Here is a 259482-nt window from a genome sequence, read left to right on the forward strand (position 1 = left end):
TTAAGGAAATTACTTTTTCCCGCTATTCCAGTAGTAAGAAGGTATATTCCAGTACCAAATAGATATGCTGTGGAAGTTAAATTCTGAAATGTTGCACTATCCTCTTTGTCATTCTCTTATGCATGCTACCTTAAAACTGAACCTATTTCTGTGCTTGTTTAAGTGCTATAGATGGGCAGATGTGTCCTTAGTTTTGGAGACAGCAAATTTGAAAATATAAATTGCAAGTGAATTCATGCTCAGAAACTAATATATGGAATGTCTAGTGACAAATTCCATCACTATGAGCCAAATCATCTCATTGGGACAATCCAATAGAAGGTATTTGCTTATGTACCAGTTTAAAAAGGTCACCAGACATAGGAGCAAATAGCACCATACTCTGCCTTTCTCTCTTCTTCTAAAACCTGCAGAAGATTCTTCTCTCTTAGTATTATCCCTCTCCAGTGCATACAAGGATTTTCCCACAAAATAGAATGCTAACATCAAAATTATAGTGTACAGAATCCCCTCTTCAGCATATACAACCATACTGACAAATACATAGAGATTTTCATCAGGGAGGATTTCATAGGTGGGCAGGGAGCTGGTTAAAGCCCTACAAAACCTAGGCCAGTCCTTGCAACAGACTGGTTCAATAACAGCTGCTATTTTTTATGCATTGTGATTTTGCTTTTAATTTTCCTTGCATCTCTGCTATAATTATGTGTATTTGGAGAACTGAGTTTGAAAAGGGGATAAAATTACACAGAAATAATAAAACATCACAAAGCCCCTCTGAGCTCAACAACTTTCACTTCAGTATTAAGAGTAATGAGGCTGTGGGAGACAGCAGTACAAACATTAATTGTCAACAGCCTAATGATTTAAACCTCCTCCTCCCCACAAGGGTATTCCATCTTGTCCCAGCTGAAAGGACAAACGTAGCCCATTGTGACATTAAGCAGCTGATGAATGATCTTGTCACGCTGCTGATTCAGGGATTGATCGTGTCCAATTAATTCCTGGAGAAATCAATTGTTCCTATCTAGATCATTTGCATTGATAAGAAACTGTTAAAGAATCCACTGTCTATATATAGTACTGAGTCCTAGTAGTTCAAGAAGGTTCACCAGTTAGGAGAGCAGAATAAACAAAATTGCCTCGTATTCTAAAGAACTCTTTGTAAGCTCAAAAGCTTGTCTCTCTCCCCAACAGAAGCTGGTCCAATAAAATATATTACCTCACCCACCTTGTCTCTTTTATATTATTTCTGGCATTTAGCAGCCAGAACTAGAATATTGCTCTCTGAATTTTCTGATAGTTATATCATACTACAATTAGTTCTTTAAGATTTCTTCTTGGATTATTGATGTATTCTTACAGGAAGTCGTAGTGTCTTCCTGTTGCTGTTGAACACTGTAGAAGTCATAATGCCATTTGTTTTAATTGCTACTTTATATTTAAAGAACAGTGTTGTGACTTTTGTTCAGAAATGCTAGATGACATAATAAGATCTCCTCTTCAGATTGTTATAAAATATAACATGAGAAGAATGAAGATATGAATGTGTAGGTTAGGAAGGCCTGTGTTATTTGATTTTGGGAAACAATCCTAAAGGAAGCATGCAGACTGAAACTCTTTGGATTGGGACTTAAAACTCATCATGATTTCCACAAACAATGCTTTATCAAATGCTGAAATTAGCCTCTTTGCAAGTTACAGAATATGAATGTTACATTACTGAGCAGTCATTTTGGAGTTTCACTAAAGTGGAAAAGGCAATAGGAGGGCACAGCTGAGAACTAAATTCAGAATCTGACTGTTATATTCTCTATGTAATGTATATAAGGAACATTTCTGCTAAAATGTTCTAGGTTAAGGATTATAATTGATCACAATACTACAGGAATTTATCATGTAACAGAAGAGTAATTTAAGAGCTGAATACTTAATATTAATAAAACAAGTAAGTTTAATTAAACACATAAGAGATGGGGAATCTGAAGGGTTAAATGACTTGCCCAAAACAACAGTCATTGACAGAAATGGAAACAGAACCCTAGCTTTTTCTTCTGCTATGACCATTCTATCATACTCCATCCTTCACTAACTGTCATATAAGAGGTAAGGGTGGGTTGGTTGAAAGCTTTGCTTATGTAAAGGTTCTAATGCTTAACTTGCATCCTTTAGAGAATCAGGTTCACATATCCGTTCACAATTGGGGACTCTCTGCTTATTTATTTCTATAGATAAATGTTGTACTTCATCTACTGTTAATTCAGTCTCTGAACTTAGAAAATGAATTGTTATTGTAAATTAAATTGTGTGCTTGTTCTGTTATCTGTGTTTTCTCATAAAACTTTGATTGTTGGGATCATTATGAAACCAGAGCAACTTCACCTCAGAAATGATGACAATATTTGTAATTTAACATCCAATCACATCCTGTTCTCTCATTGGTGGAAAATTAATTGGTAATAGGCAACAAAAATAGTTTTTTCCCCCTTATCAGCAAGTTTTAAAAAATCATATCTATAGACTTTTGTGGGTTTATTGGTACAGTTTATTAGCAAAGATAGTACATTATTTCCTAAATTGTTAAGCAGAGAAAACAAAATAACGTAATTGGTATATGTTTTCCCAGGTAAACAGGCATAGAATTCAGAAATAAATTATGTAGTTCATTTATAAATCATAATCTTGATTTCCTGGGGTAAAAATGCATTTAAAAAGAAACATTGTAAAAAGTGATGAACAGTCTGTTACCTCTACTATCGTATTTCCTATATCAGCTGAAATTGCTTAGATCAAGGCTTCTCAATCTGTGTGTCATGAGGCCCTGGGCAGGGATGCAAACAGGTTTCATCACACCTTTTTCTCCCTTGTCTGCACTTTCATTGGAAAAAAATCATATTTCTAGCCCTTATGATTGCAGACATTACACCCAATATACATTTTTCAGGTGAACCAATGCAATGCTGCCTGCTTTGAACTGCCCCATTCATTTTAATCAAGGTCATGCAGAAGCTACCATTTTGCAGCCATAGAATTTTACATTTTTCCAGTATGCTATGGCATGGAGCATTTTTGGAATAGAATTTGCCATTTTGCTGCAGCCAGGTGTCTGACATTGTGTATGCTATCTCCCTGCTCTCTTGGGACTTGTCTATAGCTCCTCTTGCTCTCCAGTTTTCCTCACAAGGAGCAATTAGATTACAGTGCATGCTACTTCCACTGTTGCATGGAGAAAAGCAACAAGTGGTAATACCCACTGTTCTTTTCTTACAATTTTTCTTTCTTGAATGAATCCTTAGTTTTCTCTATGGTAGTCTCAAACTTAAAGCATGCACTAGAATGCTTGCCAGCTACTGCAGTACTGCAAAGATGCTGTTGCAGTAGCTGGCAAAATATTAGAGGTATGCAGACAGCCATTAGAGGGAATGAGCACTAAATCATTTGGAAAGCACATAACCATCTTTATGAAAGAAATTCTTTGAATTCTTCAAACAGAAACTTATGGGTTTACAAAACTCAAAATTGTTTTATTATCTGGCAATACTATAAACATGAAAACACTCCACACATCAGATTTAGTATCTTTGTGTAGCTCCATGAATAGCAAAAGCTGCCAAGCCTCATGATTGAAGAAATATTGATTGCACCATGTGCCTTGGATATTGTTAGTCCTACGTGTGAAGTTATTGACCTGAACTGTGACCGTTTAGATCATTGTTGCAACCAGGGTCCTGTGGTTGCACCAGGTCTTGTACAGAGGAGGTCAAGTGGGAGTGTCTATGGAAAGGTTGTAGTTTGCTGGTTATGATTATGATGTCTGTATGTGTGTATCATTTTTGTATTTGAAGTTATGAATATTGGATATGTACTTGTATCTCAATGTGCTTGATTCTAAGTAGCCTCAGTGAAGCATTTGGTCAGCTTCTTGAGAAAGGACTATTCTCAGTAAGTGCCCAATCAAGAAACACTTAATTGACAATGGACTTTGGGAGACGCCAATCCACATCTGAGCTGTCCTGGGAATGTTCAAACTAACATGGATAGTATAGACCTAGGAAGATACCACTGCGTTGGTTTACACTTTGCTTATGCTTGGAATCTTTTTATACTATCATAGGGCTAGAAAAAAAAATTAAGTGAAAGCCTCAATTCTGGAGCATAATTTCGTGGCAAGGAATGGACTTACCGGTAATAGTAAATTCCATAGCTGCAAAATACAGCAAGGCCTGGAGAGAGTTTAAACTCATGTTCTCTATACTTTTTATCCATTAAGGACTACTTACTCCTTTCTGCATCACAGGAGTTATCATAGTGGCTCAAACACAAGGTCCATCTAGGTCAGTATTCTGTTCTCCGACAGTGACCAGCATCACATGCTTCAGAAGGTGCAAGAACCCTGCAATAGGCAGATGGGGGATAATCCTAATCTCTATTAACTAAAGATTGTTTTAAACACGGAAAAAATAAAGGTTTAATATCCCTCTCAACATCAGCTAACTTTAGCTACAATTCTGAATATTCTTTTCATCCATATAAGTATTAATCTTTTTTAAATCTAGCTAATTCTTGTCCTTAATGACATTCTGTGGCAATGAGTCCCTCAGACAAATTATGCCGTGTGAAGTTATTTCCATGTAACTGTTTTGAATCTGACACCTTTTAATTTGTTTAGCATCCCATATTGTATTGTCAGACTGGGAGAACAAAAGCTCCCTGTTTGCCTTCCCTGCTTCATTATATACTTATATTAATTTTTGTCTCCACCGGTAAAAAATCCAAATTGCCTGGTATGAAAGTTATTTTTCATGCTCATCATTTGTGCTGACTTTCTCTGGATCCTCTCTAATTTTGTAATATCCTGTTTGAAATGGAGTGACCACTCCCACACACACACACACTATTTCAAAAGAGGCTGCAGCCCTGATTTATGTAGTGGTATATTTTCTGTATTCTCTATCCCATTCCTTATGCATCTTAACATCTTTCCTGCATTTTTGACAACAACTGCACATTAAGCAGAGATCTTCACTGATCTGTCTATTTCTTAGAACAAGGCAAACGGCTACTCTGCATCTTGATTTTACACTTGACACAGCAGAAACTCCTTTGTGGATGTTCCAAACAAACAGCTGCTGCAGGAGGACAGCATCTTTGTCTATTTCTCACATCTTTATTTGATTAAAGATATTTATTTATCTTTATCTCTCCGACCCAAAAAGAGGAGGGGCGGGGCAGGAATTCCAAGTGCAAATTAATGATCAATGATGTCAGTGCTAAAGACCTAGTCAATCCCTATTGACTTCGGTAAAGGACTAAATGTTTTATTCTATGACCCACTGAATAGTCATCAGCCCCCAAATGAGGGTACAGTGGAGTGCCAGCAACCCAAAAAGTACAAGTAAGGGATCAAGTTGATCTGCTCACAGATAAGACAGGCTACAGACATTTCAGGATAGAGAATAGGTGTCTAAATTGTGTGAGTGGGAGCACCTCCTTTTCATCCCTCTGAGAAGAAAACAATCAGGCAGAATCTGGAAGTCCAAACAACAAAGTTTCCACTATTCTTCAGGGTGACTAACCTAGGTTAGCCTAGTACTGTTTTTCGCACACCCCCCTTCCAATTCTCAGTATTTCTTTAATTCCTACAATAATATAAGCACCCTCTGGTGGCCAAGGTGTGTAGAAAAATCAATCAAAATTAGCTTAGCCTAGGGGCAAAACTGCTCCACTTTCAAAGATGATGTTTGTTTTCCCCTCCAGCCAACCCCCAACCCCAACCTGCTCCCAACAGCTAGTTCAGCAGTATCCCCATTTTACAGATGGAGAAAACCAGGTGAGGAATTAACTAACCAAGGTCAAACAGCAATTATAACTCAGGAGTTGCCTATTCCGACCACACCTATGTCACAGACTTGGAAGGCAACAGGAGCTATAATTTGATAAACAATTATAACTTCAGTTGATAGGTAGTAGAAATAAGAATAAGTGTCCAGAACATGGACATCCTTTATTATCCAAATATACTGTGCATTTAACACGATAAACAGTTTTTAAAAAAGCTACAAAGTGTAATATACACTGTATTAACCATTACAATGTGGCCCATTTTCCCACACTGCTAGGCACGTGATTCTCAAGATGTTTATATGACCTTCAGCATCAAGAAAATGCTACTTTAATCAAGTTTATATGCTACATGTTAATTTTCTAAAGTTTTTGTGAATACACAGAGGCAGTTTGTTCAAATGTTAACACATTTTATATGTCTATCAAAAGACAGGCACTTCATGCAATATAAAACTGACAGGGCTAAAAGCATCAGTGTACGTTTTCCATCTCTTTACTTTGCATTTTCCATCGGGGCAGTTCATGACTTCTTACTCCTTGTGAATGGCAAAACAAAAACCTCCCACACAAAAGGCTGATCAGACCCAGTTCAGCTGAATATAAACTAGATCAAAAGGAAAATTCAGTCAAACATGAAGAGTTAGGACAATATTAGCTACTTAAAGAGTAAATTTAAAACAGATACAGACCTTGTATACACAACAATTTTTTGGTTAAAATTCCCCACTGTTGTGGTCACTGGTGGATTTTCACTTGTGATTGCCCTTAGGTAAGGTGCCAATGGCCTCTTATTTCTTTCAGCTAGATGAATCTTAGGTGTTTGTGTTTACCATTGTTAAAACTAACATTTTAAACATGTTTCAAGATGGCACTCTTTAATATATAATTGGAAGTTATGACTCCTCTTGGGGTTGGAAGGCAAACGAAAAATATAATCTCACAGGTAGTGCACTCAATGCCATAGAACATAGGAAAATACTTTAATTTTTGGAGTATACAACAGCCATTGTTTAAAAAGACTAAAGTTACATCATGTAAAGCAACATCTAGATCAGTGATAATCGGACCGCAGTGGTTCAGAAGCCAAATAAGCAATCAACATCACCCCAAAGAATCACAGTAGTGTGAATTCATGGTTTAATTTACTATACATTTCTCACAGCAAAATGACTGACCAAGTATTATTTTATCAACTAGAATTGATTACTAACATAGTAAAAGCATCCTGATTGGTTAACAATTAAATAATAGTTTTAATATGATAGAATCATAGAACTGGAAGGGACCTCGAGAGGTCATCTAGTCCAGTTCCCTGCACTCAAGGCAGGATTAAGTATTATCTAGGCCATCCCTGACAGGTTTGTCAAACCTGCTCTTAAAAATCTCCAATGATGGAGATTCCACCACCTCCCTAGGCAATTTATTCCAGTGGCTAACCACTCTTGACAGTTAGGAAGTTTTTCCTAATGTCTAACCTAAACTGCCCTTGCTGCAATTTAAGCCCATTGCTTCTTGTCCTATCTTCAGAGGACAAGAAATTGTCCTCTGAAGAAATTGTCCTATCTTCAAAATTGTTAAGAAAAACAATTTTTCTCCCTCCTCCTCGTAACAAGCTTTTATGTGCTTGGAAAACTGTTATGTCCCCTCTCAGTCTTCTCTTCTCCAGACTAAACAAACCCAATTTTTTCAATCTTCCCTCATAGGTCATGTTTTCTAGACCTTTAATCATTTTTGTTGCTCTTCTATGGACTTTCTCCAATTTGTCCACATCTTTTCTGAAACGTGGCACCCAGAAGTCGACACAATACTCCAGTTGAGGCCCAATCAGCATGGAGTAGAGAGGAAGAATCACTTCTTGTGTCTTGTTTACAATACTCCTGCTAATACATCCGAGAATGATATTTGCTTTTTTTGTAACAGCGTTACACTGCTAACTCATATTTAGGTTGTGATCCTCTCTGACCCTCAGGTCCCTTTCCACAATACTCCTTCCTAATCAGGCATTTCCCATTTTGAAGGTGTACAATCGATTGTTCCTTCCTAAGTGGAGTACTTTGCAATTGTCCTTATTAAATTTCATCCTATTTACTTCAGACCATTTCTCCAATTTGTCCAGATCATTTTGAATTTTAATCCTCTCCTCCAAAGCACTTGCAACCCCTCCCAGTTTGGTATTGTCCGCAAACTTTATAAGTGTACTCTCTATGCCAGTATCTAAATTATTGATGAAGATATTGAACAGCCTCAGTCCGAGTATCACTGATCTAGATGTTGCACATGCTGCACTACTGGTAGCAACAAATTATTCCCATTCAGGGTATGGTTTGAAATTCCAGGTTAATCCAGTAAGACTTTGGAAAGGGTAGTAGCTTCAGTATACTTACCGAGAGATAAAGTACGAACTGGAGATTTGGTGCCATGGTATTCTTTTCCTGTGTAACAGCAAGAAGCAGGTGCCAACAAGGTATGAAGATACAGGATAAAACTTGATACAACAGGTTGAGAAAGCAGAAGTAGGAGCCTGATATACATATTTACTACTTCACTAGTATGCCATGAGTTTAAGGGGAGTGGAACTACAAGATAAGTTACATTAGCTCTGTTAGATCTCAAGTTAAAACATGAATAGAAAATATTTGCTAATTATAATTCCCATTGCAAACAGTCTGGGTTTTCATCATACTGTCTGATAAGTAGGATTGTTAAATTATCAAATATGAGGTTAAGGAATAAGATTTCCACAGCAACAGAATATTTGCAACATTTTGTGGCACAGCAAAGGAATACTAGGGTTCCAAAAGTCTCAATGGTATTTTATTTTAATCATTTATTGTGTATTTATTTGTGCTTTGAAATGTATGTGTATTCTGCAAAATGTCAGTAAGGCAACAATAGAAACAGGCGTAGATGTTCAGCTTTGATTAAAAACAAACAAACAAAAACACACCACACCTCTGTAAGAACCTCATTAAGTGGGTGATAAGCAGGGGCCTGAATGTTCTGGTGGCAGAAATTCCTTGCTTTAATGGGCCACATTGGGTTGAAGATGAACTCAGTATTACCAGATGACTCAAGCTTCAGGAGGAGCTTCTGCTCTCTCTCATCTACTATCATTACAATAAAGAAAGGTCTTTTAATTAAGGGGTTTATAGTATAGTTTCCAATTTTATTAGGTTTATAACTTGCCCATACAAATTTGCTCTCAGATTAGACTAGACTTGCTGATGTAGAGCAATTTTAAGAATTCTGGCATATTCCATTTACATGGTGCTTTTAAAACAAAACAATCTAAAGCATTTTTCAGATATCTCCAGCTTATGATTCCCCCCTTTATGGTCCACTGATGAGCAGTCACTCACACAAGTAGTAACATTACCTGGGTAGTCTCATCAATTAACTGCTCACCCACAGACAGGTCGTGATTTGGCCCTGTATCATCGCCATATAGCATTTCAATTGGTTGCAAAACAGATTTACTGTTTATTTTTATGTGCAGTTATGTTAGATAGCATCATAGCTCAGATGTATATTGAGGCTGTAGGTCAAATACCTTCCATACCTGTAACATTCCACTTCTTGCTTTGTGTAATAATGTGTTTTATTTAAAAAAATCTGAGCAGTTTACTGAGAAAAGTCTAGGTTAACTGCAGGATAATGCCCATTTTATAGTTCATGGTCAGTTTGCACATCTAGCCTTCATTTAGCAAATCCTGGCCAGTAATTATTTTCCCACATAGAGATTGTGATCAGAGTCACAGTTTAATAAAGACAATTAAGACAAGCAGGTCCTTCAGTAATCATCTAGGAGGGACAGAAGTTTGTTGCCCAACCCATTTGAAAGAAGGTATTTCTACTCTCCCATGCTGGTTCCAGTTTGGTGAAAGAAATTCTCAACAAAAAGCTAAGCTACTGAGTATCCATTTGTAGTTATAAACAAATAGGATAGGAAAATGAAGTTTCCACTGCAACATAGTAACAGACATGCTACATGGTGATTGATAAAAGATCAAATCAGCAGGCTTTCTGTACGCTTTCTGGATTCTTTCCCATTGGGCATGAAGTTGCCTCTGACCTCTGCACTCCTACCCACATCATACCCACTATCACCTTGTCTTCCAGTGGTGGTTTATTTTTGCCTTTTTTTCCCCTTCATACTTCGAAATATGAAGCATGAAGGAAAAAAAAGGCAAAAATAAACCACCACTGGAAGACAAGGTGATAGTGAAGAATACATTTAACTTGGAATTATGAGCAACCTAAAGAAATGAGACAAAAAGTCCTTTCCCCATTTTTGTACTCTGCCAGTCTGCAACTGCTAGAAATAGACAAAATGTCAACACACTGTACCCATGGCAATACACAGTTCAATTTCTAACTTTTCAACACACAGAAAGTTAAGCTAGTTTCTCTATATCTTAAGGTATTGGCACACTACTTTTGTAGCAATAGTGCCAATAGGGGATGGAAGCATTTCCTGTTAGTGATCAGCAGAATTAAGGGTACTCTTAAACCAAACAGCCCAACCATAAGTATTGGGGAATATCAGAGCTGGTAAAGACATAAGAGGTGGGGGGGGGGGAGAGAAAATAAATTGGAAGAGGAAAGACTATTCCTAGTCAACTTATTCGGAGTGTAAGAGAAATGTATCTGGGAACTACTTGACTAGATGTAAGGAGCCTGATTCTGAGCTCATTTACACAGATTTTACATGGGTAACTCTTGTGGGGAGGAGTCAGTCCAGGTTTACACCAGCATGTGCCCTAAGGCACTCTTTGCTAATTTACTTAAGTTTTATGGCATGCAATCTGATCACAAAGTTGCCTTTTCACTCCAAACAAGATATAATCCATTTGACTTTGATGTTAGTTATGGAGAAAAGAAAGTTACTCCGGTTTCTTGGATTTCAGACCATTTAATTTCCTATGAAACCTATTTAATGTCCTAGTCCTCTCTTCCTCCGGGCTAACGCTCGAGTGTCTTTAGAGAAGTGCCTCCATCTCCAGCAACAGGTCAGTCCAGACACTCAGGCCGCAGACTTCGAAGTCTCCATCCTGGATCTTCAGCTTTTTCAGAGAAGCCAGGGCAGCCTCTCGGAGCGGGGCAGGTCCCCTCATGAAGCAGCTGAAGCGCTCCCGCAGCTCTTCCCAGGAGAGCTCGTCCTCACTAGGGCAGCGGCTGCTGGCCCACTGGCCGCGCAGGGGATCGTAGCGCAGGCGGCTGCCCCAGCTGGTAAGCAGATGCAAGTAAGGGGTGCCCAGCTGGGGGTATCGGGCAGAAAGGGCAACGAGGAGGGAGCCCGGGAGGAGGCGGCAGAAGGCGGAGAGCCGGCCTGGGTCCCCGAGCAGCCAGGAGAGCACCGCCGCAGCCGGCCTGGGCCCCTCCCTGTGCTCTGCCCAGCTGGCCCCCTCTCTGCCAGCGTTGTCCCCGGTCTGCTCCAGCAGCAGCGCCGCCAGCACCCGGTAGACCCTAGGCCCGGGCAGATGCTCCAGGACACCCGCCGGTCCCTGCTCCTCCTCCGCGTCTTCCTGCAGCCGGGACAGCAGCAGCTGGGCCTCGGTCCGCAGCGATAGCTCCGGCTCCGGCTCCTCACCGCGCGCCAGGGCTGGGCTGGGCGGCGGCAGCAGCTGGGCGGCGGCCCTGCGCCGGGCCAGGAGGCCGAGGCTGCAGGGCCCCGGGGTAGCCTGGCCGCTGGGCGGCAGCAGCAAGCTCCGCAGGAGGCGGTGGCAGGCGGCGGGCGGCAGCGCCCGGTTGCCCAGCAGCGTTAGGCCCAGCAGCTCCGGGCAGCGCCCCAGGTGTCCGAAGCCAAGCGGCGGCCCCTGCTGCCCTCGGCGGAGCCGCTGCCCCAGGGCGGCCCGGAGCCGGGGCTGGGCGCGGAAGCGGCCGTGCAGGTGCTGGAAGTAGCGGCCCCACTGCAGGGCTCTGTCCAGGGTCGGCGGGTCCCAGTCCCGGACCTGCCCCGAGCGGGACACGGCCAGGAGCCCGGGCAGCTGCTCCACCTGCCACAACAGCGTCTCCATGGCGACGGCTCGCTTGGGCCCCCGGCGCTTCCCGCCGCAAGTTTGAACAGCGGTTCTGCCTTCCGCCCGCGTTTTAGCCCAATCGGAACCAGCTTGAGGTGAGCTCTGCAATCCCATTGGCTGATGATGTTGTCAGTCCCCTGCCAATTCACTTCCGCTGCCCTTAGATCACGGGGGGAAGGACTCGGGGGTTAGGGAGCGTTGTTTGATCAGGCAGGGTCAAAGCTAGGTGGAGCGGCAGGAGGGGTGCGGCGCTGCTAGGAGCTCTCGTCACTAGCCAGCCCGCAGTCACACTCCCGCTTGCAGTATAGACCTGCCCTTCTCAGGCATCTTCCAGCAGCCCCTGCTATTGAGTGACCTGTTCTGGAGTTAGAGGGGCAGCTCCCTTTACGCAGAGTGCGGCTGCTGTGACTGCAACACAAATAAAATATGAACACCCCGTTGAAGTATAAGGGTGCACTGGTGTGCAATGTAAAATAATCCCCCAATTATGCCAGGGTTCTAACACTCACTTTTACATATACACATTTTATTCCCCCACACTCACCAATGTTTGAACCCACAGTCTTCACATCCACAACTACACAGTGATTCCAGCTGTAGTGGTTAGCCCTGCAGGTTTTGTTTGGTTTGGTTTTTTTAAGTCCCTATTTGCTATAATCCTGTGATTAAGTGTGGCTCAGTTTTCATTTTAAAAAGTTTCTAGCTCTTACAGTTGTGGAGAAAAATGTTGAAAATGTCATCAGAATGCACTCTAAAGACTCAAAAAAACCCCAATAATGATCCCCAAATAGTTTTAAAATCACGATGAGGTGTATAGTCATGATTTTGGGCAGGCTGATTCATGATTGAGGGTTATCAATACAAATCAGAGACCTCTCCTTTTCACCTATAGGAATAATAGAGAAATGGCACACACACTCGTGCTGTTACCCACTATGTCTCTCCAGGGTTGGTCTGGACCACAATACACACATTGCAAGAGGGTTACACAACTATCTGTGATATTGCAGTGGAATGCCAGGCATCAGGTTGGTTTCTATTCCTGGTTCTGGTACCAGACTGATCTAGTAATTACAGTCCGCTTATCCAATTATAGCAATTCTCCTATTTGAGTCATCTGTGGGGACAGAGCCCTCACCCTCTGTATAAAAGCATAAGCCTCTACTACTTGAGCTGAAGAGCCAGATGTATTAGCACAGGGGTTCTTAAACTGGGGGTCGGGACTCCTCAGGGGGTCGTGAGGTTATTACATGGGGGGTCGTGAGCTGTGATCCTCCACCCCAAACCCTGCTTCATCACCAGCATTTATAATGGTGTTAAATATATAAAAAAATGTTTTTAATATATGAGGGGGGTTGCCCTCAAAGGCTTGCTGTGTGAAAGGGGTCACCAGTACAAAAGTCTGAGAACCCCTGTATTAGCATGCAAGCAGCAGCAGTCATACATCTCTATATGTTGTCTAACCAGTAGAGGATGACCCAGAGTCACTCTATTAGTACGGGTTACAGTAGCACTTAATTTGGCATGTTGCTTCTGAAAGGCTGGCAAAGTGGCTGGAATGTGATGAGAGTTGACTGGAAACTTATCACATGCTCATGAAACCACCTACAGCAGGGGTCAAAATTGTGAGAGTTCATAGCACTCTTTGTCCAATTCCAAGCCCCCACTCATCCACATGGCATATGCTTACTTCCATGTGTCCTGGTGCTAGGACCAGCTTCCCCCTGTTATTTGCATTATTTATCTTTAGCAATTCTTCTTTAGCTCAAATGGCAGGGCCCTATGCTTTTGTATTAGAATTTTATCCTCACTCCTGATATGAAGCTCCGAATTATGGTGTAGAGCACTAGTGTATAATTTCTCATCTTGAGGGCCACATATATCATTTCAGGAAGGTCAATGATCTGTGGCAAGTTTTCTGCCTTGTTCTCTTCCGTTTGTACCACTCAGGTGATATAAAGGGAGCACAAACCACCTGAAAGTTCCCAGCAGGCCTACAGCTAGCATAGCAAGCCCTGACTCCTGGAAGCTCCTAGCACAAAGTGGTATGTTAGGAGCAGAAAGAGGAAGCAGCTGGAGGATACGGCATTTTGATTGTCCCTAGACAGTGTTTGGTCCCTAAGAGACAGTTTGCAGTGGTGCAAATTAGAATATCTCCACAAGCTGCTCTAACATGGACTGAAGCAGAGAATTGGGGAACCATAAATGGTTGTTGGTTCTCAGTTTCACCTGTTTTTCCCATCTCCTAGGCTACCTTAAATAGTCCTGTACAAAAGAGGAGCCATCCTTTCCTGAGTACTACTCTAGACTCACTCAGAGCCAGTGAAGCTCCTGTCCTCACTAAGCCCCCCACTGCTAGAGCTATTCTCTCTTCCCTCCTCTGCAGTAAAGAACAGAGAGCAGATGCTCATCACTGCCAGCTCAGAACTATTCTTGGAACTGCTGAGGAAGATAGTTGGGGTTTAGTGCCCCAACCTCTTCCCCATCCTGATGTGCTGACTTAAAAAAAATAAGAAAGGTTCTTACTGGTGTGTTTAACAGTGAGAGTACTTAACCACTGGAACAATTTATGAAAGGATGAGGTGGATTGCCCATCAGTAGGCATGTTTAAAATCAAGACTAAGGTCTTTCTAAAAGATGATGGGCTCAATGGGGGTATTCCTGGGTGAAGTTTTATGGCCTGTGTTAGCCAAGGGATCAAACTAGATAGTCAGAATGAGTCCTTCAATCCTTTAATAAATAAATAAATAAATAAAACACTACACACACTCTCTGAAAACACTCAATTTTAAAAGTCTTAGAATAGATTTTCAGTTCAGAATTAACTGCATATTCTCTCCTGAGGGTAGGGTGATCAGATAGCAAGTGTGATAAATCGGGACAGAGATGGGGGGTAATAGGAATCTATATAAGAAAAAGACCCCAACATCGGGACTGTCCCTATAAAATTGGGACATCTGGTCACCCTATCTGAGGGCCACAGGTCCCTAGATTTCCACAATACTATTGTAATGTATTTGTTGCTGAGTGGACTCAATGTTGGCATATGACTTTAAGGCTGGGAATGGCCTAGCAGACTCTTTTCAGCAAGCATCCTGCCAACAGCTGCTCTAGCTCTCTAAGGGTCTACCTCTTTTCATGACTCACCCTCCAGCCAACTCACATTTAGTCTTACTCCTTCTAAGGTAAGCTAAGGAGCCACTAAACTAAACTCAGACATAACTTTTTGCTCCTACCCAGGCTTTGCAGCATTGTTCTCCCACTGTTGTGCAGAGCAACACCTCCTAGAGCTTTCTCCCTGGAGGAGAAGCTTTGCACTCAGTATTCCTTCTCATAGTATTTCCACATCATCTTGTCCAGTAGGGGGAATACAGGCATGCTCACCCACTCCCCTATTCATCTGGGGTGCCATTCAGGGACCCCAGGGCCGCTCATAGGATTCAGGGGGCCTGGGGCAAAGCAATTTCAGGGGCCCCTTCCATTAAAAAAAAGTTGCAATATTATAGAATACTATATTCTTGTGGGGGCCCCTGCGGGGTCCAGGGTCTGGGGCAAATTGCCCCACTTGCCCTCCTGGCAGCCTTGAGGGACCCTGTGGTAAGCAGCTGAAGTCTGCTCCTTCAGAGGCCTCACTATCACCCTAGACTTCTTCCTACCTGGGCCTTCCTTTAGTTAGTCTCTCCCTAGGCCTTTTTTCCATTCTCTAGGATTCAAAGAAGGATTACTTCCTCCAGCCCTGTTTATAGTTGGGCTTCTTCCCTTTATGTTCATCACCCAGATCATCCCTCAGCTGGGCTTCATCTTCAGTTGGGCCTGGCTCACCCTTCATGTGCAACTAGGTACACTAATTATTCCCTCTCTCCAATAAACTATTTCATTACAGTTGTGTGGTACACACCCATCACAATTGCTATTAACATTAATAATAGTTTATGTTTACATATCATCTTTTATTCCAAAAGATTCAAAAGCATATTATATTTCATTTATTGCTGAAATACGTCATTTCACAGGTGGAATGTATCAACCATTCAATAGTACACAGCAACAAATGCAACAGGACAGTTTAAGATATGAAGTGGGGAATATTGCATTCAGTTGAAACTACAGGTGGAAGTTTAGACAGTCAGAAAAGAGTTATGTGAATTGGAATTTGGTCAGGATGTCACTACAAAAGTTTTTTTTTCTCCTGCTGATAATAGCCCACGTTAATTGATTAGTCTCATTAGAGCTGGTATGGCAACCCCCATTTTTTCATTTCTCTGTATATCTATCTTCCTACTGTATTTTCCACTGCATGCATCTGATGAAGTGGGCTTTAGCCCATGAAAGCTTATGCTCAAATACATTTGTTAGTCTCTAAGGTGCCACAAGTACTGCTCCTTCTTTTTACTGATACAGATTAACACAGCTACCACTCTGAAACCTGTATTAACATGGTCTCTCTTGCAATAGGTGTTATGGTCTCTAAAGTGAGCAATTTCACTGAATTCTTGGTCCATGTATATTTTAATGAAGGATTTATTTTGGAAATTTGTATGCAATGAGAAATTTCCTTTTCTGATCTTAGTCTTATTGGATGAAATCTACATGTTTATAAACATAAATGTGCCTGTAAATTTCACTTGAAAGAAATCAAATAATCACATTTGCAGCACCAAAATCTGAAACATTCCTGCATGATTTCTAACAGGCCTCTGTAGAGCTGATTGAAAAATGAAATTTCCAGCTTTGATTTTGTTTCAAAAGTCAAAATACTGACATTTTATTCAAGGGAGATCATGGTGCATTTTGGGAGATGCAGTCTGTTTGGATTTCACTAATATCAGGTGAGCACCATAAGAGTCCCCAAAACAATCAGTAGATGTTAAGCCATTCCACATGCTTTCCTATGATGTTGTAAAATGAATTTGGAATTTGAGTGATCAAAGCTAAGACAATTGTATTCTGAGAGATACCTGTGCAGGCTTCTTAGGCAAAGTTAGATGAAATGACAATACTTATACATTGCCATGTTAATTTCATGAGAGGATGCTGACAACAATCAAGGCAACAAAGAGGTACCTTAGCTTGTTAGTTAGTATTCATGTATGGGTATTTACAACAGGTCAGTTTGATAAAATTTGTCTTGACATCATGGGAAATCTATGGAGTTGGGGCTCATGTTGGTTTTCTAATAAAATGGGTGCCCCCAAGCCAACTCTTTTTCCTGGTTGCCATATCTCCTCAGAACCTCTAAAAGAACCTCACAACACAAACCCTAAAACTTTCTTGCACACCTGTAGTGGTAAACACCTGTAATCTGAACCTCCTCCAACTTCCAAACTCTTCTTTTGCACTAGTAGCAAGTGCAGCTGACTTGCCCCAAAACTCCTGCACTTTCCCTTACTATTAACTTTTAATCTCAACATGCCAACCTCCACGCAAGTCCCTCCCAACCCGAGCTATTGATCTCAGATGCCAAATTCTCCCCCCAGGTTTGTAATAAGCTATTGTTATTTATTTGTGTTGCAGAAGCACCTAGAGGTACCAAGGATGTCCCCCACCCCTCTATGCTAGGCACTGTACATACATACAGAATGAAAAGACAGAACCTGATCCAAAGAGCTTGCAATCCAAGACTGAAGATAACAAATACAACAGATGAGAAGAGCACAAGGTAACACTGAGACAAGTTATGATTTGTGGAATAAGCAGTGATCCCAGCATGACAGCTATCTAGCCATAAATTCCCTTGTCCACACTCTCCACTCAGAAAACTACCTTAATCTCCCATACCCTGGTGCTAATATTATAATGGCATCCAGGTTTATCATTTTAGTATCTGGCTGCCCTAGCAGTATCTTTTGAGGCCTTCCACCATAAATTTGAAGCCTGTTGATCAGCCTGATATGTTGGTGTGATCTGTGGAGCAGATGGAGAATTTTCTTTGGGTCAAGAAGAGCATAAGCTGCTTCCTGTCAAACTAGCTGTCTTTTCCATGTATACATTTTTTTTCCTGGAGGACTTCTTAAGAGTTGGAAGCCTCCTTTCTACGGTTTGGCAGCTTCAATAATTGTCAGCATTGTGGATATGGTTACGTTTCATGTTGGGTAAAACATATAGGCTCAATACTTTGTTTAGGGAGAACAGGGAGCCACAAGAACATCCAAAAGAAAATCATCTAGATATAGTACATGAGGTCTCTCTCTCTTTTTTATTTTTTATGTATTTATTTATTTCGAGGGGAAAAGTGTGGTAGTAGCATTTGTAAGGAAACCAAAGAACTTATTATCTCAATGCCCAGCCTTAAAAATATCCTTCACTATAATACCCTTATCCCCACTGCCTAGATTTACAACAAAGGGTCAGATTCTCAGATGGTGTAAATCAGCATAATTTCACTGATTTAATTGGAGCTATATCTGTTTTCACCACTTGGGAATATGTTTTCAAATCTGTTTTCTTTAAAGAAAAAAGTAGTATCATCTGGTTTACTATATCATCTGTTTGTGATATTGTGATCCATTGGTTGTATCTACAAGTTTCTTTAAGAATGTCTGTGTCTGTAAGTTGTTTTTCCTGTTTCTTGTTGTTTTATTTCACGTGGATGTTATATATATATTAGATCTGATGTATTTGCCCATTTTTAGGGCCTAATTAAAGAGAGAGAGAGAGGTATCAGAGATCCAGGCACATTTTGGGTACTCTACTGCATGTCTATGTGTACATTTGTTGTAAATGCCCACCCACAAGTGGTTGTTTTAGTTCTTATGTTAAATGTTCATGCAAAAGCAGGCAGGATGAAGAACAGGCAAGACAGACATCCAGGCTTTTTATTTTTTTAAATAAAGATCCTTAATGTATTTTTGAAGTCAGATTTTAAACAGGAACGATCATCTGTGAGAGTGTTCAGCAGCCATAGTGTTAAACAGTATTAAGGAGAAAAGTTTCTCCTCTATAGTGGCTTTTGATAGATAGGATGTAGGGCCCTCCAGAGAGTAGTTGGATGAGAAGATGCTGTTGATTAAAGAACCAGAGGAGTAACAAGCCAACCAAACCCAGTTTTCAGTGACCCATACCAGCATGGTTTCACAACTCCTGTATTTTGCTTGAGTTACTGTTAATGCTTTGTCTGAACCTGAGAATTCAAGCAAAAGATTTGTATGAAACCTTGTGAAACTCATGAATTTCATCCCTTTTGTTATGAAGCCAATAAAACTCCTCAGGCAAAACTGGTCAGTTTGCAGCAAAACTGATCAAATGTGTCAGAGATCTGTAATCTGTTGTTCAATTCTGTTTCCTCTCAGTAGTCACATTTACTGTAAAGTGGGCATAATTTTTCCTCTAAAAATAAAAAATAAGGTATACTCTATTTTCCCACATATGTAGCACTAGAAAATAGGTTGCTGCAAAAGATTTGCATTTCTAAACACAAGATATTTGGGGGAGACATTGTCATGTCACCTGTTACTGTTTGGTCAAAGGTTCCAAAAACTTCTGGCCACTTGGCAAATTACTAAATTGCCAATAATGTGTGGTCATCCTTCCTGGTGATTAGTGTACAATTATTTATAGATCTCTGACATGTCTCAGCCAGTTAGATTTTGGCTATGAAGAGATTAAAACATCCCTCTGCCAGACATCAAAAATGAATTGTTTACTGTTGTATTAAAGACAGACAAAACCAAAAGTCAGATTGGAACATCCTTGATATTTAGAGACATCTGCTTCTATGATCTAACTTCCTGGTCAGCCCCCTTTCTGAATAGTGGGCCAAACTAAAACTCTGATCTTTTGGGACGTTTAGATCAGTATCCAAGCTTTTTTGCTTGGGTTCTTCTGTAGTTCTGATGTTATCAATCATGTTTGCAATATCACAGTTGTGGCATAGAGCTCAGTTCATCCATGTTGGAGATGCAGTCAGTGCATCTGAGGGGTTGTGGGTAAAGGTGGCTTTACACCACCTCTTTTGTTCTCCTGAGCCTGGGGATGGTCAGTTTGGCTCCTGCTGCAACTTGTAGATGCCTCAGGCTGCTCTAAGTCATGCCAGCTTGTAACAACTCCTGAAGAACAGTTACACCAGACAGAGATAGCTGGTGTACAGCATGCAGTAGCCATGCATGCCTCTGGCAAGCCTCCTGTTCCAGGTCATGATTCCCTCATGCCAGGAAAATCCTCAGTTGCTTATTTAGGGTAGCTTTGCAACAAGGTCTGGCATATGGTTTGTGTGAGAAAACTCCGGATAACTTTTACAGCATTTTAGGTCACATTTATTCTGGGTGCCCAAATTAAGACACGTTAAAGAGACCCTGATTTTCAGAGGATGAATGATCAGCACTTTCTGAAAACAAGTGTTCCGATAAGGTATTTCAAGTCGGACACCAAACTGAGCCAAATCAATTCTAGAGCAAAATCACTAGTCACTCTTGAAAATCTTGATTTTAAATGGTAGGGCTATGGTATGTAAATGTAGTCAAGTGTGCCAGGACTGAGTTAACTCCAGCATCTCACAGCTTTACTTTTGAACAATGAATTGTTCTGAGTGGTCTTAAAATGAAATTGTACAGTTAAGAAAAACACCTCTAAAAGTTTTCTCCAACTGGTAGTTTTCATGAGTTTCAGTGACAAACAAAACTCTATCATTCACAAGGGTATAGGAAAGTTTAAAAAAAACAACATATTTTTCATGTTGGAGCCCATTATATTTTTAATGCATATAAAATTCAATGCAGGATAACCGTGAATAAATCTATTTCTATATCTGTCTGGATTCTAATAACACAAGCCACTCAAGTTTCAATCTCGTGGTTGCCCTGATATCTCAGAACTTCTCATTGTCTGGATGGGCTAATATCTCAGTTACCTATTTAGTATATATGCATGTGCACGATGTATACACACATAGACACATGAATACACACACACTGGATAGAGATTTATTTTTTGTACAATAAGTTTCTCAGTGTCTGTTGTTTCCATTTTCATGTCTCCAAAGCTTTTATGTGAATTCTTCCAGCACGTTTCTCATTATTCTCTCAACCTTTCCTCTGCTCGATGGCTGGGGTTTCCAGACATATAACCTGAAATATCCTGGGAGAATTTACATAAAAACAATAAAGCCAAGGAAATGGAAACCACAGGATATATACATTTTTTCAATCTTTGCTAAGAAGATCATTGGTTCATATTTACAAAGGAATTCAATTTTCCATTGTGAAGCAAATGTGGGGGAAAGGGGATGGCAGAAATCATTAGGGCTGGCATTTGTCTCATTACTTAAGTGAATATTCTGATGGTGAGGGTTGTATGCTAATCTCATTAATGATTAAAGAGTTTCACATGCATTATTCGCAGCACATTAAGAAGAATGTACTGTGAAAAATCATATAAATGGTTGTCTCAAGCAATATTAATGCATGGCTTGGAAGGTAGGGTTGGTCTGTCTCCCCGCCCCCCCCCCCCCATTTAAGGAAAGTTTAAGGTTGGTTTTTTTTATCATTTGCTAAATATAGTGGAGTGGTGTTTTTCTACTCTCTAAATTTAGCAGCTTCTGAAGTCAAGTAGATTAAAAACTGATACAATTGTGCAGGGGATAAGTAATGTGATATAGAGACTCTAGGTTTCCAGTTGAGCAGAGATTGGAAATAACCAAAAGTTGTTACTGTCCTATTGTTGTATTCTCATGTTTACAAAATTATTCTGGTGGACTTTGTCTGATACTCAACGGACAGGTGTTCACATCACAGAATCTACCATACTGGCACTTCCCAGATTGGGGAAGTTTTGTTTCTCTTTTTGCATATATTACTTGATTTGATTTTTGTTGATAAAGATTCTCTTTGGCTGAAAGACCTGACTCTCTCTGGGGGCGTTTTGTTTCTACTCAAGCTTACAGGCCCCTTTCCATTTAGAGTTTTTACAAAGTTTTGGTTTGGGGAGAGGTTTAGTAGATAGATTCAGGCCCTATCAGAAAACTCAAATGCTCAAATTACATGGAATGGGTTGATTCTAGACAAATTTTCCTGCTAATAAGCAAGACAGGGGTGTCTTCTTTCTCACCTACTTGTTTCATTGGCTATTGAGGCACTATCTCAGATAATTTGAATTAACCAAGCTACTAAGGGTATGTCTACACTGAAGTTGGGAGTGAGCCTCCCAGCTCGGATAGACAGATTTGTACTAGCAGGGCTCGAGCTAGCATGCTAACAATAGCAGCGTAAACAGTGCAGCTTCAGCTTTGGCCTTCAAGCCTAAAGGTGCATGTGAGAGCATTAGCTGCAGCGCGAATTGCAATGTTCACACTGCTGTTTTTAGAGTGCTAGCTTGAGCCCTGCTAACATGAGTTTGCCTACCTGACCTGGAGGCTTGCTCCCATCTGCAGTGAAGACATATCCTGAGGTAATATCCCTTAGGATGTCTGTCATAAAGTAATATAGGTGGATGATATGATTTTGTTTTGGTTTAATCAGTAAATTGCATACACTCCATAGTTTGGACCCTGCTCCTGTTTGATGATTTCTTGGGTTACAGAATTAAGTATCATAAACCAGAATTATTGCCCATAAACCTGCCCCGGTATGCATTTGAATTTGGCCCCAAAGAGGTTCAACTATGTAGTTATCAAGAAATCTTCCAGAGTATCCAGCCTATTCTATCTGAACTATATGCAAATCACTCCCAGCATTCTTCAGGGCCTAATTAATTGTTCTGAGCTTCTCGTTTGCTAATGGGAAGAGTAAACCTTACCAAAGTTGAAGTCCTGCCCAGACTTTATTTTTTTTTCAACATGTTTCAAATCTGTATTTTCCCTGAGTTACACAGGATGAGCCTGATTTTCCTCTTGCTTGCTCCATTTTTACTCTGGCATAAATCCATTGGCTTCAATTAAGTGGCTCCTGATTTACAGCAGCATAATTAAAGGAGGAGCAGGCCCAGGGCATTCTCAAGGTTTATCTAGAGCATTAAAAATGCTAGGTATTATAATTATTATCATCCCTCAGTGTTACATCATGGAATTTTTTAAAACAACAAAGCTAATAGTTTCACAACATACAAGATCTTTAAGCATAAAAAGAGGAAAGCTACTGTCTAAAATTTATCACCAATAAATCCTGACCATGAACCAACTCAATAGGTTTGTGGAGTCATTTTTATTAAATCCTTCACAGAATTCCTGCATTTTAGATGCTCAGATGCACTCGTTCTCCTTTGAGCTTCCTTAAAATTCTCAAGTTCTCACAGTACCTAAGTGCGCTGTCTTCTGGTGGTCACTTATCCTGATGTCTTGCACTCCTAACGTGTTCTTGAGCTGCTCATTCAGACCCGTAGGGATCACTTCAAGTGCCCCCGTAATCACTGGGATCGTATTTATTCTAGTTTTCCATAACCATTCCACTTTGTGAAAGAGTTTTTTATACCTTGCTATCTTCTCTACTGGTTTTTATTTTATTGGTATTGTTATTATTTATTATTATTTATTTTATTAAGAAAGGCTCAGGTATAGTGGATCACCCTGCTCAATTTATTGTAAGACTTAGCTTTACAGCCAGAATGGTAAGGCAAGAAATGTGAATCACCAGGCATGCCCAGCCAGACCATTACATATTTTGCAATATACATTTTGTTTCTTCTCTTCAATTAGGAACAAAATTACAAGTTAACCCATACTTTCACACACATAATCTTTGGCATAGAGTTCAAAGGGTCCTTAACAAGTGTTTATTTCCTCCCTTAGGGCTTGTCTACACTCACAGTCTGCAGTGGCACAACTGCACCGGTGCACGGTAGCACTTAGTGAAGACATTACCTGTGCTGACAGAAGAGCTTCTTCTGTTGGTATAGGTACTCCACCTCCCCAGGGGTAGCAATGTTGAGAAGAGAAGTCCTCCCATCGGCGTAGCACTGTGTGCACTGGGCCTGGGGGTTAAGTTGGTATAACTACCTCGATTAGTTATACTGACATAAGTTTGTTGTATAGACCAGGGCTTACTCTCACTTACATTATCTCAAACTTTCCTTCTTCTTTATGAAGCACTGGGCTATTATACACAGAAGGCCTCAAATGCTGCTACCTTTCAGGTCCTGTCTTTTGTTCAGAGATCCTCAAATTCCCTGGTAGTATAGAAATGTATTATACAAGGAGCATTTGAAGACTGGTTACTTATTTTTGTAATGACAGCACTATTAGTACTCATCCAGCTTATACAGATATCTGAATATCAATAAAGAGCAAATCCACTTGGGTCCCAGTGATTTTCACCTATTCACAGTATGAAATTATGCACAGGGTTCTTATTCAAACTGGTAGGGTAATTATTAATTTGATTATTTTTAGAAACTCTTTGTCATGGTGTCTTGACCCATGACAAATAAAAAATGTGCACCATACTAAATTAAAGGGTTGCCCTGTCTTATTTTCAAGTATGCCTACACTATTTACAAAGGGTAAAGCTCTGGCTTACTATCTATGGCTTTCTCTTCTCATTGTTGGTTTTGAGCGTCTGGTTTTTAGGTTGGTCTGAAATTTGAGCTTTTCATAGTCTCTCAATGTGCTTCAGCAACATGTGTCATTAATGAAGTGAATTGGGTAACTAGTCTCACCACTGTTTGTAATTCAGCCTATGACAAGCCCCAGGAAAGCAAGAAGGGCTCAGCCAGCTCTAATTAGGAAAACATGCCTAAGGCACAGTCCATAGTATAAACAGAGACAGGACAAATCACTCACTAGAAGAAAACCAAAAGTGAGCATTTGGCAAAGATGTTGTGCATTCATACCAAACAAGAAACCTGCTGAACAAAACAATCCCCACACATGGACATCAGAATGACTCACTGTCACAAGAATAAAGAACCATTGCCAGTGAGGGGGAATATGAAGAAGCACTAGAAGGAAAGATCCTACAGAATGCTTAAATATATTTAATCAGAATGATTTCTAAGATTAAAAAATAAAAACTGAATCAACAGTACCGAAAGTATATTATTGTGCTTAGTATGAATATAATAACAATTAATAATGGGATGACTTTAATCAGCAGCTATATATGCATTTGTCTAGGGCAGTGGATTTCAACGTGTGGGCTGTGGAACCCTGGGGGTCCACAGTCTATGTCTAAGATTTCCAAAGGGGTCTGCACTTCCATTTGAAATTTTTTCGGGGTCCACAAATGAAAAAAAGGTTGAAAACCACTGGTCTAGGGTGTCACATTTCAGGGAATAGTGCAATAAATCTAGGGGAGTTCCACCAAAGGAAGCCATTTTAACAACACATCCATTGTGTTCTAGAAGACCATTATTAAAGAGGGGATTGTGGAATGTGGCAAATTCCTCATGACAAGAGGGATGCTGGAAGAAAGTAAAAGAGATAAATCAAAATGGGTACTATTTAGCAGCTCTATCTGAGAATCTCAAAGTATTTCATAAATACTACGTGGTAAGCCTCAAACACGCCTGTGAAGTTAGTACAGTAAGCATTTTATAGATTGGGATGCTGAGGCAAGTGGAAGATCAATTAGAATGACTTTCCCAAGATCACATGTGAGTTTTCTGTTTCGTTAAGACAGCAAGTGGCTGTCAGAGCCAGGATTATTCCCAGGTTTCCTGACTTTCCTGTTCTAACCACAGTATACTATCTATATATGGACAGAGGGACAAAAGGAATAAAGAGAGATAGAAGACCTAGGGAAGAGACAAAGAAATAAATGAGGGAGACTTATGTAAATGGAAGAAGACTATAATTAATAAATAATTAATAATAATGCATGGGTATTATATAATGATTTTCATTCATAAATGTCAAACTGCTTTACAAAAGAGGGTTAACATGACTATGCATATTTTACAGATAGGGCAACTGAAACAAGGGTGAAGTGACTTGCTCAAAGTCACATAACAGATCAGCGGCTAGCTGGGAACACCTAAGTCTCCCAGCTCCTAAGGAATAGGAGTCATTTATGTTCATGAAATGAGCTGGAGAACCACCTGTTTCATGTGACAATGTAATGGGGTACACACTGAGTGATGTTCTTTCCATTCAGAATGTTTTGAGTGTTGCCTCTTTAATAAAAGAATGGAAAGGGTTGTTGGAACCCGAGCCTTTCCTGAGTGAACTGAACAGTTGGAGAAAGAAGGAGAAGCTGGGGGGGGGGGGGCGCTGAGGGAGTGGGGAGGTAAAACTGATGGCAGCAGTTTATCTTTGAGGAGAAGACCAGGAATAGTTAGAGGAAAAATTAATAGAAAGCAGTGTGAAGTGTACCTGGAGAGCAGCATAAAGGTGATGAGAGTGTGGTGAAGAAAAGAAAAAGGGTAGATCAAAAGCAACAGAAAGAAAGTGAGGACAAAGAAAATAGTAGAGAAAGAAAGAGGAACGGACCTACCTGAAATGATAAATGTGCTCCTAATTCTCCTCATACTGCATTAAGGGACATATTCTGCCTTTATGGCCATAGAAGCCTGGCAGTCAAATGTCACAATTCTGCTGTGCAAAGGGGACAGGGAAGTAGGGGAACTATACATACATAGTGGGTGTGCACTACCACAGATGGTGTGGAACTCTCTTCCAGGAACTTCCCGCATAGCAGTGTAAAAAGATCAAGGTTCCACAACCAGTTTGCAGCTTAGAGCAAAGACACATCCCCATCCCTTCCACATATCCCAACACATCCATGTGAGATCCTTGGGGTCTGCTCGGCTTAGCATTTGCTCCTAAAGGTGTAAGAAGGGTTTGAATTGCTGAAGGCCTGTTTAAATAAATATACTTTTTTATTTTTACCCCACTGAGTAATGTCTTATAAATATAGTAATATCTCTAATAAGTGTAAATCAGCTCACAAGGTGTCAGTAGCAATATGGAGGTGCTTAGGTTGTGAGGACTTAGGGATGAATCCACAGCTACCAGAATGGAGATTCTTAATAATCTGTGCTTAGTTATGGCTCTTCCAGATTTGGGGCAGTAGCCTATAATTTAGCTCAGACTATTTGTGCTGACGAAAGGGTCACAAACTAGAGGAAATAATCTAAAAATTAAAGCCTAATGCTGTTTTCACTCACGTTAATGGGTTTTTTTTACTATTTATGTCATTAGAGGCAGGATTGGGTCCTAGAATACTATATATAGGGAAACTCAGCAAGAACAATTCCACATAAGAGCTCATAAACACATGAAATAGGTTACTGGGAAAGAAATTGGAGGAAAGAGTTATTAATGAGTTTAAGAGAAACCTAGATTTGTGTCTGAAGAAAGAAAGAATTGAAAAGTAAAGTGAAAAAGTGGGAAGGTGGAATTATGACCAGTCAAAAGAGAGCAGGTGGTCAGGCAGAATGGGCTGTAAATTGATTACCTGTTCTTAAAAATTTGCATTCTTTTTGAATAATTCATTGTTTTTCCATTATCCTTGTTCTGGAACAGTTGCTTACTTTTTAAAAAGCAGAGATCTACATGTGGATTATTTGTATAACATGATAGTGAAATGTGCTCCACGGCACAGCATCTATCAGTTAAGTCCTATGGAAAACTAGCTCATCATTCCTTTCTAATCAGTCACAGTACAAAAAATGTCTTAGTTACAAATCATGTGATTAGCATTACAGGGAAAAATGTTATTATTTTCAACCTAAAGTATTTCATTGGCTCTGTGATGGAATTTAACATCAAGAATAGATCTTCTGTGTTTCAATGTGTTCATAACTTTCAGTGTAGTTAACTATGAAAGTCCTGTTTAATGCATAATATTATCATACAGAAAGTACTTTCTTAAAAATCATTAGTCTATAGAGTCTATTTTGACTTCAGTCCATGTAAGTAACTCCCATAGTATCAATGCAATGATTGAATATGAAAAGTGAAGAGGACCCAAAAGAACACTTGTAATAGGGCCATTTATGGGTAGAGGAATCCAGAAGACCGTGTTCCAGGGAGTTGGCTTGGACAAAGGCCCAGGAAATGGCCTAATAGCAATGAAAGGAAGCAGTCCCAGGGAATTAAGATTTGGATGGGGGAAAAATCCCAGGACACTGTTCCTTTAAGGGCCTGGGATGAGGAATCCTGCTGAGGGTGAGGCCGGGCTTTCCTCTCTTCCAGCTGATCAGAAGGAGGGAGCTCTCTGAAGGAAGGCAGTATATAGACTGCCTTCTCTCTCAGAATGGAGGAGACACTGAAAGAGAAAGAAGCTAGGGCCAAGTGTCAGCTAGAAAGGGCTAAGACTGATGGCTTTGGGTGGAGTAGAGTGAGGAGGTGGAAGAGCTCTGTGTTTGGCAGAAAAACCAGGGCTAAGTATGAACTTTTGTATCATGGTTATGGCCTTTATTTTGAAACTCTCTGAGGCCTGGTCTACACTAGGACCTTAAATCGAATTTAGCAGCGTTAATTCGAACTAATCGCTCAACCGTCCACACCAGGAAGCCATTTAATTCGAACTAGGGGGCTCCTTAGTTTGAATTATGGTACTCCACCCCGACAGGTGGAGTAACGCTAAATTCGCACTTGCTAGCTCGAATTAGGCTAGGTGTGGATGCAAATTGAACTTAGTAGCTCCGGGAGCTATCCCACACTGCACCACTCTGTTGACGCTCTGGACAGCAGTCCGAGCTTGGATTTTCTGAGCAGCCACACAGGAAATGACCCGGGAAAATTTGAATTCCTTTTCCTGTCTGGACAGTTAGAATCTCATTTCTTGCTTTGACATCGGGGCGAGCTCCGCGGCACCTGCAACGATGCAGAGCTCTCCAGCAGAGGAGTCAGCCCAATGGAAGAATAGAAAGAGATCCCCAGCATGGACAGACCGGGAAGTCCAGGATCTGATCGCTGTGTGGGGCGAGGAGTCTGTGCTGTCGGAGCTGCGCTCCAACAAGCGTAATGCAAAGACCTTCGAGAAGGTCTCCCAAGCCATGACACAGAAAGGATACAGCCGGGATGCAATGCAGTGCCGCGTGAAAGTCAAGGACCTGAGGCAAGGCTATCAAAAAGTCAGAGCGGCAAACGGACGCTCCGGAGCACAGCCCCAGACATGCCGCTTCTACGAGGCACTGCATGCCATTCTCGGTGGGTCTGCCACCACTGCCCCACCAGTGACCGTGGACTCAGTGGATGGCATAGTGAACCAGGACAGTTCCTACTCGATGTTCGCCGATGGGGAAGACGACGAAGGGTCCGTGGAGGAAGGCGCAGGCGACAGCGAACACAATGTCGCTTTCCCTGACAGCCAGGATCTCTTCCTCACCCTCACAGAGATCCCCTACCAATCCTCCCTGGCCGTGAACCTGGACTCAGAGTCAGGGGAAGGATCAGGCGGTAAGTCGTATAAACAAGAAAACATTTATTTGTACGAAAACATGTATACAAAAAATAGAAATTCTATATCTAAATACTATATCTAAAAGTTTTTAACGGGAAACTATACGAACAGTAGGTCCACACAGATTGGGATGGAACAATAGTCCTCCATGGACAATTCCACAAATGCGTCAAAAAGTTCCTCAAATACCCTCCGCAGGAGGTTTCTAGGAAGAGGTGCCTTATTTGGTCCTCCGGTGAAGCACACTCTTCCACGCCACGACATCCGTAGATACAGGGGAACCATCGCCTCAACCAGCATGGCCGCGTAGGGTCCCGGTCGGTGAAGTGCTTCCCTTAACATCCTGTCTTTCTGTACTTGAGAGACCCGCCTCAGGGTAATCTCGTTCATGAAGTGCTGCATCTAATTAGGGCAATTAGCGAATAGTTACTGTTCTTAATGGTTTACTTATACTTTGCATAACAAAGCCCCTCGCTTAGCAGCCACGTGCTGTAGGCCACAGAGGAAAAGCATACATTGATCTTTGCCCTGCAGTGTCGGGAGTGGCTGGAAAAGGGTCATAGTATCTGATTTCCAGATTGCCTTTAGCAGGAGGGCCCAGCTATCCGTTAACTGATAAGCATAATGTACTGTAAGGCTTACCAGGACTGTCTGCTAGACGGATTCAGCTATCTCTCCCGACTTCTCCGCTCTCCTGTGCATGCCGCAGCCAATCAGAGCGTAGCCCAAAATGTCGTGCTTCTCTTGAGACCACGTGAGACTTGTTGCCCGGTACGGTCTTGTTCATAGAAATTGACTAGACGGTGTTCACTGTTCGCAAAAATGTATCTGTTCAAGGAAATCACTAACTTTCCCCATCACACAGCTTCGGCTCTTTCCCGGACTGCCCCGGCATCCCCCTCGCAGAGACTGGCAATGATTAGACGGCGAAAGAAGACGACTAGGGACGAGATGTTCGCTGAACTGATGGCCTGCTCCCGAGCAGAGGCTGCAGAGCAGAAACACTGGAGGGAGACCCTATGTGAGCAGCATTGCACACTCATGGAACGTGAGGATAGGTGGCGGCAGGAAGACCAGCAGACCACCCAAACGCTGCTTGGTCTCATGAAGGAACAAACGGACACGCTTCGTCGCCTTGTTGATGTCCTGCAGGACCGCAGGCTGGAGGACAGGGCCCCCCTGCAGTGTCTCTGCAATCGCCCTCCCCTGCCAAGAAGTCCTGGCCCCCCCTCACCCAAAAGTACAAGACGGAGGGGCGGTAGGGGCCGTGAGAACTGTCACTGAGCCAGAACAGAGCGACCGTGTACCCCGCACTTCTCACGTTAGAAATTTGTAGAAGTGCTTCCCTTATAGGCTCAGCCAGTCCCAAATCCAAGGTTCATCCCCCCACTGTTTATTAGATTAATAAAAGATGTTTGCTGTTAATCACTGTTTCGGTCATGTCTTTCCTGTCAGAGGATTTTTCGGTGTATGGGGTGGACGGGGGTTTCATACTTGCACGGTATAGCCTACAGTACCAGTGTACAGACTTGGGGAAAGGATCAACTGCGGGGCACACACACACTGCAGTCAGTAGGCACCAGGGTCATTCTGTGTTGTGTATGCTGCCCCTGGTCATTCCGTAATGTGTATGCTTGTCCAGGGTCCTAGCGCCTGCCACGCCATTAATGTAAAGGCAGGCTGCCCTTACCATGCACTTCCAACGGATCAACGAGCCTATCTGCTGCCCTGAGCCCCAACAAGAGCCCTCATCCACGGACAGATACTCACCCTTCTCCCACACCCATCACCCCTTCCTACGCACAAACCCGCAGCCCACTGCCGTCATCCAAACCCCTATGCAAAGAAGGCACCACTTGCCCCTTCCTGCAAACCCTCCCCTTCATGCAGAACCACTTTCAGACGTCCCCCACCCCAGAGACCTATGTAGGAGCAGGAGGATGTCAGTCCTCTATGGAGGAAGCGGTCTGTACGTCAGTGCACACCGTGCCCAGCACAGTATGCGTCCATGTTTCAACACCAGAACAGAAATGCAAAGTAAAACAAAGATTTATTAATAATGAGTGTAACAATTACTTTGCTTTAAAACGTGCTTTGGAAGTGGGGGAAATTTGGAGAACGCGGCATGTAGCCGCAGATCGAAATCGACACAAACAGACACAGGCCCAGGGTCAGTTTCTCTTGAAAGCAAGTGGAGAGTCATATGTTACCCTGATCTCCGAGGAAACTTGCTTTCAAAGCCTCCCGGATACACAGCGCTTCCCGCTGGGATATTCTCTCGGCACGGGTGTCTGGCTGAGTGTAAACTGCAGCCAGGCGATTTGCCTCAACATCCCATCCGGACAAAAAGGCCTCGCCCTTGCTCTCACACAGATTGTGCAGCACAAAGCAAGCAGCAATAACTACGGGGATATTCTTTTCGCTGATGTCCGAGCGAGTCAGTAAGGTCCGCCATCTCCCCTTGAGACGTCCGAAAGCACACTCCACCACCATTCTGCACTTGCTCAGCCGGTAGTTGAAGAGTTCCTTCTCTCTGTCCAGGGCGCCTGTATAGGGCTTCATGAGCCAGGGCATTAGCGGGTAGGCTGGGTCCCCGAGGATCACTGTAGGCATCTGCACATCCCCAACCGTTATTTTGTGGTCCGGGAAGAAAGTACCTGCCTGGAGGAGTCTAAAGAGACCAGAGCTCCTGAACACACGCGCGTCATGAACCTTGCCCGCCCACCCGACGTTGATGTTGGTAAAACGTCCCCTATGGTCCACCAGTCCTTGCAGCACCATGGAAAAGTAGCCCTTTCGGTTAATGTACTTGCTGGCCTGGTGGGCTGGTGCCAGGATAGGGATGTGAGTCCCATCTGTAGCCCCACCGCAGTTTGGGAATCCCATCGCGCGGCCGCCTATGATGACCTGAACGTTTCCCAGGTTCACTACCTTTGAGAGCAGTTGCTCAACGATTGCGTGGGCTACTTGAATCACAGCAACCCCCACGGTAGATTTGCCCACGCCAAAGTGGTTCGCTACTGACCGTTAGCTGTCTGGCGTGGCAAGTTTCCAGAGGGCTATGGCCACTCGCTTCTGCACACTCAGGGCTGCTCGCATCCGGGTGTCCTGGCGCTTCAGGGCAGGGGCCAGCAAGTCACAGAGTTCAAGGAAAGTGCCCTTACGCATCCTGAAGTTTCGCAGCCACTCTGTTTCATCCCAGACCTGCAGCACTATGCGGTCCCACCAGTCCGTGCTTGTTTCCCGGGCCCAGAATCTCCGTTCCACACCATGAACTTGACCCATTGCCACCATGATCTCCACTGCCCGGCGTACCCTGCTTTCTGAGAGGTCTGCGCCACTCTCCTCACCGCGCTGCCGGAGCCTCCTCGCCCGATTTCTCAGCAGCTGACCGTGGAAGAGGTGGACGATAAGGTGCGAGGAGTTGACAACGGCCATAAGTGCAGCGATGATCGCAGCGGGCTCCATGATCGCAGTGCTGTGGCGTCCGCGCTGTAACCGACCAGAAAAGTGCGCGAACAGATTTCCCGCCGGCGCTTTCAGGGAGGGAGGGCGGTTGTGAGTGACGGTTGAATGATGACAGTTACCCAAAACCACCCTCGACACATTTTTCCCCCAGCAGGCATTGCGAGCTCTACCCAGCATTCCAATGGGCAGCGGGGACTGCGGGAACTGTGGGATAGCTTCCCACAGTGCACCGCTTCCAAAGTCGATGCTGGCCCCGTTAATGTGGACTCAGAAATTCGAATTAGTGTATTTAGTATGGATACACAAATTCGACTTCATAAGGTCGAATCCACAAATTCGAACTAAGTTGATTCGAAATAGTCTTGTAGTGTAGACAAGGCCTGAGGAGTGTTTGAGCAATTTGTTATTAAGGACTTTGAGGGCTGTTTGAATCTTACTAAACTAGACCTAGGTGGAGGTGCTGTTAAACACAAGAGTGATGTTGTGGTGTGCTTAAGGGGCCAGAAGAGGGAGCTAGGAGCAGAAGGGTGCCTTCAAAGTGACCCCTGGTCATGAAGGGGTGCTCAGTAAATGGCTGCCCTGCCACAATACAGGATAAGAAAATTATATTTCTATAATAAAAGAATAGTTTGAGAACATACTAAAATGAAAAAAAAAATACAAATCCAGTTATACCTTAAAAACCCATCAAAAGTCATATTACCCTCTAAGCAACTAAACAACACGGCTATTGAACTCTTGTCCTCCTGTTACCTCCCACTGTTGCTTTTTGTGTCCATAGTGGATAGATTCTGACACCCTTAGTTATGTTGAGTAGTACTTCACTGTAATAAGCAGCCCCACTGAGTTTATTGGGGATGCTAGTGGAATAAGTTGCTACTCAGTGTAAGAGTGGCAGAATCTGACCTTTAGATTATAACATTTTATGAGAAGGAACAGTGTCTTCTATATGTTTTGTGAAGCACCTAGCAAACTAGTAAGCATGTTAAAACACAACATTAGTAATCTGTGCAGATAAGGGTTTTCTTATTGTTGAATGGTTGTAAGAGCTATGGTACCTTCAATTATTTTGAGCCAATTCTAGAAGTGATAATGTCATAGATTACTGTGGTAAGCATCCATTTTCCACCATCCTGGACAGAATGTTGTACATATCTAGCCAGATTCAGATCATCAGTCTCCTTTCTGTATTAGGGGAGGTTACATAAGAGCATCAACATGAGTAGTGATGCCTTAATGAATACATCAAGTCTATGATAAAGATGAACCAATTTATTATTGTTGAGATTTGCAATTGTCAACACAATGTCATTTGGTATTTTTGCTCAGACTGCGTTCTATAGCAATGAATTCACAATTGTGACAGATAGCAATAAAACTTTGTGAAAGTTTTTGAAGTAGTCATAAATGATGTGTAAACTATACTTATAGAAAGTGTTTGTGGTAAAGCAAATTTACACAATAAGAGGTAAATCATATTTCCTTATAATGTCAAAATTGTCTGTAGATGTTATTCATAAAAATGTAAATTTTAGTGCAGAATTGATAAATGCTTATAAAATCAACATGTGCAATGGGTTTATAAAGACAATGTTACTTTCTGGCATGCCTAATTTTGATGACAGTTGAAATGATGAATCCAGTTGTTACTTTCAATGTGTGACTGAATTCTTTTGAAAGTTTGCCCATTTTCAAAATATTTATGTTTCTTCTTCAAGCTGCCAAACACAGAGATGACACATACTACCCTCAATCTGTTCATTCCTCTACTCTATTTAATGAAGATTTAAAAATGCTGAATTCCCATATGACCAGATGGGACCTCCTGCATGACATAGGCTATAGAACTTCACCTAACAATTCCTGCGTCAAGATAAATACTGTAACCTCTGATTGAGATAAAGCTTTTATTTTAGAGGGAAAAAAATCCAATTTTGATTTAAAGACTCTAAGTGATGGAAACTTTGGTAACTTATTAATTACCCCCCCCCACACACACACACTTCAAATTTGTATCTTATTTCCAGTTTGAACTTTGCTGACTCCAACTTCCAGCCATTAGAGCGTCTAGTATAGATATCTTCTCCCAGTGTAGATAATTATAGACCATGATCACATAATCTCTTAACCTTAGCCATAAGTTTAATAGTTGGAACTACTTTAGAGGCATATAAGGCATGTCTTCTAGACCACAAATCATTTTTATAACTCTTCTTGGAATCTTTTCCAATTTTTCAACATCCTCTTAAAAATGTGGACAACAGAACTGGACCCAATGTTCAAGTGGTGGTATCACCAATACCATATTCAGAGGTAATGTCACCCTTCCTATTCTTAAAGTTATGTGAATGGCCATGTATGGTACATATTGTCCTAAACATGGTAGTAATTTTGATACAGAATAGCAATAACTGAAGTTGAGTGTGCATTGACTAAGACTTTGTGCGGAACCAAGGCATCCCCTCACAAGCCGCTTTCACCTAAGGCCTCCCCAAGCCCTGTTCACTCTGCTTGCTACCCCCTCTCTATAGTTGCCTCTCCCCTTGATGCCCACTCATCCCCCAGGGTCCTTTGGTGGTGGTCTGTGTCTGGATGTTACCAGAATGAGTGCATAAAGCTGAATGTTTTGTGGGACTATGGTTGTTCAGCTAGAAGGACCCAAGGAAATCTGAAGAAAACGGGACAAAATTTCAAAAGGGGAGCATTTTAATGGTTTCCTCTGCAAAAGTTAACAAGTTAACATAAACATACACAGAAAATTCAATGATTCTTTGATAAGCTACTGTGTTAAATTTAGATGCTAAATTCAGTTATTAAAGTAGGAAACAGATTTTTGTCCTGACCTTTAAGTGCAAATCTCAATGCACTCATAATTGTGGTGTCACTACTGATGGCTCCAAAGTATATGTATAATGTTGATTTCAGATGCATGCTTGGCACTTTGTTCCAACCAGTCCTTCTTGGATAGGGTTAAATTGTACAGGTGTTGTGGATTTTAACTGTTGTACAGTATGTTGCATATTCCCCTTCTAGCATTTGACAATTCTTTTCCAAGTGATGATGAGTAATCATAGCAACTAAAACAATAAAAGTATAAAAAGATTAAATATAGTCAAAACTCTATGAGAATGAATCATCCTTTATTACCAACCAGGGGTGCTGGAACAATTTTTATAGTGGGGGCGCGGATTATGGAAACCATGTATTCGGTGTTAGTTATTACTACTTCAAGCCAGGGAGTGCAGCAGCACCCCTAGTTTCCAGACCACTGCTACCAGTTGCAGATCTTGGAATGTTTGGTATATATTCTCCATATGAAGGAGGTGTCCATATCTCATTCTGGCTAGAAAGCCTTTGCACTACTTTTTTGAACCTTCCCATAGTCATGTATACAAATGTGCATTTGACTTTTTCATCATTTAAAATCTGGAGTAGTCTCAGAGCTTGAGTCCATGTGTAGGATTTCTCCTGAATATAGTAGGAAGTCATGTGCTTTATGGATAGTGCAGGCATGGAAGACTTAGCTAGAGACACAGAACATTTTCTAAATGGAATGTTTTTAAAGTTTTCTATTAGATGACAGCAAGTCATTCATCAATACAGTGGTACTGGAAAGTTCCTTCTCAGCTCAAAATGGTTTTTAAGACTGAATTGATATGGAATATAAATGTTGCTCATTATTCTTTTAAATATTGTTTCTCAAGTTCACATGAAGACTTTAACTTCACTTTACTTGTTGTCAGATTTTTATTTTAATTCAGTATTTGTTCTGTTAGTCTTTTCCTGGGCATAACAGTGTGGAGTTTTGAGGGCTATGCACACTTTTGGAGCTATCCCTCCATGTTCCTTTTCAGGATCTTGAACTAAACAAAGAAGAGACCGCCTCCAGAACATCCATCCCAAGTTTTACACTGTAAATGCTGAGCAAGGACTTGAGGAGTTTAGTTAATGACGTGCAGATACACAATGGATAAATGTCATCATAGTTATGTACTTCACCATGGAGTCTCAGTGATTAAATGAAGAAAACCCAGCTGTGCAGGTAATAGCCAATCAAACCAGCCAGGTTTAGAATAGCCAGTCAGGATACATTAATTTACATAAACCCTCCACTTACTGATCAGCTGATTGGTTAATAACCAGAGTACAGTAATTTGCTTACATAGGGTATTGAGAAATAACCATGCATTAATTACGCAAATCAGATTTCCCAGCTGATCAGAGTGAAAAAAAAATGCATTCCTGAGAAATAAGGGTCAGTATGAGCTGCATCTCTCCATTCTGACTGGTTAAGACAATTCCATTTCAGTATAGTAGTTCATAATGTGCATGGGGTAGAGCTATTAAGTAGCATTATAAAAGAAAAATAATTGTGTGCTGTTCATCTGGGACTTTCTTATGGAAAGCGATAACGTGATGCCATTAGGAAACTCAACAAGACAATAATATCCATCCATTCACAAGGAGAAGCAGAAGTTTGAACATCTGTTTCCCTCTATTGAATTCATGAAAGGGCTTCTCTGCATACAAAAAATGGACTAATAAACAACAGTTAGGGAACATTATCTCTGTTGTTTACCATAACATTGAAATATACTGAATGCAATAAAAGTGGGGTGGGTATTTAAACAGCTTAAACAGCTTTTCAAACAAAACACCTCACCAATTAGTAGATCTTTTAGAAGTGCAAAATTGAGTTATTAATGTTATAACTCAGTGGTTTGAGCAGTGGCCTATTAAACTCAGGGTTGTGAATTCAATCCTTGAGGGGGCCATGTAGGGATCTGGACTCAATGACCTTTCAGGGTCTCTTCCAGCTCTATGAGATACAAGAGGTTTGGTTTTAGGAGGAGGGATAGCTCAGTGGTTTGAGCATTAGCCTGCTAAACCCGGGGTTGTGAGTTAAATCCTTGAGGGGGCCACTTAGGGAGCTGGGGCAAAATCAGTACTTGGTCCTGTTAGCAAAGGCAGGGGGCTGGACTCAATGACAGAGTCTCTTCCAGCTCTATGAGACAGGCATATCTCCATATATTTTTACATATCTATTTTAATTTAAAATATATTATAGAAAAACATGAAATCTTGTGGGAAAAAGTGTAATTAAAGCTCATTGTCAAAGACACAATGCCCACAAGCTACAAAGCTGAAATTGTCACCTTGGGCAGCAAAATCAAACGGTTTTTAATATAAAATGGTGCTAGTAAGTGCTTAAAAAAATCCTAGCCAGCAATTTTTTTGGGGAAAAAAGTTTAAGCTTAAAATATGGGATCTTCCTCCACCCCCGCCCCCATCCCCACCATAGTTTTGGAAGGGGAATAATAATAAAAGGCACTTTGGACCTAAGCGCCAAGTTCCTGCCAAGGGCTTGTAATACAATATCTCAGAGTTTCAAGGGTAATTCAGTGTCAATTGCGCTTGCCGTCCCCCAGAAAAAGTAAGCATTTAACTTCCGTTCAGTCTATGTGGACTGATGAAATGTAGGAAATCTGTTTCTGGAGGGGGGGGGGAGAGAGAGGTTTCCCAAAGAGAGCACCAAGTGGAGCGATCAGAAGTATGAAGAGTGGCAGTGCTGCTGCTGCTGCTGGTGGTGTGCTCAAGCTGGGAGAGCGGGACGGGCTGCAGGAGGAGAAGGGCTTTGTGGCATTGCAAGAAGAAAGTGAGTGAGATTTCTTCCAAGCAAGCGCTTAAGGAGTGCGGGGTGAGGCATGCTGGCCACTAATGGCTAACGCGGGGAGAGAGCTCTGCTAACTGCTACTGCAGTTAGTGCAGGCATCTGGCTGCATTTACAGAAGTCAGAGCCCGGGCTCCTTTAAAATGTGTTTGATTTGGTTGTTTGTTTCACGGTTGCATTTGAATTGAGAGAGGGGTCGGGGGATTTAAGCAAGAAAAAGATTATTTTCCCTTCAGCTTGTCACCTTAGAGTGGGGTTTCTTTTGTTTTCTTCCTCTTATCTTGAAATTGAAAGAAATCTCACTTCCAAAGAGTTGATTAATGAATACAGCAGGGGAAACTGCTTAGAGCGCTGCAGCAGAGAGGTAGGCAAGGGACGGGGAGAGCTGGGCTAGGAAGTTTGCAAATTGCAATCGGTGCGCTCCTGCACAGGTAAAAATCTTTCGTTTGCCTACTCACTGGGGAAGCAATCCCCCCGTACGATCCGGAGTTTGAAAGTGTCACGGCGACAAAGTGACGGCGGGGGGGAGGGGGGAAGCAACGTTAATGATTTGAGAATCATTATTTCCAGTTCAGGAGCCTGCCAGGGTGCAGCCTCTCCGCGCGACTAACACGAACGCTTTTGAATGCAGATAAACCTTCCATGAATGTTTGCATTGTCTCTCTTTTAATGAGCCGGAGTTGGGAATCTGAGTTACACTCACCCACGGCAAAGCCATCAGTCCGGGTTCATATGCATGGGCCCCGAAGAGAGCAAACTAATCCTAACCACCCAGAATAGTATGGATCAGACGGTGAGCTGCTCACTTACTAGTGTTCGGGCTAGGGGTGAGTGTCTGGCAACAAAATATTCAGAATGATCCCAGGAGGAGAATATTTTTGCCTTAGTTGCATGAAAGGCTTGTAACATGTCTCGCGCACCATTCGGGACCCTTCCCTGCTTTGTGTCTGCTCTTACTCCGTTCACCAGCCCTATGGCTGGCAGAAGAGGGAAAGGTAGGTTGTTTACAGCACTGGCAAACTATAGTCCCATCGCTCTGCCCACAGAGCTGGGCCACTGGAATTAGGGAAATCTTGACACCCCCCAAAGGACTGGCAGGACAGCGCTAATTCTAAACCGAGCTCTTTTCCTTTGCCTTCTTTCTCACGCAGTAGACACAACCAGCAGAAGGGCGGGCAGGCTTTGCTTTTTAGGCTGGGATCTTCTGGTTGCTCCACAGATTCATATTGTTTTTAGAAAGGATCCCTTCCTGTTCGAGGAATGCTCTCTCCTTGTTGCAGCCATGCGGGGCAGCAGGGCGACCGCCTAGCAGCATGGCTTGCTCTGCCTGCGTGTGAAAGGTAAAGGGACGGAGCATTCTTTGCTAATATCTGGGGCAGACGCATTGCAGCCTTCCTCCCGGCCAGCTCCGGAGCACGTCTGACATTTCTTTGAAATTGCGCGGGGGCGGAGAAGGTACTTTTATTCCAGTCTCCACGCACATTAAAGCTTGGATTGTTTCTTCGCTGCCGAACCGAGGCTGTGCCAAGTGTAATGGTTTTGTGATGTGGATTGTGATTTAATAGGAAATTAGCTGACATTCCTAAATTCATTTCATATGGTACAATAGGCCATCTGATGAGAATTACATTGTGGAACACAGGTTGGAACCTCAGCCGAACGTGATGAAGGAGGTGAGGCCGTGTGGAACTAGCATTGCTTCCAGCCACCCAACTCTTATTGACTTTCAGTGGGACCTAGGCCCCTGAATCACTTAGGGGCTTCTGAAAAAAAAACCCTACGTCCTTATTATAATTTTGACCAGAAAGGAGACAGGCTTAACATTAGAGGCACCTGTCCTGCTCCCATATTAGTCATTTTAAGCTTGGCCATTGATTTCATGGGAGCAGGAGCAGGCCTAGCAACATTTAAGAATTAAATGCAAAGTCATAGGAGCTGGTGATTATTGGCAATAAACCCACATTATTCTGCACAAATCGGCAGGCATTTAAAAACATAATTAAACTCATGAGGCAAACACCTATTAAAATTTGCTATCTGTAATACATATTATCACTTCTTTAGCTAATGGAGACTAAGATTTAGATCTGACCTTTCTGTACAGATTTTTTAAACTATCATTTTGATTAGGCAAGTAGAAAAATGAGGAGTAAGAGCTAGACCCTGCAATCCTGCAAGTCACCTATCAGGATTTTTGCCTGCCTTAGGATCACTGGATCATTTGCCTGCCTTAGGATCATTACCTAGAACATATCATTTCATGGCAAAGTTAATATCAAACATTCCTAAAGCTTTGTTATTATGTGTGTGAGAGAGACAAATGACATTCCTGCTTCCCTTTTGGTGGAACAGACATTTAGCAAGACAGGAACATTGTCTCTGGTAAAAACAGTCTTTAAAATTCCTAGGCTTTCAGTAACCTAGAAATATTTTTTTTAAGTTAATTTGTTGCTGGCTTCAAACCCAGGGTCTTATAAGTTCAAAATATCAATATACAATCCTGTGCCAGGTTCCAGATACACATTTTAAGTACAGTGCACATTTGTATCCTGTATGTTCATAACACAAGGGACAAAAGCTTCTTGTGAATCAGAGTTTACTTTATCAGTCTAGATCACATTTTGATGTAAGCCTTTAAAAATTCTAATTGATTAATGAGTTTCAGATGGTGGTTCCCCTCTATTCCCCCTCCTTTTTAACATGTACAGTATACTCCAAGCTAATCTGGGAGAGCACCAGAAAGACTGGGCTAAGTTAGTTGTGTATCGTTATAAGGATAGTAAAGTAACTAGAAAAAATGAAATTCTTACAAAATATAATCTTGCTTTCTGCATGTGTGCAAATAGGTTTTATCCTATTAATTCATGTAGTTAGACAATACAATTAAAATTAGTGTTGTAACCATCTTGGTCCCAGGATATTAGGAGACAAGGTGAGTGAGGTCCCATAAAAGATACTACTTCACCCACCTTCTCTCTCTAATTAAAATTAGAGATATGTGTACTTAAAATAATGTAGGTAAGAGTCACATCTAATTTCTTATAGAAGGTAAAATTCTGTAAGGCTCCAGTAAGAATAATCTGTCATGGCAGCAAAATCAGAATTGGATAAGTATAGTCTCTATTATTTCGTAAGAGTTAAAGGGTACTATGAGAGCAATTATTGCGGTACGCTATAGTACGTGATAACATCTTAGAAGTCAGAGATGGCAAGACCGATTAGATCATATATGGTCTATCCTTGCCAACATCTGATTGTTATCTATATTTTATTTAGTGCTATTTTTAGTCCAGTTTTAAGTGTCTCAAGTGATGGAACTTTCCCTACTTCCCTTGGGAGATTATTCTACTGTCTAGCAGATCTGACTACTGAGAAGAATTTCCAGACACTAAGGAGAACAATTACATAAATTGTTGTTTACCTCTGTGGCTCTTGGGAAGATGTTAATCAATGTATATATTAGGAACAAAACAAAAAATTATTTCAAATGAAGCATTTAGTCTGTAGACTAATCTCATATATATTCTGAATCTGCAGGACCATAAGCACTGGGCAAAGGACAAATTGTAGTTTTGTTTTTAATAACATTAGTAAGATCAACTTTTCAAATGTGGGTGTTTAGATTTCACCTGCATATTTTATGCTCAAAATTATTGTGTATGCAAAACCTGCATTTGTTCTCCTGAAAGCAATGATTGCATGCAAGAGACCCCATTTGTGTGCAGGTTCATGTTTGCTTACACAAATACACAAACAGACTTTATGTTTGCAATTTATGAGCCCTAATGATGAAAATTTGATCTATTAAAATCGCTAATTTTTAATATCCTCTTTTGCTAACCCCGCCAAATATATAGTTATTTGCATATGCTTATTTCAAAATGAGTCAACCAATGCACCAAACAACACTCTGAAATTCTGCTGAACGGCCAGAATTTTGTTCTTTTCCATCTCCTTCTTGATGTGATTAGAACTAGCAGGGAGATCCAGCAGAGATCCATGCCAGATACTCATGAGCTCTGCTTTGGCTTTTGATCTTCAGTTCTTCTCCCTTTCCAAAATGACTGCTATCCAATACCATTACCTTCTCTCCAAGTCAGCAGGAGATTGAGAGAGGGACATCAGCTGGAACTGCAGACAAAGGCAGTGTACACTACTTCCGTGTAGCATTAGAGTGCAGTCCCTGTGGTGAAAGCACTGGCTACTCACTTCCAAGATGTTTTCCCACTGTTACCAGTGACTGTGAAGCTACTGCTGAGTTGTGTATCATGTGAACTTTTTACTTTATAGTATAGTTTGCTGCTTCTGCAGCTAGTAGGCTTTCCAAACTCTCATCTCATACAGGAGGAAATTTGGCCCACTAGCATAAATCCTGAGTATTTGTGTTATATGCATGAAATTCACCCCTCTAATCCACGACCAAGATGCAGGGTTGCCACACAACCCTTCAACACCAGTTGTGCAGAACATGGAGGGCACTGGATCATCCTAAATTCAGATCTACAGTTCCTTCAATAGTCCTAGGTAACACCAGCTCACTTGCAAATTGACTTTCTGCATTGGTCCCACATAGGCTGAGTCGAGGATAGTAAGGGGGAGTTTAAGTACATCCTAACAATGTTATTGTTCCATTTCTAGATAGAAATGGTAGGAATTATCAATAATAATGCAGAAAAGGCAGAAGTGTTCAATAAATATTTCTGTTCTGTATTTTGGAAAAGCAGATGATGTAGTCATATCATATGATAACACTTTCAATTCTGCTAATGTCTCAGGAGGATGTTAAACAGCAGCTACTAAAGTTGAACATGTTAAATCAGCAGGTCCAGATAACTTGAATCCATGAGTATTAAAAGAGCTGGCTGAGGAGCTCACGGGACCATTAATATTGCTTTTCAATAAGGCTTAGAACATTGAGAAAATTCCGGAAGATTGGAAGAAAGCTAATGTTTTTAAAAGATAAACTGGATGACCTGGTAATTATACGCCTGTCTGACAGAGATTGATCCTGAGCAAGATAATGGAGTGACTGATATAGAATTATAATAAAGAATAAAAGGAGGGTAATATTAATGTCAATCAACATGGGTTTATGCAAAACTGATCCTGTCAAACGTTTTGATGAGATTAGAAGTTTGGTTGATAAAGGTAATAGTGAGGATGTATTATACTTCTGTAAGGTGTTTGACTTGGTACTGCACAACATTTTGATTAAAAAACTAGAACAATATTAAAATTACAATGGCACACATTAAATGGATTAAAAGCTTGCTAATTGTGATAGGACTCAAAATGTAATTGTAAATGAGAAATCATTTAATGGAAGTGTTTCTAGTGGAACCTCACAGGGATCAGTTCTTCGCCTCTGCTATTTAACATTTTTATCAATGACTGTAAGAAAACACAAAATCATCATTGATACAGTTTGTAGGTAACCCAAAAATTGGAGGCATAGTAAATAATGAAGAGAACAGAGCAATCTGGATTACTTGATAAAATGGATGCAAGCAAACAATATGCATTTTAATATCACTAAATGTAACTGTATAAATCTAGGAACACAGAATGCAGGTCATATTTACAGGATGGGGACTGTATTCTGGGAAGCAGTGACTCTGTAAGAGATGGTGGGGGGGAGGAGGGGGGAAATGGTGGATAAACATCTGAACATGAGCTCCCAGTATGATGCTGTGGCTAAAGGAGCTAATGTAATCCTTAGATGTATAACAGGGGAATCTCAAGTAGGAGTAGTGAGGTTATTTTACCTCTGTATTTAGCACTGGTGTGACTGCTGCTGGAATATTGAGTCCAGTTCTGGTGCCCACAATCTAAGAAGGATATTGATAATTTGGAGAGGTTTCAGAGAAGAGGCACAAGAATGACTAAAGGATTAGAAAACATGCCTTGTAGAGAGAGACTCAAAGAGCTTAATCTATCTAGATTACCAAAGAGAAAGTTAACGGGTGACTTGATTACGGTCTATAAGTGTCTATATGTGGAACAAATATGTAATAATGGGCTCTTCAGTCTAGCAGAGAAAAATGTAACACGATCCAGTGGCTGGAAGTTGAAGCTAGACAAATTCAAATGGGAAATAAGCTGTATATTTTTAACAGTGAAGGTAATGAACCAGTGGAACAATGTGTCAAGGGTTGTGATGGATTCTCCATCACTGACAATTTTTAAATCAAGATTGGATGTTTTTCTAAAAGATATACTCTAGCAATAATTTTGGGGAAGTTGTATGGCCTGTGTTATACTGGAGGCCAGACTAGATGATCACAATAGTCCATTGTGACAGTGGAATCTCTAAATCTAGGCCAGCACAGATACCAGTTCCATGACATGTAGCAGGTGCACAGTTACCCCATTCTGCTGTTCAGCATACCCATGCAGCTTCATGCTAGGCTTAAGTGGTGTAGAGAAACTTGTGGTAGGCCCTAGCACCAGAAATGAATTGGGTTAGAGTACTGAACACAGTCTCTATTTGGCATGTGAAAATACTTCATTTGCCAAACAGCCTTTTAAAATCTTGGTGTGAGTGTGGTTTTAATATCCTAAATGGTTCTGCTTTTGCAGCCATGGATACTGAAAACTTCTATTAATCCGCAAAGCAAGTAGTGCACTGGTAGCCACAGAACAAGGTTTACCATACTGCTGCACTACTCTGCCTCACCTTTGACCCAGAAGGACAAACTCTAGGAGTGAGAAAAGAATTTGGGCTATGCACCTGTTCAGCCCCTTACTCTGTCTGCTGAGATTGCAGACGCAGAGTTTGATGTGAATGCCCGTCCAGCACCAAATGGACCAAGACAACAAAATTAATTTCATGAAGGCCACTAAATAGCCTTCAGCTGGTAACAACTTTCAGTCATTGCTTACCTGTGCTGATTTGTAATGGTAAGAGGTGAAAGGTGCTATATCCCATTACTATTTCCCTATTTTTGATACTTACACGTCCCTCATTACCCCAGAGTCTGAGCACCTCACAGTGCCCCTGTGGCAAAGAGAAGTGCTATTATCTCTATTTTATAGGTGGGGACCTAAGGCCTAGATCCTCAAAGGAAATGAATTCATTGAAATGAATGAGTGAGGTGCCTTAATACCTCTGAGGATCTAGGCCCAAGTGACTTGCTCAAGGTTATAGAAGAAGTCTGTAGTGGAGCAGGGAATTGAACAAACATCTGCAGAGTTCTAGGGTAGTCCTGGGCACTGGACCATCTCTCCTCTCTGTTCTCTCTTCTACCCATTTATGCTTTTTAATAGACAATGTGTAGTATTCTTGGTGCTTTCTGCAGTAATAATTATTCCCAACAAAAAGCCAGAAGAATAACAGAAAATTGCTTAATTGACTCTATGGCTTACACCTGATGATCATTGATGAACATCAGCAGATAGTTTAAATTACACTGCTGGCAACACACTCAGTTGAGTTACAATACACAGAAAACTAAATGTGCCACTGTAAAGCAAAAGAAAAACTTCACTGTTTGGTGGGAGCAAACAAGGAGGAATGTAACTTTCTAGCTTGTTGAAACTGTTACGTGTCATTAGGTGTACTGTAAACTATCCTGAACTGAATTCTTTACCTAGACAATGAGCCTAAGAATTTGAGATGCCTTATTGCTGTCACAGAGGTGGGGGAAAAAAAGGATTGCACTGCATAAATATGACTTGCAACAAAACAGAATGTAAGTAACGTTCTGTCCTAGCTTATGTCACTTTCAGAAGAGTAGTGGACAAAATTTGTTTCTTGAGGAGCAAGGCATTTTAGTGGTAAGTTTTTAAAATTCTTATGTGTGTCGGGTGATAGGTTCAGTTTCTTGTAGAAAAGCTGACAGATTCCATAACAAGAGAAATTCTACTTGCATTTATACAAATTGATATTAATGCTTTGTTATAGCTGACGTTATATCAGTGGCTTTACTGTTAACATACAATAATGTTTGGGGGCAAAATGCTAGTAACTTAAGGCTAGACTGTAGAGTCCTTAATGATTTCAATGAGGGGAGGGATGAGCCAGCACTAGACTGACTTAGGGGTTAGGATTTAGTTCCCTGCTGTGCCACAGACTGCATGTGTGACATTAGGGAAGTCACTTAGGGCATGTCTATTCTGTAATAAAAATCCTGCAGCACTGAGTCTGAGCCTGGGTTAGCTAACTTGGACTCTCAGTGTTTGGGCTTGTGGGGCTAAAAATTGCAGTGTAGATGTTTGGGCTGGGACTGGAGTCTTGGCTCTGAGACCTGTCATGGGGGGAGGATACCAAAGCCTGGTCTCCAGCCTGAGCCCAAATGCCTACACTTCAATTTTATAGTGCCATGAGCCCAGGTCAGCTGACCCGGGTCAGCTGTGGCCATGCCATGGATCTTTTCTCACAGTGTAGATGGACCCTACATTTCTCTGTGTTTGAGTTTCTTCTCTGAAAACTTGGGATAACAATACTTCCCTGTCTCACTACATAAATACATTAAAGATTGTGAGATTTTCAGATACTATGGGAGTGGGGATCAAAATACAGAAAGTTCATTTCCCCTGAGCAAGGACTGCAGGATCCAGCCTTGGTTATGGCTGGGATTTTCAACAAGAGCTAGGTGCTCAACTCCCATTGACTTTCAGTAGGATTTGGGTGTCTGTCTCCCTTAGGCTTCTTTGAAAATCCTAACCAATGTGTAGAGAAATGATACTAGGCAACATTTGGGCTGGTAATGCTAATCAAATGAACTGAGTCAAGTGTTTAAGTGGAAGCCAAATATTTTAATCACACAGTCACTGCGGAGGGTTAAATTCAGTTTGGATGAACTTCCCAGATTTAATATGAGGAAGGTCAGTGTCAGCACAAAAAAAACCAACCCAAAAAACAATAAAGAATTCCACAACTGCCAGTGTACTGACAACTTGAAAGCACATGGTCAAACCTACCAATCTTCAGCCTTTTCTTTTAGGCTGATATTATTCTCAAAGTGGTCATGGGTGTCAAAGGGAAGTGGTTAGCTGTGGGGGATAAGACAGGTTGGTGGAGAAATGGGAAAAAAAGGGGAACCCTCCTTCCCCTTTAGGAAGAGAAATAGTGAAACTTTACAAAAGGCAGTGGATATAGTATTTATCCATCTGTGATTTGTTTCACTGTTCTTTCCTCATCCTAGTCTCACCCCTGCCAATCTAGCTGTTCCCCTACAATCCCCCCTTTCACATACACACACCACCAATTCACCTACACCCCATTCACCAGTTGACTTGATTCCACCTGCACTCAACCATAACATCTCAATGTGTCCCACTCCTGGCTTAGAACCCTTCCCCTGCCCAGCTCCTTCCAACCCCTACCAGCTCAGAAGAGCCACCCTCACCCTCTACACACTGAGAACCCCTCTTCTTTCTACCTAAACTCGCTACCGTTCAGAAACATTCCCTTGAGTGTGAATCTTCTCCCACCAGTTACCGCCCTACACACCCACACCTCCATGATCAGAACTAGTCCCCTCTCTCATTAGGGTTGCCAACCCTCCAGGATTGGCCTGGAGTCTCCAGGAATCAGCACCAATCTCCCGGTGACTGTTGAAAGTAATCGGGAGATTTTAATAGGATATTTTAAGAAAATGACATTACCTCATGTTGGGGAAAAACAACTCCTGGAATAGCGGCAGTCAGAGTTGGCAACCTTAGCTCCCATCACCACCAGGCTCAAAAGTTCCTTCTGCTCAGAACCCTCCCCATCTTTTATTTGTTGCTGGGTCTGAAAAATGGAAGAACTAGGCCAGCAGGGAGTGTGTATACTGTGAGTCTGAACTGAAACAGCAACATGTATGCTTGAATTCCATGCTCTGTGCCTCCTTCCGCTGGCAGAAGCCCATATGCTCTTGGGGCTGCAGGGAACATGTGCAGACAATGCTGTCCTTTGTCTGTTTTTTTGCACTAGTTCTATATTCCCTGTTGTGTGTGCCTCCAGAAACCCCCTAGTGGCAGTCATGTATAATGCAGCCTACAAAGCCAGGTTGGAGCAGACCCAGCACCACCAAAAGTCGAACATGGTATGTCTACACTACAGACAACCACTGCTGGCCCATGCTTGCTGACTCAGGATCAGGGGGTTCGCGTTAAGCGACTGTTTAATTACGATGTGGACATTTGGGCTTGGGCTGCAACCCAAGTTTTGGGACTCTCCCACCTCTCAGGGTCTTAGAGCTTGGATACTAACCCAAGCCCTAATGTCTATACCGCAATTAAACAGTCCCTTAACCTGATCCCTATGAGCCTAAGTCAGCTGGCATGGGCCAGCTGTAGGCTTTTAATTACAGTGTAGAAATAACCACAGCAGCAGTATCACAGCCACACTACAGTTTCAACATTTATTGGTGGAACTCCTTGGTGGGGAACATTTCACCATACATATGTCCTTGGATGCAGAAAGGCACCTTGCTCCCAAAGAGAATCCTAAAGCACAGTGTCTTTTCATTTCTGCAGTTTCTAGATTTTCCAATGAATGTATCAGAGAATAAATGAAATAAAAAGATTATTATCTTAAAGTCTTATCTATAAACCTAAAAAGTGACTGTGCAAAAATGGTATCTTTTACTTTGCTTCCCTTGTGCATCTTGAGTCATATGTATTTATTTGAATGACTAAGATAAGTTTTTACTACTATTTCCCCATAAAAACAGCTATGGGAGAGTGACCTGGATTACATACTGGCTCACACATCAACCTAATTATTAACTGCAGGAGAAGAACTTTTTGACTTCTTTATAACTTCTGGAGAGGAAGGAGGTAGAGAAGATTTTAATACTGACTGTCATAGAATCCCTGTGACAATTTGGACAAGTCGCTTAACCTCTTTGAGTCTCAGTTCCCCTAGCTGTGAAATGGTGATGATAATACCTTCCTATCTCACTGTAAGTGTTTTGAGGCACTCAGCTACTGTGGTGATGAATGACATAGAAAAGCTTTAAAATAAGTTCTGATTGTGGAATATTTATTGTTTTTGATGTATGGGCCAGAAAGAACCCACTTGGACAGTCAGATTCCAGGCTGAGTTTGCAGAGCTGACAGCTTGAAAAATCTTTTGTTGTTTGCCTGAGAAAAATGAGCAGATTTGACCTGGATGTCGTTAACCAAGAAACTATAAAACCACGATGCCATTTTTACATAGTCAATTTTCAGAGCAGAGCTGCACTTTAATTGCATACTTTCTCACTCCAAAGTCCCTTGACTTGCAAAGGAGTTTTAGTTGCACAAGCAATTCAGGATCAGGCCCATTATTTGTAATTTTTGTCTCTTACCAACATACATCTAAGTTCTAATGATAATTCAAAAACTTAATTTTACCTTGGGGGGAGCCCAGCCCAGCCCACTGGAACATGCTGCGTCCGCGCTGCCCGGTCTGGCCCGCCGGCTGAGGCCATGCTGTCCAGCCTGCTGGAGCAGCTCCAGCCTGGTCAGAGACATCCTAAAGGGATGGGATGGGGAGAGTGTGGGGGTCCTGGGCTAGGGGTGGGGTCATGTGGGGGGTGGTCACAGGGGTTACTCCCCTGACTCCCAGCTTCTCCCCCCCAAAAGAATTTCCCCACCAGTTGCTGTCCCGGCCCATCAGGTTTACATCTGTGCCTGCGGACGCTCGAGGTAAACAAACCATCTCAGCCCACCGGCGGCTTATCCTGATGGCCTGGGAGCCAAAGTTTGCTGACCCCTGAATTATAAGGTCAGCTTATGAATGGGTTATAAAAATTTTCCATTTTTACTTATCCATCTTGGGGGGGGGTCAGCTTATAAACGAACTGGCTTATGATTGAGTATATACGGTAATTTGATATTGAGTTAATAAAATCCAAAAGTTAATAAAATTGAATATCTCAAAATTACAGTAGATACAATGCATATGTTAATATATTCAGTGTTAAATAATTGTGTAGATAATGAATGGTAACAAATGCATGCCTGATTTTTCTTCGAGAGAACCATATCTCTTTTTTGCCACCAAATCTGTCTTTTCAAATCTGTGGAGCTGCTTGAACATTGGCTGACAGATTGAAGTCACATTTGGCGTCAGAAAGACATGCAGTCAGTGGCAGAAAAATGGTTCATATAACAAGTTCATAAGATCAGTGTTCATAAAATCAGGTTCCGCTATATTACGTTTGCCATCCCTAATACTCTGACCACTGTCGTAGGATAGCAAGTTGTTCTTCCTTGTTTTTAAAGTCACTGTTACCTATGGGCTGTTATGAATTCTAGGCACTGTGCAAGGGGCAGAAGGAAACAGCCATCAGCAGTGCATCCTGCCCTGCAATCACCGTACAAGTGCAGGTCACAATGGCACAGAATAGCCAGGGTAAATAAGCATCTTCCTGATCCTTTACAAAAGAACAGTGAGAACCCTGCCTAATGCCACTTGCACACTGCAGCATATGAGCTGGCTGACCAGGTCCTGACTGTGCTTGCTAGGAGCCGTGGTGTGCCAGCTGGGACAGTAGCCAGTCCCCTAACTTGGCACTCTCTTAAGCATTAGGCTGAAACCCTACTATGCTTCACAGGGACAGGAAGAGTCTGACACCCTCTTTCCCGAGCACACCCATGCGGCAGATGGCAGAATTTGACCTTCACTAATAGAACTACAATTCCAGTGGGCACTTTACACCTCTGGCTATGGAAATGATTTTAAAAATTAAATAGGGAATAAAATATTGAATGGGAAAATGAAGTACTCTCTCACCTCTAGAGGTGGTTTCCATAGTTTAGAACTGAGGCCCATTAGCATTTGTGTCAGGATGGTGAAGTCGGAAGCTTGCACTGCTACTGTATCTGTTTTGTGGATAAACTCCATCCTCCAGGACTGCCATGCTTTGTATATTTTTTGTAGAATAATACAGAAAATTAAAATAATATTCTTTGTATAAAGGATTCTTTGTATTTTTTTATGACAATGAATCTGTGGAACCAACTAATTTCATTTGGTGGAATGAGTATTTATTTAGTACTGCTAATGGTTTGTTGTAGTTGCAGAACTCCCATCCTCATATGCTGTTCTAGGGCCTAATCCAAAGCCCACTGAAGCTCTCCATGGGTATCAGTGGACATTGGATCAGGTCCTAATGAAGTGTTAGGTCTGTATCTCAAAATGTTTATTTTGATTTGGTTTTAATTATTCTTTGCAGAGTAGTGGATTGTTGGGAACATGTTTACCAGGTGAGTACCAATAAAACAGACATTATCTGTATGATTAAATCACCAGCAAAATGCTCCATTAGCAAAACAAGACTTTCATCGTGTACGTTGTTTCCATGTGTTAGACCTACATAGGTTTGTCTGACATCTTGCATCCCAAGATCATAGTTCGTTTCAAGCACCGTCAATAAACTTAAAAAAAAAAAAAAAAAAAAAGCTTCCGGACTTATATAGTATAATGAGGTACTTTTTTAAAAAAACAGGTACTACAAGTGGATAAACAATGTGCAGTGCTCTGAGCCCAAAGGCACGAGGACCTGGCCTTTCTGATATGCATCAGTACAGCCAGTGGCTGGCCAGCAGACATGAGGCCAACTTATTACCGATGAAAGAGGATCTAGCGCTGTGGCTCACGAACCTTCTGGGTAAGAATATTTATATAGATATATATGTATGTATGTATGCATGCATGCATGAGCACACACACATATTTAAAATACAGTTATTGACAAATTACACTTGTTAGTATGTTAACTTTTGGCCTCTAGTTCAACTGGAAAGGTGGTTCTCCAGACTCTTTTCCCTTCCAAATAAGTAGTTACAATTAACTGAGTAATGCATGCAGCCATCAGCAAGGTCAGAAAGACTTTCTTATAAGAGGTACGCATTCACATTATTTATCAAGCAACAAACTAGGTAAACATTGTTCTTCACCTGGTAACTGTTGGTCCTTGAAACATTTGAATATTGAAACAGAAAAATTGACATTTATTTGAATTATATCTTTGTGTGTTTCAGTATTCTTGTTGTTACAATGAAAGAGGTTAATGGCTGCCGTCAATCGTTTCTTTGATCTTGACATCAATTTCAGACCTTGTTAAAGTCGATGGGTGACTTTTCATTCAGGCTAAATGGAAGGAGCATTTAAATGTCCCTTTGTGTATTGGTAGCTAAAGTATAAGAATTTGCCTCCCAAGGCAAAGCATTGTATGATAAAGCCAATCAGAGCTAAGCCATGTGAGCCGAGAGGTTTTCCTGGGAACTGATTGCGAATATAAGGCCTGAGGTGTTGCCTGGTTGGAGCTGTGTGTGTCCATGGGTGTGATAGGCAGAAAGTGAGCAGACAGTGAGAGAAGTAGTGAACATGGCCCTAAGCCGGAGCAAAGACAGATCTCTATGGGGCACAGGAGTCACCGGAGAAAGAGACTTGGAACTTGTGAGTCAGGAAAATGCCTCCTGTTTCTACTCTGTTCAGGGATACAGGACTTTGTGTATATTCCTTGTTGTAAATAAACAAGCTCAGTCAAAGAAATACTTGAATCATATAATCTGTTTCTCCTCCTAACTGAAAAATCTTGGCAAGGTTTCAACTATTAGCTAACCCTTCAGGCCCCAAAGGGGCATCCGTATTTTAGTAGTTGTGATAGTAAGCCCTGCAAGGGTAAGTTATAACTTCCATTCTAGTCTCTGTTCTTCAGTGGGTTATAAGTTGCTCTCATAAACAACTAGAGAAATACAACCTAGATGGAGTTATTTTAAGGAGGGTGCATAACTAATTGGAAAACCGTTCCCAGAGAGTATTTATCAGTGGTTCACAGTCAAGCTGGAAGGTCATATCTAGTGGAGTCCTGCAGGGATTGGTCCTGGGTCCAGTTCTGTTCAATATCTTCATCAGTGATTTAGATAGTGGCATAGAGAGTACACTTATAAAGTTCTCAGATGATATTAAGATGGGAGGATTTGCACATGCTTTGGAGGATAGGATTAAAATTCAAAATGATCTGAACAAACTGGAGAAACGGTCTGAAGTAAATGGGATGAAATTCAATGAGGACAAATGCCAAGAACTCCATTGAGGAAGGAACGATCAATTGCACACATACAAAATGGGAAATGACTGCCTAGGAAGGAGTACCGTGGAAAAGGATATGGGGATTATAGTGGATCACAAGCTAAATATGAGTCAACAGTGTAACACTATTGCAGAAAATGCAAACATCCATTCTGGGGTGTATTAGCAGCAGTGTTGTAAGCAAGACACAGAAAGTAATTCTTCCCTTCTACTCTGCAGTGATAAGATCTCAGCTGGAGTATTATGTTCAGTTCTGGGAGCCACATTTCAGGAAAGATGTGGACAAATTGGAGAAGGTCCAGAGAAGAACAACAAAAATGATTAAAGGTCTAGAATGACTATGAGGAAAGATTGAAAAAACTGGATTTGTTTAGTCTGGAGAAGAGAAGACTGAAGGGGGACATAACAGTTTTTAAGTACATAAAGGAGGAGGGTGAAACATTGTTCTCATTAACCTCTGAGGATAGACAAGAAATAAGGGGCTTAAATTGCCACATGGGAGGTTTAGATAGGACATTAGGAAAAACTTCTTAACTATCAAGGTAGTTAAGCATTGAAACAAGTTGCCTAGGGAGGTTGTGGAATCTGTCATGGGAGGTTTTTAAGAACAGGTTAGAAATAAAACCTGTCAGGAATGATCTAGTTATTACATAGTACTGCTTTGTGTGCAGGGGATTGGGCTAGATGACCTCTCGAGGTCCCTTCCAGTCCTACACTTCTATGATTCTATTACACTGGTCTACAATTTTTTAGAAGTCGTCTGCTTCAGTGATAAAATGTCCTTTTTATTATGTATTTTGATGTGCTGAATTCAAATATGACAATTAAAACAACTGATTGGCTACTGTTTCTAAGAAATTTAAGTTTTTACATTTTATGTCTATGTATATTGTGTAGGTAGTAGAGTTTTAATCATAAATTGTAAACCTAGGTCTTTTCATGTGTTTATGGTTGCTTTACATGATAATATTTCACCTGTCCTGTTTATGTAACACTTTAAACATCAGCAAAAGGGTTATATAACTAAAATTTATTATGAAACAAAAGGCAAAAAACTATTATGTACATAGTTTAGTCCTATTCAGTGTCTACTCGGCACTTCTTGGCTTGTCTCTTGTAGTCATTAAATGGAGCATCTCTTGTCACTGTCCAGCAATAGTCTGCAAGCATTGATGGGCTCCATTTGCCCTGATAGCGTTTCTCCATTGTTGCAATGTCCTGGTGAAATCGCTCGCCGTGCTCGTTGCTCACTGCTCCACAGTTCAGTGGAAAAAAATCTAGATGAGAGTGCAAAAAATGTATCTTTAGTGACATGTTGCAACCAAGGCTTTTGTATGCCTTGAGGAGGTTTTCCACCAACAACCTGTAGTTGTCTGCCTTGTTGTTTCCGAGAAAATTTATTGTCACTAACTGGAAGGCTTTCCATGCCGTCTTTTCCTTGCCACGCAGTGCATGGTCAAATGCATCATCTCGAAGAAGTTCACGAATCTGAGGACCAACAAAGACACCTTCCTTTATCTTAGCTTCACTTAAGCTTGGAAATTTTCCACGGAGGTACTTGAAAGCTGCTTGTGTTTTGTCAATGGCCTTGACAAAGTTCTTCATCAGACCCAGCTTGATGTGTAAGGGTGGTAACAAAATCTTCCTTGATTCAACAAGTGGTGGATGCTGAACACTTTTCCTCCCAGGCTCCAATGACTGTCGGAGTGGCCAATCTTTCTTGATGTAGCGGGAATCTCTTGCACGACTATCCCATTCACAGAGAAAACAGCAGTACTTTGTGTATCCAGTCTGCAGACCAAGCAAGAGAGCAACAACCTTCAAATTGCCACAAAGCTGCCACTGATGTTGGTCATCGTTTATGCACCTCAAAAGTTGTTTCAGTTGTCACAGGTTTCCTTCATATGAACTGCATGACCAACTGGAATTGATGGCAAAACATTGCCATTATGCAGTAAAACAGCTTTAAGACTCGTCTTCGATGAATCAATGAACAGTCTCCACTCATCTGGATCGTGAACGATGTTGAGGGCTGCCATCACACCATCGATGTTGTTGCAGGCTACAAGATCACCTTCCATGAAGAAGAATGGGACAAGATCCTTTTGACGGTCACGGAACATGGAAACCCTAACATCACCTGCCAGGAGATTCCACTGCTGTAGTCTGGAGCCCAACAGCTCTGCCTTACTCTTGGGTAGTTCCAAATCCCTGACAAGGTCATTCAGTTCACCTTGTGCTTTCAAAGTTTGGCCATTATCTTTGAAAAATCATGGCGCTCGGGGGAGGTCCCGGATGACTGGAAAAAAGCTAATGTAGTGCCCATCTTTAAAAAAGGGAAGAAGGAAGATCCAGGGAACTACAGGCCAGTCAGTCTCACCTCAGTCCCTGGAAAAATCATGGAACAGGTCCTCAAGGAATCAATTCTGAACCACTTAAAGGAGGGGAAAGTGATCAGGAACAGTCAGCATGGATTCACCAAGGGCAAGTCATGCCTGACTAACCTAATCACCTTCTATGATGAGATAACCGGCTCTCTGGATGAGGGGAAAGCAGTGGATGTGCTATTTCTGGACTTTAGCAAAGCTTTTGATACAGTCTCCCACAGTATTCTTGCCAGCAAGTTAAAGAAGTATGGGCTGGATGAATGGACGGTAAGGTGGATAGAAAACTGGCTAGATGGTCGGGCTCAACGGGTAGTGATCAATGGTTCCATGTCTAGTTGGCAGCCGGTATCAAGTGGAGTGCCCCAAGGGTCGGTGCTGGGGCCGGTTTTGTTCAATATCTTCATTAACGATCTGGAGGATGGTGTGGACTGCACCCTTAGCAAGTTTGCAGATGACACTAAACTGGGAGGAGTGGTTGATACGGTGGAGGGTAGGGATAGGATACAGAGGGACCTAGACAAATTAGAGGATTGGGCCAAAAGAAATATGATGAGGTTCAACAAGGACAAGTGCAGAGTCCTGCACTTAGGACAGAAGAATCCCATGCACTGCTACAGACTAGGGACCGAATGGCTGGGCAGCAGTTCTGCAGAAAAGGACCTAGGGGTTACAGTGGACGAAAAGCTGAATATGAGTCAACAGTGTGCCCTTGTTGCCAAGAAGGCTAATGGCATTTTGGGTTGTATAAGTAGGGGCATTTCCAGCAGATCGAGGGATATGATCATTCCCCTCTATTCAGCACTGGTGAGGCCTCATTTGGAGTACTGTGTCCAGTTTTGGGCCCCACACTACAAGAAGGATGTGGATAAATTGGAGAGAGTCCAATGGAGGGCAACAAAAATGATTAGGGGGCTGGAGCACATGACTTATGAGGAGAGGCTGAGGGAACTGGGATTGTTTAGTCTGCAGAAGAGAAGAATGAGGGGGGATTTGATAGCTGCTTTCAACTACCTGAAAGGGGGTTCCAAAGACGATGGATCTAGACTGTTCTCAGTGGTAGAAGATGACAGAACAAGGAGTAATGGTCTCAAGTTGCAGAGGGGGAGGTTTAGGTTGGACATTAGGAAAATCTTTTTCACTAGTAGGGTGGTGAAGAACTGGAATGGGTTACCTAGGGAGGTGGTGGAATCTCCTTCCTTAGAGGTTTTTAAGGTCAGGCTTGACAAAGCCCTGGCTGGGATGATTTAGTTAGGTTTGGTCCTGCTTTGAGCAGGGGGTTGGACTAGATGACCTCCTGAGGTCCCTTCCAACCCTGAGATTCTATGATTCTATGATTGTGTTATGAGGTGTGGTTCAGAGGAGGAGGATGGGAGAAAATGTGTGTCCTGTGACGTTGATGGTTCAGGACCAGAAGTTTCATCCTCTTCCTCGTCTGACTCAAGTGAGAATGATTCTGGTGCATCAGGAACAGGCAGTCCTTCTCCGTGGGGTACTGGGTGTATAGCTGATGGAATGTTTGGATAATGCACAGTCCACTTTTTCTTCTTTGACACACCTTTCCCAACTGGAGACACCATGCAGAAGTAACAATTGCTGGTATGATCTGTTGGCTCTCTCCAAATCATTGGCACTGCAAAAGGCATAGATTTCCTTTTCCTGTTCAACCACTGGTGAAGATTTGTTGCACAAGCATTGCAGCATATGTGTGGGGCCCACCTTTGTCCTGATCTCCAATTTTGCAGCCAAAATAAAGGTGATAGGCTTTCTTAACCATAGTGGTTATACTGCGCTTTTGTGATGCAAAAGTCACTTCACCACAAACATAGCAGAAGTTATCTGCACTGTTCACACAAGTACGAGGCATCTCTGCTCACTTTGGCTAAACAGAAATGTGTCCCTTTGCAAAATCAAACACTGACAAATAAGAGAGCACGACACTGTATGATTTCTAGAGCTGATATAGGGCAATTAGTTCAGCAGAGTGATGTAAGCTTCGTTATGATTGCATCATCCATGACTTCTAGGAATAACATGATGCAATTCATATCATGTATGACACAATACCAGCTTCAGATTGCATCATTCATTGTTTTGCCTAAAAAGCAAGTACTGTCCAAACCCAGTAATAGATTTATTCATAGATCCAGTCAAAGATGTATTTTAGTCATTTCTGGTTTAAATTGAGATCCCTTCCCTTTATAACTCACTTATCCTCCGCTATTCCCAAGTCAAGGGTCGTATATATTGACCCAATAGCATAACTTGAAAACTAGAGCCAATCAACAATTTTAAGCATCATTTTCGTTCTCAGTGACCCAGAATTAGTAAAGTTTGACTACATTTATTTCAGAAGCATTTTGGCTGTAGAGCAGTGTTATTTGAACCTTCTCAGTGACAATTTCATATAAACCACTGTGTATATATATAGTGCTTTTTCAAATGAGCATCTTAAAGGCTTTTATAAAAATTCACCTCACAATATTACCTGCAAAGAAGGTAAATATTGTTAGGAGAAATGTCTGTATACATGTTAACAGTTAATAGAGAAGATGTCAGTACATGGTCTTCAAGAATATACAACATAGTTCCTCTGTTTTATAGGAACAATAACATTTCTTCTTGTTCTTCTTTCTAAGTGTCTGTTGTGTAGCTTTTTACAACAGCTCTTAATACATTACACCAATTTTAAAGATGGGGAAAGTAAGGCACAGCAAATTGAAATGTCTCATCAAGGTCACAAAAGAAGGGACTGATTCTACAAGCCTTCTGTGCACGGAACTCCCATTGAAGTTAATGGGCACTGTAAATATAGAATTGCCCAAGTCAGCCATAGAGGTGAGAATCTTGATGCCCAACCCTCGCTTAACCACTAGACAGCTCTCTTTTTCTATTTTAATAACATTTAAAGTCACAAGAAGCTCTTCATGGTTTAAACATTGAACATTCTGATTAAACAGGAAAGTACTACTAATCACTAATGAAGCAAAATGGAAACTTGCTTACAGTCAGTAACACATAGGTCTCACACTGACAAGATCATGAATGAGGCCACTTTTCAGCAAGAAAGTGGCATCAGCAGGAGGGTCTGAAATGCCAAATATAATTAAAAATCTTATTTTCAAATGCATGTCAAACTGCGACCCTTCACAGTGCTGTGCTAACCTAAACAAGTGCAGCTTTGTTTTAAATATGTAGCATACAGTTTCCAGCAGTTTCATTCTCCCACTGCTTTTCACAAATGGATCCTCTCACTTATGCAAGTTTGGTTTCAAGGGAATTACCCCATATCTTCACAAGACAGGAGACTTGGCCCATGTTTTTAAAAACGAGTTTCTTAATTGACTATGCATTGTTGTTTTTGCTGAATCAGGACACACTTTTGTTTCACCTAGTTGTTGTTTATTAATTTACATTGCACAACACTTAAGCTGCACGACAGTCAGGCAGACAGGGAGTCAGACACACTTGGACTTACAGCAATACAGTAGAACCTCAGAGTTATGAACACCTCCAGAATGGTTCGTAACTTTGAACAAAGCCTTATGGTTCTTTAAAAAGTTTTGAAACTTTACTATGCAGAAGAAAAATGCTACTTTTCCTTATTTTTGTAGTAGTTTATGTTTAACACAGTACTATAATGTATTTGCCTTTTTTTTTGGTCTCTGCTGATGCCTGATTGTGTACTTCCAGTTCCAAATGAGGTGTGTGGTTAATTGGTCAGTGTGTAACTATGGTGTTCATTACTCTGAGGTTCTACTGTATAGAGTTTTACAAATACATATAATATCTTCTTTTGCCAACAGTACTGTCTGAATCTGTTTACTGAATGGGGCAGGTGTATCTCTGGAGTTTCATTTGCAGAGGCAAATACTGATCAATGGAAATAAAGGTGACAGTAGTTTTGCTTCCAGCTTCTATGATTTAAGCTCAGAATTACAAACTGAAAACCATGACAATGTACTGGCTGAGATTGTAAATGTACATAGAGGTTTGGACAATAGATTCAGGAGAGCTGGGCAATGCAACTTGAATTTGTGATTTGAAATAGATGAGGAGCTCAGAGAAGACTGAGATGTGTACTATTGCTGTGTATGGTGGTTTTTTGTTTTTTTTAGTTTTTTAGTCAAAGTCATTCTTTGACCCTCTTATCCCCCATAAACTCTGAAGAGTTAAAACAATGTCCCTTTGCTTTGATTCAGCATGAAGAATAACATGAAAAACTTGGCTAGGCAGCAGTACTACAGAGAAGGATCTGGATTTATAAATTGAATGAGTCAATAATGCAGTGCAGTTGCAAAAAAAGGCAAATGTCATTCTGGGATGCATTAACAGGAGTGTCTTGTATAAGGCACTGGATGTAATTGTTTTACACTGGTGAGCCTCAGCGGGAGTACCGTGTCCAGTTTTTGGCACCACACTTCAAGAAAGATGTGGACAAATAGGTGAGAGTGCAGAGGAGAGCACCAAAAATAAGAGATTTAGAAAACGTGACCTATAAAGAAAGATTGAAAGAATTGGGCATGTTAAGTCTAGAGAAAGGAAGGCTGTGGGGCAACATCAGTCTTCAAATTATGATAAGGGCTGTTGTGATGAGGACCGTAATCAATTGTTCTCCATGTCCATTGAGTGTAGGACAAAAAGTAATTGGCATAATTAACAGCAAAGGAGATTAGCTTAGATGTTAGGAGAAACTTTCTAACTATAAGGGCAGTTCAGCACTGGAACAGATTATGTAGGCAGGCTGTGGAATCCCCATCACTGGAAATTTTTAAAGAACAGGCTTAGATACAGAGATGGTCTAGTTATACTTAGCCCTGCCCCAGTGTGGGGGATGAACTAGATGATCTCTTTCAGCCCTAGATTTTTTTAAATTTTAAAATTATCTTCAAGGAGATCCTGGTAGTTTAAGCACACATTCTGCTGATGATCTGTGATCTCAGTGGAGTGCACTTCTCAGAGTTGCTCAAAGGACTATTTCTGACAGCTGCAGAGTCTGTATACATGTGGCTGCATTTCATTACATGTGCATACATAAAAATGCAGAACAAGAAATAAAAGGAAGTGCCAAATTCCTAAAATCAGTAATTCAGGTAGTTTAAACAATCAGGCCTGGTCTACACTACGCGTTTAAACCGAATTTAGCAGCGTTATACCGATTTAACCCTGCACCCGTCCACACAATGAGGCCCTTTATATCGATATAAAGGACTCTTTAAACCAGTTTCTGTACTCCTCCCCGACGAGAGGAGTAGCGCTGAAATTGGTATTACCATATCGGATTAGGGTTAGTGTGGCCGCAAATCGACGGTATTGGCCTCCGGGCAGTATCCCACAGTGCTCCATTGTTACCGCTCTGGACAGCAATCTGAACTCGGATGCACTAGCCAGGTAGACAGGAAAAGCCCCGCGAAGTTTTGAATTTCCTGTTTGCCCAGCGTGGAGCTCTGATCAGCACGGGTGGCGATGCAGTCACAAATCCAAAAAGAGCTCCAGCATGGACCGTATGGGAGATACTGGATCTGATCACTGTATGGGGAGGTAAATCTGTTCTATCACAGCTCCGTTACAGAAGACGAAATGCCAAAGCATTTGAAAAAATCTCCAGACAGAGGCCATAGCAGGGACTCAGCACAGTGCTGCGTGACAGTCCCCGCAGTCTCCGAAAAGCATTTGCATTCTTGGCTGAGCTCCCAATGCCTGTACGGTCAAACACATTGTCCGGGGTGGTTCTGGGTATAGCTCGTCAATTTAACCCCTCCCCCCCCGTGAAAGAAAAGGGAAAAAAATTGTTTCTTGACTTTTTTAAATGTCACCCTATGTCTATTGCATGCTGCTGGTAGACGGGGTGCTGGAGCGCTAAACCGCAGCATCCTCTGCTCTCTCCTCCCCGGTGGCAGATGGTACAGAAGGACTGGTATCCATCCTCATCATCAGCCCGTGAGAGTGAGGTTGGCCAGGGGCGCCTGGGTAAAAATAGGAATGACTCCTGGTCATTCCCAGCAGATGGTACAAAACAGCTGGTAACCGTCCTCATCATAGCAACTGGGGGCTGAGCTCCATCAGCCCCCCCCCCTTCGTGTCTAAAGAAAAGATTCTGTACTGCCTGGACTATCGTAGCAGCAGAAGGCTGGTCTCCTCTCCCCCCTAGCCTTTAATGTCCTGCCTGGACTATCATAGCAGCTGGAGGCTGTCTCCCCCTCATTTTATCTCACTACAAAGTCTGTGTTTCTTATTCCTGCATTCTTTATTACTTCATCACACAAATGGGGGGACACTGCCACGGTAGCCCTAGAGGGTTGGGGGAGGAGGGAAGCAACGGGTGGTGGTGTTGCAGGGGTACCCCCTAGAATGGCATGCAGCTCATCATTTCTGCGGGATCTCTGGGGATCTGACACGGAGCGGCTGTGCTCTCTGGTTCTCTAGTACACTTGCCCCATATTGTAGGCTCTATTTTTAGACAAAACATAGGAAGGGAATGACCCAGGGAGTCATTCCCATTTTTGCCTATGTGCCCCCAGCCAACCTCAGCGAGGCCAGGGAATAATCCCGTAGTGTAGACATACCCTCACTCTCTCTGAGTTCTCAGATTGCCTCGTATTGGGGAAGGTGTCACAATCAGACTTTTGCTTGAGTAGGGACTACAATATTTGTACCTTTTTATTTGGAAAATATTTTTAGCTCTGACATGGATGTATACTCTCAGCTCTTTGTGTTCGTTTATTTCTTATTTAGTGGCTTTTAAATTTACTCCCATATATTGTTTTCTCTTAATAGATTCCATTCCCCACTTCCCTTCTTTATAATTATCATTCTGTACTCTACAATAAGGGCAAGATTTTTCCAGTTCTCAGAATCATGCTTAGGACCTTGTTTTCAAAAGAGCCTGTGTTTAGGTATCTAAATAAAAGCCCAATTTTCAGAAATAGTCAGCACCCAGTAATTCCCATTGTGAAATTATGGGGCTGATTTTCAAAAGAGATCAGCACCCAGCATGGTTGTTCAGTTGGAGCTGAGTTCTTTTGAAATGGGACTGCCATGTGCTTTAAGTTAAGCATGCACCTAAGTTCTTTGCTGAAGAAGGATGTGGTCCCAGATCCTCAAAAGTATTTAGGTGCCTAACTCCCATTGAAATAAATGGCTCCTAAATGTCTTTGAAGATCTGGTTCGTGGCCTTCTACACTGGATAGCTGGAAAAGATGGCATATTGGGAATGCAGAGTCAGTGTGTCAAGTCTCAAACAGGGATATTTCACTTGTTTTACTCCCAAACTGGCTATAAACTAGCCTATGTTCCAGCAGTTACTTAGGGCTGGTCTCCACTACCAGGGAGATTGACCCTGATGCAATCGATGCATCAGGGATTGAATTAGTGGGTCTAGTGAAGATCTGCTAAATCGATGGCAGAGCACTCTCCAGTCGACCCTGGTACTCCAGCTCTCCGAGAAGAGTAAGGGAGGTCGACTGGAGAGTGTCTCCTGTTGACCCAGTGCTGTGAAGACACCGCACTAAGTCGACCTAAGCTATGTCGACTCCAGCTATGTTATTCACGTAGCTAGAGTAGCGTAATTTAGGTCAATTTACCTCTGTAGTTAAGACAACTCCTTAATCTCTTTTAAAGTGTAATGTCCATTGCCTCATTACTCCTGATAGGAACTTCAGTACCTTCCGAGTCCCACTTCTTTTCAGGGCTGGTTGAACCAGGCTGCCAAATCTGAAGCCACATAAAACCACAGATCAAATTTAATGGGCTAGGGCTTTGCAGAGACTCCTGAACAGTTGGCTTTGGCTCTGTCACCCTCTTCTGAGTTTAATAACAATGAGGCCTACTGTATAAGGTGGCAGCCCTTCTGAGCCCTGTCCAGTTTAGAGGTCACTGAAATACTAGATTTAAGAGTATGGTTCAATTAGCTCTGTGGAGTTGGTGTTTTGAGTTTTTTAGCTTGAGAGTTTGTTGTAATGCTTATGAAGCACCCAGGAGCTAGGTTTATCAGAGGAGGAAGCTCAGCATATTTTTTCTACTTCACAAGCACTGAGCTTAGTTCTCCTTGAACTTCTGGAAACTTCTGTTTCACACTGGGCATGCTCACATGCTTAACACAGGATTAGTATAATCATGCCATACTATTATTACATAATCTCATTAGCATACAGCTCTCATACAGAAACATTGCATTCTTTTTCCTTACTGCCTCCCTTTATCCCCTTTTATGGATATTTAACTTTGAAATAGATTTTTTTCCCTCAATTATTTGTTGAGTCAGTTACATCTGATCACAACCTTGTGTGTCTTTTGTTGGTTTTCTCAAAACACAGCTACTAGGAGAGCTGGTTTTAAAGATTTCAAAATTTGTAAAGTTGATGAAAATTTTAATATTTCAAATTTTGATTGAGAAATGTGTTGATTAGCTCTAGTTGGTAACATTACTTTCATTTTAGGCATCTTATACTTTCACTTTAGCTAGTCGGACTTGTCATCCTTCATGATGTTTGTGGCTGATTTTCAGTAGTGCTGAGTACCTGCAGCTCCAGTCAGTTGGAGATGTAGGTATCTGAAAATCAAGCCATTGGTGGTTTTGGTGCTGCTAATGATTCTTCTGGCACTGACACAGAATGATTCTCATTCTGTTGCATGTTCCTTGAGTTTTCACCTCTTTTCCTTCTGACCCAATATGCCTTTGGGATGTCTTAGGTATTTCATTTCAAGTAGACATTGATTATTTCTCTGCTGCTGACTTTTCACAATATAAGATCACTTGTCTCTTGTGGGAGCCAAAACTCACTGGCTTCCAGCTTTTATCATCTGTTCTAAAGCGAGTTAATCACCTTCTTGTCAACCTGAACAATGGTTCTGTATGCCTGTTGTAAAATTGTTGTCTTTTTTGCTTTGCTTCCTGTTTTGTTTTTAAGTCTAGTATCTGCTTCAGTTTGAGCAAAAGAGGTCTTGTGGGAAGTAAAATCCTTGTTCATCTGTGTGCACCTATGTGCATCAGTACTGGGGAAGCCCATCCTTCTTTTGGTGTATTTCATAGGTTCAACAGGTCTATATATGGATCACTATAGTTACATATAGATGTCTTCAAGAGATTTTTCACTGTCTGAATGGTTCTCTTAGTAATCCCATGACTTCATTGCACAAATGGGTCTTAGGGAATTCTCAGAAGTCTGCACATGAAAACTGGGATCTCTTGACAGTAAGTTCAGCTTGTAGTGTTATATGGTTGACATACTGCAATGGGTAATTGCCATCTTGTATTTGCTAGTGATTTTAAAGCAATAATCAATTTACAATAAAGAAACCTCTTTCTTTGCATATTAAAATAAGTCCTCCCTTACACTTTGCATTAGTACATCTGGAATTTCATGACCCATCATCAGTTCTCTGTATTGTGTCTTTTTGAAATGGTTCTATGTAGCAAAATGTATTACCGTGTCTGTTATCTGAGCACTATTCATGGAAAGGACAATGTATCTCTTGCCTTTTTCTAACATTTTTCAGCATAGATATGACAGCTATGAATGTTAGTGAGTGTTCCCTGCCCCATCCAGTGTAGATGGAACAAACAGGCCTTTTCTATTTAGCAAATGTTGCCTTCTTCATTAATTCATCCATAAATAGTCAATATAGTCTTAGAGTACATCTATACTGAAATGTAATCCCAGGGTTAGTAGAATTTGAGTTAGCAGACCTTGGGTTTGTTAACCTAGGGCTTGAGCATCTACACTGATTTGTAACCCTAGGTTAGGAATTACCTGTTAGGTTCACTCCCTATGGGGCACCTGGCATTGGCCACTGTCGGTAGACAGGATACTGGGCTGGATGGACCTTTGGTCTGACCCAGTCTGGCCATTCTTATATTCTTCATTGTTGAGCCCTGGGTCCCAACCTGGGCTCCAGAATCTACACTGCATTATATGGTCCTAACTCTGACCACTTATATCCCAGACTTAGTAGCACTCTCCCAAAACCTGGCCACGTTAGCCCTTTGTTCATAGCGCAGTCTGACAAAACTTGACTGTCCACCAGAGTTGACTGTCCAGAGGACAACGAAAGTCAGCCCATGGAATTGTGGAATACTTTTGATGGCTTCCCAGAGCATGAGTCCAGTGGGGCTGCATTTGCAATGCAAAGCAATAGGACTTAAACCCTGGGTCCCAGCTTGACTCAGGCTCAGACCCTCCATCCTTGTGGGGTCCTGTGACCCTGGGTCTTAGCCCTGGGTTAGTATGATTTGTGTGTACATAGAAGGGCAGTTAGGCTTGAGCTTGAGTTCAAAAACTGGGCTTACGTTGCAATGTAGACATACCCTTGTTACAAATGTTCTTTCTGAAGGTCATCTTTGGAAAACTGGGTTTATGGACAACTGGTTTTGGGTGTGTTTCAGTAAGAAATTCTGGTAGTTTTGAAGATACCTCACTGAATTTTATAATCATTACTATTGCACTCAGGTGGTGTTAATCTGTTTATTACTCAGCTAAGCATATTAATGTGATTTATATTCCACATGGAGATTAATCCTCCTCTCCTACACTAATTTTGTATCAGCTCACTTGGATGGAGTTACTCCTGATTTAACCAGGTGTGAATGAGTGGACAATCAAAAAAACTTTACAGCTTCAGTGTTATATATTAGATTGTAGGTGATGATGAAGACAGAGGACTAGGGCTTTGGCAGCAGTAGTGGCTTCTTTCTACTGCTCTGGTCCCATTGAGGCAGTTGGAGATTTCACATATGTATCTACACCACCTGCTCTCAGCTCCCTGATGTTGGGGGCATGTTGGGGTATAATAGGTGTGAAAAAAAGGTGCAGGCCAAAGTGCTTGCACTTCAGTGGTCTCTAATTACTAGAGAAGTTCCTGCTGGTGTGCCTTAGAGGAGCCCTTACTTTGTTCCAGGTTATGCTGGGAGCAGAAATGGTCTTCAGCTGGCCCCAGAATTAGTTCCGGTGCAAAGCAAAGCTCAGCCAGACCAGACAGTCTGGTCCAAAATGTCTCAATTTACAAACCTTTAGTTTATGACATTATATTTATTTGTGTTTTTAAATGTTAATGATGGATAATCTTATTGTAAGTACACAGGCTGGAGTGACATTTCAAAATCTACTATAGCAGCCAGAGCCCCTTGGCTCCCATGCTTTGACTGCTAAAGAGTCTCAGAACTGAATTGCAAAACCCAGTCCAGCATCAGCAGGATCTGGGGCCTGATCTAAATAACCCTTGTTTATGTAAGCAGCTATCCTAATTCATGCAGATAGTCCCATTAAAAACAGTGGGATGACTTGGATAAGCAATGGTTGCTATATTGAAGAAGACTTTATTTTCCTGTTTGCATGCTTCTAGCATTAGTTTTTACTATAGATTATGCTGTTACCATCCTATATACACATTGCTTTCTTGTAATTATAGCTCTTTTAAAGATTTTTTTAAATGGAGTTTAATGTTTTTTTCCATCCAAATATATGAAGCCATTTTTTGTTCTCAGGCTATGAACATAACTCTCATTTGAGTCAATACATTTCAACTGTTAAATATATCATGGTGTCTCTTTTAGCAAAGAAATGCCACTTTTTGGGGCCATAAAATACAGTGAATTGAAAGCTAACACCTAATATATTTTTCATTAAATACAGATGTTCAATGTAAAACTCATTTTTCAGCATTCATAAAAGGCAGCAGAACTACAATATTCCAGCTTAATATATAAAAATGCAATAATCAAACTGCTAATGTAATTGTATTGTTAAATGGCAAGAGAAGATAGAAAGCATTTTTTCTGCATGTGTTTAAAAAGGAATATATATTTTAATCTTATTGCTTTAATCAGATTTATAAAAGCAGCCAAGAGAATAGCCAAATCCATAAATCATAGGACATCATAGGCATTTAAAATGAGGGTTATTTTACCTATATAGAAAATCCTAAAGAGTTTGCATTTAAAACAATAAAACTTCAGTTATGGTTAAAGATATGAACGTATGTATTTTACAATAGAGTTCTATATTAACATATAATATTGCCTTTTAAAATAAAACAGCTTCTAATATGTCCATTCTTTAAATTAGCTTTCTGATCGTTTCGGCACCTTCGACCGAAGGGACAAAATGGAAAATATTTTTCATTATTAACAATAGAAAATGTAGGCCAAACATGGTGGTGAAGGTATTAAGGTGCTGGGATGCTGACTTTTTTGTGTCTGGGGGCTATTAATTTAATTCCTGGCTCCAGAAGAGCTGCATGCACCACTAAAATAATGTCAGTTATGCACAGACTTCCATTGTGATGCAGTGCTGCTACTGCTCTTCTGCCACCTGCAGAAGTCATTATATACACTAGAGGCTACAGTATGAAATCTACAGTGGAGAGAATCAAGGCTAAAAAATGAAGGGGAAAAAAAGGTTTTACGTCAAACAGATGTTCTTGAAAGAATAAATGTATCAGAAATAGCAAGTTTAACTTGAACCAGAAAAGTGAATCTATTGTTGCATCTGAGAATCACATGCTTTAAAGATCTTATTTTATTCCTCTCTGGTTTTAGCCTACAAAATGAAGAACGCTGGGGACTGTTTTCCTTCAAGGTGTTACATTATTGTCAAAGTACCTAAAACCTTTCCAACAATTTCAAAGCCATGGTCAGATAAATCCTAGTATCCTTTTGATTTTTGTGCTTTTGTAAATAAAAATTTGTTTAAAATTGGTCTGGTCTGTATATTTTGGGACAAAAATACAAAATGAAATATTTCAAAAATTTATTGTTTTAAAAGGATATAAAAAAGAGGGATTTATTTTAAAAAGAGGGAATGTGGTTCAAAACAAAACAGCCCAACCTCTCTCTTTTCTCCCCTCTCTCCTTTTTTTAATGGAAGGATGAGACAGTTTTAAAAAATGATTATTATTGTATGTACTGCATTGAATTATTGTATGCAATCAGAGATTTAGGGACAACTAGTGCATGGGGCTAATAGCCATTGGTGGATCTATCCTCCATTAATTCATCTAATTCTTTTTTGAGCCCAGTTATACGTTTGGCTTTTACACCATCCCTGGCAACAAGTTCCCAATGTTAACTATGCATTGTGTGAAGTACTTCCTTATATTTTAAACCTGCTGTCTATTAATTTCATTGGGTGACCTGATTCTCGTGTTATGTGAAGAGGTAAATAACCCTTCCTTATTCATTTTCTCCACATCATTCATAATTTTAGAGACCATTATTGTATCTCCCCTTACTCATCTCTTTTCTCAGCTGAAGAGTCCCAGTCTTTTTAATCTCTTCTCAGATGGAAGTTGTTCCAGACCCTTTATCATTTTTGTTGCCCTTCTCTGTACTTTTTCTAATTCTAATATATCTTTTTTGAGTTGGGGAGATGAGAACTGCACTCAGTACTCAAGGTGTGGGCATGCCATGGAATTATATAGTGGCATGATATTTCTTGTCTTATTACAATTTCTAATGTTCTGTTAGCTTTTTCAACTGTCGTTGAACATTGAGCAGCTGTTTGCAGAGAACTATCCACAATGACTCCAAGATCTCTTTCTTTAGTGGTAACAGCTAATTTAGACCCCATCCATTTGTATGTACAGCTGGGATTATGTTTTCCCATGTGCATTACTTTGCATTTATCAACACTGAATTTCATCTGCCATTTTCTTGCCCAGTCACTCAGGTTTGTGAGATCCCTTCATAACTCTTCGCAGTCAGACGTGGATGTAACTGTCTCAAGTAATTTAGTATTGTTTGCAAACTATGCCACTTCACTGTCTACCCCTTTTTCCAGATAATTTATGAATATGTTGAACAGCCCAGGTCCCAGTACATTTCCTTGGGAGACCCTGCTATTTACCTCTCTCCACTCTGAAAACTGACCACTTATCCCTGCCCTTTGTTTTCTAGCTTTTAACCAGTTACTGATCGAAGAGAGGTCCTTCCCTCTTATTCCATGATTGCCTACTTTGCTTAAAAGCCATTGGTGAGGGATCTTGTCAAAAGGCTTTTTGAAAGCCCACGTACACTATATCCATTGGATCGTACTTGTCCACATATTTGTTGAACCCCTCAAGGAATTCTAATATGTTGGTGAGGCATGATTTCCCTGTACAAAAGCCATGTTGACCTTCTCCAACATATTGTGCTCACCTTTGTCTGATATTTGATTTTTTTTTTTTACTATAGTTCCAATTAATTTGCCTGGTACTGAAGTTCAGTTGCTTCATTCCTTCCTCTATAGCAAGGCATGGCACAATTCAATTTTTATATTTTATATAATTTTGATTGGTAATATTGATTATTTTAAATAATTTTACTGTTTTTATCTATTTCTAGTTTTCACACTTCCAGGAAATTATGGGGGTGGTATCAGAAAATAATTATTTAATGACAGTAGGCATTGAGATTCAAAAGTTTTATAACAGTTAAAACAAAATTGTCAACTACACATGTCAAAATATACAAATTAAGTATCCTTAAATGAAATTCTTAAGTTTTCAAGCAGCATTTACTTTCTTTGCCTATCTGTAAATTTCAGTTACTATCAATGGAAATATTTTATCGTTTTGTCCATGTATAGTGAAATCCATGTTTACTGACACTTACTGATAAAAGCCTAATCCTTCCAAGCCTATCTATAGGCTTGGCACCCTGGTTGGATTACATCTGCTATGATGCACCAGGATGTCCTGTCCTGGAGAGTGGAAGCAGTGTATCATGTGAGACATAATCCACTAGGGAGCCCAGCCTGTAGAGACCAATGGAGAAATGAGGCAACTAAACTTCAATCCTCATGAAGCAATGTGCCAGCATTACCAAAATCAAAATATTTTTGTTTATGGGTATTTAGTTTTTAGACCAAATAAATTGGTAATTTTCCATGGAAAGTAGACACTCCTTTAATGATAAAATTCATTTAGTCAAACTCCACTTTCCTTCAAAAAACAATTTTGACAGAAAATTGTCAGCACCTTCCAGGATCAAACCCTAAATTAACAATGAAATAGAAATTAACCTCTCGTCTCTAAAGCTGGGGACTACTGGGAGTGAGGGTGAAGCTTGCAGTGTACTTGTTCTGAGGATAAATTTAAGACATTATGTTGCAGGGCTGTCAATCTGGCACCTTTTTAATATCACTACAATAAAAAAGTGGTCCTGTATAGTCAGAAATGGTAAAACAAGATTAATAGAATCTGGCATATTAGTTGGACTCATTCTACAAAAATGTGTTGTTTGACAAGATGAATGTTTAAAAATATACCATCCTGAAGAAAACATCAAATTATCCAACCAAAAAATGTATCCAAAAAATTGTGTCTCAGTGCCAGGAAAATAGCAGCAAGACTAAATGATAAAAACTCAGTGTAATGTGAGTTATTCAGTTAGGGCTTGTTTCTAAGCCCATTGAAGTTAATGGAAAGACTCCCATTGACTTCAATGGGGTTTGGTTTATGGATTTTCCTTGCAAATCCAGTATTTACATTTATTGTGTAGACACAGGCATCCTTTTTTGCCATGTTAATTTTCTTCTTGCCTTTCAGGTAGAGAGATAACTGCAGAAACTTTTATGGAGAAGTTGGATAATGGTGCCTTGCTCTGTCGACTAGCTGAGACCCTGCAAGAGAAATTTAAAGAAAACAGTTTTGATGCAAACAAGCCTGGCAAAGTAAGTCTTAGATAACATGTCACATGTGCTATCAGCATTAGGGATCTGTAACTTCATGGATCTAATTGTATTTGAGAGTTTCAGAGGTTTTGTTTGTGGAGGCTCTATCCCTCGGAACCTGGGACCACTACTCCACATTGAAAAATGAGAAAATAAAACTCTAGTAAAATCAGTGTACATTCCTCCAAATGCTGAGTGCTTTTTCATATATGCCAATTCTTTCATAAAAATGAGCTATTTTAGTAATTGTGCTGGTATCCTTGACAATGTAATGCACATTCCATTAGAGGCTCTGTTGCAGCAGCACTTCAGTGAACAGCCTGGAAGCCACAGAAAAGCAGCAAAGGTTGCTTTGAAATGTGTTCTTAAATGGACTGCCTCAAAGACCATTGGGGACAATGAAAGTCTTTCTGTTTGCTTCAGTAAACTTTTGATCAGCCCTAAAGTCTGGTTCTGCTCTTCAAATTAACCTTGTAAAAATGGCATAGTGGAATTTCATGTTCATTGTCTTTCAGTGAGTTCCCTATCAAATGAACTCAGTGTACAAGTAAAAAAAGATGTTTTTTTTAACCACCAGTCCTGAAAACTGAGCGCTGAGAGTCAAGCTTGGCTCTTTCCATCTTACACATCTTCACCTGTAATAATTTTGGTAACATTTGCCACACATTCAATTGTATCTGGGCTGCAGGAATGTCTGCAGTTGCTGTTAGAGGCCGTCTGTGATCACTGTAGCGCTTGGTCTGCCTGAAGTCAGGCAGCCATGTGGCCTGTCTGTCTCCCCATGCTGAATCACAGTAGGGAAGGAGCTGCCAAGAGAAGAAGGCAGTCATAGGGCAGAGGTGAGGGGCCTAGTACTAGCACCAGAATCCCTAGCATCCTACCAGACAGTCACCTATCCCTACGTCTGGCTTCCCCCCATGAATCCAGCCAACTCCTCTGAGTCTCCAGATTACCTCTAAACAGGTTTTCCTAGCCCCTCCCCCTCCAAAGTGGACCTCCAGACCTCTCTGAGAATCCCAGTTTTCCCTGCTTCCTCCTCTTCAGCAATCCCAGATTCCCTCCAGCACCCACCTAGCCCCAGACACCCTTAGTTTGTTCAGCACCCATCCATCTCAGACACGGTCTGGCGCTTACCTGCCATCTATCCTAGCGCTCCTTAGAGTCACTTCCACCTACACTAGCCACAAGCTGCCAGATTTTCTGCAGTTCCTGTTCTTCTCTTGCCACTGACTGAGGCAGGATGTGTTGACCATAAATTAAAGTTTATGGTCATATGCAGATGTTTGTACATAAGCAAAACTCACAAACACAAGACCCAGAAATTGGTGCAGTGATAAATGATGACAGGTCAGGTCTACAGAGCGATCTAGATCTCATCTCTTGAACAAACATGCATTATCACAGCTAAATGCAAAGCCGTTTGTCTAGGAACCAAGAATGTAGGACTGTGTTTTGGAAACCAGTGACTTAGAAGAGGACGTAAAGGTCATGATAGATAAGTTAAACGTGAGTTTTCAGTGTGATGCAGAGGCTAAGAAAGCGAATGCTAGGGGTGTGTATATATAACCAACGGAATATCGAGTAGGAGTAGGGAGGTGTTATTTCCTCTCTATATAGCATTGGTAAGATCATTACTGGAATACTATCACCAGTTCTGGTGTCAACACTTTGAAAAGGATGTTGACAAATAGGCAAGGGTACAGAAAAGTGCTATAAGAATGATCTGAGATCTTGAAAATATGCTTTACAATGAGAGGATAAAGAATTTAACAAAGAGAAGGTTAAGAGTTCAGTCTATAAGTACTTCTATAGGGAAAATATTTCTGATAGTAGACAGCTCTTTAGTCTAGTAAAGACATAACAAGATGCAATGGCTGGAAGCTGAAGCTAGTCAAATTCAGACTAGAAATAAGGTGCACATTTTTTATAGTGGAAGTAACTAACCTTTGGAACTACATACTTTAGGATATGGTAGATTTTCCATCACTTGAAGTCTTTAAATCAGGATTGGATTTTTTTGTAAAACTTATGCCCTCACTCAACCAGAGCTTATGGGCTTGATGAAGAAACCACTTGTTGAAATTCTGTGGTCTGTGCTGTGCAAGAGATCACATTAAGGTGATTGGAGTGGTCTGTTCTGGCCTTAAAATCTTCTAATCCAGATGCAGATTAGTTTATCATATAGTTTGCATAAAATGTCACACCTGGGGCTGTGCAAAATTTGGCAGCTATGAGTTTTACTTAAATTCTATCAATTATTAATCACTAGGGCAGATCCAAAAAATTGCGAATTTCAATTTTTTTACAAAAAAGACACGTTGTGGAAATTTTTCCTATTCTGTGACCCCCTCTATTTACCACAGTTCACTTATTTATCACAATAAAGAAGAAAGTTTAATGCAAATTACGGTGGTCCACCTAAAATGTTGATTTAGAACTACCATTGGTAGCTTCCTTTATAGTGTTCTGAAGTCTGTTGGTGAGCCAGAAAGTCAGTCATTTGCACAGGTTGGCACAGAAGGGATGGACTAGATGACCTCTTGAGGTCCATTCTAGAGCTACATTTCTATGATTCTATGTTTGCTTTCTCCTCCCCTTTCCTACTTTCTATATAGACTATTGAGGACTTTAATAGGCGGATGAGACAAGTTTTTGAATCAAGATGAATTAGCCAGTAGTTACAATTTAACAAATATTTTATGAAATCAATACCTCAAGCAATGCAATTCCGTTGGACACCTGCACTTTGGTTTTCTGCATCATCACATTATCACAGGGGTAGGCAACCTTTCAGAAGTGCTGTGCCGAGTCTTCATTTATTCAGTCAAATTTAAGGTTTCGCGTGCCAGTAATACATTTTAACATTTTTAGAAGGTCTCTTTCTATAAGTCTATAATATATAACTAACCTATTGTTGTATGTAAAGTAAATAAGGTTTTTAAAGTGTTTAAGAAGCTTCATTTAAAATTAAATTAAAATGCAGAGCCCCCTGGACCAGTTGCCAGGACCTGGACAGTGTGAGTGCCAATGAAAATCAGCTCGCATGCCGACTTCGGCACACGTGCCATAGGTTGCCTACCCCTGTATTATCGCATACGTTTGTTATCTGCTGTTGCTTGGAGAGAGAGCTAATGTTAGCAAAGATTAACTGAAAATGTATCAAAATGTAGGGCCACGTCCTCAGATCTTGTGACAGTCTGGACTTACACTAACACCATGTGAGAATCTGGCCCTGAGAGAGCCAAAATTCACTGAACTCACTCTTTGGAGTAAGTATGGCAGCAGGTAAAGAATAGGACAATTAGAACTTTGGCAATCTGTTATACTGTAATTATTTAGATTTATAGGTCATTTTCTTTGTCAGACTGGTATAACAAATTGAAATAACATAGAAAAATCTCAGTCCAAAGCTATTTCTCAATGTATATTTCATATTTGGAATAATAAGAATTCAAAGAAATGACAGTGTAATGGCTGTGTGTCATTACAAACTATTAGGGGTCTGTTTATCCTTTCTTATTGTAATTCCCTAATGTAGCAGTCCTAGGCAGTAGACTCCACAACTGGAAAATTTGACTCTTGGTGCCAAGGAAATTTATATGAGAATCATAGTGTATGAAATTTAGCATAGTAAGAATTCTACAATACTCTCTGGAACCATTACTGTATACCATGTTAATAATATATGTGGTATTCTGGAGCCATTAGGTTGTTACTCAGTGCATAGGAATAAAGAAACATAACAGGCTTTCACCCAGCAACCCCCTTGAAGATGACATTTTTGGCAGCTAGGTCTATTAGACACTCCAGCTTCTATTAAAGTAGAGAAAGCACTTAGATCCTTAAAAAAAAAAAAAAAGAAGCTGACTGATATAAAAGGAATGGCAGCCAGAATAACTGGTTTGGAGGCAGCAGCCAGGCCAAAGCTGAGTGAGGGGGAGGCAGACAGTATAGGGTGAGACAGATAATGGAAAAATCCCACAAGGTACTGCCATAATCCTAAAGACTAGAGAGAATTTAAACTACTTCCAAACGTGGAGCTCTCCCTTCTGTGTGAGCTGCTTCTTAAATGGTAATTCAGGCTCCATAAAATACTTCGGGTTTAATTCATTTTTACAAGTTTAAGGGAAAAGATACATCCTGTTATCCCAGGTGTACATTGCTAATCCCGGTGCCCTTCTAAAAGCCTGTTAGTTGGCTGCCTTTGGTGTCATATCCAGTAACACATCTAGGAATGCATTAAAAGTGGATAATGCACACACTGAATCACCGAAGGAAGTTACTGCTCATTTGTTCATTGGAATTGCACGGAGCCAGATTGTGATACCCGTATTGAGCCTGAGTAATGCTTTACACCATAAGCAGTCCCATTCCTACTGCAAGGTAGTATCACAATCTGGTGCTTTTAGTTATAGGAGGGTAAAAAATCTCCAGGAGGATTGGGCAGTTTGGGGAGTATCGCTTTGATGGGATTGTTCCCCTCCCTCTTCCTCAACTGCTTAGGAGCCCCACAAGAATCGGCCTTTGTGGGTGGGGGACTGCAAGAATTAGGAGGGAGTGAACCAATGGCAGAGCTGTTTCTACAGCATTATCCTCTCTCCAAACCTGGAGGACCCTGACAGCATTAATTAAATTGCTTCCCCCTCTGTGACGTAGAAGCATCCCTGTGGTATTAGGGTACCTCCAGAAGAAGCAGTGGGCTGGAAATTCCTTGGCTGAACAAGAAGCTGGAAAGGGAAGTGGGGAGCCAGAAGCCAGGATAAAAACATAGGCTCTGCATGGGTCTTGAGGGATCCCTGGTTTCTGGGGCTGAATTCTCTGAGGGACAAATCTGAAAGGAATTCTCTGAGGTCAAATACAGTTTCATGCCCCTTATGCATATAAGGTCAAATTTTGAAAAATGTATAAGTTATTTAGGAGCCTAATTCCTTAGCCCCATTGATTTAGGTTGATTATTATTATGATTATTCAGGGCCAGATTTTCTAAGGTATTTAATCACATAAAGATACAGAAAGGCAACAACTGGGATTTTTGAAAGCAGCCCTCTTGAATTAGGTACCTATGTGCTCCTTAAAATCCTACTTAGTGCCTTTGTGTGTCTTTATGCATCTTTGAAAATCTGGCCCGTAGGGGCTTTTAAAAATTCTGTTCATGGTCTATATTGATTAGAGGTCTGATCCTACACTGATGAATCAGTCAAAACTCCTCCTGGCATTAATGGGAACTTTGTCTGCACCTGGACTGCTGGAGACTCCGGAGCGCAGTCAGTGTAGAATGCATTCTGCAAGAGGGGCTGCATTTTTCTTTCAGAAGCATAATGTGTGCTGTTTGCTATTTCAAATGAGTCATAATCCTGCAGGTCTAGTAAACTGGCAGATACAGAGATAGTGATATTAATAAATGCCAGAGACTTGTACAGTAGTAAATGTCTGAAACTACCCATGTTGCAGTTAATGACTTGCTGCCCAGAAACTTCTTATTACAACAAGTTCAATTCCATAAAAGTGATTCATATTGCAGGATGCCATTTTGTAATTTTCTCCCACTGACTTAGATTTCATCTCCTAAGTCTCCAGGCAATATTTTACTTTTCCTGACAGATAGTTAATTTGAGAATTTCACAGCTGTACAAACAAATTTAAAGCATCGAGGCATGTGTGGTATGCACTGAGCGCACATTTGCTAGGAATGATTTAAGTAACTTGTAAGATTTTAAAGTAAGCTTAAATAAAATGTGTTAATAGTTATCAGTATTTTAATATACAGGACATAATATTCTGCCCACAGTACTTAAAGCTGGATGTATATTTATGCTGTATTATGATTGAATTCCATTAAGGTCATAATGGTTGTATGGCAAATAAAAGCAAATAAAACATTCAGTAGACATATTTGTCAGTCTACAGAGGTTCATACAGACTCATTCTTGGTTTTTTTTATGACCTCTCTGAAGGGGTATCTTAGCTTAGCTTGACTTCAAATATTTTGTTTTTTTAAGATATAAGCCTGAATCATGGGTCTGAATCCAAATCTTCCCTCTTCCTCTCCCACCCCCCAGGAGAGTCTGCACCTTGGGCTTTGATTTGGGCCAGTAATAGAGGTAGGCCGGAGCTTCATAGTGGATCTAGATGCAAAAATCCTAAAGTCCCTGTGGTGAGGGGATTGGCGACAGCTTTCCAGTGTGTCTTCTTTGTCTAATGGGAGACAAGTTAAAATGACTCTGTAGGATTAGACTACATATGCAGTGAAATTCAGCCACTGTATTAATAGAAGAACAAATTTAGCATTTGGATGCAGACATATGCAGCCCCTGTGTTCAGAATTTGACCCATAGATAGTGAATACGTTTGCAATCATTGTCTGTACTTTCAGGATGAGTGTCTTCTTTGGTCCACACTGTCCATCCTTTAATCACATTGAAGGTTTCTATTGTACTTGTTGCCCTTGTTCCAAGTCCAAAGCTTGCATTTGTGACAGTGGAAAATATGTACAATGAATCAGATCCTGAACAGGTGTAAATTGATGTAGCCACATTGATTTCAGTGGAGCTATGCTGATTTGCATCGGCTGAGGACCTGGCCCAGTGACTGCAGAGTATCCATGTTGAGCTTTACAGTGAAGATGAGAGGTGTACATTGTGAATTTGAGAAGAGTATTTTGCCCTAAATAAACTCTCTCATGAGGATATATCTCATGTTAAAGAGTGCCTCTTTGACAGCTCCGAGAAGCTAAGCTAAGCACTTGTCACTTGTAGAGCTCATATAGTGGTGAAAATTTATACAATTCAAAATCTCTGTTCTCCTTTTTAAAAATATGTATTAAAGGGCACTGTGTGTCTGGGTGCAAATGGGGAAGGATGTTCTTATGGCTAAAGCATGATTAGGAGGCGGGAGACCCAAGGTAGTTTCAAGCTCTGCTGTTGAGGCACTGGTGGGGGCGAAAGGAGGGAGCCCAGGGCTGGGGCAGCAGGGGAGTGGGGTGGGGGGGGAGGGAGGGGGGGCAGCCAAACATTTTTTTGCTTGGGGCGGCAAAAAACCTAGAGCCGGCCCTGCATATACACACAGCTATAACCAATCAATGCCACAGCTCCTTCCTTTGCAATCAGTCCGCAGGGAAATCTCTCAGTCCACATGGCTTAGCTGCTGATTTGGCCTTTCATGTGGCCTCAGACCTCAAGCGGTGGCTTGCATTGTCTCTAGCTATCTTGGCCTATAACTTCTTCTGTTTAGCGGGAATAAAGGGTGGCTAGCACACCCATCAGCTTTAGAAGGTCTGTGATTGACTATAGATGGGGGGGATACTATGGCATTCTGGGGTGCAGTCCAGACCAGTGAGGGGCTGTGTCACCACCTGCTCTGCAAGATGGGGTGTCTCACAATGCTTTACTAATCTGGGTTCCTCACACAAAGCCAAACAGCATGCAGGCCACACCCAGATTATCTGTGTATAGCCACAGCTCTAGTCCAGCAGCTCTGATCCCAGCAGCTTGTGAACAGACACCAGCCACACTCTGGATTCCAACAGTCTTGGTTACTACATGAAGGGTAACCCCAACATACTGCCAGTCCCAGATTTTCCCCCAAAAACATATGTTCTAAAGTGTCCAGCCCTGTCCTGGACAGTCCAGATATACGTCTGTCACCCCTGTAAAGGGATCAAGATTCAACAGTTTGGCACTTTAAATGGAGTTACCCACACAGTTCACAACACTAGTTTTGATTAAAGAATAAAACAAGTTTATTCAGTAACAAAGAAAGAGAATTTAAGTGAGCACAAGAAATGATGCTTTAAAGTCAGAAACGGTTACAAGAAAAATGAAGATAAAATGCTTTCTAAACTTCACAAACTAGACTTGTCTCAAGGTGAAGTTTCTTATCACGTTTCCAGTAACTTTGCTGACCAAACTCTCAGGCGAGGATCTGGTCCCAAAAGCCCAATGGCTGGCTGTTTTGCCTTCTTAGGTGAAAAAAGACAGATGGATAGGGAAAGGGAACTTGGGGTGCTTTTGCCCCACATTTTAATATTTCAGTCACCCTTTGAAAAGCATTTTAATGAGAGTAATCCCTAGTTAAAGTTATTTTTGGCTGAGAACAAGGACACATGGAGTCTGGTGAAGGAGGGAGGCTTCATGCTATTTCTCTTCACCTGTGTATGCTGAAATGCAGATTTTCTTTGTCTTCTTTCTTCCCCCTCTCACTGTTTACAGCTTATATTCAAACATACATCCCTTTATTAAAGACAGGCCTGGTTGACCACTCCTACCTAATCAGGGCTACGTGAGTTTGAACATTGCCTTTAACATTATACAGGGGGGATTTCATAACTTTAAATATAATGCTGCTATATACATTTCACCCTGATATTATCGATCAGTGAATTATTGGTTTTCAAATGATACTTCACAAGGCTTATTTTGTACAAAAATTATTACAATAATGTGTAGGATGTGAATACAGAGGTTAATTTGGTCACTGGTGCACGCATATGTTCATACCCAAAAGGTTGGGCTCTTGGATTTGTGATATTGAAAATACTAGGTGGAACTAAATCAACAATTCTACCAGGAAGATCATTTATGTCCTAATCAGCCAAATACAACCAAATGCTCCGAACTTCTTGAGATGACAGTTCTTAGCAAAATATAGTACTACTGCATCAGAATGTTAGGGAATCTGGGATGCTGACTAGCTGCTCAGGATTTCGTACATCTCCTTAAGTATCACTGAGTCAGGAGTCAGGAATGAGTAATGACTTTGAGGTTTGGCCAGTAATTATTTATATTAACAAAATTTTTACTTTACCTTCAGCAGCCAAAGAACATAAGAACATAAGAAAGGCCGTACCGGGTCAGACCAAAGGTCCATCTAGCCCAGTATCTGTCTACCGACAGTGGCCAATGCCAGGTGCCCCTGAGGGAGTGAACCTAACAGGCAATGATCAAGTGATCTCTCTCCTGCCATCCATCTCCATCCTCTGACGAACAGAGGCTAGGGACACCATTCTTACCCATCCTGGCTAATAGCCATTTATGGACTTAGCCACCATGAATTTATCCAGTCCCCTTTTAAACATTGTTATAGTCCTAGCCTTCACAACCTCCTCAGGTAAGGAGTTCCACAAGTTGACTGTGCGCTGCGTGAAGAAGAACTTCCTTTTATTTATTTTAAACCTGCTGCCTATTAATTTCATTTGGTGACCCCTAGTTCTTGTATTATGGGAATAAGTAAATAACTTTTCCTTATCCACTTTCTCAACATCACTCATGATTTTATATACCTCTATCATGTCCCCCCTTAGTCTTCTCTTTTCCAAACTGAAGAGTCCTAGCCTCTTTAATCTTTCCTCATATGGGACCTTCTCTAAACCCCTAATCATTTTAGTTGCTCTTTTCTGAACCTTTTCTAGCGCTAGAATATCTTTTTTGAGGTGAGGAGACCACATCTGTACACAGTATTCGAGATGTGGGCGTACCATGGATTTATATAAGGGCAATAATATATTCTCAGTCTTATTCTCTATCCCCTTTTTAATGATTCCTAACATCCTGTTTGCTTTTTTGACCGCCTCTGCACACTGCGTGGACATCTTCAGAGAACTATCCACGATAACTCCAAGATCTTTTTCCTGACTCGTTGTAGCTAAATTAGACCCCATCATGTTGTATGTATAGTTGGGGTTATTTTTTCCAATGTGCATTACTTTACATTTATCCACATTAAATTTCATTTGCCATTTTGTTGCCCAATCACTTAGTTTTGTGAGATCTTTTTGAAGTTCTTCACAATCTGCTTTGGTCTTAACTATCTTGAGTAGTTTAGTATCATCTGCAAACTTTGCCACCTCACTGTTTACCCCTTTCTCCAGATCATTTATGAATAAATTGAATAGGATTGGTCCCAGGACTGACCCTTGGGGAACACCACTAGTTACCCCTCTCCATTCTGAGAATTTACCATTAATTCCTACCCTTTGTTCCCTGTCCTTTAACCAGTTCTCAATCCATGAAAGGACCTTTCCTTTTATCCCATAACAGCTTAATTTACGTAAGAGCCTTTGGTGAGGGATCTTGTCAAAGGCTTTCTGGAAATCTAAGTACACTATGTCCACGGATCCCCTTGTCCACATGTTTGTTGACTCCTTCACAGAACTCTAATAGATTAGTAAGACACGATTTCCCTTTACAGAAACCATGTTGACTATTGCTCAAGAGTTTATGTTTTTCTATGTGTCTGACAATTTTATTCTTTACTATTGTTTCAACTAATTTGCCCGGTACCGACGTTAGACTTACCGGTCTGTAATTGCCGGGATCACCCCTAGAGCCCTTTTTAAATATTGGCGTTACATTAGCTAACTTCCAGTCATTGGGCACCCAAGCCGATTTAAAGGACAGGTTACAAACCTTAGTTAATAGTTCCAACTTCACATTTGAGTTCTTTCAGAACTCTTGGGTGAATGCCATCTGGTCCCGGTGACTTGTTAATGTTGAGTTTATCAATTAATTCCAAAACCTCCTCTAGTGACACTTCAATCTGTGACAGTTCCTCAGATTTGTCACCTACAAAAGCCAGCTCAGGTTTGGGAATCTCCCTAACATCCTCAGCCGTGAAGACTGAAGCAAAGAATCCATTTAGTTTCTCCACAATGACTTTATCATCTTTAAGCGCTCCTTTTGTATTTTCATCGTCAAGGGGCCCCACTGGTTGTTTAGCAGGCTTCCTGCTTCTGATGTACTTAAAAAACATTTTGTTATTACCTTTGGAGTTTTTGGCTAGCCGTTCTTCAAACTCCTCTTTGGCTTTTCTTATTACACTCTTGCACTTAAGTTGGCAGTGTTTGTGCTCCTTTCTATTTGCCTCACTAGGATTTGACTTCCACTTTTAAAGGAAGTCATTTTATCTCTCACTGCTTCTTTTACATGGTTGTTAAGCCACGGTGGCTCTTTTTTAGTTCTTTTACTGTTTTTCTTAATTTGGGGTATACATTGAAGTTGGGCCTCTATTATGGTGTCTTTAAAAAGGGCCCATGCAACTTGCAGGGATTTCACTTTAGTCACTGTACCTTGTAACTTTTGTCTAACTAACCCCCTCATTATTGTATAGTTCCCCCTTTTGAAATTAAAGGCCACAGTGTTGGGCAGTTGAGATGTTCTTCCCACCACAGGGATGTTGAATGCTATTGTATTATGGTCACTATTTCCAAGCGGTCCTGCTATAGTTACCTCTTGGACCAGCTCCTGCGCTCCACTCAGGATTAAATCTAGAGTCGCCTCTCCCCTTGTGGGTTCCCGTACCAGCTGCTCCATGAAGCAGTCATTTAAAGTATTGAGAAATTTTATCTCTGCATTTCGTCCTGAAGTGAAATGTTCCCAGTCAATATGGGGATAATTGAAATCCCCCACTATTATTGGGTTCTTAATTTTGATAGCCTCTCTAATTTCCCTTAGCATTTCATCATCACTATTACTGTCCTGGTCAGGAGGTCGATAATAGATCCCTACTGTTATATTTTTACTAGAGCATGAAATTTCTATCCATAGAGACTCTATGGAACCTGTGGATTCGCTTAAGATTTTTACTTCATTTGAATCTACACTTTCTTTAACATATAGTGCCACTCCTCCCCCTGCACGGCCTGTCCTGTCCTTCCGATATATTTTGTACCCCGGAATGATTGTGTCCCATTGATTGCTCTCAGTCCACCAGGTTTCTGTGATGCCTATTATATCTATATCCTCCTTGATCACAAGGCACTCTAGTTCACCCATCTTATTATTTAGACTTCTGGCATTTGTGTACAAGCACTTTAAAAACTTGTCCCTGTTTATTAGCCTGCCTTTTTCTGATGTGCCAGATTCTTTTTTATGTGACTGTTTATCATCTGATCCGGCCCTTACATTATACTTCTCATTCCTCTGCTCCCGACTATAACCTGGAGATTCTCTATCATCAGACTCTCCCCTAAGAGAAGTCTGTGTCCGATCCACACGCTCCTCTGCAGCAGTCGGCTTTCCCCCAAAAGCTGTATATTGCTAAGGGATTAGGACAGTGTTGGTGGGCACCAGAGGTATGGGGGGTGTTGGAGAAGCATTAAATATTTCCATATCAGAATCAGGCATCTCAGTAGTAGAATGACAAAAATCAGTGGGGTACTGCAATCCATGTCTAGAATTGACACATGAAGGGCAGAGTAAGACATAGACATGGGGGAGTAGCACTGTCCTTAAAGGATTCCATAGAATCTAATGAGATACTATTTCAGAGTGGAGAGGACCATACATTCGAATGTATGGTCCTCTCCACTCTGAAATAGTATCTCATTTTGTCATCATACACATACATTAGAATGTGTATGATGACAAAATCCCAAGGCAGATATGAGCAAGTTTATAATTCTGGCTGCCTGAATAGGAAAAGGATATTGAATGCACAATACTGAGGGAGATCAGATGCAACTAAATCTAATAATATAGCCATGATGGGTGACATCAATATACCATCCTATCAAATGTTACAGTGGGACAAGACTTAGGGAAGTAGTTTCTCAATTTATTAAACAGTTATTTATTAAAACACTTAGTCCTAGAGCATACAAAAGGAAAGGCTATTCTCAATTGTCCTAGGAGAGACTATTCTCAATTGTCCTAAGCAACACACAGGGGTTGCTTCAAGAAGTAACTAAAATTGAGCCATTAGGTAGTAATGATAACAAAATAATTAAGTTCAGTGTTCTCACGGAAGGAATCATATAAAACCCACAGAAGGGTGGCAAATTTTAGGGATTTTTAATATGAGGATGCTGATCAAAAATGCCCAGTGGTGGTGATTAAAATCCTTATACTCTGTATTGAGATTGCTTAAGCATACTATATGAGAGCCACAGAAGGCATGCAAACATCTAAAGAAAAAAGCAGACATGCAAGAAGTGAACCAGTATGGCTAAGTGACAATATTCAATAGGTTATGTGAGCCGAACAGGTATCCTTCAGAAAATGGGAATCCAGCCTTAGTGAAGCCAGCAGAAAGGAGCATAAAATTTAGCTAGCCATATGTAAGATGGAAATCAAGAAGACAGTCTTGTGGCCACTGGAAGGAATAATTGGAACTACACATTGACTTTACTGGGTTCTAAATTAATGCAAGAACTCAAGGGAAAACTGACACAGTGAGGGCAACTCAATGAAAACCTCTGCTCAATGTGTAGCGGCTGTCATGAAAAACACAAAATGTTAGAATGCATAATGACTAGGAGAGGTAATAATTACATATGCAGCTTTCTGTGAATTGTTTTGAATGGAGATATGCTGACACAGTGTAGGGGAAAAAAGATAACCTTGCAAAACCATTTACAAGCGTTAATCCATCTGGATGGGATTATTTTCACAAGGCTGTAAAGCCGTTTGTCAGATAATTCCTTACACCTTTTTCAGCATTGTCAATAATGTATTAAACTCACTTACAGACACTCTACTGGACTGCTACCAAGTTTATAGCAGATGCACTAAGGGCCTGATTCTGCTGGCCTCAGACAAGCAACTCTCCCACTGAGACCAATGGAAGAATTATCTGTATGCTGATGTAGAGTTGTGCATACTACCACACCAGTTGACACTATTCTAGAAGTATGATGGTTTGCAACCATATAGCAACTTCTAGTCGAGGATCCCAAAACACTTTATAAACACTGAGGGCTAAGTCATGGCTTTAAAACAACAGCACTGAGTCAGGGGCAGTGTGGAGCCACACAACCCCAGTGGGAGCACTAAGACATTGGGCCTCTGAAAAGCATGCTGCTGCTTCTTGCACAGGGAGAAAGCCTAATTTGCTCTCTCAATTGGGAATGGAGCACATTGCTTGTCATCGTGCACCAGCCCTGCTGCAGTCATGGGTTCGGCGCAGCCATGGAAGGGAATAAGGAGTTTCTTGTTCATCCCTCTGCCTCTGCATGGCCTTGCAGGGTAGCTCAGAATCTGGGCCTGTCGATTTAATCCTCACAACACTTGTGTGAGGTTGATACGATCATTCCCATTTTACAGATGGAGAAACCGAGGCACAGATATTAAAGGTGGCATTTTCAAAAGCAGCTTAAGAAGTTGAGCACCCAAAGCCTATCAAGCTCTCAAAATCGGCAGGAGTTGATTTTTAGCCTGCATTGGAAAAATCAATGGGAGCTTAGTGGTTAACTCCTGAATGTGCTTTTGAAAATATTACCCCAAGTGACTGGTTTGAAGTCAGACTGCAAGACTGTGGCAGAGTGAGCAGCAGAACCCAGATCTTTGGATTTCCAGTCATGTGCTTTCATTAGCTGACAATTATGTCTCTTGCATTTATGCATGGGTAATAATGTTCTTACCAGTTTTAGTATTACCTGTTAGCTTTCTAAATGATTTATCATTATAGCTGTGTCAGTATTATGGGGATAGATGAGTCAGTATTAGCTAAGATAGACAGACAGATTCATTATTTATCTTGTTTCTACTAAATGCTTGCTAACATGTTACTATAGCATCTTTTCTTAAGTACTTTAAAATAATGTGTATATCCTATAATAGAACACTTGATATGAGGCTTCTCACACACACTGTTGGATGTAATTGAGGGATCTGGACTTAAGTGCATCATATGATTTTGTTTTTTACATTCATGTTAAATTTATCATCAAGAGCAAACAATTGCTTTGAGCTAAACCGCTGCAATCGTTATTTAGATTAAACTCTAATAATCTAATTATTATTAGATTTTTTTCCAGTCCCTGGAAAAATCATGGAACATGTCCTCAAGGAATCAATTCTGAGCCACTTAAAGGAGGGGAAAGTGATCAGGAACAGTCAGCATGGATTCACCAAGGGCAAATCATGCCTGACTAACCTAATTGCCTTCTATGATGAGATAACCGGCTCTGTGGATGAGGGGAAAGCAGTGGATGTGCTATTTCTGGACTTTAGCAAAGCTTTTGATACAGTCTCCCACAGTATTCTTGCCAGCAAGTTAAAGAAGTATGGGCTGGATGAATGGACAGTAAGGTGGATAGAAAACTGGCTAGATGGTCGGGCTCAACAGGTAGTGATCAATGGTTCCATGTCTAGTTGGCAGCCGGAATCAAGTGGAGTGCCCCAAGGGTCGGTGCTGGGGCTGGTTTTGTTCAATATCTTCATTAACGACCTGGAGGATGGTGTGGACTGCACCCTTAGCAAGTTTGCAGATGACACTAAACTGGGAGGAGTGGTTGATACGCTGGAGGGTAGGGATAGGATACAGAGGGACCTAGACAAATTAGAGGATTGGGCCAAAAGAAATATGATGAGGTTCAACAAGGACAAGTGCAGAGTCCTGCAATTAGCACGGAAGAATCCCATTCACTGCTACAGACTAGGGACCGAATGGCTGGGCAGCAGTTCTGCAGAAAAGGACCTAGGGGTTACGGTGGACGAAAAGCTGAATATGAGTCAACAGTGTGCCCTTGTTGCCAAGAAGGCTAATGGCATTTTGGGTTGTATAAGTAGGGGCATTTCCAGCAGATCGAGGGATGTGATCATTCCCCTCTATTCAGCACTGGTGAGGCCTCATTTGGAGTACTGTGTCCAGTTTTGGGCCCCACACTACAAGAAGGATGTGGATAAATTGGAGAGAGTCCAATGGAGGGCCACAAAAATAATTAGGGGGCTGGAGCACATGACTTATGAGGAGAGGCTGAGGGAACTGGGATTGTTTAGTCTGCAGAAGAGAAGAATGAGGGGGGATTTGATAGCTGCTTTCAACTACCTGAAAGGGGGTTCCAAAGAGGATGGATCTAGACTGTTCTCAGTGGTAGAAGATGACAGAACAAGGAGTAATGGTCTCAAGTTGCAGAGGGGGAGGTTTAGGTTGGACATTAGGAAACACTGTTTCACTAGGAGGGTGATGAAGAACTGGAATGGGTTACCTAGGGAGGTGGTGGAATCTCCTTTCTTAGAGGTTTTTAAGGTCAGGCTTGACAAAGCCCTGGCTGGGATGATTTAGTTGGGTTTGGTCCTGCTTTGAGCAGGGGGTTGGACTAGATGACCTCCTGAGGTCCCTTCCAACCCTGAGATTCTATGATTCTATGAATCCCATAGACTCTAGTTTGGGCTGAGCAATAACTTTGTAAGAAGTACAAGATTTGGTTCTTATACCCAAAGACTGTGAATCCTACAACACTGGGCAGAGATTGCTAAATAGAGAGGTGTGTGGAATACAAAGGCACAAGTGGAGAACATAAGGCAGAAGAAATCATGGCTTCCATATTGTACAATTGGACAATTATACATCTAATTCCCATTTTTACATATGCATGTATTTTTCTTTGCACATGTAAATACACAGCTCTTTGAGCAAAAGTACACAATAAAGCTTTGTTCATAATTTTAGATTGATTTAAGGCTGGATTGGAAAGTTGGATCTATAGGTTAACATTCCAATATGTTTTTGAACTCATGGAAGCTTTTTTTAGAATTCCCAAAGCTCCAGCAGCTTTCTTGTGATTTCTAATTGGAAAAGTCACAGAAAATCAAAGGCTTTATCAAAAAGACAAAGATGCAACTTTTGTTTAAAACAAATGTGCAAGGGCTTTGGAGAATCAAACTAAACTTCAGTACAGTTATGCATGAAATCCTATATGAGCATTTTTGGTGTCAAATAAAAGCTGTATCTTTGTTAAACATCTGGAAATCTGAAAAGAAAACAGATAAAGCAACTGCAAAAAAATAGTCTAAAGGAAGAGAGAACTTCCTTCCTAGATCACTATCTTGGTCTCTATTCTTGACATTTGGCTCATGTTAGGTAAAGCCCCATTTGGAACTAATCTTGCAGGAAGGGAAAGAATCTCCCCCTTCACCGGCACCACTGCATTTAAAAGAATCACAGGGCATGAGATTGATCATTGAGAGAAAACTGGGAAGAGAAGGAATGAGAAGAAGGAGAAGAGACTTTATTTTAATATGATGATAAACACCATGTCATGATGACTACACCTAGGAATTCGTTACTCAACCAGCCAATGGCAGGTCATCTGCCTTCAGTTCCATAAGTCTGTGCAAAATGTTAGTACTTTGGGAGCAGCACCATGTCGTTCAGGAAGCGTTAGCAACAGCTAAGATAAGGTTGCTAACATTTCCCTTTATAAGCCTCTTTTCAGTTGCTGATACCTTTGATTATTCAGGCTGAAATTGTAAGGAACCGTAGGGCCAGGGAGCACTGTGGAGAGTAGTTGCTACAGGAAGTACTGCCCATGAGATCCAGAGTGACAGTACCCTGCTGCTCTCTGATTGGCCAAGTGTCCCTACTTAACCGCAGGGGTTGGCCCAGGAAGTTGTCTGGGCAACCACATGGACCTGGGCCTGCTGCAATGACAGACTTTGCCTTGTCTCCTGTCTTTGACTCCAGCCCAACTTCAACTCCAGTTCTTGCCTCTTGATTCTAACCCAGTATTGCCTCTGCCCTTGTCTCTGACTCCAGCCTGACTCTGACCCTGATTCCTGCCTCTTGATTCTAACCTGGTACTACCTGACCCTGGCCTGACTCTGACCCAAACTCTTGTTAATGGGACCTGCCCTTGCGATTCCTCCAACTTCGGCCTGGTGACTCCAATCCTTGGTAGGCAGACCTCAGCCAAGCTGTGACTGCTAGGCAACACTGCCTATGCCCCAGTCCCCTACAGAAATTTTCCATGCTTGGTAGCTTGAACTTTTTTTGAAAGATTGAGGAAAAATGGCTCTATCATTTTTTGAGACTGAGGCTAGTGATGAATAGGAAGTTTTGTTAATGTTCAAAATTTTTCTGACTAATTTTCAGTTTTAAGAGAACCCGAGTGCCTCCATCCTTTGAAGTAGGAACTTGAGATTTGGCAGGGCTGATCATCGGGTCATGGAAGTGTCTTTTCCCATCCCTGTGAAAATCCTCTTAGATTTAGATTATTTTCCACATATTATAAATCAGCACTTGTGCATGCCAGTAAAACTCGTTCAACAATTGCTCCTTTCTTTACTGAATGTCCTGAGTTCACTGCATATGTTTTCAGGCCCTGCCCAGCCCCATGCATCATTCTGAAGCTGATATTGCAAAGCTTAGGCTCTCAGTGGAACATAGACAAAATTGATTCTCCAGCTTTCCCCCATCAAATATTCATGCAGAGATAGTATGCTAGAGTGGGAACAAGACGACCATGAACTAACTGGTGTTAAAAATACTGTGCATTTCATGAACATCATTTTTAACAAGACCTCAAACCTATACAAGGAGTTTGAGGAGAAGAAAGTAACAGGAAGGGTGCATAAAGTTACCTCTGCATAAAGGTACCTCTGTTACCACCATGTCCATGTGCCACATACATTTTCTGTTTCTAATAAAATGGGTTAAGAAGGCTGCAGTATTGCATAATTTTCATTTAACTGTATCTATTTCATGTAATTAGCTAGAAGAGAGGGTGCATCTCTGTCTCAGAATGAGGCACAGATAGAGTGAATATGGAATGGCAGATTGTAGTGGTTTTGGTCTGGAATCTAAACAGTTGGGGGGAGTGGGGAATGACACCACCATTTTCTAGCTTTATGATTGTGAAAAAAAATCCTTGAAAGTATGAGTCAAGGATACACTTGTGTTGTCTTCCTGATTCTGCAGACAGCTTAAAATAATAATTATGAGAACTGCCCCATTCTCTTCTATGATTTAATTATGAAACCTAAAGATTGCAATGTAAATATTGACATTATGTTTCATTGATGATTATTTTAGCAGAAACATCCTGCTAATGTAGCTTACTCCAGAATCCCAAACTGTCCACCACCATCCCCCATTCCAAAAGTCTCAGCTGTCCCCTGTCCAAATGATAAATCCCCAGCTTCCCACTTTAAAAACTTCTATGATGCAGTTATGCATTGTCCTTACAAAAATCCATAGACATTGAAACTGAAATGTAAGGGGAGCATAACATAAATTATATTTAATATCAAAATAAATGCATGGATCTGGTACCCAATTTTCAGTTTACCTACTGGAGTGCCACAGAAACTAGGACACTTTTGTCCACAGAAAGATTGGTCTTGGGGTTAAGGTACAATAGTTGCACTAAGATCTAGATTCTGGCCCTGGCTCTACCTCAGGCTCCCTGTATGATCTTGAACAAGTCATTTAATCTCTCTGTGCCTCAGTTCTCACTTATCCAATGTTGATGCAAATACTTTTGTCTCTCTTCTACGTAGATAGTAATCCTACTGGGGTAGGGACTGTCTCTTACTACGTTTGTACTGTACTAAGTACAAATGGACTTGATATTGCTTTGGGCCTGTCGGCATGACCACAGTGAACATAAGAACATAAGAACATAAGAAAGGCCGTACCGGGTCAGACCAAAGGTCCATCTAGCCCAGTATCTGTCTACCGACAGTGGCCAATGCCAGGTGCCCCTGAGGGAGTGAACCTAACAGGCAATGATCAAGTGATCTCTCTCCTGCCATCCATCTCCATCCTCTGACGAACAGAGGCTAGGGACACCATTCTTACCCATCCTGGCTAATAGCCATTTATGGACTTAGCCACCATGAATTTATCCAGTCCCCTTTTAAACATTGTTATAGTCCTAGCCTTCACAACCTCCTCAGGTAAGGAGTTCCACAAGTTGACTGTGCGCTGCGTGAAGAAGAACTTCCTTTTATTCATCCATCTAAATCCTCCTTGCACCATCCAACATCGCTAAGGGCATGAATAAGGCCCCGCCATCCTTGTTTTTCTTTTGCATGTCCTCTTGAACGTCAGTCCCATAAGTTTCCCCTCTCTAAGTCCTGTTCAACAGAAGGATTCTTTCGGTTGGCCACTTCTGCCTGTTTCTGCAGCTGCCCAGTGGCACACCTGCTTTGGCAGAAACTCTGACTTCATTCATCACACATGGCCCAGATATTTCCATCTTCTTTTCCAGATAACTTTAGAAAAACAGGGTTGCTGAACTCTTGGATGACTCTCGGCATTCATTATAAATTCATTCAATTTAATACCCAGTATTTTCCTGAGGCAGTTGTTTTCAAAGGCATTTAGACACCTGTCTGTACTTTTTGGTGGTTTTCCAGTTTTCACATGCATATATTAAGGCAGAAATAACATTAAAGGTGAAGATTCATAGATTAGTCTTTAAGTTGTAGATTTTCAATGACCAAATTTTGTCTATGCTGGTGAATGCAGCTGCCACCTTGCCAGTTCATGACATTATTTCCTTCCGGATATCCCCACTGATTTGTACATTACTGCCAAGGTATGTGAATTGACTCACTTCTTGTACTACTTTGCCTTCTAACATAATGCTTGCATTAGGAGTTGTTGGCTGTAAAGTAGTACACATACCAGCTGTAATGTCCCATGGAGTAAGGGCACTATGTTTCAGGGGGACTTGTCTCTTCCACCTCCTTTCAACCATTTCTTTAGCTCTGTGCTGACCTGTCTTTCTCAGAGTCTTTCTGTGACCTGGCCAGAGGACTAAAGGTCCAGCTGAAAGTCCAAACAGATATTTGTATGATAATTCTTCTGCCCTCTTGGGCTGCACTGTGATTCTCTGCTTCTAAGCCCTGCAGAAATTAACCTATGCTACTTCCTCCGATCCAGTTTCCCCCCAATACCTCCCTCCCCAGGGACTCAGGTAGCTTCCTCAGGGATCTCCCTGCTCCTTCTAGGCCCTATCTCAGGACTTTCCTCACAGGAGCTTAACTTGCCTCCTGTGTGTCCTCTCCAGACCGACTTCACCAGGCCCTCCCCAAAGAGAAGGAACTCTCCTGGCTCCTCTCTCCTAGTCTCTCTTCTCTGAGTTCTCCACTCTGTGAACATAGGCTTTTCCTGACCCTTTCACGGCTGGGTTCACTAATTATCATTAGGTTGCCATATCTCGACCCAGCCAACGAGGACCTCCCAATCAATTGCGATAAACCAAACAGAGCCGAGATCAGAAAAGCCATCACCATGATGAAGAACAGGAAGGATTGGTAAGGCAAGAGCAGCCTTCTTACAGCTCAAGAACATCTGGAGCTCCAGAGAGCTGTCTTTGGCAATAAAGATTCGACTGTTCAACTCCAACGTGAAATCAGTCCTACTGTATGGAGCTGAAACCTGGAGGACAACCAAAACAACCACCAGGAAGATCCAGACCTTCATTAATAGCTGCCTCAGAAGGATTCTCCAGATCCGCTGGCCAGACACCATCAGTAACATCCACCTCTTGGAGAGGACCCGTCAACTCCCAGCAGAGGAAGAAATTAGAAGGAGAAGGTGGGGCTGGATAGGACATACACTACGCAAGCAGCCAACCAACATCACCAGACAGGCACTGCGGTGGAACCCCCAAGGCAAACGGAAAAGAGGCCGCCCAAGAAATACCTGGCGACGCGACCTTCAGGTTGATAGCAAAAAAATGGGCTATACCTGGAACCAGCTAGAGCGAATGGCCCAGGATAGAAGACTCTGGAGATCTGTGGTTGGCGGCCCATACCCCGGTTGGGGGGACGGGCATGAATGATGATGATGAATGATGCCATATCTCAATCAGCTCGGGGCAGTCAGGAACTGGGACATGGGTGGTCAGGTTCAATGGGTAAAGCCATAGGTGGTCAGGCCTGAGATACAAGCCAGAGTCTGTAGCCAAGGTCTGGAGCCAAGGGTCAAGCTGGAATCAATAGCTAGGAACCAGAGGGCAGGTCCAGAAGACAGGGACCAGGAACAAGGTGACATCTGTCTTAGCAGCAGGTCAGGGATCTGCCTTGTTGCACAGACAACTTCTTAGTACTCTCTCCAGGCCTAAAATTAGGTCTAGGCCAATCAGAGGCCAGGGAAGGGGATGTGGTCATCTCTTCCATGGGCAGCACTTCCTGGAGTGACTGGTCTCTCAGTATGTAAGGTGTGTTTACTGTGGCTCTTTCAGCACTGACCAGTGGTGTTGTGGAAGCACCCCCAGGCCCAGTTTCAGGTCCCACAAATCCTCACAGGGGCTAGCTGGTAGGTTACAGGCAAGGCTGAGTCTGGCTTACCTTAAAGGCCAGCTGGCCTGTTACACTTGGTTGTCATTAGATTTTTTTTCTCATAACTGATCATTAACCCCATCTTTTTAGCAATTCTGAACAGTCTTTCCAAGTTTGCTTGCATGTTGATTGAGCTGTCACGTGGAAGAACTATGTCATCAGCAAAATCTAAATCTTCTAGTGTACTGCTGTTGAGCCATGCAATGCCTGTGTTGTATCCATCTGCACTTTTTCTCATAAAGAAAGGCAATGGCCATGCCAAAGAGGATTGTTGAGAGAATGCATCCTTCTTTGACACCAGAGTCCAGGTTAAACCATTCACTCAAATATCTATTTACTTTAACTATACACACTGCACCTTGATATGAAGACTTGATGATGTTAATTGTTTTTGTTGGCATACCATAACATTTCAACATGTTCCAGGGTGAATCATAATGGAGGATGCCACACTTTAAGAACGATGTAGACAAATGGAGAAAGTTCACAAGAGAGCAACAAACGTGATAAAAGGTTTTAAAAAACTGGGCATATTTAGCCTTGAGGAAAAAAAGAGATCGAGAGGAGATGGACTTTTACAAAGAGGATAGTGTCAATTATTCTCCATGTCCAGTATAGGTAGAACAAGAAGTAATTGGCTTATTTGTGTAACAAGGGAGATTTAGGTTACCAAAGGAGGTTGGGGAATCCCCATTACCAGAAGTTTTTTAAGAACAGGCTAGACAAACACCTGTCAGGGGTGGTCTAGGTAAGTTTACTTGATCCTGCCTCAACATGGAAGGCCTAGACTAGATGGTCCCTTCCAGCCTTACATTTTTAAGATTTCCCCAGTAGCCATTGGTCTTCACCTACAGCTGCCCCAGGTTTTAGCTTTATTATTATTATTATTATTATTGAGGCTTTCACTTTTTGTGATGTGAGATGTTATGACAGCTAGTTCTAGCTCTTTAACTTTTTGTTAAAGTTAATAGTTTAATGCAGTGTTAGTCTGTTTAGTACCTCTTGAAAATGCTCTGCAAAATAACAAATAAAAAAGAACCTGGGTGCAGCTTGATACAAGGGATTGTTTATCCCACTGAATGTTCTCTGATCATTTAGACAGTATTTAATTCATACTCACCTACACTTGTCGATATGACTGCCAAATTCAGGGTCAGTACCAATATAAAGCAGTTGGAACCATATTTTTTTTCCAACCCTCAAGTGGAATGCACTGGGGGCAACATTTTTGTGAGCCGTGGATGGGGACTAAGGTGTTTTAGGAGGGCCATTTAGGAATGGGAGTATAGCAACTATGTTGCCTGGATTTAACTTGTGTTGTTTATTATTCATATGTAGGCAGTTTATTATTCCTTCCTGTTTATGGAACACAGTAAGGGGCCTGTCCTGCACACACTACTAGGCATATGGCTTACTTCTGTGACAGGACCCATTACAGTATGACACTCGGTAGTAAGTGTTTGCAGAATTGAACCTTAAGTATATTTCACACTTTACCAATTCATGGGGAGAACTCCTGGCCACACTGAGTCAATGGCAAAACTCTGCTTTTGGGTTTCCTGCCCTAATGCGCTAATTCAGACAAAATATTAGGATAGAAAGTGTATTTTAAGGAGGGGTTTGAGAAGGAGGAAGATGATACTTGCAGGACAAGAAATGAGAGCCTGTTCCAAATATAGGTGCAGAATGAAAGAAGATATGAAGCTGAGACACTGAAATGGTTTGGAATGAGTTTTCTTAGTTGTTTTCTTTAAGTGTCAATTCATATCCCTTACTAGCTGAATAACTATCATAGAGGTATACATCTGTGGTTAGATACTGCAGTATTTAACAATAGCTCTTTCTTCCCTTTTTCAATATTGTAGGTAATTCAGAACATAATAGAACTTTTTGTGGAAGTGCCTAGCCAGCTATAGCCCCTTTTTTAGCAATAAAAATGGCTTAATATATTCCCTGTACTTTGTGGCAAAAATGGGGGAGAGAATAAAAGGAATGTAGCCATTATCCGAAGCCTTCAAACCTGCTTTGAGTCTGCTTAAAGAAAATATGTTTGTTTAAAAACAAAACAAAACATTTATTTATGGATCTCATTTTGGAAAAAAAAGTATACAAATACATTTCTTTTTCCATGTGATTTCACAGCACAGTGAAACAGAGACCCTCTTGGGTATAGAAGTGAACCTAACAGCATTTTTCCAGGATTACATCATCTGTTTCACTCACACTTTCACATCCTGCATTAAACCACATGTATGCACATCAACAAGACAAGATTGTAAAAAGAGTGTAACGGGGGAACTGTTTTCGTGATATTTGATAGGAGTAATTGTGGGCACTGCTGTTTCAAAGTAACAGTGGATATATTATACTATGTCAACAAAAGTCACTCTTGCCATATGGAAACCTAATTATTTCTGAATGATCTGTTACAAAACACTTTTGAGACATTCAAGCCATTTAAACAAATCAGTAAAGAATATTTGAGCATAAAACCTGTCTTTAATAAGAACTTTCATGTGTTTTAGAGTTGGGCGTTACAGTAATAGATCTGAAAATAGTGGGGAAAAAAGGCCTATTTTTAAAAGGAGGTAGGGAATTTTATCAGGTGTAAAGAAAATATTGGTATCCCCCTGCGATTCTTCAGAATTGGCCCAATCTTCAGTAATTGAAATGAAAGGGTATTTTGCTGTTGGCTTCAGTGGGAGCAGGATTGGGCCCTACGTTTGTGGGCAGTGGGGTAGAATATAGTGTGATATATATTCAATGCATGAAATAGTTATTTAGCATGTTAGGTAATTTAGGCTGTATAGTACATTGATATTCTGTAGTCTTATTTTAAGCATTTTTGACAGTGATCCTGTTTGTACTGATAAGTTCTGTCATCTGAGTAAATAGAAGGGAGGCCATGAATTATTTATAAAGCAAAACACGCTCCCACTCCCTCCTCCCGCCCCCCACCCCCAGTCTAGCACATGTTTTGTGTTTACATGCCATTGCTTGTCACTTCTGATTTCATACTTGTTCAGGCCCCCTGTCAGTGACATTGGCAAGATGTCTGTTGGTTAGACTGGATAACACAGCAGTCAGACAAGCTTAATAGTTCAGGAACCTAGACACTTTTGTGATTTGCCTTCAGTGGATCTTCATATGAATTGTGTAATCTAGAAGTCTTAATCATTATGAAAGTAAGAGATTTTGCTAGCTTCATGAAAATATCTCTTTCACAGTGAAACTTGCTTCACTGATACATTTAAGAGGCTGACCTCAGTTGTCAAGGTGACTATATTTAATTTATGGGTAGCACATTAAATAAACATTATGTACTGAAACTAACTCGATATGGGCCTGACACATTACTGAATGGCCATACTCAATTGTATTTCTATTTCCAGGCTTTTCCATCTACTTAAACTAGGAGACACAGAATATTTCGAGTCAGATTGTGTTGGTGACACCATGTGTTGGTGACGATGCAGAGCCATGCTACTCTGTGTGAGAGCTCTGGAAGACACTGTGCCCCAGCAAGACATAATACCTTCCTGAGATCGCTGGCACAAAAGGTGTCATGTATGCTGCACTCCTCTTCTTAGTGTGCAGCATGCTCTTCTTCACACCTACTCAGCTCTGCAGCCCAACACAGAGGCTCTGACTCTTTCCCACCCTCTTTGGGATAGTAAACACTCAGGAGGCTCTTAGCACAGGGATTGCAATCCTGGTTGACTCCTATCCCAGGTGTGCAAAGAAGGAAGCTTTGTGCACGCCACCTTCTTAATTATGTATCAAGGGGTGGGAGTTAACCAAGGTTTGGTTCTTAAATTAGTCTTGCATGAAGTTATTACACACTTAAAGTGATTTACAAATGAGAAGGTATCCAGATTTTGTGAGGTGAGTTCATTTGATCTTCTTAATGTCACAGCTGAGTAAAATGATCATCCACATATCTGTAGGGACACTAAGGGCCAGATCCTCAAGTGATGTAAATGACTTCTCTCCATTAGCTTCAATTATATCAGCTGATCTGGCTCTGTGTTAATAGGCTCATGTAGCAGCATCAGACTGGGTTTTGGGTGGATATATAGTCTAGTGAGTCAAATTAACAAATCATGTTGCCAAACAACACATCTTCGAGTTCACCCATATATTGGAGCTATTGTAAATTAACAACATATCTTTCAAAGGTTTGATTATAGTAAAAAGTATTATAAGCCATTGGGCCAATTTCTAAACTCATTACGCTGGTCTTGCATTATTTTAATTCTGCTGATTCCATTAATTACTCCTGATTTGCAGCAGTGTGAGGTCAGATTTGGGTCCATCTGTTGGAAATGATATTGAGTGAAATAGTGGTATAATTTGTATTCATTAGGAGAACCATCAGCATCAAGGACTCAGTTCCATAAAACTCAAGATTTCTCTCTATTTTGGTGGCTTTCTGAAGGACAAAGCCTGCCCCTGAATCCTTATTCTGACAAAACTACCACTGTTTTTTTATTAGCTTTCTTTTTTACTATTGTTCTTCCTGTATGTTACTTTTTATTCCAATGAAATTCTCATTCACTGAGAGTTCACTGAGAAAGGCATGCAGGATTGGGTTGAGATGGATGAATGCTTCATTACATCACCAAGAAGGGTGCAGGTCACGAAGGAGAATTCAATTGAAAATGTGAAGCAGTCAGTGCTTTAAAGTGTGAATTTGCTTCAGGATACTGATGCTCACTTGCTCTTCGAGACTGTTCTGATATGAAGAAGGTATTACTCTAGAAACCTGACTAGTGCTAATTGTTAATATTGTTAAAGCCCAATCCTGTGAAGAGGAACTTCTATTGAATTCAGCTCAGCACTTCTCAGTATGGGGACCTAAGCCAGACTGGAAGGGGAAAACATTAGAAGTGGAGTGAAGGGGGACAGCTAGGAGGACTGGGTGGGATTTCAAACAGTGATCAACAAACTCTTAATTAAATTCAAGAGGATTTTTCCACCCTCCATATCTGCTGTGGCTCTTACCCTGTGAGATCAAGTCTAACATGTCACATCCTTGGTATTGCCAACCCCTGTGTACAAAATCATGAGACAGGTTCCCAAAATAATGAAATTGGCCTAAAAATGAAAATATATATTTTTTAAAAATAATAAATGTTGTGTTTCCTTTTTTATTTGCCTCATGGCGTTTGTCTCTGATGTTCACTTTTTAAAGCTTTTCTCTGTATCTATGAGGACTAGAAACCTATTTAAAAATAAAAAAGTTGAGATTCAAACATAATCACCTCACTCTTGGGACTGGAGCTTTAAGAAAAAACACCAAATATCAACAGACTTGCAATAAAATCAGGAGCTGGCAAAACTCTCTCTATTGATCTTAAAGTTTTATACTGCCATACATCATCATATTATCTAAGAGCCCTGCATGTAAAATCAATAGCATTAGCAAAGTCCCTAGAGGACTTCATAAAGGCTCTGTAACTTCTTCTTTTATGGGGTCAGATTTTGCTTGGGGTAGGTTTTTTGGGAGGGTTGAGAGGAGTTTGGGAATAAAAGGAGTGTTCAAGCTGTGAGTGTTTCTTATGGTAGTAAAAGTTTTCTCAAAGAGGAAGGCTTTGCAATATTTCCTAAAGATGGTCAGATTCTGGATTCACCTGATCTGTGGAAAATTGTTCCAGAGCTAAACCTCCTTGACCAAGAATACTTTGTCTTCAGCTTTCACTTTGTCTTCAGCTTTGTCCTGGACTTATTATTCCAGAGGCGTACAGCTGTTTGAGGGTTCATAGATCAATATTCAGTCTGTGGTATGCCTGGGCTTTTGCTTTGAAAATTAGGACCATGGGCTTAAACTGGGATTGGATGCTGACTGGGAGCCAGTGGACTGACTTGGATGCTGACTTGAGCACAGGCCTTATTTGCTCATGGGGGGCTGAGCCATAGAGTAGGTGGGCAGCCTCATTCTCTACCAGTTGGAGCCTGAGCATCCTCTTCAGCTTTAGATAAAGCAAGTTACAATAATCCAGCCTGGAGTTGATAAATGCCTGGCTCATGGTAGCCAGGTCCTCATCTGGGAGGAAGGGATGAAATTCCCTGGCAAACTGGAGGTGAAAGGAAGCGTTTTGGGAAACTGATGCTACCTGATCATCTAAGTTTAGTGAGGAGTTGAACAAGTCTCTAAGGCATCACACCATTTTGATGAATAGGGGCTGTCTGGCTTCATTGGAAGGTGGAGACAGAGTTTTGGCTAGATCTTCAGTGTGTTTCCCCTTTCTGACCTGCATCACTTCAGCCTTGCCTGGGTTCAGTTTGAGCCAGCTGCTTTTCATCCAAGAGCACATTTCCTGGAGGCAGTCTGCCATTTTAGTAGCAGCAGTGGTTCCATCAGTTCAGAATGAGATATATAGTTGAGTGTCATCAGCATCAGTGATATTTTTTCTTAAAACTTATATTCCAATGCCTTTCACTATTTAAAATAAACCAGTGATGTTTGGGAAGTTGCATTGTTCTACACTACATCCTTTGGTCCTTAACAAAAGGAATAATTTCTTTTTTCAAAACTGTATAACTCAAAATTATTGGGTCTAATCCTTGAACTCAGCTAAACTGTGCTTGCCACAGGACCCCAGGAGCTGACATGTGGGAACATGGATATGTGGCCTTTATACCCCTTCTCTCCCTATTCTGGTCCAACTGGGGGCTGGTTCAGTCCCATGGCTACTGAGTTACTTCTAGCTGTACCTGTCACTTAGTGGATGTTTCTCGAGATGGGCATTGCTGGAACATATCAGCACTCTGGTCACACACTCTAGGTTAGAGTCCCTAAGGCAGTTTTGCAGGGGCAGACATCTTGCAAAAACTGTGAGTTGGCTGGTTAAGACAGCTTTATGGCTTCTTTGTACTATTGGGGCAGCACAAAGAGGTCATATTAGACCAGACAATTGGGTGCATTATCGTGATTATACATTACTGCTGTGTAGCGTATTTTATACAAACTGCATCTCAGAGTTCTTTAGAGAATTATTTCTTAAAGATTGGGCCAAATCCTGGTCTTGGTGAAGTCAATGGAAGTCTTGCAAGTGACTTTAATAGGATAAGTGTTTGATTCCCACCCATCCTGACTGCCCCACATAAGCCAGCTGTTCCTAAATCCTGTAATTAGTGTGCTGCCAGCAGCTGGGGGTCAGGTGAAAGCCTTCTAAAGTCATTTGATTTTTTTTTCTTGCACTGTTTTATGTGATGCTTTCAAGAATTATTTGGACTGTTGATAGTAACTGTTGGACATAGAATTGGAAACTGCTACAGACACCATTTGCATGTTCTCAGTTCTTTAGTTATTGGCTATTGGATCTAACAACCAGCTCCAGAACAGAAGCAGTGACTCCATAAATCACTTTAATGGCAAAGCTGCACAATAAAAACAATTTTGGGGTCTGAATTTCTCAGTGATGGGGAAACTTTGGAAAGTTATGGGGTAACAATGGTCACTTCTCAGTTTATTTGGCCTTCTGTGGCAGATATATAGGTTTTGACACCATAAAAATGAGCTTTACATGAACATTAAATTTTTTGATAGAAACTTTGCATGTATCTCTTGCAAATGCAACTAGGGTACAACACTCCCTCCGTTTTTCTCTGCTGGTTATTCTTTTTGGACCAGATTCTGATCTCAGTTATGCCCGAATAAATCTGAAGTAACTTCCTTGGAATCAACGGTGTTTAGTTAGAATTATCTGGTGTCACTGCTATGAGAATCTGGCTCTATCCTAGTCCTTGATTTTGTAAGTACTGGATGATAGTGTGTGCTTGTAAAGTCAGCTGTTCAGAGTGTAGATTGTACAAAACTGCCAGTGTTAAGAATTTTACAGTCCCAAAGACTCTAGCACATGCAGCACTACCCCTGTTCCTATGGTATTTCTTGGTTACTAATGAAAAATGTGAATACAGTATTTTCAAAACTGTAGTGTTACCTTTATAAATGACCAGAAACTGGATCCCAAGCAATCCACCCCAAATGTTGGGGAAGTTCAGATCCAAATCTGGATCTTTACTTAACAGCTGACTTCTTATTCCATTAGCTCAACCAAAACACTGGATTCCAAGCTCCCAAACTTGAGGAAAGTTCTAGTACTGATCCAGATCCAAACTTCACATCTTGGGTCAATCTCTTAGTACTTTTAAAAGCTCTGCCAGGCTAACGCTTCTGTGCCAAATAAATTGTACTATTTATTTATCTTTGGCTGTAATTCTTTAGGGAGTGAGCAAGAGTGACAGTCGACCCAATACATATATATCTATGCTGCATGGTGTGATTTCACGTTCCCTAGGTACAAATACTGCCCTTCCAAATATCATATGCCTAGAATGAGGATTTTTTGTTTTATTTTTATAGATCCTGCCAGTGCGGAAGATTCCATGCAAAGCCAATGCTCCTTCAGGGTCTTTTTTTGCACGAGACAACACAGCAAATTTCTTATCCTGGTGCAGAGATGTAGGGGTGGACGACACATGCCTATTTGAATCAGAAGGCTTGGGTATGTACTTGCTTATATGGTAATCGACAATGTTAAAAGAAATTCCGCTTTTATAGTGTCTACTAAAAGTTCAACTGTGCTCACACTGATTTTAATGGGAATTGGATTAAACCAATAAGGCAAAAGCACAGCTGTTTAAAACTGAATTGACCATTGAATATTTTTTTGGTCCAGGTGGACATTTTGCAGATAGCTAACTTTCATACGTGCCTGGCCACCTATGTTAGACTTATAGTGCGATCCACTAAAGCTGGTTAAATAGCATTTCAAAATACTATATTCATAAAAAAAAAAAAAAAAAAACAACAACCCAGATGACTAGAAAGAAAAGTACCAGCACAGTGTTTTTAAAACCTGGAAATAAAGTTGCTTAATATATTGCAGGCACTCAATCTGTGGCCCTTAATCAATCAAAATTCCTATTTATTTCATTGGCAGTTCAGTTTGAGTAAGAACTGCACAGTCAGGGATGGTACTGGACACTCGAGTGGCCCTAGGCCACTGCTACCCAATGGTGAAGGGGGAACCTTTAAAAGGGCAGCCCCCTATCAGTGATATCCTGGCTGGGCCACAGCTGTCTAGAGCTTTGGATCTCACCACTTACTGCTAATCTGATGGAGTGCCAGGGCAGCGGGGGTGCATCTGGACAGACACTTATAAGCATTAAGAGCATGCAATGGACATGTTCAGAATTAGTCATATTTTAATATCTACATATGTGAGACCATGCCATTTTTAGATACATAATAATCATTAATGACCAAATTGCTCCATGACATTGTGGCTCATTGTGTTAAAATGAATTGTTAAAAGGAAAAAAAAATCTGTTTCTGAACTAGAACTTTACCATTGGTCAGAAAAATTTTAATTAATTAAGCACCAGGACTAAGATCAATTGAAGTTTAGACAGTGTTTGAAACCTGCAGTAAAGTACAACTGAATTTCATCTTATAGTAATAGATATAATAATAAATAGGATAATATAAAACTAAAAAGAGCGGCTGTGACAGAAATTAGGAGGAAGAAGATATTGTAATATCTCCTGAGTCTGCATTCACCCCCCGTCCCCCACAAGGAATGGGCACAAGACCTATGCACCACTTAAATCCCACTTAAGCAGGACTTAGGAGGTACACGGGCTTTGTATTTGCCCCCTGTACAAAGATGTGTTTTATGCCAAGTACATTTTTTTTATTGTACAAATCCCTGATATTAGAATGGCCTGGAATTCTTGCTCCTTAGTTCACCAAATAAGACGATTCTTTTTGTCTTTGGAGAGTAGGGTCCAAATGTACTCACAGTTTTGGCTGCAGGAATTCACCATTATACCACAGATTTGGTAGATATATCTCAGGAAGGGAGAGAATATGAAATTATTCTCCCCATCCCACACTGACTTTTTTTCAGCTGATTCCTCCAGGCAGTTGAGGAGGAGAGTGATATTCAACACTCATGCCTGCATCTGCTCCACTACAAGAATGGACTATTTCAGCTAAATCATCATCCTAATAATGCTTCATACCTATTACTCTTCTCTTTTGAAAGAAAATGTAGGACAACTTTTTGCCTCAAGATTGCATTTCAGTAGAAAACACAAGATGAAGAGAATCGATTGTTTGCTTGTGATCTGAACTCAGATAAAAGCCTAAAGCTGTTTTGATGAGACTAATCTGTTTGTACTGAAGATAAATGAACACACTGTACTGCATCAAGAGGCTTCTGTATTCAATTCCTCAAAAGGTCTTTGACTGTATAAGTAAAATCTTTATTTCTGTTGCAACTGATCTGTTCCCCTTCTGTTCTAGTGTTGTGCTTTTTGAGCACTATTATTTGTGAAAGGATCTTGCTTCACTTGTCACTTGATCTGTTCTATTCTTACGCTGTTTTGTTTAATACACAAAACTGTTGTGTATCCCTTGGGGGAAAATGTTTGGCAGAGAAGAATTTAGCATGTGTTGACAAAGACCAGTTTTGAGGCTATTGCTTTGAAGATATGTGGATTGAATTTTATCACAGTTTATGTAGGTTAATTGTATTTTTGGGTTAATCATCTTTCTCCCATGGAAAAAAAAAATCACATGGAAGGCAAACAAAATGATCACACTTCCAAAGCTCTGAAGCTGTGGAATATCTGAGGAAGAGGGGTTTGCAAACACATGGGGGAGCAAGAGGAATGGACCCCTAAATGTATGAATATTGTGAGATCGACAGCTGGTTCTGTGGCTAATCTGGTATCTGTGTGAAGATTAAGTCCCTGGATACTCTCTCTCCCCCGCCCCTCCCTAGCTCACAGACACAGTGCTGCCATTGGCTGCCTGCCGTGCCCCTTCCAATTCCACTGAAATACAAGTACAAGAGACCTTCCTTCAGGGCCGGCTCCAGGCACCAGCTCAGCAAGCAGGTGCTTGGGGCGTCCAATGGAGAGGCATCCAGCTCTTTGGCAGCGGGTCCCTCACTCCCTCTCAGAGCGAAGGACTAGCCGCCAAATTGCTGCTAAAGACTGAAGCGGCGGCGGTAGAGCTGATCGTGACTTTTTTTTTTCCCCTTTTTGCTGCTTGGGGTGGCAAAAACCCAGGAGCCGGCCCTGCCTTCCTTATTGGACAACTTCCTCTCTTAAGAAATGAAGTGAAAGTATTCCTGAATGTATCAAACACAATTCAGATCAACCTTTATTAGAAGAACTTGATTAAGCAACTCATTTTTGTTGACTGGTTGAGTGGTCCGTTAAAAACATGTTTTGCTGTTTATGTTTTTTTTTCTCGTTTTGAGTATTAATGTCTAGCAAGACATCCATGCTAATGGATAGAACACCTGGAATAATTAAGGGGTGAATCAGTATCAGATGTAGGACCTGAACCTAATTTGAGCTCCTTTTCTGAAATTGTCTAGATCACAGGTTGATGGTGTCAATTTAAATTAAAGAGCTTCAAGCAATGAGAATTAGTATTTTTACCTGCTTTTTGCTGGAGCTCTTAGCATAATGGGATCTTTATCCTGATTAGGCCCTTCGAGTGCCAATGCAGTAGAAATAACAACTCCTGTTATAGACCTTTACATTCACTTTCCCTCTGGACAGCAAATAAAAATTCAGTGGAGCTAAGAAATATAAAAGTGGTGAGATATGTCTGCACATGACATACTGGTGTTTGCATTGCTTTATGAAAGATCTTTGTGTCTTTGAGACTGCATAGCTCTGGAGATGGGTGGTTACTAAGATAACAGGTTTTTTTGTGTGTTATAAACCGAATTGATGTGTAAAACCTGTGTAAATTGTCAGTGGTACAGCAAATGTTTGCTTATCTAGTCTCCGTGGTTCTCAGTTTATTAGTCTTACTCTACCTGATTTTGTGTCCCTCTCTCTTCTTTATTATCTTGCTTGCCTGCCTATGGTATATAAAACCTGCTTTAATTAATTAGAACCACTGTTACATCTATATTTAGAATATTTCCCTGTCCTTGTCCTATAAGCTCTTGCTCTAATTTTCTGTTTTTGCCGTGTCTGGTTTTCTGAGGATGATTCTGATAATGTTTCTGTGGAGTTGTTGAAAATGTTTGAATAATTTATGATGAAATAATGGCAAAATGCCCTGAGTCCCTTGCAGGAGGGAATAAAACTGCGGACACATTTGATAAATAATAGTAATAATAATAATTGTTAATATAAATTATTTTATTAAATTTGGATCCTCCTTCTTGAGGGAGGAAAAATCATTTAATAAATCATGGAAATCATAACAGTGGCACAAATATGTACTCCCTGTGCATCCAAAGCTCACATTATGATTTATTTCTTAGACCATAATCACTCACAGATATCCTCCCTCAGAACCGGGCACTGTATAAACACAGAAGCAGGTATAATCACTGCCCCAAAGAGCTACACACTACTGATTTTAATGGGAGCTTTGGGAGTGAGGGAGGCCTCAATTCTGCAAGGTACTGAGCACTCTGGATCTGATTCAGTAATGTATTTAAGAACAAAAGATATACATCCAAATGGATTACCACTGTCGCCTACACTTCTCCCCTCAGACTTCCTGTATATTTTTAAAGCTATTGCTCCTGTGCTTAAAGTATAAGCACAAGCTTAAGTGCTCTGTTGGCGCAAGGCCAGAGTGCTCAGCCCCTGTGGGACCAAGGTGAGAATGCAGGATCTTTGGTAAGGAAGGAGAAGAAATGATGTATTTTATTTATTTTTCTAAGTACAATGATCATGTCATCAAGCAACTTGATTTTACAGAGGTTCTTAAAGGGTATAAATCCGGAAGTGTGTAAATAGTGTGTATACACACTGGACCTGATCCTGATCTCACTCATTCACACCAGTGTGAGTCAGATAAGTGAGTTCTGATTTACTCCAGAGTGATGGAGAACAGAATCTAGCTCATTACTTTTTATAAAATAGTTTGCTCTTTGGTAATTTATCGTCAAATGGGATACTTTTAGACCTTTTTAGACTTGCATTGTTCCACTACAAAGGAGTCTGTGAAGCTGAGCTGCCTCATTTCAGTGGGAACTCTGGGGCCCTTGTGCCTCAGACTGGCCCAATAGGTCTCTTTCTCCATTGCCTTTCCCCTTATGTAGTTAGTTACACCCATGTAAAGTGGGTATAAAATGCTACTAGAGCTCAATGATACCATGTCATACTCACTTTGCACTTACTATGAACAGGTATGACTGCACAAGGAGCAAGGCAGGAAAGAATCAGGCGTAATGTCTCCAGCAGTAGAGGGGACTGATGCATCAAGACCCAGGAACTACCAGCGGCATCGCTCTCTCACACCACATTTCTCCCTTCCCTCAACCCTTTACCAAATCAGCAGTATTAACACTAGCATGGAACAGTCCTGAGTACTACAACTGACCAGTACCACTCTGACCAACCACAATGCAGTTGCACAAGGGGGGGGGGGTTGAGGAGACTCCTTGCATCTCAGCACTGGTGCTCCAACATAGTGTCCCTTTCAGTCACGTCTTTCACAAACAGCATATCTAAAGAACATGGGATTAGAATTACTTACCAGCAACAACCTTATCTACGGTCCAAATTTTTGTCCTGTAGGCAAATAGTGAGTGTTGTAGTAGCATTTGCACCTGCAATATCCTGCAGAAGTTCCCCTGTGCAGGGATATAGGCCAGTGGATCCATGAGACTATGATAATGCTATTTACTAGAAGAATTTTGCATTCAATACTGAGGTTATTTTGGTATGGGGCTTAGACCTGAAGAATGTTGTACTCTGGCAAAACTCCCATTAGCCTCAATAGGAGTTTTGCCAGGGTAAGAATTATAGAATTCAGCCTGATGCACATAGTTAAGAAAGTTGAGGACTCTTTGTTAACAATGACTGTGTCTATATTCTAATGTTATTGGATGGTTATAGGATGTGGAGCCAAAGAATATTCTTCATCTATTTCTTCGAAAAGAATCTACACCGCAAGAAAAGGGTTTGCCATTAACTGTGCCAGCATGCTAATGTGTGTGATTTGTTTTAGGTATCTTTGATGGTATTGTTCTGTTCATCCTTTGTGCTTGTATATTCCGTGTGTGTGTGTGTGTGAGATGTCTGACATTGACTTCTTTTGATGCAATACAATGACCACCCTTTAGTAGAGTAGCTGCTCTAAACAGTGGTCTGCATTGTTCTAATGTTAGTAGTAGAATAAAACACAGATATCTATGTCCTCCACACTAATGTTGCTTTTTCACTTCTGTCAAAAATATCAAGCAAATATTTATTGCTTACATTTTTATATGCACAACATAGAGCAGTTTTTTCTTTGTAATACTCTTAGTATTTGCTCAGATTTCACATTTAAAAGAAAGCAAAAACAAAATAAAATCTATGACTATGCCACTATTTTTCAAATGACTATTTACAATTTGAAATATCGGGTTATATTTCATATCCACTTGCATCAGAATAAGACTTTGTTTCTATCCTTCACAGTGTTTGACTAAACAATCCACATCATTGTTGAGCGTGTCTTGTCACTTTGAGGACTATAGAAGCACCTTGAACCCTATGTTATTAGCACTATGTTAATATATACCAGTAAATCTCAAGTGTTTAGATGTTCCATAATTAATTCCATACGTATATCACAGTTGAGATTTAGAAGTCATGATACATCCCATTTGAAAAACTTTTACAGATTGAGAGATATACCAACACTATAATTGAATATAGTGAAAAAAATAGTGAAGTTGCTCACTGAGATAAGAGTGTGATGTTATCACTCTTTCTGGAACACTGAGAAACTTGAACATGGTGCAGAACAACTAAATTGAGTTTGGGGGAAGGTGGAGAATAACTATTATTTTGTTGTCATAATATTGTCCCAATATGTGGGGTTGTTTCCCTTAGGTATTTATGAAGGTTAAAGGATACAAACCTCTTTGGTATTATGGGATGGGGACCAGGTATTTGGAATGAGATTTTCAAATGCATAAAAATGGGTTATGGGCCTAAATCTCATGAAAGTCAATGAGATGTAAGTTCCTAAATCTCATTTGTGCTTTTGAAAATTTCCCCCATAAAGGTCAGGGAAAATCCGTATTAATGACATATAATACTGTAGTCACAAGTAGTGGAAATTCAACCCAACTGCTGTAATAGGCAGTGTAGGCAGTGACGCCTGTAATTAAGGTTGCCAGACACTTTCCATAAAAGCTTGTTTTCAGCTGCTTATAGCTTGCCAGCCTCAAACTGTTTGGGCTGAAATCTTCCATGGAGCATTTCTGCCTCAGGCTGAATTTTTCTGGAAAGTTTCATCTGAGGTGGTTCATCCATTCCTGAGAGTTAGGGGAAAATATGATTTGCCCATGTTAACAATATTCTTAAAATTGCTTCATTGATAAGAATGAGCACCTTTATACTTTGGAGCATTTTGCGGGTCAGGTCACCATGGTGTCAGGGATGTGCTTTTTGCCATTTCAGTGAAAATTTGCCCAGATTTGACCAAGTTATAAAGCTCTGACAAGTTTCACATGCTTGGTAGAGACTTCTTAAAATTTAGCAGCTATGTTTTCTGAAGATTCTGTCTCGGCTGAGTATGCTCCATCCTCTCTCAGTTCCTAAATGCTGACCAGACTGCAGGTGCCATCCCTACAGAGTAACTGAGTATGTTCCAGGCCAAGTCTGCAGGGGCTGAGCAGGACTTTCCCTGCAATTACTCTTCCCAGATACTGGGGCCTTCTGTGGTGCTAGGCACAAACTTGCAAACTGTCTCTTCTGCATTCTGAATGCTTCCTCGCTGGCATCCAGATAATGAGGAGGGGAAAGAAGAAATAGCCTCACTCAAGTGCAGAGGAGTGACAAACAAGGGTAGGAAGATGAAAAGATGTGGGGTGGTGATAGGGATAAGAGGTGAGGGAGGAATGTGATAGAAGCCTGGGGAGAGTTAGGAACAGGATCCAGCAGTGGGAGAAAGGGGCAGGAGCAGAGCAGGGCACAAAATGGGGGAGGATTAAAGACGGGGAGGGGGGCGGATGACACAAGTGGAAGAAGGATGGGCAGGAGCTGTGGCATCGGGGGATGGGGCAGGAGTTGTGGGGGAGAAGCTGAGAACTATATGTAGGAGCTAGGGAGCAGGGAATAAGAGCAGAATGGGACAGGGAGAAGCTGGGGTGGAAGGCAGGGGACAGGTGCAGAAGAGTCTGTAACTATTAGAGAACACTTTTCTAGAAAACCTAAAGGACTTTGTACTCAACAGTCCTTTGCTGTCTAGCAAATAGCTATGAAACCTGCAAAGTGTGAATCTCCATCCCTGTCTAGTGGGAGGCCCACATAGAAGATAACAGCCTTCTACTATTACTAGTTATTCCCTTTGCTCAAGTGGTGTCCAGTGGATCTAAAGATCCCCATCCTACTGATGAACCATACGGGAACGGGGGGAGGAGGGTCAATATGGTTTCACAAGATGAAATTGTTTTTTCTATATTTACATTTTTTTTAAAAGTTAGGAAATTGCATCCCAAAAACCTACATTAATTGAACATTAAGGTTGGAAAGTCAAGCACTCAGAATTAAGAAAATGCTCAAATTAAGGTTGCCCTTGTAACCTTAACTCAGCCCTCTTGAACATATACTTTATGATAGTCTTTAATTACGTGTTCAGATACCTTTTTTTTTCCTATAGGACCACTCCCTCATTCAGTGCCCAGGACAGTTTGTATTCTGGGGACAAATAAGACTTGTGTAGTGAAGGAGGCTGTAGGGCCAAAGCCTCATTTGTTGCAGAAGTTGGAAGGTGTGTTCTGAATGAATAAAGGGATTGTAGGAAGAAAAAGGACAGACTAAGGGCTAAAGCAGTTGAATGGCACCCTGGAGAACAGAGTTCCTGTGTGCTGCTGGGAAAAATCACTTAAACTAAAATTTTCACAGGTGTGGTTGCTGATTGCATATTCTTCATTTTCTGGGTGCCTGACTTGAAACACTGGGGTCTGATCTGTGGAAGCGTTGAGCACTCACAACTGTATCAGAGGGCAATGGATGCTAGGAAATGCTACATACACTGAAACATAAGACCCTAATTATCTCAAATGGGGCATCTCAAATTAGTTGACAAGTTTGGCTTTAATTCTATGGCTCCATTTCCATGTATAAAATGGGGATAATAATACCACCTTACCTTACATGGGTGTTGTGAAGATAAATTCATTAATGCTGTAAAACACACTAAGATGACAGCACCACAGAAAAGCCTAGAAGGAAACTAATAATTCTGTATTCAATGCAGGGTTTGGATAGTGTGCAATGAATAATGCATGTGGCCACACACTGAATGATGAGGATTTTTTTTTAAATGGACAATACCATCCATCCTGTGCACTGAATGAGTCAGAGAGCCTGTGGAAAAAGTAGTATGTTATCATGTAAATTAAAGCCTTTGGCATATGCCAATGCACAAGGGGGTCAAATTAAGTTTGCGTAGGCAGCCTTATTTCTGTCTTTTTCTGACTATGAAGTGCTTGATTTTGCAACCTTAACGTTTTTGGATGTCATAAATGTTACATGTATGTGATAAGACAGTGTGTTAGTGCTCGTTTAATAATATTGTCTTGAAATTATTATTAGAAATGCATTGAATATATGTGATAGGAAAATGAACATCAAACAAAGGGTGGAAACTTAGGTATCAGAACAGATGAATCACAAATGTATATTTTTATACAAACTGCTTGGGAGGGATTAAACTGCTATATAAACTATATAATTAAAGAATCTACATATGCTAAATGATGCACTTCTTAAGGACAGACTGAATTGTTGGCAGGAAAATACAAATGTCTCCTTTTTTACATCCATCCATCCTGAGGTCCCTTCCAACCCTGATATTCTATGATATTCTATGATCCATCCAGTACATTGACCTGGGTTGTAAATGAGAAGAGAATTTTCCCCTAAATGAAGACATAAGGGACCACACTCATCCCTGGTGTAATTCTATAGACATCAGTCAAGTTATAACATTAATTATTTTGGCCCATTGCGTCTTATTTTGTTCCTTATGATGCTTTCTTTGTCAAGATGAATGTCTATTGCTACAATTACAATAAATCTGGTATTTAGCAAACTTGTATTTGCCACTCAGTGTTTGAAGGATCAGGTAACCTTTCAGGTCAGAAAGTTGAGGTACTGGTAATAATTTAGAAACATACATTAAGTTAGATTCCAGTAAGTAATTCAGAAAATTATGAATACAGTTCCCACAGGAAGCAACAGCATACCACAGGTACAGATGTAAGGTTTCCATCTGAGTCTGTAATCGCTCACTCCAAAGAGGAATTTCCTCTAATCCATGAACTGTATTACTTGTTACTGAATATATGTATGTACTGGTAGCAAGGAACTGCTTTTTAACCCTTGAACGCAGACACTCATTAAACAGGATTCCTACCTTGCTCCAGTGCAGAAAATGCATGGGCATTTTCCTCAAAAATCACAAAGACAGACACAGGTTTTCCTGTTCAGTTCCACATTTATAGTCTGAAATACCTGCTTACATCATTGTCAAAGGATAACATAAATGAAAGTCACACTGGCATAAAAAGTTTAGAAGATTTCCACACCTTCTATCACACCTTCCATCAAAGATCTTAAAGCACTTTACAAACACTGAATTTAGCCTCACAGCGCTTCTGTGAGAAATGAAGGCTTTGTTCCCCCCATTTTGCAGAGGGAAAATGTGCAGAGTAGCAGCCACATTTCAAAAAGTGGATACTAATATTGAGTACCTACAGTTTGAGACAGAAGGCATCTCAAATTGAGCATCCAAAAAAGGCCCCCACAATCATTGCTCACTTCTGCAAATTTTGGCTTTAGAGATTTTCTCAAGTTCACATAAGAGGTCTGTAACAGAGGTAGGAATGGAACCCACATCTTCTGACTTTCAGAACTTTGTCTTAAATCCTGACCACATTGCCTTGTTAGCTAATAGTACATTTAAAAGCATTAGTTATAAAAATATAAGAATTCTGTTTTGAGAATCTAAACTATTTCCAGTGGGTACTGTATTTTATACAGAATGGCCTTTGTTTTCCCCCAAAGTTCATGAATGTGCATGCTGGTATAGTCCTCAGGAATGCTAACATTTTGCTGTTAGAAATACTGTATCACCATATTCTTATCACATCACCAGATGTTTGTTTTTATGGTTGGTTACTGCCTGCACAGCTTGTCATGCTCTAACAATGATTTCACTCTTTCACATTGTTCATTGTGAAATGCATGAAATGTGTCTGGAGCATTGTGGGTCAGATTCACTGGAGCACATTGTTTTCATTTAAGAAGTAGAAGTCTGAGCATTGGCAGAGACTTCATGTCCTTCATTCAAACCTTCTTCTTATGTTTACAAATACTTCCCCCCCAAAATGCAGTCCCCCTTGCCCAGCCTTACATCAGATGCAGGGGCGGCTCCAGGCCCCAGCACGCCAAGCGCGTGCTTGGGGCGGCATGCTGCGAGGGGCACTCTGCCGGTCGCTGGGAGGGCGGCAGGCAGGCACGCCTGTGGGAGGTCTACCGGAGCCGTGGGACCGGCGGCAGGTTGAGCGCCCTCCACGGCATGCCGCCGTGCTTGGGACGGTGGAATGTCTAGAGCCGCCCCTGATCAGATGTGTGCAGATGTAAAGTAGAGGTCAAAAATATTTGCCCCCTATACCCCACCAAGATATTTCCAGAACTGGTTTATCCAGTGTGTTCTGGCTGTTTATTTATATATTTCTTAGCATTAAGGTACATTTAATATATTGATTATGTTGAAAGAGTTTTCAGGTGGAAGCAGCAGAATATATGTCTGGGCCATCGGTGTACTTTTTTTTTCTTAAACATATTGGTTTCTCAGTAAGATTAAGTCTTCCATCCATGAATTAGTTTATGGCAAGGAAGAATACTAGGAAGGATAGAGTGTCCAGGTCTTTTTTTACATCTCTGATATGTCTAACAACAGATGGCAGTAGAATGGAAATTCTGTTCCCAATGCTTTGCCACTTTATTTTTCTGCTATGCAGTTTTCCTTCTGGAAATATTTTTGGTTCAGATTCTAGGAGGAAAATGCATATATATTTTTTTCAAAGTATTGCTGAATATACAATCCCAAAAGTCATTGGGACAGATCCTCAGCTGAGTAAATTGTCATAGTTCCGTTGATATCAATAGAGTTATACCAATTTACATCAGCTGAGGATCTGTCCAACTTTGTATTAATTATATTCAGAGATATCTGTCTCAGCAGTTCCCACTCAGAGGTCCCTGTGTACAGCATGTAGGAGAAGATGAAAACTTCTTTGACTTTAAATTTTTAGCCTCTGAGGCACCTATTGAGAGGTGTTTTTCACCTGGCTAAGTCAAATGAGTCAGCAAATTCCCTATATGTTCATATAACATCTATCTAAGCTCTCATGAACACAAGTAAGATAGACCGATTTCTCTGCCACTAGTCTTCTGGTTCATGATTCATTTATTCTTCAGGTGCCAAATTGAGCCCTGGAGTAAGAAGGCAAATATTCCATTAGACAAGGGGAAACTTGTCCATTTACACCAAGGTCTGAATTTATCCCCAAGAGCAGGATTCCACTAAGACAGGTATCTCTGGAGAAAAGAAAACAAGGTACCTATAATTCTTATCCTCTGAAGCTATACTTCCAAATGGATTGCTCATCACTCACACTTCTCCCCTCAGATTTTTTGTATATTTTCCTTATGTATTTTACTAGGCCTCTTTGGGGGTAGGAGGGTGTTACCGTCTCCAAGTTTTTAAAGGAACTAATATTGGAACATGATGGTGCTTCCAAAAGTACCTGACCAAGTGGTCCATGAGGTACTGCAGCTGCCTCCAAAGCTTAAAAGCTATGGGAACTCTCTTTCCTCCCCCCCCCCCCCACCAGGTCTTGCACTGGACCCAAGCATGGCAATTTGCATAGATACATATCTTCAGAGAACAATATTTACAGATAAGTAGCTTTCTTTTCAAGAGCTGAGTGACTTCCTTGAGTACCCTAAACACACATTTTATTCAGAGGGAGTGCTTGGGTGCACAAGTAATACAGGATCAAGTTTATAGAAGGATTTATCTCCACTAATATAATTTTAATATTTGCTCATTTAAGCAGAGGAAGAAAGACGGTTTCCTACAGAAAACATCTTTTTAGTTTATAAAAAGTGATCCAGAACCCTTTGATATTTCATTAGTTTTTTAATGTTCTTTAGGAGCCCTCCATTTAATATATAATGGTTATAGGTAGGCGTATTATACCAAATTGTATAAACCAAGCTTTGGTGATCTAGGCTGGGATTTTCAAAGGACCCTATGGGAAATTCAGTGGGAGTTGGAAGCTCCTTTGGAAACGCTACATCTTGGGTCTTAATCCTGAACTCTTTATTCAGGCAAAAATATCTTAGAAGCCAATGGCAGTTTTGCCTAAAAGAGGCATTCAGGACTAACATGCTATTGACAGCCATTAGTAAGCTGGGATCTGTTTATTACTGAAACCCTTAAAATACCCTTTATTGTAAATATTTTCTATCTTCATTTTGCTTTTGCAGTCCTCCACAAGCAGCCCAGAGAAGTGTGTCTTTGTTTGCTGGAACTTGGAAGGATTGCAGCCAGGTAGGTGAAAATATTTAGAGAATTAAAAAATATTTATATTTTGATAGCAGTGGCTACTGAGAGACTTACTAACTCGGTGCATCTTCATGTTAACATTTACACTGGCCAGGGTCAAGGCAAACACCCACTGATAGTTACACAAGAACATCTTGTGGGCAGTTGTTCAAACAATATAATCAAATCTCCCTTAATATAGCAATATGATTTTTCTGCTGTCTTCATATTGCAAGGGGGAAACTGATATGAAAAGAAGTTTAAAATTAGAACAGGATTTTTCTAAATAAAGTTGTTAAATTCTTACTCCTTATAATCATGTCTCTGTAACTAATCAAAACTATTTTCTCCCTAAATCTTCTATATTAGCATCTAACCCTGATCCCACTGAGGTCAATGAAAGTTTTCCCACTGATCTCAGTGGTAGTAGAATCTGCCTTCAGATAACCTAGATCTGATTTCATTTACTCTGGCTGTAACCTCATTGACTTCCGTGGCGTTACTCCTGATTTGCACCAGTCTAAGATAAGAATCAAGCTCAGAGATTGAATCTCTGCTACTAAGACAGCTCTTGCTCTTGCTAGATTCTGTCTATGCTTTGTTCATAGAGGTCAGATTGTGATATCCTTACATAGTCACAGTGAACTTGTAGTCCCGTACATGAAATCAAAGGGGCTACTTATGGAGTAAGGTATTTTCAATGTTAGTAAGGATGTCACAAGCTAGTCATAGGGCACTATAACTCAACAAGGTATCATTCTTTGTTGTTAAGAAAAAAATTGCTTTTAATTCATTCATGTCTTGAAAAGCAACTTCACTAAATTGTTCCCTCACACCCATGCAACCCCATTCCAATGGGGATTGCATGGGAACGAATGTAGAATTTTGCCAGCTGCATTTGACGTCTTTAACTTAAGTTTGTATATCCTGGGTTTTCCCATTTGAACTCTTTCATAGCAGTGTATCCCTTAGGTGTAAAAACAAATTCCAAGCCATATTGTGCTATCACTTATTAAGCACAAATTTGCATTTAAAAAAAAAGACCGTGCTGTTTATTTTGGTTTATAAAAGATACTCTTCATTTCATCATCCCATGCAGTCAATGGGAATTTAATGTTAAAAAAAAATGTATCAAGATACGGTGTAAAGAAAGTCTCTCTCTGGGGCACAGCCCTAGCTGGGCTGAGGCCCCTCAGCATGCCCAGTTGTCACCATAGGTTGGCCTAGTACAGGCCACAGCCTCCTAATCCTTGCAGTGGACCCCACCTTGTGGGCCTGCTTACTTTGTTTCCAGGTGGGGGGAAAACAAAAGTTCAGATTCAACACAAAATAAGGCCCCTCCTGGGTCCAATAAAAAAGCAAAAATGTTTGTGGCACCACCTTACTTCAGGGGTACTTACTTTGTTGGAGTCCTTACAGCTGGGTAGCCAAGTCAGTCTTTCCCTATCAGAGTTGCCCCAGGGGTCTCTGGGCTCCTCACAGAGCTGCGGGAGTTTCTTGCATGATGGTTACTTCTGCTGCACAGGAGCCACTCCAGCCACCCCTTTCTCAGGGCTTCCTCCCTTGCTGACTGCAGCTCCCTCCTTTTTAAAGCCCTGCTCCCTACCATGCATGATTGCCAGGGCTGGAAAGGTGGGGCTACCTTAGCACACAAAGCCTTCCAAGCCCCCTTCCCTTTCACACATGGCTTATATTTTAGCCAAACTGGGAGCAGAGTAACAGGCAACACCTTCTTCCCATTTTAACTTGTTCCTTTTCCTCCCCCCCCCTCAAATCCTATCCCAATATGGGATTTGAAAACTCTCTACAGCCTAGTAAGTTTTCAAGATGCACAGGAAATGGTGGAAGGGGTAACATAACAGGGTTATGCCATTTAAATGACAAGTATCTAATGGCGTTCTTGCTTTAAGTGTGCTAAAATCTGAGCTACGTGGGAGACAAGAGTGATTTGAATAGACTCTGTGTTTTGTATGTTGGCTGGATTTAACAAAGAAAAAAGCATTTTAATAAACTGATCTCTGCTATAGCTATTGCTTTAAATTACCGATGGGGAACAATAAGATGTTAAACAGACATCTTTCTTGCTTTTTAAAGCCCGGCTCACCCTGAAGATCGAACTAACTAAACTAACAGTCTGTGGGGCCTGCTTGTCGGAACAGGAATCTCACTGATATAATATTAAAAAGGACCTTCTACAGAGTCCTAAGGAATTAGGAAAGGAAGAGACACTGAGCAGTTATAAATACATTTTTCTTCCTCCTCCAAAAGTACAAGGAGGTGTTTGGAGAGAGCATCCATTCACCATTAAAAGTCACCTATGAAATCCTCAAAAACTATTTTCTCAGATTTCAGTGTTTAGGGCCTGATTGAACTCCTAGTCAAGCCACTGACTAGTGGGTCTTTCAATTGATTTGAATGGGAGTTGGATCAGGCCTTTACTGAGTGATAGATAGTACAGATGGTTTTTTTGTGGGGGAAACCAAAACCTTCCCCTCACCCTATTAAACTGGCATTGTTTCTAGAAACAAACCTTTTAAGGGTCTGTAAAGACTGGAGACTTTTTTCAGCTGTAACTGGAATGTAGACGAAATAGAGAGAAAAAAAATCTGATTTCATTTAAACAGGTGTAAATTTAGAGTAACTATTGACATCAATGGAATTACTCCAGACCATAATTGACCGCTGAATTTGTCTGAGGGAGTTTCTCATGAGATTTTCAGATTACTTATTTTGCTGATCAAGGGTCTGATTCCCCTTTTGCTTACATCAGTGTAACTCCATTGACCTCAGTGGAGCTACACTACTTTATATCTGCATTACTGAGAAGAGAAGCAGGCCCTAATTGGGGGAGATAGCCATTAAACTGCCTGACTTTTTTGGTTTCTTATCAAAACAGAACCCAAACATTGGGCCATGTTGTGTCTTGGTAGCCTACAATGAGGGCAGAGCAAAGTCAGCCTTTTCCAGACAAGAGGTAGGCACAATCTGTCCTCTTCTAGTTTGCACATCACTATCAGGTACATGTCACTGTGTAGATGCTACCAGTTACTCACCATACATTATGGAAGCCTTCATTATTAAGAAACCATCTAAATAGTTTTCAGTATGTTTTCATTAGTGATTTGTGCCTAACTTCTGTAACAGTTCAGAGAGCTGGACTGATACTGTATGCCCACTCAGCAGAGTGACTTGATTGAGCTTATTCACCATTTGTACAGAACACATCATCTAGCAAAGAGAGAAACTATTGCAAGTTACTACTGGAGCTTTCACTTAAATGACTGAATGTGAAATTTCAGAAATGGTAAAATTTTTGAAGAAATCATCTAAATAAATAATAAAAGAACACCCTCTAACAGTGGGTTGGCCTTTCATTAGTGAAGAGTTTATTTGTATTTCAGGCTTTTTACAGACCTTCAGGGCCTGAGCCTGCTGTAGTAATCTGTGGTTCCAATCTTGCGGTCTTTGCTTATGTGAGTAGTTCCAGTTGAAGTATACTCATGAGAGTAAGAAGTGCAACATCAGGGACAGTGTTAGACAGAGGGTCAGCCCATTATAAGAAACTAAAATCTTGTTCTGCATGTAAACAATTGTTAATCAGCTACTGGCCCCAATCAGTAACTTTCCTGATTTTTCTCTTTTGTCCATGTGATGGAAATTAAAGCAGGAAATGTGAGTAGAGTGTATAAGACTCACAGACTTTTCATTCAATTAATACAATGAGCCAAATTCTGTACTGACTGATCCCACATGAGTGGATTGATAGTCCTTGTGAAAGATGGATGAATCCTATGGGGGTAAAATGCAGTACTGACTTAAGCTATCCAGTTCCATTGCAATCAATGGGATTGTGCAGGTCTGATTCATTTTCATACTCTTGTAAAGTAGGAGTAGCTCCAGTGAAATAGTTGGAATTACACTGAGGTAAAATTGACATAAAAGAGAGCAAAATCAATCTCTCTACGTGTGTAAATATGCCTTAAAGGATTCTTACATTCTGGAAAGCGAATTAGGTGCAAATATATCTGTGAGCTGCTTTTTTGGTGGTATGACATGCAATCACTAAACTGTCTGTTCTACCAAAAGAATTGGAATTCTTCTTACGTGGCTGTAAAACTTTTTTTTTTTTTTTGGATAAATCAGCCCCCAGATGTCTTTTGTTTGAAAATTATAGTCTGTTGAGAAGTTATATCTTTCTGGTATTGTACTTAATTTTTCCTTGGGAAAAATTGGAAGTGGTGCTCTTAGAAGTCTATCGGAGATCATTTTACAGTCTGATGCTGCTCTATTTGTAGTTATGGAGAAGACAGGCTAGAAAGGAGCAGACAAGGAAATTCCCAACATAGTTCTCAGAACAGGGCTTGTACCTTTTTTTGCACGGCAAGCCACTGTGAGACAAGCAGAAGGATTTCTTTGTCGATTCCTCTAATTAAGCTGTTTGATTGTGATGCAATACATGGAGGATATATGTTTAAATTTAATTTCCACTGATTAGTAGAAAGAAGTTTGTTAAAATTATCTATAATAATTATATACTGTCTATTGTAATGATAGAAATCAGGTGAGTTAGATTCTGAAAAGCAGCAGAAGCAAAGAAGCAGCATTAATGCGAGTGGGAACAGTTTATTTGATGAATAAGGCCTCATGCAGGTGTACGCTTAGAGCCCAGGGGAATTTAATGATTTACAGCATGTCAGCATCTGCAGACAGACAGGAAGTAAATGGATTGTATATAAGTGTTCGCTCCAATGTTGGCTGACTTTTCGTTAGGCAGACTGCACCAGTTAGCAGCCAATACAAGCACAGATTTGGTTCTTAGTTTTCTGGGTATTAACTTACTACGCAGCAGTGTGATTAGCTTATAATTTGTAATGAAAAATGCAAGGGCCAATATCTACACTTATGCCCTTTGCCTATATGACTTTAAGTTCTATGATAATGTTAGTCTTTAATACTTGGTATATTTTTGGTACAGAACGTTAGTGGCTGGGTCATCAGCTGGTGTGAATCAGCGTAGTTCTGGATCTGGCCCTGGGTTTTTATTTTACACAATACAATATGTATTTTCACTATAGAATTGGTTTGATGTGAATACCTATATTTAGGTCTTTAACTAAAAGGAAATTATCATATAAAATATATTTTCTTTTCTTGTTCAGTTGAAAAAGAAAAAGATGGGGTGAAGTTCAGTGGTTAGTTCTGTGAAGTGGGCATCAGGATTCTGGGATTCTGTTCTCAACTCTGCTACTCACTCATTATATGACATTGGCCAAGTACAGAGCCGCCCAGAGTGTGTGTGTGTGGGGGGGGGGGGCAAGTGGGGCAATTTGCCCCAGGCCCTAGGCCCTGCAGGGGCCCCCACGAGAATATAGTATTCTATAGTGTTGCAACTTTTTTTTATGGAAGGGGCCCCTGAAATTGCTTTGCCCCAGGCCCCCTGAAACCTCTGGGCGGCCCTGGCCAAGTAACATACAACCAAACTTGTAAAAGTAACCACTGAATTTGGGTGCCTCAATTTTTTGAGTGCCAAACTTGAGACCCTTTAAGATTTTCAGGGATTCACTTCAACTGGAACAGTAAGTACTGTGCAGTTCTTAAAAAACAAACAAACAAAAAAATCCACAGATTCAAAGTTGGTCTCCCAAAAATTGAGGTGCATAATATCAGTGGCCACTCTTGAAAAAATTTGGCCTGAATCTGTCTCCATTTACCCATCCATAAACTGGGCATAATACCTATTACAGTGGGTTATGCTCAGGTTTAACAGATTAATCTTTTCTCATATAGATTTATTATGAAAACTATTTAAGTTTTCATAATTCCTAGAAAAAGTCTGAGAGGATGGTGAAATGCGAAGTAGATGGTCTCTGAACTGAACTCTCATATCATAACAATTTTGGGATGTGTCTATCACATACCAAATACCATATCACATATTTATAGATGTTTCCCCAACAAACAACAAGCTGAAGACTAAGTGCATTTATTGTAAATTTGATTAAATGAGAGATGCTATTTTAATTTCACACTGCATATTTATGATACTGATAGCAGCTACAATAATATATCATGTACTCATCCCTTCATTGGTGTGTTTAGCAATTCTGTGTTGCACAGCTGTGTATGTATGAAGTTTATGCGTCATGATCTATTAAGATATGAAATTATTTGTAAGCGCTGGTAATTTGTTTGTATGTTTTCAAAAGGTTTGGTGTGGAACCTCCTGGGTTAATAAAGCTGGAGAAAGAGATTGAACAAGAGGAAATACTTTCAGCCCCTCTTCCATCTCCTTCACCCTCCCCAACAAAGTCTCCGGGGAAAAAGAGCACAGGAAAACTGTTGGATGATGCTGTAAGTGTGCTTGGGCAAGCTTCTTATCATCTTCCTGACACATTCTGACATACACAGGACATAAGGGCCTGAGTTTGACATCTCACTGCATTTAGTGGTCTAACAACAAGATTTGCAAGCATCTACAATTAATATCACTTGTGACCACGATTATTTGCAGTTTGGGGAATTTTAGTGGATAGTGGAAATCTGCAATTTGGCCCAGCTTTGCAGTGCTGAAGTTCTTACTGAGGGCCAGGTCTGGCTGTCATTATTTTTATTTTATTTTATTTTTTTAAACTAGTTGTTCACTGAACTCTCATTTGGTGTTTTGCCTGAGGAAGGACTGAATCAAGACTGTGAGATTTGTCCCTTACCGACTTATACATATTTCTAACAAAACATTTCTGAGTTATTTGAGCCTCTTTTTATACTCTAGTTCTGCATGTCTCAGAGACATTGTCTCTTGTAGCATAAACAAGTGCAAAATAAATTTTTCCTCACTATTACCTAGGAAAATACATTGCTTTACAATTCATTAAGCTCTTTATACCATACTTCTCAGTTACACTCCATTAGAGGGGTTCATTTTGAAACAGCTGAAAGAGACATTTTGAAGCAATGAAGAGGTTAACTAGGAAATTACAAATATATTCTATAAAAAGAAACAGTTACTATAGTAACTGCTATATCACATGGTAGATGTACCACCTGGGAGTTACAAAGCGCTTCTTGAAAAACCTATGTGCCACTTTTGTGTTACAATGAGCAGATGGAATATAATGTTCATTCTTTTAATGAAAAAAGTATTTTTACAATGTAAATGAGTTACATTTAATTTTTATATTTTGTGTCATCTTTAACTATGCAAACCCACTTATTGCTTTTCTAGGAGAATTGTGGAAAATGCAGGTATGTTTAGAATGGAAGAGGTGACTGTATATCTCAGGGGAACAGAGAAGAGAATATGAAGGCTGTCTCCAGCCATCTGCTTTAATTTAAAAAGCAGTAGGGATAGAGAGGGTTGAATTTATCTATTTAAATTCCTGATCCTCACTGCCCCCAGACTCACAGACTATAAACTAATGGCAGCACTCATACAATCCAGACACAAAAAAATAAAACAGGGTTTAATTTTGCACTCCACTTCCATAGTTTATTTTTAAATTCCAGTCAATAATACTTCTATGCCCCTAAGGCCAGTGAGGTTGCAATGGCAAATGCAACAGTAAGGGCTCAATTATCCTCTGGTTTGTACCAGTTTTTACACTAGTATAAATTGATTGGCTTTGATTCTCCCCAATATTGAGCTGCTCTATGCTACTTACCCAGAACAAAGCAACCCTAAAGGTGGCAGATCTGACTACTAGAGGCCTCCTCCTGCTCAGGTGAATCCTTGGCAGCATAGAATTATCATAACAGGTCCTACACCACCTTTCTGCTGGCTTCTAGTATAAGGAGTGTCACCAGAGGGTGTGGTTGGCATGTATTTATGTAGTGGCGATCCCTTCCTGTTAGACCCTCTGGGCCACAGCCAAGCTGATTTGGGGAGCATTTAGAGGATCACTCTGGTACACAGTCCCAAGATCAGAGGACATATAAGTCCATATATACCTCTTGCACCTCCTGCAACCTACATTTGATATGACCCATTGACTTCGGTAGAGTTACTCCTGATTTATGCGGATGGTAGAGGTCCAGAATATCTTAAGATTGGTTTGATATTCAGAATCCTGGACCTAATACTCTTGATCTATGCCAGTGTGAATGAGAGGAGAATTTCCATTGGAGTCACTGGAATAATTCTGGTGTTAAAACAATTAAGTGGCAAGAAAATCAATCCCAATAACCATTTTTAATGTGTTTAGTATAATTTCAAGCTATGAAGTAAGTTTCATGACAATATACTGCACATGTTTGAGAGAGGGAGGAATCATTCTCAGTAATTATTCCACAAGGGAAAAGACCTGGTCAGATGGTAACACTGAATCATTTTAGCAATAAGGTAGAAAGCCCTCAAATTAGGTGATAGAGCGTAAGTCAATTTTAAGCAACAAAGAATCCTGTGGCACCTTATAGACTAACAGACGTTTTGCAGCATGAGCTTTCGTGGGTGAATACCCACTTCTTCGGATGCAAGCCTTGCATCCGAAGAAGTGGGTATTCACCCACGAAAGCTCATGCTGCAAAACGTCTGTTAGTCTATAAGGTGCCACAGGATTCTTTGTTGCTTTTACAGATCCAGACTAACACGGCTACCCCTCTGATACTAGTCAATTTTAAAAGTTCCTTTTCCTGCCCATCAGCTGAGAAGATCAATTACAGAAAAAATTGTTAGTTAACTTGTTCGCTTTTTACATCTATCAATATCCCCAGTCACCTTCAACAAAAAGAACATTCCTTTGACAAGTTAAAATTTTCCCTCAAGTATAAAGCCGAAATCCTAAAGCCTCCTACTCTGTATAACAGATCTGTTCCTGTATTTTTGTCAGACAACCAAAATATCTAACAGAGCCCCAGTACACGACCCTGACATTTTTCCTGTCTAAGACAGTGTTACTCAAACTTTCATCAGTAAGTTATTCTAACAGCTTTCTTTCTGTTCTCAGTCTCTTTTTATGGGGCCTTAGTTTACAAACTGGATCTGAAAAGGTCTGTTGAGTGTTACATGAAGTGGACAAAACCTTTGGAAAGTTCCCCCTGCATTTTGTTTCATTTGACATCAATACATTAGGTCAGCTTTCATCCAAGAGAAGGACAGTATGCGGAAATGATTGCCTTCATGCACTTGTCAGTGTTGTTTCTTAGCGGAAGTGCTATTTGAATGTCAAATTAGAGTTCACTCAACCAGATCTGCTCTTTGACATTGATGGTTGTGCTACTTTAAGATCACCTAAAAGTTCAGAATATACATCTACTAAATATTAATGTCACTGGTTTCGCATTCAAAGCTGAATTCTCAGTTGGAGCTGAAGTTTGGCTGATGTAAATGAGGAATGGGACAAAAGTAGCTTTCAACAGCCCTTGTTCATCCCTGATCCCCGGGCTTTGGGGTCCATTTTTTACACCAGTAACTTAGAGAAGCCTCAAGGCAACTCTAAATTACACCTGGCTATAACAACCCCCAATTGGCTAATGCAACAACAGGCAATCATGAGAGTGCAGCAGCACATCATCTACCTCAGTCATGTCCCTGCACTGGTGAACATCTCAAAGCTGAGGATAGGGGGAACATAAATGGCACTTTTCTCCCTGTAGCTCTTCTCAGTGGCACTGAGTTTAGCTTGGATCCTGGCTCATGATCAGGGCATAGTGTTTTACCCAGGTATAAATGGCTATGCAAGGTGAAGATAGTGGGAAATCAGGGACTCTATCTCTAAGCTAAAGTAGTATTAATTTTATTATTAAGGAAGCCCTGCTGGAGAAATTACTGGACAGCCTCCTTTTTGTGTATCAGATATACTCAGGACTCCAATACTGGACTTCCTTTACTTTTCATCTGAGAATTGTAGGTGGATTAAATTGTAAATCTACCCACCAAAAATCAGTAGAGTTCAATTCCATTCACATACCATCAACCTCAGGTTGACAAACTTTGGGCTTAGTTCATCACTCAGTTATATAGTGCAATTCCATGGCAAACTGAGTGTCTGCGAGCATCACTGGCCTCTACTTTATCTTTCCACACCTCGGAATTCCCATTTGACTTGGGAATCCCCACAACCTTGGATTTCACAGATGCTTTAAAAAACTGCCGCTGTATTTATTTTTCATTTTAATATTTTTAATAAGTAAGAATATAGGTTTGTTTAATGTTACCATTTTATGTAATTGAAAATACATGTAGATTTCAAGAAGACACATCATCTATGTTGTCATTACTGGGTGATGACAGAAGATGCTGATGCAAAGGATCCTTCTGCAGATATTTTAAGATCTATAGGGTCTTTCTTGTGGGTTCCCAAGCTATGTCAGAAACTCTGCAGAGGGAGAGAAAAAAGTGGCCCTGAAAAAGCTGCGATCACTGATTTCCCCCCAGCCTTTTCACATGGCTTAACATAAGAGGAGAGCCTGTGTTGCTAATATCCGAATGCTATATGAGGTTTATTACTACACTTCTACCCCGATATAATGCTGTCCTCGGGAGCCAAAAAATCTTACTGCGGTATAGGTGAAACCGCGTTATATTGAACTTGCTTTGATCTGCCGGAGCGCTGCTTTACCGCATTATATTCAAATTCGTGTTATATCGGGTCGCATTATATAGGGGTAGAGGTGTATTTGATTCAAGGCTTTACATGTACCAGACATGCCAAATCCTGAAGTCTTCATTCAGTTTTTACTCATTCTTAATTCAGCAAAAAACCCACTGAATGCACTGGGATTGTTCCCTATGAACCACATAGAAACTTAGTATAGATTTCATGATTTTGCCCATTAGTAGCAATGATGGTATTAAAATCAGTGTCTTAAAAAGTCACTCAGTGCCATACTATTAAAAATGTTAGAGTTGAGGGGAAAAAACCAGTAAGACAATTTCAGCAATAGTGTCTTAATTAAAAGCCTGAAGAGGTGTTAGGAAGAAGTCATTTGTCATGATGACAGAGAATAAATCAAGGGCATGACATTATGTTAACTGCCCTTTTGAACAGTTTGCTGCAGATACACTCTATGAAAGAGATACAATAATAACTTGTTTTTCAGGTCAAACACATTTCTGAAGATCCTCCTTGTAAATGCCCCAATAAATTCTGTGTGGAGCGTCTTTCACAAGGACGGTACAGAGTTGGAGAGAAGATCCTCTTTATTAGGGTAAGAAGTTTTCATTTTTCATGTTATGCAATGTCCCTTTTGGAGATCACTGATATCTGACAGGAACATTTTTTAATGCTTGGGCTGCTTCTTTCCAGGTTAAAATGGCACCACTGGTTAATGAGAAAAAATATTTTCTTTCTGACAAGTACAGATTCTCATCCACAGCACAACTAGGGAAATATAGTCCCCGGGAGAGGGGAGGAGTAGTTAGGTCAGAGAATTAATAATGTGGTAGATCCTCCTACTTCTAGGTCATTGATTCTATGCTGGCCGTGATAAATTATGACTAAAATTCTTCACAAATAGAGATGGTGGTTTCTTATTTCCTGTTGGAATAGTATTTTTATCAGAAAAGCCATCATCCCACTTTGTGTTAATTGGTACCCTTCTTGTCAAAGACAGAATGAAAGTCTAAATTACTCTCCCATCCCTCCATCCCATGGTTGACGTACATTGGGAGGGTAGCATGGGCAAAACTGCACTACCACAGGCACCTTTTACAGGTACCACATTAACTCACGTACGGCAGAATTGTATGGGTAATACACATAGAATTTCTATCTGGTTGAGCTGCCCCCAAAAGGCACCATTTTGCATTCATTCTGAAATCTTAATCTTTTATATATTTGCTTATTTTAGTAATTTGAAAATACCCAAATTATTGATTTTATATAGACCAAGATCCAGTCTGTCATTATGTCTCCCCCTACAACATACATTTGTTCTAGACTCAAGTAGTAGCCAGACAAAATTGCAACTCCTCTTCTCATTGGAGAAAATGGATTGTGCTATCTCTACTCCACCAGGGGTACATGGTTCTGCTTTTGCACAACTGGGGGTTTAGGGCCTGATCCAAAATCAGTAGAAGTCAGTGGGAGTCTTTTTAGCCAAATAAAGTCAATGGGAATCTTAGCTTTTTAACTTGCAATCTGATATTTTCTCCCTCACATTCTCAGTCCTTCATTCCTTGAGTCCTTCACTCCAGTTCAGCAAAACACTAAAGGATATGCTTAACCCTAAGAAGATTCTTAAGTCCCATTGAAGTCAAGTGCATACTTAAGGGCTTTGCTAAATTGGAATGGACTTAAGATGTGATTAAAGTTAAGCATGTGTTTAAGTGCATTGCTGACTAGGAGCCTGAAAAGTCTTAATTAATTCAGAAGGAGTTCGGAGTGTACAAGAAATGAAAGATTGGGCTACAGATGGACTGTGCAAAGGAATTTTAATGTGATAAAGAAAGGAATTATGTTTTATTGCCTATGAAACTTCCTTTTAATGCTACAATATTCTTAGGGCACTAAAACGATTACTTTTTAATCAGTTTGTGCAAAAGTTAATGTTAATCAACCAAAGGCCATAGTGTGCATTTATGCATATAATGTATGGGGTTTTATAATTCACATTTCTAGTTTCTTTTTTGTCCTCTGTTACATTTCACAGTATCAAGTTTCACAAGTCACTGTTGTTCCCATTAAAAACACATTTTTAACAGTGGAAAATGAGTAACTGTAATTTTTCAGCTGTACTTTTAAAGTAGCCTTGTATAAAACTGGTGCTTTTTAGCCAGCTTGCACTTTTGATTTCTTCCTTTATTTTTAGGCTTAAATCACAAATCTTAAACCATTCTTAACCTTCTCCTTTTGATAAACTGTAAGTTTTCCTTCCAAAATTTTGTGTCACAAATTCCCCACTGCTGGCTTCTCTGTTATACAATTTCTTCCAAGTCAGTTTTCCATTCCAAGTGTGCAAACAAAACACCCCTTTCATATCATGCTTCTGCATTCCAGGTAGAATTGTGCCAAAAAAAATCTGTGATATGGATTAGACATCAAACTACAGTATTAGGGCTAGATCCTGCACTATGAATGTCATTGGAAAATTTGCCATTGACTTCAATGGAAGTAGGCTTGATCCATAGTTAGTGTACTTCAGAAATAAAGTACATTATAGATTGGTTGCATTGGAATCTGTCTTATTATGGTGCGTTCCACTGGGTTATAGTAATTCTTCACCAGCTTGTTTTAACCCTTCAAGCTATGGATTTTTCACATACATAAATACATGTATTAGGCTTTTCTTTTGGACCCTTTAGAAACTTTCTTACATATAATATGATGGGGGCTAATTTAGCTACAACGAATCAGGAAAAAGATCTTGGAGTCATCGTGGACAGTTCTCTGAAGATGTCCACGCAGTGTGCAGAGACGGTCAAAAAAGCAAACAGGATGTTAGGAATCATTAAAAAGGGGATAGAGAATAAGACTGAGAATATATTATTGCCCTTATATAAATCCATGGTACACCCACATCTCGAATACTGTGTACAGATGTGATCTTCTCACCTCAAAAAAGATATACTGGCACTAGAAAAGGTTCAGAAAAGCGCAACTAAAATGATTAGGGGTTTGGAGAGGGTCCCATATGAGGAAAGATTAAAGAGGCTAGGACTCTTCAGCTTGGAAAAGAGGAGACTAAGGGGGGATATGATAGAGGTATATAAAATCATGAGTGATGTGGAGAAAGTGGATAAGGAAAAGTTATTTACTTATTCCCATAATACAAGAACTAGGGGTCACCAAATGAAATTAATAGGCAGCAGGTTTAAAACAAATAAAAGGAAGTTCTTCTTCATGCAGCGCACAGTCAACCTGTGGAACTCCTTACCTGAGGAGGTTGTGAAGGCTAGGACTATAACAGTGTTTAAAAGAGAACTGGATAAATTCATGGTGGTTAAGTCCATAAATGGCTATTAGCCAGGATGGGTAAGGAATGGTGTCCCTAGCCTCTGTTTGTCAGAGGATGGAGATGGATGGCAGGAGAGAGATCACTTGATCATTGCCTGTTAGGTTCACTCCCTCAGGGGCACCTGGCATTGGCCACTGTCGGTAGACAGATACTGGGCTAGATGGACTTTTGGTCTGACCTGGTACGGCCGTTCTTATGTTTTTATGTTCTTATAGTAGAAATGCAGGTAAAGAGATGCTTAACTGACATTTAATTTCACTGGCCATTTGGCACCATCTCCTGATGTTGCTGGGGATAACTTTTCCTTCTGTCCCATCTGTTCCATTTATGATATAGATTGTTTCCCTGGACACTGCCATCAACTGTCGCCGTGCATACAAATTATCTGGATGAAATTTCTAGATTAGTTTGGTTCAGCAACAATATTACCTGGATTTATGGCTCTTCAATTAGAGCCAAGTGGAAGAAATTCCACTGACTTCAATGGGACAAGTGTTAGGGTCTTATATGGTGAAAATGTTTACTGATGGTTTGGCTTCTGGACGGGAGTCTGTGGCTCTGGGGCAGCCCACCTCAGAGCAGGGACCTCAAGGCTTTCCCATTTGTGGACAAAATCAAACTTTGAAATACTGAAATCCTCTGCAGACCAGAACTACCTTTCTGCGCACAGTGGAGAGCTGCTCTGCTGGGCTTGATTTTTGCTGTGGAGATGCCTGAAGTTATAGAATAGCGCTATTGACTGGTTGTTTGTTCTGCTCTTCCATCCTGGATCTAACTTTCCACTAATTTGCATCAGATACTAGGATAACATTTTCAAAAGCATCTAAGTGACTTAAGAAATTCAATGGGAGCTAGGCACTAAGTCACTTAGGTGTTTTCATAAATTCCACTAGGTACCTATCTGCATCTTTAGACATCAGAATACCTTTGTAAATCTGGCCCTCACTTAATGGGACTTAGGCTTCTAAGTTACTTAAGCACTTTTGAAAATTTTACCCACAGACTAAAGTACACCTGCTCCTGTGAGCTAGCTGAGTGTACCTCTACTTGTTACTTTTGCCTGCCCATTTTTAGATGTCACCCATCTCCAGGGGCACCTAGATACCACTGTGTGTGAAACGTGAAGTAAGAAGATAGGCTATGTCTATACTTAGGGTGGTGTGTAGAGTACAGGAAGTACATGTGAAAGGCAGACTGCAGCCACACTTGTGACTGCAGTGTGTAGCTATACGCCACAGTGAAAGGTTGGTCACGGGGGGAAGGCTTTGGCGGAGGAGATAGTGGGACATCACACTGCTAAAAATAGCAGTGTAAGTATGAGAAGCATTTATTTGGCATTTAGTGGCATTTACAAGTGATATGTGGGCTGTGTAGGGTAACTACTCCGCTTGCTTAACCCATACCTCATAATTCAGACTGGTATTTATAGCCATACTAGCCGGGAGGGTAGTGTCTACTCCACTATATATGTAGATGTAACAATAGATCATATCTGAGAACTTATACAGCACTTTGGTTTAATGGTACTACTATTATTGCTTGGTCATGGTAGAATTACATTATGGGCACATTAATACCGTTGTGTTCATTATAAATACAATTATACTGTAACTACAGTAGATGAGTTAATGATTATGGGACAATAAAAAGAAAATGCTAATGAGTATTTAATGCAGTTATCCCTCTGCAATAAATTCCTCTTCCATTCTGGATCCACAACTTTTTTAATGGACAAATTAAGAATACTTCCCTTATTTTGTTTCTGTTTATGCTGCTCTTTTTAAAGCAAGTTACAACCCCACTAATAAAAAACAAACCTAGCAGAACACAATCCTCATGTGCAATTTACCCAAAATTACTATTTGTCAGCCTGGAATATTTATCACAGAAAATATTTTTTCTCTTTGAAATAAAAAAGAAAACAAAAATACAATGAACCCAATACTTCACATGAATAATCTTCTCTCAAGTGAGTTGTATCACTGAAACAAACAGGACTACTTTCCTCAGTGGATATTACTCTCAGGAGTAAGGATTATGGGATCAGGCATCAAATCCGGTTTTTTCTTTGGTATTCAGCAAAGTGTATTTACATGTGATATAAAAAGAGAGCAAAATGTGTAACAAACAATATTAAAGCATAATGGAAATCTTTATTTAAAAGTATGACAAGGACCTATCTGACAATATAGTATAGCTAAGGTTTGTTTCCCCTTTCCAGTTTCGTTGAGATTGGGAATTAACAGATTGGATTTCAGACCCTGCTTAAACTGAGCCTACCTTCCATGAAGTGAACATGAAAGCTTAAACACTTAAACACTGAAAACACTTGTATTTTAAATAGGAATTGCATCTTCTTTTTATTTTGTTCTTCCTTAATTCACTTATATGGTGTTTGCCTGCTAGGCCAGAGTAGATAACTGTAAAGGCTGTTAAATGCTGGTAACAGAAGCTGTGTTTTATAATAATTCTAATTACTTGAATTAAAATAAATGATGGTATCCAATTTAATAATGTATAAATTTGATCCTTTGGTGTAGAATTAACACTCCCACATGCATATACCATGTACAGGAAACCACTGGCACATTAGCTCTTGGACTGGATGGAGTAGATGACCTATTAAGGTCCCTTCCAGCCCTAAATTTCTATGATTTTGCTCATTGTGTCCCTTTCCCATCATTGTGTCACTGTTTTTGTGACACTCAACTGTTCCCTAATAGCCTCAATCTTCAGCTATAGCATTTAAACTGACAAAACATTTTTTTAAAAAATAAATGGAATAATCAGATTATAACAGAAACATAGTGAAATTTTAAAATTTTCATCAAAAGAAACCTTTTATAACTTGCCTTTTTAGATTTTGTTACCATTAGTTCATTTAGGTCTGAGGTACTAACCCCTCAATTACCACTGAGGTCAATGACACTTCAGAGTGCTTATCTCCTCATAGAAAGTACAGTAGAATCTCAGAGTTACAAACACCTTGGGAATGGAGGATGTTCGTAACTCTGAACAAAACGTTATGATTGTTTTTTCAAAAGTTTACAACTGAACATTGACTTAATACCGCTTCAAAACTTTACTATGCAGAAGGAAAATGCTGCTTTCCCTTCACTTTTTTAGCAGTTTACTTTTAACACAGTATTTGCTGTACTGTATTTGCTTTTTTGTGTGTCTCTGCTGTTGCCTTACTGCATACTCCTGGTTTCAAATGAGGTGTGTGGTTGACTGGTCAGTTCATAACTCTGGTGTTCGTAACTCTGAGGTTCTAATTTACTAAACGGATCTTTAATCTAGTGGAGAAAGGCATAACAAGAATGAATGGCTAGAAGGTAAAGTCAGATAAATTCAAATTAGAAGTAAGGCATAGATTTTTAACGGTGAAGGTGTGAACAAACTACCAACAGAAATGAATTCTCCATCTCTTGAAGTCTTCAATACAAGATGCCATTCGGAAGATATATTTTAGTCAAACACCAGTTCTTGGGGTCAAAACAGGGGTAACTGGGTAACTGGCATTCTATGGCCTGTGTTATATAGGAAGTCAGACTAGATCAGTGGTTTTCAAACTTTTTTTCTGGGGACCCAGTTGAAGAAAATTGTTGATGCCTGCTACCCAACGGAGCTGGGAATGAGAGGTTCAGGGTGTGGGAGGGAGCTCAGGGCTGGGACAGGGGATTGGGGTGCAGGATGGGGGTCAGGGCTCTGGGCTGGGGGTGCAGGCTCTGGGGTGGGCCGGGGATGAGGGGTTTGGAGTGAAGGAGGGGCTCCAGGTTTGGGGGGGCTATGGGGTGGGGTAGGGGATTGGGGTGAGGGGTTGGGGCATGGACTTACTTACCTCTGGCGGATCCCGGTTAGCAGCACAGCCGGGTTGCAGAGGCAGGCTTCATGAATGTCCTGGCACCGCGGACAACGCTGTGCCTGAAGCGGCCAGCAGCAGGTCCGGCTCCTAGGCAGAGGCGAGCAAGCAGCTGCATGCAGCTCTCGCCCGCAGGCACCGCCCTGACCCCCAGCTCCCATTGGCCAGTTCCCAGCCAATGGGAGTGTGGAGCTGGTGCTTGGGGCGGGGGCAGCGTGTGGAACCCTGTGGCCCCCCTGCCTAGAAGCCAACCCACTGCTGGCTGTTTCTGGGGCGCAGCGCGGTGTCGGAGCAGGTAGGCACTAGTCCGTCTTAGCTGAGCAGCACCGCTAATGGGACTTCTAATGTCCCAGTCGGCGGTACTGACCAGAGTGACCCAGTGCCTTACATGCTGCGACCTAGTACTGGGTCACAACCCTAACTTTGAAAACCTCTGGACTAGATGATCTAATTGTCCCTTCTGGCCTTAAAATCTATGAATCAATTAAAGATGCTCCATATTTTGCAGGATCATCCCCTGTAAACCAAACGATGAGTAATACATACTCTCTCATATACAATCACATTTTTATTGTCTGGGTGCTTTTTTAATACTTACATTCTTCAGTATTCTGTTCTAGTAGTAATACCAAAGGATTCATCTACAACTAACTCAATGTATAAACCCATGCATGGAACATCACTGTAGTTTGGTTGCTATGGAAACAGGGCCTGGGCATTTTCTTTTGGGATTCACTATGGAAAGGGGCACCGGTATATGTCTGTGTGTGCATATGATTAGTCTCTAAACAGTAATCTAGTATACACTACTGCCCCTTCATGGAGAGAAGAATGTGTTGTTTATAAAAACATACAGATTTACATCCACCCAGGGAAATCATCACAGATTTAATCATGGGAAATAAGATAATATGAACATGGGGGGGAGGGCATTTTCGAAGCACAAATGATGCTGAAACTGCCATGATCCCAAGTGTTTTGTGCTACCATTCAGACCCAGAGATTCATACACAGCTATATTCACAGTTTTCCTATGATGTGCTTATTATGCCTGGATTTGCCTCCAACCTATCTTTGGTTGTTCTAACTTTCCTCCTTACCCTCAGCACCACAGCAGCTGTTCTGCCTCTCCTGAGACCTACAGCCTCATCTTCTAAATTCTATACCCTCTTATTTGCCACTTCCTCTGTTGCTATCCTGTGACCCATAACCCCATCCTGGGGACTTCGTCTATGGCTGACCTTCTTCCAGCTTCTCAGCAAAGGTATCATGTCAAAAAAAGTGGGGATCAGGGGAAGGGGAGACTTTTTTTTGTTTTAATAGCATTATTTGTTCCTCTGAACTAATACAGTTGGTCCATTTTTCCTTTGAGGTTAGGGAACCATCTCAATTTAAAGAACTGAGAGAACACCTGGGAAGAAGAGACCATTTTCCCATATCAGTATTTTGGAAGTAAATTTGAAAGAATCATGTTGGCCCTTAAGAGAGTAGCATCGGGCAGATAAAGCCTCTCATGAGGGCTTAGAAGTGTCCACTAACATCTTTAAACACACAGATCTTGATTCTCCACTCCAGTTAAACTCCCTTTCATAGAATCATAGAATCATAGAATTCAAGATCAGAAGGGACCATTATGATCATCTAGTCTGACCTCCTGCAAGATGCAGGCCACATAAGCCGATCCACCCACTCCTGAACTAATTCTCTCCCTTGACTCTGCTGTTGAATGCTCCAAATCATGATTTAAAGACTTCAAGTAGCAGATAATCCACCAGCAAGCGACCCCTGCCCCATGCTTCGGGTGTTAGAATTCTGTTAGCTTTTTTTGACTCTCATTGCACACTGAGCAGCTGTTTGCAGAGAACTATCCACAATGACTCCAAGATCTTTTTTTTTGAGTGGTAATAGCTAATTTAGACCCCACATTTTATATGTATAGTTGAGATTATGTTTTCCAGTGTGCATTACTTTGCATTTATCAATGTTGAATTTCACAAAGTCACCCAGCTTTGTGAATGCCTTTGTAACTCATCACATTCAGCGTCACACTTAACTATCTTGAGTAATTTTGTATCATCTGTGAATTCTGCCCCCTCACTGTTTATCCCTTTTTCCAGATCATTTATGAGTATATGGAATAGCATTGGTTCCAGTATTGATCCTTTGGGGACCCTACTGTTTACCCCTTTCCACTGTGAAAACTGACCATTTATTCCCATCCTTTATTTCCTGTCTTTTAACCAGTCACTGATCCAGGACAGGATCTTCCCTCTTATCGCATAACTGCATACTTTGCTTAGAAGCCTTTGGTGAGGGACTTCCTTAAAGGACTTCTAAAAGTCCAAGTACACTATATCCACTGAATCACCCTTGTCCACATGTTCACTGGCACCCTCATAGATTGCTGAGGCATGATTTCCCTTTATAAAAGCCATGTTGACTCTTCCCCAACATCCTGTGTTTATCTATGCATCTGATAGTTCTGTTCTTTACTATAGTTTCAGCCATTTTGCCTGGTACTAAATTTAGGCTTACCAACCTGTAATTGCCAGGATCACCATGGGAGCCTTTTTAAAAAATCAGCATTACAGGGTGTTCTCCTTTAAGAACTGAAGTGCAGTTCTCTGGAAAGGTTTATGTTAGTATAATTGGAAGTATCCATGGAAAATAGGGAATTTTCTTAGGTTCAGTGATACCATTTTGCTACGATAATATGCCAGGAGTAACTGGAAATTCATTAAGTCTTACTGTAGAAACACATTTTGCTTTAGGGATGAGACAGTAAATGCTTTCCACAGTTTGGAATTACCAACCCTGAGTGTTAGAAGTGGGAACGCAGCTACCCATTGGAGTCATGTTTTAAGGATGGAAAACGATGCACTTCAGATTTTCCTTCCTAAGCAATTGGTGAGGTGGAGCATTATGTGGACAGAATTCAAATCAGCCAAAGCAGAAACCTCTGTTTTATAGGCTCAATGGTGAAATGTCTTATGGACTAAGTGAAGTTGATCTTTAGGCAACTGCTACATTGTGGCAGGGCCGCCCGGGGGGGGCAAGTGGGCCAATTTCCCCTGGGCCCTGCAGGGGCCCCCACGAAAATGTCAGAGGCTCCCTGCCGTCCCCGCCTCCGCCTTCCCCCATCCGCCGGCGCCTCAGTGCGCCGCGTCCAGGAGCAGCCCTGGACAGAGCTAAAGCGGCCTGGCTCTGGCGGGGCCTGAGCTCCTCCTGCTCGGAGCCACATGGTAAGGGGGCGGGGACTGAGCTCCTGCCACTCGGAGCCACGTGGTAAGCAGGTGGGGCTGCGAGCTCAGGCCCCGCTGGAGCCAGGTCACTGCAGCGCTGTCCAGGGCCGCTCCTGGACACGGCACGCTGAGGCTCCGGGAGAGGGGGGGAGGCGGGGGTAATCAGCATGGTAGGGGGCCGGGGCTGTGGGGGTTGGATAAGGGGCAGGGAGTCCAGGGGACAGGGAGGGAGCAGAGGTTCTGGGGGGAGCGGTCAGGGGATGGGGAACGGTGGGTTGGATCGTGGGGGTTCCTGGGGTCTGTCAGGACTCAGCGGGGATAGGGTCGGGGCAGTCAGAGGACAGGGAGCGGGGGGGAGTTGGGGGGGGTCAGAGATTCTGAGGGGGGCAGTCGGGGGGCAGGAAGTGGGTGGGGGTTGGGTAGGGGGCAGGGCCAGGCTGTTTGGGGAGGCACAGCCTTCCCTACCCTAAAGGTCATTCAGCAGTTTGAGGCTTGCAGACAGCTATTTAACACAAAGAGCCAAGCTGTTATCTTTTCCCTTAGGGCTACCATCCCTTTCACTTCTCAAATGCCAAATTATAGTCTACATTTAATTTCAGTGCCATAGGGAGATTCATGTCAAGGGAGGGTAGCTTCATTTAAAATTAGCCATTTTAGATTAACAGTGATAGAGCCAAGAGAGCGATGGGGGAGGGAATCACATGAGAAGAATAATATCCTACACCACCTACCTCCTTCCCAACCCTACCAAGGGAGACCCCCGCCTCCACTGCATTCCCCGAGGCTCCAAAGGGGTTAATTCAGTAGTTCTCAAACTTTTGTACTGGTGACCCCTTTCACATAGCAAACCTCTGAGTGCGACCCCTCCCCTTATAAATTAAAAACACTTGTTTATATATTTAACACTATTATAAATGCCGGAGGCAAAGCGGGGTTTGAGGTGGAGGCTGACAGCTCGTGAATCCCAGTAATAACCTCGTGACCCCCTGAGGGGTCCCGACCCCCTGGGTTAATTTAGTTTTAGCACCCTGTATCCATTCACATGCATGTGCTATTTTGAGCATTTCAGTTTTCATAACATAGGCTCATCCCAGATTCTGGAACAAGCTCAAATGCTCAGTTCGTGGAGTATGTACATAAGCTATACTAAAGACAAACCCACAGTAACCGTCCCCAGTTTGTGAAGGATCCCATGGAGCCAGTCTCTAGGAAACAGATAAATTCATGGAGGTTAAGTCCATTAATGGCTATTAGCCAGGATAGGTAAGGAATGGTGTCCCTAGCCTCTGGTTGTCAGAGGGTGGAGATGGATGGAAGGAGAGAGATCACTTGATCATTACCTGTTAGGTTCACTCCCTCCGGGGCACTTGGCATTGGCCACTGTCAATAGACAGGATACTGGGCTGGATGGACCTTTGGTCTGACCCAGTATGGCCATTCTTATGTTCTAACCTAAATGAACCCAAAGTTATGGAGACAGATATGAGTCAAGGAAGCCAGCAGAGTATCAGAAACCTGGAAAAATCTCTGCCTGGATGGGCTCAGGTGTTTGGTCACAAGCTGAGGTGGTTCAAAAGTTTTGGATTTTTTTTAAGCAGAATTTTTTTATTGTTTCTTTAAACAATCAAACACAGCAAGCAACAAATATTTGGCCACACACTTCTGAAACCCCAAATCATGTTCAGGTTTTGGCAGACTAATTTCAGCTTTTCAATTAAAAAACCCACAACAAATTTTGAAGGAAAGCAGACACTGTCCGTGATTTTTTCTGCTTTTTAAAAACACCTAGTTTTCGATCCAAAAAAAGTTTTGACGGAAAATATTTGTCCAACTCTTTTAATGAGCTTTAGTGCCTTTTAGCATTAGCTGATGCTGAGAACCAGTGATACCTTGTAAAGGTGACTTGAAAAGAACTTCTCAAAACTGCGTTTGTGCCGAGATGCGGAAGATTTTTAAATGTTTATTTTTCCCAGGACCGCCTTGGGGGGGGGAGTGAGAATGGGCAAGTGGGGCAATTTGCCCCGGGCCCCGCAGGGGCCCCCACGAGAATATAGTATTCTATAGTATTACAACTTTTTTTTATGGAAGGGGCCCCTCGAATTGCTTTGCCCCAGGCCCCCTGAATCCTCCGGGCAGCCCTGCATTGTGGTAACTTTTACCATTTGCATGATTGTTTAAGTTATGGTTTTTGGTGCATATAGATGTTTTGTACTACTAAGGGGTTACTTTCACACTGTAAATGTAAATGTAAATGACATTATTATTCTACAGCTGAGAGAAATTATTGATACCAGCAGAAGACTCATTTATTGCTACAGCAAACATGCCTCTGTGTGGTAGAAGCAATTCTCATTACACATTCAGGACTCATGCATAAATATATTGTTTAACTGCAATCTCTATAGATTTATGGTCATGTTCTGGTTTTGAATGTTCTTAAAATGACACATAGTTTATATTGGGATTTCCAGGGAGACTTAAAAGCTTTACATTTTAACATGAGAATAGTATTACTGTGTAATTAGAGTTGAATTGGCCAATGGTTTGGCAATACAGTGTGTAGGATTTAGATTGTTTGTGATATGTGACATGGTCTTTCTGCTGCTGAAATAAAAGGAACACATACAAATGCATTTTTTAGGGTTTTTGTTTTACTTTGCCATTCCTTACAATACTTTTACAAACTCAAGAATAAATTTTCTTCTCCTACTGAAACCTTTTCCATTTTGAAGTTATTCATTTTCTTTGTTTTTTCTGCCCTTGCTTGCAAATCACGCTGGTCTTAGTCATACAAATAACACTATTGACTTCAATGGGACAAGACATTGCAGTAGAGCCAGAAGTGCTAGAGCACTCCAGTGAAATACAGCCTCATCATTTCTTTGGGGCAGAAATCATCAGACCAAATTCAGCTCTCCGATACCAATCTGGAATAATTCTGCTGAAAGCAATGGAGTTACTCCAGTTTACATTGGTACAAATGAGGGTTTACGGCATTAATTAGTCTACTTTTCTAAGCACTGTTTATATTTACAGGGCTTTATAAGGGCCAAAATCTGATGGCCTTACTTACACTGAATAGTGTGTTATACTACAAGTAGACTCATTCAATCCAGTGGCACTAATTGCAGAGTAACACACTACTTGCCATGAATAAAGGCATCAGAATCTGTATTTGTTTAATAATGAGTTTGTGCTGCTGCGTGTCCTCTCCTGACTCTGAACAGCAGCAAACTATCAAATCCAGTTCCCAGAGTGTCCTAACTTTGAGCCAAATCCTGCTCAGGACATTCAGGAATGGGCAGTGTTTTCAATGGAGATACTTTGGATTTACACATCAAAGAACATTCCAAGTTGTGCTCCACTGGACTGTATGTATCTGAGGACAGTCTTTTAAAATGTCTCCTCATCTCAGAGAGAGAGAGAGTTGTTGTTTTTTTAAAGAAACAAAACAAAAACCAAGTTACACCATTGAAAATCTTAATGATCTTCGTTAGGTTACAGAAATGCTAAGGAAGAGCACTTTTTAAGCATATAACTTCTGAGGAGAGATGATCAAGATTACAAAGCTCTGTCAGGTGCCCAATTCCTATTGAAAGCCAATGGTAGCTGGGTTCCTAACTCCAGCTTGTGCCTTTGGAAATCTCCCTTTGAGTATTCCTTTTTGTCAAATGAATTGAACTTCATGAATAAGATTTGATCCACACTATGTATGTGAGATTGAACCCCACCTCTCCGAGGTTATAGTTGTATGAAAGAATCCCCAAACTGATGAACTGAGCTACTAAACACCCTATGCCATGAACATCCATTGTTATTTACATTGTCTTTTAGATTACCAAAAAATCACTTTTAAATGTTTTACTTTTACCAAGGCAATTATGGCATTTTGTGGGCTTATGGTTTTTTGTTCTAACATGCTAAAATACCTTAGCACCTTCCACAGTAATAATTGCAAAGGATGTGAATGAGTCTGTTCATTTTGTAAAAATTATGTACCCAAAGTAAAGATTTCTGGCGCTGAATGGGTAAAAAAAAAGAGACATTCATAAATAATATAGTGTGTCCTTGAATTATTGATTAATCTTCTTGGGAATGAAAGATATATCCTGTGAAATATCATGGTGATTGTAAATTCAGTATGCATCTTCCTTGTGCTAAATTGTGTAGGATATGTTGAACAATGCTTTTGTAAGTACAACTTTCTTGAGATTATATTAAGTTGGTGAAGCTCAATAGCATAGTTATGTGAAAAATTTCTATGAATAGTACTAATTCTTAATGTTTATAGTGGGCTTGGTAGTTAAAACACTTTGCAAGCTTGAAGTAATTAATTTTCACAACACCATTGCCAGGTACAGTAGGCAGGAGGGAAACTGTTATAGCTATCACTTTACAGACGGGGAAACTGAGGAAATGAGGTTGTGGCCCAGTTTTTAAAAAGTTATGCTTATGTACAATCCCCCAGGGAGAAACATACCACGTGCACATGCACAGCTCAAATGTTGTGTGTGCAACTCAAGGACAAAATATACGCACAATTAAATATGCGGGTTTAAATGACAACACAGAATGTCACTGGCAGAGTCAGAACTCAAACTCAGCAATTTGTGTGTCTTAGTCCCTGTTTTAAATTACTAAACAATTCTTAGCCCCATTAAACCAGATAAAAATAATTAAATTGATGGTCCAGTCTTTCTAACTGAAACAAGTGGCTACTTTGTTACTCCTCTGGCTTCACTGAAGTTATTCTGATGATAAACTTGGTTCAATGAGTTCCACTGGCTTAAGGTCTGAGTAGATGCCCTTGGGGTTAAGACAGTGAATTGGGATTTAGGAAATCTGAGTTCAGTTCTTGGTTCTGCCACAGATTTCCTTGGACAAATCACTTAAACACTTTGAATGGGATTTGCAAAGAGGATTTTAGGTGCCTAAGCCCAAAACTTAGATTCTCAAAACCCCTGCCCAGATGCCACCCTACATTTCTGCCAGTTATGTACACAGCCATCTCATTTCTGAGACCACTGAGCAGCTTGGTGCCTAACTCACACCTAAGCCCCAGTGGGATTCACAAACTAGGCATTCACCCAACTATCTTGCATATAGGGCTGGATCTGTAGATAGGCTCTAAGACAGTGGTTCTCAACCTGCGGACTATCTCTAAGGAGTCCATGAAAGACACAGACTGAAAACTGACTGAACAGAATTCAAGTATATATATACACACAGATAGTATATTTTCAAAGGGGCCCACACCTCCATTCAATATTTTTAGGGGTCTACAAATGGAAAAAGGTTGAGAACCATGGCTCTATGGCAGCCATGAGCTGCCATGGCCCTGCACAAACTACAGGGATGCAGCCACCTATCCCCCATCTATCACCCAAAATTACTCAATAGCCCAGTGGTTTTAAAACACTCCTGCAGGGTATGGGTGACAGAGGTTCAAATTCTCTCTCTACCAGATGTGAAGCAGCAACTTGGGTTTCTTACCTCCCAGGTGAGTGCCCTAACCACTGAGCTGTGAGTATTCTGGACAGACTGGGGCAAGTCACTTAAACTCTATCCTTCCATCTCCCCATTTGTAAAAATAGGAATAATAATACCTACTTCACTTTAAACCTATGAAATTAGGTTTAATTCAATGCATTTAGAGACCCTTGGATAAAAAGTACTAGAGAAATACAGAACTCTACCTATGATGAAGTTATTTTGCATCAACAGATTTTAGGAAAATCTTTGTGTTGTTTTTGTACATTATAACTTTTCTGTGTGAAAGAATCGTGATACGCTTGTATGTGGCTACATCCTACATCTAATTAATGCAGGGCTACCTTCAAGTGTGCCAGCAGGGCTTCCATTGACGAGAACTACAAATGCATAGCCAAAGTCAGAATTTGGCTCTGTTTGTTTTGTGCTTCACTTTTCCTTAGTCCCTTCATGTCTGCTCAGTATGCTACGTCATTGTAGCACTTGATCATTAGACCATTTGTGCTCTGTACATCAGCTGTTAATGGATTTTAGCAAGTGTTATTTATTAAAGTTACCTTCCTTTTGCAGCTAAGCATTAAGGCAATAATTAGTGTCCTCTCACCTCAAATAAATGAGTTATGTTGTGCCTGCAACCTCATGGGCCAAATCCTCAGCTGGATCTGGAATAACTCCACTGAAGTTCATGAAGCTATGCCTTAGTGCAGCTTCTCCTATTGTGAAAGCTATACATAAAACAACATTTAAAATGTCATTATAACCCACAACCATCACCACTGTTTAATTTCCTTTTTGACTGAAAATGTCCATGCTTGATCTGAGCTCAGAGGTGCCTTTTTGGTGGGGGGGGGGGGTTGTTTTTTTTTGGGTGGCCTTGGGTTGATATTTTGAGCTACATCTTTTTGTTTTGAGGGCTGGGTGTGTTTGTTGAAAGCAAATGTTTTCCTCATATGTTCTGACTGGGAATTTTGCATACACATCACGCAAAAACAAATGAAGCAGCGTTAGTCAAACTTTATTTGTTTTGTAGATCTCACTGAGACCTAAGGAATGAATTTGAAGAGAATTGGTTGAGAAATGTTAATGTTATGAGCATTCAGAATCTGTTCACACACATGCAGTAGCACTGCCTGTTTTGGTGTTAAATTATACAGTATGTGTCTCTTGAGGATCTCATAGCTATACAACAAGAATCCTGTGTTGTAAGGAAGTATTAAATACAGCAGATAATTCTCCATGAGGAAATTAGGGGATATGTGATTCAAATATTTGCTCAAATTAGTATGTCCTAAATCCTAAATTATGCAAATGAAGGCCAGATAGAGAGTATGACATTCCCAAGACCCTGACTGCTCAACAGCTGATACAAGCCATTTGATGCTGTGCTTGGTGGGGTTTTTGTTTGTTTGTTTGTTTTTTGAGAGAGAGATATAATCTAGGAACAGGATAACTAAAATGATAATTCACATCAGTTTTTTGAATTCTGGTGTTTTTTCAATCAATATTCCAATCCTTGGGCTACATGCTGAAGTCCTTACTCAGTTTTTGCTCAGTCTCTATTTAGGCAAAACTCATACTGGAATAAAAATTGATCTGGTCAGTGTGCAAACAAGCTTCATTATCAGAAAAATGCCTTCTGGCTACATAAACAGATCAATACCTGATTCACACAAGCTTATAAAATTGCATAGGTGGGAGAACTGAATGCTGTAAACATGAAACCTGTGATTAGACTTTGGATGGTGAATGTTTTTATATATATCAGGTTGAAATATCTCCATATAACATTTTTAATCTGTAGGAAAATCTGTCTTTTAAAACCCATCACTGCAGGGTATATGGTGAAATTGGAACAACTCCCTCTACCATGTTTGCTTGATAAAGTCTGTGGCAATTTGGCTTTTCTTAATATTATCACCTTTCAGCATGAACATTCTGACAGATAAATACATCCACGTGAAGTTAAAAACAATGGTGTATTCATAAAGAGACACGGCTAACTATATGTGAAATACATAGCTAGAAAGGGATCTCTAATTTAAATAAAGGCTCTCAACAATTCCAAACTGAGACAGTTCTTAAATATAAAGCAAGAGACTCAGTGTTCTCAGCCCAGGAAAGTGCATGAAATCTTAATTTGCTTGTACTCTGATAAACGTATTCCTACTGATCACATTAAGGCAGCAGCAATAAAGGCTTTGGGTGCAGGATTTGATGGCCTCCTGTATTCCCAATCACTCTTCCTTTCCTCCTAGCAACCCACTCTGCTTAATAACCCACCTGGCCTCTGATCCATGTCATTTCTTCCTCCAGAAGTGTGTGTTTCTTTCTCCTCTATTGCAAGCAGTGAGGACCTTGAGTTCCTCATACAGGTGGGCCCAAGCAAAAACTCCTGATCCAAACACCTCCGAACCCTGGGGAAATTCACATCTGGATTTGGACTTTGCAGTACAAGCAAATCTAAGTAGACACTGAAGCAAATGGTGTGAGGAACTCTGGCATGCTGCTGAATCTAAAAGATGCCTAAGCAGAAGCAGGAGGGACCCCTTTTGAAGCTGAGAATGGGAGAAACAAACTCCATAGCTCCCAAAGAGTATCTGAGGATTGGCTTTTTTTGTGAGTGACCATTGGCCAGTGCTCTTCCACTTGCATTACCTCAGATGTGATACACTACGGTCACCCCGTATACAGCAGAGTCACTAAACAAGAATTTCCATTATCAAATGTTTGGCTTTTAGAAACCTAGGCTGGGATTCTTTAACATTTCAGGTGTCATTTTTGGTGCAATGTACTTCTAGCAATGAAAGATGTGCTGAGAGAGAAAAACCACCACCTGCCACCTAGATGTTTTAAATAGAATGAATATCTGTTTGTTTTTGGTGTTAGGGCAACTTAATACACAACAGTTTCAAGCATGTTATATTTTTATGAGAACCCATTAAAAAGAACTAGCACTACAGTGTCTCTTCAGATCACAAATCAGTGCTTACTTTCTGCATTAGAGCTGAGAAATATTTTATCAGCTATGCTGTTTCCCTGGCCATTAGGATGGTAGATCTCAGATAAAACCTCTTGTAAAATAGTTAATCACAATGCTTATAAGATGTTCTATCAGGTGCACTTAGTGGCTTTTACTGGATTTTTAAGCTTCTAAACTGAATTTTTTTTATCTCAAATGACTCCTAAATTAATCTGGGGAACCCTCACAACTATTTCCTTTCTGTATGGATCTTTCTGTTTATCCATTAATGTATTGATCTTATGTATTATTTCCTTTATTTAATTATGTTTGTTATGCCTCACCTGATCTTCTAGTATCAGATGAAAGCAAGCAAGCAAATGGAGCTAGGCAGACTTACAGCAGCTGAAGAGCTGGTTCATTTAGTTCAAAGCAATATTGTCTTTTAGAAAATCTCATCACAGTGCTGATATTTTGGCATTCCTTTCTGGTTTTGTTCACTCTTCCTTAAAATCCAAGTGAGAGTCTCATAGAAAAACAAACATAGTAGCAGTTAAATGAGAATGAACATCAATTAGAGTGTTTACAAAATTGAAAGTGATTTTTTAATATTCTGGGTGCCTTTCAAAAGTCAGATGGGGAGAAATATCCCAGGGCTGTATGATGCAAAGCAAAGTCCTTTCCAACTATTCATTATTTGTTTGTGGCAGCACCCACAATATGGTAAGCACTTTCCAGACATTCAAAAGGGATGGTCCCTTCCTTGAGGGGCCTATAATGTAAAGGCAAACAGAAGCAGGTGGACAGAGGTTATAGGAAGGGAAACAATAAATAAGGAATTTTTATACAGGTCAGTTAGATTCACTGTAGGCTGCATAGGAAAATTGGGTCTTTAAGAGGTACTGGTACTTACATGCAGACAGAGTAAGGACATGAAAAAAATGGTCTGATTAAATGCAGACAAAAATGCAAACCTGCATAGATCCATCAGGATTCTTGATCTGATGCTATCTGAAAGTTAGATGAGATTTATCAAGCAAGTAGGAGAATAGATGTGCAACTCTAGGACATTTAAATAAATGAATGTTAAAGCAGCTTCCACTTACCATTTCTTTCTGTCACTATACATATTTCAAATAGAGTCCTTTAATATTTTAAAATAGCTGTTTTTTCTAACCAGTAAAAAAACGCCTATCAATATGCAATATACATCAGCATCTTTTCGCTGATCTTCTTGCTAAGCTTTTAGCATACCAGCAGCTTTTTAACCAAACATTGATTAGTCCATCTTTAACTGCCTAGTCTAGCTTTACTTCTTCTAGAGTTTTTATATATATATATATATATATATATATATATATATAAAGCGCAACCTGTTGATTTTGGATTTATATGTATTACTGGCTGGTACAGCAGTCTGCTGGGTGCCAACATGTCATAATTTCCACTTGTAAATAAGGTCAATTTCTCTACTTTGGCATGATTAAACTGGTGTGATTTTTTTTTTAATGTAAGATTAAATGTACTTCTAGTCAGTTCCTCACTGAAACAAAAGAGACAGTGGAGGCTGGTAACATCTACAAGTGGGAGGTGACATAGATCATAGAATATCAGGGTTGGCAGGGACCTCATCTAGTCCAACCCTCTGCTCAAAGCAGGACCAATCCCCAGACAGATTTTTGCCCCAAATGGCCCCCTCAAGGATTGAAATCACAACCCTGGATTTAGCAGGCCAATGCTCAAACCACTGAGCTATCCCTCCCCCTAACACTTAGAAGTGAACTCAGAGATGATTTACAACTGCAGGTAAAAATCATAATGTTAGAGCTTAGATACTGTGCTCTCTCTCTATATACACGTAAGACAAATAGATCTGATTCAAATTGAGTCAACAAAGCCTCTGCCCAGCTTTTGAGGAGCCTCCACTGGGGGAAAAAAACAATAAAAAATAGGATCAATACTCCATGTGTGCTTAAATTCTAGGTCTATGGTGGTTTTTACATTCTGTTAAGATCTGTCAACTGGAGTCAAATATATCAGATAAAATGACAGTCTGGCATTTTAGTTAAAACTATTTTTCAGAAATAACCATGTTATATTTTGTGCCAATTGTTTTGATTCCTGGTTCATGTTATTTGACTGCTTCTCTATGATTTAATAAGGGGGAGGGAGGGGAGTTATTTAGCATTTTCATAACAGTACAAAGAGACCTGTTTCTGTTTTCCCCTCCCAAAATATATATACTAGCAAGCCAAAGAGTGATGATATGGCATTTTCATGCTGAAAGTGTACATTGTTCTCAGACCCTCACCCCAGGGTGCTCGCTGTAGCTCTTTAAAAAAAGAGAGAGAGAGAGAAATAAATTTAGTGTTTGTGAAAGGTGGCAAAATGACAGCTCTGAAAAGTGTGAAGTCCTCCCAAAAGTAGTATGGGCATAAACTCACTTTTCAGGGCCATTGCAAACATGGTCCAGGTGTCTTTGGAGAATTATGCATGTGATCCATGATTCTTGGTGTATAGCTGAGACTGTTAACTCCGTTCAGAGTTAGTGTCTAACAATTAGTTGTTGACAGGACTACAAAGGCTGGACTTATTTTTGAAAGCCTCTTAAATTGAGACAAGTGAAGGCAAACAGTGTACACAAGAGGGTTTTTTTGTTTTTTTGTTTGTTTTTTTTTAAGTACCTGTTCTACCTGTGCTCCCATGTGAAATCTGTAAAAGTCTTCAGTGTTGGTCTAACTCTGCTCCCATTGAAGTCAATGGTAAAACTCTCATTGATTTCAGTGGGAGCATAGTGAGCCAATGCTGAGAGCTTTAGAAAATCCCTCCCATGCACTAAAACTAGAGGATAAATATGCTGCTAATGCAAGGAAATAACCCCGAACTTTAAACCTTGTTTAGTTCCCCTTCTGAAGAGTCCATTGTCTACATGTGTGTAGAGTACTTAAGAAAAAGAACAACATAAGTTTGTTTGGTATGTTTCACACCATCCAGTGTGCTGAATGTCCAAGTGTCTTGTTGCAGTTAGTAAGGAATATTTCATTTAGAAACAGCCATAGCATTTCTGGCCGGGCTTGCAGCATTGTTCTTTATCTCCTGGACCAGGGGTGGGCAAACCTTTTGGCCCGAGGGCCACGTCCGAGTATAGAAATTGTATGGCGGGCCATGAATGCTCACAAAATTGGAGTAGGGGTGTCAGAGGGGGTGAGGGCTCTGGCTGGGGGTGCGCGCTCCGGGGTGGGACCAGAAATGAGGAGTTCAGGATGCGGGAGGGGGGTGTGGGCTGGGGTGGGGAGTGTGTGTGGGGTGAGGACTCTGGCTGGGGGTGTGGGCTCCGGGGTGGGGCTGGGGATGAGGAGTTTGGGGGTAGGAGGGTGGGAGGGGATCTGGGCTGGGGCAGAAGGTTGGGGCATGGGAGGGGGGGCTCCAGCTGGTGATCCAGACTTTGGGGTGGGGCTGGTGATGAGAGCTTTGGGGTACAGAAGGGTGCTCTGGGCTGGAATCAAGGGGTTTGGAGGGTGGGAGGGGGATCAGGGCTGGAGTAGGGGGCTGGGGCGCGAGGGGAGGCTCAGAGGTGCAGGCTCCAGGACGTGCTTACCTCAAGCAGCTCCTGGAAGCAGCGGCATGTCCCCTCTCCGGCTCCTATGCAGAGGGGTGGCCAAGGAAGTTCTGCTGCTCACTGCCCTGTCCACAGGTACTGCCCTACAGGTTCCATTGGCTGCATTTCCTGGCCAATGGGAGCTGTGGGGGCAGCGCTTGGGACAGAGGCAGCATGCAGAGCGGAGCCCCCTGGCTGCCCCTACACGTAGGAGCAGGAGGGGAGCCATGCGGCTGCTTCTGGGAGCTGCGCGGAGCTGCCCCAGACCCTGCTCCCCAGTAGGAGCTCGAGGGCCAGATTAAAATGGCTGGTGGGCCAAATCCAGCCTGCGGGGCGTACTTTGCCTGCCCCTGCTCTGGACTGACATATATGACTTTGCTCTGCTCTGATCACACCACTGTTCCCAGGGGTGGTCTGAGCATTTTGGGAAGGTCAGTGGGATGAGACACCTCTGAGTTTAACTGACTAATTTTGTACAGTAAGGTGGGTGATCTTTGCTGTAGGAAATGTGGATCTCAACTGTGAGATGAGGTCTGTCAACATTTAAAAGAAGTCTTTGTTGGAATATTTCCCCAAAATCCAGACGTCTGGCTGCTCCGAGGCCTTGAACCTTTGGAGGACTTTGGGTGAATACCTTTGAATTTTAGCATTTATAACCTTAATTTTTAAAAAATGCATGAAAAGTGGATGAGTATTATCCTGAATATTATGTATGGAAAATAAAGAAAAGATTTAAGGAATATAACCAGATTCAGGCACTCAGTGTCAGAACTGGGATTAAAACTCAAGAATCCCTTGTTCTCAATCCTGTGCTGAACTCACCAAGTGAGGCTGCCTCTCATGTTACCCAGCTGGTCAGAATCCACAATAACTGCTCTACAGATGGCCAAGCTCACCTGCAGAAAATCTTTTGGGAGGATGTTCTCAGTAGCCCTACCATCATCATTTCTAGCCCAGCTGGCAAGAGCTCCTATAACCCTATATTTATCTGGGGGCTATTGTGTGAGGTCAGTGAAGAAACCATGGTCTTTGGAAAAATCAGAAACTTCCAACCTCAGTGATTTATTTTTCATTTTCAAGCTTGTCTCTATAACAAAAAGGTCTAGTAATCTTTTTTTTTCCCTTTAAAAAAAATAGTTGAGATTCCCTCAAGCTAAAGAAGCTGTGGCTTGCATCTGTACTCCCCAATGTCTGGTTCTGATGATACAGTACACAAAAAACCAAACAATTTATTTGCATTTAAAAACTCTTGTCTGCATTACTGGCGATGTCACCCAGGCCCAGTGAACCCTGTCAATGTTTTATTTATGTATGTGTGCAACACTGTTCTCTCAGCTATCAGTTCAGACTGAAGTCACACTTCTTAGCAAATACCATAGGATGCCAACTCAAAATAAACAGAAAAAAAATTATAGACTCAGCTGAAATTTTGATTCACTATACATTTTAGGTAATGTTTTGTGTTCAAATGAGTATTGATCTTGATTTTTATGGTCCATTAGCGTTTCAGTTCTAGCATAGCATCTCAGATATTTCACAGTATTCAAGAACAGTGACGTGTATAAATGTTTGGTCATAATTTCATGTTCACAGAATAATGTCTGAAATCAAGATTCATAGAAAGTACAGGCAAGCGATTCTGGCAAATCCACCCTTCTTATGTGTTTTTGTGTGTATTAGCTTTTTCTTGTTAGTCAAGGAAACAGCAGTTCTGAAAGGGAAAAGTGTTCCCTCTAGTGAACATTGTAGCAGTAGGGAGGGAGCCTGTGTTTTCTCCAGATTTTTTTTTTTTTGGTATAGCGTTGAGAAAAATGTATCATTTGTATTTACATACACCCAGTACTTTTCATTCTGAAGATCTCAAATTGTTTCACAAATGGCAGGACAAACATACTATATCGTTGAAATGCAGCCACCTCTATGGTGGACATTGACGAAATACTGAACACTACATAAAAATGGAAGAAAGAGATGTATTGGCCAGCAGCTGATATATTGGTGCACATATGACTAAGTAGACCCCTTATTTCTATTTAAACACATTACATTAAATTTCCATTGTACATATAGTAATTTTGCAGGTAAATTGATCATGCAATTGAACATGGATTTCTGCATGGATACCTAGGTAAAGAGGACCATTTCAAAGAACCAGACAGTCACCTTCATAATTTAGCTTGAAAGGTTGAGTTGAATTTGTAGGATTTGAACTTGTGGTTCCAGGAAGTCTACCTATATCAGAACTGATGTCTAGACCTTCACATTTGTTTACAAAGCTTCATGCTCTGTTAACCAACTACTAGAGTCCATAGGCAGTTTAAGGTCTTTATGGACATAAAAGAGCTTATAGACCTTCCTAAGGTAAATATTGCAAAAGTAATTCCTTCTGAAGGGGACTGTTCATGCCAAAGACCAGAATCATGTAAGAGTACTTGGGGAGCAATTTTAAGCCATCTGCTTCAGCTATGCATATTTCCATGGCCTCTATGGCCTTTGCTAGGCATTTTTAGAATGCTAAGTAACTTAGAAATACCACACAGCCATACAAATAGATACAGTAACTCATCTCTTAACATGGTAGTTATGTTCCTGCAAAATGTTACTTTAAGCAAAATGATGTTAAGCAAATCCAATTTCCCTGTAAGAATTAATGTAAATGGGGGGATTAGGTTCTAAGGAATTTTTTTTGCCAGACAAAAGACTATTTTATATATATACACAGTATAAGTTTTAAACAATTTAATACTGTACACAGCAATGATGATTGTGAAGCTTGGCTGAGGTGGTGGAAAAGGGTGGGATATTTCCCAGGGAATGCCTTATTGCTAAATGATGAGCTAGCACTCAGCTGAGCCCTCATGGGTTAACACACTGTTGTTAATGTAACTTCACACAATACAAGGCAGCAGGAATGGAGGCAGGGCCGGCTCCAGGCACCAGCCCAGCAAGCAGGTGCTTGGGGCGGCCAACGGAGAGGGGCGGCATGTCCGGCTCTTCTGCGGCAATTCGGCGGCGGGTCCCTCACTCCCTGTCCGAGGGAAGGACCAGCCGCCAAATTGCCACTGAAGACTGAAGCAGTGATGGTAGAGCTGATCGCGATTGCGGCAAAAACCCTGGAGCCGGCCCTGAACAGAGGGAGGGGAGACAGCATGGCAGAGAGAGTCAGAGACACATACTGTGTGTGTGAGAGAGACACATGCATTGCCCCTTTAAAAACACTGATCCCATTGCCTTTTTAAGTAGATCAGCAAGTTTAGACAGTAGCTGCTGCTAGCAAGCTCCCTCCATCCTGAGCCCTGTCATGTCCCCCCTCACCACCTGCTCAGTGGAGATGAGATACAGGAGCAGGGGGCAGGAGCAAGCGGAAGGGGGACACCCTGACATTAGCACCCCTCTTCCCTCCCACCCCTGCACAGCAATCAGGATGCTTCTGGGAGCAGCTCCAAAGCAGAGGGCAGGAGCGGCACACGTCAGTGGAAGGAGGGACAGCTGAACTGCCCAGCAATTGCTAGCCTGCTAGGCAGCTGCCACACAGGGAACTTAGGGGAGCGGATGAGGGGGCTGCTGGTCCACCCTGGTTCAAAGCCCCCATGAGCTAGCTCCAATGGGCTGCTCTTTCTGCAAAGCAGGCGGCTGCCAAATGACGTCATAAGGGAGCATTGCGCAACTTTAAAGGAGCATGTTCCCTAATTGATCAGCAACGTAACAATGTTAACCGGGACAACTTTAAGTCAAGAGTTATTGTATGTCATTACCATACAAGATGTCCTTGCAGACATTTTTGTATGCCACAAAATTCCCTGTTATTGTATGCAGTGTAGTTGTCTCACAAAATCCTCTGTGAGAGCAATATCTGTGGAAAATCCAGCTAGTTGACAGACTGACTAAGCAGAAAGATAGTACTCCAAGGGAAGTGGAACCTAAATGCCAAAAGAAGCAGCAAAGAATCCTGTGGCACCTTATAGACTAACAGACGTTTTGCAGCATGAGCTTTCGTGGGTGAATACCCACTTCTTCGGATGCAAGTAGTGGAAATTTCCAGGGGCAGGTTTATATATGCAAGCAAGAAGCAAGCTAGAGAGAACGAGGTTAGTTCAATCAGGGAGGATGAGGCCCTGTTCTAGCAGTTGAGTGAAAACCAAGGGAGGAGAAACTGGTTCTGTAGTTGGCAAGCCATTCACAGTCTTTGTTTAATCCTGAGCTGATGGTGTCAAATTTGCAGATCCACCATGATTTCAACAGCTTCCACCCCACCATCAACCTCAGCCTGGACCAATCTACATGGGAGGTCCACTTCCTAGACACTACGGTGCAAATAATTGATGGTCACATTAACACCACCCTATACCGAAAACCTACCGACCACTATGCCTACCTTCATGCCTCCAGCTTCCATCCCGGGCACACCACAAGATCCATTGTCTACAGACAAGCACTGAGGTACAACCGCATCTGCTCTAATGCCACAGACAGAGACCAACACCTACAAAATCTCCACCAAGCATTCTCAAAACTACAGTACCCGCAACAGGAAATAAGGAAACAGATCAACAGAGCCAGACGTGTACCCAGAAGCCTCCTACTGCAAGACAAACCCAAGAAAGAAACCAACAGGACTCCACTGGCCATCACATACAGTCCCCAGCTAAAACCCCTCCAGCGCATCATCAGGGATCTACAACCCATCCTGGACAATGATCCCACACTTTCACAGGCCTTGGGTGGCAGGCCAGTCCTCGCCCATAGACAACCTGCCAACCTGAAGCATATTCTCACCAGTAACTGCACACCGCACCATAGTAACTCTAACTCAGGAACCAATCCATGCAACAAACCTCGATGCCAACTCTGCCCACATATCTACACCAGCGACACCATCACAGGACCTAACCAGATCAGCCACACCATCACCGGTTCATTCACCTGCACGTCCACCAATGTAATATATGCCATCATATGCCAGCAATGCCCCTCTGCTCTGTACATTGGCCAAACTGGACAGTCTCTAAGGAAAAGGATAAATGGACACAAATCAGATATTAGGAATGGCAATATTCAAAAACCTGTAGGTGAACACTTCAACCTCCCTGGCCACACAATAGCAGATCTTAAGGTGGCCATCCTGCAGCAAAAAAACTTCAGGACCAGACTTCAAAGAGAAACTGCTGAGCTCCAGTTCATCTGCAAATTTGACACCATCAGCTCAGGATTAAACAAAAACTGTGAATGGCTTGCCAACTACAGAACCAGTTTCTCCTCCCTTGGTTTTCGCTCAACTGCTAGAACAGGGCCTCATCCTCCCTGATTGAACTAACCTCGTTATCTCTAGCTTGCTTCTTGCTTGCATATATAAACCTGTCTCTGGAAATTTCCACTACTTGCATCCGAAGAAGTGGGTATTCACCCACGAAAGCTCATACTGCAAAACGTCTGTTAGTCTATAAGGTGCCACAGGATTCTTTGCTGCTTCTACAGAACCAGACTAACACGGCTACCCCTCTGATACTAAATGCCAAAAGATTTTTAAACAAGTAGTCGCATGCTCTGGTTGCCTACGGGTGGATCTCTTTAAATTAAGAGAAAAACAAAGGCAAATGATTTTTCACCAGTTACGGAAGTCATGGCAAGAAGGGCATAGATGCTGTGTCATGTGATCTCTCTCTCCCGTTAGCTCCTGTGTGCACTTTCTCCAACTCTAATACCAAGCAAGCTACATAAGATTCAAGACAATGCGTTATTTGATACTGATCACTCTAAATTGGCTGAAGTGGCTATGGAACTCCAAGACAGCAGAGTTATTGATAACCAAGCTACACACAAATTATCACTGGCAAAACACCTTCTGTCACAAGACCCAGTTCTACACCAGAATCCAATTTTTCAGAAAAAGAATAAAAGTTCCAGGAGACTCTGTTACAATAATCAGTGCCTTGGCAGCTAGAACCTATTCCAAAACCTTTGCCAGAGTCTAAAAAGATTTTTCTTCTGGTAGGAAGGAAAGATATAAAACTGATGAGTGCAAAGAGATCCAACATACTAGCATTTCTGCAGCAGGGGATTTTCGTAGGACTAAGCCTGAGCACCATCAAGTTACAATTGGCAGCCATCAGAAACAAACTAGCCTGCTAATGCTAAATTCAGATAATTCATCCTCACATCAAGGGACTTATCAGAGCCATAAGGCTATCAAATCCCGCTAAGATAAGGATAAGTATAACATGGAAACTCAATCTGGCACTCAAGGCACAGGCTGCATCTCCCTTTGAGGTCATCAGCTCAGTATCTAAACTTCCATCCCAGAAAAGTGACTTTTCTGGTAGCAATCTCATCACGTAGATGGATTTCCGGGCTTGGCAGCTTGGCACTCACTCATCAGTGCTTCAAGAATAAAGTAGGACAGTGAACAGCCCCAGAACTCACTCTAAAGATAAACTCAGACTTCCACAGAACAAAAGAGATAGTATTGCCATAGTTTTTTCTGGACCCTTCCCGAGGAAAGGAGTGGATTAGATACAAGCTCAATATCAGGCATGCTGTCAAAACAGACATGAAAAAAAAACAGAAGATCTTTGGCAAGTCATTAGTATTTTTCTCTTTTGCCACCAAAGAGACACGAGGGCAAATCTTGCCCAGTTTCAAGCTTATCTGAGATTTATGGTCTTTATTTCAAAACCATGAGAAAATGTGTGGCTTCACATCAAAGCCAGATGAAACTGTGATTTCAGCTGAATTTTAAATGGAACTTTGGGGTTAATTCAAACAGAAAGGCAGAGAAAAACTCAGAAGATGCAAATCCATGTGGACTGAAACCAAAGGAAAGGTTTGCATAAGCCCTTGTGAATTGAGTTTTTGGAGTTTTGCATATCCAGTCATATTCAACATTGATGTAATCAATGGTGTAGGGTACAGCCTGGGTATTGGTCAGGTGGTCAGAAAATGAATATATTACAAGTCACAAAGTAATATAATTTGCATGAAACTGTCATCTTGGATGAGTAAAATGAGTATAACCTACATGCTGAAGAGTGAGGTCTGCACTCAGCTACACCAGTGTAAATTCAGAGTAAGTTGATATAAATGGACACTGAATTTCGTGTAACTTTGGACTTCAGTGTAAATGAGTACAGAATCTGGCCCCAAGGTGAAAGGAAGAGAGTGGAAAAGGAAAAGTTGCTAACAGAGTACTGTAAGGTAAAACAGTCCCTTCATCGCATGCCCATGTTAATTTATTCCCACACTTCCTCCCAGGGCTGGCTCCAGGTTTTCTGCCTTCCCAAGCATCAAAAAAAAAAAAAAAAAAAAGCTGATTGGCGGCACTTCAGCGGCAGCTCAATCGCACTGCTCCATTCTTTGGCGGCACTTTGGCAGCGGGTCCTTCACTCTCTCCCTTCCTTTTCGGCAGCACTTCGGCAGCAGCTCAAAGAGAAAGAGAGGGACTGAGGGACCCGCCGCCAAATTCCCGCCGAAGACCCGGACGTGCTGCCCCAATAGCGGACGGAGTGCCGCACCTTTGTATTGACCGCCCCAAGCACCTGCTTCCTTAGCTGGTATCTGGAGCCAGCCCTGTGTCCTCCACACTTCAGTTACACTTCTGTATAGCCAGGGTAATTTAACTGAAATCAGAATCTGGTTGACTGACATTCCTGTGTGAGTTGCTCCTCCTTATCCCAGGATTGAATTTGGTCCCCACAGCATTCCACATTAGTGCAAGTTACACTACTTTGATTACTTACATGTTTTCACCACTGCATATATCACTGTTGAATTGGCCCAGAGACTTCCAGGCAATCTGCACGCATTGAAGCCAGGTGGACTTTGGTGGATGAGAATTTGGCCAACATAATTCATAATTTCTTTGCTTTTGTAAGTCTGACTTCATCTTATTTTTATTTAATGTTGTTTAATTTGCTTAGATTGCTGCTTCTGCAATGATTGTATAATATGCATTAATATAGCCGTAGTTCATTACTTTTATACAATGTTGCATTCATAGACTTGCACTGACATCATTTCATTCCAACATTGTAATATTATCCCCTGTAGGCTTGCAGTGATGTCATCTTGAGAACTTTGTGAGGATGGTTTGTGCTGCTTAAAGGAAATAAGGCCTAAACATAAACATTATAGAAAGTATAGTTCTCCCCTCATTTACAGCAGGATTTACAGCAATGTAAATCAGGAGTAACTCTAATAAAGTCAGTGGAGTTAAACCAGTGTATTCCTGCCGAAGTTGTAAGGATAATCAAGTCCATTGACTTCAAAAGAGTTAGGCTCAAATCTACAAACGGTTTTACACATTGCAATGCTGAGCGTTGCAACACCTAATTTTAAGGCACCTAGCCACCCTCTGGATCCACAGAGCCTGAGGCCTCATCTACACTGGGGGGAAGGGGGAGCGAGAATCAAGCTAAGTTACACAACTTCAGCTACGTGAATAAAGTAGCTGAAGTCGATGGACTTAGATCTACTCACCGCGGTGTCTTTACTGCGGTGTCAACAGCTGACACTCCCCCGTCGACTCTGCCTGTGCTTCTCACTCCGGTGAGGTACCGGAGTCTATGGGAGAGTGCTCAGTGGTTGATTTATCGCATCTAGACTAGATGCGATAAATTGACCCCCTCTGGATCTATCGCTGCCTGTTGATCCTGCAGGTAATGTAGACAAGCCCTGAGTTAGGCAGCTTGGTTACCTATAATGGGGAGAGATAGGCACCTAAGAATTGGATCCACAAAAGCCAGTATGCTAGGCAGGCAACTGCCTAAGTTAGCCTACGGGAGATGCTGACATGTGTATCCTATACCCTGCCCCTCACAGGAAGTTCAGTGCCTAAGTCCAAGTAGGAAGGAGATGCCTACCTCCCCTTGGGGTTTGCAGATGTTTTATTTTCCAATCCTAGGCTTGCACCTAGACAGAAACCCTGGGAAAGCAGATGAAATCATCCTTGGGGTGGGGGATTGGAACAGAAAAGAGGGGGGTTAAATTACAGACGAATGACCCAATGTTTAGCATGCTAAATTTGCTAAACCTTAACTTCTCCCCACAAGCCCCAACCTGTGATGTTTTCTCATTCCCATTGCCAGTGGAGGAGATTCTGAAAACAATATAAAAAATAGAGACATCCTGATGGAGAGTCTCTTTTAGAGAATTGTAACAGGGATGTTGTGTTCTTCTCATTATCAGATTATATTTTTAAGTGTATTTAATTGAAGGATTTGGCATTGAAGTTGTAATTATTTACCTACGCACTAAAGAAAATTAACATATAATCCTCTGAAAAGGAGGGTAGCATAAAGGCCCAGTGAGCATCTTATTGTCATCATTCTAGTGTCACTAAGCAACCAAGGACACATTGCTTTGTATTCTACATGCTTTATTATGTAGCCTGTAAAGGCCTTTAAAAGTGACATTGTTTGGAACTGGAGTAAATGGAATCCAAGGAGATTATGACCATTCTCAAATAATTTCTGTTTTCTGTTATGCTGTCTCCAGTAGGTCAGACACTGGGGCTCCACTGGCTTCTGACTTCTCACTTACAGGTTTAAGTAATATTTCTAGCCGGCTCAATCTGTCATTTCCTTTTTCTAAGTGGCTGTCACCAAGAGGGAGGCTTAGCGCACATTGCAATAGTGCAGTACAGCTACTGCATCTTTGGTACCCATGTACAACTTGGGTAGCTGAACACATCAGTACAATTCTCAGTCCCATTTTAACTGAAAGCATTCAGTGAGAAGGCACAATATAGTGCTATTGGTCTTATGTATGGTTTCCTATAAACCTGTCCTGCTTCCTAACAGAACTTTAAAACTGCTTTTAAATACAATTTTCAATACATTTTTAGTTTTACAGTAGTCTTTACAAGCCATAGTGTCATCGGTGCTGTACATAAACATAGTCAGAGACAGTCCTCCTGCCCCAAATAGCTTACAGACAAAATAGTCAAAGAAAGGAAGTCTTATTATCCTCATAAGGGGGAACTGAGACACAGAGAGATTAATTGACTTGTCCAAGGTCACAACGGAAGTCTTTGTCAGAGTCTGGAATTGAACCTGTGTTTCAAATCCAGGAAGCAGAATGTAATAAGAGACATCCTGTGGCTAATACTCAGGCCAAGAGCCAGAATAGGCTTCATAACCTAGTTGCCCCCATGGCAAGTGTGGGGGTGGGAAGAAGGAACTGGAGGTTCAGTGGAGTCTTTGGCACCGCACTGTACCGAAGAGCTACTCCAGGCAGCCTCTGCAGGAGTCCCAGCAGATCTGAACTTAATGGTGCACTAGGAATGTGGAGCCATGCACATGATATCCCTAAGCACCAAAACTCGTGTTGGGGGCCCTTGTGCTGGCAGAGAATTGGGGCCATACTGTATATATTGTCTTGCTGTGTTTTGTGAGAACCATACTGTTGCTATCTTAGGAGAAATGTAATGAAATAATTACCTCTCTAAATTCCAAGGTCAATATTGCCTTACTTGCAGGTCGCTCTTGGTGGCAGTATGGCATTGCATCACCCAGATAGAACACTGGGAATCATTGTGTCTCCCAGAGCTTCCCAGAATACAGCAGCCTGGTTTTCCCATCAGCAGTTGGACTGCTATGCAAAATGAAGAGCAATGGCTTCCTGCTTCTAGCTGAGCCAGAAATATTGTGTATGAACTTTCTAGTGGTGTTTGCCAGTTCTGGGACACCTTCCAAAACCTGGAAGTCAAAACTTTGGGGAAAAGGAGAGTTAATCAGCATTTCCCAAAGTCCCCCCAAATTAGGTATGGTCTTAGATTGGACCTCCAGATTTGAATACCCCTGAACTTTAGTGTATTCAGATTGGGAACAGCAGGCCCATCTTCTGGGTTTTGATCCAAAATCTGTGAAAGACCAATTTCCACTTCCAGAGTTCAGAAGCAGAAACTAGTCCCTATGTCCAATACTCCTTCCCGGGGACCCACATTGTTGTTTTCTTCTTGGCCGCCATCTCACTCCTGGACTCTGCAAGGTGTGCCAGCTGGCCACTTCCCACACTAACTTTTCAGGGATCGCCAAGATCAAGCCTCCATCTTCCATTCCAGCAGGCTGAGACAGACTCTTGGCTTGCCTCACCGCAATTTGCATAATTTCACAAACAGGGGAGGGGGCTAGTGGTTGCCACAATCCAAACAGTTTCATAGGCAGGCTGTAATGTATTGTATTGTCTGAGTGCAGGGGATATGGGTAACCTGGTCATAGGTGCAGAGGAAAGCTAAATAGTGTCCTGTATCTCTTAACTTCACCATAAGGCTGTATCTGCTACAGTGAACTGCATGGTGTTATGCTCCTGGGAATTTATGCTTCCAGGTTGTCTAAATTTCAAACCTGATTCATACTCCACTCCTTCACAATGAGCTTGGTTTTGATAATATAAGCAGAAGAAAAACTAAAGTTCACTTAATTGGTCAAAACTGCCTCCTCCTCGAGCTTCAGCTGGTCTGAACGATCCTCTTTGTGCCTTCTTCTAATATAGATGTTCTGGCCATAGTGTGTGTCTGCCACCCAGTGATTTGCTTTATAACTGCAGCTCCACCATCTTTTTTTGCTTTCCCCAGAAGACTGGAGATAGGCTTGGATCCCGTTAGACAGTTAAATAATGCAGTGACATGTGTGGCATATCTTTATTTATTTATTTCTCAGGAACATGTGAATCACTTGACAATCTCACACATCAGGGCTTGCTAATGAACTGATGAGCACATTATTGTGCTCTGTCATCATGTATCATTGCACCAGACTGTCAAGATGCCATTACCAAATGGAGCAACACATCTTCCCTTTGCTGACTGGGTTTAAAATCTTATGAATCAGCAGGCCAAATGCTGCTCTCAGTTATACCAGCCTGAAAGAGTCTTAATCTGCCCATGTAACTTTTGCTATCCATGAAATGGTGCTAGTCTAGGCAATTACCTGTGTTATTGGTACTATAGTGTGTTAGAAGGTCTGCTTGTATGCCTTGTAGCACTGAGGTCACATTGACACATTGTATGCATGTGCAGCTATGATACTTCTGTTCAACTAGGGATGATTGACAACAAGGTGGTTAGATCAGGATTACCTTTTATACAAACCCCAAAGTTCAGGAGGTGAGGATAAATGATTCTAGTTTGGGCCCATCTCTTTAAAGGTTAAAACTGGGAGTGATTATATTTTCACAAAACCTCTTGATAAGATTTTGCTTTGATAAAATAAAAACAGTTTGGTTCCAGGTTTCATTTTATATTATTACTATGAAGTACTAATTACTTGTATTACTGCAGCACCTGTAAGCCCCAACTGAGATCAGGTCCCTATTGAGCTAAGGACTTCACAAACACATAGTAAGAGACTGACCAGGTTTTTGCCCACCTGAACCCCTGGGGTATGTACTGAGGCAGTTAGCTCGAGTTAACACCTGTGCTATCTACATTGCTATTTTTAGCACACTAGCTTGAGCAGAACTAGCAGGGGTATGTCTGCATGAGCTAGGAATCGTACCTTCCAGCTCAAATGCAGGTGTACCAATAGAGTATCAGTACTGTCTGGGCTGCAGTGGCATTCCCATGGATGCTGGTGCACAAAATCTAACAAGCCATTTTAACTCCAGGCTTCTAAAATGGTATTACATACACTAGAGAGAGAGAGAGAGAGAGAGAGAGAGAGAAAGCTGTTTAAAGCAGCTGAGGGGGTTGGAATGTTAAATGGATCGCAGAGGAGATAGATTAGTGTGCAGGTGGTGCAGTCATAGTTATGTGATAAATTCCACTGGCATATGCTAAGTATTTATCACATATCTGTACTGTATATGACATGTACATTGCCTCCATATCAGCCAAGTGCAATTTTGATAGGAAATTCCATATTTTGTGGAGGAGGAAGAAAGATTTTGGGGGCAGGTTGATTTTCTTTATTGGTAGCTGTTTGAAGCTGCTGCTTAGAAATTTGGAATGGTAGAATAAGTTTTGAGGGACTGGTTTAGAAGGCAGAGAACAGATTAGGTGCTTAAGCAGGCATGATAAATAAATTTATGACATGGGTTCTGCAAAGTGTGCATATATGTGTGCGGAGGTATATGTAAAAACCCCGAAACACAAAACTTTCATTGACATCAGTGTGGCTAGGATTTTTGTATGCATGCACTTCCTAAAAAGACTTAATTTCCTTAAAGGACAGTAAATTTGGGGGACCCAAATAGGTTGATGATATCCCTTTAAATGAATAAATTCCTTTTTATTTACAGTTTTGTTCTGTAGTATTGATTCTGATGAGCATTACTATGCATTTATTTATTTAGGACCAGAATCTGCCACCCTTACTTATGCTCTCACCCATATCCTCTCTCCTCCACTAGTGCTATTGATTTCAATGGGACTAGTGGATGAGAAAGGCTTACTCAGCCTAAGTAAGCAAGGCAGAATCTGCCCTTAATTATTTGCTTTTAATAAGTGGCTCTCCGAGGCTCTAGATGATTGTACAAACATTATGGATACAAAACTAAGAATTAATAATTAGCTATCTACATCTAAGAAGGGAGATCTGTACTTTTGATTCAAAGATAATAGTTGGCCCTTCTCTCTCCTACAATAATGCATAGTTTTGCTTTGGCAGTTTCATGTGTTTTGCGCTGTATTATATATTTTCTTCCCGTTCCCATATTATTTAATCTTAATACATCTGGTTTTCCATGTCTCCATGCAGTTGCCAGTTTACATTTTTTGTCTTTCCCCTTAACCTCATCAACTCTCCCCCTGGCTTTATGCTTCATATTTAATCTATTCACCATATCACCTTTTCTGCTGAGCATTGCATAAAATATTTGTTATGAGTCACTTGCTCTGGCTGGAAATGTGCAGCAGTTTGGTACTTAGATTTCTGCTAACCAGCCCAGATTTAATTTGATGGAGAACTCTGGCCTATATTGTAGCTGGCCCCTGCATGAGTGGATAGAGAAGAAGTGTGTAAGAAGTTTCCATCTCTTGTTCCCCTCACCCAGGGCCTTATCTAAAGTGCATTGAAGTCAATAGATATTGGATCCAGCTTACAGTCCCTGTGTTCTCCTAATTGTACAGTGGCAATGGGCTGCTGTGAAGTACTGTGGAAATGGAAAATGCCATTCTGTGAGTGAGACTACCACATCCAATTAATTTTGCTTCAGATTGTTCCTCCTACACCACTGCCTGAGAAGCCCCAGGCTTCGCTTGCCAGAAATTCACTTGCCTCCTAATGAATAAACAAATGTGTTTACTTCTTTCTGCAACTGAATCATTTCTCACATATAAGGTGTTCGCCTACACATGCTTCCTTTTGGAAGCAGGAGTGTTAATTAGACATCCAAAAGCAGAATATCCCCAACCCTTATTAAAGAAAGAAAAGCAGCATGTGCCAGACACAAGCCAGAAATAAGAGCAACACAAAGTTTAATCACAGAACTGTGAATCCCAAAGGGCCTAATCCTGTTGTTATTTACACCAGCATGTATCCAAAGTATCTCCATGACTTCCATGAGTTACTCAGGATTTACAGCAGTGTAACTGTGAGCCAACTTTGACCCAGTTACTGCTAAGGATCTGATATACTCTGAAAATTAGGAAATAAAAGACATAAGATTGCAATGACTTCTGACTTGTGTTCAGAGTTTGTAATACAGATAATACTTTACTTTGTACTTCTATAGCACTTTTCATTTCAAAGTGCTTTCTACAAGTGTGGTGGGTGTCATGACTAAGTCTAAATGGATAGCGGATTGTACTTCACCTTGGTATGATCTTGGCTGGCCTGAATTGAGGCGGTGCTTCTGATGCAACCAAAGGCACTGACTAGAATATTCAGAGGGCAATATTTATACCCAAAAAGACACAATGGCCAATAGGGGTCTGGCTACTGGGCTCCCACTATCCTCAAGGATAAAAAAACTCTGCAGTTAGAATCCTGTTGAAATGATATGTTCCGAGGAGCAGAACTACAGGTAAATAATTTTATTTAGCAGGTGCCGTGGTAATACTGGTCACACTTACTATGTGACTGTAAGTATGCAGCCTTTGCTAGTAGTCTGATTTCCAGTTGATCTACTGAACACCTGTTTTCATGTTCCTCAGTGTTTCACATGATACCAATGTCCTCAGTTCTGGGTTACATCAGCAGACCCATGCTGGGAGTGCTCCATCTTAGAATAATGTTTCATATAACACAATGTTGACTCATAAAGTAGCCTAAAAAGATGTATAAATGTCAGAAGACTCAATTGGAGATAAAAAAATCTCACTCAAGGTGCAAATAGCCTGTAGAGACAACCTGTGAATGGAATAAATAATAAGGTGTTTGAAAACACACCATGGTGAGTCCCGATAGGCGAAGGTGTTCTAAATTTAGGTCAGCTTTCTCCATACTCCTGCTGTTAAAGGCTGACTAGCTCATAAAAAAGTTTCCTGCAAATGAAAGAAGTTGCAGAATGGACAGTAATCTGAGCCTGGAGGGAAGGAAAAGCAATATAAAAGCAAAATTACTGCCTGATCAATTAAGTGAGGGTAAGGCTTGTGAAAGCTATAAAACAATTCATTCTATCTCACACTTATATTTTAACAGAGCAAGTTCATTTTCTGCAATGAGGGAACTAATTTTGTGACATGACCGAGTGAGGGCCATATGTTACTCTACATTTTTTATAGCAATGTCTTTTGAATGAAAGAGAACACTAAGGCATCTGAATTAGGAGTGGGCTTAGTTAGGACATGCTATATATTTCTACCATGTCCATCCTAAGAGTATCTGAATGCCTTTTTCTGAAAAAAAAACAACGACCTTTTACTAAAACAGAAGGGTCATTTTGGATCTAATAAAGTTTTGATCCAAAGCCCATTTAAGGCAATGGAAAGATTGCAGTTGACTTTGGTGAGAATTGGGCCTGATCTACACCAGAAAATTAGGTTATTTAACTACATCAGTCAGGGGTGTGAAAAATCCACACTGCTGAGTGGCATTGTTAAGCCAACCTAAGTCCCTGTGTAGACAGCACTAGGTAGAGGGAAACATTCTTCTGTCACCCTAGGTACCACCTCTCGGGGAGGTGGATTGCCTATGCCAATGGGAGAAGCTCTCCCATCAGTGTAGGTAATGTCTGCACTGAAGTGCTACAGCGGTGCAGCTGCGGTGGCACAGCTATGCTGGTATAGCATTTTAAGCCTTGGATCAGGGCTGAAATGAAAATGCTGCATAATCTGACTGTCAGTTTTATGAAACATCAATATTAGTTTTTTTTAGACTTCAATGCGCATATTAAGGAAATTTGCTAGCAGTGAGAGTTTAAAAGTATGTACTTACTTGCTTCACAGGGGTCACATGAAGGTTAATATTTACAAAGTACTTTGAAGATTAAAAGTGCTGCGTATTATTAATTGATGCTGAGTGTTTGTGAAAAAAATGTGTATTGTGCCCATTGTGTATGAATCTCTGTTAGATGTATCATATGGTTAAAAATAACATACCCCTACCAATACTGAAATTCATATTCGCAAGCATACCCTTTTCCTCTGCCACTAAATATTGGTATGTGCATCTATATTTGGGATGTTCTTTAAGCAATCAAGTACTTTTCTTGTATCACAGGAAATCCCATGGGAAGAATAAGAGAGATGAATAACAAAATGAGAAAAAGGTCAAAATTGTTAATGCACATTCTTACAAAGTATTAATGTTCTAATTATCTAACAAAACAAGTGCAGTACAAGCATTGGCAGTGCAAGTTTCCCTAAACTGCCCAGTCAAGTGCCTCAATCCTAAATTGGCACAATTGTCTTGAGGAATGAGAGGGTAGTTCATTTTCTATGACTAGCCAAATCCCTGGCTTCTCTGCTGAGATAGCCAGAAAGGATGATTTGTGTTGTGGGCACCTGTCAACAAGTAACTGGATTCAGTTTACATAATCTGCTAAACAGATATCAGACAGTAATGATTTTGGGTCAGTACCCACTTGGACAGATTGAATAGGTAAGGTAGATGTAAAAGACTCCATACGCTGTTGTACCCCATTGTCCTGAGCTATCCAATCCTTCATTCCCCCGATGTTATCACTTTAAAAAAGAAGAGTAGAAAAAGAAAATGAATGTACTGTGATCGAATATGAGCACAAATCTGATTGTTGCCAAACTGTGTTGACTGGAAGTCATTTTGCTTTTGACTGTCTTTTGACCTAAATAAAAACATTTACAAAACCCTACTAACCTTGAAGAAAGTGTAAATGTCAAGAGCATAGCTGTGATTATTAACTGGTTTTCTGCTGACACCAAGTCAGTAAGCTTCCGCATTTGGCAACATAAATAAATAAATAAAATAAAAATCTGCCTTTCTATATGCAACATAAATATCTCCTGACCTCTTCAAAAGAAAATCTGCTAAGAGGCTGTTATATCCTACATAACAACAGCTTGCCTCAGGTAAAGAATTCTTTAATACCTTAATTTAAGCCAGTGACAATGCACACATACTGTAAGAATCTCAATGTTATTCAGGTCCACTTATGTAGCTGAAATGAGTGACATGATTGAGGAGGATAAAACCTCCTAATCAGAATACAGTGGTATCATAATTCAAAAGCTCAAGCATCTGGTCCCTTGGTAGAATGGTGACATCTTAAGGTGTTTGTTGATTGATCTCTAGAGCTTATGAATCTTTCATTTTGTCCTAAATGGCTTTCTTTCAGGGTTTTCTTTGAAGTCAAGGTACCTCCGATAGTTGTCTGCAAAACATTATTAAAATGTTATTTTCATTGCTAAAAAGAATATGAAAAGGAAGTTTTATAAATATGAATCTGAAATAATGCATGTGTCCTTCTGAAGCAGTTTGAAATTTGACCAAGTTAAAATGGCATATAAATTTGCCATTGTGCCCCATTATTCTTACTTATTTGTCTTGTGGTAGCACATATTCTGCACCAAAAGATGAAGGCCTTATTGTGCTAGGCATTGTAAACACACATAACAAAAAGATGGGCTTCGAGTCCACACAGCTTAGGCCCAGATCCTCAAAGTATTTAGGCTTCTAACTTCCATTGATTTCAATGGAAATTAGTACTCTATGCACCTTTGAGAATTTGGCCCTTACTACCTAAATAATAGATTATAAATTATTCTTATTTTCTTATTTTTCTGAATATACTGATTCTAATAACAATCCTTGTTCAGAAAAAGTGATGAAAATAGTGTGATGGTTTCCAGCTTTTTGTAAATTGAGGAGAAACTTAAAGCTGCATGCCCTATTTCTTCTCCTTGGCTGGCTTCCAAAATTGAACAGTTTGCTGCTCAGAGACAACTATCTGTAGGCCCCTTTGATTGATGTTCCCTGACTGACTGATATTTGTGGCCAGCTTCTGGAAAAGCAGAAGCAGTTTTTCCCCCCCTCCACAACTCCAGTGATTGTACAAGCAGTTTGGGTATTAGCACATGCAAATGACTATTTGGACATCTAACTAGGGTTGCCAGGCGTCCAGTTTTCAACTGGAATGCCTGGTCAAAAAGGGACCCTGGCAGCTCCAGTCAGCGGTGCAGCAGGGCTAAGGCAGGGTCCCTGCGTGCCCTGGCTCCACGCAGCTCTGGGAAGCGGCTAGCATTTCCCTCTGGTTCCTGGGTGGAGGGGCGGCCAGGGAAGCTCCGTGTGCTGCCTCTTCCCCCAGAGCCGCCTCTGCAACTCCCAGGAACCACCCATAATCCCTCATTTCTGGCCCCATCCCAGAGCCCACACCCCCAGCTGGAGCCCTCACCCCGTCCCGTATTCCAACCCCTGCCCCAGCCCAGTGTTGCCGGCACAAAGGCCTGAGGCGACAGCAACAGTGGTTCGTTGCCCGGTGTGCCTCGCTCCAATAGACACACCAAGGTGGAGAAGCAAACAAAGGTTTATTTGAGATCTCAAAGCACGGTACTTGGAGACAGACAAGTCTCAAATCAAGCACACTCCATACAAGCAGCTCTCTCTCTTTATACATGATTTTAGCTAGGCATCTCTATTACCCCCACTACTCACTGCCCTTCTACCCCCCTTCTCCTCCCTCCCCCTTACGTTCCCATATAGCAAGTACATTATAAAGTAGCAATTACACTAAACAGGTTAAATCATACTTGGCAGAAAACATATTATTTCGTTAGTAACTTTTTCTTGACCTGTTATTTTGTTTCACTCCCTTCAGCCAGGTGCAAGCAGGCTTTATAATTGCCTCCTGGTATCAGTGTTGCACTGATAACTAGTTGCCACACATTCCATTCTTTCCATCTGGCCTGTGGGGTTAATTAAAGTCTAAACATGGAAGCAGTTCAGGCAAGCAGAGGCCTGATACAGGGAGACTTCATTGGCACTGTTGTTTCCCACCCTTCTGTTACTACTGGGCCATGCCTGGTGCCACCAACACCAGTGAGAGTGAGGGAGAGCGAGCGACAGAGGGAGGGGGCTGGAGTGAGTGGGGGGGGGGGGCTGGGCAAGGGTGTTCAGTTTCATTCAATTAGAAAGTTGGAAACCCTACATCTAACAAGGCACTTGTGTTTGCAAATACTGGATTGTGCAAGTGCCCTGGATTTCTGCTTTTTGAAAATCTGGCCCTAAATCATCTGGGAAGGAATATCACTGAGTGTACAGCTGATCACATGCTGAGTGACACCCCAGAGCCTGATCACCATATTTAGCAGTCACAGACCTTGTTCCTATGAAAGGGTTAGGAGCAGAATGTGGGTGCTGAAAAGGGAACAGATAGTAGCCTCGGTTTCTGTCTAGCCAGGGAAGCCTGTAGCATTGGTGAACCAGCAGCTGCCAAAACTCCTTCCAGCTGGATGGAGCTTTTAGCACTTTCTGAATGGTTAAGTCAATGCTACTTGCATGGAAGCGCTCATTGTGCATGTGTGTGTATTTTAAATGTAGGTCAGAATGGGTGCAATGCATAAGTGTGGCAATTTTACTACAACAGTTGGTAATTCTACTTATTTCTACTTGGAAACTGAGCTCTTTAAGCAAGAGATAGACAGAAAGATTAAAATGTAATGGTGAAATCTGTCCTGGTCTCAGCTGGAAACTAAGAGACTCCATTCCATTTTATTTTCCATGAGAAACGATCACTACAAAATCATGAAAATTTACATCTGATTTACTCTGGAACTGGTGACTTAAATCAGTGAAGCTAAGTTCTAAATATTTAACAGCAATAAATTCCTAGCCTGTTCTTTGAGTATGCAGTATATCACAGTGAATGGTTCAGAGGGAAGAGGGCCCACTAATGCATTGTTTTGATAAACAAGGGAATACATTTTAACGTTTGATAGACTCTTTTGTTCTAAAACTGATATAAAATTCTTTAGAAGTACAGCTCAAAATGAAGTATTATTTATAAAAGCCACTTCTTGATACAGCTTGGATATGTTGTGACAAGCAATTAACAGGACTCCTACAAAGCTCGGGAGATTTTTTTCAGACCTAGCTTTATTATAGGTGATTTTTTTCATCTCATGTTATAGGGGATTCAGTTAATGGGATTTGTGCATGTAAATCCCCCAGCAATGAGACAGAAATGTTACCCCAATGTATTAACTATTCGGTGTGTTCATTATCACAAGTGCCCCATGAGGGCAAAGCCAGCATTTGCAATATGCAATCCTTTTTCAGGGGTTTAGAGGTAGAACTTGGAAAACAAAATCTCAGAGGTTATTTTTTTTTAAAAGGTGTTTGAAACAATCCATAGTTTTCCTGATGTGGTAGTGGAAGCTGGAACACTTGAGACATTTACAATGTAATAAAACACTTGAAAATGTTCTGTAGAGAACAGTGCCACATTGACAGAGGATTGGACAAAATGTGACTTAATAAGATTCATTTTTTATCAGAATGGGTAAAAAAAGGAGCTGGATTCTGACTATTCTTTCAAAGCTGGGAAATGTCTTGTGTCTTCCGATTTAATGTTGTTGTTTATCAATCCATACATGAATATTGTATATAGCCAACTCAAGCATGGTCAAAGATTAATATCTGAAATTGGCTACCAGATTTGCACTGCAGTTTCTTAAGAGGCAGATAGTGCCTGTATTTACATAAATTGGTGTGGGCAGCTCAGGTTTCAAATATGGTTCCCTAAATCTGCACCTAGGCACCTAAATAAGCAACTTAAGCATCTAATTGGGCCCATTTTCTGACAAACTCAAACCAAGCTCTGGAGAAATATTTGATGCACACACACAAAGTAGAATCAAAGATGGAAAGTTCTCACTGCACAGCCAAGAGGATAAGTAGCTGCACAAGAGTTTTCCTGCTTTTATAAGAGGGGGAGCTATGCTTTAACTCCTGCACGTATGCATGGGGACCTCCTCAGCCACGCCCACCTCCTCCTTCCCCTCGTACTGTTATCATTCTTGGGATTTTTTGGCCACCTGCATTACCTCATATCTTGGAGGGGTGTTGAATAGCTGTCTGCTTCATGTTCCCGCTAGGTAAGGTCAATATTGACACAAATCCCAAGGGTCTGGGTGCGGAGTTAGGAAGAGTCTGGAACACCTCCCGCTCACACATACCCAAGGAAGAGGGGGAAGAAAAAACTTCTCCTGTCCCTGCAAGCTCTGCACTAAACCCTAAGTGCAGGTAGAGTTCCATAAACTATAACACATGGATCTCTTCCTGGCTTCATTCCTGCTGTTGAGGAGAATGGGAATGCTGCAGTTGGGGGTTCAGAGACTGATTAGGGGGCCTGACATTGTCCTCTTTCACCCTGACATATACCTTCATATAATGAAGTATCAAATCCTGTGGTTGCCTGCCTCTGTCATTACATCCATTTCTCATCACGTGGATTCTTGCCCAGATTGCTGAGTAAATTATATTTTAAAGACTAAGAATACAGGGTTATCTCTTGTTCTATGTATTTAAACCACACTCCTCTTAATAGTATCTAGACACCTCCCAGCATGGTATCTTACTCCTCTTTACCATGTCTGAAATACATGATCATTTGCTAGAACATCATGCAATCCAAAATGTCACTTTGAAGTGATATGTTTTCATTATAAAATAGTGGAAGTGTACAATCTTCCCGAAGTATGTATTATAGCTTTTATGGGTCAAATTCTTAGCTGATGTAAATAGGTGTAGTTCCATTGAAGTAAAAGTACCTGTGGATATGGCTCAATATGTGTAGAATATATTCTATCGCAAAACCCTTTACAAAGAAGTGTAAATAATATTACCCCAGTTTTATAAATGGGGAAACTGAGGCACTGGAGAACTTACACATGGCCACACATTAACTTACTATCGGAGTTGATTGCAGAATCTAATTCTGATAGTTTCCAATCCCCTGCTGTTACCAGACTGGTTCCTACTGATAAGTGATCTGCCTGGGATTGTTTGCAAATTCATGCAGACAACTGGTATAAACTATATGGGCAAAATTGCATCTTCACAGGAGGGTTTGCCTCCATAGCCTGTACTCACAAACCTTCTTGTACAGACTAGGCCTAAGAGTCACAACTGCCAAACTGCTACTCTAACTTATTAGACCATACCATTATTGTAAAATTCAGTGTGCGCCTTGGTGTGGGGAGTGACTTTAGGCTAGATAGACTTTTAATTAAAAAGGTGGGGGGGGGGAGAGAGAGATTATATAAAACAAATGGAGATACTGATAATAGAGACATATTTGGATCTCAGTTACACAGATATAAATACAAACTAACCCCCTTGGTTTAAATCAGTAACATTACTCTGTCTTTAAATCAGTGATGTTTTTCTGGATGAACACCAGCAAAAATGTGTTCAGTAATCTTTAAATGATCTGTTTTGTTCAAAATATTATGGAAAAATGTTAGCCATTTCAGTTAGTATCCATTCAGTTGTTCTTTCATATTCATGCTGGGAAATTTCACTTTCTTGCTTTCCTGTTTTAATCAGTAGGCATTCTCAAAGCTATTAAAACATAGCAACAATTACCTACCGATTTCTAAAAGGCTACTTCCTTATTTGAATGTATTAAGATAATTTGTTGAAAAGAGCCCAATACACTAGTAGATGGCAAAATATCTGATGTCAGGTGATGAAGTATAAATAAAAATCCAATATGATATTGCATTAATGATAACTGAAATTTCAACTTGCTATGTACTATTTTGAATATAAGTTAGTCTAATAATTTTAAGAGCATGGTATTTTACACTAGTAAATCCAACTGGTATTTTAATTTTTCATGGACTGCTGAAAATACACATGATGTTTTAAAAACATATAATACCCCAAATACATAAAACAGATGGAGCTATTGGAGTTACTCCAGTTACTCTGTGTTGATGTCTTTTGATTTCAAATGTTGACTTCTACATCTCCTACATGAATGCTAGCGTTGAAAACTTAAGAAAAGCTTAGAAATTTAAGGTGTTTTGTATCGAAATTTATTTATATCAAACAACCCATAATATTTTAATATTAAGGTTGAACAAATACTGAAAAGAATGTCAACTTTTCATTCACATTTTAAATGAATTCTCATTGACAGCATTTTCACTTCTTTTGGGTTTGCTTTTCACAAACATTCTAGGAAATTAAATTACTGGCACAAATGTTTACAGAAAAATCAGATTTGGAATTCAGAATTGAAACTGTTTGCACTGTAAATCTAACTTTAAGACTTTAAGCTTAACCAGTAAGGCAACAGAAACATACTAAATTACTTGTGCCCAATTAAACCAATTTGAATTTGGAACTGTGAATATTATATTATCAGAGTAATTCCTGTGAATAATGAATTGTTTGTGAGTTATCCATAGGCTGAAAAGTATTTTCGTAATATATTATGCAATATATATTCTTATAATAAAATATTTGTTAAATTAATTTGAACAAGAAAAAAATTCATGGAAATCATGATCTGTTCATATACTTTGCAAACTGTAAAAAGATCTAAATTCACAAAAAAAATTGTTTATTTTCAATAGTTTGCCCATCCCCCAATTAAGTTTTAGCATTTTCCATCCCTCCCCCGTTTTTTGTTTTTTTTTTTACAAAATTGTGCTCTGCTCCTACAGTGTACTGCACATGGACAAACCCTCATGCCTTTGCAGAGCTCCCCTGACTTCATTGGAGCGAGTTGGGGGTTATCTGATTGCATCACATTGCAGAATCAGGCCCTAGGGTTCCAATCCTGCAAACACAAGGCAATTAACTTGCATGTGAGTAGTCCCATTGTTTTAGCAACAATATGCCAACAATGCACAAGGATAATTTCTTTCACCATTGAAATGCAGCCACCTCTGGGGTAAAAAGCTGTAGCTGTTTAGCAGTACACTAGGAATTTCCACACCTTATTATGTCAAAATATTTTAAACATATAGTAAATAATTGTCACAGAAATGCACTCCTTTCGTGATGCACTCTTACCCATCCTACCTACCTCCACCACTAAAGAAGTGCCAAGAGCATCTGTCTCCTTGCCTATGTAAAAATTGGTGATTCTAGACATCCATGGGAGCTGTAGTGCTAAGTGCCTTTCAGAATGGGATGCTTAGTGGTAAACTATGTCAAACAAGAGTTGTACCCTTTGATGCAGGGTGACCAGATCGGGATAGTCCCTATTTTGGGGTCTTTTTCTTATATAGACTCCTATTACCCCTCACCCCCATCCCGATTTTTCACATTTGCTGTCTGGTCACCCTACTCTGATGACAAGAACGAATTTGACAAAGCGGCCCAAATTCATCTGAGATAAGTTGAAGTGGATGTGATCTTTATCCTAGAACCATACACACCCACTATTAGTTGCTTTTTCTGCTTTACAGCCTTCCATCTTTTCAATGTGTAAGTTTCACTCACTTTGCACAACCACTGAATGCCAGATAGGTGTAAGTAACTCTACTTTGTCACTAGCCCCCATGCATTTTATGACAATGTATGCCTAACATGTATCTTACACTACTATTTATGTCACCACTAAATTTGGCCTAGAGGTTTCCAACTTACTCCAGGTGGAATTTTGCTGATTTTGGTTTCTAGGTCTGATAGAACTCCAATTAAAGTCAGTGGGATTCCTTCCATTTGGCTCTAATGGGATTTGGATCAGGCTCACTGTGTGTAATTTCTCCCCCCAAAGTGTATACTTAAATATGGCTGTAATATAGTATAGAGAATAACATATTGGGCCAGATCCTCCATTCTTGTAAACCAGCATAGCTCTATTTATTGAGTTACATTTACATGGGATAAGGGTATAGGCCCAATATCTGTAATAAGCCCTAAAGCTCTCTGTCCATTAATTTATGTGAAACACACATCCGCTTTTAGTATATTTCACTGTAGTTCCAAAGTCTTATGTAATGACAGTTCAGTCCACATGATTCATACTGCAAATGTTTCTCTGTATATTTATTTCATGTTACCTCTTGAGATAACTTTAATGTATACTACAGTGGTACATCATTTCTATATTCCTTTGTGATGCTGTTACCTGTTAAGGCTGTTTTCTCATATTTCTACTACACCACAGGCTCTTCTATACTAATTCAAATGCAGATTCTGGAGAAAACAACTCTCTTGTGGAAGCCATGCTTCATAGAAAACAGCAAATAATAAAGATTTATATCATTCTTAAATGTCTCCTGGAAATGATTGAATCATAAAGTTTTTCTCATTTTAGTTTGAATTCACTTGGTAGCAATATGAAAATTCCTTCATGTCAACGCTGAAGTCTGACTAATAAGCTTTACACTTGCTGGATCCAAATTCTTACAGTTTCTGAAGTTCTCATCCGCCAGAGTCATTGAATCAGGTCAACAATACTGTCTCAATCAGATCCTCAACTGTAATATGTAGGGGGAAAATGGTTTTTTATTTGTTTGGTTGGTTTTCAAATGAGAAGAATGCAATGTGCTATTTCATTTATTCATTGTTTTATCAAATTGCCAGCTTCTGAACTCATTAATACCAGCGTGAATCTGGAGTAATATGAAGCCAGAATTGTTACTCTGGTGTAAATGAGATGACAAAAAATACATTTTATATATGTATTATTGGAATTTTCCATGGCAGAACACAGTACAAAACAATGAACACTTTTAGGAAGCAACAAAACATCATTTTTATATCTAGAAAGAACGGGTAGTAAATGCCTAGCACTGTGTCATACCAAATTATAATAAAATACAAAAACCGGGAAAGCAGCCTGGAGGAAAGACAAGAAGAGGCTGTAGAGTACTGTTCGGCTGACTATCAGGAAATAACTTACCAACAATGAGTTTTATTAGTCTGTGGGATAGTCTCCAAGGGGAAAGTGGTGGAAGCTGCATCACTTGAAAAATTTAAAGTTAGATTACAAAAAAACAACACCACACTATAAATTACACTATAGGGAATAATCCTGCATTGGCAGGGGGATGAACTAAATATATGTTTTGCTAACTTTCCATCTCTAACTTGTATGACAAAATCAAAACTCCAGACACTAACTGCTTTTGAAATGAGAGCCACTATGTGACAACGGGTAGATGCATAACCTGAAGACCAGCAGACGAGGAGTTAACTCTCTCCCACAGTAGTATAGATAGGTACAATGAACCAGGTCTGGGACTAGGTCCAAAGTCCATTGACTTCAAGAGGCTTTGGATCATGTCTTAGAAGTTTGTGTCTACACTACCACTTATGTCGGTATAATTTATGTCACTCTGGAATGTGAATAAACCACCCCACCTGAGCGACATACATTACACTGACCTAAGCACCAGTGTGGACAGCTATGTGAGCAGGAGAGCTTCTCCCGCCAACACAGCTAGTGCTGCTTGTTGGGGGTGGATTAATTAAATTGCTGGGAGAGCTCTCTCCTGGCAACTTAGAGTGGCTATGCTAGAGAGCTTACAGCAGCGCAACTGCATCGGTGCAGCTGTAAGCTCTCCAGGGTAGCCATAACCGATGGGGAAGCCCCTGAAGAGACAGAACTGGATATCCAGTTTCTGGAAGGCTGGGTTACAGTCTGAGCTGGGGTTTCTCCAACCTTACATAAAAACCTTTTGGGTTTTTTGTGATTATCCTATCCACATTAAGGGCCTGATTCAGATCTCACAACTAGGTAAATCCAGAAAAACTCCAAATGTATTCAGGTGTAACAGAATTTTACAAAGTTTGGCTGACTTCTGTTTCAGGACCATGTAGGCTACTCCAACAATTTACACATCTACAGTATTTGAATAACTTTAATAAAAATCAGATCATTTGATTCTGCTCCCCTTTCTATCAGTGTGAATCAGGTAACTCGAGCAAAGTCAATGCAGTTATACCAATGTAAGAACAGTGTAAGGGAGATCAGAGTCAGGTCCAAAATGTTGCCCAGGTCTCAGAATAAGGAAACATTCTATTTCTATTAGAGCCCATCAGAAAAGGTTAAGTATTTTCAGTGAAAATTTTCAAATAAAATGATTTTATTACAAATTTTTCAATGTATTTTGTTTGTTTCTCTATGAAAAATGAAAAGTTTTTCATTGTTTTCAGTTTGTGAAAACAATTTTTTCATTTTTCATTTTCATAAAATGTTGCAAAAAAATGGTTGGAAAAAAGGCCATTTTAATTGAAAACATGTTTGAATTAAATATTTCAACCTTTTCTAATACCTGTCTTCAGCTACTAATTCAAACTGAAAGCTTGATTCAATTTAAAGGTGTCCTGTCTTTCACACTTCAGAAATCCTTGCAACTTGTTCTTTGGTATATGATGATATATATTTTAAATGGAATTATGCCCCCAAAAGAAAAGCTACTGCAGGCTATGGGTGTGAAAAACTAATTAATAGTGTAACACTTCATTATCTTGACTTCCTCTCCTCCTCCCTCCCCTCTCCCCACTATTCTATTTGCTGGTTTAAATGACAAATTGGGTAAAATTTGCCCCTATGAAGAGGACCAGCACAAGGCCTTTGTAGCATTTAAGTCCCATTTATGTCCTCAAAATAGTGTGGACCCTTAGGTGAATTACACACACACACACACACACACACACACCACAGCTATTAATGCAAGTCTCATTAACTAGACTACGTAAGCATGCTGAGGAATTTTCACAGAGGTGGAGCTCTTACAAACCAGAATTCTAATTTGTTACACCCTAGAAGAAAGGTGTCTAGCATTTTGTGAAGTATATTAATCAAAGCACCTTTCATTCCCTGAATTAAGTTGTGGCTGTCATAGAACTTGCAGGTTTATGATTCCCAGATGCCATTTGTTTTACTATGCTTTGTAGGACATGAGATGAAAAGAAGCGAGTGAGAAATTACCAGCTGAAATACCAGTTGAAGACATTAGAGAAGTTACATTTTACTTGGGTGGGATCACATTTCTCACTGTAGATCAGGAAAAAGAAAAGACTTTTAACAAATAAGATTGCAAAGTTCCACCACTTAATACTTGATTGCGACCTATATCACATGCCGTGCACACACACACACACACAATAATAATAACAATTTATCTATAAGAATGCAATAGATTAAATATGCATCCGACGAAGTGGGTATTCACCCACGAAAGCTCATGCTCCAAAACGTCTGTTAGTCTATAAGGTGCCAGAGGATTCTTTGCTGCTTTTACAGATCCAGACTAACACGGCTACCCCTCTGATACTATGCATACTTAGTTCATGAAAATAAGGGGCAGATAACTTAGCATTAGAACCCAAGCATGGTGCAGATAGGCAGTGTTCAAGTTTTGCCGCAGAGCTCTGTTAATGCAAGTGAGTCCTGACAACCAACATGTTTATTTTTTAATGTCCAAGTGTTTCCTAAATACAGATTACAAGCATAACAAATAGTGGGGTTAATTTGGACCCAACAGGAATCAGATTTATAATAATGATTATAATACTTCCAGACCTCCATTTGTATTTTCACTTGCCCTTTTTTTCTGAAATTAGACATCTCCATAACAGGTACAAGCTACCGTCATTATTTTAGATGTCCCTCCTTTTAGATCCACAGTACTTTATTCTTTCTATCTGTGACTGTTGCACATTATAGTGTGTGTGTCAGAAATGCTAACTCATATCACTGACACTGAAGTTAAAGAAATTAACTCCACATCTCATTTATCAGTGTTGGGCAGAGTAGATTGTTTTGGATGTTGACCCTTTCTAGAGCTAGGGCCCCTTCTCCAGAATAAATCAGAAGCCAGTTTTTACGACATCAAAAGCTGCATCATTACTAAATATGCTTTCAACAAATACAGCTAAAAACCATCCAGTTTTACTCAAACATCTAAAGAACAACATCACGACCTGCAGCAAGGCTAGAAGAATATATAGTGAACAGTTTTTAAAAATGCAAAAATCTAACTGGGTGCTGCTCCATTTCCTTATATGCAATTACTTTTCTGTCTCCCCTGCTCATGCCCCACTTTTTTGCACAAACCTGCATTGCAAACCAGAAGCTACTCATAGACTCATAGACTTTAAGGTCAGAAGGGACCATTATGATCATCTAGTCTGACCACCTGCACAATGCAGGCCACAGAATCTCACCCATCCACTTCTATAACAAACCCCTAACCTATGTCTGAGTTATTGAAGTCTTCAAATTGTGGTCTGAAGACCTCAAGCTGCAGAGAATCCTCCAGCAAGTGACCCGTGCCCCATGCTGCAGAGGAAGGCGAAAAACCTCCAGGGCCTCTGCCAATCTGCCCTGGAGGAAAATTCCTTCCCGACCCTAAATATGGCGATCAGTTAAACCCTGAGCATGTGGGCAAGACTCACCAGCCAGCACCCAGGAGTCTTCCCATTCTTGTTGTAAACTAGGCTGCAAAGGATGTTACTTGTAATTATAGTAAGCACAACATGTTCAAACAGAAATGTGATTTTCAACTTGATGGTAGCCCTTTAAGATTTTGTCTTTTATGGAATTTCAGATGCTGCACAACAAACATGTGATGGTTCGTGTAGGAGGAGGATGGGAGACTTTTGCAGGGTACTTGCTGAAACATGACCCATGCCGAATAATGCAGATCTCTCGGGTGGATGGGAAAACCTCTCCAATCCAGAGCAAGTCTCCGACCATCAAGGACATGAATCCAGACAATTACTTGGTTGTTTCTGCCCATTACAAAACCAAGAAGGAGATTAAGTGAAATTAGCTTCTCATTTGACTGGGACTATATATATGTAGGTCCAAATTATCTTCTTGAGTGTAGTAAATTTAGTTCATGCTTTGAAAGGACTTCAGAAAATTTAACAGACTGAAAATGGCAACCTGCTTTGAAGATCTTTGAACTGTAGAACTATTTATTTCTAGTACTGTACCTTTTATAGCAAATTATCCTTGATAGGTTAATTACTACAATCAGATAAGAAATAGACATATATTTTTAGCCAAATCATTACTCTTAAATATGTGAATGTATACTTAGAATGATTTAAAGGATGTGGTTCACGTTAAAGGGAAAACCGCAGTACAATATATTTGTATGAAAAACCTGTGACATTGAGTCCATGACTGTTTTTAGGTTAGTTGGAAAAGATATATGTAGGCTGAGTGTGCAGAGTGATAAAAGCTATTTGCTAATGCTTGCTGCCTACAAACTAAAATCAAAATGGACTATTTTTTATAGGCTGCAATAATAAGCAATATTTTTTAAGAAGGATTATTGTGCGCTATACAGTTCCCTAAAAAAGCCACTTTAAAAAGTTTGTATATCCTTTGACAAAGTCAATTTTAAGATCCAGATCCACAAAGGGATTTAGACACCTCCACCCCAGATTCAGGCACCTAAATCGCAGATTTAGGCACCACTGCAATACGTGAAACCTGCTTGGCTGCCACCTAATCCTTTGGGTGCCTAAACTCAATTTCTGTTATAAAAGTTCCCTAGGCACCTAAGTTCCTGCCTCCGGGCATGCACACAACCTCACGTCAGACATCTGTATACCTATCTCATGCGCCAGCAGGGTCCTCAGATGAGGCTAAGATAGGCGTTCCCCTGCCTAGCTCACTCACAGCATGCCTACCAAATTGGGGTACATTCAAAGTCCCACCGGCTGAGGAAGTGGTGGCAATGCCATCTCCCCCCTTAAAACATTTAGCTCAGTAGTTAGAGCATTCACCTGGGATGTGGGAGACCTGTGTTCAGTTGCCCCCCTCTGCCTTTTTGGAGGAAAGGATTTTTGAAGAGGGGTCTCCCACCACACAGGTAAGTGCCTTAACCACAATGGGATGTTCTGATGTGGGACTCCCTAAAACTCTCCTGTCGAAGCTGTTCCACTTTGGAAAAATAATTAGTCATTGGAGCACAGGTAGTGGACCCTGGGTCTCCCATCTCCCAAGGGAGTGCCCCCATTTCCAGGTTCATTCTCAGTTTAGCACTCTGGCCCAATGATTAAGCATTTATACAAGGTAGAACAGCTTCAACAGGAGAAACTGAGGAAGTCACACATCAGGCTATCCTGTAGCCCAGTGGTTAGGGCATGTCCCCAAGAGGTGGGAGCCCCCTGTTCAAAATCCTCTCTCTCCACCAGACAGAGAGAGACGTTGAATGCAGCTCTCCCATATGCTGGGCAAATGATCTAATCACTAGCTATAAGGTAGGCAGGACCCCCACCTCTATCAGTGTTTCTTGCAAGAAATGGCTTAGGTACCTAATCCCAGGAGAAGGAAATGGCTCACAAGCAGAGATAGGACTGCCCTACAGCCTAGACTTAGCTGCCTAACTTAGTAGAGAGGTGAGGCTTAACACACACGCCTCTTCTCAACATCTCCTTAGTTTAGGTGGCTCCCCACCTGGCATGCTGTTTTTTGTGAATCCCATTCTTAGGTGCTTAACTCTCTGTATGCCTTTTATAGAGAGTGTAGGCGCCTAACTCAGGGTTTGTGGATTTCAGTGATTTTTCTAGGTGCCTAAAAGTTAGTCTTTGTAATGCTGACCATTGGAACGCCTAAGTTCCTTTGTGGATCCAGGCCTGAATCCACCTGGTCCTTTCATGGGTACCCAATGATGGGAGGATATAAGAAGCAATGGTTGATTACACCAGGGGTTGTAAATGACAATGCACAAAGGGATGTAGTAATGACAGTGCAGACTGTGTGCATGGGCACTCCGGTTTAACTATGTTGGTCGGGTGTGAAAAATCCACTCCCCTGAGCAGCGCTGTTAAACCAACTTAATTCTCCATGTCGACAGTGCTAGGTCATCATAAGAAGTCTTCCACCAACCTAGCTACCATCTCTTGGGGAGGTGGATTACCTATGCTGATAGTAGAATGCCTCCTATCAACGTATCAGAGGGGTCAACGTAGGTAGTATGTAGACTGAAACGCTATAGTAATGCAGGCGCAGCAGCACAGCTGTAATGCTATAGCATTTTAAGTGTAGACAAGCCTTGAGTCAGAATGCCACCTGGTGCTTCCCTTGTGGCAAGTCACCTTCATGCTGCCCCTTACTTTGGGTTTGACTGAAAGGCACAGTCTAGCCCTACTTTTAGTCAATTAATTGGGTCAAATATGAAAAGATCCATTGCCCACTCTTTAGAGCAATTCAGATTCTTGTAAATCATTCACATGCCTCTAAAAATATATAGGGATTGGGGAACAGGGGTTGTCTACTTTTCCTTGTTTATATTTGGTGACTTCTGTGCCTTGTAACTTCCTAGAAAAATCATTTTATAGGATTATTTGAATGGCTATAAATTTGAGCAGAAATCAGTTGTTTCATTAACAGTGAAATAAACAGAAACTTTTTTAAAATACTCATAAAAGGTTTTTTTTAAGTCTCATTTATTGTTTGCAACATTAGATCCCGCACTGTAATCACACACACACACAAAGAAATCAAGCTGTTTACTGTACTGCTGCTATATGCAACCAAAATGTGACTACTGAAGAACAGGAACAGAAATTGATGCACACCGAAATTTTCAGCAGGTGATATAAACAAGACATGGATTCTGTTGAAAATCCCTTTAAAGGGACTTTCTAATTTTGGAGGGTGGGGGAGAAGTTGAATTTGTGTTTTTTTTTAAATCAGGTTTTTAAAGTTACAATCAATGTTTTCTGTTGGTTGTCACTGTAAATTGGAATGCCTAAATATGAGTCTGATCCCCCTTTTCCATGAAAAATCAATGGCAAAAATGTCCATTGACTTCAATTGGGCAGGGTCAAGCCTGGGTGAAATCCTAGTCTCATTAAAAGCAGTAGGACCTTTACCATTAACTTAAATGGGCCCAGGATTTTCCCCACTGTCCATATGTATCTACTAAATACAGACAAAGCACATCTGCTTAGTTGCTTACATTTAGAAATGATAACTTGTACCATAGGTTGCATTTGACTTATTTTCAATAATTTTCTATTGAGAATAACTATTTGCATTAGCAGTAAATGAGTAAGAAGGTAGCCAGCCTCCGTGAGAGCCTGCTTTGAAAGGAGCCAAGCAACTTCAGTGAGTTGAGTGGTGGGTGTTCAGCCACTCTCAGGATCATTCCCTTGGTGACACATAGGTGTAAAAATACTGTGTACCAGACGGGAAATATTTTCTTAGCAATCACAGCAAGAGACCTGATTTCAAATGAGCTGAGTGCAGGACCAAACCCTTCAAAATGAAGTGTTTGTGTCCAAGTTTCATTTTAAAATAAGTGACAATTTCATTCTTTAAAAAATAAATGAAGGTAGCTCTATATTACAATAAAACACCTGTGGCTGGCCCATGTCAGCTGACTTGGGCTCGCAGGGCTCGGACTACAAAATTGCTGTACAGACATTCAGGTTCTGCTAGTGACTGAGCTCTGTACTCTGGTCTCTCCCCCATCGCAGGATCCCACAGCCTGGGCTCTAACCCGAGCCCAAACAGCTACACTGCAATTTTATAGCCCCACAGCCTGAGCCCTGTGAGCCTGAGTCAACTACACAGGCCAGCTGTGGGTGTTTTATTGCAATGTAAACATACACCAAGTGGCAGGATATCAGTCAATGGAGAGTTTAGGCTGCTCATTGTTCATCAAAAAAGTCTCTCTTCTGTCTGCTTACATGCTAGTTATTTTGGAGCAGGCAGTAATAATCATAAAAGGATTTTCCTAGATTGGGTTCTTTAAATTTATTACACATTTTAAAAATGTCACAAAATCTTCATGACAGAGAAAAGCACCAGTCCTCAATTATGGATGTATTGTATAAGATTTATTTTGCATCTCTAGGCTTCAGCTATTCTTGGCTTCTAGAACAGCATCGTCTAACTATAGAGAGACAAGGTGAGTGAGGTAATATCTTTTAGTGAACCAACTTCTGTTGGTGAGAGAGACAAGCTTTCGAGCCAATAGAAGTTGGTCCAATAAAAGACATTACCTCATCCATCTTGTCTCTGTAATATCCTGGGACCGACATGGCTATAACTAGACATCTTCTAACTATAGACAGCTCAGCATAGGTTAGAGCAGCACTGAGGTGACTTATGCTGGGGTTGAATCAGCCCCTGTATTCGACAGCCACAAAGGTGGCACAAAGCCATTTTACACCAGTTCACTCCTTATACAGTTCAGTTGGATGTGTGAATTGGGCCAGTTGGGGGCATCACACAGCACACCACAAATCAAACTGTAATCATCTGTGAAAGTTTTAGTCCTGGAAAACTACAGGAAACCAAATGCCTACAACTGGGGAAAAAGAAGAAAAATGTATTCAAACTCCCAGGATAAGTTAAAGTAAGATTGATAGGCAAACTGTTTACGATGGGACATAAATCAGCAACTACCGCAGACATTGATGGGGACCGGCACCAATCTAAACTACACAGTTCTTTATGCTATAAAGGCATTTGTAAGATGCCTCCTATAGGCAGTTGCAGAAGGATTAGAAAATGTGAGAAGATGCAGGTGTTTTTTGGTGCTTTAGCCTGGAGACTGATGTCAACATGGCTGGTGGCCATTATGGGAGTTATCCTCTCCCACCTGGTACCTGTGTGTGTGTGCTCTTTATGCTGCCCAAGCTGGAGTTCCCAAATATTCTACTGGGGATGAGACACCTACTACTGATCTTCACCCCTCCCCATCATTCCCTGCCCCTGCACCCCTCCCCCAACTTTAGGGTTCAGACCGCTCCCTGCTATTATCCCTTCCCTGTAGACGTGGAGAAGGCACGCTCCCTGGGACCAATCAAAGCAAATGCCATATCCTCTTTCCCACTCCTTCCTCCCATTGACCAAAGGGATGCCACAGGACCATTGGGGTTCAGAACTGGCCAGAAGTGGAGTGTGATTGGGCAGATGCCTGTGGGAGGTTGTTGGACTGGGCTGGGCCTGGCCCTGGCCTTTACCTGGGTGGGTTGGGTGTCTCCCTATTAGTTCTGTCTGCCTGGCCTCCCACCGTAAAAGCAGCTCTGTCAGTACCTGAAGAACCGCTACCAGCCTGGGGGCCCCAGGGCACTGAAAGGCTGCTGCCTACCTGGCAGACCCAAATCCCCAAAGCTTCTGAGTACTAGAGGACCTAGCTTCTTGAGGAACCACCACCTTTCAATGGTCCCCAGCCGAGTCACAGATGCCTCCTTCCCTCATAGCCTGTCCCACTGGATGTGCCCACTGTCCTTATGATCCCTGCTCCATTCCTAGTGCGATGGGGTGTCTACCTCTCACTGGCAGAGAAAGGGTTAATAGAACCCAGGGGAAGCTGCATGGGAACCAGCCAATAGAAGAGGAGCTGTGAAGAACCGCAGGGTGGAGCCAGGTGAGTTGCTGCTTGGAGTCCAGGGAGCAGAGACTGCATCCTTGGAGGGCTGAGAGAACTGAAAGCACCTTGGATAGAGCAGTGGCTAGCTCCGGAGACTGAGCAGCTGAGGCCCTGAGACAAGGGTGAAGAAGGTGCAGGGGACATGGAGAAGTAGCCCAGGGAAATAGAGCAGCATTGACCGAGGTTACAGGGGAGCAGCCGGAGGTTGTTATTTATAGAGTCCCTGGGTACGGGCCTGGAGTAGTGGGTGGGCCTGTGTCCCCCCTCTTTCCTCTGGGGAAGTGGCTGGACTGTTGGATAGAGATATCTACCTCTGGAAGTGGGAAATCCAGATGATCTAGCTGGAGTCTGAGTTGAAATGATGACGCTGCTGAGAGGAGCCATAGGTGGGAGCAGAGACAGAGTGCCATTGTGCGAGGTGTGGGTGTCAGCTTTGAGTTAATTCTTAGCATGGCCAGGAGGAGATGCAATCTGATAATGAGGATTATACCCTGTGAAACCTAATCTATTAATGGAGTTGGGGTGAGAGGGCATGCAGGCCATTGGAGAAGGCTGGGGTTTCCCTGGAGAGGATTGTAGTGCCTGCCTCTGGGGCAGGAAAAAGAGGAAGTCAAGACCCAGCATGCCCTTCAGATGGGGGTGCAAGGAGAGAGTCATGATACACTGCAAGGTAGAGAGAGAAGCACTGTATTCTCAGGTACAGGAAGGGGCTGCACTCTGTTCTTCAACTGACTGGTTGATCAGTGGTTTGAATCCATTTTCAGTTGTCCAACAGTTGCTCCAAACAAAGTCCCTTTGTGGCATGAGCATTTGCCTGCTCTGTAGCACAACTTGGGTCTGAATCCATTACTCATGAACTAATGCCCCCAATCCTGTGGAATTCAGCAGCTGTGCAATGTTATTGCTGGAGGCTCCCAGACTAAGCTCTGTCCTTCAGTTCAGGCTACCAGATTTTCTGCCTCTGGCAGTGGAACAAATTGGCAGTTCAGTTTCTAGTTCTTACTTTTTTTTTTTTAGAGAAAAAGTGGGTGCAGTAATATCATTTACTGGACCAACTGCTGTTGAGAGAGACAAACTTTCAAGCCACACAGTTTTAAACCTTTATTTTTATTCATTTTCATGCAGGTGCAACTTCTAATATTCCTCTTCCTCGCCTGGATTGGATAAATAACAGCATGGTGACTTCAACTACCTGGATCTGCTGCTGCAGTGCCTCCCTGTGGGACTCCTCTGCCCCCACTTGGGCCTGAGCTGTCCTGCAGACACTCAGCTTAAATCTAAGCAGTGTTCCCTTCTGTAAAGCCTGTAAGTAAGACTTCACTTACAGGCTTTACAGAAGGTGAATTATGCCCTGCCTGAGGCCAGCCAACTGAGCACTGAATTAGTAGGGCACTGAGCTCATATTGGGTCCCCATCCTCTCCTGATGAGTCATGACTCCAGTAAAGAAAAGCCCAGTCAGAAATGTCTAACTGTTTAGAGAGAGTCTGAGGATGAGGAGGGGTCTACCTGGCCAGCTCAGGAGGTGAGTCCTGCAACATCCCAGAGACTGGAGGGGGAAAAAACCCTGAAGGGATCCACCGTCCTCCACCCCTAAATACTGAAATGGGTGCTCAGCTTCCTGGACAAAGAACCAGGGTTCCTACAAAGCCCCCTGTCCTCCCACTATGAATCAGGGAATTCTCAGGGATAAATCCTGCAAATCCCAGAGACTCCCAAAAGCAAGTGTGTACTTCGCAAGTTAGTGATTTGGAGAGGAAGTGTTTTCTGGGACTTTTCTCCTACACAGCGCTCTGTCATGCTCCTATACCCTGCAGCATGTCTGGATATGTAGAGAAGCCTGTGCCTCCTGGGCAGCTCTGTCAGGCGGCAGCCTGGTGGAAATGGAGCCTGTATGCCTTTCAGCCCAAGGCCCTTTACTTTGTCAGGGAAAGGGGTTCAGATTCTGAAAGGCAAGAAAGAGTCTTGCTCTCCCTCTCCCCTCCTCCATAGAGTGGCTCCACATTAAAGCATTAGGAGCACTTCAGGCAGCTTCTGACCAGAACAGAAGTGCCAGAGGATTCCATTCCTCCTGAAGATGCATCATCATGGGGTTGCAGGGAGATAAGTGAGAAATCATTTCCCATGTTCACAATGATTCTGATTGACTGAGTAAAGTCCTGAGTGGAAGACACTTGCCTCCATAGTAAGCAGGCCAGGAGAAAAAGCAGGCAGCCTTTCAGATTCCTAGGGATATCTAGCAAGCTACTTCCACAGCTGAGGTATGTGTGTGCCATTATCCCTTGTGTTGTGTGGTCCCCATGCCAGGATGAATATTGTATTACCTCCCCATTGTAAATATCCTGGGAAAGAAGTATGCCTTCCCACCGCCCCCCCCCCCCCACACACACACACACGCCAGCATACAGGATTTTTCCTGGACAGGCTGTTGGTCAGTAGCTTACAAAAAATACATTACATACAAGTCTTCCTGCTGATGCTGCTTTTGAGGACAGCATAAGATCAAGTGAGGACATCTGATTAAGCCAAATGTTAAACTAAATGTTTATTTAAAACAAAGAAATTTCCTAAATTTGGGGAGCTTAAGTTTGGTGCACCAGTAGCTCCACCAGTCAAAGACAGTCATCCCTTCAGAAGGGTACTTCTTTCCAAAAGACGCCATAGACCACAGGAGTGATGATACACTGCACAGCAAGTCCAAAGTCTCAGCTATAGCCTTTAAGACTAAAGGCTTTTCATTCCTTTAGTAAAGAAAGCCTACTTTACAGTAAAAAAGTGGCTCATTGTCTAGAGGTATCCTTAGAGTAAGATGTCTTGGGTTGTCCTGGTCAAATCTTTAAAGTAATTTGTGATGAGAAATGGATTCCAACTGGATGGTTACAAGGAAGTGGTGTTACACTCATGAATAGCCATCACTCAACTTAAATGGATGTTTTGTACATGTAAACTTGCAGGGCTGAAATTAATTAATAAAATTAATTACCAAGGCCCTAAAACAAAAAGTACCCATCAAAAATGCAACAGGTAAAATTACTGCAAAAGGTCTTTTAATAATTTACAACTGTGGTGCTAGAACTTTGAGCAAAAGTTCCCTGAAAACCCATGTTTTGGAGAAGATGACTTCCAATGTCAAATTTATCATGTTCCCCATAACTTCCCAATAAAATGAAAAAAGGTTAATGAATAACTTTGCATAGTATGCATGATACAAATGCTGAATTATGATATTAAAATATAAAGATGAAGAATTGTTGAATGGTAAAAGTAAGAGGTTTTCTAGTTTAATTTAACAGTTTATACTTCTGGATAGTGGATGAGTTTGGACAGGATAATATTTGTGTCAAAACCTTGGCCTAATTTTTTGCCTGGCATGAGAGTTTCCAATTTCTTATATAAATTTGTTTAGTTAATGCTTTGTCCTAAAAGTGTTTTTGTTATTGCATTGGAAGAAGTTAATTAGTATAATAAATACACAAAACATAATGCTAAAGGTCCCTATACTAGGAAAAATGAAGATATAGAATATCTAATTGGAAGGGATTGCAGGAGATCATCTAGTACAACCCTCTGCTCAAAGCAGGACTAATCCCCAGGCAGTCATTTTTTAAAACACCCCAGTTCCCTAAACAGCCCCCTCAAAGATTGAGCTCACAACCCTGTGTTTAGGAGGCCAATAGTACAAACCACTGAGCTATCTCTCCCCCTGTGATGTAAAAGTAGTTGTGATGAAAGGGATATCCACCCCAGAGAGGCCCTGACTGAGTTAATGTGGGCCAGAAGGGGCCAATTAACCTTATATACTGCATGTGGTAGGGAACCAAGGATTGATAAAACCTAATGGCAAATGAAGCCCATCTGAGGAGAAGCTAGAATAGGATTATAAACCATGAAGCAAGAGCAGAAAAGGGCTGAGCTGGCTCAGGCATTATGCATGACTGACTGTAGGTTGGGAGAAGCTGAGAGCTGGGACTTGGCACTTGGGGGGTTGGGCCAGCTGGCTAAAGCTGAGAATACTAGCTGAAAGGGAAAAGCTAGAAGTTATGTTGGAAAATGAGGGAGAAGAAGCAAGGGATGAGGAAAACAGGATAAAAGCATCTATCTGAAGAACAGGGAGCATACATCTTATAATCAAATCACTAGCTGAAGATGTAAAGATAAGATATGTTAATCCCTTGAACACAGTAGAATGAATTGGGTGAAGTACTAGATATATTAAGAGCTAAAAGAATGCAGGGTGGAGATTTATTAGTAGATTGTATACCTAAGGAATAGGCTGAGAAACTTCTTAAAACTACAATTTTAGGGAAATTAAAAGTAATTTGGCAGCTACCTAAATTTATGACTGAAGAAAGAGGGGTAATGAATGGAGTTTCACTAGGCATAACTGAGGATGGAATTTAAATGGGTGTAGGTGAGGACTAGGTGTTTGTTAAACAACTGATTAGCAGGAGAAGGGGAGAAAACAAACCATCCACTGTCCTCCTGAGTAATATGTAAAGGTGCAATGCTTCCTGACAGGCTATCAAGTCTTCTGGGTTAAATCCTTTATCATGGCCCCTTTAGATGGTATAAATGTCAAAGATTTGGGCATGTGGTGGCTATCTGTAAGGGCAAAATGAGGTGTGGTTAATGTGGAGACCATTTGTATGAGAACTGTATGGAAAGAATAGCCCTGAAATGCAGCAATTGGGGGGGCTAAGCCCAGTGCAGCATTCAAAGGGTGTGCGGCAGTTGTGTATGCTAGAGATACAGAAAATTAAAACTATCCATTAGCTATCCTATGCAGAAGCTGGCAAAAGATCATCACAGCTGAATGCGGAGGAGGAAAATGCTGGTGAGGGAAAAGAGCTACTAGTGGAACAACATGCAGTTCATGGTAGGAGAGAGAGTAATGGATGAAAACGTACTACTTGCAAGCAAAGAGAACTGTAGCATTTATGAAAAGAGATTAATTGCACTTTACCAACAGGGAAGAAGACAAAGAATAAAAATTATAAAATTTACCAACAGGGAAGAAGACAAAGAATAAAAATTATAAAATTTTCTGCTGCGTATAGGCAATCTCTCACTAGACCACATTCATGAAATTTTAAATGAATGTAGTAATGTAGTTTAAACAACAGGCTTCTAACAGTCTTTAGCTGGAATGCACATAATTTAACACATGGTCAGGAGTTAAAGAACACTTATTTTAAAATAGGAAAACAAACCTGACATGATGTGTACAAGAAACATAGTTGTTTAGATTCTTGGGATATGATGTAATCAGATGTGACAGAGAGAAATAATGGGGGGTGGGAGCTGTATTTATAAAGGAAGGTCTTGGTTACATTGACATGTACAAAATTTAAGTTTAGAGTACAATGCTGTTGAGAGTCCTCTGAAGAGTAACATGTAAACTAGACAGATTCATATAAACATAAGTTGTAAACATGTTAATCTAGAATTGCAAGAGTTAGTTAAGGGCATTAAAGATCCATATATTATATTTTTGGAGACCTTAATAACCATAATGATTAGGGGGAAGCAGGAAAACTAATTATAATGGCAAACGCTTGGAGCAGGTTATTGACATGCACAACGTGGTATTGCTCTATACTGGAGAACCTACTCGGTTTAATTCAGTGGGTGGAACCTTTTCATGTTTAGATCTAGGAATTGCAACAAGCAATATAGCAAGTAAATGCAGCTGGGAAATCTACAAAGAAGGTGGAATGGGAAGCAATCACTTCCCTATGCTAATTACATATCAAGGCCCAGGTAATGTTTAAAACACTGGAGCCTTAAAACAAATTGGGGACTCTTTAAGAATAAGTGTGCTGAATATCTAAGTATCAATTGTATAAATGATAATATAGAGGAATTTCATGATATAATAAAAGGAGATATAGCAGCCACCAACCTAGCTATATGCAAGATGTTGAATTGTCACAAACTCAGAAATCCAGTTCCTTAGTGGAATGAAGGTTGTAAAGCCACAATTAAATATAGGAATAAGGCATACAAACAAGCAAAAAGTACAATAAATGTCGAAGACTTAATGAACTATAAAGGATGTAAAGTAGTAGCATAAAATTAAAAAGGCAGAGAAAGACTTTGAGAAAGTACTGTGGGGGAAAATGAACCGATTCCAAGGTTTCAGAGAGAGAGAGAATATATATAATATATATAAGTTATACCTGGTCTTATAGCAAATGATAAAGTTGAAAGTTCTAACTTAGGAAAAGCAAATATTTTGGCAAAAGAGTTCCAAAAAGTCATCAGTGATATAAATAGAGTTTAGTGACCAAAAAATATTTGCTGAAGAAATCTGTGAGCTCTTACATGGCTGGGTAGAATATAAGGATGACATAATGAATGATAATTTCAACATACAGGAACTCAAAAGCTATAGACAAAAGTAAAAATATAGCCAGTTAAATATAGCATATGTAATGCGCTTAAGCACCTGCTGAAAGGGAGTTGGAGATTAAATTTTTTAATAAAAATATATGGGGAAAAGGAATAGTACCAGCAGAATGGAAGCAAGCAGTGGTTAATATGATAGGAAAACCTGGCAAATTACACACAGGACCTAATGCATATAGATCTATTGTTTTCATCATTTATGGGCAAAATTATGAAAAGAGTGATAAATGAGATTAGTAGCATACTTACAAAAATATAAACTGCACAAAGTGGTGTTGGGAAAGGAAGATGCACAGTTGATCATATTTTCTGTTTCTAATCATACGTACAAAACCTATGAGGAACAGAGTTTGATAGCTGTCTTTTTGGACATTGAAAAAGCACATGACATGCTATGGAATGAAGGCTGCTGTATAAACTAGCCACAATTAGAATAAGAGGAAGAATGTTCTGGTGAATGAGAAGTGATAGAACCACACAAGTCAAAGTGGGGATGGCCTTGTTGAATATTTATAAACTTACTAATGGCACTCTACAGGGGAGTGTTAGCTACCCAACCTTGTTTAACATTCTAATGAATGATCTCCTCCAGAGTATAAGGGCAGGAGCAAGTATTACTCTGTTTGTGGACTGTGCTATATGGGGCAAACATAGAAGACTTAAGATAGCTGTGGAGAGAACCAATGAGGCACTCGTGGATTTCAGAATTGTTAATCCAAAGGGAATGATCTACACAAAGGGAAGATTGGGGAAGAATGGAATGTATTTTTTTTCTGTGTAGATATACAGAACTCCTAAGAAAGTTAAAAAATTTACAATGTTGAATTAAAGTAAATTGGGAGGATCAATAGATTATATCAAGACTAAATGCAAAGATGGGAGGAATCTGCTTAAAAGTATTGCTGGGAAAAATTGGGGTACAGATAAGAACACATTTATGCTGACAGGGCATTAAGACCAGTTAGATTATGGATACGAAGCCTTTTACACAGCTTCTGAATCAACACTAACAAAAATGGAGCCAATCCAAGACCAAGCTTGTGGTGTGAGTATTATGACTCCATTGTGTGTGCTGCTGGTAGCAACTGGAGAAATACCTATAAATTTAAGGATGAAATTGTTAGATTTAACCTCTTGGGCTAAGGTTAATGGAAATTATGAAGATAAGAGCCCTAAAGAATATGTGAGGACTGTTGGGAATTAGGTAGACAAGAACTCCTACATTCTAACAGGGTCAAAGAGTGTGAAAAGGAAGATCTGAAAGAAACTAAAATCTTTATTCATGGGAAATCAAACTATAGCTGGATCATTGTATCTCCAGTTGTGGATTTGGACTTGTACGGTAAAACAAAGGGAAGAGTAGGACTGTCAAATAGAACTATGAGTTTTTATACGTAGCAAATAGTGCCAGTATTGCCAAATCTATGCTGATGATCTTTGAGATAACACAGGTAGAGTGGGAATGGCCTTTTATATCCCTGAAATTGGAATTAAGAGATCTGAGACCATCCAATTCAGTCTGACTTGATGAGCATACTCTTGGCACTGACTTAAATAAGGGATGTGTGCCCAACTATGACTGTTACCTTATCTGACTCTCTTTATCAGCTATAATGGCAATTAGAAAGGGAGCCTCAGAAAGCAGGAATGTTTTAATATTGCTCTTAACTACAGAGATAGTAATAGTGTGGATTCTGCACATGTTGGGATCCTGGGCAATGAAATGGCTGATAAAGCAGCTAAAATTGGAGGTTGATTATAAAGATCCCTCTGAGTAAACAGAACTTCAAAAGTTTTCAAGAGAGAACTTAAGAAGGAATGGCAAGAACTATGGACCAGAGGGGGGGAAAAGACCAAAGTTTCTATGAAATAGTCCTAAACATGAGGATAATGGTATACATAATAGCTATGATGGAAGTGAAGTAACTATATTTAGCATGCTGGCAGGTCAGTGACCTGAATGGTAATTATATTTCCTAAACAAGCACACAAATGGGTTGTGTGACACATGGAAAGTCCAAGAAATAGTTGAGCATCTGCTGTGGCAATGCAGGGACAATTACACAGATTCTTTATGAAGAGCTAAGATGCTTTAAGGTGAAAAAACATAGTCTGAAAGGATTGGTGTGAGTACCGGGAAAGGGGAGTAGCATTAAAAAAGCATGACTTCACGTTTTTAAGGAGATTTTTTGTTTTTGCTTAGATGGCAGTCATAGCCTTACATGCTGAAGCTGCTGTGCCATAAAATGTTGGGTGGGAGGGGGAACTTCAAAAAAAAGTCACTACCTCAAGAGAGAGGGAGTTGGTAAGGGACAAGGAGGCAATCCACAGGGATTACTAAACCCCAGAGTCCTGTCCTGGACAGGGGAGTCAGGCAAGAGGCTGAGAAGGGTGAAGTAACCACAGGGAGCAGAGGAGTCCTCAGTGGTAAATCCAGACACAAGCAAGGAGAGATGGAATTGGAAGGAATTCAGGGAAACAGCAACAGGGTCTGAGACTGAGCAGACAAGGATTGCCCATTTTAGAGTCCCTGGGTTGGACCCCTTAGTAGCGAGTGGGCCCAGGTTCCCCTACCAGCCACTGGGATAGTAACACTGGACCTAGACTTTGAATGGAAGACTGCCTGAAACTGCATATGGATAGTTTGTCCAGTGGAACTTTGTTACCCCAGACTGAGGGGACTATATAGTGACCTGGCTGGATGACTGAGTCACAAAGAGAGACAGGGTCCACAGTGCCAGAAGGGTGCAAAAGATGGGCCAAGAGCTAACTCCTATATCTACCACCTGTGGTGACTGCAAACAGAAGAAGGTGAAGCTTGCACATTTGTACTGTAAAAGTTATTCCAATACATGCTTGGTGTTTGATTGAAGGAAAGCTAATGAATATGTAACATGGAAATATATAAGAACCAAATGAGAAGAGGGGAGGGGCAGTTAGAGAAATACCGGACAAAAAACTAAACAAATGAGATGGAGACAATCCTCATGAATTGCAGGAGAGCGTCCTGGTGCCCTGGAACTTGGTAATTTTCCCCCTCCCCCAAAGTTAATCTTTTCTGTTTATTGTCAGAAACCAAGTGACAATTCTGTCTGAAAACTTAAAGGTGAAAATTGATTTAAGACAAAATTGGGTGGACTTGACTCAGTTTCCCATCTTACAAAATAATACAAATTGGCTGGTTGCCACCAACACCAAGGGTATCCAAGAAGGGACTGTTACCTTGGGTTGAGGGGAAAATCTGGAGCAGGAGCTTCCAAAAAAATGTTGTTATCCACACCAACAGTATCCTCATTAGGAAACAGACCATTTTGTGTATGAAAAGTCACAATTCGTGTGCATGACTTTTCCTTCTGATTCACCCTCTGCACCCAGAATCTTAAGTGGCTGGTGTTTAGGGAGTCAGAACAAGGCCCAGATTGCATGTTATGCACCTATACCCATGCATAGACAACGCCAAACAGTACCCTGTCTCAAGAGACACACCTTGAACAGCTGCTGGAAAGGATTCATAATCAACAGCTCTTCAAAACCAAGAGGAACTTTTGATCCCAGTGCAGAGATCAAAATACACATGGCTCTACCTGTAATTTCTCATAATGTTAAATTGCATCAATTTCCTGAGAGGTTACAAGTAGCCAGTTATTTCCAAGGGCTAGGAATGGGTTTCTCAAAATGCACCTGCTGAAATTCCTTCTGAGGACATAGCATCATGCACTTGATACAGTGCAAAATTAGAGGTATTCTCCGGTAACATCCAATACCCCTTTGTGGTCAGGTAAAGTTAAAATGCTGAAAGCCAACCAAACTATCATTTTAGACCCTTGCATACTCACTATGGAAGCAAGCATATGTGGATTTTTTTTTTCAATCTTTTAGTACACATGCTTTCTGTTTGTTTTGACACCACTGGGAGGGTGTCTTTTTATAAAACAAACAAAAAAACCCTCACAAACATGGCCATATGAGCATATTGAATTAGACCAGTGGTCCATCAGTTCCAGTATCCTATCTATGACAGTGACTAGTATCAGTTGCATCAGTGGAAAGGTGCAGGAAACCACATGGTGAGCAATTATTGTACTCAGAGGAAGATTCCTACTTCCTGTTAGCAGCTGCCTTATGACTGAGGTATGAGTGTTTTATATCCCTTCCAAAATTATAGAGTAACCAAAGACTAATGCTTATCTGCGGCAACGGAAATAATGTTCTGGGCAGAGAAGAATCTGCTGCATTTCAAGACAACTCCCATAAAGGATACCTTTTCTTTTTTTTTTTTTGTATCATTAAAGTACTTCTCCTGGCTCAAATACTTTGGACATGCTAGATAGCAAAGGACACCCCATATTATACCTGCAGAAAGCAGCAGACCTCTAGAAGCAGAGACTCTTTCATTCAGACTGTCACCACTTACAATTCATAGCCTGGACATTGGAAAAGGGAGTGTAGTTCAGTATTGACTGTTTCTGATGTGAAGGGAACCAGAAAGTTATTTGGAGCAGAGACTGCCTCTGTTTGTGCAATGCCCAGCACAATGGGCCCTGACCTCAAGCTGCTACTGTGATAACCAGGCCTTTGGGATTATTTGTATCTCAGCAACATGAGTCTTTTCAGGAGGTTTGGTTGGATCCCTCAACCAAGCCCTGTAGAAACATAGGTACCAGCCATAGCAGCATTTTGTAGTTAAGCACATCACATCCTTCATTTGAGTATCGGGTGCCAAGTTTAATCATAATGACAAACTGGACAAGCATATGGCTGGCCTTTCTAGTCATCATTACTTCCAAAAGGCAAGTTTTGGAATTTAGTTACCATATGCATACAAGAATCACACTGCTTTTGTTACGAGGAACCTGTTATAGATCCAGAAACCTTTCAGTTCAATTCTTCTTTCCACACTCCATGGGAAATCATTATCCCATTATTTTATACTTGGAAAACTGATATAAAGGGCCATGCCTAGAGTGTAAAGCAAGCATATGGAGTACATATACCAGTGACTGTTCATCTCATTCTATCCAAAGGGTAAGACCTTAAGTTGCTGCAGGCAAGATGTAAAAGTCCTGCATCAATTGGCATGCTAGGTGTCTGAAAAGGTATTAACAGAAATTGCTGGAGACACTGTGGGAAAGTGTCTGAGCCTCGTTTGAGAAAGATCTGCAAAGTAAATTTTGAGGAAAATCTGAAAAGTCATCCTTTGGTACAAAAGTGCTCCTGGGCTGGTTCCCACTTAATTCTTTAGGTTTACAAAGCTCTTGCTTTATATGAGGGGAACTTCCAGTCCTGCCTATTATTCTACTGTAATAATAAAATTCTGCTTATTCTTTCCCTCCTAACTTTTGGGATTCACTGCTTGTTACTTCCCATGAGTAATGAATGAGGAGAGAAACTGTGCAACAGAATAAAACTTATTACCTAATAATGTTCTGTTTAACAGTGTCTCCAAATTCAACCCACCTTGGCAATCTTTTATAAATAACAAGAATTCAAATAAAAAATGTTCTCTAAAGGCAGACAGACAAATATTGTGTTTAAATTAACCTTATATGTTTTATCTAGTTGTCGTAATGCTAATAATTGGTTGCTGGAGAGTTTCTACAGATGTGGAAAAACTCTCTCTTTTGGTGACCTGAGCTGAAGGGCAGAGCTTAGTCCTGGAGGCTCCAGCAACAACATTGGACTGCCTCCAAATTCCACAGGTGGGGGGCATTAGCCCATAAGTAATGAATTCAGAGAGAATCTGCTAACAAAGAAAACTATCAAGCAAGAAATTTAACATGTCATCTCCAACTATGTAACTGGCCATTGGAATGAGGCACTGTATTTCATCCTCCTCAATATCATTTTAGCTATAAATGTATTAGTTTCCATGGCAGAATCTTGCTAATTCTCACTCAGCTAACTTAAATATATATTTTACAAAAAAAAGTTTGGCCCTACTTCTCAGAAAAACTTAAACAGGAAATAGCTGAGGTCTCCTATTACTCAGTTTTCATTAATCTTACAAAATATATCCACTGTATTTGTTAAAATGAAGTGATATATTAAAAGTACAGTCATCTTAAAATAAGGTGACCATTTTTTTCAAATTTAAAACCAGGACATTTAAAATAGCTCAGCCAGCATGAGTAATAGTCGCTGTCGTAGAATATAAATTGAAAAAATATTGCGGAGTATGCTTATCTTTTTTTTTCTTTAAGTGAAAGAATACAATAAAATGTACTTCTTTTATTTATATTATATATTATGAAAGTAATTTTGCGAAAAAAATATTTGATATGGGTAGATTAGTACATAATTGTATACTTAGGATTTTGGGATCCAAGTAATAAAGAAACAAGTGTAGCAGTAAAACAAAATGGTTTTAATAAAAAATGGTACAAAAGTACTTAATCTACATTCCTAATTTTGCTTCTTATATTTTTGTGAAGAGTGGATTGATTTTAATAATAATTTGTTTTCCTGGATGTTTTTATAAAATTCCATGCAAGTTTGGTTAAAATTATATTTAGTAATTAGCAAACATTTCAAAGTTTCAACATGTACTTGAGTGTTATCACTGGACCAGATATTGTTCATCTAAGAAAAAAGACGTTCGGCAGGTGCATTGGTTCCTGGTAAACAGAGACAATATTCTACCAATTTGCCAATATTTTTGTAGGAAACATCATTTTCACTGAAGGCTTTGAATATTTCAATCCATCTGTTCGATAGTGGTACAGAATTTTGTCTCCAGTGAGTAATTTTTTCATCTGTAATGTAGCGCGGGACAAAGCAGGTTTCATCAAACAGTTCATCTTCTACTAAATTGATTTCAGAAAAATACTGAAGAATGTAATCACTGCAAACTTGAATGTTGTCATGGGTGAGTTTAGTGTTTAACAAAACCCAATTGAATTTTTCGGTATGCTTAATAGGTCCTTCCCATTCCTCTAGATATTGAATACATGTGTCATAAAATTCTACCACTTTTTCTTTGAAAATAGCAGGTTTTAATATGACTTCTTCCTCAAGCTGCTTCAAATTTTGCCGCACCTGTAACGGTAAGAAAATGTTGGCTTTTCTGTCAGCTAATTTTGTTTTTAAGTCACTGTAAATATTGCTAGTTTCTATAATAGAAATCTCCTGTCCTTCTATTTTCAAAATAGCATTGTGGAACATTGATGACACGTTATGCAAAAAGTAAAGCCAAGACTCTGTCTCTGAATTATCAAAATAATTTGTGATAATTGTGGGGCTCTTCTCATTTGAGGCAAAATATGATTTATGGGCAGGATATATTTGTAGGACGCGCTCAATCGCGGGTCGTAACGCCAACCATCATGTGACACTGTATCCCAAGACTTTCTTATATTCGATGTCCACGAATTCACAAAATTCTTTCAATTCATTAACGCGCACTGTATATATATAAAAGTATGAATAAAACTTGGTGATGAAAGTTTGCACATCAATTGGTACACAGTCGCCTGTAGTTTGTATAGCATTGTTCAAAATATGAGCGGCACAACCAATTCCCACAAGCTCTCTTCCACCCAAATTTGATTTCAGCTTGGTAAAAATGTTATTTTTCCCACTTCTTCGCATTCCTTCAAAGTTAGTATTGGTGTTGTCAGCACAAAATCCAAGTACCTTGGTATCTAAACGATACTTTTTTAACACTTCCAAAATATAATCAGTAACTATGTCAGATGTTTCGCCTGGCAAATCTCTTACTTCCAAAATTGACGTGTATTCCAGACTGGTATGAAAAATATCTTCTTATTATGGGAATCAACTTTACTTCCTTGTGGTTTGATGCATCCAAATAAATAGAAATAAAATTTGCAGCATCTAAATCCTCTTCCAATAACTGTTTCGCATAAGGCACCAGCACATCGGTAACTATTGCCTCGCATTTTGTTCTAGAACATGTAAACCTGGCATCAAAACATGTTTTAATCAGTTTGCAGGTACAATCCATTGATCGGAATGAGTGATTATGCATTACTGTGTGGTACGCCCATAAACCTTCAGCTGCAGCTAGTTTTCTTTCAGCATCTTCAAATTGTTTTTTTCTTAAAATATGATGTCACACTCGTACTTGCAATTGCTGCAGACACGGCCCGTTTATGTTTGACTGTTTGTATGTGGTTTTCAATGTCGGTTTTTCCACTGTTTGCAATAGAAAATATACTTCTGCATTTTACACATTCCACCTCACTATTGTCATTATTAGTACTTGCTTTGATGAATGTATATTTCGATTTTAACTTGTCATTGAAGACGCACTTTCGTCGTTTTGGCGCCATGGGTGTCCAAAAATAAACAATTATTACAAACTTCGTCGGATGTCGGTCTTGGTCCGAGGGGGTGAAGTCACCGGTCCAGGATCGAGGGGGGCGAAGACGCCGGTCCTGGTCCAAAGGGGCGAAGTCATCGGGTCCTGGCGAAGCAGCGAGGTGCGCCGTGAAAACGGCGGAGTGAAAAGCTCGAGTAACCGAGAGAGCGCGGAGCTCTGAGGGCCAGTGTCACGGTCCGAAGATGCCAGATCACTGGTGCCTGTCTTGTGCTGCGGAGGGCCTTTTATAGTCCGAAGCTAACACCGAATTGGTCGATTTTGGCGGGCTCTGTGTGATGACATCATCATCGAGTTCCCACGGTTGGGCTGTATGTAATGCGCGGGAGTATTATCAAAGAGTCGCCGCGGCCACAATATAGTGAGAGTGCGTGTGCTGAATGCTGAGTATTGCCAAGATCCAACGACAAGAACCGTCATGTAAAATAAAACTAAAACTAGGATAAATTAATAAAATTGATTTAGGCTGGTTTATCAAGGATTGATTTGATGTACTCAATCTTTTGATAAATTAATAATTTTTGATTTTGTAGTCCTAAACTGTACTGGTTACATCTCACGACTAACCAGACCACTGTCCAAAAAACCAGTACTGTACTGGTAAAACCAGTACGTATGGTCACTTTAGGTGAGGGGGAAAACTGCCACCCATCAGTGGGGTGGCAGTGGGGACGCAGGCCCATTCACTCCACTGCGTCCCGGCCCGGGGTCCTAGGCAGCGGCTACCACGGCTGACGGTCAGTGGGGATCCTGACCGCAACACACTGACATGGGTATGGGTTGATCTGCAGCCTGACTAGGGTCGGCTGCCCCCGGGCCACTTCCAATTTCCCCCTCTGGGCCTACCTGGTCCGCGGCGTCCACTCCTGGGAAGTCCCACAGCATGGGCTCCTCGCAGCCCGGGTGGGGGGTAGATCCGGCAGTTCCTCGGGGAAGTCCGGCCAGTGCTGCTCCGGTGGTTCCTCGGGGTAACAACAGTGGAGAGGGGAAGTCTCCGGTGGCTCCTCGTCGTAGGTGGCACGGGGAATCTCTGGCGGGTCCTCCCGGTAGCGAGTGAGGGGAAGCTCCGGCCAGTCCGGGCAACTGCTCTGGGCCCCAGTGGCTTCCCAGTCACGAGCTCCCTCGGGCAGGTCTGCTCCCAGCGGTGCCTGGGCTCTGACTGAGCTCGGATGGCCAGCTTTTATACTTCTGGGTCACCGCCTGACCCTCTGAGGGGCGGGCTCACTGTTCTGTAGCCCCGCCCCTTCCGGTGTCCGGGGCTCAACCCTCCCAGGGGAGGAGGGGAGCCACACCGGCCCGTTACAAAGTAGTTAACCATTTGATAGCTTTCATCACCATACAGTTTTTGGCAGGTTTCCACACCCCATCCCCATTTCTGGCACCGTCAGCCCCTTTGACCATGCCCCTCGCTACGATACTTCCGGGGGTACCTTGGTTCAGGGGACAATTAGCTCAGTGTTAATGGCTCTAGCCTGCAGTCAGACCAAGTAACGGTAGAGAGTCTGTTTGCCCGGGGCCCTCAATCAGGGCAGGGCGTCAATCAAGAAAGGGCTCTGGCCTACAGTCAGGCAGGCAGAGCAGCAGGAGGTCCATTTGCCTGGCCCTTGATCAGGGTAGGGCAGCAGTCAAGTAGGGGGGCTCTGGCCTACAGTCCAGCAGAGCTGTCACAGTCCAGGAGAGGTTAGCTCTCTGGTGGGAGAGTCAGCACAACCGTCTGGCATCCGGATTCAGGCGGGTGCCAGACCAATTCAGGCCTCCTGACAACCAGGTGGGGAGGCTGCTGCTCCTGACGTTGGAGTGGTAGGGTTAGAGGAACCCAGGCCCTCTCGTTCCACTGCGTCCCAGCTCAGGGCCCTAACAGCGGTGGAGTGGTCCGCCACTGGGTCAGCAGGGAAAGTCCAACCATAACACGCTGGCTGGCTTGTAGTCAATAACACATCTGAACCCAGTTCAGCTTCCCTGGGCTCCTTCCTACACGCCAATTCCATGTGTGCATGGGTTCCAGGGTTGTTGTTCGCTTTGGACCATGAAAAAGTTCAAGGAGCTGAGATTAGAGAAAAATCACATAAAATGTAAAAGGGCGTAAAGCCAATAGGGCTATCTATCTATCTATCTATCTCCATACACCACATCTCTCTCTCTCTCATCTCAGGAAAGATACTTTGGGCCTGTTTTTTTAGATAAGAATAAGGCAGTTAAAGGGGGTGGGTAGTGAGGGGAGGGGAGGGAGAGGGCTATTGTTTAAAAATCTTGGATTGATAGGTTTGGTTCAGAGAAATTAATTCTATGACGCAGCTGTAGAACAGTTTCTGATTGGTCCGCCCGAGAGGCGGAGATAACCATGCTGGCGGCTGTGAGCCTCTTTTCCCAGAGGCAGCCACAAGGGTAAGTTCTCTCTTCCCCCGTGTCCCCTCCCTGCAGCTTTCTATACTGTCCTTCTCTCACTAACCAAAAACGATCTCTTGCTGTTTTCTATACTCTCCCTCTCTCAAGCCTGGTCTACACTACTCATTTATTTCGGAATTAGCCGAGTTAATTTGGAGAAAAAAAATCATTCCTTCCACATGACCAAACTGGTTTCTTCGATTTAAAGGGCTCTTTAATCCAATTTCTGTACTCCACCTCGGCAAGTAGAGTAGCGCTTAAATCGAGATCGCAATCCTGGATTAAAAGTAGTGTGGATGCAATTCGAAGTTATTGGCTTCCAGGAAGTATCCCAGAATGTTTCCTTGTGACTGCTGTGGACAACACTCTCAACTCTGATGCACTAGCCAGGTGGGTAGGAAAAGCCCCAGGAACTTTTGAATTTCATTTCCTGTTTGGTCACCAGCAGCACAGGTGACCAGCAGCACAGTCCACTATCATAGGCAATCATGCAGAGAGCACCATCACAAGAGACCACGCAGTCCCGGATTCGCAGATGAGCTCCAGAATGGTCCGAATGGGAGGTACTGGATTTCATCGAATGTTGGGGAGAAAAATCTGTTATGGCAGAACTACGTTAAAAAGAAAAGAACGCAAATACGTACGCTAAAGTCTCCAGGGCCATGACGGAAAGAGGCTACTCCAGGGACACAGAGCAGTGTTGTACAAAAATCAGGGAGCTCAGGCAAGCGTACCAAAATGCCAGGGAGGCAAATGGGCGCTGTGGGTCACAGCCGCATACATGCCGCTTCTACCGTGAGCTGCATGCAGTTATGGGGGTGACGACACCACTACCCCACCACTGTCCGTGGATATCTCCAAGGAGGAAGTTGAACGGAGCGAGGAGGATGAGTTATTGGAGGACGAAGAGGAGGAGGAGGAGGACAGTGCACAGGCGGTAAGTGGGGAATCCATTTTCATCCCTAGTCAGGAACTATTCTTAATGCAGGAGCCAATAGCCCCACCCCCACTTCCATGATCCTGGCGAAGGTACTTCTTGCGCGTGAGCGAGATCGGAGAGTTGCGGTGGCGGGGTGGGGGTTTGGTAAAACACAGCCACGTTGGGCTGTTTGCGTTTAGTTTAAAGGGCTCATCCCTGCTCAGAGCCTCATCGGAGCCACGCAGTGGGTGCAAGTCTGTGTGTGTGTGTTGTGTGAAGCAATCATCCCAGAGAGCCTGCAGGACCTCCTTTTATACTGCAAACCTACCAGGCATTGCTTGCTATGAGAAAGGGGGCCCAGCAGTTTGAAAGTATTGAAATGAATGCGGAAGAAACAGAACCCCGTGTGCCCCTAGGGCTTACCATGGCTGGCTGCAAGCTGAATTCTGTTGCCCGGCTGTGTGTGATGTGCTGTGTACTATGAATTGCCTGTTTCACTGAGAAACAGTGTGTCCTTTGTTCTCTGAAATGTATCTTTTAAAATACTACTCTTCTTTTTTCTCCTCCTGCAGGTGCAAATGTTTCAACGCAGCCCCAATCTACTCCATCCAAGAGGCTGGTCCAGATTAGAAGGCAGAAAAAAGGAACTCGGGACGACATATTCGCCAAGCTCATGCAGTCCTCCAGCGCTGATAGGGCCCCGCTGAATGCGTGGTGGTAAACAATTGCGCAGTCACGTAATGCATTACAGGAACACGAAGAGAGGAGGGACGCGCGCGATGAGAGCAGGCAGGACACTATGGTCGAGCTCATGGGGGAGCAAACTGACATGCTGCCCTGTATGGTGGATCTAATGCAGGAAAGGCAGAAAGATCACAGATTGCCGCTGCTTCCCCTGTATAACTGCCCTCCCTCCTCCCCAAGTTCCATAGCCTCCTCACCCAGACGCCCAAGAACACGACGGGGGAGGTCTAAGGGGACTCACACACTCAACCCCAGAGGCTCACCCAAGCAGCAGAAAGTTGGCATATGTGAACTTTTGATTTGGTTTCTGGACTTCTCCTTCCCTTCTTCTCCACCCCCATAACCCAACCCCTCCTCCCCCCATTTACCTTCTGATTTCTCTCCATGTGTTGTGCAATGAATACTAAAGAATGGTTTTTAAACAATTGTGACTTTATTTCCTTTCATATATATAGGGGGCGGGTAACTTCAAGATAAACAAACACAAGTGTCACACTGTACCCTGGCCAATCATGAAACTGTCTTTCAAAGCTTCTCTGATGCACAGCACACCCTGCTGCACTCTTCTAATCGCCTTGTTCTCTGGCTGTGCGAAATTGGCCACCAGGCAAGTTGCCTCAACCTCCCATTCCGCCATAAACGTCTCCCCTTACTCTCACAGATATTGTGGAGCACACAACAAACAGCAATTACAATTGAGTATTGGTTGTGCTGAGATCTAACCAAGTCAGTAAACTGCGCCAGCGCTCTTTCAAACGTCCAAAAGCACATTCGACCACCATCCTGCATTTGCTTAGCCTATAGTTGAACTGCTCCTTACTACTGTCCAGGGTGCCTGTGTACGACTTCATGAGCCATGGCATTAAGGGGTAGGCTGGGTCCCCCAGGATAACTATAGGCATTTCCACATCCCCAACAGTAATTTTCTTGTCTGGGAAGTAAGTCCTTCCTGCAGCTGTTCCAACAGACCAGAGTTCCTGAAGTTGCGAGTGTCATGCACTTTCCCGGCTATCCCACCTTGATGTCAGTGAAATGTCCTTTGTGATCCACCAGTGCTTGCAGCACCATGGAAACGTACCCCTTACAGTTTACATATTGGCCGCCCGGTGTGCCGGGCCAAGATAGGGATATGCTCTGTCTATCGCCCCACTGCAGTTAGGGAACCCCAGCGCATTAAAGCCATCCACAATGGTCTGCACATTTTCCAAAGTCACTACCCTTGATAGCAACTGGTCAATGATTGCATTGGCTACTTGCAGCACAGCAGCCCCTATGGTAGATTTGCCCACTCCAAACTGATTCCTGACTGACTGGTAGCTGTTGGGCATTGCAAGCTTCCACAGTGCTATGGCCACGCACTTCTCAACTGTGAGGGCTGCTCTCATTTTGCTGTCTGTGCTTCAGGGCAGGGAACAGCAAGTCACAAAGTTCCCTGAAAGTGGCCCTACGCATACGAAAGTTTCGCAGCCACTGGGAATCATCCCAGATCTGCAAAACTATGTGGTCCCACCAGTCTGTGCTTGTTTCCTGGGCCCAAAATTGGCATTCCACGGCATGAACCTGGCCCAACACCACCATGATCTCCCAATCGCTGCATGCTGTGCTTCTAGGAACAGAGGTGTCCATGTCCTCATCAGTACAGTAATCGCTCTGTCGTCGCTTCCTCGCCCATTTTTGCAGAAACTTCACATACTGCTGGATAATGCGTGAGGCATTTACAATGGTCAAGACTGCAGCAGAGATCTGAGTGGGCTACATACTTGCCGCGCTATGGTGCCTGCATGGGTAATCCTGGAAAAATGGCATGAAACGTAGGAGAGCTGTTCGGTTCAAGATGGCTGATAAAAGGCGGGAAATGGTTTCCTTCTGTAGCTTTCAGTGGAGCCCAGCACTGACAACATGGAGAAATTTGCTACTGATGCAAGAATGGGAGAGCAGAGTTTGCAGCGGAAGCTGTGCTGCTCGGTTGACGATTATTCTGCCAGGTGAGTTCTTTCACCCGACCTTCTCAACCTTCCTTTATATTTCCTATTCTATTTAATTAGCCTTTGGTTTTTTAAATTGAGTTCAATTTTTACTCTTATAATTTTTAGTCCCAACAAAAATAACCTTTACCACGTTCTTACAAACTCCTCTCTCTTGTTGCTTTCTAGTTTCCCCTCTTTCTTCTATTTAAGATAACCTTTCTTTCCTTTTTTCCTCTAAGCCTAAGCAATCTTTCTTTTTTAAAACTCCTTTTCTTTAAGGCCTCTGTAGCGAGATGGCATAGTCTCCTGTCCTGACAGACAGGGAGGGATCCGTGAACGCCCCCCTGGTGGGTAGAACGGGGACTTGCATGGCCTTCCCGCTGGAAGCAGAGGGGTGGGACAGGAAGCGGAACTATAAAAGGCTGGTCCTCCAGCTCAGTCGGGGAGGGCTGCCTGAGGAGCAGGACGCCTCTTCCCGCTATGAGCCCAGACCTAACGGAGACCGCTCTCCTGACAGAGACCCAGAGGTGCTGACAAAGCTGCCAGATGCCAGGATCTCCGAGGAGCTGGGGGCTGCCACTAGCTGTCTATCTCAGCGGTTAACAACAACCCTGGAACCCATGTACACACGGAATGGGTGTGTCGGATGGAGCCAAGGGAAGCAGAATTAGGTTTGGCTGTGTTATTGACTACAAGCCAGCCAGCGTGTGGCGGCTGGACTTTCCCCACTGACCCAGTGGCAGACAACTCCACTGCTGTTAGGGTCCTGGGCTGGGATGCAGTGGAATGGGAGGACCTGAGTTCCTCTGCCCCTACCACCTCAACGTCAGGAGTGGCAGCCTCCCCCCTGGTTGTCAGGAGGCCTGAATTGGTCTGGCACCCACCTGAATCCAGATGCCAGATGGTTGTCCTGACATTCCCACCAGAGAGCTAACCTCCCCTAGACTGCGACAGCTTTGCCGGACTGTAGGCCAGAGCCCCCCTACTTGACTGCTGCCCTACCCTGATCAAGGGCCAGGCAAATGGACCTCCTGCTGCTCTGCCTGCCTGACTGTAGGCCAGATCCCCTTCTCGACTGATGCCCTGCCCTGATTGAGGGCACCGGGCAAACAGACTCTCTACCGTTACTTGGCCTGACTGCAGGCTAGAGCCATTAACACTGAGCTAATTTTCCCCTGAACCACCGTACCCGGAAGTATCATAGCAAGGGGTGTGGTCTCCCACCCAGATGGACGGACGGTGGGGCCTGGGGGGGGGGACTGCAAACCCTTTACAGCCTCTCTTTCTACTCATTCGTACTTTTTCTCTAAATATGTCAAAACACAAGCACACAACCTTCCCCCGGCCAAACACAGAAAAATAATACAAAATAAATTTTCAAAATGGCCGACGGCATCAAAAACGTACACGACTGGAAATGGGGACGGAGGGCAGGATGTAAATGCAACACGGTGCATGGAAACCTGTCCAAAAGTACATGATGATGAAAGCTATCGAGCAGTTAACTACTCACATGGCTGGGCAGGGCAGGCAGCCAGTTGGGAAGAAGCCATGTGTTCCACCTTGCTCCAGGTGGGCTCTGATGCACCAAGCCCCCAGAGAAGGGAGGCTGGCTTTTCCCAGACCTAGGGCAGCTGGGCAGCTTCAATGAGCTGGCTCTCCGCAGTGCACGTTGTTCTTATCCTATGGACCAATGTCCATAGGCTGCAGCAGGCTGGAGGCTGGTTCTTGAAGGCCTCCAGGATGAAGATGGTCTGAGAAGCCAGGCATCGGACTGAGGACTTGCTGTCCTGCTGCAAGCCTTTGAGGTCTAAGATTGAAAGGAAGGAAATGGAGGTCAGAGCCATGGCACTCTGGAGAGCCCCGGCAGGCCAAGCCAGCTCTGTACCTCTCGGCCCACAACAAGGAGGCAGCAGGCCAGGTGGCAGGAGGCAGGGGACTAGCGGGAACAACCAGCAACCCTCACTAAACATCCCCGCCGCCTCCACAGCTGGGGAGCCTCCAGACACAGGCAAGAAGTCCCAATGAACCCCATTCACTCACTATTTCTAGGACTGCCTCCTCCCTGCAGTATCTGAGAGCCTCATCCCTGCCTGTATTTACCCTCCCCTTCCCCAATGCATAGATGGGCACTTAGGCCTAGAGAGGGGAGAGTCAACAGGGGCTTGGGCATTGTTAGGCGCCGCCTAACTTCAGGTGCTCTGCTGCCCTCCAGGAAATGCCGAGGAGGGAGCTCAGCCATTCTCTAGCTCCGGTTGGGAGGCCCAGCTGTGAATCTGCTCTGGGAGTGAGGAGTCTGAGCTATGTCACCCACCCTTCCCTTTTCCCGAACAAATGTGGTGGAGATGCTGCTCTGCCCTGTGCTGCCCAGAAGTCCGGACACGCAGCAGGGAGGTAGGTGACTGGACGTCACTTCAGCCTCATTTGGAGCAGTGGCTTGACCCCAGGTGTCCCACGTGGAGGTGACTGCTCCAAACACTGGGCTAGTGAGTGCAAGGGGGGAGGCAGCACCCCACTTTGGCTGTGTTTGTGGGGGGCAATCATCTGCGAAGGCCAGCCAGCTCAGGCCCAGTTTGGGGATCTACCAGGCCACAGCTCTGAGGTCAGGGCTAAGTGCCTGGGCACATGCCAACCAGCAGACACGACAGGGTGAGGGGGCAGCTGATCAGGGGGTTGGGGATTGACATTTTGCATCCCCTTGTGGCTCTCGCCTGTGACCACGTTGCTGGCGTCGGAGATTGAACCCACCCTGCAGCCCTGGGCCATTCATCCCCCTAGTGCTCAGTACTCAAAGCGGGACCACTCACTGTCGCAGATGGCATCCAGCTTGTCCTGGCTCCCCTGGTCCAGCTTCCGGGCAGTGAGCCCTACACACACAAACAGCTCATCACATCCCCGCCCCAGCAAGGGTGTTAAAGAGCCTGTCACCCTCCAAGCACCGCGGCTTTCCCCCGCCCCTCACTGGCCAGGACACGCTCCTGAATCCCCAGGGGAAAGGGCGAGTCCCCAGAGATGGCTACAGGGCTGGTTGCCAAAGGAGAGCACAGAGCCGTGAAGGTCCACTACCAAGAGCCCATGGTGGGGTGGGGGCGGAGAATGGGGACTGCATGAGGAGCAGTGGGCTTAGAGGGGTCCCATCAGCCGATCAGGGCAGTTTGGGGTGAGCTTGCTCCTGTGGGTTTCTGACACCCCTTCGCCTTCATTAGGGAATCAGGAGCCCAGGGATCACTTCTCGCTGCTGGCAGGGACTGAGGAGAGCCTGGGACCAGATCCAACCCCTCTGCTAAAGGGACCCCTCTGCTCTGTGGTTACCTAGGAACCTGATGGCTGCTTCCCTAACTGGAGTCTGTGGGTTCTGCAGGAAGGCCATGGTCTGGCCCAGGAAGTCATCAGCTCTCTCCTTGTAGTGGATCACCTAGGAGCCAGAACAAAGGAGCACAAGATTATTAAAGGCCTTTCCGTCCCACAGGCCAGCTTGCAGGTGTGTGGAGCGCACGTCCTGTTTTTTCCCCTCCTTCCTGTGCTGGGAGGATCACGCAGAGGGACCACACCCAGGGCCAGGTGTGGTCCCGGGGCTGGGGCTCAGTGTGGGCACAGAGCCAGGCAATTGGGGGTGCCCTATCCACTGATTCTCCACTTCTGCCAGCGAGGGCTGTGCAGTGAATGGCCAGAGGGCTCCTCACCAGGCAGTCACAGCTTCGCCAGGTTTCCTTGTGCTGGATGAGGCCACTGAGCTGGTGCCACCTCAGGAATTGGGCGGCACTGCTGAGGGTGTCCCAACACACCTGCAAAACAAGAGGGGCCGGGGTGAGCCGGACACAGTTATGGGAGCTGGAAGCCACTAGCCTAGTTACCGGAGGCCAGGAGGCCGTGCGTGCTGAACGCCCCTGCCCTGGCTGCTCACGGAAGGGCGGCGGTGTGGCTAAGGCAATGGCTGGAGACCTGACTCAATTCCCAGCTCTCTGTGCAGGAACTCAGGCAAGTTGCTTAGGCCCAGGGCTGCAAAGGGATTTAGGTGCCTAATGCCCATGGGGGTTGAATATTTTTGAGGCTGCGCCTCAGTTCCCCACCTCATGGGGTGAATTCATTAGTGCTGGTGGCATTTGTGTCCCAAGTGATGGGGGCCATGAGCACTAGCATGTGCAGAGGCATGGGGGGGAGGGGCTTGGGCATGTCATGGCTAGTACGGGCTGTCCGGGCCGCTGGCTAAGGGCACATTGGGTCCTGTGCACCATCTGGAGGCTGAGTAGCCCTGCTCCTGGTAGGGATATGGCCAGGGTTGTGCTCTTCCCACCAGCACAGCCAGGAGTGTGCGGAGGCCAGTGGCTGTAGGAGTGGTGAGGCGACCACTCGCCCCACCCAATCTCTCAGCCTGGCTGCAGGGGGGTGTTGAGCTCAGAGGATGCAGAGAAGACTCAGCAGTTGGGTGGGGTGCCATGGTCATGGCACTACTGGACTCAACATTCAAGTGATTTTGAGTGCCTGATTGTCACAGCTCTGAGCACCTGCCCTCTACCGGCCAGACCCTTTAAAGGGGGGTGTCACATGTTGCCCCCCCCCAAACAAATGGTCGCTCTGTAACTATCTCAGACGCAGACTCCACCCGTGGCCTCACCTGGGACACGTTGGGACGCTCATCATGCACAAGGAGGAGCAGTGGGACCAGGCTCTGGAGCACATGCTCCTTCATCTGCCTCCGGTTGGGCCCCCTTACAAGCTCCAGCAGGTCTTTAAAAAGGGTGATGGAGAGCACCTGGAGCTTGCTGGTCACCTGCAAGAGATGATATAGGGAGGGGAGGAGACACTGTGACAGTCATTCTCATCCAGCGGGGCAAGCGCACACTGTGCCAGAGATGTCTGCCCTGCAGGGGGTATTGGTAACTCACCCCCAGCCATACAGCCACAGCTGGGACCAGAGTCTCATGGGCATAGGGCCATTGAAGGCAATAGAGATGCAGATTTCCACCAGCTGAGGGGCTGGCCTGGTAACTTCTTGGCCAGGGAGAGCAGTAAGCTGGGGTGAGACTGCCCCTGGGCTCTCACAGCCAGCTCTGGGTGCACTGACATCAGCACCCGCCTGTGTCAGCCAAGGGGAAACATTCAGGGTGGAGCAGCGCCAGGACAGGGGCGGCAGAGAGGGAGCGATGAGGAAAGATTCAAAGAGCGAAGGGGGGGTGTAGTTTGTCCACCCGCTTTGCAGGCCCAGCTCACACTGGTGTTGACCCACAGCAGCCCTCTAGCCGGGCCAAGGAGGCCAGGCATAGGGGGCAAATTCCTACCATTGGTGTTTGTTTGGGCCATGCTCAGGGACCTGGGGTGAATTTAACCAGGGCCAAGGGGTGGTAAATGTGCAGGAGCTCCCAGATAGGGGGCCTTGGATGCCATGACTGGAAGCCACCCAGCCTCCAGGGGTTTGGGGTGGGGTGAGGGGTCAGCTCAGATGGTCAGCTGGGCAGCTGAGCCCAGATGGTCAGATGGTCAGCTGAGCTGGTCAGCTGGGCAGGCTCTGTACAAAACACGTGGGAGGGGTATGGGGCATCAGGGCTGCACTGCAGTGGGCACAGGCAGATGTTGAACTGGCACCTCTCTGGTCTTCCCTCCAGTTGTTGAGGCCTGTTTGCCTTTCCCTGGTGATGGGTGTAGTAAGTGCAGGCCATGATAAAGGCCCAGTATGAGGCCTGAGGCCTGAACTAAAGTAATGAACAAGACTTTGCTAACATAAAGCAAAGGTAAGCTGTGAGCCAGAGGCAGGCCCTGCTCACAGAAGCTGGCAAGGAAAGGGCTGATACGTACCTAAAAGGTACTGAACATTCACATACTTGCACATTCCACACAGATAACAAAGAACAGGCTGGCCCATCCCAATGACAGGGGCAAAAGGGTAAAATGATGGATAGAGTTGTTTTGATCGAACCAACATGTACAAGGTAGAAGGTGGCACCTAAATACGTAGAAAGGTTGTACCGTGCTACGTGGAGGGGTTGTACCTCATAGGTCAGGTGTGATGTGTAACTTGTTTGTGTCTGTGTATAAGAATGCATCCCTGGGGCGGTGCCTTTGTCCAGCCGAGGGGGCAGTGGAAAGTCCCGCCACTGAGCCGGGTCCATTGCCAAGAGGCACTTTCTCGTAGTATGCCCTGAATTAGGCTAAGAAACCTACAGGGAACTGCAATTGTGTCCGAGGTCGCAATAAACCTAGCCGACGTGGCTTTGCATCTTACTGGACTCTGTGGTTATTGGGGGTTGTCGTCGGGTCTGCTGTGTCAGCTATCTGCAGAGCTGGGGTAGCACACAGAGGGAACACACACACGCAGCCGAGTGATATCAACAAGGAGAAAGCAGAGCACCACACCGGTAGCACTCTGACAACACACTTCTGACAACAATGGGTGTTGTGTTCATTAACACTATTTGGATATAACCCCTGCCCCATAAAGAACCTGTTCTGTTCCCCCCGGGCCTGAGAGGGGTTTGGTTTAAAGGGCTCACCCCAGGGCGAGATCCTGCATCCTTGGTCCAGGCTGCCCTGTCCCTTTGGCCAGCTGGGGATCCAGGAGACCCTGGGAACAGCTTTAACCAGGCCTGTGCCACTACTAAATAAAGAGTGGCACGGTCCCAGCAGAATTCGGGAGGGCTGAGAGTAGGATTTACCATTATGAGAGCTGGGGAGTCCCTCCAGGAGCCCCCACTGGGGCATTACCCCTGGAAGGCAGTAATGGATGGGCCCCTTTCTCCTGCCCGCTTGCTGGATCTCGCCACCCAGTGTGGGACTGAACATCAGTCTGGTGAATGCGCCAGCGGGGGCTAGTTTGTGGGTACAAAAGATCTGAGGAGAACTTTCCCCTCCTTTGATGCTGCCCTGCCATGAGAACGAAGAGAAGAGGAAAGGGCGGTAGCTGTAGAACCTACAGACAGAGCCATTTCCTTATGGAGCTGACAGGCCAGCTGTAGGATTCCTGGCCAGGGAAAGGAGGGGCAGATTTTCACCAAGGTACCATCACTTGTCACCCTGGAAGCCAGCAAGAGCACTGCAGCACCCTGTGCTGCAGAGGCCCCCTCGCTGCATGCAGGCTCAGGAATGCACGTCCTTCCCCAAGGGGAGCCTCGTCCCCAGGCTGCCCTCATCCTTGTCAGTAGGCCTGCGGGACACCAGGGTTCCCATCCTTTCTGCCATGTGCTCTCATGGAGAGTGAGAGGAAGGCGGGAATGGGCTCATGATTTATGACAATCCGTTTTCTGGCTAGGACCATAGCACAGGCCCTGCTAGCCCACCCCCTAGCCCCCACTCACATGTCTGCAGTTTGATGGGATCTCCTGTGAGCTGCCAGGCCTTACATCATGAAACAACGGCAGGAGTTGCGCAGCCACTTGCACAGCCGCGCAGCTGGCGCTCTGCCTGTCCATGCCGGCGAGGAGGTGTTTCAGCACGGCGATGGCCTTGCGGATGAGGTCTCTGTCTACCTCCTGGAGTCGCTCCAGGACATCTGGCAGCAGATGCTGGAGTTTCCCCACCTGTGTGAAACAAGGAGCTGCTTTACGAAACACCCCACAGTGACCCAACAAGCCATTTCCAAAACAATGTCTGCCTCCCCTGCAGACAGAGGCATGGGAGCTAGGGGTGCTGGGGGTGCTGCAGCACTCCCAGGTTTTACGCAGGGCTCTGCTCCTGGCCCCACACACAGGGTCCCAGCTGCCGGCCCTGTGCCAACCCCCAGCTATGGCCCCAGCCTTGGTCCCCTTGCCCCATCCACCCCCCGCCCCCGCCTCCTGGAGCCATGGCCCTGCTCCTGACCAAAGCTCTAGTGGTGGAGGGGTGTGTGGACAGGGGTAAGGGTGTGTGTGTGCAGCACCTCCACTATAAAAAGTCTTCCAGCGCCCCTGCCTCCAGAGACATATTACAGCCTCAAAGCCTTTGCACAGCCAGCTAAGATCACGGGCAGTGGGTCCGGCAACCTGCAACATAAGCAGCTGCTTCCTTGTACTCCAGATCTCAGGGGATGGTTTTTATTAGCAGATATCATCCGTGGAAAGTTCTCTACACAACACGTTGACCCCAAATAAATCAAGTGTATTATTGTTCGAATAGCACCTCGAGGGCCTGTCTGCAATGAGGGCTTGTGCTGGGGGCTTTCCAGGCACAGGAAGAGACGGTCCCTGCCCTGGAGCTTACAGGCTAGACACACGAAGGCAGGATTTCTATCCCCATTGTACAGACATGGAACTCGGGCACAGAGAGGTTACGGGACTCGCCCACAGTCACTTAGGGAGTCTGGCAGAGCCAGGAACCGAACCTGGGTTCTCCTGAATCCTGGTCCTTACAGCCCAGCCTAGGGGAGGGAGTCGATTTTGCACACTAGTTCTAGGGTTAGGCTGTTACTAAAAGCCAGATTCAGTCATTTCTGTGTTTGGTTTTTCAACCTTTCAAAGACAGCCCCACAAAATCTCAACCGGCATCAGGGAAAAAATAGGTCATATACAGGCTAACCGGTTCCGGAAAGGAAAATGAACCACAAGCAAGTGAAAACCAGGCTGAAGTGCATGGAACGATGGGAATGGTGTATAACAAAGAGAATTACAGTCATGCCCTCTCCATGTCTGATCTAGTCATAGTCCGGGTTTAATAAACCGACTGACCCCTATTCTCAGGCGAAGTAAATTATCATTAACGAGTTGCCTTCAGATTGTCTCCTCTTTACCAGGCTGTCAGATCTGTGTATTTAAGTCCCAAGGGCTTTCTCTGCCTTCACTATATTGTGGGTATCAAACTTGTTATGAGATCTTAGCAGCAAAAGGCCCTTCCAGAGCTCTTCAGAGGAGCGAGTGCTGCAGGACAGAGCCGTGACGTCAACAGTTAAAACCTATGAGGCTTTAAAAGGGGATTTGTAGGAAAAAATGGTTCCTAATTGTAGTGAAATGGCTCTATCCAAGCGTCCCTGATCACTGGGGTCGCCAGCATTCCCTGGGGGTCTAGAGTCTGCAGCTCTGCTGCTACTCTAGTGCTAGGGTTCTTTGGATCACAGAGACCCCAGACACAATCAGGCCCAGCTGTGCCAGATGCTCCACACACCTAGAGACGCACTCTGCAGGAGCCAGGCCCTGCCCTGCAGAACAGCAGACAAAGGCCAGGCAGGGGCTTGCCCAAGGGCACCCCGCAGGTCAGTGGCAGAGCCAGGAATAGAAGCCAGGGCTCCTGACTCCAGGCCAGGGCCATACCCCCAGGGAAGGTTTCAATGACCCCAGCCCTGCAGCAGCTCCCTGCGGTTCTGGGTTTATCCCCCAGCCCTCCTCCCCTCTCACCTTCTCTGGGTGAAGGGCCAGATTGAGGAGGCCTTTGAGCGCCAACCAGCGCACCATGGTCTTGGGGTCTCTCAGCAGCCCGCTCATCTCCTCCACGATGGCGCTCTTCCAGCTCGCTGCCAAGGTCAGGGCACTTGAGGAGCTAACACACCAACAGCAAATCAAGCTAGAGAACGGGCTGGCCTCTCGCGACTCATCTCTGCCACGGGCCCTAAGCTCCACTGGCCAAGGCCCGGCATGGGCTGCATGCAGGGCATCGCGATTGGTCACCGTGGTGGGCCCCACTGAAACGCTTCTAGCGCGACGGCCCTCGAGGCGCCAGCTGAGATCAAGGCCTGCCCTGCTCCTCACTAAGGCTCAGCTGCACATGGAGCAGTGGTGTGTGTGCGGGGGCGGGTCTGCAGCCTTGTGCTCCAAAGGGTCGCCCGGTCTGCGGGGGGCAGGTGAACTGGCCATGAATGGGCAGGCGGCTGCCCGGCCTGCACATGGCACACGGATGTCAGAGGGGGCTCGAGGGCCGAGGTCACACAAGGGACCATTCTATGGAACTGAGTCTTGGGGAACAAGAGACACCTGACCCTGGGCCTTGCTCCAGCCCCGTGACACCAGCTGGGACAGGTAACAATGCCCAGACTGAGTGACTCCACCCCTAGGGTTGTAGGAGCTTTCCCTGCCCCTGCTCACCCACCCACCCCCAGGGCCTTCAGGGCCACCCCTCTCCTGGCCATAGGCATGAGCGGCAAGTTCCATTGGCCCATTGGCCCCAGATAAGCGCCGCACCCTCCCAACTCCTCCCAGAGCCTGCCCCCCCACCCCTTTCCCGCACCCCACTCTGGCCCCCAAACTCCTTCCCAGAGCCTGCACCCCCTCCCTCCACACCCCCTCCTGTCCCCAAACTCCCACCCAGAGCCTGCATCCCCACCCTCGCCAGCCCTCCCACCCTCAGACCCAACCCCGAGCCAGCACCCCAGGCCCTCCCCACCCAAACTCCCTCCCAGAGACTTAGGCAGGTGGGGGCAGAGTTTAGGGGCAGAGTTTGAGGGGCAGGTTCTGCTGAGCACCACCAAAATTTCTACAAATCTGCCCCCTGGCCATAGGTCAGCCCCATGCCCCAGTCACCGCTGGGCCGGGCGCTCACGACCCTCACCCACTGGTGAGGCTCACCTGAATGAAGAGCGCCACGGCCGGGACGTACCGCCTATCATCCCGATCGTTGAGGATGGCCATGACATGGTGGAAAATCCAGTTTCGCTCCTCGACATTGAGCGAAACCATGGCCCTGGCATAGGAAACACAAACACCACATCATCAAGGTGGGCAAGGACTGGTCCTCCATTTACGAATCTAACCAGACCAGTGCCACAGGACAGGGGATCCCAGGCGACTAGTCACGCGCAGCTGGCACAGACTAGTTCCTGCTGGCTTAAAATGCCCAGCGGCTTATGTGCTAGAGACCCAAACCCTTAATCACTCGACAGGGAGCCCTTCCATGAGGCCAGCTCTGAGCACGTAGTGCTGGGGCTTCAAGAGAACTGCAGACAAAGAAGGGTGTTGGTGGGGTCGGTGGTCTTCCTCATGTGCCCAGATATTGGGTGATGAGAGACAGAAGGGTGGGTGAGAGAATATCTTAGATTCACCCAAGACAAGCGCTGGAGCTTTCTGTGTTAGCTTCTCTCTCACCCACAGTCACTGGGCCAACCAAAGACATTCCCTCCCCCACCTTGTCTCTCTCATGTGCTGGGTCTGACAGGGCTACACCAACGCTGCAGAAAGACATGGCGGAGGCTGTCTTTGCCCAGCCATGCCTGCCAGAGCCATGCAGGAAGCGGTTTACGCCAGGCAGCGCAGGGTGGAGAAGTAGCCGACTGACCCCTTGGCCAACAGCACAGAGGCTGCGGCCTGTTCCATGCAGGCGATTGGGAGCCGCCTCACCCAGCAGGGAAGGCAATGTGGCCGTGTCCTGGGCCAGGAGGAGCTGCTGCTGTGATCGGTTCTGGGCAGCACTCACCGGGCAAGCAGGCAGACACCTTTGTGGTGCGTGTCGGAGCTCATGAGCAGGTCCCAGCGGCCATGCTTCATCATGAAGGTGGCCTGCTCCTTGTAGCCAGCGACAGAAGCAAAGCTTCCATGGCCTTCACCGCGAACCTGTGTGCAGAGCGAGCCTCTTGTTACTGAGTGAGCCCAGGCCAGGCCCTGCCGCGTGCCTGCGGGCGACGCTGCAGAACCCAGGCTGGGTGTCGGGCTGGCGGTACCTGACAGGGCTGAGGGGTGCGGCCGTGTCCTCCTGGTTATGCTCCCTCTCCTGCGAAGCAGTGTGCTGCACTGTGTGGGTGACGTGGAAGAGCAGCGCGACGTAGAGCTGAGGGAAGAGCTCCTTCACCTCCTGCCTGCAGGCCTGCTCCTGCTGGATCACATATAGGGCTCTTGTGGCCTGAAGATAATACCCGGAGAAATACTTTGCTGCAGAGATTTCGTCCTTCCCACGCTCCCCCAGGGCACCTAGAGGGGTGGGCTGGGCTGGGGGCTAAGGCCTGGGATGCTGGGTTCAATTCCTAGCCTGTGAGACCTTGGCTAGAACCACACAAGGGACTTTGGCCCAGCGTGGCCATGCCCAGCTTCATGTGCCCTGCTGCCCAGTGGACTCACAGCCCTGGGTTAAGTGCCCAGGCTCCGTATATGCTCCAGAGAGAGAGTCAGTTGGGCCAATTGTTAAAGCGGGTGAAAGGGATGGCCTGGGTAATTTCAGGCCTGTCAGCCTGACATCGATCCCAGGCAAGATAATGGAGCAGCTGGTATAAGATTCAATTAATAAAGAATTAAAGAGGATAATTTATTTAATGCAAATCAACAATTTTTTGATGAGATTACAAGTTTGGTAGATAAAGGAAATGGTATTGACATAATGTATGTAGACTTCTGTAAGGCGCTTGAGTTGGCGCTGCACTCCAGTTTGATCGGAAACCTAGAAGATACAAAAGTAACGTGGCACACTTGAATTGGATTATAAAGTGGCTGATAGGTCTCAAAATGTAATTGTAAACTGGGAATCAGCATTGCACAGGTGTGTTTCCAGGATGGTCCTTGCAGGGATCGGGTCTTGGCCCTAAGCGATTTAACATTTTCATCAATGACCTGGAAGAAAACATCAAATCGTCACTGATAAAGTTTGCAGATGACACAAGAATTGGGTGAGTGGTAAATAATGAAGAGGATAAGTCACTGATACAGAGCGATCTGAATCACTTGGTAAACTGGGGAGCAATCAAACAGTATGTGTTTTAATATGGCTCATTGTAAATGAATACATCTAGGAACAGGATGAGGGACTCTATCCTGGGAAGCAGAGACTCTGTAAAGGACTTGGGAGTCCTGGTGGATAATCAGCTCATGTGATCCTGGGATAAATAAACAGAAGAATCTAGAGTGGGAGTATTTGGCACTGGTGTGACAACTGCTGGGATCCTGGGTCCAGTTCCAGTGCCCCAATGCAAAAAGAATGTTGATGAATTGCAGAGGGTTCAGAGAAGAGCCATGAGAATGATTAAAGGACTAGAAACCATGTCTTATAGTGATAGGGTGACCAGACAGGACAGGGGTTGGGGGTAATAGGAGCCTATATAAGGAAAAGACCCTAAAATCAGGACTGTCCCTATAAAAATCAGGACCTCTGGTGAGAGATATAGTGAGAGACTCAAGAAGCTCGATCTATTCATCTTAACAAAGAGAGGGTTGAGGGGTGACTTGATTACAGTCTATAGGTATCTCCCTGGGAAACAAATATTTAGTAATTGGCTTTTCAGTCTTGCAGAGAAAGGTCTATCATGATCCAGTGGCTGGAAGTTGAAGGTAGACATTCAGACTGGAAATAAGTCATAAACGTCACAGTGAGAGTAATTAATCATTGGAAGAATTTACCCAGGGTGGTGATAGATTCTCCATCACTGACTGTTTTTGAACCACGACGGGATGTTTTTCTTCAAAGACCTGCTCTAGGAATGATCTGGGGGCAGTTCTCTGGCTTGTGTCAGGCAGGGGATCTGACTAGATGATCGCAGAGGTCCCTTCTGGCCTTGAACTCTATGAAGCTAAGAGTGAGGAGCTGCCTAAACCAACCAATAGGAAATGCGGCGGAGAGGGATGTGGCCTAAGCCCCACCCCTAAAGGGAATTTGGTATCTATCTCTACTTGGGAACACTTAAATAGTCATTGGAGCAGAGTTTTGACCCCAGGTCTCCCAGTTAGTACCCTAACCACTGGGCTAGAGACAGTGGTGTAGTCGAAAATATGAAGGTCCTGGAATGCCACTAAAATACTGATTTTCTTCAATATGAATTATAGAAATTCACATTTTATTTGTCTACTGAATTTCTGGTACAGTAATCCTGGGCTAAACCAGGCATGGCTGGAGACAGGCCAGCTGTCCAAAATAACAAGGTATTGGATTTTTTTTTAATTGTACACCCCCCCATAGTAGCTATTCAATTTATTTTAAATGTTGAAATCATTGTGCTGAAATGCCATTACTGTGTATGCAATAGAATACAATAGAAATGCCATTACTGTGTCTACAATAGAATATGTAAAAGATATAACTCTAGACAGTAGTGTACAGTACAGTGGTAAAAACCCAATGAATGCGTAGCACGTTTTCTTTTTACTTTAGCCTATAGGCTAATGAAAATAGAAAATAAATCATGCTGCTGCACTACAGACATTACTGTATCAGGCTGAAATAATAAAAGTTTATTTTAAATGTAGCTAGTAGGCTACACAAGTAAAACAAAATACATCAAGGCATAACGGACTGGAGTAGCAAAGGCCTGCTGTAATGCATTGATCTAATTTTTACAAGTATTTCCACTAAGCGTCTTTCTCCATATTGTATTTTCTGTGTCTGTGAATCAGAGGGAGAACAAGGATGTCTGAGCCAAGTTCTGGCACAGCTGAGAGGATGCCACATGGAAAATGAAGGGCCATGTAGCTTGCTAAACGTGAGTGATGATGTATGCGGAATAAGCCCCTTGCTACATTTCCATTCACAATCATAGTCATGTGGCTGAGGGTATGGCTACACTTGCAGCTGTACAGCACTGGGAGTTAAAGCTGTCTTTGTACAGCTGAGTAGGGAAAGCACTGCAGTCTGTCCACACTGACAGTTGCCAGTGCGCTGTCGTGGCCACATTTGCAGCATCTGCAGCGGCATTGGGAGCAGTGCATTATGGTCAGCTATCCCAGCGTTCCAAGTGGCTGCAACGTGCTTTTCAAAAGGGGGGGTGGAGTGTGACAGGGAGCGTGGGGGAGAGAGAGAGTGTTTTTTTAATAAGCAGCTCCCGGAGCCCAGAGTTTGCAACAAAACAAAGAGCGGAACCTTCACTTAAAAGGATTATGGGAAGCTTCCGGAGATCAGTCACTGCATACTAAGGTTATTCCCTATTTAAACTGGTGCCCCAGCGCAGCAGCAGCAGCAGCAGCAGCAGCACAATACTCTTTATTCCTCTCGGGGAGGTGGAGTACAAGCAGCGCTGTAGCCAGGGAGGTACAGCGCTGTATGTGCCTTGCCAGTGTGGACGGGGAGTGAGTTACAGCACTGTTGGTGGCTTTATTGTGCTGTAACTCTCAAGTGTAGCCAAGGCCTTAGATAAAGTGAAAAGGAGGTAGGGCAGCTGTGTAACCAATCTGGTCTGTCACTGACAGAAATTGTCAATGCCTAGCATGACTTTCTTGATTATACTGGTCAGAAGTGCCAGCTGAGCTGAAACCACTGCTCAGCTCCACGCTGCAGGATTTCATGCAGCTTGGCTGAGTGTGAACGTGGATTTAGGCCTTGGCTACACTTGAGAGGTACAGCACAATAAAGCCACCAACAGCGCTGTAACTCACTCCCCGTCCACACTGGCAAGGCACATACAGCGCTGTACCTCCCTGGCTACAGCGCTGCTTGTACTCCACCTCCTCGAGAGAAATAAAGAGGATTGCGCTGCTGCTGCGCTGGGGCACCAGTGTAAACAGGGAATAACCTTAGTACGCAGTATCGACTCATCCCACCCCCTTTTCTGGCTCAGGTTACAGCCTCAGGTACTGACCCTCACCTAAAGTCATCCCCTGCTCTCCCATCCCCATGCAGACAGTCCCAGTAAAACTAAACACCATTTCCAGATCAATCCATCCCTCTCCCTACAGCGTCACAGGGCTATAGATAACAAAATGAAATTCACCAAAGACAAATGTGAGGTGCTACATTTAGAGAAGAAAAAGCAAATGCACAGATACAGAATGGAGGATAACCAGCTGAGAAGGATCTGGGAGCTGTGGTGGATCACAACCTCAGCATGAGTCAGCAATGCGATGCTGTTGCAAAAAAAGCAAATGCAATTTTAGGTTGCATTAACAGAGGTATAGCCAGGGCCGGCCCAGACGCCAGCGTGCCAAGCGCGCTTAGGGCGGCAATGAGAGCCGCGCGGGGGGCGGGGGCACTCTGCCTGTCGCCGGGAGGGCAGCAGGCAACTCCGGTGGACCTCCCACAGGAGTGCCTGCGAGGGTCCGCTGGTCCCGCGGCTGCCCGTGGACCTCCCGCAGGCATGGCTGCGGATGCTCCACTGGAGCCGCGGGACCAGCGGACCCTCCGCAGGCACGCCTGCAGCAGGTCCACTGGAGCCGCGGACCAGCGACCGCCAGAGCGCCTCGCGGCGTGCCGCCCTGCTTGGGGCAGCGAAATTACTAGAGCCGCCCTGGGTATAGCATGAAAGTCATGGGAGGCGATAGTACCACTCTACTCAGTGCTGCTTAGGCCTCAGCTGGAGTACGGTGTCCAGTTTTGGTCACCAATGTCTAGAAAGGATGTGGAGAAACTGGAAAGGATCCAGAGGCGAGTGACAAAGGTGATTAGAGGGATGGAACACAAGCCATAAGAAAAAAAGGCTGAAGGAACTGGCTATGTTTTGTTTGGAAAGGAGGAGATTAAGGGGGGACTAGATAATGGTCTTCAGATACTTGGAAGGCTGCCATAAAAAAAGATAGAGAAAAGTTGTTCTCTCTTGCTACGGAGGGCAGGACAAGAGGTGATGGGGTCAAACTACAGCACAGCAGATGTAGATTAAGCCTCAGGAAAACTTCCTAACTGTAAGAAGAGTAGGACGATGGGAAAGATGCCTAGGAGCTTGTGGAAACTCTTTCGCTGGAGGTTTTCAGAAGGAGGCTGGAGCCATCTGTCCAGGGTGGGTTAGAAACAAGAAGTCCTGCATTGTTGCAGGGGGCTGGACGAGCTGACTTTGCGATCCCTTCTCACCCTGTGATTCTATGAGTGCTGCTGAATAGCACCAGGAGAGCGCCGCGTGTTCCGCTCGAATATAGCACTGGCTAAAGTCACACTCTCTCTCTTTGGCCCAATGACTATACCCCGTGGGAGACTGAGAGACCCCCTCAGGCCATGATGGGGACACACAGCACTCCTTCCCTTGCTGCAGGGGCTGGTACTTACGGCCAAGGAGGCGACGCCGGCCGGTCTCTGAGAGAGCTGATGCCGCCGTGGAGCCTGCCCCTGCAGCCTGCTGACCAGCTCCCTAAGGATCTTTTCTGTGCTCTTGGGCTGGGATGTCAGCATCTTCCACATCTCTGCAGCAACACTGCAAAGGGAGAGAGCCAGTGGCACCCGATCAGAGCCCTGCCAGCCTCCTGCACCCTCAGCACTGGCACGCCTGCTGGGTCTCCTCACCGGCCGGCCCTTTGTTGCCCTCCTGCTCCTGCAAGGACCCCGTTGGCTGGTGCAGGCTACATGGAGCCAGGTCTGAGTGTCAGCCACAGGAGAGGCCGAGGATGCCGCACAGGGTTTTGCAGATTGGCCTGTGTCCAGGGCAAGCCAGCCTGCAAAACCCTCCAGGAGAAGCAGCAGCTCTGCAGGGAGCAGGAGATCTCTGGAGGGTTCTGCACTCCCTGTCTCTGGCAGCGGGACCAGTCCGGGGACCCAGAGTGCAAGTGGTGGTAGCCGCAGCCCCGTACCTGTCACATGACAGTGAGCAGCCCAGCAGGGTTCCGACCACCTCCTCGCTGAACTGGGAACCCAGCAGGAGAAGGGCCCTGAGCAGCTCCTGCCGGGCAAGTGGCTCGCTGATGGAGTCCAGGTGCTTATGAATGCTCCTCACAGCCTCTGACACCTGGAAGGAAAATGGGGAGGTGGGGGCCTTGGCTTCCTCGCACGGCTATTGATTGGGGAGCCAAGGACCTGCTGCACCTGAGAGCCATCTGCCCTCCCAGAACCTCTTCACCAGCCCCAGGCCTAGAACACAGCACCAGTTCCCAGCCTATCGATTCATAGACTGCAAGGCCACAAGCGGTCATGGTGATCACCTAGACCAGGGGTAGGCAACCTATGGCATGTGTGCTGAAGGTGGCACGTGAGCTGATTTTCAGTGGCACTCACACTGCCGGGGCCTGGCCACCGGTCCAGGGAGATCTGCATTTTAATTTCATTTTAAATGAAGCTTCTAAAAATTTAAAAACTTATTTACTTTATATACAACAATATTTAGTTATTTATTACAGACTTATAGAAAGAGATTTTCTACAAACATTAAAATGTATGACTGACACGTGAAACCTTAAATTAGAGTGAATAAAGGAAGACTCGCACACCACTTCTGAAAGGTTGTTGACCCCTGACCTAGACTGACCCCTGCATTTCACAGTTCAGAGAACTGCCCCCAATAATGCCTAGCACCCAGAGACAGAGTCTCCCACGGATGGGCTCCCAGCACGGTGTTCTCACTGCAGCTCTTACCCTCACCAAGCCTAGGCCGGGAACCTCCAGGATCTTATGCAGCATGTTCCTGGTCGCCACTGCGCCATGGACGCTGGAGTCTCTCACGCCATCGATAGCAACGCAGGAGGAAGTCCATGCTCGGATGGGTTGAAGTACTTCCCAAACAGCTGAAACAAACTGCTAGTGAAACCCCTTTGCTGCCCAGCGGATCTGGTCAGCGGCCAAGCAGCCAGGACTGGCCCGCCAGGAGTGCAGGCAAACCCCACTCTACCGACAGGCCTGGCTTACTGCACCTGGGCAGCACAGTACCCAGCCAGCAATTGGAAGCTGTCATGCATGGCAGAGGCCAGCGTGGCAGTGCACGGGGGCACAATACTGCGCAGCACGGATACACTCTCTAGTGCTCAGCAGGGGCTGGTGCTCATACGCAGATGCAATGATGCCTTTTATTGCATTAATCTCTGAGGAAGCTCCCAGCAAACCTGACAAGGAGCTGGGATCAGGTTTGGATGAGCCCCAGTGCATCTTGCGGTGTGTCATGTAGGCAGGTATATTGGGCTGCATTAGTAGAAGCATTGCCTGCAGATGGAGGGAAGTGATTATTCCTCTATTGGGCACTGGTGAGGTCACATCTGGAGTATTGCGTCCAGTTTTGGGCCCCATACAAGAGAAAGGATGTGGACAAATCAGAGAGAGTCCAGCAGAGGGCAAGGAAAATGATGCGGGGGCTGGGGCACATGACTTGATAGCAGCCTTCACTACCTGCAGGGGGGTTCCAAAGAGGATGGAGCTCGGCTGTTCTCAGTGGTGGCAGATGAGAGAACAAGGAGCAATGGTCTCAAGTTGCAGTGGGGGAGGTTTAGGTTGGATATTAGGAAACACTATTTCACTAGGAGGGTGGTGAAGCACTGGAATGGGTTACCTAGGAAGGTGGTGGAATCTCCATCCTTAGAGGTTTTTAAGGTCAGGCTTGACAAAGCCCTGGCTGGGATGATTTAGTTGGGTTGGTCCTGCTTTGAGTAAGGGGTTGACTAGATAATTTCCTGAGGTCTATTATTCTTTGAGGTGGAGTGGGCCATAGGCAGGTCTCTGTCCCAGCTGGATGGGGTTAGTCACATCCTGGGTCTGTCCCTTCCCCCTGACTCCTAGGGTGTTAATTTCTGACTCCTGATAACTCTGGGCACAACAATCCCAGGAAGCACTGACTGTAGTTACCGATGTGATATTGCTGATGTTGGTGACCCAGAAGGCTCTCTCAGTTTGACTGTCCTTGAGGATCTGCCGATACTCTGCGCCGTGCTTCACCAGCATTTTGGCTGACCCAGGGAGGGGAAACAGACAACAGGCAATATAAATCAGACCTTCGGTTAGCAAACGGGAGTTTTGCAAGGAAGTTTAGAGAGGGTGTGTGAGACAAGTACATCTAACAAACATACTGTAAACTCAGGCCAATAACCTGTTCCCCATCCCTCCAACTAACTAAACAAACTAACCTCCCTGGAAGAGTAAAAATAAACCAGGCAGAAGGGCAGCAGCAGCGTGGGGCTCTCCAGTTGATTGCACTGAATGCAGCATGTACGATTACCAGCCCTGTGGGCAGGTAGCATATGTGGGCATTTGGCCCAAGGAGCTACTGGCCCTCGGAGACCAGGAGACCAGAGGGGCTGAACTGGTGGAGCTAAGGGAGACAGTGAGGTACATAGAGGAGACTTTTAGGATGCAGTAGAGTAGTCCCACTCCCAGTCTGACAGCCTCTGTGCTGCTGAGGAGGGTGAAAGTTTCGGGGAAGGAGAACATCGAGCTGGGGCAGAGGGAGACGATCCCATAGTTGGGACCCACCTTCCAGATGAAGTCATGATGTCCTCTCACACTGAGGCTACCCTCCTGAGGTGGGAATCCCACTTACAAAGAGAAGCCAGGAAATAGTAATGGGGGATTCAATCAATAGACACATAAACAGTTGGGTTTGTGATGACTGGGAGAACCGCATGGTAAATTGCCTGCCTGGTGCAAAGGTTGCAGCTATCACGAGACATCCAGACAGACTTATGTGCAGTGCTGTGGTATGTAACCTAGCGCTTAAATCGGCCTCTGTATGAGATAGCTAATGTGAGAGTGAATTTTAAAAAAGTCTCCAGATGTGATCCCTGGTAAGCCTGACTTCAGTACCAGGCAAATTGTTGAAACTATAGGAAAGAACAGAATTATCAGATGCGTCGGTGAACACAATTTGTTGAGGCAGAGCCAACATGCCTTTTATAAAGGGAAATCATGCCTCACCAGTCTACTAGAATTCTTTGAAGGGGTCAACAAGGATGTGGAGAAGGGTGATCCAATGGATATAGTGTACTTGGACTTTCAGAAAGCCTTTGACAGGGTCCCTCACCAAAGGCTCTTAACCTAAGGAAGCTGTCATGGGATAAGAGGGGAGGTTCTCTCATGAGTCAGTGGTTAAAAGATAGGAAGCAAAGGACAGGAATAAATGGCCAGTTTTCACAGTGGAGAGAGGTAAATAACGTGGTCCCCCAAGGATCTGTGTTGAGACCAGTGTAGTTCAACATAGTCATAAATGATCCAGAAAAAGGGGTAACCAGTGAGGTGGCAAAATTTGCAGATGATACAAAATGACTCAAGATAGTTAAATCCAAAGCAGCCTGCGAAGAGCTACAAAGGGATCTAAAAAAAATGAGGGACTGGGCAAGAAAATGGCAGATGAAATTCAATATTGATAAATGCAAAGTAATGCACATTGGAAATCATAATCCCAACTATACATACAAAATTATGGGGTTGAAATGACCACTCAAGAAAGAGATTTTGGAGTTATCGTAAATAGTTCTCTGAAAACATCCAGTCAATGTGCAGCGGCAGTTAAAAAAGCAAACAGAATGTTGGGAACCATTAGGAAAAGGATAGATAATAAAACAGAAAAATATCATAATGGTTCTATACAGTGGTGAGCTGGAGCCGTTTCCCACAGGTTCCCAAGAACCGGTTGCTAAAATTAGACCTCCGTGGAGAACCGGTTGTTAAAGGGCCAGGGGGTGGGCAAAGAACTCCGGTCCATGGGCGGGACCATCCTGTTGCTCCCAGGATTCCCAGCTGGGGAGGCTGAGGTTCCTGACCCTCCCCGCTTCCCCAGCTGCAGCGTGGCCAGCTGCCGGCGCCAGCTGGGCAGCTCAGCTGAGCTCGGGAGTCGTCCTGCTGCCGCTTTTTGAGTAGCCCGGCAAGTGGGGTGGGAGAGGGGGCTGCTGCAAGCTCCAGGGCTAGCCAGAGGGGAGGGAAGGGGAAGGGGCAAGTGGGGCAATTGGCCCAGGCCCTGCAGGGGCCCCCGGCCCCACGAGGATGTCTCCCCCGGGCTCTCCCCCGCTTCCCCCACCCCGCAGAGCCGCAGCATGGCCAGCAGCTGGGCAGCTCATCTGGGCTGCCGGCAAGGTAAGGGGACGGGGGGCTGCGAGCTCTGGGGCTGCAAGGTGGGGCAAGTAGGGCACTGCGCCCCGGCCCCTCGGCCCCACGAGGATGTCTCCCCCGGGCTCTCCCCCGCTTCCCCCACCCCGCAGAGCCGCAGCATGGCCAGCAGCTGTGCAGCTCAGCTGAGCTCTGGGCTGCCGGCAAGGTAAGGGGACGGGGGGCTGCGAGCTCCGGGGCTGCAGGGTGGGGCAAGTAGGGAAATTTGCCCCGGCCCCTCGGCCCCACGAGGATGTCTCCCCTGGGCTCTCCCCGCTTCCCACCTCGCAGAGCCGCAGCATGGCCAGCAGCTGTGCAGCTCAGCTGAGCTCTGGGCTGCCAGCAAGGTAAGGGGCGGGGGGCTGCGAGCCCGGGCGGCAAGTGGGGCACTTGCCACGGCCCCTCGGCCCCACGAGGATGTCTCCTCCCGGCCCCACGAGGATGTCTCCTCCCGGCCCCCTGCAGAGCTTCAGCGTGGCCAGCAGCTGGGCAGCTCAGCTGAGCTCCTGAGTCGTCCTGCTGCTTTGAGATGCCGGCAAGGTAAGGTACGGGGAGACTACGAGCCCAGGGCTGCGGGGAGGGCAAGTGGGGCAATTTGCCCCAGGCCCTGCAGGGGCCCCCAGACTCTCCTCTGCTTCCTCCCTTAAATCAGAACTTTTATAGGGAACCGGTTGTTAAGATTTTGGCAGCTCATCACTGGTTCTATATAAATCTATGATGCGCCGAAACCTTGAATACTTCCTGCAGTTCTGGTCGCCCCATCTCAAAACAGATATACCAGAATTGTAAAAGGTGCAGAGAAGGGCAACAAAAATGATTAGGGGGATGGAACAGCTTCCATAGGAGGGGCGATCAAAAAGATGGGGGACACGGGTACACTTCAAACACTGTCTCGCCGAAGCTGCACTGGCGCTGGAGCGTATAAGTGAAGATGCTCCTATGCAAAGAAGCTCTTAATCCACCTCCCCGAGAGGCGCTGGCTAGGTGAGTGGGAGAGGTGCTCCTGCCGACAGGGGTGTGGATTTTTCTAAACCCTGAGCAATATATTTATATCAATATAGGTCTGTAGTAGAGACCTGTTACTATTTCTTTTAGACATGAGATGACTAAGGGGGGATATGATAGAATTCTATAAAATCATGACTGGTATTAAGAAATTGACTATGGAAGTGTTATTTACTCATGCAATTATTTGGAGATCTAGGGGTCACTTTATGAAATGAATAGGCAGCAAGTTAAAAACAAACAAAAGAAGGTATCTGTGCACACAATGCACAGGCAACCTGTGGAAATTGTTGCCGTGGGATGTTGTGAAGGCTAAAAGTATAATTGATTCAAGATAATCAGGGCATGTAACCCCATACTCTGCATGTCCCTAAACCTCTGACTACCAGAAACTGGGACTGCATGTCAGGGGATGGATCACTCAGAATTTCCTCTTCAGTTCATTCCTCTGAAACATGAAGCACTGGCCACTATCTGAAGACACAATATTGGGCTAGATGAACCATTGGTCTGACTCAGTATGTCCATTCTTATGTGAGTTATGAAGAGTAGAATACGGATAGAGGAAGCTAAAGACATCGGGGGAAACTCCATGGCTTGCAGGACTAAGGAGGGTTTCTTTAAAAAAAGTGAATTAGGAACAAAAGAAATCGTAGCAGTGGTGTAGGCTCATTACTAGATGGAGACTGTTTAAAAGGTTGCAGAAAAGGTGGAAGTGTTCAATAAATATGTTTTTCATGTTGGAAACCCCATGTCAGTGTATTTAGGAAGGACAAGGGTCTCCAGTGCTCTTACATTTTAGCAGCTGCATGAAGGAGAAGAGGTGGTGAAGTCCCTCCACAGCCGATTGCCAGATCTCCTGCTCCTGCTCCACACAGCACAGAGTGAGACACCCCACCAGCTGGCCCAGGACTCTGAACTCCTCCACTTCCTGACGGAGAGAAGGAGCAAAGGGAGTCACTCGCCCCTGCAGACCTAGCGCAGTGAGTCCCCCTGGCATTGCCCTAGCAGTGGGTTAGAACAGGGGGAGGCAGAGGCCACCGCAGAGAGACTGGGGACAATGAGAGCAGGAGGAGCTGTGGGGCCCATCACCAGGGGCTGAGGAAAGCTCAGCAGGGACGGAGAAATCTGGGCAGCAAAGTCAGCAAACGTTACCCCCGAGTGGGGACCCAGGTAACGAATGAACTAACGTCCAGTCTCCATCTCAAGGGCAAGTTCCTAATCCCAGCCCCTTCTCCCATCCCCCTCCCTTCTTTGACCTCAGGCCCAGGAGCTTGGAGTCACCTTGGACTCCTCTGCTCTGCCTCCTGCCTCTCTCACTCCATCCTGAGCCCCCAGAGCCCTCCCTTCCGCGCCGCCCCAGCCTGCCTGCTCTCTCCTGCCGGCTCTCTCCTGCAGCCTTGTCCTCTCGTCTCCCTCCTGCAGCCCCTGCACTGGCTCCCTGCTCTCCCCACCTGGCACCAAGCCCTTGCCCTCCTCTCCCGGGTCTGCACAGCCTCCCACTCCCACTCCCCAGTTCTCTGGCGCCTTGGCCCCGCCCATCCCTTTCACTGTGTCCCCTCCCACCTCCCTCCTTCTGTTCTGCTGCCCCAGCCTCTGGGGGCACATCATCCGAGCGCCCCCGTCCAGCTGCCGGAGGGGAGGCCCTTCCATAGGGGGGATGGAGCATCTGGAGCAGCTCAATGGCCCTGAGCATGCAGAGCAAGGGGCGTTCATCTGGCAGCCTGGCAGAAGCTGATGCCAAGGCATCCCACAGGCGTCTGACAACGGGGGTGAACAGACACCTGTTCGAGGCTGCTGTCAGGGCAATCCTGTGTAAATGCATTGACTCTGCAGAGCAGACTTTGGTGCTAGGGGAACAGCGGGAGAGTCCTTGGAGACAGAATGATGGAACTCGACCCAAAGCCCACTGGAGTCAGAGGAAAGACCCATCGACATCAGGGCTCGTTAGATTGACTCCTACTGAGGATCTTGCTGAGTCACTATTCTAGGCCTGCATTTTCCATGCCAGGGCATGCTGCACCGCAAGGCTGTTCAGTGTAGTTAGGAGGTGGCCAGGGTCACAGGCTGCTCACCTGGAATTTGCACTGAGACCCCATGAATTCCATCAGCCACCTGATCCTTCCCACTGCCCTCAGCCGCTCATGTACCTCCCTGGATGTGGTCCAGGGGAGCAGGACCTGAGAGAAACAAATTGGGACAAATTGCTAAGGAGAAGTACCAAAAAATAGTCCAAGCACATAGGGAGAAAATCAGCAAGGCAAAGGCAAAATGAGTTCTAACTGTCAAGGGACATAAAAGACAATCAGAAGCAGCTCTATAAATGCATTAGGAGCAAGAGAAAGACAAAGGAAAGTGTGGGGCTACTACTCAGCAGGGAAGGAGAGCAAAGAATGGATGACACAGACAAAGCCAAGGTGTTTAATGCCTTTTTTGCTTTAGTTTTCACTAAAAAGGTTAATGACGACTAGATGCTTAACACAATATTAACAACAAGGGGGCAGGAATACAGGCTAGACTAGGGAGAGAACAGGTAAAAGACAATTGAGGTCAGTTAGATGTATTCAAGTTGGCAGAGCCTCATGATATTCACCCTAGATGGAGCTAGGCAAAGAAATCGCTGAACCTTTAGGAGGGTTGAGGTCCCAAAGGACTGGAGAAGGGCAGACACAGAACCTGTCTTCAGAAAGGGGAACAAGGAGGCCCTAAGGAATTATAGACCTGTCAGCCTAACTTTGGTACCCAGAAAGATACTGAACAAGTTATTAAACAGTTTGTAAGAATCTAGAGGAGATAATAGGGTAATAACAAATAGCACCATGCCAAACCAATCTAATTTCCTTCTTTGACAGGGTTACTTGCCTAGTGGATGGAGGCAGGCAGTATATGATGATGTATATGAAGTTTAGTAAGGCTTTTGACACAGTCCCACAAGACATTCTCCTAAGCAAACTAAGCCAGTCTGATCCAGATGAGATTACTATAAGGTGGGCGCCCAACTGATGGAAAGATCGTACTCAAAGAGGAGTTATCACTGACTCGCTGGCAAAGTGGGAGGGTGTCTCAAGTGAGGTCCCCCAGGGGTGTGCCTGGTCCAGTACTAATCAATATTTTCATTAAGAACTTGGTTAACGGAAAAGAGAGGATGCTTGTAAAGTTTGCGGATGACACCAAGCTGGGAGCGGTTGCAAGCACTTTGGAGGACAGATTAGAATTCAAAATCAGCTTGCTAAATTGGAGAGTTGGTCTGAAGTCAACAAGATAAAATTCAGTCAAAACAAATGTGACGTAACACACTTAGGAAGGAAAAATGCATAAAAACAAAGTGGGGGATAACCGGCTAGGTGGCAGTACTGCAGAAAAGGATCTGGGGCTTATCATGGATCTCACACTGAATATGAATCAACAGTGTGATGCTGTTGTGAAAAAGGGAAATGCCATTCTGAATTGTGTTAGCTTGGAGCTCTGTGTCCAGTTGCAGGCACCACGCTTTAAGAAAGATGTGAACAAACTGGGGCCAGTCCAGAGGACAGCGACAAAAATGATCAGCAGTTTAGAAAACCTGACCTGTGAAGAAAGGTTGAAGGAATTGGGCATGTTTCATCTTGAGAAGACGGAGGGGCACCTGTAACAGTCTTCAAATACGTTAAGGGCTGTTATACAGAGGATGGTGACAAATTGTTCTCCATGTCCCTGGAGGTAGGACAAGAAGTAATGAGCTTAATCTGCAGCAAGGGAGATTTAAGTTAAATATTAGGAAAAGTCTAAGGGTGGCTAAGCACTGGGACAGGTGACCTAGGGAAGTGGTGGACTCCCATCATGGAGGTTTTAAAAACAGGCTGGACAAACACTCAACAGGGACAGTCTAGGAATGCTTGGCCCTACCTCAGTGCAGGGGGTGGAGTAGATGACCTCTTGAGATCCCTTCCAGCCCTGCACTTCTGTGATTCCCTCTTCCCAGGTTCTGGGATCGAGGAGACCGAATCTCTGTTAAGGACATTTCCTCTTTGGGAGCACAAACCACCCACAGAATCTACTTCCTGTGGCCCCAGAACTAGAATGTTGGGGGAATCTAGCTCCGGGCTTTGGCCAGGTTGGTGGGGCCCATGGTGAACACAAAGGAATGCCAGGTTCACATGAGGGCTCAGTGGAGAACACAGCAGATCCCGCCCCCGCACCACCACCCCACCCCATACAGACTTTTTCAGATATAGTGGGGCACTTGGCCCTCCAGCCCAAGAACCTTTGTAGAGAACGTACTCTGAGGAGCCGAAGGCACGGGGGTGTCCCATGCTTGGGATTAAACAGAGCCTTGGTCCCTGAGCCCCACCCCAGCTACAGGACTAGTCCCCTTCCTGCCCCCACGCCTCCAGACCTTCAAGATGATTTGCAGCACCAGAAGGTTGGGCTCCTGATCCTCGCACACCAAGGCCTTCAGCATCTCATCCATGGTTTTCAAAGTCTGCATGCAGAGCAGAGGAGAAACCAGAGCAAGTGGAGTTACCCAGCCAGGTGATGAACCAATGCCCTGGCGTGTGACACCCCCCAGGTCATAGCAGCCCCTGGTATTACAGCTCACCCACTCACTTGTATCCGCAGGGGACCTACTACAAACTCCTCTTGGCAACAGGGCCCCACCTGTCTTTGCTCTCCCCAAAAAGCCCACTGCACACAGTCTATCCCACTGGGAGAGTCAGACAGGACTCCACATTTGGAGGGCAGATTTCCAGCCAAGTTTCGCCCTGGCCTATGTGCACCTGAAGCAGCCGATCTCAGGCCTGTGCCCCCAGCCACGCATGGGGGATGAATGTGCTTGTGAAGGGAGTGTCTTTGCATGTGATTGTCAGTGCATGTGAAGGATAAATGCCTACTACTGCTACCCTAGGAGGGAGTTACTCCTTTATCTGGGCCTGTGCTTTGGGGCCTGTGCTTTGGTGCTGCAGGTCCTGAGCTGAAGTCCTGTCGGGGAGCTGTGATCATTACACTCTTATGCCAGTGCCAGGTAACCCAGGGGACAGTACACGAGCGAGTGGCAGGATTCCCACTCAGTTTGGGACAGCTCAACATGGCCGGTTTGGGGCTTACTTTGGTGTAGAGAGCAGCCTCCACCTCCTCCATGGTGTGTGCTGGAGGCAGGGAGAAGATGCTGGAGAAGCAGGTGGCGAGCAGGCTGGGTTGTGTCAGGATCCGCACCGGTAGCTTCATTTTGCTAAGAGAAGAGACACATGCGGATTTGGGGTCTGAGGCGGGACTGATGTGCTAATATTGCCCTCAGGCTCCCAGGACATGGAAACACCTGCGGGGGCTCCAGCTGGCGGGTGGCAGATGAGAACAGGCCAGGGGGTGGTGGAAGGAGTTGGTGCTGCCTTCTCCCATACCAGCAGGCAGGGACTTAGTGTAGCCTGCAGCTGTCTGCTGTGACCCCACCAGCACTCCCCGGTTGGGGCAGAGATCGCTGCGCTTCACCGAGAAACAACATCCTGCAAATGGCATGGACGGGAGACTAGAGCCTGCTGGCACCAAAGCGCCTCTGAACCCAGCGGCCACAGTGCAGAGGAGCCTGCCAGTCCTGCCCCGCTGGGGGCAAGAGACCCTCCCACCACAGCCGTCTGCACTGCGGCTGCACAGTCCAGGCCAGCACCGAGATGCTGCATCAACCCGCAGCCGGGCAGAACCGAAGCAGAGATCTAAGCCCTGCCCCTGCCCATTGCTCTCAGCCTGCTGGACAGGGCACACAGCTGTGTGCAGGGGGGCAGGAAGGTGGGGACAGCCCAGACAGCATTAACCTCTTCACCCCCACTGCCAGAGCATGGCCCCAGCACATGCAATGAGGTGCCAGGTGACTACTTGAGCTGCCCCTGCAGCCGCGCCCCTCGTGGCAGGCGGCAGCCAGTGAGGAACAGCTTCGCGCACTGCTGACGCAAATCCTCCCCTCTCACCCCGCAGAGACGCGATCATGGCCAATGCCGTCGCCTGCCCCATTGTCAGGAAGCCAGTGTGCAGTGGGGAGAGCTGCTCCAGCTCCTGCCCCGCCTCCTCTTCCCATTCCTGGGGAACCTATCGAGCCAACAGCGAGAGCCCAGCTCCAGCCCGCAGCATCCATCACCTTCCAGACGCCTGATGGACAGGGGAAGCTCAGAGCAGGGCGCTAGTGGCACTGAGAGAGAGCCCCCCATGGCACAGGCAGTGCCAAGTGCCAGGGCTCAGCCTGCCCAGCCTCTCAGCCACTGGGAGTCGCTGAGCTGCCAGTGTGACGCAGCTGGCACAGCTGGCACTGACTCCAGTCGCTCCGCCTCCAGCAGCACCTAACTGCCCCTCTCCCCCCAGAGGGGACTGGTCCTGCCTCCCACGCCCCCTCCACCATATCTTCATAAGGCCACGTGGAGAGGTCACCAGGCACCGAAGGATCCTCCACCACCTACCCACTGGTGCCAGTCCACATGCACCAGCACCATCATCTGGTGCCACATTTCCTGGGGGAATCAGAAGATGGGGGAGGAGCAGAGGGGGAAATGCCCTGGAAAACTGGCCATGCCAAGAGGCTGGCGTGTCTGGCTGCACGTAGCACTGGCTGGGGCTGGGCCGGGCAGGCTGGGTACCTCAGCTTCATGATGGCGAGCATAGCTTGCTGACGCATCACTCCGGTCAGGAGTCGACGGACTCGTGATCAATCAGCTCCTGAGGAGACAATGTGGGAAATGCCAGCTGGGCTCCAAGCTCCTGCAAGGCCCGACAGGGGATCAAAGCGCAGGGCCTGCAACACGTGGGCTCGGCAGCCAGGTCGCCCTACTGCAGGCTTGATGGTGTGCAGGGCTCCAGCCGGGAGCGCAGTGCAGGGCCTGTGCTCAGTGTCCCAGTGTCACGCGCCAGTGCTCTGCAAAGGCTCCATCAGCATTAGCACCCAAGGACTCCACCTGAGATCAGGCCCCTTGTGCCCGGTGCTGCACACACACAGTGAGAGCCAGTCCCTGCCCCAGAGAGCTCACGAGCTAACTAGACGAGACAAGGCATGGGAGGGAAATTGAGGCACAGAGGGGGAAGTGACTTGCCCAAGGTCTTACTGCAGAACTGGGAGTAGAACCCCGGTGTGTTGAGCCCCAGCCCACTGGACCACCCACCAGCCCACGCTGTCCCACGTTCAGGGAAGGGAGGTTAGCTCTGGAAAGCTTTCTGCAGAGCTGGAGAGCAAAGACTTTCCAAATCTACGGAGCAGATTTGTTGCTAGTTCCTAGTGGGCACTGACTGGAGTGTTGGGGCTCTGGGCAGGAGACTGGCGCATACAGAGCGACCCGGTGACTTGGGAAGCTGGGTGCAAGGGAACAATCTACGTTTCAATACAGTTATATGTTTAGGAACAAAGACGGCAGGTCACACCCACAGCATGGGGGTCTTAACCTGGGAAGCGGTGACTTGGAAAAGACTTGGCAGTCATGGTAATCAGCTGCCCATGAGCGCCCAGTGCGAAGTTAGCCAAAAGGGCTAATGCCATCCCAGGATGTACAAACAGGGCAATCTCCAGTTGTTAGAGAGGTTATTTTCCTCTGTATTTGGCACTGGTGCGACCGCTGCTGGGATCCTGTGTCCAGGTCCGTGCCCACAATTCAAGGAGAATGTTGATAAATTGGAGGGGGGTTAGAGAACAGCCCCAAGAGTGACTGAAGGACTGGGAAACATGCCTGATAGTGAGAGACTCAAGGAGCTCAATCAGTTCAGCTTAACAAAGAGAAAGTTACAGGGTGACTTGATGACAGTCTGTAAGTACCTACAGGGGAAGCAAATACTGGATAATGGGCTCTTCAGTCTGACTCGATCCAATGATTGGCAGCTGAAGTTCGACAAATCTGCAAAGATCTCCAGGACAATCACTAAACCCGCCAAGTAACACAGCCCCAGTGTGTGTTTTACTCACCTTTATCTTCCACTAGCAGGGCTTTGTTCATAAAAGCAGGCAGGCTTCTGAGGGTGCTGATGGAATCCAAGAACTTGAGTTTCTTGGCCTCGTCCTACGCCCCGCAGAGATTAGACACAAACAGGAAGGTTAGCGTGGAAAGGAGCTGCCAGTGGGAGAGATGTCAGAAAGCTTCCCCCCAGTGCTGCTCAGGCTTTGATATGCCAAATGGCAGAAGGCCATTCATCCGGCAACAGGAGTGACTATCTGGGGAGGGCAGGGCAGCTCTGTATGAAACCGGACCAGAGAGGGAGCAGATCTCACGGGGTAGGTGTCCAGAGAGGAACTGCAACATGGCAGCTAAGCAGCCAGACAGTGTTAGCAGGGGCTTGACAGAGTGGGAGGAACATCTGGGTGGGATACCCTGACACCCCAATATTCACCACTGTCATGTCATTAGGATATGTTTTGTACAAAGTACATATTGTAAGGTATTGTAAAAGTCTTTATCTGCTAGACATTAATGTCTCATTGATTGTATGTGCTATCGCTGTATGTGCAGTTATGAAGTTCAGCTATGTATGTGTTCCTGAAACACGTTGTGAGGTTCAAAACAACCTTTCAGGTACAACAGTAAAAATGCCAAACAATGGCTTCTTGAGGAAATGCACACAAACAGCATAGAAACCTCTTCGAGATAACGCTACACAGTGGGAACTGTTGGACCCAGGTCGCAGCAAAAGAGTTTTCCAGCAGGTGGGAAGAGGAGATAAAAGGGGAACAATGACATCGGGGGGACCTCACGCTCCTGCAATAAGACACCTGGAAACACCTGAGGGACAAAGATTGAACTATGAGAAGTGATGGTCTCAGGCTGGAGAGAGATTCCTAACCTGTGTAAGAAAACCTGGGAAATCCAAGCTGCACAGCAAAGAATCTTAAGAATCTGCCAGCCTGAGAATTTGCTAGTGTAGATCCTATCTATCTAGTGTGGAAAGCTTAGTTTGTATGTTGTGTTTATTTACTAAGGTAATCTGCCTTGTTCTGTTTGCTATCTCTTAGAACCACTTAAAATCTACCTCTTGTAGTTAAGAATCTTATTTCTTGTTTGTACCATAACCCAGTTTGTACAATTAGTAACTGGGGATGGGCAAAGTGTTGGGCATGCCTCTCTCCACATCAAGGGAGGAGGCAAATTTCATAAAACCTTTGGGTCTGTACTCCAAAGGAGGTGGGCACCAGAGTACTGGGACAAGCCCCTTCAGCTGAGTCTTCCCAGAGCTGATCTCAGGGTCTGTGTCTTTCTGCAGCTGGGCATGGCCCTGCCTGAGTGTATGGCTGAAAGTGGCTTGTGAGCCGAGCCCAGGGCCGCCCAGAGGATTCGGGGCTGGGGCAAAGCAATTTCAGGAGCCCTTCCATAAAAAAAAATAGTTGCAATACTATAGTGTCATGTATTTGGAAATGTAAAAATAACCAGTGAAATACATTCAAAAAATAATTTTTAATAATTTGAAAATACACCTCTACCTCGATATAACGCTGTCCTGTGGAGCCAAAAAGTCTTACCGCATTATAGGTGAAACCGTATTATATCGAACTTGCTTTGATCCACTGGAGTGCGCAGCCCCACCCCCCGCAGAGCACTGCTTTACCGCGTTACATCCGAATTCGTGTTATATTGGGTAGTGTTATATCGGGGTAGAGGTATACACGAAATACATGATTTTAAAACATTCAATGCTTTAATGTGTGTGTCATAACTATAAAGGGAAGGGAACTGCCCTCCTGTGTACAATACTATAAAATCCCTCCTCGGCAGAGACACTAAAATCCTTTTACCTGTAAAGGGTTAAGAAGCTCAGGTAACCTGGCTGACACCTGACCCAAAGGACCAATAAGGAGACAAGATACTTTCAAATCTTGGCGGCGGGAGGAGGCTTTGTTTGTGCCCTTTGTTTTGGTGGTGTTCGCTCTTTGGACTCAGAGGGACCAGACATCAATCCATGTTCTCCAAATCTTTCTGAACAAGTCTCTCATATTTCAAACTTGTAAGTAACAGCCAGGCAAGGCGTGTTAGGTTTAACTTTGTTTTCAACTTGTAAATGTTCCTTTTGCTAAGAGGATTTACCTCTGTTTGCTGTAACTTTGAACCTAAGGCTAGAGGGGTTCCTCTGGGCTCTATGAATCTGATTACCCTGTAAAGTTATTTTCCATCCTGATTTTACAGAGATGAGTTTTACCTTTCTTTCTTTAATTAAAAGCCTTCTTTTAAGAACCTGATTGATTTTTCCTTGTTTTAAGATCCAAGGATTGATCTGGACTCACCAGGAATTGGTGGGGAAAGGAGGGGGATGGTTAAATTCTCCTTGTGTTAAGATCCAAGGGGTTGGATCGGTGTTCACCAGGGACTTGGTGAAGAAGTCTCTCAATACTATCTAGGTAAGGGAGTTAGTATTTAGGAGTGGTGGCAGCAAAACAAGATCTAAGCTGGTAGTTGCTTAGAGGTGTTCATGCAGGTCCCCACATCTGTACCCTAAAGTTCAGAGTAGGGAAGGAACCTTGACAGTATGTATACATTTGCAATTACATAATGGGCTGTCGCTGGGTGATGGTGATGGTTGGTGCCAATGGGCCGGCGCTGCCTGGGGGTGGCGCTGCTGTTGCCCAGGGCTGGGTGGGGAGCTGGGCTCAGGGCTGGGGGCCTGTCAGGAGGGTGTCCAGCTCAGAGGGGCTTACCATGCTGCTTACTCCCACCTCCCCACTCCCAGAGCCTCAGAGCGCGCCGCGCCCAGGAGCTTTCCTGGCCCCTGACAGCACTGCAGCAGCCTGGCTCCATCGGGACCTGAGCTCACAGCCCCGCCCCTTACCATGTGGTTCTGAGCAGGAGGTGCTCAGGCCATGCCTCCTTACCACGCAGCTCTGAGTGGGAGGAGCTCAGCCCCGCCCCTTACCAGGCAGCTCAAGCAGGAGGTGCTCAGGCCATGCCCCTTACCATGCAGCTCAAGCAGGAGGTGCTCAGGCCCCGCCCCTTACCATGCGGCTCTGAGCAGGAGGTGCTCAGGCCCCGCCCCTTACCATGCAGCTCAAGCAGGAGGTGCTCAGGCCATGCCTCCTTACCATGCAGCCTGCCGGAGGCGCCTGGCCCCGCCCCCACCACGTGGCTCCAAGTGGAGGAGCTCAGGCCCCGCCCAAGCCACGCTGCTTTAGCTCTGTCCAGGGCCACTCCTGGAGGCGGTGCGCTGAGGCGCCGGGGATGGGGCAGGCGGAGGGAGCCTCCGGCATTCTCGTGGGGGCCTCTGCGTGGCCCGGGCCTGGTGCAAATTGCCCCACTTTTCCCCTCTGGGTGGCCCTGCCCAAGCCCAGCAAGACAAGGTAAAGGGGGCCCAGGCTGGCAGAACAGGCGGGCTCAGTGGTATCCCGATACATCAGGTGGCACCTCAAAGGGGCTGGAAATTGAAAGTAGACAAATTCAAACTGGAAATGTACGCTTTAACTGAGAAAGTAATAGACCATTGGAACAACTGAGCAAGTGGCATGGTGGGTGACCTTTGTAACTCAAGACAGGAGATTTTTAAGATGCTTTAGTTTAAACAGGAATTATTCGGGGCTGGTCTCTGGCCTGTGTTATACAGGAGGTCACAGTGGTCCCATCTGGCCTTAGAATCCATGCGCCTCCCGGAGAAGGGCGGATGGTGCATGTGGACAGGGCACTAGCTGACAGGTCAGAGGAGGGCTCTTAGTACCTGTTCATTGCTCGTGAGAAAGGCTTCATGTAATCCAGAGCCTCTTTCTCCTCCGAGTCTAGCCTCATCAAGCAGGCGTTACAGTAGGCTGGGTGAATCTGATCAAAGACAGAGCGGTGGTAATACCTGGGTCTACCAAGCTGCAGGCTGGGTGACAGAGATCTTAGAGAAAACCCTTACCCCTCACTTCCGCCCCAGCAGGGGAGCAGCCCCGATGCACAGCAGGGTCTGGCACAGCGATTCCTGGATTCCCCACCTCTTGCTGCCCAGCCCAGCAAAGATCCAGTCAGAGCCCTGGTTCCCAACAGCCACCCCACTTCCCGCCCAGCATGCAGGCTCAGTCTGGGGATTTGGAGAGCGTCACATCTGGAAGGAGGGATGATGTCAGGCCATGAGTGGTGTCCCAACTCTCCAGGCCATTGCTGGAGGGGGCAGAGGGACTGGCAGTGAATTGGTCTGGTCCTCGTGTAGGAGAGGGAACAGTTGCCCAGTCTGTGTGAGAGATGGGGACCCAGAGCCTGCCCGTTCTGCTTGTTCTGACTGCCTCTCCTGCCACCAACAGCCAGCCAGAGCCATCGGGTGTAACCTGGGCAGGCACTGGGCCCCATCACAACACTCCCCCCCAAATGCCCTGTGCTGGGACATGCAACAAAGGAGCCAGCAGATGGGGCTGCAACACCAGGGGGCATCTTATGCTCTGGCCGGTGCCCTGCAATCCTAGGCTTTAACAACCCACCCTGCACCAAGCAGCCCCTTCGACGGGTGGAAAATATCTTCCAACCCTGCAGCGTGACAGATAAGGGTGGGCGATTCAGTCAGTCTCCACCCCATGCTTCGCTGCCGTTTCTAATGCCCCAATCAGCTCTAGAGGCTGCAGCTGCTGCCAGCAGGAGGGGCCATTCCCCCCTGCCGGGGTTTTCCTGTCTCTCCATCTCATGGCAGCTCAGAGCAATACAAGGTCTATGGAGTCTTCTCCCCCCAGTGACACCCTAGTCCTGCCACCCAACCCCCAGAGGGGCCAAGCCCCACCGCAATGCAGGGCCATGGCCCCGGCCATTTCTGCAGCCCCCTCCGCCCACGCAGGAGGTACCCACTCACCGGCATGGAAGGGCTGAGGCACACACAGCTCCTGCTTCTGCTGTGGGCTCTTTGCCAACTCTTCCATTGGGGAGGTTTCGTCTCCTCCCAGGCACCGATGGGCTTTGAGGGGTCCTTGGGGGCTTCTTCAGCCATCCTGCAAGAAGCCAGGACAAGGCATTGCTTGTGAGTGACGAGAGGTGACTGCCCCGTTCAGCATCAGGGCCAGCCCAATTATTTCTGTTCCACCAGCGCCTACAGATGCCAGCTGAGATCAGGGCCCTGTTGCACCAGGTGCTGCAGACAATCGCTGGGCTGTAGGGCTCAGACTCTAACCAGCCAAGGCAGCCAGCAGAGAAACAAGTGAAGGGATGTGCTCAAAGTCACCCAGCCAGTCAGCAGGACAGGCAGGATTAGAACCCAGGTCTCCTTATGCCCAGCCAGCACCCCATCCCGCAGGCCAAACGGCCTCCTGGGTCACTCCCACCTCCTTCTGCTGGTTCACAAGCTGCACAGCAGACAGGCTGGATCCAGCCACTCAGGATTCTTCCTGCCCAGGGAAATTACCCTAATCCCTTCCCCCAGGAATATTGGGGCCATGGCAGTTCCCAGGTGGGCGAGGCCAGGGGGGTGGGGCAGCTGGGGCGGGCTCGTGAGCAGCAGGAGTTGCTCACACCCCCCCGTGAAAGGGCAGGAGCAGAAGGTGGGAGAGCAGCAGAGAGGCTGGTACCTTCTCTTCCAACGTGCCCAACCTCAATTGCTTTTATCCTGACCACCTCTGCAGGGCAGGGCCTGGCTGCTACCCCCACTGAACAGACAGGGAACTGTGGCACAGAGGGAATAAGGGACTTGCCCAAGGCTACGCAGACTATCTCTGGCAGAGCTGGGAAATGGCCATGGGTCTCCTGGGTCCCAGGCTGGCACCTTCTCTTCCAACCTCCTGCCCCTTTGTCCCTGGTTCAGTGTGAGCTGTGAGAGCTCTCTGGGGCACAGGAGCTGGCTTGTGCCCAGATGGAACAACGTTGCCTATTGCACAGATCTCACTTTTCCCGAACATTGAAAATGCTGCTAAAACCATACCAGGCCCGCCAGGATCCCTGCAGCTGGTCATTGCAAAGTTGTGAACTGTTCCCTGGCCTCCCAGAGTGGGCCAGTGGGAGAGGGTGGGGCTGGCCCAAGGCCCTGCTGGATGGCGGCTTATGTGTATGGGGTCCCAGTGCTACAAAGCTGTGTGCCAGGGCCGCGCTTTCTGGGGTTTCACGGATCATCTCTCCAAGGCCTGTGTGGCAGCAGCCGCTGGAGAGCATCCCAGGCCTGATTCCCCATGATGGGTGTCCTGAATGGCCCCTGCCTGGGGGCTCCATTCCTCACTCAATGTCTCCTGCTGACTCTACAGCAGCTGCACGGCAGGTGTCCTAATGCAGCCCTAGCCCTGTCCAGAGCTCAGGGGCACTGTCCTGGCATCGGACTGTCTTGGTAATAGAACAATGGTTTCCTGGCAACCTGAGAATGCCAGTTCCCTGGCATCCTCAGTGCCATTCCCTATGGAAGTGATGGGGTCAGCAAAGGTGATGGAGGTGGTCAGGCCTAGCTCGCTAATGACATTCCAGGTGCAGGGGCGAGGTGCAGAGCCAGGAGGAGATTGGGGAGGCAGGAGTGGCACATTGTGATGTGGCGCGGGCGGAACTAGCTCCCACATCTGAACGCTCCGCAACACTGGCGGATTCAGATCCAAACCTAGATCAGGCTCCAAATTCACAGAGGGCCCTCCCCTGATCTGGAGCGGCTGAGACTCCAGCGCCTGTGGAAGAGACCAACAAACGCCAAATCCTGGGGTGGGCTTCCCAGAGACAATCTCGTGCTGGGAAGGGAGATGCCTAGAGCCGGCAGCTCCACCACTCACGCTCCCAGCTGCCTGGGAATGAGCCAGGATCAGAGCATCGGATAGCACGCAAAGCCGGATCAGCACCCCAGGCCTGCAAGGGACCTGCACCGCCTGGGGTGGTTGATTTCACCAGAAAGGAGCTTCCCACAGACTCTCCAGCTCCTCACCTCTCATGCTTCTTCCCATTTGCCTTCATCACTGCCACATGGACCAAGTTGGCCACCAGCTGCCTCCTGTCTGGACACTTACCTGGCCCCATCATGGCAGTGGCTGAGCAGAGGTGGCCAATAGAAGATTCTCCTACCTGAGTCAGGAGGCAAAAGCCGGTGTGTATATGGTCCACCCACTTTCTGCTGCCGGTGGCAGAGCTGAAACGGCTGGCTCAGCGCCTCAGCAGCACGTGAAAGCACTCGCCTGCCAGAGCCAAGCCTGGCAGTGAGGGGATGAGGCTGTGCCAGCCAGCAGGGGCATGTCACAATGGGCAGGTGAGTCACAAGCCAGCCAGTGTGTGACTCCCAGCCATGGGATGCCCCAGCCCAGACTAGTTCTGGCCTCGCAGGGTTTAAGAGCCTGTCCTTCCCACCAGGGTCATGGGAGGGACCTTCCACTCCCACAGTCACAGACGTTCGGCTGGAAGGGACTGCTGGACTTGTCTAGTCCCAGCTCCTGCAGACCCCAAGCCAGAGCCCTCCCTGCGCCCATGCAGCTGAAGCCAGGAGGTTGCCGGATGGATCCCTGAGTGGGAGAATCACTTCCATCCCGGCCCTCCTCCTCGTGACAGTACAGAACGGGGTTCCCGAACTCTCTCCTCCTCCAGCTCCCAGCCCATGCTTTAAGAGCAGCCCCCGCCCCCCGCCCAACTGAGTCTCAGGCCTTGCTAGCCACTCAGTGCCACAGCAGCCCCAGGAGATGATTGTTGCGGGGGTCTCAGCCCAGGGAAGGCAGTGACTCCTAGAAGCAGGGAAAGCAGCAGCACCATAGCTCAGGGAAGTCTGGCAATGCCAGTGGCTGGCTGGGGTCTGACAGCCCAGGCACCCAGAGCAGATTGTCAAAGGCCAAAACCCTCTCACCACCGGCTCTGTAGCTCCCCCTTGCTTTTGGTCTGTCTTAGGCACCATCCTGGCCCTCATCCCCATGGCATCAGAGCACTGCCCAACCTCGATTGCATTTAATCTAACCACCCCCTGCAGGGCAGGGCCTGGCTGCTACCCCCCACTGAACAGACAGGGAACTGTGGCACAGAGGGAATAAGGGACTTGCCCGAGGCCACGCAGAATATCTGTGTCAGAGCTGGGAAATGACCATGGGTCTCCTGGGTCTCTTCCAACCTCCTGCCCGCTTTGTCCCTGGTTCAGTGTGAGCTGTGGGAGCTCTCTGGGGCACAGGAGCTGGCTGGTGCCCAGATGGAACAACGTTGCCTATTGCACAGATCTTGCTTTTCCCGAACATTGAATCTGCTGCTACAGCCATACCAGGGCCCACCATGATCCTTGCAGCTGGTCAGTGCTTGTTATGAACTGTGCTAGGTAGGGAAGATGAAATAGATCTTCCATCACTAGCACAGCTCTGTGTTACTGTGGACTCACTGTGGCTCAACCCAACCAGCCCTCCTCACAAGGAGCCTGTAAATCCTCCAGCCCTGCTGTTCTCCTTTGTATTTCTGTAGTGCCCAGAGGGCTCAGTCCGGGATCAGGCCGCGGTGCTAGACATTGTACAGACACAGCCCGATTCCCCACGCCATGCCTCCTGAATGGGGACTGGAGGGAGACCAGGACTGGAGTAGGACTAGGAACAAGGCTGGAGCAGGCTCAGACTCTGCCTTTGTCAGGCAGGAGCAAGTTCCTGGCCCTGGAGTGATGTTGAGCAGACTGAGCTGCTGCTGTGAGACTGATATAGCTGTTTGGGAGTCACAAGGCCAGTTCCTGGCTTGTGGATTGGCTGGAGCCCAGCACAGGAGGGACTCAGCCCCTTACAGATGGCTCCCAGGGCGCTTGGCTCCCTGCCCCGCTGGGTACTGACATGCCAGGTGCCGGGGCGAGGTTCAGCGCCAGGGAGGAGATTGGGGAGGCAGGCGCACTGAGGTGGGGCTGAGCGGGCAGGTGCTGAGGAGCTGCGGCTGGCTGGCCAGCAGAGAGGAGGAGCAGCAGCTCGGCTCTGGAGGGCCCAGCTGCAGTTCCACACTGGGCGCTGCCAGAGCCTGGCAGGTGGCTGGCTGACGTGGCACGTTGTGCTATGGCGTGGGCAGGAGCCAGCTCCCACATCTGAACGCTCCGCAGCACCGGCGGATTCAGATCCAAACCCGGATCTGGCTCCACCACAGCTGGCCCCTCCCGATCTGGAGCGGCTGAGACTCCAGTGCTCTGTGGAAGAGGCCAACAAATGCCAGCTCCTGGGGTGGGCTTACCCCGCCACAAGGCAATCTCGTGCTGGGAAGGAGATGCCCAGAGCTGGCAGCTCCAGCACTCACATTCCCAGCTTCCTGGGAATGAGCCAGGATTAGAGCCCTGGGTAGCGCGCAAAGCCCAGATCAGCACCCTCAGGCCTCAGAAGGACCCACACTGTCTGGGGTGGTTGATTTCACCAGAGAGTGGGCTTCCCACAGACCCTCCAACTCCCTCACTGTGACAAAGTGGGACTGTTCTTAATGTTGCCTCTGAATACTGTAGGGGTGCCTCAGTTCCCCAATGCATTTCTTAAGTCTCTAGGTGGTGGGATAAAGGCCAGTGTGCATAAATGGCTGACACTGTTTCCGGGCAGCTAATGGCGGGCCCTTCCTCCTGCAAGAGGATAGCTAAAGGTGTTGGAGAACAAAGGCATCAGGTGACTTCCTGGCTCGGGAAAGAGACAAAGGCCAGAGAGCAGGGGCTGAGAGTTTCACTTTGGAGCTGGCTGGGGATGAGGAGTGAAGTGCAGACGTGGGTGTCTGGCTCACTGCCCCCCAAAATGGACCCGGCTGAGGGGTCCTGTTCTCTGGACCTACAAGCTCTGTTTTAGACCGTGTTCCTGTCATCTAATAAACCTCTATTTTCCTGGCTGGCTAAGAGTCACGTCTGACTGCGAAGTGGGGGTGCAGGACCCTCTGGCTTCTCTAGGACCCTGCCTGGGCAGACTCACTGTGGGAAGCGCAAGGAGGGGCAGAGGATGCTGAATGCTCCAAGGTCAGACCCAGGAAGCTGGAAGCCCTGTGAGCTTCTGGCCCAGAAGAGCCTGCTCACAGAGAGGAGACTTCACCAGAGTCCTGACTGGCTTCATAGGGAGCAGCTCCAGAGTATTGCCCAGGGACTCCATGACACACACCTCTTATGCTTCTTCCCATTTGCCTTTCATCACCCCCACATGGCCCATGTTGGCCACCAGCTACCTCCCTATCTGGACACTTACCTGGCCCCATCACAGCAGCAGCTGAGCATGCGGGTGTTGTTGTATTTAGCATCTCAACCCCCCCCCTATGGAGCAGGGACTTGCTCTCCCTACTTTGCTCAGGCCCAGAGTGTCAGGGACTCACCTGATCTCACTCAGAAGACTTACAGCAGAGTCCCAGCCCAATGCCTCATCTACCAGCCTGTGCCGCCTTCCCGTGCCTTGCCACCAGCCCCGCTAAACCCTCCTCCTTGTCTCCATCCCCTCTGGGCTTGACTGGTGCGACCCCTTCTGTTTAGCCGCCCCAGACTCCTCCGGTGCACAGGCCGCTGCCCACTGCCTCACTGGCACCGGGCGAGTCAGCCAGCACCAGGGCACTTGGCAGCCAGGAGCTCGCCGAAGGCTCGGTGTGGCTGGCGATGCAATGGAAAAGCAGAGGTGGGCAATAGACGATTCTCCTACCTGAGTCAGGAGGCAAAAGCCGGTGTGTATATGGTCCACCCACTTTCTGCTGCCGGTGGCAGAGCTGAAACGGCTGGCTCAGCGCTTCTCAGCAGCACGTGAGCACTCGCCTGCCAGAGCCAAGCCTGACAGTGAGGGGATGAGGCTGTGCCAGCCAGCAGGGGCATGTCACAATGGGTAGGCGAGTCACAAGCCAGCCAGTGTGTGACTCCCAGCCATGGGATGCCCCAGCCCAGACTGGTTCTGGCCTCGCAGGGTTTAAGAGCCTGTCCTTCCCACCGGGTCATGGGAGGGACCTGTGACGGGTTGGATCACAGAAACCCCGGAGCTGCCACCTGATGTGCCAAGACTACCTCTGCTCCTGTTTTCCCTGCCAGCTCAGGACTCCAGCACCCTGTCTTGCTAAGCCAGACACTCCTGCCTGCTCCAACAAAGACCCAGGGTCTGAATTACTTGCCCCAAAGCTGCAGGTTTACCTGAAAACAGCTCACAGAAGTGTGTTTGTCTTTAGCACTCAGATGCCCAACTCCCAATGGCGTCTAAACCCAAATAAATCCGTTTTACCTTGTATAAAGCTTATGCAGGGTAAACTCATAAATTGTTCACCCTCTATAACACTGATAGAGAGAGATGCGCAGTTCTTTGCTCCCCCAGGTATTAATACATACTCTGAGTTAATTAATAAGTAAAAAGTGATTTTATTAAACACAGAAAGTAGGTTTAAGTGGTTCCAAGTAGTAACAGACAGAACAAAGTAAGTCACCAAGCAAAATAAAATAAAATGCGCAAATCTATGTCTAATCAAACACTGAATACTGATAAGATCCTCACCAGTTCCGAAGGCACCCTTTACAGACTAATCTCCTTTAGCCTGGGTCCAGCAATCACTCACACCCCTTTGTTGCAGTTTCTGTCCAAATATCCTGGGGTGGGGAGGCTCTCTTTAGCCAGCTGAAGACAAAATGGAGGGGTCTCCCAGGGGTTTAAATAGACTTTCTCTTGTGGGTGGAGATCCCCCTCCTCACTCCTATGGAAAGTCCAGCTCCAAGATGGAGTCCTGGAGTCACCTGGGCAAGTCACATGTCCATGCATGACTCACAGTCTTTACAGGTAGAAGCCATTGTCCACGTGATATCGTGTATGTCTCCAGGAAGACTTCTTATGTGGACTGGAGCATTCCAAGAGGCATTGTTCCCCAAGTGCTTCCTGATCGGGTACTTAGCCTTGCGAATTCCTTCCTAAAGAAGCTGACCAAATGCCTCACAAAGCTTACTTAGAAATCAAGCAAGTATACAGCCAATATTCTTAACCTCAAGTAGAAAATGATAGATGTGTACAAATAGGATGACTAGATATAGTAGACCATAACCTTTACAGAGATATGTTACATGGCACAGGCAGCACAAAACATATTCCAGCTATGTCCTATTTTCATAAAGACTTATGGGAGGTACCGTCACAGGACCTTCCGCTCCCCACAGTCACAGACGTTAGGCCAGAAGGGACCACTGGGCTCATCTAGTCCCAGCTCGTGCAGACCCCAGGCCAGAGCCCCTCCTTGTATCTATGCAGCTGGAGCCAGGGGGTTCCCCAGATCCCCGAGTGGGAGCATCAGTTCCATCCTGGCTCCTCCTCCTTGTGACAGCGCAGAATGGGGGTTCTTGAACTCTCCTTACCCCCAGCTCCCATTCCCAGCTCACGCGGGCGGCTCTTTGCACCTGCCCAAGCTGCTGGGTGCCTTGGCCATGGGATGTAAAACGGCCCCATCTCTGCTTCCCTTCCACCACGGCAACAACGCACAAGCTGCTTTAAGAGCAGCCTCCTACCCCTCCCCACCAGCTGAGTCTCAGGCCTTGCTAGCTGCTCAGTGCCTCGGCAGCCCCAGGAGATGATTGCTGCGGGGGTCTTGTGTGACATTATGAGTCTGATCTAATATCTCACTGAAGAAAAACAGGGCCAGAAAGAGTTAATTAACTCGCAGACTAACCTGACCCAGGGCTGAACTTTAGAAACTGGTTAGGAAGATGTGTAAATGAATAGAGCTTTGAAATGCAGGTCTGCATTGTTAGAGGTAGAAGGGTAGGTGTTTGCTCAGGTCTTGTGATGTAAGCAAACAAGACTTGTTTATTGCTATGGCTTTAATTTAAAGATCAAAAAAGGAATATTAACATTTAGGAAGATGCTTGAGTGAAATAGTATTATTTTCTATGTGTCTCTTTGAAGGTTGTGGTAACCTGTATCTGAACTATTTAATGGCTAAATTACCCTGTGTTAATTGCCAGGATGTTTGGGAGAAGGAGCATTAGGCCTATTGTTTTCTCAAGCCAAAAGGCTGCTGGAAATGTATAAGAACCCTAGGACATGATCCTACTTCATCTCAGATCTGCTTTGGGTTTCAAGAGGGGGGAACCTTAAGCCATAAGGATTGAGATCCCCAGTCACTGACTGAGTCACCCTGAATATGGACATTGGACCATAACCTATGGACTATTTCTAAAAGGACTTTTGGCAACTACAAGCTCACCTCTACTATGTATCTGAACCTCAAGAACTGAATTCAAGTCTGTATGTATATTGGTCTTTAACCAACACTCTCTCGCTTTCTTTTGTAATAAACTTTAGCTTAGTTAATAAGAATTGGCTATAGCGTGTATTTTAGGTAAGATCTAGTTATAATTGACCTGGGTATGTGGCTGATCCTTTGAGATTGGAAGAACCTTTTCTTTTGTATGATGAGATAAGATTTTCAGTAATCATCATCATATCTGACGTGTGTGTCTGGATGGAGGCTTGAGGTTGGTCACTTTAAGGGAACTGCAGTGTTTGAACTTCTGAGTAACCAGTGGGGTATGGTAGAAGCTGTTCTGTGCTGGCTTGGTAAATCTAAGTATTGGAATAACCACCAGCTTCTGGGGTTTGTCTGCCCTGTTCTGTTTGCAGTTCACCCTAATTGAGTGACCTCAGCTGTCTCCCACGGGCAGCACTGTCACATCTTGGCCCAGGGGAGGCAGTGACTCCTAGAAGCAGGAGAGCAGCAGCACCATAGATCAGGAGGTCTGGCAATGCCAGTGGCTGGCTGGGATCTGACAGCCCAGGCACCCAGAGCAGACTGTCAAAGGCCAAACCCTCTCACCACTGGCTCTGTAGCTCCCCTCAGGCACCATCCCGTGCCTGTAGATCTTCCACCGTAGGGGCATGTGCACCCAGGGCACTTGAGTCACAGACATTTGCCAGCAGTACCATGGAGCGATGCCTGCGCCCCGCCTCCCCATGTGCTCAGGCACGGGCATCAAAAGGGCACGCCCGCCACCTCCCTCTCCAGTCCTTCGCATCTGCGTGCAGCCAGGTGAACATCCCCATTTCTACTGAGGCCTCAGGGACAAGGTCTATGATGAACTGGCTGGGTTGACCACCCTGCCCCCGTCCCGCTGCACCCTTACGGCTCGCTGAGGATCCAAACTGACACTCATCGGTTTGAGCCCCTACCTAGCCAGGCCCTGTTCTCTCCCCCGAAGCAGTTGCTGGCCCTGAACCCCTGCAGGCAGCCATGACACACAGGCACTCAGGGCTCGAGAGAAGGGCTATCGCCGGCTGAATGACCCCTGCCTGCGTGGTGGGGATCGAGGCCACTTTGCCAGCAGGTGCCCCCCAAGTCCTGGGCTATGGTGAGTCTGGGGAGATGGGAGGATTCAGCCTCATGAGAGGAGATGTGGCTGGACAGAATGGCAGAATTGGGTCTCCGAGCAGACACTAGAAACTGCCTAACACCGGGCAGGGGTCTGGGGCTGGGAGATGTGTAGGGTACAGAGCACAGCACCCCTAATGCCGGGCAGGGGGGTTGGGGCTGGTGATGTGTCAGGTATGGAGTGCAGCACCCCCTAATACTGGGCAGCAGGGCTGGGAGATGCGGGGTGTAGGGTACAGAGCACAGCGCCTCTAATGCTGGGCAGCAGGGCTGGGAGATGCGGGGTGTAGGGTACAGAGCACAGCGCCTCTAATGCTGGGCAGCAGGGCTGGGAGATGCGGGGTGTAGGGTACAGAGCACAGAGCCACTAATGGTGGGCCGCAGGGGTTCGAGATGCGGGGTGTAGGCTACAGAGCACAGCGCCTCTAATGCTGGGCAGCAGGGCTGGGAGATGCGGGTGTAGGGTACAGAGCACAGCGCCTAATGCTGGGCAGCAGGGCTGGGAGATGCGGGGTGTAGGGTACAGAGCACAGCGCCTAATGCTGGGCAGCAGGGTTGGGAGATGCGGGGTGTAGGGTACAGAGCACAGCGCCTCTAATGCTGGGCAGCAGGGCTGGGAGATACGGGGTGTAGGGTACAGAGCACAGTGCCCGCTAACGCTGGGCCGGGGGGCTCAGGCTGAGGATGGGTAGGGTACCGAGTGCCACGGAGTGTGGGGGAGACAAGGCCCTGCACCTCAGGCTTCCTGTGATTCACCATGACTCTCAGCCAGCCAGTAAAACAGAAGGTTTATTTAGACGACAGGAACACAGTCCAAGACAGATCTTGCAGGTTCAGACAACAGGACCCCCTCAGTTAGGTCCTCTTGCGGGGTGGGGGGCAGGAGGCCAGAGCCCCGTTGGGAGATCAGAGCCCCATCTGGACTCCTCTCCATTTTCCCAGCCAGCTCCAAACTGAAACTCCCTCCAGCCTCTCACTTAGCCTCCCTCCCGGCTCCTCTCCCACCCTTTGTCCAGTTCCCGGGCAGAGGTGTCACCTGGCCTCCAACCCCACTCCAGGGTCCTCAAGTTACAAGCTCAGGTATCCTCGTCAAGGAAAGTCTCCCATCCCCAATGCAGACATTCCCAGCAACACTCCCTGCAACCTTCCCAGGCCAACACTCCCACTCAGCATTCAAAGAACACATTAAGAACATTCCCAGTTCGACACACAGGGCACAGCACCCCTAATGCAGGTGAGCTGGGAGAGGCTGGAGAGCACATGGGCCTAGCCCCATGGGGATCAGCCTGTGCAATCAGCGGTGCCCAGGTATAGTGCTCGGGCTGATCCAGCTGTGCCATGGGCTAGCACTGCAGGCCTCCCTGTGCTGGAGTGGAGGTGCGGGCAGGTAGTAGATCCCTGACCAGGCTTGTAATCCTGGGTCTCTTTCTGAACACCCCGGTTCAGGACTTCGGACGCTGGCTTCACATCTCCTCATCCTCCCACCAGGCCGTGCAACAACCACGACGCCTTCTCTCGCCTCACCAGCAACCAGAGCCAGGGCTCCGCGCTGGACAAGTAAGAGCCTCACAGGGGAAGGAGCGGGTGGGAAGGTGAATCCAGGGCCGGCTCTAGGTTTTTGCTGCCTCAAGAAAAAGAATTTGGCTGCCCCGCCCCAGCCCTGGGCTCTCCCCTACATGCACCCCCTTCTGCCCCAGCGCTGGGCCTCCCTGTCCCCTACCCCACCCCATCCACACCCCTTCTGCACCAGCGCTGGGCTCTCCCGCACCTCTTGCTGCCCCAGCCCTGGGGTCTCCCCATCCCCTACTCCCACCCCAACCCCACTACCTGCCGCCCCAGCCCAGGGCTCTACACCACCAGTGCGGACTCCACTCTCTCCTCCCTCGGCTCCAGCCGGCCTGGCGCTGGGAGGGTCGAGGGACGCAGTGGGGCTCCCGGGCTGTGCCTCAGCCCAGGGTCCCTCCAGCCAGGGCTCCCGCCTCCAGGACCGGCCGGGACCCAGGAGGGCAGAGCGTGGGGACCGCCCCGGCAGGGGGCTGAGGAACCAGGGCAGGGTAGCCCCAGAGAGCAGAGCCCCAGAGAGCGGGATGTGGGCCCCGCAGGGCAGCGCCTGCCCTCACGTCCCTGCTGCTTCTGGCTGCCCTGCCGCAGTCCCTGGGTGGCTCGGGCCGCTTCACTCAGCCCGGCCGCGCGCTGGGGGTGGCCGCCCTGTGGCACCTGCAGGCGGCTCCGTGCGCCCCGCAGGGCAGCCCCCAGCCTGAGTGTCCCCTGCTTGGAGCCCACCCGGCCCAGCCACAAGGTGCGGGTGCTGCTCCCCCAAGGCGCGAACCGCAGCGGCCCCAGGGCACCCCCTGCGCACGATGCGCTGCTGCTGCCAGGGCCGGCTCTAGGCTTTTGCCGCCTGAAGCAGGAAAAAAAAGCTGTCCAGAATGCCGCCCCTGAAAATGTGCCGCCCCAAGCACTTGCTTGGTTTGCTGGTGCCTAGAGCCGGCCCTGGGTGAATCTCCAGGGAGCCCAGCCCCAAGAGCAGTGAATGGCAGACAGTGACTCCCATGGCTGGCGCCGGGAATGGCCCCAGAGCTGGCAGTCCCAGCTGGGCCTTCGATGCCCCCTCTACCATCCCCACCCTGCCCTAGGTCCCGGCAGTCCCAGCTGGGCTCTCACCCGCCCCCCTCTGCCCCCAGCCAAGGTAGGGTCTGCACGAGTCCCTGAGCCATTAGCACCAACAGGGTGTGACCTGCCCCCGGGGGGCCTGTCTGGGGAGCCAGCTTCCCCACAGCCACTGTCTGTGGTTTGCTTTGCTCTGGAGCGCAGGAGCTGGTCCAAGAGGTAACTATAGCAGGACCGCTTGGAAATAGTGACCATAATACAATTGCATTCAACATCCCTGTGGTGGGAAGAACACCTCAACTGCCCAACACTGTGGCATTTAATTTCAAAAGGGGGAACTATACAAAAATGAGGGGGTTAGTTAGACAAAAGTTAAAAGGTACAGTGACTAAAGTGAAATCCCTGCAAGTTGCATGGGCCCTTTTTAAAGACACCATAATAGAGGCCCAACTTCAATGTATATCCCAAATTAAGAAAAACAGTAAAAGAACTAAAAAAGAGCCACCGTGGCTTAACAACCATGTAAAAGAAGCAGTGAGAGATAAAAAGACTTCCTTTAAAAAGTGGAAGTCAAATCCTAGTGAGGCAAATAGAAAGGAGCACAAACACTGCCAACTTAAGTGCAAGAGTGTAATAAGAAAGCCAAAGAAGAGTTTGAAGAACGGCTAGCCAAAAACTCCAAAGGTAATAACAAAATGTTTTTTAAGTACATCAGAAGCAGGAAGCCTGCTAAACAACCAGTGGGGTCCCTTGACGATCGAAATACAAAAGGATCACTTAAAGACGATAAAGTCATTGCGGAGAAACTAAATGGATTCTTTGCTTCAGTCTTCACGGCTGAGGATGTTAGGGAGATTCCCAAACCTGAGCTGGCTTTTGTAGGTGACAAATCTGAGGAACTGTCACAGATTGAAGTGTCATTAGAGGAGGTTTTGGAATTAATTGATAAACTCAACATTAACAAGTCACTGACCAGATGGTATTCACCCAAGAGTTCTGAAAGAACTCAATTGTGAATTTGTGGAACTATTATCTAATGTTTGTAACCTGTCCTTTAAATCGCATCGGTACCCAATGACTGGAAGTTACCTAATGTAACGCCAATATTTAAAAAGGGCTCTAGAGGTGATCCGCAATTACAGACCGTAAGTCTAACATCGGTACCGGGCAAATTAGTCAAAACAATAGTTAATAATAAAATTGTCAGACACATAGGAAAACATAAACCGTTGAGCAGTAGTCAACATGGTTTCTGTAAAGGGAAATCGTGTCTTACTAATCTATTAGAGTTCTTTGAAGGGGCCAACAAACATGTGGACAAGGGGGATCCGTGGATATAGTGTACTTAGATTTCCAGAAAGCCTTTGACAAGGTCCTCACCAAAGGCTCTACGTAAATTAAGCTGTCATGGGATAAAAGGGAAGGTCCTTTCATGGATTGAGAACTGGTTAAAAGACAGGGAACAAAGGGTAGGAATTAATGGTAAATTCTCAGAATGGAGAGGGTAACTAGTGGTGTTCCCAAGGGTCAGTCCTGGGACCAATCCTATTCAATTTATTCATAAATGATCTGGAGAAAGGGGTAAACAATGAGGTGGCAAAGTTTGCAGATGATACTAAACTGCTCAAGATAGTTAAGTCCAAAGCAGATTGTGAAGAACTTCAAAAAGATCTCACAAAACTAAGTGATTGGGCAACAAAATTTAATGTGGATAAATGTAAAGTAATGCACATTGGAAAATAACCCCAACTATACATACAACATGATGGGGGCTAATTTAGCTACAACGAGTCAGGAAAAGATCTTGAGTCATCGTGATAGTTCTCTGAAGATGCCCACGCAGTGTGCAAAGGCGGTCAAAAAGCAAACAGGATGTTAGGAATCATTAAAAAGGGGATAGAAAACAAGACTGAGAATATATTATTTCCTTATATAAATCCATGGTACGCCCACATCTCGAATACTGTTTACAGATGTGGTCTCTCACCTCAAAAAAAGATATTCTAGCACTAGAAAAGGTTCAGAAAAGGGCAACTAAAATGATTAGGGTTTAGAGAGGGTCCCATATGAGGAAAGATTAAAGAGGTTAGTTAGGACTCTTCAGCTTGGAAAAGAGAAGACTAAGGGGGGGATATGATAGAGGTATATAAAATCATGAGTGATGTTGAGAAAGTGGATAAGGAAAAGTTATTTACTTATTCCCATAATACAAGAACTAGGGGTCACCAAATGAAATTATTAGGCAGCAGGTTTAAAACAAATAAAAGGAAGTTCTTCTTCACGCAGCGCACAGTCAACTTGTGGAACTCCTTACCTGAGGAGGTTGTTAAGGCGAGGACTATAACAATGTTTAAAAGGGGACTGATAAATTCATGGTGGCTAAGTCCATAAATGGCTATTAGCTAGGATGGGTAAGAATGGTGTCCCTAGCCTCTGTCTGTCAGAGGATGGAGATGGATGGCAGGAGAGAGATCACTTGATCATAGCCTGTTAGGTTCACTCCTCTGGGGCACCTGGCATTGGCCACTGTCGGTAGACAGATACTGGGCTAGATGGACCTTTGGTCTGACCTGCACGGCCGTTCTTATGGTCTTATGGAGCCCCACTAGCAGGTCCTGGCAGCCTCACGGGTGGGATCTGGCTTGTCCTGGGTCACCCAGCCAGCGACCCCTGCTGACACCCTTTCTCTCCCACGGAAGGGGCCTCATTAACCCCGTGGGCGGTGCCAGGAGTGCCTGGACGACCCCTGCAGTGCAGTTCCCTGGCGGAGGGACACCCAAGCCCATTCTCTGTGTGGATGCCACTGACGAGCTGCTCTTCTCCAGATCCAAAGGTGCGCGCTCGGGGCGGGCTGGCTGCTGAGCTCTGGGTGTGATCGCTGGGGAGTGAGCCTGTTACCCCAGGGAGTGCCTGAGCCGCCCTGAACTGCAGGGACAGGACACGAGCCTCCTGCTCGACAGCGCCGGCCTGCCTGAGAGCCCCAAGCCCCACAACGGGCCGGTGCAGTTCTGGCTCCCCAGCAGAGGGCAGCCATGCTGCATGAGTCATTAGGCTGAACAGCTGTGTGGTGACATCCCTGAAGCCAGTTGTTGGGGCCTCTGCCCAGCCTCTAGTGGGCAGGTGTTTACCTGGCACTGATAGACCCTCCTCCGCTGGCAGGTCCGGCGCAGGTGCCAGGGGCTGGGTGGCCCACGGGGACTGAGCTCCTCTCGCCCCTGGGAGCAGGGGGAGGCAGTGACAGGGGGAGCTGTGGGGTTCCTGTGCTGAGGACGGAAAGGTCCTGCAGTGTCATGTGCTCCTGCTTCCTCTCCCAGACTGGAGCTGCAAAATGTGGAACCTGGTGACGGGCCAGGAAATCGCCTCGCTGAAGGGCCACCCCAACAATGTGGTGTCCATCAAGTACTGCAACCACTGGGCTGGTCTTCACCGCCTCAACCTCCTACATCAAGGTGTGGACCTCCGGACTCGGCCAAGTGCGCCTGCACCTCACGTAGGTACCTGGTGCACGGAGGCTGCTCTGGGGCCTGACCAAGCTAACCGTGCTGCCCTGCCAGCGCCCTGCACCCAGGGCAGCATTGCAAAGGCCAGAGGACTGGGCCTGTCTGCAGGGCTGAGTCTAGAATGCTGCAATGCTGGCTGCTCTAGGCTGGCCTGGCATGCGGAGGCTCTGTGGCTTGGTGCTCTGCTGGGATAGCCTGTCTCTAGGAGCAGTGTCTGTGAGTTTAGTTGTGACGGTTAGCGCCACTACTCAGGGTACCCACTAGGAGGCATAGAGCAAGGAGGTAAGTGTTATATCCTTGGGGGCAGCCGGTTTAGGAAGAAATCACTTGAGGCCAGACAGCAGACAGCTAACAAAACCACCATTTTATTTACAGACTCAGAGAACTCACCCAGCCGGCTGAAGCTGGCTGAGCTATCCCCTAATAATCTAACTCAGTTACCATAGGAACCAAAAACCATGACAACCAAATACACAACAGTAAGGGTCTATGTGAGCAGAAAGCCAAGTTGGCATTCGCCTTCACCCCACCCTGTGTGTGCTGGGTCTCTGAATCGCTGCACGGTGTGAGCGATGGGTTCAAGGAAAGACCCCGGCTAGTGACTCTAAGAATCCTCAACTACCACCACTGTTCCTGTCTGATAGAAGGCGGCTCATGCCCTGAATCAAGCAGAAGGATCCTTTCCTGAATCTCACTGCACTCCTGGCCTCGCTGGTATTTAACAGCAAGGCATTGCACTGCGATAAAGTAAAATAGAGCCCCTGACTCACCCAAAATGGTCTCTGGTTGTTCAGCAGACAGAGGGCATTTGGATCACCATGTCCAATCAATTCCCACATTCTGAGGAATGTTCCAGGCAGCCACAGCCAGAACCTGATTGACCTAGGGGGAAATCAGAAAACTGAAAGGGAGGAAATGGAGGTCAAGGAGCCTCTACTAGCTCTTTGGCGCAGCCCCAGCCTCCAATATCGCTGCAATTGTCTAGAGATCAAAGAACTGGTTGATGGGACCATTTATGCCTTCCAGCAGAACTCTGTTAAGGACTCTGGCTCCCTCCTCTCTGGGCTGGGAATGGAGAAAGGAAGGCTGTCACTGTGCTATCTTTAGCTGCCTGGGAAGTGCTCAGAGGCTGCAGTAGTGGGAGTCAGAGAGAAGGATGCACCAGAGGGTGTTATACATAGCCAGGCGTTTGCAATCCATGGGTGAGTCAGAGAGGTGACTCCATTACTCCTGTCAGCCATCATAGATTTAAATTAACAGACATGTCCTATCTCCTAGAACTGGAAGAGACCTTGAAAGGTTGTTGAGTCCAGCCCCCTGCCTTCACTAGCAGGACCAAGTACTGATTTTTGCCCCAGATCCCGAGGTGGTCCTCAAGAATTGAACACGCAACCCTGGATATAGCAGGCCGATGCTCAAACCACTGAGCTATCTCTCCTCCCACAGCACCTGCTAAGTCCTGCTGAACCCAGCTAGTGGCTGGGAAAGGATCCTGGGGCAGAAAGGCTGATCTACACCATGCATCTGACCCTGCATGATGTCCCAGGCAGGGGCAGCTGCGGTTCCTTGAACCACCCTGGGAGGCAGCTGGGCTTCATGATGTAAAGGCAGAATTGATGTTCCCATTTGGGCCCATGCATCCTCCCTCCTGCCTCCACATCCCAGAGCAGTGGCTCCACCAATGAGACCGTCCTCTGAGCGAAGGAGGTGCCGGAGCTGACTCCTCTCCGACAGCATGGCTCCGCTGTGGCTATGAGCTCAAAGGACCGCTGATGACCCTCTGTTGGCAGGCTGGTACCTGGATTCCTCCTTCTCTTACCCAGAATGAGCGACTGACTATTTCCATCCTCAGTGATGGTCTCGCAAACTCTTTTTCCGTCACCACATGCCAGAGCCTCGGCGCCTCCTCTCCTCCCTGACCGCATCAGTACTGCAGCCTCTGGATCCTCCTCCCACACCCCGCACTGTCTCCAGGCCACAGACTCCTCCGCACTTGGGATCTGAGGGCTGGGGGCGGGGGAGGCAGCTTTAATGAAGTGGCTCTAGGACTGGTAAAAGGAACTGGGTGAGAGTCCTGGAGACCAAAGCTCCTGGTCTTCCACAGCTTGGCCTGGCAGGGACACTGGGCTGGCCTCACCTCTTCTCCCCAGGTACCTCAGCCCTAGCCTGGAGAGCCTACAGCTGGGCTTGAAAGGGGAGTTCACGTTTCCAAGGCCCATTTTCCATGGCCTCTGGAAGGTGGGTCCATGGTGGGGATGCCTGGCCACTGCACTGAGTCCTACCAAATTCATTTCAGGTATGGGTCACCACAAAGTTGCAACTTCTGGCACCTCCTAACCTGGGGCAAAAGGCTCCACAGACTATTGGTGGTTCCTCAAGCCATGTGCTTCTGTGGCATTCAGGCGTTTGGAAGTGATGGCCTTCTCCAGGAGAGAGATGAAGGACTGCATCCAATGGCCAGACCCTCAACTGGGGAAGCTCCATGGAAGGCAGCTGAGCTACTTTAAATTCCACCCGCTGGGGGGTCTAATCTTTACTTCTTAACACCCATGGAAGGACATGGGCTGGATGGGATGTTCTACCAAAGCAAACCTCCTTGTGATGAGTGACCCATTCCATCTGTCCCCATTGCACTTGCCAGTCACATGGCCAGAAGCTCCAGGGATGACACGAGGAGTCCGTGGCACCTTAAAGACTAACAGATTTATTTACATAAACTTTCTTGGATAAAAAACCCACTTCTTCAGATGCATGGAGTGAAAATTACAGATGCAGACATAAATATACTGACACATGAAGAGAAGGGAGTTACCTTACAAGTGGAGAACCAGTGTTAACAAGGCCAATACAATCAAGGTGGATGTGGTCCACTCCCACAATTGATGGGGAGGTATCAATTCCAGGAGAGGGGAAAGTTGCTTTGTAATGAGCTAGCCACTTCCAGTCCCTATTCAAGCCCAAATTATGGTGTTAAATTTGTAAATGAATTTAGTTCTGCAGTTTCTCTTGAAGTCTGTTTCTAAAGTTTTTTGTGTTGAAGGATGGCTACTTTTAAATCTGTTATAGAATGTCCAGGAGACTGAAGTGCTCTCCTACTGGCTTTGTATGTTACTATTCCTGATATCCGATTTGTGTCCATTTATTCTTTTACATAGAGACTGTCCGGTTTGGCCAATGTACATGGCAGAGGGGCATTGCTGGCCCTGATGGCATATATCGTCTTAATAGATGTGCAGGTGAATGAGTCTCTGATGGTGCGGCTGATGTGGTTGGGTCCTATGATGGTGTCGCTAGAGTAGATATGGGGCAGAGTAGGCAACAAGGTTTGTTATAGGGAATGGTTCCTGGGTTAGTGTTTCTGTGTTATGTGAGTATTTGCTTCAGGTTGGGGGCTGTCTGTAAGTGAGGACTGGCCTGCCTGCCCTCCCGGTCTATGAGAGTGAGGGATCGTTTTCCAGGATGAGTTGTAGATCATTGATGATGTGCTGGAGAGGTTTTAGCTGGGGGCTGTATGTGATGGCCAGTGGTGTTCTGATATTTTCCTTGTTGGGCCTGTCCTGTATCTATCTCTAGGGACACTTGTTTTCTGTTTCCCTGCTGCATGCTAGAGTTTGGGTTACCTGCCCTCCTTGGCAAGTGATGGGTCTTGGCTTGTCCTACCAGGGATCCACAGGCATTTCCATTGCCTATCCAGCACTGTGACGACATCCTGGTCACTTCAGAGCATTACTGACTCCTAAGGCAAGGTGGACTGTGGTGAAACAAGGATCAATGGACCCAGGGAGGGACAGTTTAGGGGAGACAGGGATGGGAATGGGCTGGGGAATGGTTGCATAGAGCTGGCCCTGGGACAATGGAGTCAGGATGTGGGTGCATTGCCAGAGCTGAGGGATGGCGGCGGAGAATCTGGGGCTGTGGTGTGGGTAGGGATTGAGGGGCATGGGCAGAGCTCAGGGGTGGGGTGGACAGTTGGGGTGGAAACCCAGGTTGGGATAGCAGGGTGATGGGTCGTGCTTTGGGGAATCAGCAGAGCTGGGCTGAGAGAGCTGGTTGAGGTGATGCTTGCTCAGCCTGGCAACTGTCTCCCTTTCATTCTCTCTGGGCCTTGGGGATCAGGTGGTGTGAGAGGGGGAGCACGTGCATGTAGGGAGGCCAGTACTGGGAAGAGAACGCTGGCCATTGCCAGTCTGGGGATCCTCTGCAACATCTGAGCATGCTGGCCAATTCACCAGGCCGGGGAAGCAAATGGTGCTGGAATTCACATGGGGATGGATCCAGGATATGCTGAGGCATCCTTCTGGGCAGCTAACTGCCTGTGATGATCTGATCCTTTGACGTGCCTGGGGCTCTTAGGCAAT

General features: G+C 43.9%; 4 protein-coding genes across 14 annotated transcripts; 1 reads left to right on the plus strand and 3 right to left on the minus strand.

Annotated features, from left to right (window-relative positions):
* Positions 1 to 8640: 8640 nt before the first annotated feature.
* FANCF (FA complementation group F) lies at positions 8641 to 12185 on the minus strand. Its single transcript, XM_039536368.1, has one exon. It carries the CDS (start codon positions 11976 to 11978, stop codon positions 10824 to 10826), a length of 1155 nt encoding a protein of 384 aa, XP_039392302.1. The 5' UTR covers positions 11979 to 12185; the 3' UTR covers positions 8641 to 10823.
* GAS2 (growth arrest specific 2) lies at positions 11827 to 180473 on the plus strand. 8 transcript variants are annotated; one of them, XM_039536370.1, is made up of 10 exons: positions 11913 to 11959; positions 16643 to 16693; positions 17379 to 17523; positions 51701 to 51862; positions 71199 to 71323; positions 101699 to 101840; positions 114886 to 114949; positions 121150 to 121294; positions 125978 to 126085; positions 177857 to 180473. In XM_039536370.1, the coding sequence occupies exons 4-10, from the start codon at positions 51721 to 51723 to the stop codon at positions 178073 to 178075; spliced, it is 945 nt and encodes a 314-aa protein (XP_039392304.1). In that variant the 5' UTR covers positions 11913 to 11959; positions 16643 to 16693; positions 17379 to 17523; positions 51701 to 51720; the 3' UTR covers positions 178076 to 180473. The 8 variants fall into 8 exon arrangements, with proteins under 8 accessions (XP_039392303.1, XP_039392311.1, XP_039392304.1 ...); XM_039536369.1 differs by lacking the exon at positions 16643 to 16693 and having other exon boundaries at positions 11827 to 11959; XM_039536377.1 differs by lacking the exons at positions 16643 to 16693; positions 177857 to 180473 and adding an exon at positions 131055 to 131136 and having other exon boundaries at positions 11827 to 11959.
* LOC120404241 (maestro heat-like repeat-containing protein family member 7) lies at positions 165565 to 213804 on the minus strand. Of its 4 annotated transcripts, none has more exons than XR_005597884.1 (8): positions 213708 to 213804; positions 211701 to 211922; positions 209027 to 209182; positions 208095 to 208196; positions 207724 to 207826; positions 207219 to 207278; positions 205925 to 206221; positions 165565 to 165708 (listed from the first exon to the last, which is right to left on the minus strand). XR_005597884.1 is itself a non-coding variant. In XM_039536378.1 (7 exons), exons 1-7 carry the CDS (start codon positions 213792 to 213794, stop codon positions 206037 to 206039), a joined length of 915 nt encoding a protein of 304 aa, XP_039392312.1. In that variant the 5' UTR covers positions 213795 to 213804; the 3' UTR covers positions 205494 to 206036. The 4 variants fall into 4 exon arrangements, 2 of the variants coding, with proteins under 2 accessions (XP_039392313.1, XP_039392312.1); XR_005597883.1 differs by lacking the exon at positions 165565 to 165708 and adding an exon at positions 200389 to 200440; XM_039536378.1 differs by lacking the exon at positions 165565 to 165708 and having other exon boundaries at positions 205494 to 206221.
* An 8988-nt stretch (positions 213805 to 222792) lies between these two features.
* Positions 222793 to 233551, minus strand: LOC120403953 (maestro heat-like repeat family member 5). The gene is made up of 7 exons (XM_039535978.1): positions 233514 to 233551; positions 232000 to 232123; positions 231290 to 231376; positions 228990 to 229094; positions 227710 to 227845; positions 223678 to 223778; positions 222793 to 223041 (listed from the first exon to the last, which is right to left on the minus strand). The coding sequence occupies exons 1-7, from the start codon at positions 233549 to 233551 to the stop codon at positions 222793 to 222795; spliced, it is 840 nt and encodes a 279-aa protein (XP_039391912.1).
* Positions 233552 to 259482: the final 25931 nt, after the last annotated feature.

This window comes from Mauremys reevesii, linkage group 4 (genome assembly GCF_016161935.1).
Source record: "Mauremys reevesii isolate NIE-2019 linkage group 4, ASM1616193v1, whole genome shotgun sequence".
Lineage (NCBI taxonomy): Eukaryota > Metazoa > Chordata > Testudines > Geoemydidae > Mauremys > Mauremys reevesii.

Excerpts from the sequence above, each read along its gene's own strand:
- GAS2 (XM_039536369.1), top strand. The coding sequence starts at position 51,721 with ATGTGCAGTGCTCTGAGCCCAAAGGCACGAGGACCTGGCCTTTCTGAT. Across the intron at positions 51,863-71,198 it reads GTGGCTCACGAACCTTCTGG|GTAGAGAGATAACTGCAGAA; the intron begins GTAAGAATATTT and ends CTTGCCTTTCAG. Across the intron at positions 114,950-121,149 it reads CTTGGAAGGATTGCAGCCAG|GTTTGGTGTGGAACCTCCTG; the intron begins GTAGGTGAAAAT and ends TGTTTTCAAAAG.
- FANCF (XM_039536368.1), bottom strand. The coding sequence starts at position 11,978 with ATGGGATTGCAGAGCTCACCTCAAGCTGGTTCCGATTGGGCTAAAACG.
- LOC120403953 (XM_039535978.1), bottom strand. The coding sequence starts at position 233,551 with ATGCGTCAGCAAGCTATGCTCGCCATCATGAAGCTGAG. Across the intron at positions 231,377-231,999 it reads AGGCTGCTCTCTACACCAAA|ACTTTGAAAACCATGGATGA; the intron begins GTAAGCCCCAAA and ends CTCTGCATGCAG. Across the intron at positions 229,095-231,289 it reads TGCTGCAAATCATCTTGAAG|GTCCTGCTCCCCTGGACCAC; the intron begins GTCTGGAGGCGT and ends TGTTTCTCTCAG.
- LOC120404241 (XM_039536378.1), bottom strand. The coding sequence starts at position 213,794 with ATGAGCGGGCTGCTGAGAGACCCCAAGACCATGGTGCGCTGGTTGGCG. Across the intron at positions 207,827-208,094 it reads GGCGAAGCTGTGACTGCCTG|GTGATCCACTACAAGGAGAG; the intron begins GTGAGGAGCCCT and ends TCTGGCTCCTAG. Across the intron at positions 207,279-207,723 it reads AGCAGCCATCAGGTTCCTAG|GGCTCACTGCCCGGAAGCTG; the intron begins GTAACCACAGAG and ends TTGTGTGTGTAG.